General features: G+C 38.9%; 2 protein-coding genes and 2 long non-coding RNA genes across 7 annotated transcripts in view; 1 reads left to right on the top strand and 3 right to left on the bottom strand.

Moving 5' to 3' along the window:
* LOC111924656 (uncharacterized) overlaps window positions 1–3,810 on the bottom strand; it is a 4,034-nt gene extending 224 nt beyond the window's left edge. The window contains exons 1-3 of the long non-coding RNA XR_002861785.2: window positions 3,188–3,810; window positions 1,683–1,893; window positions 1–1,522 (exon numbers count right to left, since the gene is read on the bottom strand). The exon at window positions 1–1,522 is cut by the window's left edge and continues 224 nt beyond it. This is a non-coding gene — a long non-coding RNA (uncharacterized LOC111924656). The remainder of the gene's footprint in view (window positions 1,523–1,682; window positions 1,894–3,187) is intronic.
* A 103,478-nt stretch (window positions 3,811–107,288) lies between these two features.
* Window positions 107,289–115,553, top strand: LOC111924655 (uncharacterized). Of its 2 annotated transcripts, none has more exons than XR_002861784.2 (4): window positions 107,289–107,942; window positions 110,877–110,975; window positions 112,221–112,454; window positions 115,387–115,553. It is a non-coding gene; the product is annotated as an uncharacterized LOC111924655 (long non-coding RNA). The 2 variants fall into 2 exon arrangements; XR_015285778.1 differs by lacking the exon at window positions 107,289–107,942 and adding an exon at window positions 107,950–107,979.
* An 8,819-nt stretch (window positions 115,554–124,372) lies between these two features.
* Window positions 124,373–286,482, bottom strand: EYA1 (EYA transcriptional coactivator and phosphatase 1). 3 transcript variants are annotated; one of them, XM_086885391.1, is made up of 20 exons: window positions 286,280–286,386; window positions 273,929–274,036; window positions 205,985–206,034; window positions 204,467–204,594; window positions 202,572–202,634; window positions 192,158–192,238; window positions 190,194–190,263; window positions 189,676–189,821; window positions 185,490–185,627; window positions 178,826–178,908; window positions 178,234–178,420; window positions 167,409–167,548; window positions 166,113–166,196; window positions 160,037–160,126; window positions 135,362–135,420; window positions 135,007–135,167; window positions 134,691–134,805; window positions 134,269–134,390; window positions 132,039–132,139; window positions 124,391–124,783 (listed from the first exon to the last, which is right to left on the bottom strand). In XM_086885391.1, the coding sequence occupies exons 2-20, from the start codon at window positions 273,959–273,961 to the stop codon at window positions 124,703–124,705; spliced, it is 1,932 nt and encodes a 643-aa protein (XP_086741517.1). In that variant the 5' UTR covers window positions 273,962–274,036; window positions 286,280–286,386; the 3' UTR covers window positions 124,391–124,702. The 3 variants fall into 3 exon arrangements, with proteins under 3 accessions (XP_086741523.1, XP_086741533.1, XP_086741517.1); XM_086885397.1 differs by lacking the exon at window positions 202,572–202,634 and having other exon boundaries at window positions 124,373–124,783; window positions 286,280–286,482; XM_086885407.1 differs by lacking the exon at window positions 202,572–202,634 and having other exon boundaries at window positions 124,378–124,783; window positions 185,490–185,612; window positions 189,676–189,818.
* Window positions 236,266–242,366, bottom strand: LOC147655420 (uncharacterized). The gene is made up of 4 exons (XM_086885382.1): window positions 242,178–242,366; window positions 241,246–241,786; window positions 240,654–241,109; window positions 236,266–240,375 (listed from the first exon to the last, which is right to left on the bottom strand). The coding sequence occupies exon 4, from the start codon at window positions 240,001–240,003 to the stop codon at window positions 236,944–236,946; it is 3,060 nt and encodes a 1,019-aa protein (XP_086741508.1). The 5' UTR covers window positions 240,004–240,375; window positions 240,654–241,109; window positions 241,246–241,786; window positions 242,178–242,366; the 3' UTR covers window positions 236,266–236,943.
* Window positions 286,483–288,358: the final 1,876 nt, after the last annotated feature.

Here is a 288,358-nt window from a genome sequence, read left to right as displayed (position 1 = left end):
AAAACAAGGGGCACAAATCAGGACTGTTGAAACACAATATGGATTTTTTCACCAACATTTTACCTCCTGACACAAACTGAACTTGATCCACTGTTTTTTTCACTTTCAGCATATTCTGTGATATGTTTAAAAAAAGACTGGATGTGGCACTTGGTGCCATAGTCTAGCTGTGGTGTTAGGGCATGGGTTGGACTTGATGATCTTGATGATCTTCCAACCAGTTATTCTGTTGAATTCCAGAATATTTCAAAATCAGACTATTTGCTAGGAAAGGGTCTCTTTGTATTGAAACACAGGAATTGCATGTTTCTATCCAAAAAAATCCCAAATGTATGGTGTCCCAGGATGCTTGCTAGGGATGATGGTTTGTGTACAACAAGAGATAAACAACCCTTCGTTTCATTTCCAAACAGTTTTATAAATAGAGCTCATTTACAATCTCATAAACTTCATTCTGTCCTGAGGCCTTTCTGCAGAGCTTCATTTACACACGCACAAATTGAGCATTTAAGAGGTTTACTTTAGTTTGATAATGATCTATTAAGACTGATTATATACATATAAAAATTCAGTCTCTAGTACAAATATTCTTTCACATAAACAAAGCATCACCTCATTTCACTGCGGTCTCATTTCTGGATGGGCTATCAAGTTCATAACGTTACTCCAGGGCAAAGTGACTTGCTTTTGTAACATAGGGCTTTGGAGCTTGTACTCTTTCAAAAATACAGAGCACCAGGTCTTCAGCATTTTTGCCAAAGATTCTTCTTAACAGGGGCTACAGTTGAAATCAGGTGAGATTTTATCTGTATGTACATTATTTTATGTGAGGTAAGTATATGTGCATACATAGATGGGGGAGAACAGAGCTGAAAGGACGGTATTAGTGTCAGGGACTTACACTATCCTTGTCATTTAGAAAGGGCATTCAGCTTGTCACTGGCTATTATCTAAGCTTCTTTGTTTTCAAGTTGTAAAATATCTCAAATAGCAATTCCTGATCCCTTGCCCACATTCTTTTCTTTCAAATTCCTTCCTAGGCTTCTGCCTTACAAAATGTTATGCATCTTCCTGACCTTCCACATGCAGCAAATGGCAATCCCTCTGGCGTGCCCTCAGATTTATGACAGTGGCTTGGAAGGTGCTTTGTGCAGAACCATGGAGGGAGTGGTTGTGGTCATTGCCACAGCATTGCTATTCCCTAGCAGGATGAGTCAGGCTGGGGATAGAAACTGGGAATGAATAGATTGAGGACAATTCAGGTCTTAGCCTTACACCAGTATCTGAGGTTGTCCAGCAGAGACAGCAAGGAGGAGGTAAGAGGAACATGCCAAATAGGAACAATTGTATCCCAGACACTGGATCTGCTGTCACGGCTTCTGCAGCCACACAGAAAAAGGCTGTTATGATGGCGGTGGTTTAAATCAGCTGGAAGGAGTCCAAGGGAGCAGGGAAATTTACTGGGAAGAGATGAAGTGCTGCAAGGAAGAAAGGAGAAGGACTTCTGGAAAATCTCTCTTACCTGAAAAATACAACAAATACCATTTTATCACTGAAATTCTCTGTGATCAGTGTCCCAAAGCTATTCTTCAGCAATGGAACAGAAGAAAAGTCTGGTCACCTGCCAGTGCCCTGGTGCACTTGACAATCCTATCAACCAGTCAAACAACGAGAATATTCACCTCTCTTTAAACTGTGCCTGACTTATTTAATATAGACAGTGCAATGTCAGCAACATACGAAGTACCAGAAGAGATTAATGCTATATTGCATCCTCTCAAGTGATGAACACAAATGATCATGTTAGCCATTTTCCTCATCCCTCTGTGGCTGTTCGCAGAGCAGATCTCAGTGATTGGTTTTTCTCTGGAGAGTTCATGAAACCAACTATAACTGGAAAGACCAGAAAAAACACGAAACAATTTTATATTTTAAGTGAAATCCAGTTTACATTTAATGCCCTAACTAACTTTTTAACCAAGCTTTTTGCACAGAATTTATTTCAGGTATGATACTTTACATTTCTGGTGCTGTGAGGAATCCACAAAAATATTTCCTTATTGGGTTAGTCCATGGGTAGGTGGACATATATATGTATTTATAACCAGCACAGATAATTATGGCTAAGAATATGGAGGGAAAAAAAATAATTGAAAAATCTTATCTAGATTCACTTATCTTTTTCTTCTGAAGGACTTTATTTCAGGCACGCATTCCTAGAGAAGGTTGCAATGGCTAACTGTCAAAGAAATATCTGATCCTTGGTTAAGTGTTTAACTGAGATCTAGAATATCCTCACATGTAACACCAAGGACTGAGTCAGTCCCTGCATTCAGTTTGTTCCCACACTTAGAATGAACACCTTCTGAAGAAAGCCATAGCTCACTGCTGCCAAAGGAGTGACATGGATACAGACAACAGCAGGACTCCACTGTGGATAAATATGTCGGTGAGGCCCAATATTGCTTTCTGATCAATATACAGTTATCATTAGCTCTAAATATCAGTAAGTAGTGTCTACACTAAGTGTCTTCTTATTTCTGAGACAGACTATTTACAAGAGCATGTAGGGACAGGACAAATGGTGAATGGCACTGAAACTGGAAGAGGGCATCTTTAGATTAGATGTTAGGAAAAAATTCTTTACTGTGAGGGTGGTGAGGCACTGGAACAGGTTGCAGTGGATGTCCCATCCCTGAAAGTGTTCAAGACCAGGTTGGATGGGGCCTTGGGCAACTTGTTAGTGGAATGTATTCCTGCCCATGGTGTGGGGTTTGGAGCTAGATGAGCTCTATGATCCCTTTCAACCCAAAATGCTTATGATTATTATATGCTGACATCCAAGTTAGTTGAACACCAGTTCAAGCACTAGAGAGCCTTTCTCACAGCATTCTTTTTGCTGGAGTTAATAATGTTAGAATAAATAGGGAAAATTTCATATTTTCTTTTCTCTTTTTGGTAATAATAACTTGTTTTTTTGGTTATTCTCTATTTCTGAAAATACTGTCTGACCTCTTGGAGTACTGATAAGAAAGGACAGTCTAACTGCTTACAGCACTGAAAGAGGGGGAACATAAAATAGCAAAGATGAAAACTGTAAATTGACCAACACTGAAGTTAAAGACATCTCCTCAGTACTTTACGCACAGCATATAATTGATAAAAGCCTATAAACCCAGGTATTGACCTCATTTTGTGGTTACAATCTGTAAATTAAACCCTGGTGATCAGCGGGGCGCTCAGATCCTAAACCAGCACGATCTTGACTTCTGGTCCAGCCGATTTGTTCTGACACGTTTGCTCTCGGAGGCCGGAGGCTGCCCTGGCCGTGTTTACACCGACCCTGCGACCAGGGGATGTGCGGAGCCCCGCTGCGGCCTTCCTCGCTGTGTTCCCGGGGGAAGGATGGGGACTCTGAGGGCTCCCCGCGGTGCCGCCGTGTCCCCGGGGAAGGACGGGGACTCTGAGGGCTCCCCGCGGTTCCGCCGTGTCCCCATGGAAGGACGGGGACTCTGAGGGCTCCCCGCGGTGCCGCCGTGTCCCCGTGGAAGGACGGGGACTCTGAGGGCTCCCCGCGGTTCCGCCGTGTCCCCGGGAAAGGACGGGGACTCTGAGGGCTGCCCACGGTGCCGCCGTGTCCCCGGGGAAGGACGGGGACTCTGAGGGCTGCCCACGATTCCGCCGTGTCCCCGGGGAAGGACGGGGACTCTGAGGGCTGCCCACGGTCTGAGGGCTCCCCGCGGTTCCGCCGCGTCCCCGCGGGCCCCGAGCGCGCCCCTCAGAGGCCGGGCAGCGCGGCCGGCAGGTGGCGCTGTGCCCCCGCGGAACCGCCGCCCTCCCGCGCCGGGCCCGGGGAATCCGGCCGGGATAAAACGGGGCACCGGGAAAATCCTGCACCGGCAGCGTGGGGAGGAGCGGGAACGAGCTGTCCAGAGAATGGGGATGCCCCATCCCTTGCAGTGTTCAAGGCCAGCTTGACTCCAGGCAACCTGGTCTACAGGAAGATACCTCTACCCACGGCAGAGGGCTTGAACGAGGTGGTCTTTAATGCCCCTTCTGACCTGAAAAAATCTGCAATCCTATGAAGCAGATAATTTTTTATTAATATATTTTATACTTTTGGCAGTTGTTGCAGTTGCTCACGCATCAGACTAAATCTAACAATACTGTTCAACAAAAAGTTTTTCAAGAAATATGTAGACATCTCTTACAAAAATGCTCACTACACAGAAGTGAGAAAGCAAAAGACTGTCTATTTTTTACAGAAATTGTGTCTACTACAACAACATTTTCATATTTCTGGAAATTGTCACTTGACACTTTAAAGGACAAAAGAAAAAAAGACTGGCAATTCTAAGAAATTTCAATGTTCAGAATTAAAATATTCAGCTTTTTCAGAAAAGTCAAGCATATGGTGTTTCATACTGAGAACCCCAAATTACTGATTACTTCTAAAAAAATGAAGCCTATAAATGTGGAACCTCTTATTGGCACTCTATTCACTGATAAAAATAAAGTAGCTTGTATTGCCATCAGAAATATTTTGGCCTTTGGAGCAGACACAGATCTGCTGTCTCATGAGATCATGGCTAAGTCAACAGTGTTTATTCAAACCTTTGGTTTTTCATTGGCTGAGCCTCAAAGGATCTGCGTTTACCTTCAGCTGTTAACAACCACCCAACTGGAGAGCAACATGAGAAATGATGCTCAGTGCTTGGTTTCAGAGTCAAACACCTTCACAGCTTGAGGAGGAAGAAGAAAGCTGATTTGGGCATGGGTTTGGTCCATCCCTTTGTACACAATGGAGCCCACTGAGATTTTTGGATCTGGACCCAAGTGTTAATGAAACGTGGGAGCTTTAAGATCCAGGCTCTCAATTTGGTTTGGATCTACCTCTGTGCTTTGAACTGTTTATGTGTTTACTTGAAGATTGTCCAACTTGTCCATATTTTTTGAATCTGCAAAACTCAGATGAAAACATGACCAACTGTCTCCTTTGTGGTATTTGACAATTTCAGTTCTCAACAGAAACAAGAAATGAAGTCTGCATGTTTCAAAACTTCGGATGCTTCAGCTGACAATTAGAGTTGGCTGGTAACAAGGACAAAGAAGTGCAAATGTGAGCCTGCCTGAATGGTTGTGGCTGTCACCTCCCTTCTTTCCTAAACTCGAAATACCGGTAGTGTGAAATATTCTTATAGGAAAAAAATGTTTTAGACGGGACAGTGTTAAGACAGCACATCCCCATCGATACTTCAGTCAGAAACAGACTCCCCTACTCCTTGATTCCCACATAATTTCCATTTTGAACAAGAAAGTTAAATGAAACAGAAGACCGTTACATGTGCCTCTAGTTTTCTGCAGTTCTAGGCATTTGAAACAAACTCCCACTGGCTTCAGAACAGTTTTTTAATTTAAAATGACCTGAATTTTAATGCATTGTTTACTCCTCTTCAACCATTTAAAAGTACATTTAACTAAATTACAATTAATTGCAATTAATCATAATTAGCTTTAATTAATTGTAACTAATTGTACATAAAAGTAGAATTAAGTAAAAATAATCAAAGCATCTGCACTGGTCCATATTTTCATAATCCTTTTATAACTACACATTATTTTTGTTTGAATTCTTACTCTGTGTTATTTTTCTTACCATGATCATGCTCATAATCAATGAAACATGATTTTGAAAGTACCTGGTAGTCTGATACTATCTGAATGTTTAATTAAAATCTAGCTGTCGTCATTGTATGATTTCATGTTGCTCATGTCATCTCACTTCCTACGTACTCCAAGTTTTCCTAACTTTTTACAGGCCTATTTGTGTCCACAGCTCCATTTAAATCTACTTTTAACAAAGGGAATCCACTGTGTTCATTTAAAATCACACTGAAGCAAATATCTGCACAACTGAAATCTGAAGTCTATGAAGGTTTTCCTTACGTAACTTATAAAGTAAGTTAGGGATGAAAAGTGAAAACTCAGTGTTTATATTGTACTAAGAAAACCATATGTATCAGGTGGACTGTAAGCACATGGCAGGGGGGGACAATGATATACTCAGATGTCACTTATTGTCATGATACTGTCATTTTTTGGGTACCCGTGCTCAGCAGCTGCATGCAAAATTAAGAAATCCTCCTGGAATTAAATCTGTGTAGCAAATCTCTGCAGATAGCAATCTGCACTTTCTGGTGTCGAAAGAGCAGGTAGCTTAGCTTCTTTATCTTCAACATGCAGAGCAAGTACTCAAAAGCTTTCTGGGAACTTTTCCATGTTACTGATGCTACATACCTCTCGCAAAGCAGTTGAATCATGACTATAATAAGTCAAAGATAGTGCCTAGAAATATAAGAAACAGGGTCACAGCTTATTTCTCTTCTAAAACAGAATAAATTGCTTGACACTTCAGAATGAAGAGCTTTAAATTTGCAGAGTGGATTTGCTTGAGCTGACAGCCTTTGAAGGGCTTGACCTGTAACTTGTATGCTCCTGTTCCACTGCCAGCCCAGCCCCATAACTCACCCCGAGAGAGAGTGACAGCCTCACCTATAAAATTATGTCCTCTCCTCACTAGTGAGCTCAGGATTAGTCTCCTTGCAAATGTTAACTGAGGTTTGAAGGTATCACATGGCTTCCTGGGACAGTGGTGGTGATGTTTGTGGAACCATTCACTGTCTCAGGGCTAATCTCCAGGATAATTTAGATTAACCTTACAGATCTCTGGAAACCCCATTCTCCATGATGAACTATCCCACTTATATTCAGTCTCAATCTTAAGGGTTTAACCCAAGCTGACACCATGATGTTATATCAAAAGCCTTAAACTGATATATATCTAAATAACCTTCCAACCTTCCTTGATTATACTTTACCTTTTGCTTTAAAGTTTCTTCACCCCCTCACATAAACACTGTATCTACTGTGAATAATGTTAACCAGAGAAAGCAGGACATTTTGACATCTTCTTGTGTTTACTTTGTCACAAGGCAGATCGCTGTGGCAAATAGATGTGATGTATCAAAGAACTCCTCCTCCTTGTGTTGGGGAAGGTTTTGAAATCAATCAGCCCAGGGTGGGAAGGGAGCAGGGGTTTTACCTTAGCAAAGGTACCTCAGGGGCAGGCTGGCTTCTGGCATGAAAAGCCAAATTATTCTCTGTTAGTAAAAGTACTTATAGTCACCATTACAACTTCGGCTGTGGAGTACATGGCCAAAAGCCATTAGAAGCATAGAGAAACATGAACAAAAAGTGCAATTCCAGTCCAAAGCTGGAGTAAAAAAAATAAATCATGCTTTATAGAGATAACAAAAGAACTAGCTTGTCAAAAATTATGCAAACAGGTTTTTTTTGGTTTTTTTCTTTTTTTTTTTTTGGTGGGGGGAAGGTGCTTTGCTGCTGGGAGGAAGGAGTTTATGTCTCAGGGATTTTTACACAGCAGCCAGGGTAGTTCTCACGTTGCGCCTCCTGTTGAGGTGGCTGTCACCTGCTGCACTGACCAGTCCCTCCCCAGCCCAAGGCATGGCAGAAAGATGCTGCAGTGAAGAAGGCTGGCAAGGTCTCAGCAGTGTTTGGGCCTGGAGAGACTCTCCTTACCTGTAGGCTTATTTCTAATGGCTCACCTGACCAGACTTGACCTACATCACCTGAGCCTTCTCGCTGGCCCCTGCCTGTTCACTGCCAGCTGGCTTAGGACAAAGAAGCCTCGACAGAGTCATTCCACTCATTTCTGTTACGTACGTGGAAAGTTTTAAATAGAATGTCTTGAGGGGAAAAAGAGACCTAGGTGAGGTATAATCATCTTTCTAAGCAGGTGTCCCCCTCCCCTTTTTTCCTGTGTTTGGACTACACTACAAAAAGGTGAAATCCCTATGAAAACAAAAGATTACCCAACTCCTTGGCACTGTTCAAGTTGTTGCTCTCCTTGCATCATAGCAGGGAAGTTTTTACTTCTTTGCAATTTTGAACAGGTTGAAGACCAGTTATAGAATAAAGAAAAATTATGAACCTCAGATAGGCAGGTCAACCATCATATTTCCAGCAACCGTGAATGTTTTTATTTCCAACGTGCTTTTCGAGTTCTAGTGTCAATGATGGAGCAATAAAAGCAGCTGCAAAATAATGATGCAAAGAGGCCATGTGTCTTATGGTTTATGTACAAGACAGAAGCTGACAGAACATTAAAGACTATAACTGTCTGGGAGGCACCAGCCTTGGGAGAACATTTTTTTCCATTTCCATGTTGGTTATGCCCTGGGGGGTACTTATGGGATTGTTTCTCTGGTCTCTATGATTTCACAATTATGCAATCTTCCTCCAGGGATATGATCTGTTGACTCAAAAAATAAAACAAAAATCTAAATAAAAGTGAGTATGAAGGTACAATAGGAAAATAGATTTAAGGAGAAAATGTGGAAATTTCCAAGCATTTCTACAAAGATCACTAACTTAGCCACATATTTCTTCGACTTAAATATAGAGCAAGGGTGAAGTAGAGAGCAATGTGATTGCAAATCCTTGTAAAACCATTCTGGCTTTAAGCATTACCCTCAGCTCTTCTGGTCTGTGTCCTATTCATCCCAAGAAGCACTGATCTGTGATAAATTTGATCTAGGAATCATTTGAGTACTATAACTTCCCTCTGATATTATCCTTAGGCGTGCCTACTATGCCTACTCACCTGAGTACTGCATCTGCACTGGGGTTTTCTGTAGCTTCCTTATCTTTCTGTGCCAATGCAAAACCACTGGCAAACTGCTCCGAGGAGCAGCTACAGATTCCTTAAAATAATTTCCTCTGAAGTTTTGTCTTTTTAACCTGTTGGTAACTCTTGATCTGAAGAGCAGGATGTCAGGTCAGCCCCTACTTTCAGCTCTTGTACCTATCAGATGCTTTCAGGGCAAATGGACATCCAAACTGTCCCTCAGTCTAATGGATGTGGACAACTTCTGTCTAATTAAATATCGACTATTTGAGGGGCTAGGTGGTCTGCTCTTTCATTCAGACACTGGGTGACTTACTGGCTATAAATAACAGACACTTTAAAAGTTAAAATCACTTTGCTGCAGTGTTTCATAGACTCACAATATTCTGAAAGCAATGAACACAAAAAAACACACAGCATTATCTGTCTCACACACATCCCAGATAATGTAATGGAAATTAAGTCTTTCAGTGTGAAATGGAATGGGAAGAGATTGGAGGAGAGGCTTCCTCAGTGTTTGTTTTCTTTTCCGCACCAAAAGGTGAGGTTAGTCCCAGGGGTTTTATGTACCACTGGCAAGAATCAGGCAAGAGCCCAGGATCTTGCAGTGTTCTGTTCTGGGGTTCCCAGTGCATGAAGACATTGACCTGTTGGAGTCCAAAGGAAGGCCACCAAACTTATTACAGGGATGGGTCACCTCTTCCATGAGGAAAGGCTGATAGAATTGGATTTTTCAACCTGGAAAAAATAGCTTAGGTGTGACCTAATTGTGGCCTTCTAGCACCTAAAGGGAGCTTGCAAGAAAATATGGAGAAGGACATTTTACAAGAGCATGTATTGATAGGATGAGGGGGAATGGATTCAGACTAAAAGAGAGTATGTTTAGATTAGAAATTAGGAAAAAAATATTTACTGGAATAGTGGTGAGGCACTGGAAGAAGATGCCCAGAGAATTCATTGATGCCAGATCCCTTCAAGGTCAGGTGGTATGGATTCTGGGCAGCCTGTTCTAGTGAAAGGTGTCACTGCCCATGGCAGTGACTTTGCAACTAGATGATCATTAAGGTCCCTTCCAACCCAAATCATTCTATTATTCTATGATTTTGTGCAAGATGAATGGTCAACATTCATCTGAACAGTCAATGAAGTTGTTTACTTGTGCTTTTTTACAAGAATAATCTTATTTCAGAAAGTGCTGACAATTTTCTTTCCCTATCTTCAAATTCAACTCCTTGACAACACAAGTACTAAAAATCAAGTTAAAAGATAAAAACTCTATTTAGTCTAGGTATGGTTATAAATAAAGTGATAAATTTGACAGTCAGTATAACTGACATGGTTTCTAACTGCACTTACAAGCATCCTTCCCACCGCCTGCCCCAGGGATCCTCAACTGTGGTGCAAGTGATCTCACAACCATTTCCTTCAGTCTGTGGTGGATTTGGCCTAAATTTCAACTATATTTCTGGTTTTTGTTCTGGAATCACTAATAGTGAGTCAAGGAATCAGTTCAAATGCCATGATTTATGTGAGAGGTAAATGCCTCTGAAAGGCAGAGCAACTGCTTCTCAAGACTGATTGCTGTTGCGATGTTTGGTGTTTTCCTTAAAAGTCCCAGGGAGAGTTTCATGAGAATCCAGTTACTTTAAATTTAAACTGAACCCCAACAAATTTATAGGTCCTCAAAAATTGTGAAGGAAACATTAAAAGAGAGGTTTTTAATGGCTTAGAAGCCAAAGAACCAAATATTTAAACCAAGGAACTGAATGCTTAGCATTTGAACGAGGATTTAAAACCCATCACTGCTGCTTTTAAGATAATGATTTATGAAGGATTGCTTTGGTCATGCTGAACAAAGCCCTGGGCCCTGAGGCTATATATCCTCTGTGCTTGCTTAGGTCTTATGGAAACACAGTTTTACTTCAGAGTTTAGAGTCTCAAAACGATTTCATCTCATCTGACTTTTGTGATTAGATAGATGCTTTCGTGTAACCTAGATGTCCCCATCATAGCTGTCAACCTGAATAACTACAGAGTGACTGCAGCCCTCTGCAGGGTGAGAAAGACCTGTTGCAAAAGCGTCCTCATTGTGTACAAGAGGAAAAGGCTCACAACAGCTCTGGCACAAGGACAGAAAGCAGTTAAGGGAGGATGCTGAAGGAACAGGGTCAAAGAGGCTGACAGGAAGAATGGCTTGGGTACCATGGCCTGCAAACATCCAAGGTGAGCACATGGCTCATGGGAGTGCTGGGGGCAAGCTGTGGCAAGTGTATGTGTTTGGGGAGGCTGTGGTCCTGAGGGCAGCTTTTGGCAGGACTTGCAGATGGGTTAGGGAATTCACTGCCTGCAACTGCTCCAAGGATCAATCTCTTTTAAAATTGCAAAACCATATCTTGTATCAAAGGCAGGAAGAGCCAAAGCTGGCAAGGATGGGGAAAGTATGGCAACAACAAGCTCGATGTGGTAATGCAAAGGAGATGAGGCTCCTGAAGAGCTATTTTGTCCCTGCTGGGATGAAAAGGAGTAGTTTGGTTTGCACTGATTTCATAAAGCAGGCCCTGCGAGGGCGATTCCTGAGCCGAGCCACCTGTTGTGTGGTGTGTGAGTACCTCTGGGGCTTGTCAGAGGGAAACCTGAGGCATGGCAGCGGATGCAGGAGTGCAGTTCTGCAATAGGACTTCTGTGTTTTTTAAACTCAGTCTGCTTGTGCAGCTGCTCTTCACTGAATGAGAAGCAAGAAGAGACAGCTTAGATCAACTGCAATCAAGGCCATGCATTTACTATCTGCCTTTAACAGTTTAGAGTAAATGAAAATTTTGGTTTCTAAGAAACACACTTTATGTGTTGACCCAAATAACATAAAATAGATGTGTCTGTAGAGTCCAAGCTGAAGTGGTGAATACAGTTATTTGCAGGTCATGTCACCCATGTGTTTTGAGTGCTCAGATGGCATAAAAGGCTGTAACTCTCTCAAAACTAAAGCAGCTCACCATAATTGATTAATCTTTTGGCACAGACCTTTTTGAGTGCTTTATTCTCTGGGTGCTATTTTTCACATTTTCTCTTCTTATTAGAACCTACAGTTACCCAATCGGCTCTCAGAGACAATGACCTATGACTCATGTAACCATTGACAGACTGTTTTGGAACAACTCACAAAAAGCTGAAATGCATTAAACTATTCAGTTAATACATAAATAGAATACAGGGTCAGTTTGCAAGCCATTTGTTAATAGACTAAAGGGCTCCCTTCCCACAAAAATAATTTAAAACATGATTTATCCAGCTTCTTCCAGAACAATTAATTCTTTCCAGAGTCTCCTCAATGTGAGTTACAGACGTAAAGGCTAGTCTGGCTAGCAGTCAAGGACAACCTTTTTTGCAGGTTTTGGATAATTTCTTATTATTCATATGTTTACAGAAGCCTAGCTTGCTGTGGTAACCTGGCCTGCAAATAAATTTTAAGAGTACCCTTTCTAATAGTTTAATGGTGGAGCTTCTTTAATTTTTAAGTATTTGGCATTTTCTGTCTACACAGGAGTTTCTTGAGAGTTGTGGTGATCCTGGTTGAGCAAGCTGATAAAGCAAAGAGGAAGTTTTTTATATAAATAGGCCAGATGCTGAGGCTGTGATCAAGAAGTTAGCCAAATGATTGGATTTGACTGAAAGAGAATTGGAAATTAATTTCTCCACATGTGGCTATGTTGAAAAGTCTTTTGTTTTTCTGAGTACATGCCAGATATCACTGTAGAATGGTGGAAATGCCACTTAACTGCTAAACTGCTTGGTGCCCCCCATTTTCCCTGCAGTGCAATTAAGAATATATATCAATATATAGGTATCAAGGAGATCAGAGGCTAATTTAGTCCACTATTCTGTTTTCAGCAGCATCAAATGGTAGATGCTTACAGAGATGTAAGAGAATAGGGCAAATAGATAGTTCAGTGCCTGTTTGCAGCTCAGGGTCTTACTCAGACAAACTATCTGGTTTTCTGATACCCCTCAATGGAACTTTTTCCCCAGAGTTGTACAGTCAGTACTTAATCCTGTGTAACCTCTCAGCATCCATTATGTTCTAGGGATTTTCTAGAGATAGTACTATCTTTCTTTTATTAATTTTGAGTATAATTCCAGATATTTTTAATTGATGCCACAGAATTTTACTATTGTGTGGAACAGCAAACATCTGCTTTCCTTTCAACGTCGTATCGCACAAGATTTTGCAGATTGCCATTTTACTGCATTGATTACCTGTTTTTCAGACTAAGCATTTTAATCTATGTTGAAGACATCTAATCTATCGTTCATATCTTTTCATCTCAACCACTAATATAGGCATTATGTCTCATTACCGATACATTTAGCTGAATGTGCCAAAATATGTTACTTTGTAAGTTTGAATTATTTGGTTTATCTGATAAAACTGGCTGCTAAACCAAAAATTTATTATTTGTCAGATTTGAAGATCTGACTGTGGATCCTCAAGCCTGCAGTTCTCCCAGCCTGTCCACAGCAGCAGAGTAGTGCAGCACAGCCTGTGCTGGCTCTCTCTATACCAGGCTCTTGATGGTCCCATGCATTGTGCTGGCTGTCTCTTCATATGCTCTGCCACACATTCCCAGCCAAAATATGAGCAAACATAACTTTGCACCTGCCTGTCTGCAGAATGCAAATTCTCTCCTGCCCTGCCCCAGGAGCCCCTGGGCTGGCAGAGAGCTCAGGCTCCAGGAACACTCCCCTGGCTGCATGCTTGGGACAAAGCCATTAATATCCATTATCTAGGTGTCTAGGGGGAGAAACCCCCTATTGCGCTGGGCTCCCTCAGCTCTGCTGCCTTGGGGCTCCTCCTGAATCTGGGGAGAGCCTGTGGGCTACTGGCAGATGCAGGCTGGGGGGCTGTGGGTAATCTAAAGCGCAGATGTGATTAGGTGCAAACTGCAGCACGGTTCGGAGAGGACGGATGTGACCGGAGAGGTGGAATACACACGTGGCATTATGTCACTGCAAACAGCTGGGCTTGACTACAAGGTCATAATTTTGCATATAATTACATAAGTTCTTTCTGGTCTTACAAGGCTTTTCTTTCAAAGGTCAATCATGCTGTCCAGATAAATTTTCCTAATGCTTTAGTATTTAATTATGATATTATAAAACCACGAAGGATGTACTACTGGATTACCTATCAACATCCATCCTAAATGATCCATACTGCATACAGCAATATATTTTGAAAGGAAATATAAGACAAAGAAAAGCAATCAGCTTTTGAAAGAAATACATTACCTTTTTGTTTTAAAAACTAAGGGAAGTTATAAAGATTCATTATCTTTCACACATGGTTGTGCTTTAAAAGGCATCAGGTGGACAGAGCCAAGTTTCACAGCGAGATGAAAATCACTGGCATCCTCTATAAATCAAGCTTTCCTTTATTTTACTCTTCTGAGCCAGGTGCTCCAAAGGGTTACCACTAGGAGTTAAATCTTTCCATTGGGGAAAAATAGCAGTACATAAAAACATATAAGTTATAAAAAGAGAGAGTGTGTCAAGCTTTGTGCCTTTGAAAACTTGTCAAACAAAACCAAGTTAAAGCTTTTCATTCGAACTGTAAGCTGTGAGCTTCCTGGGACCACAGAAGTCACTTTGCAGATTTCTACTCAAGACAGAGGACCTCTGAAAAATTGCTGAATAGAAAGCAGGAAAAACTAGAAATGGGTGAGCATATTTGTGGAGGAAAGTAGTAAAATTTAAATAATTATTGAGATCATCTGATCATTGTGGGTATTAGTGAGGGCGGAGCTGTGCTTTCCTATAACATTCCCACATTTGGTTGATAGTGAAATTGGATGAAAGAAGGTGCTGTAATTCCTTATCTCTTATATCAAGAGATATGACTTGCTTGTTTTTGGCATATGAAAGGAGCTAGTCACTTACCAATCATAAACATTGCATACATCCTCAGTCCTAATAAGTTATCTATTTAAGGTAAGATGGAGGAAGTAGAAGCTATAGGTATTTACAAGGAGAGTGACTTTAGAAAGGTGTTGGATGCTACTTCTGATCACACGTAAATAATTTGACTATACATACCTGTAAACACACATATATTAAATTAATATATATATTATGTCTACATATACATATGTATAAAATAAGTGCCTTATAACATATATGGAAACTTACATACCCACCTCTTGTAACCTAAAATTCTAAGGGTTACCAATTCTAAAACTCAAAGGTTTTCCCATCTGGTTTTATAAATTGGGAAGAGATAGAGATGATGAGGGGCTATAATTAAGTATCTATTTGAATCTGAGTGCTGTCGTGGGGTAAATCTCTTTCTAATCAGTCTCTAAAAGGAAAAGAAATGGGAAACATTTTCCTTATGGGAAGGTTTCAGGACAATCTAGTAAACATGGTTCAAGCCTTGTTTAGATGATCCTCCTTAGAGCAGGAGAAAGAGGGCAGACTAAACAATGGCTTATAGTCACATTCAGCTCTGATTTCAAACTCTGCAAGAAGAACACCAGTACTGTGTTGGATTATTTTGTGTTGGATTATATTGTTGGATATTCTTCCATAAAGTCTGGCTGCTCCTCCCCAGAACTGATGTAATGTTTTGGAGAATGCATTAGAGAGGTTATGTAGGGCCATAGGAATTTTTATCATTCTTTGCTATGGTATTACATGGACAGAGAAGGTAAGGCACTAACACACACATTAACACTTACATGAGAGTTTCTCATCTTCAACATTACCAGAATTAAGTTTCTTCTGTTACTAATTCCTATGTGAAGCAAATGTGTTCCTTATCATCAGTGTACATTGGTCCTGAAACTGAAATGAAATATCCTGTGTAATCATAAACAGAACCAACTCGCATGACACCTTTGAAATAAAGACGCAGTGAGTACTGAGATGAGCAAAGGCTTGGCAACATGAAATGAATTCTTTTTTGATTTTTCCAGTTTTAACAAGGAATTGAACTGAATAATTTCTCTGTATTTTTTGATTACTTTTCAGGGGACAACTTTCGTACAATTTATCTGCCCATCTGCTTCTTTTGTTGGTGAATAGATAGAGAAGGAATTTTTTTTTTTTTTGAGTCTGATATAATGTACCAACCATATTCCCCATCATTTTTTTATATTTTCCAGGATACAGAAACTCTCTGGATATTTTATGAAAATACCAAATCTTCATGGAAGCCTTCACTGAGGTGTTTAGAAGATAGGTGCCTGGGATTACCTACCTCAGATAAATCAGTGAGTCATATAGGATCAAACAGCAGGGCAAATCAAATGCTTCAAGTAACTTTAGTCTGGTTTCTTGGGGAAGTTAGTAAATGTGTTAGGAGAAATATGCAGTGAATATCGGAGAAGGTTGGCTAAACATATTGCAGTCATATAATAGTATGAAATAAAAGTTGTGTGTCAGACATGAAATCTTATTATTCTCAAGAAATGCTTCAAAATAATTTAAGAACTAATTGATTCAATGGTGACTGAAATGTACATCATAGCCAGGCAAAATATTCACTCTCATAATATAGAACAGGGATCCAAAACAATTCTTGATGAAATTAATGAAACATATACAGCATTGCCTATAGTTTGCATGAATGAGCCTTCCTTCTGAAGAAACACAATTTTCATGTGAAAACCTTCTGTGATCACAAACAAGAGACTAAAAACCCCCGTGTAGAAATATAAACCCCATTTTATTGTTCCAAAATTAAATTGAAGTTCAAAATAGGCAGAATACATAGATCTTATTGAACTCTGTGAAAACTGTCTGTCCTCCAGCTAGCATAACCCCATGGAGGTAGAAACAGGAGCACCCACCACAGCAGCTTGTGTCAGTGGTTTCGGTGTCATGTTTTGTGGGAAGATCATAAATTAGGTATATATAATTGTGTTAATGTTTTCTGCAGGAAAATAGAGAGGAAGTGGATAATTTGTTGGCTGATAGCATTACACCTAAAGCCATTCTATGGGCTAAACTTATTTTCAAACTATTGTTATTACCTGTAAGGAAATCTGCAGCACGGTTTGCTGGGGGTCAGTAGACACAGTCGGAACATGTCGAATGCCAAATGTTTACCAGGGGGTCATGAAGTGAAGAAACAGCAACTTCTTTATCTGCAAAAGCAATTAGATAGCAGTCTCACAGATGACTTGGTTGCTGAGTGGTGCTCAGAGAAACACACTGCTTTCTCTTCACACCTGTCCTGTGTGGCATCTGACAAACAGTAGTGAGCTATTAGCAGTTATTGACATTTGTCAACTCTCTGGTTTTCTAGCAGGAAAACGGAAATGACAGCAATCATGCCCAATTTAGTTCCTCATGATGTCAGGACTTCATGGACTCACACACACATCAAGAAGCACCCAGAAAAGGTTTACAGATGTGCAGAAGGCAGTCAGCTATGACAGTGATGTTGCCAACGTTGCACATGGATCAACTAACGATTAAGATATCAAAAGCGATCACTGTGGCTTACTGACAGCGAGCTCAATTGTTTGCACCTGTTTCCCCTGCATTACACATGAGTCTGGAATGGATTACCCTGCCTTGTGCTAGACACATTTCACCTTTCCACACCGTGATATACTCCAGCAACATCTCTGCTAAAGATCAGGCAACTCACTTTACCAGGAAAAAGAATGGGACAATTTGTTGCCTGTTTTCTCCCTGGTGAAAGATTTCAATTGCTATGGTGATTTTAAAAGGACATGTTGGCTTAAACAAGAACTTATTGCTTCTTCTTTGCAGAAATCAGGTACTGACTGCAAGCTGTACAATCAGACCTGACTACTTAAATCCAGAAACAAGCCTGATCTAGGCCTCCCATGAATTAGAGTTATCTCTTCTGCTTATCATGATATTTTCAAAGAAACTCTGAGCACTTTGGCCCATCAGACTTTCTGATCAACCACTTTTGATCAAACCAATCCAGCACCAACAGAAAAAAAGATGCAGCAGTTCAGATCCTTAAGGGGAGCCCATAGCTCTCATAGCAGCACAATTTTCTTTGACTTGGCTTCCAGGTTACTCAAACTAGTGAAATTTAAACTGTACCAGGTATGTCTGGCCATGCTGACATCTGCTCCCTCTTGTAATAAAGGCACAATTTCCATATCAGATGGGAGCAAGATTCTAGGATCAGACAGCTGGATGCATGCACAGATTTTTTTCAGTGATCATAGTGCAGAATCATCAGTCAGGAATTATGGCTCATATGTCCAGAAGTTCTTATCAAAAATCTGGTTCTGGTAGGGGGCTGGTGATTAGACTGGGCTTGGAGGGGGGGGTCTCAATTATAGTTGCAACAATTCAGAAACCAGGAAAATATCTTCAGAGAAAGACAATGTCAATTCAGAAATGGTTTTCTGTGAAAGCAAGCTAAATTTACAAAGAAAATTCAGAACAAACAGTCCAGCTGTGTGCCATGTAGGGGCTGTACATGCCAGTTAGTAACACAGCTTTTACATGAAGTCAACAATGAAAAGACATAAACCAAACACACAGAACTTCACAATGAATGGATCATAAGTGTCATAAGTGTCACATTATTTTCTTGAGAAACATCGAAGCTAAAAACTTAATGGAAGATCTAATAATTTACATTTTTTCCGTTACATGATGTTGCTACCTGTCATAGACTTCTACATATTTATAGTTACACTACTGCTTCATTTTAGGAAGTGATTTACCTGAAAAAAAATTTAAAAAATATTCCAAACTTAGGGTATTTCAAATTTTGCTTTATCAAGACATTTAGCTTACTGTGATTAACACACATTTTTGTGGTGTTTTGTCTTAATTTGGTAGATCCCACAGGAATGGAATGCGGCATTTAAATGACAGGACCTTAAATTGAAAACCAAACTATTTTTCATGGGTGCTCTTGTGGGTTTACAGAGATGCTCCAGCCCCTTCATCATTTTTGTGGCCTTGTGTTGGACTTTCTCCACTAAGTCCATATCTCTCTTGTATGGGGGAGTGGTACATTAAGGAACAAAAAAACCCCATTTTACTTGTGTCATAAACTGTCTCTGAACTGGAAAGGTTTAATTCTGATGCCATATGTATATTTCAAATGCAGAAATTGGTACACACCATGTTGTGGTGCTACAGCTGCTACATCTAAGTGAACAAGTACTTTATAAGATTCTCTGGAATGTGTAAAATTAATATAACAGATGAACTTAAGAAAATGAATTTGAATATATCAATATTGTTAGTAACAACAAAAACAACAACAAAAAAATAACAGCAGCAACGAGAGTAATAAAAAAAATCACATTACTGTGCTGTTGTTTTTGTTTCTGTTTGACTTATAAGATACTGGGCAGACCCAGAGTTGACTGAGAGATGGTAAACAACTGGAATAGAGTGGAGATGATCAAGAAAGTGAATCAAGTTCAGCTTTGTTTGGGGCACACATGATTAAGAGGAACCAAGGATACCACATGGAAAAGTGAATGAGAACAACAGAAATGTCAGAATAACAGTAATTAGAAAGCAGCATAGTAATATAGTAGATATTTCACATTTCTCTGTTTTCTAGTAAAATATCTTTTAAATGAATTTTTGATCTATTTTTTGATTTATTTTTTGTGTCTATTAAAACAAAACCTGTATTTTAAAGGGAAATACAAAGGATGTCATTTAAAGATCTCTCAAATACAAACCAATTCCTTCTGCATGTATGGTATCACAACATCTAGCCCTTGGCCCTTAGGGAAAAAATAAGCCAATAGTAAGCTTCTATAGGGTTTTCTTTTCTTTCTTTTTTTTTTTTTTTTTTAAGTCATTTATATGCAACTGCTGCTGATTGTTACCTAAAGTCATTATTTTACAAACATTAGTAAAGTAAGTGGGTCACAGAAATGGGACAGACATTAACTGAAGTACATGGTCAGATTACATAGATAAAGTGACATGCAAGAAGGCCTCAGACTATTGGGCCATAGTTCTAGGAAATATTTTTTTTTACAATTCAGAAAGATGAAGCCACTATTAGTGTGTAAAGAATTCACTTTATGCCATGCCACAGGTAAAACAGAAAGGAAAATGCACTATCCAAGTGCATTATTTATTTGGATGTTAAGAATTAGATTAGCATCTCGGTCACTAGCTTTCATACAGCCAAAATTAGTGGTTAAGTCAATGACTTTAAAGGGCATTAAGAGAGTAAAAGCTGTATTTTTACTGCCTGTATACACACACACAAACACACACACACACACACACACACACACACACACACACACACACAGAGAATAATGGGAAATGGATGACTCTCATCACAGAAAAATGAAAACACCAATAGTGTCCCTTACAAATGTGTCCTACAGAATATTTTCTTACAGTGACAGGGGAAAAGCCAATTTTTCAAAAAAAGTTGATGTGGACAGTTTAGCAGGTCAAGGTATTTGCAACGCAGAAAGAATTTACAAGTCTTTTGTATTCAGAAATTACATGTCATTCCCTATTATAAAAGTTACTAATAATAATTAGCAGAATCAAGATCTCCCCCATTAACTCAGTTTTTGAGGTAGAAGAAAAGGCAAACTAGCAAGGCTCAGGACAACAGCTAATAGCCAAAGCATAATTTAATGTAATTACATAAAACCTAGCAGAAAGGGAAAGGAAAACCAAGAAACTATTAAAAATATTTTGTGAGATTTGTTCAAGAGACCCTGGGGTCCAAAGGCTTCTCTTGAATCCTAAGTAAGCTCTTATCTTTCACTACATGTGGTAGGAGGAACTTCCAAAGTTTACCTATTTGTTGTGTGTGTACACCTACATACCTTTTGTCTGCTTAAAACCTGCCACCTACTAATTTCATTTGCTGCCTTTTAGACTGAGGTTAGCAAGAGACAAGGAGCAGTTGATCTGTATCTGTGCCACTCTTTGTTTTGCAGACCTTGATCACAGTCTGCCTCAGATGTCTTTCCCAAGCAGAAAAGTCCTTACTGATTCCTGCCTGGGCACTCTGCTCTCTCTCTCTCTCTGAGTATCTTTGTTGCTCTTCTCTGATTTTTTTTCCATTCTATAATATCCTGTTTGAGAAGGGGAAAGATGTGGGCAAACTGTTTGTGCAGCTGCATGATGGTGAGCAGACCTTGTCTCCCCTGTCTAGGAGTGACACTGAGTGACACCTGTCTTTGAACAGAGCCCTGGGAGCACCCCTGGTTACCTTTGCTGTGAAAATGAGTTTTTAGTACTAATTTCTGCTTCTATTACTCACTCTTGCTTATGCAAATGTTAGGGCACTCATTTGAAATGATGGAATAGGTTTTTTTGATGCATGACACCCCTTTACAAAAACTGTTCAGTATTCTCTGGCATCTCTCATTCAATGATTTTCTAATGCTGAATGAGCACAGAAATCTATAGGGGGCATGTCCCAGAAATGTGCCCAAAAGCATTTCACAGATGCAGAACATTTGCATCGTACACAGGCAAAGCTGGAGATGGATTTTAATGTTCCACTGAAAGTAATACTTGAAAGAGTGTAATAAGATAAATTTTCAAAAAATTTGCTGTTGCAAAATTTACTAAATAAGGTATAAAGACATTCACTTTAAATAAATTACACCCTAGATGTATAGCTGTTGAACAAAACCTTTAATTCATGTATGCTCACTATCTAAGCAATATATATATAAAAATGTCAACCGCTTTTATGAAACCTCTGTGTTACAAATAGTTGAGGAAGTGTAGTTGAAACCACGGTCCTGCAAAATCTATACTTTCCTTTTGAACCTCCAAACCCTTGGACTTTGTTCTCATTTATTTTCTGTCAGTTTTCTAAGATGAGATCCAGGCTATATGAATGAAGTTCCCTTTGCTATGGCTGGATATCTATTTCATACGTGGGGAACTGGGGCAGAAAAAGAGCAAATGAATTACTGAAGGTCACGCAGGCCATGCAGAGCAGCAGGCGTGGAAGGGGGTTCACGTTTTCAGGCTCAGGTTAAAGCTAAGCACAGAACCATGCTGCTCTCCTAACTCAGGGCTAATTTCATCTACAATATTGGTAACAAAGGGGACAAAGACATTTCAAAAGGGTAATTATTCCTCTCCAGTCCTATTCAAACTAGCTTTGTGAGCACAATCTTGTGATTGTGAACATTCACAGGGCTTCGCTGCTGCTAAGAAAAAGAAAAAAAAATTGTTTGCCTCGGGGCTATTTGAGCTAAAAGAGAAATGTCTCACAGTGTTAGGAAACAGTCTATCTTAGTCAAATGAATCATATATGGCCATAAGCAGTACAGATGTGTTGTAATCACTGCTTAATAATTGCTTTCAGATCAAATAATGTTCAAGAGATTACCGCATCTGTAAGATGCTCTAAATAAAAGAACAGGACGTTTTGTACAGACTGATTTAGAAAAGCAGGCTGTTATTTTTAGGGATGGCCACTTTTTGTACTTTATTACTGATGCACAGTGAAGCAGAATCTACATTTTTAGCACAAGAGGAACATAAATAATCTCAGTGCTCTCATGATTTTAATATTATTAGCTAAATTTTCCTTCAACATGGTCTTGATTTAGAAAGCACCTGTGAAACACTGCATTTTGTGGATCCTCTTCTGTTCCTTCTGGATGGTGTTTGTCATTCTGCACATGTGCTGTGAGCATCAGTTAAATTATTTCCCCTGATTGTCTGAAACCGTCTGATCATAGATTCTAATTAAGCACATTGCACATGCTCATTTCTGTGAGCCCTGTGTTGGGTTTGGGAGCTAACCAGCTACAAAAAGCACCTACACAATAACCAGAGGATCAGCAGGTTTCAGCTCTGTGCCCATTAGGTTTGTTTTGCCTTTCTTCCCCTCTGTCTCCCTGCTCTTTAGAAACAGGTGGTATTTATCTAAGCAGCCTGCACTGGGCAGCTGGCTGATGGGTCCCTCCAGCTGGACATCTTCTCTACATTTAGCTCAACCACACCTGCTTCAGATAGCACACAAGAAGTGTTTTTATCTTCTGTATGTGGAGGAAAGCAGGGGGAGGGTTGAGGTGAGATGGGGGAGGTGGAGTAGGGAAGAGGAGAATGAGAAATCCTGAGCTAATCACATCTTCTTCAGTTGTAATATTTTGTGAAGCCCTTCTGGTCTTGTATCACAAGAAAAAAGAGTGAAGTTCAAGAGCTTTTTCTTTTGACCTGTTACACTACTCTTTTTAACACAGTTATTTCATTATCTCTTGCTATCATTTGATCAGATTTATCTTCCATTAAAACTTCCTTTCCCTTGAAGTAGACTGTGACATGAGAATGCATGCCTTTCCAAGCTTTTATTGTTCTGAATTAAGAAATGGTAGAATAGTCTCATGAAAGATTAATGACTTCCTGTAAGCATCATTGTACCTGAGGACAAGCAATTACAAAAATATGTCCAAAAGAAAACAAGAAAGGATATTACACTGTAGTGGCCAGGTATTTCTTGGCAGACAGCAAGCTTAGCTTGTTATACTGCCAGGATATTTAGAGCTAAGGCAACTTCTGTCTTGACCTCATTCATATCACATTTTGTTTTGTACATTAGTAACAATGTTGTCTTTGCAAGACAAACTCACACTCTGCAGGTATTTTCCTTGATTGCACTTAAGTTGCCATTTCTGTGCTAGTACCCTTTTTGAGAGGTACTTATAATCAAAGCTAACACTTAAGGACTGAACAATATATATATATATCTATATATATATCTATATATATATATATCTATCTGGAAACTATTTCATGCTTATCAATTCTTGTTTTCTTTCCTATCTTTTCTTTTTTTCTCATGGAGGAAATTTTCATAGGGTTTATTTCATGCTCACTAAGAGATTTAAGGCAAAAATATGTAAAAGTGCCTAAGTCTTAAATAGTCTCTAATGCTATAGATACTGAAGGAAGCATTCACTATTTGATAGACTGTTGCAGTCTTTAGAGAGGTTGCAAACCAAAGAGCTTCCTGTTTCTCTAATAAGTGCACTGACAATGCAGTGTGGACTGATTGTCCTCCATTTATCCCAATGGTACATTGCAATTAAATGGAAATACTGATGGTAAAATATTGTGGGGAATCAGAGTTAAACCTATAAAATCCAGCAGAGTGGAGACTCTTTTCCACAGTTCTGACCTAGACACATCATCTCAGGTAGGGCAGTGGCATCACCTCTGTGACTGTCAGGTAAAGCATTTGACAGGCACAGCTTTTGCATCTGGCTTTGCTGGAACTATAAACTCCTGTGAAATAAATCCCTACTGGTGGGTCAGCTTATAATACATTGGATCTATTTCCAAAACTTAAAGGGTGATCCTACAGCTTGCCTAAAAATATGGAATTTGACTGGAATTAGCCATGATGCACTTGATTTCCCTGCCCAGTTCCTCAGTATTATGGACATTCTAATTTAGACGTCTAATCTATGTAAAATTGCTGAATTTTGTCATTTTCCCAAAAACCAAATGGAGATTTACTGGCTTTGAGAACTCACCTGGGAACCTGCATAAGCACATTCCTTAGAGACCCATTTCTCATTAAGTCTGTGATTCTTCATTGAACAGTTCTAAGAAGTGTCTCCTTTGGAGAAGGTGCTATTCCATGCCTAGAGATGAGTGTAACACAGCCTATTGCAGATGTATAGGACAATGCTGTTCCTATTGGACAAGGATAGCACAGTGTATTTTGACATCAAATCAATTTTTGTGGTGAGTGGAACAGATGCAAAAAGCCTGTAACTTTATGGAAAGTAAAGTTGTGTTGCAGTATTTTTTGTACTAGCATAAGAGCTAGGATGAGCAAAAGCATAACAAAGAAAAGTACATTAAATATTTTTATTCAATGAACATTCCTTAAGTAAAAGCATGCCCTGCACATAATGTACTCTAAAGAAACAAGGACCATTGAAAGTAAAACTATTTTTAGTTTCAATGGGCTAGGTTGTTTTTTTTTTTTGTTTTTTTTTGTTTCAGACAGTTACTCTGCAATGGCACTGCTAAAATCTGAGAGTGAAGGTTACAAACCTTTGAAAATACAGCAGGCATATGGGGATACATGAGTTTCTTAAATGCAAAAGAAATAATAGCTTTTCTGCTATGGTCACAAAATGTAGAGGATTTTCTTCTGACCTCTGAAGGCTATGCTAGATGGGCTCACTACTTGATAAAAGAACAAAAAGGAGGAAGGAAGAAAGAAAGAAAAAACCCACAAATCTATTTTTACAAGTGACACCTTAACTTACACTATTAAACCTGCCTGACAAGTGGATTGTATGAATTGTATGGTGCTGAAAGTGTAAATACCTAAATGAGGCAAAAAGACTTAGAGACAAATAAATTTAAATACTGGGAAAAGCATTTATAAAGGCTAAAATATGTGAAAATCAAACCACAATTTTGACCCTAGCTATGGACCAATTATTTTAGCCACTAATGATTTGTACATAGAATGGCCTTATAAAACCCTGCCATTGTCCCTCTCTAGATTAGTAACCTTTCTCACTGCCAGTTTCCCACAATGAAATTATGTGACTAAGAAACTTTTTTCCTTAGAATGAAATGATGCAATCATTGTCCATTAACATAAGCACAGGAGACAGCAGAATTAATAGGGGTAAGCAGAGGATAGTGTAGTCAAGGCAGAGGCAGCCCAAGCTGGCAAATGTTCAGGTGGGAAAGAAATTGCAGGACCTTTACTAGCTCAGAGAATGAAACCTTTTGCAACAGTGGAATGACTTCAGCATGCTGGATCTGCAGTTGTTGGTCTCTAGCCTTCCCTTGGTGGTCTCTGAAATTTAGGGATTGTCAGCTGGTCTGAAAGAGTGGGAGTGCTGCTAAAATAAATGGATCTAACTTCTTATCATGTCTGCAAAATACCCATGGATGGAGTTCCCACTAATCCTAATTTTTGAAACAAAAAAAGCAAACATTACTAAATGCTCAGATTATCTGTTTTTACATAGTGCTTTTCTTATATGTGATCTTACTGGCTTCTGTTTTATTCTCAATTCCAGATAATTCACTTATTGTATTTTTTTTTTTGCCAGTACCAACTCTGGTTTGTTTAATGCTACATGCTCTTCATTGCAGTTATCATAATTTACCCAGCTTTTATGTTGGGGTTTTGTAGTTGGTTTTGTTTGTTTAGTGCTGTTTGTTTGTTTGATTGTTTGTTTTAATATGTTACTGGCAGGAAAAACTCCAAGCTAGATCCCTTCTCATCCTCCTGTTTAAATCCTATTGCCTGAGGAACTACAATGATATTGGATAGAAAAATTTTCTGTACAGCTTTTGGTGTATCAAAAATCTTCTGTGAAAGTGAATGCAGAAGTGGACAGACAACATGATGAACTGCTCTTTTTTTATATGAGATTATTCCCTGAATGCTGGGACAAGCCTGAGCCAGTTATTTTCTTATCCATTATTATGTCAGGTGAAGGGAAAAAGAATATGGACATAGATATATTAAAAATGTGAATTTTTAAAGTTACTGTTTGCAGAGAACAGGAAAGTGTCTTTGGTTTCTGATTTCTACATGCATCGTTCCTGCCATGGAAGCGTGGCATGCTCCAGCCTGTAGCCCCCATTGACTGAAATCTTCATATTGAGCCTTGGCTGACTGCATGTAGGTCTTTCAACAATGGGATTTAACATTCTGACCTAACATTTAATGTATTAATCCTAATTTTATGCTGATACTAAGACTCTCTGCTGTATTAAATCAACCCAGGTTAATTCGAAATTACATCTCTCCCACCCACTATCAATAAGTCCACTGTTTGGTTCACCAGAACTGACCACCCACTTTTATGAGAATCTGCAGTGAATTAGAAAATCTGTCATTGCTGGAGGAGCCGGACAGCTAGGATACAGCCTGTCATTCCTTCCATACAATACACACCCTTTGTCTGCTATCTCCTAAACTAACCTGACATAACTTAGCCTCCCAGTCAATGGCATCTTTATTCTCTCCCAAGGAATGCTTCGTTCGCCAGCGTTATTAAGAAATTTCTGGACAATGTTTAGTGGCTGCGCAATCATCCAAGGTTCTATTAAAAAGCCATCTGGGTAATTAATAGCACATTTGTTCTCAGCCTCCTCCCAATTTGTCCATTAGTGGAATAAAAGCACAGGACAAAGGGTAATGTGGTTCAGTTATATTTTACAAGAATTCTTCAGGAAGTTGAAAACACATGATGGTTTTCCAAAGATACATATGTTTACGGGCACTCTACGAGAGCTGCAAAATTGCACAAGCCAGAGGCTCTCAACCAGGCTTCTCCCCTGTCGATAGCAGGTCAGCCACTGACTGTGGGCTGCCCTGTGCTGATGTCTCCAGCCTGAGATGGGGAGGGCGTGTGGATCATCTCCTTCATCTCAATTCAATTGCAGCTGATAAAACTGATTCCAAGATCCACATCAGGACACCACATCAAACCCAGCATGAATGAGTTCTGTGCTCTTTTACCTGATATTTCAAGGCTTTTCTGAGGTTTCTTTTTAATGTCTCTTCTTGAAAGCAGAATTACAGCCCCAGGCTGTACTTTCTGAGGTGGTTTTAGTATTCCCTTTTAATCTGCTCTTTCATTTTCTCCTCCCTTGAAAGCACCTGAAGAAGCAACACTGAGATTTCAGAAGTTTGTTGATAAAATTAAGAAAAACTCATCTTAAGTTGGCATTTTAGTCCTTTCACTCTTTTTTTAACTCCTATGAAATGAAGTAGTGCTAAAGAGCTGTGCTTCAGCAGCAGAGATTTCTCTTATATCACAGACAATTAAAACTAATGTTTGTGTCTTTTCAGTTATAATCAGTGTGAGGCCAGAGCTGCTGAAAACGCAGTGATGAGCTCAATGGGACTGTGATGATTTATACCAAGACTGGATATGGCCTCTCAAGAAAATGGGCCTGAAATTCATCAGCCAAAGAGATTTTTCATATTAACTCTGTTAACAAAAAGTTGCATTGTGGATGAAATGTGATTTTTCATTAAAAAAACCTCTCCTTTCTGCAGAAATTTTTATTTCTTGGGGTTGAAAAATGGAATTTCTGAAAAACAAGACTTATTTATTTGCCTATATTGCCTCAGAGACTCATGGGGATTATATTTCTGTTGTTTTATTTGTCTTAGTGGGCTGTGCACTGCAGGGAAAAACACAGCTCTCAAAAGATCACAACATGACATCGTCAGGGTTCACCCTCTCATGGAGATTGCAGCACAGAGAGCCTGTTTAGCCAGTGTGTTCTGTCCATTTTTTGCATGTTGTCCAGCCTACAGAGCACCATGACAGTGTTTGAAACCACCAGCCTCCACTTATTTTGATTTTGATTCTAATTTTTTTGAGGTGAGGATGCTGGTTTGCTTTATTGTTTTGTTTTATTTGTTTTAGTTTTAGCTCATTTCCTGGGAGATGCAGCTATTCAGTGTTTGAGTGGTTTTGGACCATGCTTCCCTTTCTTTGTTTTGCACGCTAAGTGCAACCCTCCTTTGTCTTGTGTTTTGGTGGACAATTATAGATCAATAACAAGCACTGTGTGAAATTACCATTTTCACCATATTCCATGAATTGTTGCAGCTAATGGGATTTCCACCCAGGTGGCAAGGAGCCGTTCTTCATAATTCTTTGCTCCAAAGAGCAAACAGAGTTGTTTATTTATATGACTTTGTTTGCAAAACAGTTTTCCATTAAAAAATGGAAAAATGTTACCGTTTTATATGCAGCTCTAGTCTGGGAGGTAAGAGACTAAGTCCTATAGACAGCTTTTTCCCACCTTTCTGGAGAGTGTTGGGATTTCAGTCTGGATTGGAGCCAAAGCAAAGAGAGTGTAGAGCACAGAAGCAACACAACACACACACAGTTGGTTTTTAATTTACTTTGCACTCCAAAGCTTCCCCTTACACTTGTGTGAAGAACCTCTTTCCACAGCAGTATAAATATTTGTTGACACTTCACAGCCTCAAGTGCCTGTAAGAACATTGTGTTTATAAAGTAAGTGCTCTGTAAATACTCAAAGGACTTAAGGTTGGTATGTCTGACAGTGCAGCACCCATATTTAAGCTTTGTTGGCATGCTGTAGACCTACTAACTTAAGCAGTGCTCTCAGTAAAGGTCACCAAAGCTCTGCAACTTTCATTCTGAGAGTAATCTCATTAAAATTAACAATGCAGTTGTAATTCCGTAGATTCCAGTGGACCTGCAGCTGCCTTTCCATTGCCACAATAGCCAGCAGGCTGGCCAAGCTTTTTTGGCAGGACATGGCTTCTCCTACACAAAATGTTCCTTAAAGCCTCCATTCTGCACATCACACTGATGTATCCCTCAGTGCCTCTCTGGATGATACTTCTGTTGCATGTGCTATGGAAAGCAAAGCAACTCACCCCACGCAGGGTCCTGGGAACCTGAATATGTCCTGTGACTTCCCTGTGTGAGAGCATGTGCACACTTCATATATTCTAAATTAAAAGGGGCAGGAAGAAAGGACAAGGCTACCAATGAATCATGTTAAAAGTCTAAAATCACTAAGGTGCAAGGCACATATAATAGAGGAAGAGTTGAGAGAGATTTCAACCAGAAGGATTTCAACCACAGTCCCCCAGCTCACAGCTTCCACAAATCCCAGATACCACATTCAAAGCCTCAGGAAGCTTCTGGGCAGTCAATCTCTCCAGAGTTACTAAAGACACTTAATTATCAGTTGCATGTGCCCCAATTTATATCTACATGAGCCTGTACAAGAGAAGCCAATTGCCTTAGAAAAGTACTTGAGCATATGCCTGTGTATGCTATTGGTGTTAAAAACCCCCATTAATCTCTGAATCTATAAAAAGTGCTGGTTGTATGTGGTGCTTACACAAAATGACTGAACCCATTTTGTCTAAAATTTTACATCCTGTTATTTTTGTTCATACTTTCCCTTTGGGCTTTGGTTTTTCATTGTCTCTCATATGAAGGATTCCTTCCAAAAGAGTAACAGAAATGTTTTTTCATAGGGATCAAGTGAGAGGCAAAAAATAATTTTAAGTCTTGTTTTAGACTCCTCAGAGTTTACTGATGTCAACGTGTTAGTTAACTTCCCTGGCTTGGTCTACAAGCTCAGACAGAAGACTTTTGAGAGAAAGTGGAGTTCCTCTGGTTCGCAGGCAAGACAGTCTGCGTTTCAGTGAGGAGAGTGGGGCATTGCTTGTGTGTCTTGGCTGAAGTGACTTGAAGAAACTGGCTCGCTTGCACCTGAGGTTTTTAACTGAACTCAGGAACTTTTCATTGCATGGCTGTATTAGGTCCAAGACAAAAATGACTGGTTTTCCAGGTCATATAACAGGACATTTTCATTCCATACTTCTGTTTTACTTACACCATCCTCTTTCACAATAGCAAAGAATTTTGTCTTTGCTTTTGTTTGTGAGACTATCTGTATACTGAAAGAAGACTGACTGATCCTAAGCTGCTTACAGAGGATATTTTTGTCCCATTGACTTTCTGACAAATGAGAGCTGCCTTCTATAAAACTTAAAAGCAGTGCAAGCTGAACAGTTTCTGACCTGTACTTGACCTACTTAGCTTCATCTGCTCTTGACAGACTTTTCAACAGCAAGCTCACAAAACTCTCTACTCTCTTTTTTTACATTACTCTTGGATAAAGCCGTTGGGCTTTTTTTTCCCCCCTCGCTATTTCAGTTTCATTGAACTTTGTGTTTCACTATTTCTACTCATTCTTTTCTCCCCAGGTTCAGCTGGTAAGAAAAGCACAAAGAATATTCATTTGCTATTTACAGCAGAGTGCATTTCCAAACTGCATGAGTGTGCTGAGAGCCACACATGGAAGGACTGAACAATTTAGGGAAAACCCCCTCCCAGTCACTTCATAGAAACAGATATTTTAGCTGAATATATACAGAAATCTGCATATGGTGAGCTAAAAATGCTCCCTGGGGTACTCAGTCATAGAGGTGGTTGAACTGAGAAGTAAAATATCCCACAATTTCCTCCCTTATGGTTTTCTCTATATCTCTCAAAACAAAGTGTTACATAGTCAACAAAATTTCATCTTAAGTAGTTCCATTTTTAGTATTTTGAGTCCAGTTTTTTGACATATTAAGTATATCCTGTGAGATGCTGAATATGAAAGCAGTAGGACTTAAGCACTAGGCATTTTCTCAGAAGTTTTTGAGGGACTTTAGAAGAAGTCTAAGTAAAGTTGAAGTCTTTTTTTTCTTCATTGTCCTGTTCACCAAAAGGAACCATGTTAGGCTAAGATGATTAAGTTATTTATTTAGTTTACTTTCCATTCATTTGCAGTTTATGCAGTGAATAATAATTCATTTTTCTTGATATGTTGTGCTCTTGCATAGAAAAATATAAATGAGAAGTTACCTATTTTCTGCTTTATACAGGTAATTTAAAAACAGCTAAAATAGATGATATGGAGTCACTGAAGAAAATATTGTATGCTTGAGAACACTTTTATTTGCATGATAAGTCAGCAACAAAATTTGCCATGCTGTATCAGATCTCTGTAATAACTTCTTCCAACGATTAAAGGCAAAAATCTGCTGTATAGTAATCAACATCCTATTAAGGTAAGCTCATTAGAAAACACAGGATAGAAACATAGGGCGTTCAAACAAATAGATTAGGGACTAAATTAACAGTATAGATCTACATTGTCTTGTTCTACACTCATGAACTTCAGTGCTTGAATGTGATGCACAAGGAAATCAAGAAGTCTGTGCATCTATTGTTTCAAGGAATTTTAGCTATTTCGATGAAGTGCATTGTCTTGTAGTTCCTGCTTGTGCTCAACATACTTTTCCTACTCTCCATGGAAGAGATGGTCTCATCACAGGTGCTGAAATGACATCAAAGAAACATTTCTAAAGAAGTCCATGTAGAGGAGAGAGGGAAAAGGAAAGCTGATGCCTGCCTTATTCTTCTTTCGTGCTGTCTGGGACAACAAAATGTGTCTTGCAGCCTCTGTCCAGTGGAAGACTGCAAATCCATTCTAGACACAAATACTTTTTTCTTCTTAGGATAAATAGTAAATTTGAAAATATGTTTTTCTAATCCATTTTCAGTGGCTTCCCCATGCATACAATGCCTCTCTTACACAGGTAATCTGGAGCCATCAGAGCAGTGAATAACATGCTGAAACTCAGCATAAGAAGAGCCATCATCCCTGACGATGCCATCATGCAAGACTCAGTAGGCATAGTGTGGGGTTCAGCTGTGTGTAGAAAGAGAAAATATTACAGCCATGCCCTACTCACCAGGCAGGATTTCCATTTTTTTCATATGTTCCATAAAGCTTGTTGGCAGAAAAGTAAGGAGTACAGAGAGACCTGGAATTCTGGAGTCTGAGATGGTAACTGAGTTAGATTTGTAAATAGCAAACAGATGATGATGAAGAAATTTTTTTGTTGACTGATGATGAAAGCCAACTGAAAAGTGCAAAGATTAAATAATAATGTGTCTGGAAGTCATACACTGTAATTAATCTACTTGTCCTGTTCATTTACATTCCTTCTACTGAAGGGCCTTTGCCAGAATGTAGTAATCAAGAAAAAAACATACTTAATTCCCCATATCCCTACAGATTGATCTCTTGATTAAAAGTTTACATTTTTAACGTGACCTCTACTTGAGTCAGGTTGTTGAAAACACTTTACAGCATTAGTTATTTCTGTTTTACAATGCACTATAGTTTTTAATGTCAATTGTTAAAAAAAGTCAAGGATGTTATTCCCAAGCCAATATATGAAAATTATTAAAAACATTCAGATGTTTTTCTGACTTTGAGCTTTCCTACATGGTCTTATTACTGATTTTGTGTTTCTGAGTCTGAAAAATTCAGACTTTGGTGCATATATGAAAATGTGCTCTTCCCATTCAATAGAAGACTTTGTTTTTGTACCCTGGGCCTCTGAGATCAGATACACAACTCTCATAACCTATCAATTTTCCTTTATTCTCTGCTGCTTCTCTTCACATCCTTCCTTGTTATGATCCAGATCTTCTGTTCCCATTTGATCTAGCACCATATTTCCTTACAGAACCTCCTAGTGTCTCTCACTCACAGCACTTACCTTTTCAGTGTGCCCCTGGTCCCTGGGATTTCCCTTGGCTGTATCCTTATGTTCCCTTCAGCAATTTCCTCAGTCTAGGTAGTAATGAATCTTTTAATATTAAGAAATTCAACCTGCTTTCAAGGAGAAAAATCCCCTTTCCTAATATTGTAAATATGAGCTCATAGTTCTAGAAACTATTTTAATGATTTAAAATTTCTCTCCTGCCTCTCAGGACTCTTGTCAGCTAAGTTTAGAATGGATGACACATGGCTTCTGTACAAGTGTCATTCACACTTTCTGCTGCAGCTCCTAATTATTTCAGGTGAATTGCCATAGAAGAAACAGGAAACACACAGGAAAATCCAAGAATCAGGATCTTGTCCCTCTCCAAATAACATCTGTTGAAAGTTTGTCCAGTTGGCAAGTCTGCAGTCCAATTCAGATGTGCAGTTCACTGAAGAAAATAGACTTCCTTATGCATTTTATATCTGGTTGAAAAAAAAAATAATTCTGGCTGCTTGCTTATATTTGCTTTATTAGCTTGGGACTCTTATGCAACCATGTCTTCATGTTTCTGCTTTTCTTCTTCCTAAAGTACCCTGGACATTGAGCTGCTTCCTCATTTCTCCTTTAATTCATGATTAAAGGAAATTCATGAAAAAATTAAAAAAATTCGTGTTGGAGTATACACAGCTTTTCTGGTGATAAAGATGGCAAATTTAGTGCTGGTATGAATGAGGAATCCACAGAAGAACTGTGCCTTCTAATCTGCCATAAAATTCTTTCTGAAAATTGTTGCCTTGAGAGACAAAGCACAAAATGAAATACATAATTGGAAAGAGTCTTTTTTCCAGGGGGTTCCTCACAATCTAGATATTGTCATACAGTTCCTTCAAGACTATCTGTTTCCACAGATATATTTGGAAAAGCAGAGGGAGAGAGGAGATGGGTGATGTTAAATTCTAGGATATTTGAAGATGTGTGATTATAGTTTCAGATGTTAGTCTTGTTTTCCTTATTAGTCTATAGATGCTTTGTATAAATCACTTAAGAAGTATGATGTATCCTGGGGACAGATGTGCAGAAGCTGTCCACAGCTCTGTGCATGTGCAACTACAACAAAAGTTTCAAAGAGAAAAGCATGATTATAGATGGGAAAGTAAAAGGATATTTTGCATATCTGAGCAAGTTTACCTTTTGCAGCTAAAGGGTGTGAGAAAACCTAGAATATGGAATTGAGAGCTCCCAATATGAGAGAGGTTAGCAATCTTGGGGTAGAAATCCCTGTTTTCTTCTGTGTCCTGAAGTGTATGCCTGTTTGAACATCAGCATGGATTGCCATTGTATATTGGACTGTTTTTACCATAACTCACTAACATAACATAAATCACAGAAGTAATTTCACTGGTTGTGCCTATCAGTGTTGTTCAGCAGAAAGATTCCACTGGACTAAATGGGCTCTTTATGTGTAACATTCTGAAGAATTATGAATTAGTCAAGCTTAACCTTATGGCTCCAGGAAGATACAGAAACACTCTCTTACACAAAACAAAATTGTAAGCAATAAAGGAATGAGAAACATTAATAAAAATATAATAAGTAATATTATGATGAGAAACAGTCAGAATGGATTGCCAAAAGCAGCTTGAGCCAAAGCTAGTTCCAAATCTAATTTTCTTACTTTCTGAATAAGTAGTGTGATGGATAGGCAGGAAACAATAATAGTGACATATTTTGCCTCTAGGAAAGTTTTTTTAAAATGCATGTTCCATGTGCTGTATCCATAAAGAATGGGAAAAGAGTATTTTGACTTTCCTAGGTCAAAGTTAGGTCAAGATCAGTAGATGCAGAATTGCTTGAAAACCTGCACTCAAACAGTAGTTATTTCCAATTTTCTGTTACGCATGTAAGTAGGATCCTGGAAGGATGACTTTAGCCAGTATCACTCAACATTTTTAGTATTGACTTGGCTGATTAGAGGCTGGAGAACATGTTTACAAAATATGCAAATAGCAAAAGTCTGTGAAAAGGTTACTTGTAGACTAGAAGAAAGGATCAGCATTTAAAATACCTTTAAACAGTTGAGAAGTCAGAAATCAAAGGAAAGAAAAAATAGACCTTTTCAATGTACAGGACAATTGGTTGAAGTAGTAACAAACAAGTTAAACAAATAAGGTAGCAATAAACAAGTGAAAAAAGTAGAGCCTAAGAGCTTTAACATGATTCTGATTTTTAGTCAAAAACATTCTGGCTAGAATTATCTGTGTTTATTAGGCTTTATCTGTATCAACACTTCCTTATTGTCATACCTCCTTTCAAAAAAGATGCAGAACAATTAGTCCAAATTGGCAACAGAAAAAGAGCTTTATAAAGTAAAATCCACAGAAGACATTAAGTTAATTAGTAAAGATTCATCAGGGAGATAGGAAAAGATTAGCTATACCTATGAAAGTCTTGCTGGGGATGGCCTAGACGTAAAATTGAACCCACCTTAAAGACTTGACAGTATTTTGAGACCCCTCTATTTCCGTGTTACAGTTTTGGCGATGGACTCAGCTCACTTTGCAGTGGCATTTGTCATGTTTTCCTTTTTCATGCTTTCTGAGCTGGTGATTCAGGAAGCTGGGGCAGGTCCAGGCATGCATTAGAGCTAATGGATGTTTACACAAGGAACAATGTCTTTGCACTTGAGGTATTCAAAACCAGATGAAATCAGAAAAAGGGCTTCCCTCAGTGGTGGTAAGGGAATTTGGATGCATGTCTGTGTACTGTGAAAGCAGCCAGATCTTCCCTAACATGTGAAATCCACAAGCTAGGACTGTTATTTATCCACACACTGGTCAATTAGGTGCCAAAGGTGTTACCTTGCCCACCTTGTTGCAGGTTTTGGCACACTTTTAAGACATGGGAACATCATTCTCTATAATCAGCCTCATGCACAGAGTCCAACCGTAGGTCAAGTTGTTGCCAGCTTAATCTTTATTTCTATGGAGTTACAGAAGGATGGACTGAGATGTCCACTTACAATTTCTGCAGACACTGGAAATGTGGCTACTGTGTAGATGTGGTGACACTGTACTCTGGGCTACCAGGCAGGTGGACAAAGTCATGGGCCACACAAAGTATGTCAGGTCAAAAGTGCCCATAATGGACTGATAGGAATTGCAGAAATCACACAATTCCAGTGTGGCACTGGCTTGCTGTTTCTCTGTACTCACACATATGGGCTTCTTGTACAATGAACCTGAGTCTTCTTGAGGATGAAGGAAGGTATTTGTTGTGTCCTGGATCCAACATTTGGCTTGGGGTCCTCAGGGCAGTTTTGGGAGAAACTTTTCTGTGTTATGGGTTATGTGATGAAGACCATGTAACTCTTTAATACCTCATTTGTGATGGTGGAGAACACAGGGTAAATGACACAAAAGAAACACAGAACTGTGACCAGATTCTTAAAGTGATTTCCGAGTCTGTTGTCACAGAGTATCTTGACGGATGGACAAAAGCAGCCTTGTCCAGTTTGGTTCTGCTAAGGGAAATGCACAATATGGCATTTGTGTGGTTGCAGGAAAACTAGGCTTTGATTTCCTATTTTAGTTTGCTTGATAGCTTTTTTTTTAATTAAAAAAAAAAATAATGAGAGCATCAGCTAGACAAAGATAATCATGTGACATTTTGCTTTAGTGGTGTTGTCTTTTCCATTGAAGTTTGTCATTTCACTAACAATGAAAATACTCACCAGTACTTGGTGGGTATTAATACATCAGTATTGAAATCAAAGTATTAACTGAATAATTTATTGCCAGACAATGCATATACATTTTCAAATAGAACTTTATGCCTCCCCTCTGCCTTACTCAGATTAATGTAATAAAACATATGGACAAAATGTTGCCGTGGCTATTTGCCACTCAACTTTTTTTTTCAAAACTGAAAATTGAAACGTCAGCTCATTAACTTATAGCTTGTTCTAATGTCAACTACCAGTGTGATCTTGTGTTATTCATGAGTCACTGAAGAGTACAAATAGGATATATCAGGTCGTTTGCAATATCTTAGAGGGTTTTCATCCCTTCAACTTTATTAATTTCTTTTTTTTTTGTTCATGCTGAAGCCCAGGTGTCTTTGTCCTGAGCAGCCAGAAATAGCTGTTCATTGCAGACATATCTGGCTCACACTCACCCTGCTGTCTAAACGTCTCTGGCACAAATCCCTTCTCTCCCACACACAGTCCCATCATGCTCAACAACAAATCCAAAGCCTCTAGTACAAAAAAATCCCAGAGCTTTAAAAGCTTTAAAAACTACCATGCACTCTTGAAAGAGAGCAGGAATCACTGAGGGTTTTGTCAGTGCACCAGGCTCCTTCTTACAGGAAAGGAATTTTTTTGATGAAGTTATCTGTGAAGTCCATTGCTTAGGATAATTCCTCAGAGCTGCTCCCCCATTCCCAGGGAACTGCAAACTCCTTTTCCCCTGCATAATCCTCAGTACCTTCTGCAATCTTTTCTGGAAAAAAAGTCTTTTAAATTTACTCACAGGGCCTAACTTTATCCCTTTCCCAAAGATTTTGTGTTCAGGTACTGAACAAAATGCTTCTGCTGTTAGTGACTGTTTTTATCAATGTAGTGTTATCACAGATGTACCTTTAAGTCTTATTTTCACTCCATATAGCTGATTAAGCATTTAACCATATGCAGTAATTGTTCATATTGGTGCACTAGGCAGAATCCTTAGTGAAATATTAAATAAATTGCTATGGCACATTGAAATTTACTGTGATAAAAAGGATAAAAATCAACAAAGATTTGTAGACAAAGTTATGTGTAACATGGGGGAGACAAAAGGCCACAGTACACAGAGGCCTGGTTTACAAATCATTTTTGTATGTCCTAGGCTAATCTTGGCTTTCAGTGTCTATCACACTTACATTTTACTTTCAATTTTTGAAGTTTTACCATTTACTTGCAATTTTTTAATGTTTTACATTTTATTTATAATTTCCAGATGGGTCCCTACAGTCACTCCAAGTCTTCAAAATCATGCTTCTTATGTACTCCACATCCCAATCCCTTCAAAATGGTGTGGTTTTGCATAAAACAGATGCTTCCCTTTAAAAAAGTTTGTTACAAGAGAATAGACTTCAGGATCAAGGGAATTAGGTAAGCTGTGCAATTACCAGAAAATACATGCTCCAGTGCAACTGGAAAGCACCATCTGGGACATTTCAGACTGTAACAGTTCTGCAAAAATCTACTTGTTGAAAGAAATAGACACTGCAAGGGCATTTAATCATCTCACTTTCTTATATAAAAGGAAATCCCTGAACTCCTTTAGAATATCAGCTTTGAGTATAATTAGCCTGGTGATGATAATGTGCTTCACAGGGAGTGGTGAATTTTTTGAAAGATTTCAAGTTGTCTGAGAAGCACATTAATCAGCTGATGTTATTTCTTGCCACCATCACCCAGTGACTTCAGTAAATGGAGCTGCAGTGACAATTTCACCTTAAGTACACTGAGAGTTATTAAAGGAAAGGCACAGGACTTTAAGTATCTTTAAGATGCATCAGAAAATTAAGTTGGAACCGTATTTGTTAGTTTGTACTATGATGCTTACCTGCAGAGTCCTCCTGGCTACAGGCCACATGACATTCTGTGCTAGCATATACAGCAAATTTTAAATTTTCAGCTACGGGACACAGCTAAAATAAGTTTGTATCTTCACAATGCAAATGACATCCTGTCACTCACTTTGGTCAGGTGTCAGCCTGGTTCCCTCCTGTACTCTTTTGAAGAAAAATTACTAATCTTATAAATAGATTTTTTAGTTAAAAAAACAGTCAACTATTGCATTGCTGACACTGTGCTTTGCTCAGCAAGACGTATCTTGCTTGTATATGTTTGACTTTTCTTTTACTGCAAAGAGGAGGACCAGTAAAATCTCTGATTTTGTGTCAGGGATTTAGCCTATTCATTTCAGCCATTACATTTCTTTGTCACTTGGATAGAAGATTACCATCTTTGGTAATTTTCTCTAGACCTTGAATTTCTTACTTACCCGTGATGTTTGCTTCTCTATATTGCAACTGGAAGAGACTGTTTCTCATTGGGAAATTGTTCCCAACACCTGGACTCCCACCAGAGCATTAAGATGGTGCTGTTTACTTTAATAGCCATGTAGTGCACAGCAGAGGCTGAGTGTGTGCAGATGTTTGAAATGTGGCTGTAGCACTGGGGCTGTACTGAAACACTGAAGATGATATAGCATATATCCTTACACTGAACTGAAGGCAGACATGATCTAATGCTGATTCAAAATTGATGTGGCTATTTTGTTCTCCTAGTATGTCCCACATGCAGATAATTTTGGCACTGTGCTAACAGAGCACCGTGGATAGCTTATTTTGCTCACTGCATCCTGTAGACACCTACACAAGGTATGGTGACTTCTGAGGCACATGCATCAGCCAGCCTAAATTTTCACTCACAGATTACTAATAACCTTCTAGAAAAATGTTTCTTCTGGTGACAGAAACAGTTCATGGAGTAAGCTGTGGTCCTTCCACTCATGTGCCATGAGTTTAGACATCCTATACTTCTCAGCTAAAACACTTGACCGTGTCTGAAGCTCTCTTTGCTCTAAACCTGAGCTGTGGTGTTACAAGGTCATCAGTGACAAAATTTAACCTAACTGGTAGGTGTAGGTTTGGTGTCAGGAGAAAAAGCATCTACCACAGACAAGAGTCTTGCTGACAAGATCATTGTTTTGCTCCTTTAAATTTCTAAATCCCTTCCTGACAACATGGGAATCTGTTTGAAGTGTGCAAAGGATATCCATAAATAGAACTCTGCGTTCTCCAACATCTGCATCTTAATATCTACTTTGATACAAAATTTGTTCTAAGGTGGCTGCAGTCATTTGTGATGCAGTTACCAGCACAATTATATCACATTATGAGCAGCTTGAACACCAACAAGGAAATCCCAATGTACACATTGCCTAAACCCAACTCACCCAAAATAAACCAAAGTCTTAAACTTCTATTGCAGTATTGTGTAAGGACAGTAGCTGGCATGCTTACTAATATCTTTTAGTGGTTGAACAGAAAAGGGAATTTACACAACCAGTTCAGGCAGCCTGGGTTCCCCTTTTCAGGTGTGAAACATGATTCTAAATCATATGAGCAGGTATAGCAAAGGCAGCTTGTTACACAATGCCTGGCTTTGTTACAAGAGTAAGCTTGTCTTACTGGAACCTGAAATTTTTCAGTCTATATGACTTTAATCAAACCAACAGATGTTAATCAGCTGACTTTGCTTTGTTCACATGGAGTGTTATGTGCTGCTTCTGTGGAAAAGGACTTACAAGAGAAAGCAAAGCACAGATGTCCTAAAATCTAAACCTTGCACCAGATGATGAGTTACACCGGAGCTGCTTTTAAGCACGCCCCTTACAAAATGTTCAGTAATTAATGTGTCTTCCTTCTGCTTATTGTACAAGCCATGCTGTTGTGTGCTTAGTCTCACAGCATCACCAAAACTCAAATCCTAGACCAAGATATATTACTGTATTTCTAAGCAGTGGCTGTTTTACTGGTGTGTATAAAACTGCATTCTTCCTTGGAAAACACCAGATTTCAAGTATTTTAAATAATGTTACCTGGCCTCTGTTATTCATTAAGGAGTCTCTTCCTACAGTAGGGATTTTGAAAAACAGATAGAATTTTAGCTACTCAACGTCACTGAAATGGAAAGAATTTTTCATTAATATGTTTTGCTCATTTTTGAAAAGAGGGAATCTCTGTGTCAGAGCAGGAGATTATAAGAGAGTCCCTCTTTTTGGCAATAAGGATAATTTTCTCTGGTAATTTTCTCTTCTCCTTTTTTCTGTTTTTTGAATACTATTCATTGCCATTTAAGAAGTAAGAGCAGAGTGAAGATTGACATGTTCAAAGGGTCCTGACGCAACACAGCACATGCAAACCATTTCAGTTCAGGGTTCAGTCATTAATTATCACAAGACTAGACTAGTCCATTGCCTGCTCACAAACAAGATAAAAAATAGGAAGAATCATGGCTAAAAAGAAAACAGATCAAAAATGCAGTTACCACATAACTGAGAGGGGATCACTCATTGACAACACACAGGAGAGAAGGGTGAATGGTTGAGAGTATTGATTGAGATAATCTGTTAGTTTATGGTTTCCATAGCTTTTTCCATTTTCAGCTGTAGTGATGGTGTCTGAAAATCTTGACATAGCAGTTCTGCTATCAAAGCATCCAAACTTTAATTACTTCCTCTTCTTAAGATCTAGAATTGTTTCTATAAACACTGCGTGGTGTCCAGAGAAATGGATTTTGTCTTGGGGTATTCCATGCTCCCTTGGAGAGTGGGTGGGAAGCAAATAGCCACAAAACAGGATACAGTGCGAGAGCAGGAGTTTGCTGTGCACATGACTGAACTCACTGGGCTATACTATTACAGTACCAAGTCAGTCTAAAAAGGTGTATGAAGAAGTGAGAAATACTTGGAGAGTCTAATAGTCATATAACTTGACATTAGGCCATGTCTGCCTTCAGTGTATTCAGGACCTATTCTGTATCAGCTGCAGTTCTTGATCCACATAGAAAAGGCCATGATCCACATGCTTATCTTCAGCAGAAATGTCCAGCAGGTAGTTTAGTGCTAATAATGTCTAATGGTTCATATCCAACATAAAAGCTCAAAGTCTGCAATATAAAACTGCAGGAATTCAGGTGAGTCTATAGTGGAAGGTGTCTTGGCAGAAGGACAAATCTCAAATAGAAATTTTGTGGAGGTGGCTACAAGAGGCTCCAGAGATGCTCCCCCAGTCTGTGCTGACCATCACACCATGTACTGGTCTTGGCTAGGATACAGTAAATTTTGATTATGTAAAATTGATTATGCAGAGATATTTCAGCAATTGCTGAGAAAATCACTCTTCTACAGAATCAGAGCCTTTCCTGGTCCTCCCTCACACAGCCCTGTCGTTGAGTATGCTGGGGGTGTGCAGGAAGTCAAGAGGGGACACAGCTGGGACACAGCTGATCCCACTGACCACAGGCATATCCCACACCATATGAGGTTGTGCTCAGCAATAAAAGATGGGAAAAGATGAGGAAGAGGGGAAAACTCAGTTATCATCTTCCCAAGTAAACAAAATGATGGAGCCCTGTTTTCTTCGAAATGACTAAATGCCTGTTTGCTGATGGGAAATTACAAATTCCTTGTTTTGCTTTGTTTGCACACACAGGTTTTGCTTTGCCAATTTAACTGTCCTTATTGGAATGCACAAGATTTTGAACTTTTATCCTTTCAGTTCTCTCCCTGAACCCAAGAGACAGCTGGGGTTGAATTGCACTCCAGGGTTAACCCACATAACCCCATGGGCTTCAGCACATTATAATCAAACACAAATCAGACTGGTTTGGTGAATTCAGGCACACTGACTCCTGAAGTTTCCTGATCAATGATCAAAACAGCTGATAAAATTTATCATTGAATTTTGTACCTCATCTTTGCTAGGAACATTTGATCAGATGTGACTAACACTCCGTAGCTGCTGTCATCTGCATAACTAGAAAATTCCACAAAAGCACTCCATTTCTAGCATTCTAGATATGCTAGATTCCCAACAGAAATTGTCCCTTCTCACCATCTTTCACATCACCTTTACATGGATGGTTGGGTTGTCCAAAGTCTTACATACTGGTAGGAAACCCCCCACAAGAAAAAGAAGCTCACATGTAGCCTGTGTAGACAGAATGGCAATCCTTATTTATGTCCAGGATTATTTTACCTTTGCCTAAATGGAAGAATTTAACTGGTAAATCTAAATTAGTATTCTGTTTGGCTAAGTCTTTCACTGGGGAAATGTTTCCAGTGTCTACTCTGCATTCATTCTATGGGCAACTAATCTTACATTTAGATGCTCAATGTTAGGTAGCTTAAACCTCCCAGTAATACCTGGTAGATTTTTTACTACTTTTTATTTTTTTTTAATTTTTTTTTAATGAATAAACAAAGCAGAAATATGGGCAAATATTTTTCTCAAGCACTGGAACCACTCATCTTGAGTATCATCAATGGTGATTCTGGAACAGAGATGATTTGAAAAAAGGGGAGCCTTACATATCTCATGTACGTCAAAGTGGGAGTTTCTGAGCTTTGTATAGTCAGCTCACCTGTCATGTCAAGTTTGTTTTCCTGGTGCAAAATCCTCTTTGGAGCTCTGAAGCACCACTGGTCAACAAACACACCCATCATCAGTGTCTGACACTGACATTCCACCACTGACATTCCACACCACCAGCAGAATAAAAAGATGGGATGTTGCTGAGGGGCATTCTTTTGATCCAGGCTGAAGACAAAAAAGTTTTGGCTCTGCAGGCACAGTTTGTGACTATAGAAGTGCAGATATTTTTGCTATCCTTACTAAGTTATCCAACAACCACAGGAGCACATGAATCAAGTTCTTTTGTTTGCATATTTACATTATAATGCATTTGATTTGTCAAACTAACTTAATGGAAAATTAACAGGGATTCCAGCTCTTGCTGTGGCTCTTTCTCTACAGTATGAACAAGCTGGTGCTAACCATGGCAAACAACCACTAGTCAGTTCTGATTATAGAGAGCAGACATTTAAGTTGCAGAAGTCCTACATCTTGTGGTACTGCCTGGAAAGCAGAGGCCTTGATTTGTGGGACAATCCCAACAAAAGCTGAAGATTGTGGGATCCACCACTGTGCATATTATTTTAGAGTTAGTTCATGAGAAGAATGAAAAACTGAAAAGATTAAAGTTTGCCAACCCATAAGTCTGGCTGTTCTTCTCTATCAAGAGAAAAAAGTCCAAGAAAAGAGAGAATACAAGAAAGCAGTTTCTTGGCAGTTGTCTCTTGCTTCCTTTCATATCTTGAATTTTATATTGAGTGCTAAGAGACTGCATCTGTTATTTGAATTTTAATGAATATATTTTTCCTTCCTGAGCATAAACTTTATCATCTTCATTTCCCTATCATTTATAGGCACTCATTTTATCAGTTTCAGAATAAAAGTTAATTAAATGTGAGTATAGACAGAGGTTGATTTGATTCCCTTTTTTGTGATGCAAAGGAGGCCTGAAGATTTTGTCAGAAATACTTTTCCTCCAGTATTTTTCACATGAGTAGTTTAGACCCAGTCCTACTTTTCCTGAAATTCTGCAAGAAACCTGGAAGTCATGCTGACATCTTTAAACAGATCTGAACAATGGAATTAACTGAAACTATAGGGTATTTTTTTTTAAGATGAGACAAATGAAACTCTCAATTTTTAATTAATAATTTGGATCAGAGGAAAAAAAAGGCTTGAAAGAAAAAAAATAATTAAAAATATATTTTTTCCTTCAGTTCAATACTAAAAAGAATTGTCAGGATAGCAATACATGAGTTTCAGTTAATTAGAAATGGCACTTTAATGTTTTTTCCTACTCTGTCTTCATATTCACTCTTGTAACCATTTTAGTTAACACTAAAGTCCATGGAAAATTAATTTTCAGTCCATGCCAAAGTTAGTGAAGTATATCAAGTATAACAATCTCTGGAGCAGTAGAGTTTTTGTCCGAATTTCTCATTAGTGTTAAGATGCCTATCAACTCATTTTGGCAAGTGAAGGCATGACCGAGGTAGTGCATGCAGGTCACTGTTGCTTGAATTGCCTTCAGCCCAGCTGCACTTTTTTACTAGATCTTTTTCCTGTTTGTTTTTTTCTCTTCTTTGTGTGCGCTGATGCCTGGAGATTTAGCATGAAAGATCCTGCAGACGCCTGACCCTGCTTTCCCACAAAGACCCTGCACGTTCAAATATGCTACAATAACAATTTTCTCTTTCACAACAAACCTTTCTGAAGGACAAATGAGCAGAAAGAGAAAAATGAAAGCCAAGATGCCATACAATAATCATGAGAATGAATCACCAGGGGAATTAGACACAGATGTATTTCTCAGGATCAACCTGCATGTAGGAAATTTGCAAAGGCAAATGCAATATTCACACACACAGAGTACAGAAGGTGAGATCCAGTGCAGCCAGACTTTAAGAGAGTTGGAGTGATGTAATCCATAGCTGTTCCTATAGCAATCTTGAATATGCAGCTAGTCTTTGTAGCCAGTTGCACTCTGAATCAACAGCTGCTGATGGATTAATGGAATATTTTCTCAATGGTTATTTCAAGCCATTTATCTTCTTTCTGTGCAGACTGAAAACTTAAACATTCAGATAGCTCACATACTAAACTGCATCATGCACAGACATACTGTCTCTTCTTCCTGTGGTGAAAAAAGCACCCTACACCTTAAATATTAGGCAAAAATACTGGGAAAAAGTAGCTAACCTTGCTGGCAATTTTAATAGCCTCCCTCCAAACAGTAGCATAAGTGCATACAGGGTGAAAGTAAATTTACCATTGAAGCTGTGTAGCTCCTTGGTAATTTTCTCACTCACATACCATTCAATTCACTATTTTAAAACCTGATGTATCATGGATCTAGAAGTACAGATTTATTTCTCTGTATTGTGACTTGCTCTCATTTTAAACTATCCTGGCAGCAACCTTCTCCATGCTGGAGCAGCTTCCTCAGACAATATTATGAAGTGTCTCAATTTTCTTCCATGAAGATAGAAAAATCTCATTCCTGAGAAGATTAATAGTTTCCTTCTTGAGCAAAGTGAGACTTCAGGGACAAGTGAATTTGCTGGGGAGCTTTCTTCCTTTACATCTATCTAGAGAAGAACAGAAATGTCAGTTCTAGATCCACAGTGGTGTGTATGTGGCCTGGGAAACACAATGGGGGAAGGGTTTTCTCTAACTACACCAAATGTGGTTATGCCAAAGCTATGCCAAAATTAGGTTGAGAAGGAAAAAAAAGCATCTGGAAAATTGCAGCAACTTAAACCACATTATTTTAGTGCAAGTCCAGGGGGACAGCAGGAGTGTAGTGATATTTATCAATAGCTACAACATAAAGGTCCAACGAAATAGAAGGAACAAATTGCTCTCTGCCCTTGGCATGATAATTTGCTTTTTACTTTCTGCATTTTCATATATTAGTTTGAAAAGCAGAGGACCAAAACAATCAACAACAGATGTTCCATACAATCAGTGTGGTACATGAATTGAGTTAGCATGCAAATTATCATCCCTGGGCTATTCATGAGGACTGCTGGGAAAGCAGGCTGCCTGCTTTGCAAAAATAGATAGAAGGGTATGATTAAAACGTCTGGATTCAATCACATGTTTAATCACCATCCACTATTTCAGCTCAGCTACAGTGACTGGTAGCTATTATGACAAAAACTTGAAAATGTGCATGATGCACAGTGGCACCCAGGAGCCCGATAGGTGGTCTGTGCTTGATCAAAGTGATCAAAGCTTTGTTCTATGTTTCCCTCTGGTCCATTTCATCACATAGCTTTAAATGCACAAAATATGATTTATAGCAGGGTGTTCTATACTTTCATTTTAGGCTTATGAACTGTGTCTCAGTTTTTCAGTGAAAGTAATAAATTACTTTTCTCCCTTCTTAAAAGTAACAATACATGGCTATGTTATCTATTCAGAGCAGGGTAATACAGGAGAACAGAGACTTCTAACCTGCCTACACAGAAATCAAAGGTGAATCCCAAGAAAAATTTTGATGTGTCCCATAAAAAGCTTATTCAAACAATTGTGAAGCTTAAGGGTCAGATAAGTAATCCTTTTTCCACTTTGGAACTTTCTCTGTAGTTGTGGATGGATGCCAAAAGGGTAAGAAACAGTAGGAAAAAATAGAACCTCAATTTAAATTTTTAAAATCAAAGAAGTAAGTTAGTCAAAATTTTTGGCAACAATATATATATATATATTATTTATTCAATAAATGAAATGTAAAAAAGAAAAAAAAAAAAACAAAAAAACAACATCCAGCCACCTCTGATGGATAGACTGTGGAAATTTTACTTATTTTCATTAAGTGCTTGCTCATGTGAAGAGTTCTGCTGTTTTAAAAGGGACCTTTTTTTTCAGTTGGATAATATAGCTCAAAATTAACTCAAATTAGCTTGAAAAGGAAATCTATAAAGTAGACTTAAGATTGTTTATATTATACTGTATATTAGGAATGCCCTAAATGGCAAAACATCCAATAAGGGGAAATTCTCTAACAGAATAATCTGAGGATCAGGGGTAGTACAGTATTGTATTGACAAAAAAATAAAAGCAAGGGTCATTTTAAACGACATTTCAGGACACTACCAAGCTTAGAATACTCACAAATACAGGAGAGATAAGCAGAATTTCTCTAAGTCTAGGGAAATTATCCACTGGATCTAAAAGGACAAAATAGGATCTGACTGGGGAATACGAATGTTATGAAAGCAGAGGAGAAAGTAAGCTGAAATACACAGTAGCAGAAAACTGGGTAGCAGAAATGCCAAGAAACAGAACTGAAATGAGGGCCAGTGGCTCTACATCTGCTGCAGCTGGCAAGGTGAACATGGAGTTCATGGCTCTGGTTATGGTTTTGGTACAGGGCTTGAAATTTGCACAAGTGGGGAGATGAGCAAGGATTCATCGTTTTGAGAAACAAATGGTGTCTGAGATGGCTGCTCTTCACTGGGGTTCTGTGCTGGCCTTAATCAATTACCTCTGACCTTTCCTGAAAACCCCTTTCATAAGTAAAGGGGCAGGAGAGGTACAGTGAATTTAGGTTTCTGAGGATGAAGTGGGTGGATGGTTTTGAAGAATTATGCCTTTCAGTCTGTGACAAATAGAACATCCAATAATTCCTGTGTCCTTTCAATGTGCCTCGAGCTATGACAACCCAGCTTCTCTCTGGAGTACCGAAACAATACTCATGTGTCTTCCATTACAGAACATAAAGTGACAGAAAATTTCAAATACAGAGTAAAGAGGAGAGATGGCAAGTAAATAAATGAAGCACGACACTGCCTGCTAGATGTGCTAGTACACAGCTGATGAGCTGTAAAGGCAGCATTCACTCTGCTCTTGTAACAGCTCTGTTGGCAATGGGAGGCTCATGTCATTACTGAGAAATGAAAGCCCATAGCTGAGCCATTCAGATTAAGAAGAAGGACTGCTATAACAAGAAAGGTAGCATATGCCAGTGGATCAGATGCAATTTGTATATTTTAACATTGAAACATTCTGTCCTGATTAAAGCTTAATTGGTCAAAACACCGACTCTGCAGACTTCTTGGCTACAATGAACACAAATATTTAAAATGCACAGTTCTTGATTAAAACAGTGACTGTGTACCATGACTAGAGGCATTATTATTTAAACAGAAAGGAGAGGAATGAAAATATAGGATGTTCCCAAGTTACCCAAATAGAACTGCAGTGGTAATGGTTCTGAAGTTGGTCGCTCTTAGATAGAAAATTATTTTTTTTTGCTTTATGAAAATAGAGAGAAAGTAATCACTCAATCATTTTGGTTTTTAAGCAGGGCTTGGTTGGTCAGCTTGACTTTTTGAAAAATGCCTCCAGACCTATTTTTCATACTTTTTATTTGTCAAGCAATTTCAATAATTGCCTGCATCCTCCAGTACTGGAGAACAAAACTGAAGAAGGAATTCTCAGTTAGCTGCTAGAAAAATGGTCTAGAGAAGTTTCAATAAATGGCATTCACTTCCTCCAGACACTGCTTGTTTACCCACATGAACAGCCTTTCACTAGTCCTGCCTTTGGTCCAGGGTGTTTTGAGCAACACATTTGAAGATGGAGGCAAGAGGCTAGCAGAGAAATCAACAGCTGTTACTCAAAAAAGCTGATGCATTTTTCAAGTCTTTCCATCAAGGTTTCATCAAGGAGTGTGTAAGCAGCCTTTCTCACCCCAGCCTAATGGCAGAACTCAGCAGTTCTTTTCACAATTCAGAAATTATGCAATCTACTTTCTAATTTGAGCACTATTCATAAGAATGAGTCGTGGTATTAATTTCAGATGATGTGTGAAATTTCCCAACCTCCGTTTTCCGGAAGAATTGCTCATTTCGCAGGAGCAGGTCTCAGGTTCTGGCAGGTCCCTGAAGTACAGAGCTGCATGGCTGTTGACTTGAAGTGTAGACATCCCTGGAGTAGCTCTCTTAGCACAGGAATTAAGAAGTGAGTCTGTTGCATATTTGATATGTGAAAAACCAAAGTTGTTGCTTAAGATATTTAATGGAAAAGACCTAATGACGGGGAAACGTTGCAGCCTGCTGAGCATTGCAGCACACTGAGCCAGAGGCAGTAGGTCCTCATTACTGTTGTTAATTTTTTGATTTTGCTACATCTGGATTACACACAGAACCCAAAACACATAGAATGGCAATTGAGTTGCAGGAGTAGAAAATAATTCCTCTCTTTTCTGAGTGGAGAAGTCATGCTGCCAGTTTCATGGAGTACATTGAACAGACACACATGATTGTAAGTAGTTTTTTTTTAGTCTGGGTAGAGGAAAAGAAGGAAGTAGATGCTCATTTGCACATAAAATTGAAAAGTAGGAAAAAAACACTTCGCAGCTCAGGAATCTGGAAGTGCATCTTAAATTGCATTAAAAAAAAGAGAATTTAAAATAAAAGAAGATGTTAACACATATTCCATTGTTATGCTGAAGTGGCAACAACCCATGAAAATGAGTAAGCATTAAGTTTCTAATGGGAACCAATGGCTTGTAAAGCTTTTTGGGTAACTATTTCATCTACAGATGTACATCCCCCCAAACCCAAACCCAAACCCAAACCCAAACCCAAACCCAAACCCAAACCTTTGTAGACAGGAACTTTCTGTAAAAGTCATATTTGAAAACTGCTGAATAAAAATGCTTTGCCATGGGAGACTACCATCTGTTTACTATATTAAATATACAGATCTTTGTGTTTTTATTAGGGGACTTTTTACTTTAACAAGGCAGACAGAAGAAGTTACACGTACAGCAAACCTTTTTACTGCAAAAATGTGTACAAGCTTTAGTGTAGAAATAGCACGGTGTTTGGAGAAGATTACAAATTCTGTCTTTGGGTGCTGCTCAGAGGCAAGAAATACAGTTATATTTGCTTCATTCCTGTAGTGGTCGATGCAAAAATCACTTTTCAGAGAGCATAAGAAATTTTTCTGTTACCTCAGGTACTTTTACTCTGCTAGCAGGCAATACGAATCCGAGAAATTTAAAAGAAACTTAGCTAAAGATTATTTTTAGCATTACATACATATGTCTGTGTGAAACTTCCTAGAGGTGTTGATACCCATGCAATGGAAAATTGTTCCTTATAGAGCTGACCAACTGATGTACCACAGCTGGACTGGAAATAAACTTGGGACCATCTTGTTCACTCAGTCATGGACTTCAACACTTCACTAAACAAATGGCATTTTAATTGAGGTCTGATATCAGAGATTTGTGAACTGTAACCAGATCCAATTACTCATAAACATAGGTCTTGAACAGTATTCCTTAAAGAGATACTAAGCAAGTAGTATATTTCAATCATTAAAGCTTTAAATTATCTATAGCGACAGTTTCCCCTAGCAATAATACATACCATAATAACATGTGCAGCTTTTTAAAAGAAAAGAAAGATTTCTTTTTGGTGTTTTCTTGCTGTGATGTATGCATGAAATCTGCACCAAGAAGAAAAGCTTGAAGGGAAAGGAAAAGGAAAAGGAAAAGGAAAAGGAAAAGGAAAAGGAAAAGGAAAAGGAAAAGGAAAAGGAAAAAAGGAAAAGAAAATAAAAGAAAAAAGGAAAAGAAAAGAAAAAGAATAAAGTCAAAAAGAGAGAAGAATAAAGTTAGGAAAAAGAAGAAAGGGGAGAAGAGAGGAGAAGAGAGAAGAGAGGACTAGTGTTAAATGCCATTATTTGTAGGAGCCAACTTATAATTTTGTGCTAACTGATGACAGTAGATGAAAAGTGGATTTAAAGCCAAATGCTCTGTTGAAGGAAATGGACAAAAGTTCTTTTATGTCACTAGAGCACTAATGACTTCAATTGGCAAAGGGAACAGGACTGTGACTTAGGTGGTTCTTTGCACAATTCATATGTGACATAGATTATTGAATAAAGCAGCCATTAAAATTCATGTTCTCCTAACATTTAAGAACATACAGAAATTTCCCCATGGAGAAACAGGACTATCTAGTACTATATCCCTGTTTAATATTGTATGCTGTGTTCAAGGGATGATATGAGCATTCACTGTGAATTGTTTACTAGATGACTTGTATTTCCACTGTGACTTCCAAAAGAATGCCCTATCAATGGATCTATACACAATGCAGTGATTTTTAGCGTGTTGTGGTATATTTCAGAGTCATCTCACATCTTCTTTATTGCTTTAGACCACCAAACCCCAAGTACTGAGGTGTATTTTACTTGTGAAGCATAATGTTGTTAGAGATGAGTCATGGTACTGAGCCCAAGCTAATATGTCTAGTAAATACAAAAAGTATTACCAAAGCCTTCTCAAAGTGCAGTTTTCAGTGGCAGATGCTGACTTGGGCCTTGAATTTTGTTTCCAGTTCTGCAGTTACCCTTGCATCCAGCAGCTGGAGCAGCCATAAGCAAACACACAGCACGGGGTCACTCATGTCAGCTGATGGAAACCATTGCTAAAATCAATTCAGCTGGGAGAATCTGCCTGGATCTTCACAGCAGTTGCTCCCTCACCACCTTGCAGGAGCAAATACCCAACTACACACAGTTTCTGTAGTCTTCACTGCAATGTCCAAGGATGCCTACATTCTTGTCAGCTCAGTTGGAAGGTACGTTATTCTAATTGTTTTCTTATTCACAGAAGGTGAAAAGAAAATTCACATTTCTCTTTCCATGTTCACATTAAAGAGTTGTTACACTTAATAAGTTAAAGAGGCTTTTGCATTCACCTACTGTCATGATATCAAAAATTGTCTCTATATTTTCAGAAGTCTGATTTGCTGTTTGCTGTATATCTCAAATATATCTCATTGGTACCATGTCTGCTGCATTGCTCTTGTAGAGCATCATGCGTATGTCGTCTTTCTCTTTTGCTTCCTCCCTGTGTCAAGAGTCTTGGGCAGCCTTCTTTCAGCGCATGTAATATGTTAACAGCACAGAAATGTCATTTGGAAACAGAACTCCCCTCCAGCTATGTATCTATCATACCAAATCCAAAAAACAGCATGTAATTAGCACTCTGCCTGGTCTCACTTGCCCTCTTGGCTTGACTCTACATATATTATATCTGAACCTGAGCCCACCTTCTATCACCAGCTTTAACTTCTAGGAGCATATAAGGTCTTTGGGCAGTATATTTCTCTGGTAACTTGAAGTCCTCTGAACCCAGCACAAGATTCTCCAAGATCCACTGCAAAATGTTACAGTTACCCAAACAAGACTAGATTAGTGGTTGTTATTTTAGACTGGCTATTTCTGTTTTAGAAGTATTTGTAAGAAAGTTGTTAACTCCAAAGTGTTGGAAAATCCTGGCTTCCTTCAGACTCCAATTGATTACACGGCAAAAGTTGAATATGTATGATGCAAAATCCCAAGAGTTTTATAAATAAATAACTGATGATTCTTTCGTCTATTTACTCTTGTTTTCTTAGAGATATGCTTTGAGTAAATCTCTGAAAGAGTCTTCAAAACCAGAAAGGTTTACAAGACACAGTGTCTTTTAAATAGAAGCTGTGTGTTTCAAACAACCACCTGATATAGAAGTAGGACACTGTAAAAAGGGACACAGGCTGTCAAGAAAAAAAAAAAAATGGTAACTGAATGGCAAATTAAAACACTAGCTTAACTGATTTTGAATGGGGAAGAATTTGATTAATCTGATTATCAGTTTTCACTCATTAATAATTGATTATTTATGCATTTAGAGTATCCTTACTTTAAGTAATGATAGTTTAAATAGTGAGAACTATTAATTTAGTTGAAAACTGTGACTAAGTGTTTTTTCCAGTACCCAGAGTGGTTTCTATTCTTTTATAACATAAGGGAGCTCATTCCAGTTTTGTTACATATTGAAACAAATGTCAAAATCTTGTATTATCCATTTTTGATTTTCTGCAAAATAGGTACTTTCAATTACAGGTCCTCAAAATACTGCAAAGAAAAATGTCATTTATTGGTGATGGGTTTTTGTATCTCAACTAAGTAATGAGACACTGCTCAAGGAATGATGTGATACCATTTCCTCCGGTTGCTTATTGCATTTCTTTTGTTTGCCATGTCTTCACATCACAGAATCATCATCATCATCAAATGATTTTGGTCAGGACCTTAAAGATCAAGTTCTAACCCCTCTGCCATAAGCAGGGACAACTCTCACTAGACCTGGTTTCTCTAAGCCACATCCAGCATGGCCTTGAACACTTCCAGGGATGGGAAATCAACAACTTCTCTCAGCAACCTGTTTGGGTGCTTCATCAACCTCACAACCAAGAAATACTTCCTCATACCTCCTCTAGACCCATTCTCTTTCAGTTTGAAGCCATTGACCTTTGTCTTATCACTATCTGCCCCTGTAAAAAGTCTCACTCCATCTTTGGACCTACTTGAACAATTATCTTTTTTATGGTACAGTTAGAAATACACTGCTTATTTTTTAATGTTTTAAAATATGTAATGATATATTTCAAAGTGGGTTTTAGCTGGGAAACATTCAGTACTTGACCAGCTGCAAGCCTCCTCTTCAGCTCCCCTTGGTCTGGAGACAGAAGGGCAATGTGCATCATAGAGGTGTATTTTTATGATGTGTTAAATCAGCATTTGTAAATGGAGCTCTTACTCTGTACCTGCAGTATGGAAAGATCCTGGTGGAGCACTGCAGATGGTTTTCTTCACCACTCTGTGGACAGCAGCAGCCACAAAACAGGAATGTGGTATCTGCCTGACACTCCCAAGTCTGTCCCATCTGGCTGTCCATGGTGTGTTCATCAGTCTCCCCTTTGCTTGTCAGTCTAAACATCAATTTACATAGTTTGAATGTAGTGGAAAGACAGTTTACAGCAAATTTTATCTCCCAGTAGGATTAGGACAGTGGGCAAATAAATATGGAAATAAAGGTTCACATGGATCCATGCTTCTCAGCAGATTCTTTCTGACTTGGCCAGGTACAGCCACAGCCACTGCTGGGCAATTGGCTGAGCACATGCACACATTTTTTCTGCAAAGCAATGATTTCACTGAACAGCAAGCAGAGGACACAGGTGCACAGCTTCCCCAGCAACCTTCCCTCTGCACCAGTGCATGTGGGGCCAGGACTGGGACAAAAGAGAGAATGATGGCTTCAGGTGCTGCGTTCAGTGTCTTAGGTTTTGGCTCTGTTAGGAATGTCTTGCTAATATCCATACTAGTGCATTTGAGTGCAGACACTGAGATAAATGCAAGTATAGAGCTACAACTCTACCTGAGCAACACATCACCAGAGCAGACCATATCCCGAATCAAATGGCCAGCAAAATTTCAAAGTGCACAGGCAACCTAATCATTGAGCTACTTTTAAAATAATCTACAAAAGGCTGCGTTGTCACTGACCTTGATCTTTTGTGTGACCAAGATATACAAAGTTAGTTTGTATTGAGCAAAAATAAAGGTGTCTGTGTAGCTTCTTCCGCTGATAGAATAACTGAATCATTTAGATTAGAAAAGAACTTTAACTGCAAAGCCAACAACACCACAAAGTTGACCAAAAGAATTGATGGAATGACCAAACATCCTTCTCCAGGAGCTGTCTATAGTGCAGCTGGAAATGACAATACTGAAGATAAGCGTAGCAATTTTTACCATGCTTCCCTTCTAATAATACAGATATTATTCATCATTGACCTACCCAAACTCCTAATGTGTTTATCCCTCGTATGGTGGGACTAGCACAAACTGGGACACAGTTGGACAACAATTTGTGAGTGTTGCATGTTGAGAGCTAAAGCTAAAAATATCTTTTAATGATAGTAACTTCAGCTCAACTGGTGTGATTTTTTCATGTATGGAAGATCTAAATTTTAACTGTTACAGGTGCTGGGATGGAGAAGACAGCTCCTCACAAATCAAAAAGTTGTATTTGAATTATTTCCAACTTCACACCGTGGTTACTTGTTTTGCATAGAGTCTCCTTTTACCAACTTTTATTGGGATAAAATAATTTTCATGCTGATCATGCTTAGGTAAACATGTTCTGAGCACAAGAAAAATCTCTGCTCAGAGCCAAGCTTTCTAAATTTGAGAGTGCTCAGATCTAGGGGTTTGACTTTCTGCCCGCTTCTAGGGTATCCAGTAGTATTCATGCACAAAAGCTTTTTGCTAAACTTCTTTTACAGTATTTTATCCATAAAACAAAGTTCCTGTGTTTTAGAAGCAGCATTTTCCACAAGTTTTCCCATCTGTGAGATTTAAAGGATTGACTGAAAATGAAGCATCACACAAGCTATATAACAGATAAAATTACTTTCTTCAGAGAAGAAAACATAAGGCTTATCTGAGAGCCAAAAGTTGTAATTTCCTACATAAAATAAGTAAAATTTCCTTTCTTACTTTATGTTCTGTCATACCCACTCTTGTGTCTCCAGTCCTACTGGAAAGATCTCACTGGGCGCTGTAGTTGCTAGAGAACAGCCTCCTCTTCCTAAAATACATCCTGGACTTGCACTTTGAAGTGCATCATGCAATCAAAAATAGACATGCTTTACTCTGTGCTTGTATATTTTTCCATTTAAAAGCAAAAATGTTGCTGTATGTAAGCATGCTCAAAGTCAGAGACCAAAAAGCCTGGCTCATGTTGTGAGAACCCTTAAGGTAAATAGCTGTTATTTTTAAACAGACCTGGCCTTCATGGAAACTGCTGAATTCCCAAAGAAATCTCATTAAAAACTCTGCCAAAGCTTTTCAGAGACCTCTAGCTGCTTCCTGAATCACCTCAGACTCTGCTAACACCCAGGGCAATATCTGCCTCTCTAGCAGATTTGTGAAAAGCGTCACTCCTTGGCTTATTCACTGCTGATCACAAGATTGAGTATCAAAAATAAGAGGCTGCCCCAACAGCCATTAACTTAGTGTGCTGATATCTAAACACCAGAAAAGTGAGTCTGACTTTCATGTAGCTCAAAAGTTTAGAAACCTCTGAGTTAAGCCATTTAAAAATGTTGTGAGTAGGCGAAGCAGAATTCACTGGCTACGCATAAAAACCATAACTAGTAAAACTGAACAGCTCTTTTCTCCACAGATCCTACCATTTCCATTCCACAGAGATATAGACCAACAGTAGAGTAGTGGGCCAACAAAGAGGTCTTTGGTAGTATGGATTTAGGAAAAAACATCACAACCTACATTAATAATCCTGTTTGTTTCAGCTTATTTCCTCTGGGGTCAGAAGTTAATAAGCCATCCAAAGAGCTGTTTAGAGAGCTTTTAGAGCTTTAAAGGTACCCCAAATTTCTTTAATTTCATTCGATTTTCAGTCAGGAAAAAACAAATGAAAGCAGAACATGGGAATGGCTAGAGACCAATGTAGAAACAATAGACTGAAGATGACAGAAGCATGAATTTCAAAATAGAGATGGTGAAATACTTAATTTCTTTTAATTGCCCCCATTTTGCCAAAAGAAAAAAAACAAAACAAAACCAAAAACCTAAAAAAAACCCCATAATGCAACCAAAAAACCTCACCCCAAACACCAAAGGCTGAAAGAAGCTACTGGAATAAATGGGGTGTGAGAAGTAAGTTCCTGACAATATTTTAGGTTCAAATTTTCTGTTCATATAGCTAAAGCTTATTGTACCACACATCTGTTGTTGGATAATGGGGAACACAAAGTACACACTAAATACTAACAGAGCCAGGTCAGTTTATTTTCAATATTTAAGACTGCTCCTGCTATAAAGGAAATGTTAGTGATTACCCTTCCTGCTAATTTTCCCTTTTCTTCCTTTTCTCTTTAAAATGAATGCACTTTAAAGTCTGCCTTCCAAATTATTTAATATTTTCATATTTTAAAAAAAGTTAACAAATTTATATTATCTACTACTCTGAATAGCAAACATGGTGATATTTATTACCTGATATATTTGTTATTCTGTCCATTTGCTCTTGCACATATATACTAGCCATAAAAATAATGTAAATTCTCCAAGGTGATTGGAACATTTTAAAGCCTGCTTACTCTCATACACATTAGAAAAAAATTACTTTCAAAATTCCAAATATAAAAATGCTACTTAAAATACATTCTGCAAAAACACAATCGGCAAGGTGGCAAAGACAAGCAGAATGAAGTGGGAAAAAGGTTACAATGAGATTAAATATTGCATAAGAAAAAGGCAGGGGGAAAAGTATTTGTAAGTGCCAAAATACCTGCCAAGTAACAGGCTATTCTTCAGCTGTGTTGAATTTGAACAGTTTCCCATTGTATCACATCATCCATTTTTGGGCCACCTATAAGTTTCAAGCTGGCTTGTTAAAGTAAAGCACATAACAACAACTCAGTAAAACAGAGTAATTCCCCAGAATAATTTCCAGTTTCTTCCCTCTTTTCCCTTTGCTGCACTCCTTCAGAGGACAGGGAAATGAAATAAATTTAGAGCCATGCTTTCCAGCAGAATGCTTGGCAATCTATATGAGGTTTTTAAGACCTGTCACCTGCATTTCTTTTTTTAGGTTCACCAAATTATATTTACTGCAGTAGTTGCAATAGTTGCCATTAGAAGCCCAAAAAATTGTGGTAGAATCAGATTGCAGACCATTAAGCCCACGTGCTTTTAAAGGTGGTCTTCATGGAAGACTGAAATATTTATTACTAGCAAAACTTCATATCTTTCAAAACATTGTTGTTGATAATATAAATTATCGTTCAACATTTATGGTGGACAAAAGGGTTATTTCTCTGTCTCGCTCCTGCTATTCCTTTCTTCCTTGTTTGAGTCTTTATGTATTACCATAGTGATGGCATTGGAAGCTGAACTACTTTCACTTCCAAAGGCTGAGGACTGCAGGTAATTCATCAAAACATTGAAAAAGATTAAGTGCTATGAATCATACAAATGGGAAAATAAAGGAGAAAATTCTGTTGTTCAGAGCTTGTAATTAGCTCTCCTTTAGTAGATGTTCACCTGCTTGTTATTCTGTGTTGGTACAGGGCTTTTTGAGAGGTTTGGCAGCACTGTCCCAGAAGCTACAGGGAAGTGTCATTCTTGGGTTCACTTTGTAGCAACAGGGTTGTAGGGCAAACTGGGGCAGGAAAAGCCCCAGTGGGAGGGAATGAGGTCTTACACTAATATCACAAATACTGCAGCTCCTGAGGGCTGGTCTTGCTCTTATCTGGAGGCATGACTGCATGACAGAGGCTCAGCTCAGAGCCATAAAAGCCTTCACACGTGTTTGGGGTGTGCATCGAAGGGGGAACTGATGCTCAGTATTGCTGCTGTGATCTTCCAGCTAAACAGCCTGGATGCACGTCGTTCCTAGATTGCTCCCAGCCTGCCTGGCTATTAGCTGCCTGTAACTTAATACATGCCTGAGTGAGAGATGAGTTTTCACTAGGGACTTCAAGGAGGGGAAAGGTTAGAAGGCTTGAAGAGACTTTCAAGGCATAGGGTCTGGCACTGGCCCTCTGGTTCATTGCTCTTTGTACCCCCAGCACATATGCAGACAAGCCTGGAAAAAGGAGATGGAGAGCTTTTTTTGTCAGATAAAGCAAAGATGTATGTCAGTGGATCAGTGTAGCTGTCTTTTTAACAGCAGCTCCTGGCTGTTGTTCCACCAGCCCTGTACTGAAATTGCTCACAGCCTTTGCACCTCGACAGCATTTCCTGAGCAGCAGAAACTCAGCAGAGCTAACCTTCAAACATGCTTGTGCAGCACAGTGACACATAGCTGCAAAGGAATCGGCATCAAGTGAAAAGGGACAGTCGTCCACTGCAGAAAATACTAACCTTGGGACTTACAATCATAGCAAGGTATTACAAATCCAGTGGCACATTTTGTCTTTACTATTGCAGTGTCAACTGGGCCAGTGCTTGTGGGGGGGAAAAAAATAAATCAAACACTCCCAAACTTAGATAACTTTTTTTGGCTGAGTAACAGTGAACTTTTTTTGGGCCAAGAGCAAACATAATGGAGCAGTTGGCTGGTTACTATTAGTTTTCTTTTTTGTTGTTATTTTTTTTTCCAACCAGAGTAGTGTGTACATGGCAAGTGGCAAGTGTAAGAGACACCAACCAGAGGGAGTAAAGGAAAGATGTACCTATGCAATTCTTCACAACACCAAAATGAAATATTATAAGCACGAGGTTTTTAAATTTATTTTTGTCCAAGGTATAACTGTGTCTTACAACTTTATGATTGTAACCAATCTGAGTAAGGTCTTCTATTGCTGTCTCTTACATCAAAATATTAGATGGCTCCTTTCTTACCTCTACTTATGAGCTTTCTGTAGCTGATGAATGCATTCAAGGACTAAAAGACCAGAAAAGCATCATTCAGAATGCATAATTGTCCCATTTACAGGAGCAGTGTAATAAGGTCACTACCTGTTTGGGAGAGTGTGAACTTAATGCCCCACATTCTGATTTCCTAGCTGCAGAAACGCACCCAAATTACACCCAAATCATTGGCAGTTCAGTGAATTGTATTATGTGTATTAATGTTAAAAAAGCAAAGTTAAATAAGTACTCAAATTCCATATTTGCTCCATTGTCTGATTTACCAGTGAGATATTTATCATTAAAACCAGCATATATTTTCTGGAATGTTGCAATTTGTTTTCCTTTACTAACTTGATTAGATCAGGAGAAACTATAGCTTAGGGTTCAGATTAGGAAACAATGATGGTGTCTGTCCAGCTCAGGTTAATCCATTTTTAGAAGAAAATCTCCTGCTCTTTGTAAACTTCAAAAAAAGCTACAAGCTATTGAAAAAAATATTTTTCAAATTACCAAAATATATTTTGTTGTACTGCTTCTTATTTCATGGAACCATGATGTAGCAATGACAGGATTTTGCCATTTTTTCTATTTAAATACAGGACTCTTATGAATAATATGCAATTGTTTGGGGAAAAAAAGAAAGAAAATGCATTATTTTTTTACTAAAGCCATAAAAAATAATGTAGTTTCTGCATTTCGTTTAAAGTTATTATGTAAATTGAAACACTCTGGGAAATTCATATTTATAATACCTTAAATGCTTATTAGTCATCCTTCTACAAAACACTGGGGTGGAGGCCAGGTAGTTTCAATATTTTCCATATTTGAATACTGCCATGAGAGTTCAGGGCTGAGATCTTAATTTATGGAACTTTGTGGAGAAAGGCAATTTTCCAAAATATGAATATAAATTCCAATTTAACAACTGGCAAGTCAGCAATGCAGGCTGTATTAACAATATACAAAACACAGTAATCTGAGGAAAAATGTAATAGGCTTTAAATTACCAACTCTTGTCAAGGCAGTGTAAGCTTTATACTAAGACAAAACTAGAACTCTTATATTTTAGATAGTGAATATCAATTTACATAGTTGTACTTGGTTCCTTTTTTCAAAAGTAATATCACCAGTTTGGGATAAGATTAATATCCATACAGCCATTTGATTTCAAGACTTTGCTATAGGCAAGTAGCTATTTAATACTAAACTAAACAGGATTATTTTGGGAATATGAATTATAGCATGTGGGGTCAAGAGCAAGAGAATGTGAATCTGAACTCTGCTTCTGGAGTTAGAAGTCAGGAAGAAAATGTAATCAGGAGTTTTGGTACAAAGCATTAATACCTCAATAGTTTTTAAAACAGCAAATGCAGTTTTTAATTCTTGGATGGACTTTGCCTGTTATGTTAAAGCAATTTACCCCCACGCACCATGGTCTATATTGTCACTTGATGCATCCTTATTACTTCTCCAGGTATTAAAGTGGTACGATATGTTTTCATTTCATTAATCATCTCTCAGGGGGCAGTGATGAGTTCATCCAACTCTCTATTCTCAAGACTGAAAATTCTTTTCAATTAAAAAATCATCTCCACAGATGGTACCGGCATTAGCAGCAGCCGATTCTGTCTACAACAACAAATATTGAGATATTTCAGGAATTAGCCTATAAATCACTGGACACGGAATGATCTGCAGGATTAAAAAAAAAAAAAAGAAAAGAAAAAAAGGGCTACCAAAAGTTAAGATGATGAAAATCTGGGCCATATGGTTTATTGTCTCTTCAATGTATCAGTTTCATCACTGTGTCTGGAGAATTTAATTGCATGTTAAGGTGAAATATAGTGAAAAATGTAACAAAGCTATTAACTATAAATACGTTATCCAAAACATTAGGATCACAAAGGTGATAATAGAAATGGTTTAAAGTCAGGGAAAATTCTCTGTTAAAGAGGATTAAAGAGGCCATTTATTGAATAGGATGGATTTCTTCCAACCCCCTATGTGCAGAAAGCATGCAATGCGTGAATAATTCATCCAGAAATTCTATCGTGAAGTTGTATCAGTTTCCACAGTAAAACCTGGCTGTGGAGGAGGAAAATACATCAACATCTGTGACAGGCCCTATGAAGAGACAGTTGCAAAGCCTTTCAGGCACCAGGAGCAAACCAAAATATAATAAATTCACCAAGTGTCAAATTTGTGTCGGCTGAGTAATGACACCATATGTCTGGGTTGCCGTGTCACTGCGGGCTGCCCCACAAAGCAGCCCCCACGCCTCCGTCCTCACTGAGCCCCTTCCCAACCCCCCCGGCTGTGTAAAGTGGGAAGTGCTTCAGCTACCGTTTTCCACCCAGAAGATGGATAGAGATCCACTTGATAAATATGGCTCTTGGCCGGGCTTTTAAATCAGAGCCCAACCACGTCTCTTTATCCCCACCCTGAGCTAGGTGGAACGGTCACTTCCAGCCCAACGCCAGCTCTCCAATTTATTGTCTGATGAAACAGAGGCATCCGATCCCACAAGGATGGTTAGCGTTCCAGAAGGCGAAGGCTTTTCCCAGCCCGAGGGGCATGAAACAAAGCTCAAAACCTGCAGTCAGAGCCGGCTGAGCGGGCTGGTGGCAAAGCATCATGACCCTGCAGGAGAGGCTCTTTCTTGGATGTAGTGATCATCCCTGCAGTGAATAAAGCCAATAAATTCTGGTCTGGTGCTTGTGCCCCAGAAAAAGGTGCTGACTGAACTGTTCCTAGTGTCTGATCCCTGCTGGCAACTGCTAGACAAATAAAACAGGGGAAAGGAAAGGGGCAGAGGAGTGGAGGGAACTGCAAGTTTTATGTGTTAAACTCAGTTTGCTCTACTTTGAAAAACAGGGACAGAGACAGGTCTTGGTATTTCCCTGAACTGTCTGTGCTGACAGGTGAGACCACTCCAGATGACATATTTGACTCAAATCCCTGGAAAAGCACCTGAACTTCTCTCCAAGTTCTGCTTAAAACCTCAGTTCTGCTAACTGCCTCAAGCTGCCAACTTGCATTTGGTTTCAGAGAGCTCTAGTTTTGCCATAAAGAATCTCCCCACTTCTAATGTTGTGATTACTCTTCCTTTTCCCACAACCACCTTTCTCTCACTCGTAGCTTTTGCAAGTTTGTTTTTCATAGAACCCATTTTAAAAGCTGAAAGTAAACATTTTTGAGAGCATCATGAAACGATCCACAGAAAATAAAGAACTGTTTCTTGTGGAACAACTAGCATGTTACATGGGCTGATGAGAGAGCTAGTTAGAAGTCTTATTCTTTCTTGCAAAACAGAATCCTAAATGAATAAAATGTGAGATCAGTTAGAATCAAACTTTTAAAATTTTATCAAAGAAATGTGAACCTCTGCATTAAGGAAGAAAAAAAACAGTAGGAGATTTTGCTGCCCAGCAAAATTCTGTATCTTTTACATTATTTAGTGGAAATAATCCATAAATCCCTAAATACACTCGCTCCAGAGAAAAGGAGACAAAGTCAGAGGGGAAAAAGCAAAAAAGAAATACTTGCTAGAACAAGTGAACTGCACTGTGGGTTGTTCAGTTACAGACATCTATCTGTCATCATTGCTTTTATGAACACTGGAATCAATGACAAGTCTGTCAATAAAAGGAGGGGAAAATGAAACCGTGTCTTTAAAATAGAGGGGAAATATATCATATATGTGTATCTACAATTGTATATGTATATCTGCAACCTGTCAAGCTAACATGCACATGGAAAATGGAAACCAGAATGTCCTCTAAAGAGGTCACTGAAATGGGGAGGACAAAGTCATAAAGTCATACCAGAATTGTTTTAGCTTTTGTTTTTTTTCTCATTTAGCAAAGAACAAAAGATGTCTGAAAAACTTTGGTTGCAAAAAACCCCCAAAGCAAAATGACAACAGCAACAACAAACCCCCATAAATAAATGTGATACTTGGTTGAAGATAAACTTGTAATTTTGCAAGCAATGACATTTTTGGACAAAAATAGGCTCTTGCTGGTTATTGAAGGGCTGGAAGACTACTCTTTACTTTTATTGACTGACTTTTTTTGTGACTACTTGGAGAGTAATAAAGTTACTAAGAAAATTTTGTCCTGAATTTCTTGTTTAATAACTAAATGCATGAAATTTTTGTCAAGATCTTCTAGGAGACAGAACATGAAAAGGTATGGTTAGTGAACCCTAGCAAGTTAAAAGCATTTTTCAATGTAATGGGCACTTTCAAGAGCATACCTCTTAGAAATATAAGTAGATGGCTGGTTGGAAAGTGAAAGAGTGTCTTTTATAATCTCATTTTCACAGAACAGTAGTATGGATATGTAAAAAGATACAGATCAGATCTTGCCACACTGATTTGAATTATTACAGGTAAAACATCAGGGATCTCTGTAGACCTAAAGAATCAACAAATTTGCTTTATCTAAATCCTTGTGTCCATAAGTCTCGATTATGAAAATGGACATAGCAGCAGTTTCAAATACAGCTAATGTTTCAGCTTGAACTAATTTAGTGCTTGATAATTTTAGGTTTGACAGCAAAAGTAGTAATTTTTTCTCAGATACTTAATGCATCTTCTGCAAGCCTCGCTCACCTTTTACCAGGTACTTTCCTAACTCCTTGATCTGCCTTTTCCTCTTCTTTGGCTCCCACCTCATTTTCTTTAAGAATTTTCTCAGTTTCTCCCCCAGTACTCCTGTTCACACTGAGAAGATGAAGATTAGCCTGGTGCTCCTGGACCACCTCTCTCTCTCCTTTGCTTGGTTTCCAGAGAAGGCTCAAATGCAAAGACACCATCAAAGTTCATTTGGCGTCTACTGCACTGGGGTTCTGAGCATGGCAGAAGACTTCAAAGTGGCACAGAATGCATTTCAAATAAGTAGCAAAAACTGAAGGAAAAGCTGTATTATCACCTATCTGTAAAACCTTTCAAAAGAGACAAGTGGAGAGAGCTTCTCTTCTAAACTGCTTTTTTTTTAAACATAGTCATGAAACATAGTTGGTATGAGGGACCCCACTACTCTTTGAAAAGTAGAAACAGTTGGCGATGTATGGGGAAATGTATCTGTGAAAGGGACCTTTGCCCCTGGAGCAGGGTGCTCTTTGATGCATAAATCTTACAGAGAGACAAGCGTAAGAGGCTTTAGCTGTTGATTAATCTCTTTTTTTCAGCAATAGTGGGACCAGACAGTAAAATAAAAGCTTGAGAAATGGTTGCTTAAGAGGTTTTAAAGAGTCCTTTGAAGGGAAGAATCCCCCCAAAAGGCTGAGGAAACCTCAGGTTATTGACTGACAGACTCACTATGCTATATTTAGTCAAAGAAAATAGCTAACAGATCCACAACATTTGTACAATATTTTTTTTCTTAGAACAGATGTAGTCTGGACTCCCCCCATTACAACAGCAGGCTGATCTGATCCTTCTCAACTGTTTCAGGATTTTGTACAGTTACAGAGTACTCAGGAGAAATCATGGGAATTTTACAGTGCTGAGATAAAGCTGTGTGAAAGTGCCTATGCATCTCCACAAATATTTCAAAACTCAGAATCTCAGGAGACTCATTTTGCACTTAAAACTGACACGTGAAATTTTGTGAGCATGAGATTCTGAGCAAAAGTGATCCATTTTCTTCAGTGGGCTTCATACAAAGAAAATCCACCATGTACATCCTAGTGGCCCCACTAGCAGATCATCTAATTTAGGAAGGCTCTTAACCACTGCATCCCCAAACTTTGTGTAATAAATTAGATGCAGCAGCACCTTTCTGGGAACTGTAAAATACTCTTTTCTTCCTGTCAAATTTCTCACAGACTTTCAGAGCTGTTGCAGTCAGTCTTATGCAGACTCTTATGCAGATTTATGCAGTTTTATGCAACTCTATCTTTGACAGAGTTGGGTCTTTTATACATGCAAATATATCTGCAAATACAGAGTGGATGGCAGGACAAGGGGCCTTGGCATTAGCTGAGGTTTACCTTGCCTGAATGTCTGTTCTGAGATGGAGGTTCTACATAAATACTCCAGAAAACAAATGAAAATACCAGTAAGCTGAAGGTCAGAATTTTTCTTTGCTTGGCACTAAATAAAATGAGTATGGAAATATAGTTGCAATGGAATGTATTATACAGTCATTTCTAGTGAAATATAAGTGCTCTCTGGCCATATAAGTCAAATAAGTGAAAGTAGTTAGTAGCCTGGAGCAAAGAAGGGCTTAATCCAGCCAGAGAAGCTTTAGACCCCTGGTGCTACAGATGCTTTTCTGGGCAGTATCTTCCACCTTAAGAAATTATGCAAATAGAATGTGAAAATGTTGTGAAAACAAACAAAATTTCAATCTCTCCAATAACTATAAGCATCCAGATCAAGTCTGTCTTTTTGGATCATTTATCCGCCTTGCTAAGAATGTGAGGCAAAAGGATATATGAAATTTGTATTGTAACTTGGACAAGCAAAGGAGGAGTGAGAGTTGCAGCACATGATAACAACATCTGGTAGAAGAAGAGGGAAACTTTCCTGGTATTCAGATATGACATTTTAAAGTTACTAGTGTTTCTCCTTGAGTAAATCTGCAGAACATTTTCTGGGGAAAATATGTTTTTGAGGAAAACACACACTTAAAAACGGAGAAAAAATGATAAAGAAAAAGGGAGGAGGGGAAGATTTTCTATTAACAGAGATTTTTCTACTATCTCAATCTCTTGCTTTGGTGAATGCACTGATTATTTGTTATGACTTTTGTCCCATGTCCACAAGTCGTCTAAATACAAGGTCTGCCGTTTTCACTGTTGTATTACAAACCAAATTTCCACTCCCTAAGCTGACATAGATGTAAAGCAGAAAGTTCAAATTGCTATATGGTCATCCAGCCTACTTTTCCAGATTGCATTGAATTTGTATTATATTTAAATTACTTTGATTTCATATTCAGTGTAACAAAAACTAAAAAGAGAAAGACCCTATGTTACATATGGCACTACTATTACTTAGAGCAGTTATAATGCCTTGGTAGCCATTGCAATTGCCCCTATGGTGACAAGTGGGATCGACCAACCTGAAGCCTGCTCCTGCCAATGTTCAGTAAACCAAATAATGCACTCCAAATTATATCATCTATACCCTGTCCTGCCAGAAGTTTCCCATGATGTTTTGTTAGACTGTCTCCTGGTTTTGCTGCTTTACATTTTTCTGAGGGCTCTTTTTTCTCACTTTGCACTGAATTGCAATTCACTCCATAGAGTCATTGAACCGTTTGGGTTGGAAAAGATCATTAAGAACATCTCATTGCTCTTCATATTAATTTCCTTCTCAGTCTCAATTGTTAAATGTTATCCTCCCATCCCCAGATTACTGAATTACTCACTGGAAGTGGGACAGAACAATTAAGGATTGTCTGTCCAGGCTAAACAATACAAAATCAGCCTTTAAAGTATACTCTCATGTTTAGACCTTACCAGTTACAAGACTATGTTTACTCTAGTATTATTAGTATTATTTATATAGCAGTATTTTAACACTAAAGAAGCACACTACATGCATATTGAACTCATGACTGCCCTGTTAGTGTCTTTAAAACATTTAAAATAAATATCCAAAGCACTATTAAGCTTCCATTATCCTTTTTTCTTTTTGAATTTAGATATGGTTTGAACTGTCAAGGAAGTCCAAATATCTTTCAAGGAGCTACTAAAAATTAGACTTTTCTTTTTGGTTTGAAATAGATTTTATTTAATCTTTGATGCAGAGTTGCTCTCTCTTTTACCTCTAGCAAGAATCAAAAACCTATGAAACCTGTGTGGACCAGAAATCACCTTTAGGCATCAAACCTGCAGTCTCAAAAACCACTAAATGACTTTCTTTTTCTTTCATACATCCCTTCTACATGGCAAAATACTTAAAGTGATGCCAGAATCATAAAGAGGATGATCTACCTCGTAAACTCTTGGCTGCTGATGCTTGCCCTGGAGTCACAAGCCCATTGTTTACCTTTCCTTTTGAAGCCTGGGAAAAAATATATCAAAGTATTTCAGGCTGCCAGAACTTTGCACACACAGACACTGGCATTGTGACAGGAAACACAGATGAAAAAAGATGTCTAGGCTTAAATATGTCTCTCCCCTGAGCTCTTCTTGGGAACTTAAAAACTAGCTTGCATCAAGAAGATGATTATAAAATCACACACAAAAATGGAAGAACAGTATGACTGACCTACTCTTTACATGAACCACCTGGGCCTGACATTATCAGGCATTCCTCTCCCCAGACTGCTATGGGAAAAGGCCTAAAATGGGCAATTTTGTTTTTCAGCCCATGTTTGGCCATTCCATATCACTATTGTTCAGGAGAGAGCACCCATTTGCTGTAGAGCAAAGAAAGTGACTCTCTTTCCAGGTTCATGTATTGATTTGCTAATTGGACATAGATCCATTCTGTGCTGAAAGGTATGGCACAACTTACAAACTGCATCATTTTAGTTGCAGAAATTCTAGCTATGAGGTGTTTTTTGGTTTTATTGGTTTTTTTTTTCAGGAAAACATTCTCTTTTCCTCTGGTCCTCTAAGTAAAGCTTTTTACTCTCTACACCCCCTCTGTCTCTCTCTTGTCTGTCCCCAGGTAAATATTTCACTTTTACCAGCAGAAACCAGCTGCAAACATAGAGCTTATGTCTTGTGTTACTGTATAAAATGTTCTTGGACAGCCATGGGTGTAAGTCCTCTGCTCCAGCCACTCTGCAGTTTAATTGAACTAATTATGCAGTTCAAGTGAACAGTTAGACAGCTCTTCTTCCTCAGTGTAAATAATAGCCAAAAAAGTCAAGCTCCCTGGGACAATTTCCTCTACAATTTCTGTATACTAAAAGTTTTCCCCTAAGTCACACATCTGAAATGTTCAGAGCTTAAAATAATTAAGAGGATCTTAATCCTTTGCATGTCCCAATTATATGTGGTATATCATCAGGCTAACTGAAGCAGCAGCTCTGGCTTACTTGGAAAAACATTCCACCACAACTTGGAAATGTCCTTGTACAAAAGAAGAAAGAAAAAGACACCCCACCAACCCACAATTTTCTCTGTTCTGAAGCACCAGTCCCTTTTCTCAGCAGGTCTCATCACCAACACAGAAACTGGGCAAGAGTTGTAGCTTCCTCAGGTCAGCTTCCAAGGAGGTTTAAGCAATTGGTTAATTTGGTTTTTAGACTAACCCACACAATACATTTTGCTCTTTCTTACGCCTACCATGTAGCTTTTGGGCAGCAGAAAGACAGCAGCCATATACAGGTACAATACAAAACAAAAGGATAAGACATAGCGAGGCAACTATGAGATTCCATGTTATGCATATTCCATTCATTCACCCCCATCTCCACTATAACATTCCTTCAGGAGACCACCCTGTCACACCATATAATAAGATGATACCTTCTCCCATCCTTCCATGGGATTTCTCTTAACATCTTTGTGTTCCAGATGTTCCCACTGAAAATAATTTCAATAGTATAGCAAAGATTAAACTGTTCCAAGATGTTGGCAAATACCAACCAAAATTCCAGTAACACATAATTTTAACATCAAGATCCTCTGTTTGAGCAATCTTTCTGCTGTGGGCTATATTCCAGCAACACCCTTCTCCATTGTCCTAGCAGCAGAAATAGGAACTGTGAATATGTGAAAACCTTGGGGACCTAATCCCTCTGGGCCACCAGCTCCCTGTTCTATGAGAAGACAACATTTGCAGATGTTCCTATGAGGCCACTTGCACAAAACACACATCTCCCCAAACCTACAGGTCTATCTAAGTGTAGCCCTGCCACACAAAAGATTTCTTTTTGAGTAAGAGCCCTTGCAAAAGAGTATGTTTCATTTTTACTAGAATTTTGCCTGATAGAAACAAGTAAAAAGGCTTACAGGTAGCTGCAAAGGAGCATTGTTCATGTAGCTTAATCCTTTTTTCTGTCAGAGACTGACTCATCTCTTTCTTTGGTGTTCATATTTTGAGCACCCATTTATTGTGTCGACTATGAACTGAGTTTCAAAACACAGCTCAAGTGACTGCAAGAGCATTTTTGAACCACTTTCCATTTTCTTTTTTTTTTTTTTTTTTTAAGTAAAGAGGAACCATTTTTATTTCAACAGGTTCCCAGCACAGTTAGGGAATAATGTCAGTTTTCCCCTTCCATCCCAAAACATGTAATAATCTTGGTTACATGAAAAAAGACCATTTGTACTACAGGTGTAGCCCTGTAAGACATTAAGTCTGACTAGGAAATCAACCAAATCTATGCCAGAGATGTTGTGTCTTGTTAGTGGAAATTCCCTCTGTGGAGTGTGCAGCTGAAGTAGATGACCTCTTTCTGAAAGAGCTCAAGTTTCTTCTGGTCCAGTTTTCAACTCATCACAATTGGATGTGGGTTCATCAGTTCATGCTGGAAATGGTCAGTGTGCACCAAATTCTCAGCCAGCTTCATAAGTAAGGGGGAAGGAAATACCTTCACCAGCAATGTTAGAGAGGTCCTAGAAGAATGACAGGAGCCCTGTCCACATCCTTTGGATCCACTTCCACCTGCTGAAAGACACCTTTTAAGATCAGGTTTGAAAAGATGTAGATGCATTTGCTAGTGCTCAGCCTATCTCCCTTAGGTAGGATACACTGAATTCTTTACAGCTAAACATTTCTGACCTTGTTTTTTTGCGTTTTTCTTTGAATAGCTGGGAATTGTGAGACCCCACAACTAGTTGAAAGCGTAGTTATACTTTTTAAATACCATAAAATCTTCAAAACAGTAATCACAAAAATATCTGTATGATTATACCTGATCTTGCCTTACCCCACCAAATAAAACCCACCTCTGTGTTGACTTTAGAGAAGTTTCCTTTTCCTTATAGTTCCAAATATTTTTATTGCACTTCATTTAATGTACAGCAATGCCTGAAATTACTCCAATAAAAACCCAGAATCCACAATCTCTCCTTATCCTGTAACATTTTCCTGAAACAAACAATTGCAGAAATTACACATCTTGGACTCATTCTTTATGTGTTGCTTTTTTTAAAGAAATATTTAGGCACTGAGCACAAACCTGATCCTGCTGAAAGCCTGTAAAATGCTACTTGCTAGAAATTCCTTCCTCATTTATCTCTTCCAAGACATCACTATGATGTGGTAGCAAGGATGACTGCATTTAGCATGGATCAGACATGCTCTTATATACTATTCCACTTCAAGGGGTTGTTCCAAACAAACCACATGTTTTTGGGGTTCCCATAATGGCTTTTTCAGCAGATGTTACAAAATTACGTATGAAATATTTAGGAGAGTTTCATAATGCATTTATGCTTTAAATTTCTGGTGTATGGCCTCAACCCTGACTGAATTTTAATGTATGGTTTTGTAATAGCATTGTCAAGATCAATAGTTTATTATTTGCATATTTACCTATTCCAGTTTTTGTTAGGAAAACCTTTGTTTCAATTTATTGCAACGAGCTACTTTCTTTCCTCACTTGTTCCCACCTTAATATATATTTTATTTGTCTGGTTCAATCAGGAAAACAATATGGATGACGTCCAAATGATATTATTACAATTATTATTAGATTCATTATCTTATTTATTTGCTTATTTTCAGCTCAGAAATAATTAACAAAAGTAACAAAAAAGTTCAGAACAAAAAAGGTTAAGGGACCCTTTCCTGGCTCAGGAATTTGTTTGAACTTGCTGAGTTAATAGCTCCCAATGATTGAGCTATAACAAAACCACTTCATCCCAAAGACAACAGAAATTGTGAGATAAACTCTGGAAACAAATCAAGCATTTTTGTGGGGAAACTCATGTGGTCCTGTGGAGCAAGAAGAGTTGTAGGAAATGTCTTTGAAATCAAAGTTTATGAATCACTAGTGTCTTTAAAAATTGCATACAGATGTTATAAAGTGCCTTTTCAGTTTTGATTGCCAAGAAGGTAAACTGAAAACACAGTAGTTGTAAAAAGAAGGCATAAAAAGCTGATCAGTGTCATAAATATAGAGGAGAAAACCTGTTTTTTTTTAATACCTTTGTTATTTGTATCATCTACTGATGTAACTTTTGCAGCTGTTATTAAAATGCATGTATAACAAGTTACTTCTTGATTCAGATTTGCTGTTCTGCATATAGTCTATGCTCTCGCATTCTCTTGTATATGCAATTAAAAAAGTTCCTATCAGCATCTCTGATCCTCCCCAAATCTGCAATCTACTTTGTCAGAGTAGTGTTCAAACCTGTTCTCAAACCTTTGCACAACTTCATGACTTTCTTTTGGGTAAAAGGAAGTTTTTTTGCCTCCTTACTTCTATGTACTGAATGTTTGGGACAGAGTGCACTGCATTGTTTTAGGCTTCTTTCTCTGGAAACAATAGCCAAGTGGTAAAAATTTTGAGAAAGGTATTACAGATGCCAGGTGTTCTGTCTGCTTTTCAGCCATCCTTTATCACTTATACAGAGATTCAGAAACACTGGAAAAGTTCTTGTCTGGATGTATAATACTTAAAACCTCTGAGGTAGCTGGCAACATTAGCCTTATGGGTGCTGAAGCAGTGCAAAGCATCTGTGTTGCATACCAGGATTTTCCTCCATGTCCATTTGTTAGCCCAGCTGGCTGTTACTGAATGCCAGGTTCACTGATACTGTCCACAAATGTCCACAGAATTACAAAAAGTCATTCTGCACAGATAGTCTAGCATCCCTGTTGGATTACTTTTTGCAAGACTGAAGATATTCCTTCAGTGTGTTATAATAGAACTTTACTTCTCTCAGTTTTCTAGATCATATATTTAGAAGACAGGAATCATCCTGAGATCTCAACTTTTGTTTTAGTTAAACAAACTCCATGGAATATATTTCATGACAACTGCACTGAGAACTGAAGTATTTTGGTTTTATAGTTATGAAAAATGGGGGTTTTTCTACAGTAGAAAGGACAGATTTCCTTTGCTCTGCTCCTCACATGGATGGTTGAGTACATCAGAAAATAAAATCTGTCTGGGAAATAATTCACTGAATTTAAGTAAGTGATGAAACAGCATGATGTACAGACTTAACCTAATTGGTCAGGCATGTGCACATAATGCTTCAGATATGCTTCAGATATGTAAGAGTACATTAAGAAGTCCGAACTTCTTACCAAATAAAAAAATATGGTATATATTACTAACTCACTTCCCTGAGTGTCTGTATCAAAGATACTGCTTTATGACTCTCATTTTCACTTGTGCCACTGAATGCTCTGTGATGCAGGGGGGAAGAAGTCAAGCTCAGCATTTCCTGTCCTTTGTTATTTTTAGAAAACTGAGGTAGTGTATACATCTGTGAAACTGCTGCATCTAGAAAAAGCACTTTGTGCCAGGCTTCTGTATTTTTACATTCAGAGGGAGATGGAAGCAGGGGTCAAAGCAGGTGATGGTCTCAGAGAGACCTCCAGCTGGAGGTAAGAATGAGTGAAGATGGCACAGGGTGCTGGTGACCATGTAGAGCCCATGAGCTGAGATCCTAAATATATGTGTGTATATTTTAATACACACATATTTATTTTATTATTTGAATTTGTTGACCTCCATTTCTAATGACTGAAGAGGTAAAGTTGGAAGAGCCTGGGCTGTTTTCCAAGATAGTTTTAGTGATGTGCTTGGAAGAATGATAGTTTCACATTTTTTTTGCTTGTGCTGACTACCTCAGCTTCCCAGTTCTGAAATTTGGGCATAAGAGACAGGCCACAGGGAAAAGTACTACAGGATGGAACAAATTATATCAGCATTGAACGAAAGGTTACCTGCAATTTAAAGTTACTGTAATTTTAAAAGGAAATAATTTACAGAGCTGAAAATGAGATAAAGGTCTCTGGGGCTTGATGTCTAAAGAAAAATATGGCTCTCACAGTATGGGACAGCAGCTCCCCTACAGTTGCAGAAAAATAATGTCCTCAGACAAACAGGCTGAAGTATGCATAGCTTTAGCCCTCCTCTCACTGAGTGTGCTTCTATCTATGTTCTCCAAGACCACTATCCCAAACTTCACATAAACCTAGAGAGCTTTTGCAGCCTTGTGACGATGGCTTGTGATTCCTTTCACCTGCCCCCACCAGAAAGTTTCCATAAACAACCTGAAGTTACCCAATTGTCTCTCCTGAGACCTGTCCTGAGACCCTGAGGCATGATGCTTTTCCCACTCTCAGAGTCAGATTTTCCACTTGTGATGGAAGACAATGACTGCTAACACAGCAAACCTAAAACCCCCTACACTAAACACCTACTTAAGCTACTCATGTTTTACTCTTCAGTTTACAGAAGTCCTCCATTCTTTCCAAAGGAGCTGTCAAAATAATCCTGCATTCATATTTGTTTTGCATAACATAGCTTTCAATTTCCTTGTTTCACTCATTATATGGTATGCACCAAAAACTACATTAACACTCTTACACATGTCCCCCTTTTTTTCTGAACCCTGATTACATGAGCAATAACTTAATATTTGCATGAGTGAGTGTTGAAAATCAGACTTTATGAGAGTGTGTGTCTTTTTTGTTAATTCTTTTGATTTCTCTATTGTGACCAAGGACCAAAAATTAATTTCTGCTATTATCAGGCATCAGCTTGAGCTACAGTTTGAATCAATGAAATGCCTGACAAAAGGCCTTGCAAAGTGATTTTCCTTCCACAGAGGGAAAAGGTAACTCATTCCTAAACTCCAACCATGGCTAAATTATCTGATGTTGGCAGTGGTTCAGAGACAATCTACAAACAAAATTATAATCACTAGGCCATCAGTTTCCATAGGTCTGGCCAGAAAGGATTTTTCTCCCAGACCTTATCCCATTTAATCTTGTTTCTTTTGTCTTCACCCTTTCACTCCCTTCTTCGTACTTAATTTGTCTCTGAGTCCTTTTCTCAATCTCCTTTCTGGTTTTCCTTTCCAGTCATCATCCTTTATTTGCTTAATAACCCTAGGTGCAAGAAAATTACAAATTAAACAGATTTGGCTCAGGTCATAGTTTGCTTGTTTGGTTGGTTGGTTTGTTTTGGTTTTTTTTATTCTAAATAAACCTGAGATAAGAATTGTAGTCTGAAATACAGGTACTAAGATCCAATTGATGAGTTTTGACTCCTATATCTGTATTTTGGCATCAAAATAAAAATGGTTATCCAATAGCTTTGAATATCTGCAGTGGAAGCATTAAGTGTTGCATTTAGACATTCACTTATAAAAGGCTTCTAATTGCAAAAATTAAAAATTTTTGGTGGTTAAAATCTTCTGTAAGTGAACTAGTAATCTTGTCTAGAAATAAATGCTTCATAACAGTAAAGTGCTGCATTCCAGTCCTGTGAAAGCTGTTGTTCCATCTCTTGAGTGGGTTAGAGGAGCAAAGAAGAGCAAGAGTCCATTTTCAGTGATCTGTATTCTTGCCTGACCTACCTTTCCTTTAAGTCAATGTAATAAAGAATTCTTGAAGTAATTTCATTGTTTTTTAAGGATTTCCAGTGGTGTTTGGGGAGGCTGTATCTTCTGCTAAAAATCAGACACAATTTGAAGAAAACTTCATGACAGTCTGAATCAGATTGCCTTCAGCATAGAAATACTCCAGAGTAAGACTACCATGATGTCCTAGGTTCCTGTACCCATTGAAGCCTGGTCATGACATTGGTGTAAATGCCTAAGAAAGCTCATCCAAACCAGGATGCAGAGAAAGGCCAGACTCCAACCATGTTTGGGAATTTGGCTCTTTTTCATATAGACAAAGCTCTCTTTTCAGTGTTTTGTGGGTTTTTTTGGGTTTTTTTTGTTTTTTTTTGTTTGTTTGTTTGTTTGTTTTTGTTTGTGGTTTTTTTGTTTTGGGTTTGTTTTTTTTTTTTTTTTTAGAATGGAGGAAGGAGAGTAGAAGGCTATGGCCACTTACCAGAATCCAGAGGCACTGTCCAGATTGACTCCATGAGTTACTAAGTTAATACTGGAGACCTACTGACTGGTGGCACCATTCCGCTGCAGAGTGGATCTTAGTCCTCTTAAACCCCCATCCTGCACTGACCATTACAACATTAATTTGAGTGTATTTGATTCACAGTGTCAGCAACTTGTCTTTCTCTCTCCTTGTCTCCAGGATGAGAGGAATTTAGGCAGGAAAAATGGAGTTCTAATGATTTATGGGAAAGGTTAAAATAAATGTTAAATTGCTTAGCATTTTTAACATTTCTTAAAGACTTCAGCATAGGTACACATGTGCAGCAGTAGATTGAAAAGTAATTTCAATAACGCCATGTTTTTCATATTATGTTTAATTATAGTATTTCATAGCCAAGATTTATAAGTATTCAAAAGGAGCTGCAAGAGCCTAATTAATATCAATCCCCATTCCAAAGACTACAGTGAAATTTGGAAATTAGTATGAATAGAACCATTGGTCTTTCTAATCCATCCTTTTTCTTTGTACTGCTATTCATCAGCCATGGCCCAAAGTGCTCTCCACTCACTGCTCTTCAACTCCATGCTGTTTGAATCTTCATCTTTTGTTAAACTTTTCAATATCCTAATTATGTTTTTAAGTGAAAAATCTCTCATTAAACCTCAACCTAAACCTCCTTCTCATTTCTCATTTCAAATCACAGTTGAAACAATACAATGGCCATTACAGATTTAGCCCTTTATTATACCACATTTGTTACATTTAAGTTTTCCTGTCAGCACTTTTTTTCAGACATTCAAGCTCCTCAAAACAAGCTGTGGCTGTAATATAGCCAAAGGCAATTGCATCAAGGGAGCTTCAGTAAACATCTTTAGAGAAGCTTTTACATTTGGAATTTTCCTTAGTTTAATGCTAATTACTTAGTTATTAAAGACTATTTTTTTAGACCTGCTAGAGGAATATGAACAACAAAACGGCATTTAGTAGCAGCGTGGGTTTTATAGTACTATTTGTAAACATGAGTTTTTAGTTCCTAGATCCAATCTCTTTCTGAACAAGAGGTCAAGAGATGAGTGGAGAAAAAGGTAGGCCAATTGCTTTTTTCCCCATTAAAAGTGATGAAGAACTTCCTTATACAATTTAAATGACATGTCCATGGTGGTATGCGAAAGATTGTCTCCCCACAATGCATTTTTCTTTGTAAACATCCTGTCAAGGTGCTTCAGTGTGTTCTGAATTGTCTTATCTCTGCCTCAAGGGGAAAAAAACAGTTGTCTCTATAATCCTGTGTTTTAGGATGCTTTAAATGCTGATCTAGTCTATGAGGATTAGGCACTCTGTGGCATGTTCCTTAATCTGGGCCCCAGTGACAGCGTTCAAAGCAGAGCACATTTTGGGAGTAGATGCAGGTCCCTTCTGGGCTCAACACCTGTGAAAAGAAGGGAAGAAAGCTAATATCTGCTTGAGACTTTGAAATGGATTTGGAACCCATAGACCTAAACATTTGCATCATGGAACTGCTTCTGGGGTCCCCTACAGCACTCCTAATTGAAGCATAACATTTAAAATGTTTAACAGCTGCAAGTAGGAATGTTAAACACTTCCAAGAAGCATGTTGCATTGAAACAAACAACTGTCTCTCCACAGACCAACTGGCAAATTATTAAAACTTTAATACTTTTCTCTGTGCGCATGCCATCAGATGCAAAATGTACACAAGGGATTAATAATTCTTGGGTCACCCAAGAATTTTGGAATGAAGTGGAGATGGGGTAAATTAAATTCGCAGATGCTATGAGATGCCAATTTAATCTGTGTCCTCAGGACATTGCAACATGAAATGTCACAAACTGGATTGGTTGTTTCATAGGTACTATCAGTATTTTGACATCTGTAACCCACTTGATTGTGAAGAGTTAATAGGTGTAGGGCTCTGAGATATGGTCCATCCATGCTCTTACTGAAGTAAATATATTATCACATGCTGTGAAAACCTCATCTTCTGCTTATTTACATGTCTCCTTGTCTATATTAGATTTTTTGCACTTACATGGACCCCGGAGTATTATGGTTCTATCATATATTTGATTTTATAAACCATGTTTCTGTAACAAGAGATGTAAGCTGACAAATGCATTCCCCAACTGGCATGTATAGGTGAAGTTTCATCACATAAGTTCATGTTAGGACCAGTTCTAATAACAGCATAAAAATTTCAAAATATCATACAAAACTAGGTGACAAATGCTTGGCCTTCCTCTACAAGCTGGTAAAGGGTAAAATAGAGCTTTCTAAGCAGTCGTTTTTGGATATCACACCGGTCTGGATATTCCCCAAGCATTTGATCCTGGCTAGAAACAGTTGTTTTTCCATTTGTTCCAATCTCTATGACATAAATGTATCATAAGCCTCTTACTGGATCCCAGGAGGGAAACTCTCTCCATTTCCCAAAACCAGGATAGGAGCCTTTCTTTAAACACCAGCCAGCAGACAAACCACATAGGACTAGAGAAGGTGACCTCTCATGTGCTTTTGCAACTACAACTTCCCAGCATCCTTTCCTGTCTAGGGCTAAAATCGCTCAGGATTGTGAACTATCTTAAAAGATATACCCGTGGCTTTCTTTGTCTTAGCAATACTGAGCTGATAAGACAGAACACTGGTGTAACTAAACAAACAAAACATTTTGAAAAGTTGCCTGAGAAAATACCATATGGGTTCAGAAGCCTGGGACAAGATTTTCAATGAGAATTAAGTAGTTCTGAATGACTTACAATGAACTGCCTCCTTAATACCTTGCACTCTTTCCTCTTGTGGATTGGTAAAAAGAGTAGTAGAAAATAAGAATAACAAATATTTACTGGTTAGTACTTTAAATATGAAGTGTTTTTACTGCTTCTTGTCTTTGGGAAATTGAATATAAACCAGGAGCAGCTCCTGGGACTGTACAGTCACCCACATGCCTGGACCATGGGAGCTGCCTCTATACAGCCTCAGCTGAATTTGTTCTGTACCTGCAGTGAGAGCTGGCTCACTCTCATCAAAAGGACCCATCCATGGTCTTGGAACAGAGGGGTCACCTATACACCTCTTGAGAGCAGTGTGGAGATGCATGTCCTTAAACAGAGAAAAAATAATAATATAACTTCTGCCTATCTCCATCTCTTGACATTCTAACAGTAGTAGGAGTATTGGCTTAGGAACCAGCAAAAACCTCTCCTTCAGTCTTACCATCCCATTAATTTGAATTGTGACTCTCATGCACTAAATTCATAAAGTATAGAAAATACCTTTTTTATTTTCTTAACTAGTAAAATCACAATCACTATTTTCTAATTTTTGAAACTTTTTTTTTTTCCTAACAAATTGATTTGAGCATATTATATACTGGTAATTAAGATCTTACATTTATGCCTTTCTTGGAAGTCAGTTTTGTTCCTAACTCTGATGTAGGATTAGGCTTTTGTGAAAATTTCTGTATGTAGATTATTACTGAATATACAATAGTGTGCATTTGGACTTTTCACATATTTTACTATTTTTAAATATTAAAAAATGCAAGTTAGAAAATGGTCTTTTGAAGTCTTCACTACCTATTTGTATGGGTTTCTTGCTATTATTTCTGTAGCAATAGCTATACTACGATATAAAAGCACACGTATAGAATGCACAATATACATTTTTGTTCCTGTCACTGTACATTATATTCTCTTCATTATAACAAACCATCTTGTCCTCAGATGACTCTCAAGAGAATGTGAGCTCTGTGTTGTGATCTGAAGGGCTTGCATTATACATTTGCCTGGAGCTTTCATTATTAATAGAGCCTCCTTGAGCACCTCTTAGCTAACTGACATTCATTTGAGACCACTGAATTCCTAAACTTCTCTGACCTTGCTACATGAACTCAAGATTCACAGTCTCAAGTAGAATGGATAAATCAAATAAAATATTTTTTTATTATGAGGTCTCAAATGTTGACAGCAAAAGAGAATAAAATGATATTGAAAAATATTTTTCTAGAACAAAATGCTTTTATTCCCCCGTTTATGATACTTTTCTGTTGTGTCAATTAAAGTGAAATAGCAATTTCTTCACATCTAGATACTGTATTTGTAGTCAAAGTTGAATGGGAAGCTTTTCAAAAATTATTTTCATGAGCATTTGAACAGTCAAAATGACATCATGGATTTTTTTACAGTAGCATTAGTCCTTGCCAGCTAATAATATGTCAGTCAGTACAACTGAAATATGAGACTCTGGTAGGACTAGGTATTGGGATTGTTTTATGTCAAGGTTTCCTTCAGATTTTTCCATACAGTCCCTGCTGAATGAATCTTCCTCTGTTTTGAGTCACTTAATCTAAGCATTAATTCCTTTGTTTATAGCACTTTGAGAAGAAGAACAAGAGAAGAGGATGCTGACAGAAAAAATCCAGCTCCACTGCAGAAAACACAGGACCCTCTTTGGGTTTTGGAGTTCAGAGCATGACCCTCAGCAGCATGCAGCTGGCAGCTGACAGCATTTGTGGAAATTTGCTCTTTGGTGTTCTTTCTTCTACTGAAGTTGAGTTTTGTAACACAAAGCATGCTACTAAGGAAGGTGCTTCTTGAACCCTTGTTAGATATTGAGCTCATAGTATATGTCAGAGTCTGCAGGGTTCATTCCCTCAGCACATCTGAATTTCCAAGTGTCTAAGACTCATCTCCTAATGAGCAGTTTGTCTTTCATAACGTTTCTGCCAATTAGAAGAGTGTAAAGTCCCACTCACAGCCCCAGGAGAATTTTACCAGCAAAAGTTCTACATGTGTATGACAAATCAGAACAGTTAATTAACACCATGGATGTCTTTGCCACGTAGATAAAAGGAGATCTGCAGAAATATCTGGGGAGAAGGGAGCCTTCAGAGAACTGTAGTCCTCTGTCCAGGTGGACATAAGTTTCATTAAAATCTGTGCAAGGAGAAGATGCATAAACTTGGGGTAGTGTCCCAAGTACATGGCTATTCCTGAAATCCACACAGTCATGTCATGTAATACTCTCTGGAGTATTCTTTTCTGTTGGAGGGGTGTGATGCAACATGTTTTCAGAAATAAAATTCCATAATTTCATAATTTCATTTTCAGTACACTATTTTTTAATAGATAAGTCAAAAGGTACTGTGTTTAGACTTACATCCTTCAAGGCACTGCAAAAAGAGAGATGCTAAACTGTGTTCAAGCTTGTATACATAAGTTCTCTGAATTTTCCTTTGAAAGAAAATTGCCACCCCAAATGCAAATAAGAAGGTTGCATCTGGTGTGCCACCCTTGGAACCTAATTTGAGTGATTTGAATATATGCTTGGAAGTATCTTTTTCCACTGACTACAGTAAAAGTCCAGGGTAATTGCCTGGGATAAATTATTCACTAAAGTTAGGTTCTTGAACTTAGACAGTATGACTGTGTCTATTGCCTATCACTCCTGTCTTAGTCCTTAGACTTCTAAAGGTGAACAATCACCAGGTGGGGATGCAATGACATAAGCAATCATATCTGGTCAAAGAGTAAAGAAATTAAGCCAGAATGTTTACAAAGGCATATGTCCCCATTTTTAATAAAAAAAAAACAAACAAAAGTTATTTTAAAATAACTTTTGAGAATGTTCTGAAGATTATCCCTGCTGTGAACATTGTCTTCATACTTTCCAGAGAAGAAAATTGCTTCTGGAAGGGATGCTTATTTCAATTTACTTGGGAGAGAAAATGACACCTCAGAAAGTTTTGTGTGTTTTTCTGTGTGTTTTGTCTGGAAAACTTTCAAAGAACATGCCAACCTGCAGACAGTTGTGGCAATATTAAAGCAACACAGGGATATTGACCAAGGACAGTACTAGCTCATTCCCAGAAGTATTTGTGTCAAATGATATCTGAGGTGCTTCCTCTCCCCTTGACTTGCTGCTGCCTCAGAGGTTTGGGCTAAGGAGTGAGGTCACAGAGCAAAAGCAGAGCAAACATGAGTCAGAACGACCATTTACAGCCCTCTACATGAGAAAAAGTGGGAAATTCCTGCAAAATTTGGACCACTGGACAGATCTGAGGGTGTTGATGGGGATGGGAAATAAAGGGTTTTACTTTGTTCTTGTTCCAGTGGAGAACAATCTACCAGGCCTGTTTGCCTGTCTTTGGAGAAAAGCCAAGGGTTTTATCCCATGGGGAATAAATTATACACATAAAATATGAGGCATCAGGTAATGTAATTAGCTCAATTTAGATGCACTATTGACATGACACTAGTGCTTATTACTAATGAATACACTGCTAGTGAATCATTAATAATGGGAGTATCTAACTACCATGCTTATGAATGCTTTATTGTGGAAAGGTGGAAAGTTCATTTAGGCTGCTGGATTTTTTGTGAGCCAGTTGTTTGCTCCACTTTTCACCTTTTTTGATCAGCTATTCTGAGCTGGCTTTCTGACCAAAAAGAATGTGAGTTGAGTTTTGAAGGAAATTTGGTGACGGTAATGGAAAAGCCATGAATACCTTCACTACATTTTCTTTTGCATCACAATTCCTGCCAGGGCACAGAAAAAAACAGATAAATTGAGAAGTGAACTGAGAAAGAACTGAAACAGCAACAAGCATATCTCTTTGTTGCAGAGGATAAACTTGCTGGAAGAAGAGCATTTAAACAACTGGGAAGACATTTTCAGTGAGGATTTGAAAATGTACAAAGACAGTCACAGAGGTGTGGAAGCGGGAAACAAAAAAGGTACAGGAATCTGTTTTGCTGCATAGCCGTATGCCAAGCCTCACTCAGGCTCTCATCCTAAAAACTGGATGTGCTCTGACAGCTGCACTTGTGGGAACTTTGAGCAGGGATCTGCAGGTGTGCACCACGCTGTAGGATGTAAGCAAGGGATTAGGCCTCGGGCAAGTTCATTAAACTTCAGCTGTGACTTCTGGCACCAGAGGGTTAATGACAATCCCTGGTGTGGCAAACTGCTTGCTTCAGGGCAGCTCCATTTCTTTAAGAAAAGCTCAGGCAGGATTGGAAGCCTTTGCAGTGGTGGCTGGTGCTGGGCAGTCAAAACAGCCCTGGCTTTTCTCAAGAGGACACCAGCACTGCCAGCAAACTCTATCCACTGTAGCCAGATGTTTTGCTGCTCACCAGACACCAGGCAGGCCCACAGGTCTGGATCTGGGGAGTGCTCCATGTTTCAGGACTTGGTGCTACATCCCCAACTACTCAGTGAAAAAATCCAGGGAAATCCAGGTGCATCAGAACTGCATGGATAACAAGCTTTATATTGGAAACACTAGCTGGAGCCTCACCAAAACCAAAATATTTTACAGGCTGTTTGGAATCTGAGCAGTAGGATGCAGAGATGTGGTATCTTGTGACAAGCTGGCTCTGGCTTCTGGTTTTGAAGCAATTCAACTGATGAGATTTTGCAAGCCCAGAACCACTCTTATTATGCCCTTGCTAATTGACTGAAGCTGTTCCAATACCAACATTTCCCATATAAAAAGGGAATTTTTTATAAAAAATGTCTGCCTTATAGGAAATAGAGTTTTCAAATGGAAAGTTTAATTTCACTAAATTTTTTCAGTCACATTTTGTTCCATATTCTTAACTATGAATCAAATTTGTAAAATCAGGATTGTACCTCTGCGTTGAATTCATCCAAAAGGACAAAGTACTCAGGATGTTTCATGACCTTGACATTCCCCTCTGAACTTGCTTTTTCTTTGCAGAACCAAACACAAAATAGCTGTGCTCAGACTTGCTTGTCCTTTTCAGCTCACACTTTGCACCCTACACAGCTCATTTTGCATCTGTTTTCCTCCTTTCTTGATCCATGTAAGATGTAGAAATCAGCTAACCCTTCATGTACTGGATTGTTTCAAACTATTTTAGCTAACCCTTGATGCACTGGATTGTTTAAAACTATTTTGACAAAGATGTCAAGTTTTAAAACAAAATGAGATAAAAATTACACAGGATTTATGATTTGTGAATTGAAACAATTCCTCTTGGAATGGATAATTGCTTATAAATAAAAAAACAACTCATAGATCATGCTCTGAAAAAAAATGAAACCATAAGTGAACATGTAATGCATTATTTTTGACAGATTTCATATTCATTTAGCACAGCTACATGAATTTGTAAAGGAAAATAAATAGTCTTTGGGAAGAAACAACCACTTCTAAGTTAGATGATTTCTGTGTGCTCTGGATTGTCTTTCTTTCTTGAATTACAGTTTATTGGAGAAGACTAGAAGTAATTCCCAGTTCAAAAGGTAGCTACAGAGGGTACAATAAATCTCCTGGAAGCCAGACTTCCATTTTTTTATGATATGCTGTACCTCAGTCAGAGTGTTACTATCTGGGCTGCAGCTGATAAAAATGGGAATCTTCCTGTCATTATAAAACATATGAGTATTTGCTAGCACTTACTATGATTATTCCCAGCAGAATATTCCTGTGTGAACATGGAACAAAATGTCCCAAATCTACAATCAGATAGGGTACTATGGAGCCTGAAACCCACAAGACTCTGCACAAACTACAGCTCTGTATCCATCCCACGGTGGCTCAGATTTCAGGATCAATGCTCTAATTATCCCAAACTCGAAAAGTAAGCTAGAAAAATATTTTTAGCCAAATAGAGAAGGAAACGGAAAAGACATTTCCAGTGTGAACAGACATGTCTATGCCATAAAGACAATTGGGGTTAGTTTCAACAGAGTTGTCAACTGCCACTGTCAACCCTGGGAGTGTTTAATCATTGAGGTAGTGATATATCCTTCAGTATGGGAGGTGCTATTAAGGTGTTGTGTTTCCCTCTAAAAGCTTCTAGCAATCTCATTTCTTAGAATGACACAGTTAGTAGCTAGGGCCAAGCAGAGTACTTACCGTCCAGATTTTCAGGGGGAATTTTTTGCTGCTTGGGTCATGGAAAGGTTTGACACATGAGGATTGTGTGTGCCCAGTTTTACCCTTGCTCTTCTTTAAGTCTTCTTGGCTTCCCAGTCTCAGTTCTTGTTTCCCCAAGTTCTGTCTCCCAAATACCAAACACTTTCACTCCATGGGCACTGATGAATGTTACAGAATGCACAGTAAATCCAGAACTTCTGTGTTAAACCTACTGCACAGGTGCAGATGCTGTGTGCATGGTGGAAGTGCAGAGTCTGATGTTTATTCAAAACTGTCTGCTCCTGGATCCAGCATTTGCCAGCTCATGCACACATATTTTTTCATGGCTAATTCTTGATTGCAGTGTGCTAACCTTCCTCTCCCATCCTGCTACTCACAGGGGGACAGTTTTCAATAAAGCTGTTTTCCTTCTGGACTCTCATGGAGGACAGCATGTTGTGTGATCAGAGTTGTATCTCTCCTGCAAACTGAGTTCCTGTGACAGCACTACTGCAAACACAGTATTGCAGGGCTTCAGGAAAACAAACTTCCATCTCTCCAAGGAGATAGCCAATAGCATCCCCTGGAAGACTGACCCCTGGGATATGTGGGTGAAATAGAGCTGTCAGATCTTTACTGAAGTCTTCCACAGAGCTCAAGAGCTAGCAATTCCCAGGAGCAAGAAATTGGTCAAGGAAAACCAGAGATCAGTGTGGCTGAGTAGGGAACTGCTGGTCAAACTAAAGGGGAAGAAGCAAATGCACAGGCATGGAAACAAGGACAGGTAACCTGGGAAGAGTGCAGAGATGAAGTATGGTTGTTTAGGGATGGGGTGAAAAAGGCCAAGGTGAAGGTGGAACTGAACCTGGCAAGGGATGTGAAGAGTAACAAGAGGGGCATCTACAAGTATGTTAACCAGAAAAGGTCAAAGAAAGTGTTCCCTGCTGAAAAGCAGTGCTGGAAAGCTGGTAACAATGGGTGAGGAGAAGGCTGAGGTAACAAATTTTTTTGCCAGAGTCTTCAATATTAGCCTCTCTTCCCATACTTCTTGAATGGATGGACTTGAATGGACTTGAAACGATGAGGATGGGGGGAGAAATGTTCCTCCCACTGTAAGAGAAGATCAGGTTCATGACCATCTGAGGAACCTGATTGTACTTCAGTCTATATGACATCATGAGCTGTATCTCGTAGTCCCAAGGATATTGGCAGATGTAGTTGCCAAGCCACTGTCCATGATATTTGAAATATCATGGCAGTCAGGTGAAGTCCCAGGTGACTGAAAAAAGGGAATTATACCCTTCTTTAAAAATGGTAGAAAGGAGTACCCTGGAAAATACTGACCAGTCAGCCTTACCTCTGTGCCTGGGAAGATCATGGAACCAATCCTTCCAAAAACTAAGCTAAGAAACCTTCAGAACAGGGAGATCACTTAAGAAAGCCAGAAAGGCTTTACCAACACCAAGTCCTGTCTGACCAAACTAATAGCCTTATACAATGGAGATGTATAAGATGTATAAACTAGTAGCCTTATACAATAAGATGTATAAGATGTATAAACAAGATCAGTGGACAAGCAAAGGGTTACAGATTACTTTTAACTGTATTTCTGTAAAACCACAACGTCCTGCTTTCTAAATTGGAGAGAGATGGATTTGATGACTGGACTGTTAGATGGATAAGAAAATGTTTGGCAGTTGCATTCAGAGGACAGTGATCAATGGCTGAGAGTCACAACAGGCATCAGTGACAGGTATCCCTCAGCAGCCCATACTAGGACCAGTGGTATTTAATGATCTCTTCTCTGTGGTGACCTGTGGCAGGCCCCAAGGACATGGCCTGAAGTTGTATCAGAGGAGGTTTATGTGGGGTATTATAAAAGGGTTCTTCACCCAGAGAGTGGTTGGTGACTGGAACAGGCTCCCAGAGAAGTGGTCACAGCACCAAACCTAACAAGAGTTCAGAAGTGTTTGGACAGTGCTCTCAGGCACATGGTGACTCTTGGGGATGGTCCTGTGCAGGGCCAGGAGCTGGACTTGGTGTTCCTTCTGACTCCCTTACAGCTTGACTTATTCTGTAATTCTGTAATTCTGTGATTCTGTGATATCTTCATTAATGACACAGACAAAGAGATTGAGTCCAGCCCCAGCAAATTTGCAGATGACACCAAGATGAATGGTGCATTGACACACCTCAAGCCATCCAGAGGGACCTGGACAAGCTTGAGTAGTGGAACCTTGAGTGTGAGGTTTTAAAAAGACCCAATGCAAAGTGCTGCATATGGGTTAGGACAAACCCTGGTATGAACACAGACTGGGGGATGAACAGAGTGAGAGCAGCTCTGCTGAAAAGGACTTGGCAGTGCTGCTGGCTGAGAGGCTGGACACCAGCTGGCAATGTGAACTGGCAGCAGTGAACAGAAAGCCAGTTGTACCCTGGGCAGCATCCAAAGCAGCGTGGCCAGAAGGGTGAGGGAGGGGATTCTGCCCCTCTACTCTGCTCTGGCAAGATCCCATCTGCAGTGCTACATCTGGCTCTGGGCTCCCCAGCACATCAGCCTGCTGTAGCAAGTCCAGAGGACAGCCACCAAGATAATTTAGAAGGATAGAGTGCCTCTCCTATGAGGAAAAGCTATGAGAGAGTCAGGGTTGTTCAGCCTGAAAAAGAGAAGGCATTGGGGTGACCTAATGGTGACCTTTCAGTACCTGAAGGAAGACTGCAAGAAAAATGGAGAGGGACTTTTTACAAGAGCATATAGTGACAGGACAACAGGGAATGGATTCAAACTAAAAGAGTATGGGTTTAGATTAGATATAAGGAAGAAATTAATTCCTCTGAGGGTGGTGAGGCATTGGGACAGGCTGCCTAGGGAAGTTGAGGAGGCCCCATCCCTGGAAGTGTTCAAGGCCAGGTTGGATGCAGCTCTGAGCAACCTGGTCTAGTGAAAGTGGTCTTTGACCGTGGCAAGGGGTTTGAAATGAAATGATCTTTAACGTCTCCTTCAATCCAAACCATTCTATGATTCTCTGGTTTTGAAATTTTATAAATCTTAGGTGTCTGAGTATGAGCTTGAGAGAAGTCTGGGACCAACATCCAATCCTGAAATATTTGAAAATCTGAATAGCAATGTGTATTCTTCCACCAGATCAGCAATATGCTTTGAGCACAATATCAACAGTAGTGGAAAGCAGATCGATTTTGGGCCACATTTCAGCTCTTTGGTAGCAGCAGCAGGTGGCTGGTGTGGGCTGAATCTCCTTTCCAGGGAGGAGGCTCCCCTTGGCCCCCACCCTGCTCTGTCACAGCTGCTTGGAGCAGCAGAGCCCCACACCTGCCCAGACAGGTGATACTGGGGATCCTTGGGTGCACCCCACCCTGCCAGGGCAAGTGCCTGTCACACAGCATTGGCCACTTGGTAGAAAGCCCTACAAGATAAATTGACTCATTTGCAGACCTGCTTATCTCTGGAAATTTACCTCAAACCCCCATGCATTTAAATGAGTTGTGTGTATTTTGCTCACTCTGCTCAGGAACTATGTAGAGGATCTGAGAAACCTCTACCAGCTGACAAGTGTGACAAAACTTTGATCTCAGTTTAATAAATTTGGAAAAAAATTGACTACAGGGTGATTTCAGAGCTTTGCTCATCACACCAGGAGTGTAATATCTCACAGGAAAACACACATTAAGGTTCAGGCTTCTACATAAAATTCTTTGGGTCCTGTAATCACATGCTGAAAGCTGGGCCAGGCTACTGGCAGAATAGTTTGCCTGCAGCCATGAATAGTCTTATATGGCTTCCGATAGGAGACTGTTTATTACCTACAAAACCTGGACAAATCACAGATGTGCATATTTTTCAACCATTCCCTAATATCCCACATACTACAGAAACCAAATCTGTATTTTGCATACTAAAATACTAAATTTTAATTTAGTACTTACTTATGCTAAGAGAGATAAAAGAGAGGGACTTCTCTCTCTCCCCATTTTTCGAGGGTGGGGGTGTCTTTTGTAGATAGGCACTCTGATTATAATAATATAAAGTTCTGTTTATGTGTAGGAACATATTCATCTATTTTGAGACACAGTGGCTGCAATCCAGTGGCTTTTCCATTTAGGTTTGCATTGGTGGATATTCTTAATAGCAATTTATGTGCATATGAAGGTGACTATAAGACGATTGTCTTGAAGTTTTATGTTTGATAATTTTCATGTGTTTCTTCATAGCTTCAAAAATGCTGGAAAGTTTTACGAACTTTTCATCCCCCCTCTACCCCCAGATTTGCCATTTTGTTCTGTTCATTACTCATGCTAATTCACCTCCTTTTGAGAAAATGGATTTTTAGCAAAGAGGAAACCTGTGTAATGATTTTACAATAGGATAGCATTCTCTGAGTCTTCAGGAAAACACAGGTGAGTTAACACAAATTGGTGGGCTCTACTTCTCTAGTGATTAGTGATGCAATGGATCACCAGGTTTTTTTTCTTTTTCTGGTATAGCTGAGCTCCACTAAAAACAATTTTCAGTCACCTGAAGCTGACTTTCAGCCTAATTCATAATATTTTAGTGATTAACAGTCTTTACTCTCCCCTCTGTTCTTCATCCCTCTCTTCTTTTAATCCCTTCTTGACAACAGAAAAATGGGTTAATATTGGTGTTTAAGCTAAACTCTCAAACCTATGGTGTTTGAATTGGTTTGAATTTGGGCAAAATGAGTTTTTATGGCCCAGCAAACATGACTACCCTGCAGAAGCCCCTGAAATCATCCATGATAATTGTTTTCATATTATCTCTATGGTAGCTTTCCAGTGATATATTTACTGCCTGTTCTGGCAAAGATACAACAGCACTAGTGGGCAAGTACATGTCAGACATTCCTGTATTTGTAATTATGGTTCCTTGCACATGCCAGATGAACTGAAGCATGGCACAAGTGCCTGTGTGTTTCTTCAGTCTAAATCCATACACTTGCTCTAAGCTTTTACCAGCCTGGCAGAGGAATTTCTTGTATTCAGCCTTTTCTCTTCAGCATATAGAAATTTTTATTAAATTACAAGAGTGATGAAATGTTGAGACTGTCTTCCGCAAATCTGAAACAAATCAGGAGGCCAAACTTTTACTCACACAAGCAGTTCAATTACTTTTTATGGGAATACCACATAAATATTAGCAAAAATTGAGACAAGTTTTTTATTAAATTTGCTGTGAATGAATGTGACATAGATAAAAGACTGGGAAGTGAACTTAGTGAAACTGTTTAATATCATAAAGAGTGCTATGAGGGAAATCCTTGTTCCAAAGAAATTAATGGGAAGCCTGATGTAAGGACAAGCATCAGAAATATGGTGTATAACCACAAGAATTCTCAGGCATATGCTCTTAGTTAAACAGTTTAGAAGTTTTACTTCTTACATAAAATCTAATATTAGGACTATTTGTGTTAGTCTGGAAGTCAAATAAGTTGAAGAACTCTTCATTTCAGCAGATTACCTTTCACACAGTGGGTTCTCTTATTTGTGGTGGAAGACTAAAATTCATTTCCACTGGAGAATATAATTGTGCTCTGTGTAAAGTACTGTAGGTGAATTGGGAATATATGATATTTTTTCCAATTAGAGCTAGGCTTTTGCCTAATTACATCTGAGTAAGGATTTCCAAACTTGTGTCAGACAGACTTGTGTCTGACAGACTTGTGTGTGTGATAATTTTATTGTGGCAAATAAATTAGTTTCAGACTCGTGAAGCTACATTCACTGCAAAGCGAGAGAATGGGACAAAGCCAATACCTTTGCAACCAATTGCAAAGGAAAATCCTTGTGAAACTTACTAGTCTCAGGTATATTTTATAAATATAAACCTATAATAACCTATGAATAATCTAGGAAAAGCCTATGAATGTCTGTGTCTAAGTTGAGCTGGAAGCTGGAATGGTGGATCAGAGCTGCTCCCAGATTTTTTAGCTGTTTCCCTTTTGCAACTAATCCCCTTCAACTGGGTATTTGCTGAAAAGCCCTGGGAGGTCTGGTTTAGGAAAAACATATGAAATTCCTATGTTTTGGAACCTCTCCACAGGAAAAAAAATCCCACTTTCTTATGCTGAGTATATACATATCAATGTATTCTGTTAAGTATTTGAGTTCTCTTTTCAATAACCAGAGAATATTTACAATTATTTTTAGTTCCTCATAGTCTAAACAAATTTACTCATTAGAAACAACTAAGTAATGGAAACAAACATGCCCAACCATGTAAACCAAATGCAAAAACCTTCCAGTCATTTGTGAAAATGGTTTTGATTTGACTATATCTAAATTGGTGGCGGTATAATTTTCCCTCAGTAACACTGATGTGGTTTTACATACAGGGCTTAATAAAATAGGTTGCATTTGAGAAATGCAAAAAAAAATGTGCCAGGGTTGTTATTTTTCACCTAAAAATATTGAGACAAAAATACAATGGACATTGTGGTTTTTTATGGTTTTTTATTAAATACACTCTCTACCATCTTTTGTAAGAGGAAATCAGACCTACAGAGATAAATGCTCTAATACTTAGAGAAATAAGTAACATTACTTTTCCTCTAATACTCTGCTTTTCCTGTCCCACACATGCAGCTTACTCTAAGTTTGAGCACACCAAGACCAGATTACAATGGCTTCCAGTGATCTTGATTCTGTAAAACACTAATTTTTTCAGCAATAGAAAATATATCTCCCACAGGAATCTCTCCTGGAATAAATAATAAATACCTGGGGTTTTTTGGTTTGGTTTTTTTTAAGTTTTGTTAATAATTTTATCTGTGTGTTAATTGCAATATCGTTCTCTGGTTCATGTCAGAAGGATAATTTGGTTGTTACAACAGGTTCATTAATGATACCTCATTACTTGTTATTATTGGACCAAAAATAGGAATAGCTGAGGTATTTAATGGTATGAAAAGTGCTGAACAATTTGTGCTTTTGATTGTTTGGTCCACCAAGAAGGTGGACATTTTTAAGAGAAAACTGCTATATTCCTAAGTATAACTATCATATTTTGAATTTATAACAAGACTTTGTTTAAACATCAAGATGTTGCAATTCAAACCTTTATTTCAAAATAAATATATTGACTTCAATTTGCACTGAAAAAATACTATTTAAACATAATGAGTTACAATAACTCTGAGTAAGTACTTTTATTTCCAGCAAAATACTGTATTCTGTGGAGCAAATTAAAATCTTTGCCTTTAAAACATATTTCCCACAAAATAAAATGCTAGTTTGTGCTTATTTTGTGCCTAGTATCTGCATTCCTGTAACTTTGTGGCTAGCTTTGATTATAGTTTTCCAACACAGTATGCTACTCAAATTAGAACAAGATTTAATTAAGTATATTAACAAACATAGAGGGACAAGCCTGCACAAATCTGGAACAAGATTCATTGACTTCCAGGGAATCCATAAGGATTTACACTATTACCAACAGAGCAACATTTGGCCCTGCTTCTTTGCTATATCCACATATATAAATTACAAATCTCAAGTCTGGACTCTCACAGCTCCTCCACACACTGGTTTCTTTATCTGATCTCATGATGGTGTTCCAGGCCACTCATTTAGGATAGAGAGAGGTTTCTGATGGCAGAGGTTCAAAAGGTTGTGCTTATACCTGCAGCCTTCAGAGGTCGGAAGGGGCACTGCTGCCACTTTGCAACCATGATTCATCTGCTCTGCAGGCTTTTTGTGTAACCATGGCTGTCCCTGGACAAAACCCTCATCTCCTCTTCCCCCCAACGCCATCCCATTGGCATGGTTTTGCCAGCAGCCAGCACTCAGCAACTCTCCTGCACCTTAAAGACTCAACAATTATCTTTATCATATTTTTAAGAAAATTTACATGTGGTTTTCTGCTATGAAAAAGTGAAATCAGAACATTGCATCAGAAAATGTGATGTGTGAAATACCACAGCCTGTGAGACAAACAAATCCTTCCTCCTTCAACGGCATCAGTGACTTCCAGCCAAGTTAATGCCCAGTTGCACATGTCTGCAGTAAATCTTCACCTTCTTCAACACCTCTGCATGATTTGCTGTCTTTAGGTATACTGACACCTTTTCTCATGTGAGAACTTTATGGCTTGATAACCATAAAGGGACAGCTGGCCCCGCAGAGTGGTTACTGCTTACACTCACCTCCTAGTTAGTAAGAATCTAAATATATAGAAATGCATGTACAATTCTCACTTGTAACCTGATCTATGGGAAATGTCTAAGCTCATTACTGCGGGGATGTGTGCCTTAGATCAGCAGTGGCTTTGTAAGTCCCTTTGTAATAATATAGCCATGGCTCACTCTGAGCAGCCCTGAGCTCTGAAGGAGGCTGGGTGCAGCCCTCAGTCTGAGCCAGTGGGTCGGGTCTAGTTCCAGCCTCTGTTCATGCTGTACAGAAAAATCAGTCATAGGTATTATTTAGAAAAAAAGATCTACATTCACTGTGCTGAAAATGTGTTTGTGGCTGCTTTTGCAAAAAAGGAAAATATCAAGACATTAAAAAAGTTATTTTAATTTCTCCTTCTTTCTTTCTCAGTGTTGTCTTGATGATGTTAATTTTGGAGGTGATGTATTCAGAGCCCTCTTTCCACGGGGCTGGGATACCCTATGATTTCCTGTCTGCAAGAAGAGCAGACTGTCTTGTCTTTACAGGCCAGGCAGACCTGTAGGGACAGTGACTAATTACCTTCATTTATCATGCTTCCTGGCATCCTTTCAGATAATCTGATCAAAATCTCTTACTTGACAGCAGTTCAGGAGTCATCAGCTCACAGACCACCAGAGAAAAATACTGAGGTTTTGGGATCCATTATTGCTCTGTCTGATAAGGTATTTAAATGCCGTAACACAGAAAGAATATATTGCACTTGTGTCAATTGTTAATAAAACATATGTCTTCAGTTTTGCCTTTTTAAATCCCAAATTAAAATAATTCTAGCTTTGTGGTCCCCTCATTTCACTTGGATGGGAAAGAATAGGAAGTAGAGGAGAACAGTTGTTTTTGGGTAGCTGGGAAAGAAAGGGTGAGGGACCAAACATGTATGGCTGGGGCAACCTGTTGCTAATTGAACAACTGTCCTTTAGCTTCCCATCAAAATTAAGGCATCCTATGTGTGGCTTTTTCCACAAGGGAATTGTGGGGGGCAGACACCACTTTTTGCCAATGAGATTCTGTTGGAGTTTTTCTCCTCTCATGCCACTGAACAGAGGTGCTGGCCAGATGGAAAGGTGTTCAATAGGCCCATAAAAATTTGCCTTCTTCTCCTGTGCTGAGGAAAGGCACATTCATAGGGATAGGGATAGCAGCTGGAGAGAATCCACAATGGCTTCCTCATCATAAGAAAACCTTTTCCTTGTTGCCACCTTTCAGCTGGCTGGTCATGGAGAATCTTTTAGGAAAAAAAAAAGAGAGCTGGAGGCAATGAGATGGAATAGCTAAAATCATCAGTGTTATGTTTATCAGAAGTCAGAAAGCCATCACCATTTAGCCATCAGCAACTGCAAGAGCACCCTACAATATGATAAGAAAAGCTCTCCTGACCTGATGGTTTCTGGGACAAAAATTCCTACAGCTGGACTACCCTGTTGTTGTTTTGTGAAGTTTCTTAAAAATTACCTTTTTCTGCCAAATTATCAGTACCTCTTCTCAAAGCTTGTCTTAAGCCAGCATGTTTTCTTATCAGTACAAGATATGAAAAATATCCTTCTTTGCTTTTACAAAACTTTTATTATTTTTTTCCGAATTCATGGAACATGTCTTAAATGCCATAATATGAAATTAATAATTATTTAATTAAAATTTCAAGTGTCACTCTCCTCCCTTAAGTCACAATCTTATATCCAGATCCAGATGCTTATTAGGGTTTTTTTTCCTTATCTGAATGAAATGTTGCCTTTCAATTCCAAACACTTAAGAAACCTATTTCTGCACTTAACAGAAGACTAGATTAAATTGTGCAGAAGGCACCTCTCCTTCTGTTCCTAACTCTTTCATTACTTTTTCCAAAATTTACCCAAGGCAAGAGTTAATCTAAATTTAGGGAGAGTTGTATCTTATTGTGCTCATTCTTTATACCATTAATCTGAACTTTCCCCCTTGTAATCCATTACTTGAGGAAAGGACCTTTGCATAGAAAGATATCAATTTTTAAGCATGAAAATGAAATGGTAAAAAATATTTTTTCCCAATTACAATATCCCACAAGAGAAAAAAACTCAGTAAAGTTAATTATTGTTGGACAGAGATTATAATTTTCTATTTGTTTACATTCTCAGAATGGAAAATGAATTGGCCCATTGACCTAAGATCCAAAATTTCATGTATTTAATCTTCTAGAGCTCTGCTAAATATATCCTCAGCCATGTCAGTAGCAGTGTATGTCTATGGTTTTGCTAGTCATGCACTGCATGGTATTGTGTTACCTCAGTGTTATATTTCGAATCCCAAACACATCCATTACTGTAAAATGGGCAAGTACTCTCCTTTTGGCTACGCTCTCTTAGACATTTCCTTACACTTGACTGAAACTCTCAAAGACTTATTCTGTTTGTTAAATACATATTTATAATTTAATAGTACATTCTAAGGGTGATCACTTAAAGCATCAGGTACTTGGAAAGTTTGCAGAACAAAGTCAGTACATACTTGTACACATTTTATGACTATTTGCCAATGTACATTTTGTTTTCCTTGACCTACGCTTTGATTTTACAGCTTAAAGTAGAAATCTCCTGAGAAAAAAAATGGTTTTGTTCAGGATCACCTCATAATTTGGAATGTTATCACTTGGACTACAGTGGCTATTTTTCTCTTGCTGATTTTCCATTCCTTGGGTAGGTAGGAAGTGTTTGTGTCAACACCATCCTACATTCCTGAGCAATTATTATAATGCAATACAATTTACATTAAGGTTCTACCATTCCCAGGCTTTTACATAGGAAAGAAAATGTGACAGTAATCACACTGTTAATATGCCTAAGAATGGTGACAGGAATATGACATCAAATTTCATTTGTCAATGAAAAAATTCTCCATTTCCAGGCAGAGGGAGGGGAAAAGCCTCTGATATGTGATTATTTATACAGATCATTTAGAATGGTATTTTGCTGTTACCTGGCCTGTTTTCTCTTTGATGCAGGCAAAATTCCTAAAGAAAACTGAAGAGGCCAGGAAAAAATAATAAAAATCAATGTGCAACATAAGACTATAAGTCTTAACATAAGACTATAGTACAAGTCTTTTCCTGACCTGTATTTTAACTAACTTAATGAACTTGAGTCTCACTGGAAAGTCTACAGTCAGGGAAGTGCATTCATAACAGTTTATGGTAAGAAAAAGAAGGTTGATGCCTTTTTGTGTGATTTCTTGGGCTAGTCAAAATTTCTGGAATTCTGGATTCTGGAAGACACTTGCATCCTGCTCCCCACCCTGTCATTCCATAAACTGTCCCAGTCAATTTTGTGACATCTCATGCACAAGGTTATGCCAGATAGTCAGTGGGGCAAGAGGACTTTTCCCTGTCCAGGTCTGCAAGGCAAGTTCATCTCTGAAGGAAAAAGAAGAGATACCTCTTTTGGCCATGAAAAAGGTTGTTTTACATTTCTCAGAGTGGTTCCAGTTGTTAAGAAGGCATTTTAGGAAAGACGGATTAGTGGATATAATGAAGGTAACGACCAATCCAAAGTGTACTTTATTCCTGACGTAAATCTCAGTCTTATCAATGCAACTGTACGTTTACAGGTGATAACATCTTCAAACTAAGTTACTTCTTCTAAGTACAGACATCACTCTTACAGTGAATACCTTTAGCCCAAGTTTGTATTTTTGGCCTGTGAATACATTTTGCCAGAGACAGGGAATTCTGACAGGCAGTCAGGGAAGACAAGCTCATGGCTTCCAGAAATAAAATGCCTGTTAGTAGTGCTTCACAGGTATAGATGCTGAAAGCAGGCAGGGAGCACAGAGCCTGTGTGAAACTAGTCACACAGGCTTCTCACTCTGGCCTGAGAAAGCATGAGAAAGAGTCCAAACAGTCCTTGGTAAAGGACAACAATCTTTGCAGGTGTTATTTAAGAAACAGTCAAGGGGTGGTGTTCCACTTAACCAATGATGGTGATGTGTTGCTTTAATGACCAACGAGAGTTTTACCTCTCGGACCTTCTGGAACATGTGTATAAAAGAAGATTAAGAGTAATAAACTTTGCTCTCTTAGACAATGAAGCTAAGGGAGTCAGCGTCGTGCTTATCGCCATTCCTAATACAGTGCGACACTCAGGTTTTGGGTGGAGGTGAGGGGAGCAGGGTTGGGGTTTTCTTCTCATTTTTGTAAGAGAGGCTGCGAATAATTCTCCTGAAGAATGGTCAGCAGAAAGAACTGTGCTCATTCCAGGCAGTCTGAACCAGGCATACATTGTCTTTTGTTTTCCTGGCAAGAAGCAGTGATGGCTCGCCACATCTGCTGCCCCAGGAAGTGTAGGAGACACAGGTCATGCTGTGGGAAGGCAAGAGGCAGCATGTGGTCAGGGTGGGGATGAATCCAGGGAATCTCACCCAGCCACTGTTGACTAGGCAGCTCAGGCCAGCAGCAAGGTCACAGGTCCGGGAGACACCGACCATCATGGATGGTTTAATTTAAATTCATCCACGTGGGCGACTTCTTAGGCCTTGTGGGTAACCCACAGATATATCACTATAGCCTGGGGGGCCTGAGAGTAAGAACCGTGAAATAATTTCTTCAGATTGGAAAATAAAAGCCTGAATCCATATGAATGTCTGCAGAGATTGTGTTTCAGGACTCAGATTGTGTCAGTAGTCATTTATGTGCTACCTTTAGGTATTGCAAGAAAATTTTCTACTGTAAAGAAGAGCTAGCAAGGTTAAACTTTCACTCAAACTATTGCCAAACAGTCCCAGAAACTTAAATTGATTTGAGCTGACTGTATGATTTATGCTACTTCTCAAAAACATCTTTTTCTTGCTGAAAACACATTTTTTTTGGAGTTTGTTTGTTGAACTGTAATTATTTAATGTATTGAAGCACAGGTTGTCAGTAGATTAGCCACAGATTTATGACTGTGAGAGGCAAATAAAGCAAGTGCACCAGCTTCCAGTGGATTCTGCTGTCCCTGGAAATGGTTTGCAGGAAAGCTTGAGCAGACTTTGGTCAGCACCCCTCGTTGCTTGGCCACTGTGGCTATGCAGATCCTCACTGATGTGATAGTGCTCCATGATGGTGGGCTGAATCCAGGGAGTTACTACTGCAGCAAGGAAACCTCCTAATACAGCAAGCATGGTCTGCACAATTCCTTGTGAGAGTTGCTCAACACTGTTTTAACTTCTTGTAGATTATCTTTTAAATGCACACAGGACAGATGAAGTTGGAAGGGACCAGTCTAGAGATTACCAACTCATAGAACAATAGACTAACAGAATAGTTTACTATGAAGAAGACCTCCAATACCAGAGATTCCAAGTGTTAACCCAGCACTGCCAAGTCCACCACTAAACCATGTCCTCAAGTACCACATCTACATGTCTTTTAAATACTTCCAGGAACAGTGACTCAATCACTTATTTGGGCAGCCTGTTCCAGTACTTAGAAACCCTGTAAGTGAGAAAATTTTCCTAATATCCAATTTAAATCTGCCCTGGTGCAGTTTGAGGCCATTTCCTCTCACCCTACTGCTTGCCACTTGGGAGAAGAGACCGAGACCTTGCTAGGCCTCCTCCAAGCTAGCGGTAGAAAGTGAAAACCTGATGTTCTCCTCCAAAAATGGTTTAGTCAGACTTTGCTGTCCCTTTCTGTAAATATTTGCTTCAAGTTAAATAATTCAGAAGAAATCTACAAAAACTGTTAAAATCAACCAAAGCAGTTAAATATCTGCTCTGAGATATTTTGATTCACTAGCTGAACAGCTCACTGACTGCAAAAAAGTGGCATTTCAATAAACATTTTGGAAACTCCAGGTGATCTAAATGACTTGGCTTTTTGTGTGCAGGCATGAAGAACATAGTCACTCAAAAGGGGGAAAGTCTGGCTTCACTCATGGATGAAGGTCTTGGGGCCCAAGATAAAGGTACATCAAAGCACAGGCAGGACAGCAAGTACGAGAACACTGCTGCTGCCTGCAGTGGGACTGCTCCCAAGCTGGAGGTGAAAGTAAAGCTCAATCCTTTCCTGGGCTTCTGCTTCACCTTGCACTTGTTTTTAAGGCATGATTTAATTTTTTTTAAGCAACAAACAGTACTTCATGCTATTGCAGGCTAATGTAACAAGACGGGTTCACTTTATACACCAAGTTAAAAAAATAAATCTGTCCTCAGTTTCCACCTGAATTTGACATTTCCCTTGTTCTCTTTGTGTTTAAGTTTAAAAGTGGTAGCCTAAGGGAAGGCGTTTGAAGAATTCTGTGTTTATAAATGGTCTGTATTATATTTTATATATGTAGGCAGTAGCTATAGTCTTCCCTTTTAGGCCTGAGGGGAAGGCAATGGTTTCCTGCGTCACAGAGCTGCAGCTCCTGTCTGTAGGCAGGTACACAAAGCTCCCTTTAATTGCCTGGAAGGAGCGGTGAGATGAAACATACCCACTGATGGTTAACAGATCTGTCCCTCAAGACTGCTTTTCACTGAACATGGCATTTGTTTACACTCAGCTAAAGCTTTTAGCATTTTTGGGCCTATAAGAGGATTTGGCTGGTAGCCCTGCTGCTGATTGTCATATTCCCTAGCTAGAAACGTCAGTTACCACTTCTCTTTCTTCTTCCGTTCGTTAAATTTTTTGTATATTTTCTCTGTCTTTCCCAGGAATTAGTGATGACATATTCCATTTGCATATTACTGTAGTTCTTCCAGGGGTTGTGAGCACACACAGAGCTTGCAGCTTTTAACCCACTAGGGATTCAGGGGACCAGGAGCAACATAATATCATCAGAATATTATTTGTAGCATCTTGTGTATAAAAAAACCCAGTCAAAAAATAAGAACTGTTCAGCTGGAGCTGAATATACACACATATTGTTTTTCTTTCATGACCTACCACTGAGCATTTTCTCTGCAGATGACAGGAAAGTATTTCTGGAAATCTGTCACAGTATAACTAACTGAAAAGATCTCTGAGCTAAAATTGTTTAAAAACTCCCCTTTTATTACTCTGTGGTGCTGAGTTGTCACACTGGCAAAACAGCTGATTTCTTGGATTTGCCACTGAAGAACCTTCACGGGGTTGTTGCTTCACACTGCCTGCCTGATGAGTTACCATGGGCTGTCTCTGCTTCTCCTGTGCTCACATAAAGGGGAGAAACACTCTTCCCTCTTTCCTTGGGTAACACAATTTCATAATAATACAAAATACTCTGCCATGCAGGGCTGAGGCTCCAGACCACATAATTAAAACTCCAGTCATGGACAGACGATGCAGTCCAGCTGCTGCCAATCCACATTTGTTGGTTTCCACCCTAGAATGCTCTGTTCTGCCATTTTTTCCCCCTGGTTCATTCACAAACTCAGAGTTCATTGACAATCATTCACACAATCAGAACAGAGGAGGCAATAGCCTCGGGGAGGTGGGCAGGAGCAAGCAGCTGGGCATCAGTAGCAGTTGACTTAATTTGCCTGCCATAACTGTCTTGGCTTGTTGCAACAATGAACTGGAGGGATTTAACCACGCTGGAGTCGTTTCACATACTTCTACCTAGCTAAAAATTATAAGCTTGTCCCAGCTCATGAGCTAAGTTCCTGTTGGTGTCTGGAAAAGAGACAAGCACCTCCAGAGGGAATTTATTCTGTCTTAGATGCTATCAGAGCAGCTCATCTGACTCTCTTTCCCTGGATGATGGTAAAAGCTAGAGATTAGGGCAACCTGGCTATATGGATTGATCTGGAACTTCCAGGGATCAAAGAAACCTGGAATGTGTCTTCCTCCTTGATGAGTCTTAGCAATTCTTGTTCATTTCAAACCAGCAGCAGGGCAGGAAGCTTTCTGTCCATCACGCTCCCTGACATATTTGCCATTCCCATTACAGCTGTTAATCCTGCACTCAGAGTCAAGCTGCATATTGCAGATGTGTAGAATAGACTACCTTGGAAACCTCAAATAGTTAAAATCCAGGGAAATTAAGTGCATTTTTAAGGGATAAATATGGTATAGACACGGCTTTAAAATGGCTAACTCCAAGAACAACAGCAGGGGCTTCAGTTCATGCTGAAAAACCTGCCTGTATGAAAAATTTTATCAAATTCTCAAATCAGAACTCCATTCAAGTAGGGCCACATCCACAGCAGTATCAATTAGCTACTCCAAACTGAAGACTATCACACAAGTTACCTATGCAGTAATGAAATGTGCACAATCTCACTCCCTGTCCCACTCAAATGAGACTCCAGATAGTCTTTGACAAAGGCTCTGGCCTAGAAAGGCTGTAGTTTATTAAAGACCCGCAGTAACCCCAGCTCAATTTGTGACTGGTGCTTGGCTTTTATGTATGATGAATTAGAAAGTGGGATGGTTCCTCCTCACACTACAGGTTTCATTTTACTCTTCTTTGTGAAAAATTCCTTCCTTTCAACCCACAGACCTGGAAAGCATTTCAAAGCCTGTCCTGTTCATGTGATAGTTTGGTAACTCCTCAAGAACTGGTGAATTTAAGAAATAAGTTAAAAGTTCCCCATGTTCAGTTCTGAATGCGGACCACTTCGATTGTTTCAATTTTGTACCACTTCTGGAATTTCAGAGATCACTTCTTTGATTTTAGCTTGTAAAACAATGTAACTTCTTTCCTAATAATTCAATTAGACCAGCTGAACACCTTCTCTGTCAGTGTGAATACTGCAAGGGGAAAAACCATATAGCAAAATCTTTCTTGAAAATGCTCTACAGGACTGATTTAATTTGAATTATGTGCTTACTTTTTTCAAACACACCTTGTTTATTTTAATTTTTTTCTCCCCCAAAAAGTAGTCCTTTTAAAAAAGGTGAGTAACTTTTTTTTAACTGCAAATTTTAAGATGAGTGCCAGGCTGTACATCCTCCTGTTATCCTCTTGACAGTCCAGTGAAATCTCTGCTAGACACACAGCTGCTGTGGGATCCAGTTTCATTAGCCACTTCCTGCGGCTCTGTGCTGTTGCTGGGGCTCTCAGCTATTCTTCTCCCCCTTTTTTCAGTTTGCTCCCCCCTCGTTTATTCTCAGTAGAGTCATATACTGTAAGGTACATCAGCTCTGATGTCTTTTCTGAAAAGTTTTCAAAAGAACTGGTACCTTAAAGCATGCAGAGATGAATGTATCCGGTTTCACCAAAGTACACATAATTGAGGAAAACGGGAAGTTTCAGGCAATGGCCTCAGTTCCAGCAGTAGCAGGGCTGCATTTGTATCTTGCATGTCAGAAAATTATTTACACAGCCTGAAAGTGCAGTGAGAGCATTGATGTAGAAGGGAAGGGCCATTGTTTTAGAGAAGGGACACACAATTTCTGTGAAAAGTCAAAAATTATACCATATGCTGAAACTGGTCATATTCTGCTAAAGATGCTCTGCAGTTATTAAGTTGCTTACATTTCACAGAGTGGAATTTGGCTTAGTGTGCATCATTTAGTAAGTTGTTTGCAGTGGTTTGCTACCTTTGGATAAGGATGTTGTATTTGATCTGTTTCAAATAGGGGCTCCTCAGTGCAGATGGTCTTTCTTCATGACTGTGCAGTCTTAACCCAGTGCAAAGGGATGGCTATTAGATAAGGACAGCAATGCTGATGATTTAACAGAAGCATTTAACATTTCATCTTTCAAGCTGGATTAGACTTCCAAAGGAATGTTTTGTCTTGTAGTCATTTATTTGTCCTTTTATCGTTCATTTAAAAAACTTTATTTATTTAATTTTAAATGCACAAAACAATATTTTATAACAGATATTCAATTTTCAAACTAGCTAAAGCTTCTTGGATAAAGATTTGGATTTGGCACATAAGGAACTTCATGGTCTGAAAATCTTACAATGTTTGAACAGACTAGTGCAAGTTTATTTTCTTTTGACCAGATGATCACAATTATGTATATGTGGCTTTTGTAGAAAGCACAAAGTGACTGTTTTTCTAACTATCTGCCTCTCAATTTTCTCTTGCCTCTGTGAATGCTTATGAATGAAGTAACCTTAGAGGAGTGTTCAGTCTGTGAGGCTACAATTATTCTAGTAAATTAAAAAGTGGCAAGGAATGTTCCCAGGCACTGTGTTTCAATTGCATTTATGTCTAAATTTTTAAAAAAGGTCCCAGGGAAGATTTTGGCTTGCACTAAATATTCAGGCATGATCTGAGGGTGAGAAAGGGATGGAAAGCCTTCCCTGTGGTAACCTGGATGCAGAGACCCTGCTTTGAAGGGCAAGAGTATGACAATGTGAACCCAAGTACCAGCTGTGCTTATTGCCAGAAAGTGGTTCCAAGCATGTTTATTTTATTAGTTCAGATACAATTTGAGTCATATGAGGGGTCATCTACCTTTTTTGGTATTTGAAGGACCTTTAAGGTACCTCTCCCATTTCAAAGGAACTGATAATGAACCCACAAAAACTTTGATATATGAAAAAACTTAACCAAGTAAGTAGTTCTGTGACAGTCAGCACTGTAGCTCATACACTTGAGGTCAGATTCATCCTCATCACATGTCTGGGTTGAAGCCTAAAGTATGTAAGTTTGGAGCTGTCTGACCTCACTGAAGTTGAATCTTCACAGGATGGTCTCTTGTTACATTGTGAAAAGTATCTGAGGAGAAAGAAGACCAGTTCAGCCCAATTTCAAACATTCGACCTTTTTTTAGTACAGCCACTCTCTCTCCCCACAATGAAATATTTGGTTTCTGGCCATTTGTACAGTTACTCTTGATCTAACCTACATGGTGTTGAAACAGGAAAAGGCACCAGCTGGTGCCTCATGTCACTTGTCTCAGAAGACTGATGACAGCACCAGTGTTGTCATCCAACTTAGCATCTTTAAAATAGCACAGCTTAGGGACAAAAACCATATAGATGACAGCTGACATGTCTGAATCAAAACCTGCATGTGCCATTCACATCCTAATGATAAAACAGAAAAGTTGGTGCATTTGTCATTGATGAAAAGAAAGTTTGTATTCCTTATTTTCACCATCTGAAAGCTACATCTCTGACCTAACGTAGCTTAGGTTTCATTTGAGAGACAAAACACAAAAGACACCTCAAAGAGTGGTCTTGAAATGAAAGTCTTCTGAGTACCTTGAGGTTTTTGTGCAATAAGTACCTGATTTTTACACAGCTAAAACAGAATCCTACCTTAGCTCCCTACATTAGGGTTTTTGTATCTTTCTGGAAAATAGATGCTGTTTCAGTTAGATATAATGGATCTGGAGTAATTCAGTGAAATTCTGTTCATATTAGAGGAGCTTAACAGTACCTCTGTGTTTAAAAGCTGCTGGGCCTTGAAATCTTGCAGAGATGACGCACACTGAATGACAGAAGCAAGACTTAAGTAGGCAGACTACCCACAGAGATGGCTTTGCATGGTTTTGCCCACCACAGACATATGGATCACATATTCAGCATCAGTATTTGAGATGGCATCATTTGGTGTTGGACAGCCTTTGTACCAAACTATCCTAATGAAAATGTTGTTTTCAGTGCAGGGCTTGGTTGTCTTCATTGCTGTTTCATAACGCTATGAAGCGTTAACAGAAACATTGCCATGACACGAAGGGATTCCCAGGAAAATAACAGAGCTTTGTTGTTTATTTATTCACATCAAGATCTGGATGTGGTGACAGCTCCAGCAGAATCAGGGTAACCAAGCACTTACTGCAGTAACTAAGCAATACAGCTCAGGCCAAGAAGTGGCCATCTCATGCTAGGATGGATTAGAAGGGCATCTAAGAAAGCTGACAGAGGATTTGAAAAGATAAACATTATTTTCCACTTTTATCATCATTTATCAACAATGACAAACCTCAGAAAAGTGAACTGTTAATCTTGAGTCCCCAGAAGGGGAGAAATAAAATTCAGGGAAAAATAATCTGTATTGTGTACGGGGAAGCCTCTTGGTCAGGACCAGAGTGCAAAGCTGCTGTGAAGGGACTGCAGATGGAATACCTTCTTCAAAAAAAAAGGAGCAAAGAAGAGTCTGGCTGTTTATTCAGACCAGAGGTAGACCAGAATATTGTAGGCTAGTGTGGCATTGCTCTGAGGACCAGGATGGTGGCCAGCCTCAGTGCTGTGCAACTTCTGCACCACGTGCTTGCAAGGGAAACAGACGGGTAGGTTGCTCAGAGGTTACTTGGAGTACCTATCATAGTAACAGGATATCAGTCCAGCCTGATATAGTAACAAGAACACAGTAATTAGTCTGGGTGTGAAAAAACAGCCCTGCCAGAGTTGTATATCTTGACTATAAATAGGTGGGCACATGGACTTCTAGTACTTATTGAAGACATTTTACCTCTCCTGCTTTGAACCTTTAGGAAAAACCACCAGCAACTCAGTCAGACAAGAATTTTTAAGTCCAGAGAAAAGTAGACCTCCAAAATGGGAAGCGGGAAATTCAGTTGCTGCTTCTCTTCTCCTAACCCTTCCCCTTGAACAATTTGTCATGTCTGATTGAGGCTGGCTGATTTTATAGTGCAGGTGACAGGTCTAGGCAGGCAGTTCTGCTTGTACAGTAGGACTAGGAGGGAAGCCCAGGTAAACCTGTGCCAGCTCATGAAGTTAAAACAGTTTTGCATATGAAAAGGAAACCATAACTAATTAACACCAGGCAGGTGGTCTAGCTGGAAAACTAAAATCCAAACTAGGTCACAAGGGAATATGGGACTTGGCAGATGAAACCGTAACTCAAATCATCTCCCAAAACCAGCCAAGTGAGACCAGAGCCAACTACCCTTATGAAAAAATATGCCTGTGCTAGTCATTTCTGGGAAAAACAAGCCAAGGACAAATGACTGCAGCTCTCAGAATGAGCATAATTACATTTAGTCTTCAGGGCTTTGTTTCTAAAATAGTTTTTTGTTAAATGCTAATCTTATTTGGTCAGATTCACAGTGAGATCAAAATCAGTTTTCATGGTGCATTAAGACAATCAGCAGGGAAGATGATTTGGGGTATCAAGTATTAAAACAAAGGGAAGGGTGTGAAAATTTATGTCAAATTTTGGCGGGACTTGGAGGAAGCCACAGACCCTGCTGAGTTATGAAAGCAAAAGCAGATATCAGCAAAATACAGAGCTGGCTATGGATCAACTACAGTATCAGCAACTGTAACCAGAACGGTGGGAGAAGGTTTTGTTTGGAGGAAAGAAATGGAGAAAGTGAGATTTGTGAGGTGAAAGATTCTGCTCTTTCACTGACTATAACGACTGAACAAATACAAGCACAGTGTCTTAAACCTTACCATGAGCAGTGTATGGACTTTGGGAAACTGAACACCCAGATCACACATTCAATTGGTGGCCCTTAGAGAAACAGAAATGATTCTGTCCCCTCCAATTCCTGAAATGTAATCCTATGACAGACCTAAATGTTAAAGCAGACTGATGGAGATTTACCCACAAGCTGAAGAAATAGGTGATAGATTTGGACTTTTAAAAGCTTATGAGAGCTTGCAAATGTGTAAGGTAACAGCATGGACAAAGTCACAGCTATTCCTGCTTCTGCACTCAACTCACTGTACCTGTGGTCAGAATATGTATAGTTCTCTATGTGAAAATCTTCAGCTGTGCATTTAAAACACACAAAAAATACAGCCTGTAAGATCAATTGACTGCATTTTAAAGGCGTTCTTTGGCAAGCAATTCAGTGAAGAGATAATTGTAATCAGTGAGCAAGAGAAGTAGCTCTTTAGCTTTAATCAGCCTCATGGTACCATTTATACCTTCTACTATAAACAGTATTATGGTAATTCTATAACAATTCTCATTCATGCTCCACTAAGATCATGATTGTTATACTTTACACTGCAATGCTTACATGTAGTCACTCACATATGTATAGCATTATACACATGCCTTGAATACAGAGGCAGAATTTCTTAGCTGGTCAATAATGGTGTAAACTACTGCTGCCAGGTAAAATCCATACACTTGTGTGAAATCCCTGCCTTTCAAATATTTTTCAGCCATATTTAAGTTTGTACAAGGCAAGGCACGAAATACTGAGGGATCACAGTTTGCTTGTAAAGGAAGTCTGGGACATGGAGTGATGAATTCTGACAGATCAAACTAGAGTACTTGAAGACTCAACCATCCTCATTTCTCCACTGCCAGCTCACTGAACCTTCTCTGAGCCTTCAGCTTCACGCTATGCAGGGCACCCAGGGTAAATGAGCCCAGATAAGCTTCAAAACTCATCAATGTAGTTTGAGGTAATCCACTAACCCTGTGCTGAAGTGGACTGTGGAAAAGTCCCCATGCTTACTGCTGAGACTGTGTTGGCATAGCAAACATCTGTCAGGGTGAGTTACATCTTCTGGCACCACAAGGTTTGCAAGGTGAATGTGTCATGTATAACAGAAATGAGCCCAAACATAAAAGCTAGTTCTTCCATTAGGAAGACAGAAAGGAGAAGTGATTTGACACAAAAAACTTAGGAAACAATTTCATCTAGAAGACAGAAGACAGACAAAAAAAGAGACAAGTATGGCAGCTGATCAGCCAGAATCTCTTTTCTTTATATGTTCTACTTTAAGCAATATACTGTCCTTCCAATGGGCAAGAATGTTCTCTGAATGGGAGCTGAAACAACTGAATACCATTGTTTAAAAGCTCCATACCATCACTGACCTGCTGCAGTAAACTGTTTACACAAATCATTTGGGAGTCTTCTATAGTTTGTGCACAGAAGAATGATGGACTAATTGATACAGTCATCATAATCTCTATAGAAACACTTCTCATTGTCTTGAGGGAAACATATCTGAATCTGTGAGAACCATTTTTACTTATATTAAAATTTTTCTCTTGGACAATTATCATATTGACTCGGGCGATGTAGACTTGGGCATTAAGTTGAAACCTAGCTATTAAAAACCACCCTGAGGCGATTTTTGTACAACTTTTAATTATTGAGTTAAATAAAACATCAGTTGTCTTTTAATGAAATATGCCACTGCATCCAGCCTTTCCCTTGGGTTTACAAGGTGTGCTCAAATGAACACTCAGAGACAGCTCTGTTATTATAATTTTTATATTTATAGTGCCAGATGAGTTCTTGTTGTAGTCTAGAGAGGGACAGATAGTAGTCTAAATATGCTTGGACTACTCAGCAATGCAAATGAATTTCACAGGAAAAGAGGCTTTAGGAGAATGAAATAGAAGAAGGTCAGTGTCTGGCTCCCATAGAGCAAAGCTGATAGTCTGTATTGTGAACTCACTGCATGGCTACAGAAAAAGCCAGGTGCTTTAATAAGAACGTCAAGTGGTCAGTGTGGGTCACCTAGTCAAAGCCTGTTCCCGGACCGATAGCAGGGAGGTGCCAGAGCTGAAATACTCCCCGACCACAGGAAGGAATGCCTAGGGCTAGACTATTCCTCTGCCAGGATGCAACTGCTGTTCATATGGCAGTGAGCCCAGGCATACTGAGAATCCCATTATGGCTTTGTTGTGCATGCAGTCCAAGGGAAGACAAAATGGCCTGGGAATCACATTATGGAACTTCACGAGATTTGCCTTAGATGCTCCCATCCCTGTCAGGGCACATGTTGGCTGCATATGTTCAGGGCCCTGACTGCTGTCAGGGACAAAGGCAGCGCTGGAGACAGCCCATGCTTTGTGAGGCAGGAGTGGTCCTTGGCAGGAAGAAGTGCTTCCCTGTCATAAAGCATCTTCTCTGTCTTTAACTAGCAGCACAGTGACAAGGTAACATCTTTGTTATGAGAGAGCTACAAAGTGTTTTGTAAGCACTTAAAGTTAAGACAATGGGTACCCTGCGAGGGAATCAGCATAAGCTTAGATGATACATGGGCTACTGCTGGACTTGGCCCAAGACACACTTTGGGTGAAATCAGAGTCATCCCACTGGCCTCCCTGGGATTTGGATAATGCCAGTTTGGCTCCCTGACCACCAGGCACAGTTTGTACTGTTCATGCAGATTATGTTGTTACCCTTTCCAGCTTGATTAGCTATGCCAAAAAATTGGAGGCTTGAAGGTTATTCTCTTTAAGAGGAGAAATTGATGATGGAGTCAGATAGCTTGCATGCAGTTCTCTCTGGCTGCAAGCCCTGTGTTCCTAAACCCAGGTAATATTAAGCAGTGGGAGACAATATTGGTTTTGGCCAAATACATTAACATCTTTGAGCATGATCTTACACCCCTTTGAGTAGAGGCACAGGCTTGGGTTCTGTTTGAGAGGCTGCTATCATTTCTTTTACACACTTCCACAGAGGGACTTCACAGTCCTTTTCCAGCCTTTTCAAAGGAAGGGTGGCAGCTTAGTCCACTTCCTTCAGTGAATTCATGCCTAGCTCATTTCAGTCTGCCTGTTTCCCTGTAGCCATTCCTCACACTGCATGATTTTCTCTCTATTGCTCTTCCATTCGGTATCAAATTTTCTGCACGTTTTGTGTATTTTATGCACTATGAAAATCAACAAAACAAATTGAACAATGGTAACAACTGAGAGACTGCAGCTGCTTTATTTTAGAATCTCCATTACCATGGCCAAAAACATGCTTTTCAGTGACAACAGTTACCAGGACAGATGTAATCACAAATGATAAATCACTGACCGACCTACTCAGCTGCAGCATTGCTGTGAATGATCTGAGCCCATTTGTTGAAGCTCCTACACCAAAATCAAGGAGTCTCTGTGCAGCATCACTTTCAAACCTCAGATCTGTGGAATTGTTCCATGAAGTGACTGAAGCGGTGCAGCCCAGGTGCTTTCTGTCTTTGCTTATCTGCCTAGGGACACACAGGAAAGTTAAAGCAAACCAGCTCAAGGTGGGAAGTACTGCACATAAGTTACTGCATGCTAATCCCTTCCACAGATGCTCTCATTTAGGTGTAAAATGGTTTAAGGTTATTGAAGTTCCATGCCACTGGGATTTATTTACATTTCCTGTAGGAGGCTGGGGTTTGATGTTACAAAATGGACAACAGTAATACCAGCTTAAGAGAAATTTCCCCAGTTACAAAAAGAACAAAAAAAAACCCCCAAAAGACCCAATTCAAAATATGGTCAAAAATATTTTAAACTGATTTTGCAGCCAGATCAGTTCACCAAACTTATTCATAATGAAGTCATACAAATAGCATGCTAGAAGCCCTCCCTTTCTTTCTGATAAAGTTTGTTCTGGAAAAATGGAGGTTTTATGTCCATGTTTTACTTTAAACAGTTAAGGATAGTCCCATTGTAATCAATTTTTTTTCAGTTCTGCCCTACTTACTAGCACAGTAATTGCAAAAGTGATTTCAAATAACTATCTTAATTAGCTAAATACATACATGCATAGTTAAGGCAGAAATATGAGAATGTATATTCAAAAATTTCCCTCATCGTCCTGTACTTCCGAAAATCCTTTAAGTATTTGCACAGTTGCCATGAAGCCTAACACAGAATTAGTGAATAATATGAAGTCAGTGGATTCTCCCTGGTTTGTGAGGTACAATCCAAGAAAAGTAAAGCTCATCTTACTGAGATTGGTTCATTTGGTCAGTAGGTACCCTGGTCTGGTAAACAGAAAACACCTGGGATTACAAGAGTCTGAAAGCAATCTTCTAGCTCTGAGGCCTATGTGGAGATAGGAAAGTTAGGAACAGAAAGAGAAGACTTGGAACAAGAGTGTGAATGAGTGTGTATGAAGAGGAAGGAAAGACTGTGAGACCAGTTTTGAGTTGTAGTACTTAAAATGCCCCCAGGAGCTCTAGGAAATGGGCCAGGATTTGGCAGTTTTAGGAATTAGACCTGGAAGTGATCTCTTGACATGGGGATTGACTGAAGCTTCATCCTGCAGTATGAAAAACCTCAGCAACTCTACAAAAATGCAGCAGAAACTACTGAGCTAGTACTTCCCTACCAAGAGACAATGACCTTTAATCTGCACTTTTCTGAATAAATACTGGCAGATCTGCTGTGGAGCTACCTGGGAGAATTCAGAAATATTAATCTACATATAATCTATATATTCACAAATAATAATTTCCATTTCTAATGAATGAGTCCATGCAATTCCAGTACCCCTTACAGTGTTTGAAACTCTTAAAAAAATTACTTTCACTAAACCTATTGTCTATTTAGGATTACATCAACATTAGTCAGTAGCATTCTTTGAATAATAAACTAGAGTCCAGCTCCCTGGCAAAACTCACCTTGATCTGTATTATCATTTAAACCGCACCTGAAAACCTCATTAATTTAAATAAGCAATAGAGACTGAAATAAAATTCCATTCATGCTTAATTCTCCAATGTGGTTTTGAAAAATCTTTCTTCTTTAGCCAGTCTTATGTTACATGCTGGATGGTCTTTGCTTTGACCACCTCATAAAAAAAGGCTCATAAATACTTTCATGTGTTATTTAAACTAGCGGTACTCCCTGAGGCACCATGCTTTTATTTTTAAAAATCCTTTGTGTATTCCTAAGGCATTTCTAAACCAGTAGCAGAGGTAAATGTATATTTTAACCCAGGAAAGCCATGTTCTGTCAATATCAGAACGCAAAGTTTCTTACTCCATGCTGATAAAAAATAAAACATTTTTAGCAACTTCCACTTGATTTATGTGCTTTCCTCCTAAAAATCAGCAATTCTGATTTTGAGTGAAAATAGCTGAAATTATTTTTCTTGACTAGATGCTTTCCAGAACAGAAAATGTATTCCTAGTATGCTGCAAGCAACACATTGGGAAGGTCTCCCTTTCTGCTTGGGAATGCTTTGAAAGAAGGAAGGAGGTATGAAAGCAGCACCTGGCATGGGTGAGAGCTTGCCTGGAGAAGAGTGTCATTAGTACAGGTGTGGGGACAGTGACTGTAGGCATGTGGAGCAGGTGGGGAGATGGGAATGCAAAGTATCACCTGGCATAAGAGATGTTTTGTTTTCCCTAATTGACAACTATGGATTGCAGTAGAATTAAGTTCTATTGTGAGCTGAAGTACTTGTACTCATAACACATGAGCAACAAAAAATATACAGCAATATTGATGAAATATCACATTTTAAAAAATCAAATGTAAAGTAGGATTTAAACCAAAAAAGATTAGAAATTACATAGGCGGAATAGGTACCAGGCAATTGGATAAACCCAGATATTTCAGAAAAGCTAGAATGTTTCTTCCACATTCCAGTCCTGCTCCCAATTTACCTTTCAACAGGCAAAGAAAACCCCAGAAAAAATATTTTTGGCTCACAGCCTGAGCATATTCTTTTTTGGCAATTTATAATCTGTGAGCTCCTTTCTATTATCCTAAATTTGGATAGGAATGACATCATCCTGAGTGAGACAGGTATTGTCATCCCAACCTCCTTAAAATATCCAGGCTGTAGTGCTCCCACAACTATACTGACAATAAAATCAAGGAAGAGAAGGATCTAGATCCTTTCCTTAGATTCTGCTGCTGTGCTGGTGCATTTTGTTTACATGGCAGGTAGAGGGGGGCTACAGGGGTGCTTTCTCTGAGAAGCTGCCAGAAGGTTCCCCAATATCTGGCAGAGCCAATGCCAGATGGTTCCAGGATGGATGTGTTTCTGGCCTGAGTCAATCAGAGATGGTGGTAATGCCTCTGCAGTAACGTATTTAAGAAGAAAGAAAGATTACTGTGCAGATGTAATTGTGCTCAGGGAAGAAAAGAGTGAGAACATGGGAGAGAAACAGCTCTGCAGACACCAAGGTCAGTGCAGAAGGAGGGGCAGGAGGTTCTCCAGGAAGCAGAGCTGAGATTCCCTTGCAGCCTGTGGTGAAGCACCTGGGCCTCTGCAGTCCATGGAGATCCAGGGGGAATCAGGTATTCACCTGCAGCCCATACCAGAGCAGCTGGATGCTCAAAAGAAGGCTGTGACCCCGTGGGAGGCCCTCACTGGAGCAGGCTCCTGGCAGTGACTTGCAAACCTTTGGAGAGAGGAACCCACTTGAAGAAAATTTCGCGGTAGGACTTGTGACCCTGCAGAGGACCCACACTGTAGCAACCTGTTCTTTACAGACTGCATCCTGTGGGAAAGGGCCCACACTGGAAGAGCTGCTGGAGAACTGTTGCCTGTGGGATGGACTCATGCTGGAGAAGCTGATGAAGAACTGTCTCCTGTGGGAGGGACCTCACTCCAGAGCAGGGGAAGGATTCCTCTCCCTGAGCAGCAGCAGCAGAAACAATGTGTGATGGACTGACCATGACCCCTCTTCCCCATCTCAAGAAGGCAAAGCCAGGAGGAAGTGAGGGGTAGGGGGAAGATCTTTAAGGTTTTTTTTCTTCTCAGTATCCTGCTTTGATTCTGATTGGCAAGAAATTCAATTAATATCCACAAGTTATGTCTGCTTTGCCCATGACAGTAATCAGTGAATGACCTTTCCCTGTCCTTATCTCAACCCATGAACCTTTTGTAATATTTTCTCTCTCCTGCTGTGGAGGGGGGAGTGATAGAGTACATTTGGTGGGCACCTGGCATCCAGCTGGGGTCAATCTGCCACAGGTGGAATTTCCTTGGACATAAGAAGATCAGCTGGTACAAGGGATGATAACCTTTTTGTTCATGGAGTCTATGGCAGTCCCTGTCAGTGCCTGACAGGTCTTCAAAGGTTTACATTTCTTTAATGGATAAATTCCTATTAAAATTTTTTAAATTTTTCAGGAGAACTTGCCAAGTATTAATTCTTGCTGAGATGCTAAAACTCATTTATAACTTTAGAAGTAGCCAACCTGCTAGATACAGTATTTTAGAACAAATGTCATAGGAAAGCGTTCACATACTCTTTTTAACAGCTGTTTGATCAAATGCTCATACTGTCAAGACTTCCTTTCATTTATCCTCACAGTCTAAAAAAAACAAACAGACACTGAGGAAAACAAAATAAACTCCCCCTATCCTTGTCCAGACATCTCAACTACTGGGTAGCCTATCAGGCTTAAAAGAAGGAGGAAGAAAAAGAGGTTTATAAAGAGTTGAGAATTCCATCTAATAATGGAGAGAGAAAAGTGGCATTAGAACTGGTCTAATAGTACTGGACTTGAAGCAGCTTTTTCTGTAGAACTACTTCTTCCTCCCTCCCCCACACTCAGATCATTCCCTTCAGACAAAAGTAAACCTTTCACAGCACCTTTACCATTCAGCTGTCACAGTAGCTCTAAGATTCAATTCCAGTTCAAATGTGAGAGGCTGCTGGACTGTAATTATCTGTTACACACCCTGACAGTAGCCAACATGTGAGCCATGGTCAGGAGCAGAAGGAGAGTGAGGAGCTTTGCTTGTAGAAAGCCTTCTCCTCCAGACATGTGGCCAAATTCAACAACAGATGAGGTTCCTCCTTCTCTGCAGAGCCACCAGCCTTGAATTTAGAGGTGTGGGAGCACAGGAAATGTCATCTCTGTATATTTTTGTTGTAAAGTCACCGAGGATGACCATTTTCCCTACCTCTTATTGTACCCTACGCATCACTTGGAAAGGCAGAGTTGGGCCACAGTGGTATTTTCTAAAGGGACACAAAAATTCAGCAGGAGAATCTGGATTGTCTCTAAGACACCAAGAAGTCTGTTTGACCCACTGGGATCTGTGGGGAGTAAAGAAAATAAGACAATTGAAATAGAAATAATACTACAAACTAAAATGAAAATGCACATACGATAATTTGTGGTGATCACCAAAGCCATTTGAAATTTTTATATGTCGGAGAAATACACAATACCTCACATCTGTAATCTCCTCATTGTCCCAACACTGGTCTGTGTATGATGTTTTCCTTGCCAAGAGGTAAAAGACATCAGATACAGTCAATAAGTCACTTACAAAGCATGACATGGGGAAATCAGAGGATACAATCTGGCTGTCCTGGATACTGGAGCTGTACTTTCACTCCTTCCAATACACTGCTGCTGTCTCACAAGATACCAGCTCAGACTGGAAAATGTATTTCCATGAGATGCATTGGAGGACAACACTTGATAAGGGCTTTTTCCTGCTATTTCCTGCTATTTCCTGATATTCACCCTCAGGCAGCATCTAGGGGATGCACATGCTGTACAAGTTTGCACAGGGTTCAGTACTTTAGCTCTGGTGCTGCATGGGCTCAGCTGTCCCTGCAAGAGCAGCAGAGCTATAAGTGAAGATCCCCAATTCAGATGAGGGTTGTACATGGCTGTGCTGCTGTTGGATAAGCTTGGCTGCTCCTGCCATGGAGCCTGCTTGCTCTCCTTTCCAGGGGATTGGTTAAGCCCAGCCAAATTATGGCAAGATATTTCAGCTAACATGCACTCTGAAATGAGCCAAAGATTGCCATGGCATGCAAAGTGTTCTCTAAGCCAAAGAACATCTCCTAGCTTGGCTGATCCTTTCTCACAGACTGATGCCTTTCAGTTTCTGAGAGTCAAATAAAGACTGATGGTTTTCCATCAGTTATGTTTTTGAACCTGCTTTTTAGTGAAACCCAGACTGACCTAGGCTTTTATTTTTAAAGATCCAGAATGGTTATTATATACCATGCATCCTCAACTACTCCTTAATGAAGGAATAGTAGAATACTTGCAGACTGATGCAGACAGCATCTGGCAAGCTTAAATGCTGTGGCAAAGTAGCAAACACCACAAGTTAGGTTTGTGGGCAGAGGTTTTTACCATCTTCCTATTTGGTTTTTGGGGTCTTTGGTGTTTTGCAGCTGTCTTGATTAGAGTTACTGAAATGTGGTTCTTTTAGATTTATTGTCTGTGCTACCAACCTGAAGATTTGGGGAGTTCTGGCAGAACTGAACATCAGTGTCGGTGGATAAATAAAATGACAGAGTTTCACAGATTCAGCTTTTGGCTATGTAGTTTCAAATCATAGGAGTGTCTTTCACTTATATATATTTGTATTCCTCTTTGAAGAAAACTACAAACCACTGTAGGTTTATAAGAATATATAAGAATTTCAGAGCTGGTAAGAGTCTGACTGCTATGGTTCCACAGTTTATTTTTCTAATAGGCTATATCACAATCTGTGTTTTGGACAATTGATGATTAATTTTATTTATAAACTCAATGCAGTTGTTTCTTCCTGGCATTCTATCTGTAGACAGGCTTAAATTTTGCATGCTGCTGTTAAGAAGTATTGTAATGAGTTTGAAACAAAGCCTTTCTTCTATCCATTAACATAAATACATAATATTCTGTTTATTTTACCCAGGCTGCCTTTGGGAATCACTGAACATGAAGACAAAACAGAAGATTCTCCTTCAAGTGAAGATATGAAATGCATGAGACATGAGGACCTGACATGACTCAGTGACTTGATTCAAATTTAATTAATAGGAATCCAACCTGTGTAAAATAGATAAGACGCCATGACAACAAGACACAGCTCTGCCACTTCATGTTTTTGCAGGATTACTACAAAAACTGTGAACACAGGGCATTACTGTTGCATAATATCAAAAGACCACAATCAGTGGAGCTGAGGAATAGACTCTGCAGATAGATGAAGTAGGGCTGGGAATAGCTTGAGCCCAGCTGTGGCAGACCAGGACTGCACACCTGATGTTGAGGCTGTTAATGAGAAAAATGGGGACAGAAACTTCTGCTGCTGCTCTGGTGCTCCATCCATGGTGTCACCTGACTGATATAACAGAAAAGCAGGTGATGGGTGGATAAAATACAAATTTCTGCATAAACATGGAATCAGAGTATCTGATTGGTGGGCAGGACTCGTGGTGGCCCAGAGTCCATTTGGGAACTCCTCATATCCACACTGATACTAACCACAATTGATGCTAGAAGTGAAATCCAAGTGACAGCGAGTGAAACACACAGGTTAGAGGTCTGAGGAACACTTGTTGCATGTGTTTCAGCATGTTCATGTGCCAGATCTGCCACAAAAATACTGCATCTTATTTAGCTTTTCTTTTTTAGTCACCCTCTTGCAGATTAAAAGTGATTTCATTTGGTTATTCAGGTGGATTAGTAAACCTAAAGGCCCAAATCCAAATCTCTGTACTGAATTGTGGAAATAAGGAGATTTAGCCTCAGACTGCAGCTGTCCCTCATTTTGATTCAAAGTATGTTTGAAGAGGGTCTACTTTCCATTTCCATTTAGAAAGGAGTGGATTAAATTATTTTTTTCCATTTATGAGAGCCAAAATCTCCCTATACTTTAGGCTTCTGAATGAACAGAATGTCAACCCACAAGTCTAAGGAAGTGTAATTAACAGACTGATTTGAAGGCAGCATTCTTAGCTCATATTCAGATTCATGTTACACAATGAAGCATTTACAATGGTCTATTCTTCTTTTACATAACAATTAGGTCATAATTTCAAATAAGATTTTTATTTCTACAAAATTGCTGGCAATTAGTTTGTCATCTGGATAGTAAAACCATCTGTCCAGAATTATTCCCACCAGGAAACTGAGGGCTTAGAAATCCCATGTACTTCCACACTTTAGAACCATACCACAAATATTCACCAGAAAGCCACTGTCTAAGAACTAAACCAACTGCCTTGTGGAACAGACTCCTTTTGCCAGCATGTTTTCAAAATTACTAGAATGGTTTTAGAAACCTGACCAGAGACAACAAAACCATTCAAAATCCTGCCAGAGACCTACAAAAGGTTTGAACATCAGTCTATATTTGGTACAGATGAAGGAGTAATTAGAAGGCTATGGAAAATATTAGTATCCAAACTTTAACTTTTTCTCCACATTTCAGGTGCAGTATTCTCCATCTCAGAAGAGAAGGAAATGCATTACATACTGTTATGGAAGTGTTAAATAGCTTCTGTCTCAGATGTCAATGTTTAGAACATTGGACTATGATGGAATATGGAGGAGGACATTGCATGGATTAGGACAAAGTTAAAATAGCAAGAACAAGGTCATAAAAGATCAGTTCTTCACAGAAATATGTGGGAGAAAATATGTTTAAAAAAAAAAAAAAAAAAAAAAGGAAAAAAGAGAAGAAAGGAAAAAAGAGAAGCATGAGAGCAGTATCTTCTCTCATCACCCAGTGTCCCAGCTCAGGACTTGGACTGCTCAGCAGGAAGGAACATCAACACCAAACCACATTTCCAAGCAAAACATGATTCAAGAACAAAATAAAAGTCTCCTGTCAAAGCTCTGGATTCAGGCTGCCATAGCATTCATCAGGTTTGTCTTGCTCCTATTCCTAGTGGAAAAAAAGAGCAATATTAAGCAAAAAGTCCAGTAAGCTTTAAGGGTCTATTACAGTTAAAGATCTGAACAGTTTCCCATAACTTTAATTGAAGCCAATGGGCCATCCAATGTCTGGAATTTTAATAGACAGATTCTGTTCAGGTTTTGATGGAAATTAGTCTTTGACTTTAAGGAATTCTAATTTGGCTTATCTTTAAGAAAGAAAATCACAAAAAAATTGTTCAGAAACTGAATTTCTCAACTGTCATTCGACACACACCTGTGGCCTGTGTTAAGCAAGAACATCCAAAAGTAGCAAGAGCACCTTCACTCCCAAGAGGTACAAACATTGGCTCTGTTACTTTCTTAGCACACCCATTGCCTGGTTTGGTTCTTCTGCAGGGATTGCCCAAAGACAATCAGCAGAATCTTCAGATCTGCTGGTTCACACAGCTACTGGAGCAATGGCAAGAGAAATCAGGTGGCACAAGAGCAAGTATTTGAGAAATTCTGGACAAAAAAAGCTTACAGAATATTTGATTTGAGCTGGACTATAGAAATACCAAAAAGAATGCTAATACTCACAAGAACTGACTTTTCCCCCCCTGTGACTGTTGTTTAAAAGGGAAATTGCAACCTTCCTAACTTTATTTTGCTGCGCTTTCCTTGTCTTCTAGAGAACTCAGTATATAGTTCAGGGTTGTTTTTTATTCTCACTCCCCTTTAAAAACTTTCTGTCTTAAAATGAAAGGGCTCCAGGAAGGCTCTTACTAGGTATAAACCTGTATGGTTTAAATTGAATTTCAAACTCTCATTTTGTAAGAAGGTATCAGGAATGGTCTGAGAGGATTTACCTGCTGTGTAGTGGAAATATTACTGGCCTGACCTCCTGTGACCCCAGATTAGTGACAAATACCAAACGGCATGTAAGTAGACCTCTGATATCTATGACACAGATGCTCTACTGAATTTTAAGTGAGTCACATATAAATAATGACTGCACAGATAGATTTAGGAGCTGGAACATGAATTTAATGCAAAGTTAATGATCCCTTCTGGAATTATAGCATTTCTTGAGGTAAAGGGGAATGTAATGGTTTTGTTTCTATTCAGTTGCTTGTCTTGGTACTGAGAACTGCACTTGTTTACTCTGGAGAGTTGTTTTGCTGGTTTTGGCTGGGATAGAGTTAATTTTCTTCACAGTAGCTTGTAAGAGACTGTGTTTTGGATTTAGGCTGAGAACAGTGTTGGCAATTCAGGGATGTTTTAGTTACTGCTGAGCAGTTCTTGCACAGAGTCAAGGTCTTTTCTGTGCCTCACTCCACCCCACTCCACCAGTGAGCAGCTGGGGATATGCAAGGATTTGGGAGGGGCACCACTGGGACAGCTGATCCCAACTGACCAAAGGGGTCTTTCATACCATATGGCATCATGCTCAGCATATAAAGGTGGGGAATGAAGAAGGAAGTGGGGGGATATTTGGAGTGATGGTGTTTTCTCAGGTCACCACAATGTGTGATGGAGCCCTGCTTTCCTGGGGATGGCTGAATACCTGCCTGTTTGTGAAATTGTGAATTAAGTCCATGTTCTGCTTTGCTTGTGTGCACAGCTTTGGCTTTACCTATTAAACTGTCTTCATCTGAACCAATGAGTTTCCTCACTTTCACTCTTCCAATCCTCTCCCTCATCCAAATGTGAAGGGAGTGAGTGGCTGCATGGTGCTTAGTGACCTGCTGGGCTGAAACCACAAGAGGAAGGACAGCAGGTATTCAGTCCACCCAGTGGATTTTTCTGAGGAGAGCTAAGGGCATCACTGGATTTGGTGGTGTGAGCACATGCCCCAGAGGCAGGAGCCCTGATTTATGTACCAGTTCCCAAGACTTTCTGTACTTTGCATTAAGCAGCTACAGGGAGGCCAAGTGTTTTTTCTCTCTGAGCATCGTCCTTGTGTGCTTCACTGAGAGCCTGCACATTTGCACCTCTCTTTTCTTCCCCTCCCACAAAACTCCTCTGGCTCTCCAAGAGCATTAATAGCAGGCAGCCTCCCACATAGCTCTGGGTAGGGTTGAAAACAGACTTGATTTAAAGTCACCTGTGCAAGTGGTAACTAATCACAAAATGTCTGAAGAGAGGGTGAACACTTAGCTTTGCTGAGCCTGAGTCCTAACAGCTCCTGGGTTATTTTATGGCAGAGCCAGGAAATTAATTTGCCTTTCTAAACATAATTTTCTCCATTCTGGACAGCTCAGCATTCTTCCCCACTACTTGCATTGCATTATTTTCCCCCAGATATACTATACTACATTCTTAAAATCAATTTATGTTTCATCTTTTTATTTCTAACTACTTTTTGCCTTCTCTGCACTATATAGTCTATCACCACAGTCTCAGTTATTAAACTTAATGTGATATCTAGAGCTCACTTCACTTCCATGTCAAATTTGCCATGACTTGGCAATGAATAAAATGAAGCAGATTGGGGCTTCCTTCGCAAATGATTCAACTCCCACTTTAGAGAACAATGCACCTGTGCATAAGACTGGAAATAGCAGAGTGTCAAAGGCCAGCCTTTCAGGAAGCAGTAAAGATCAGGCCATGCAAAACATTTCTAAGTGAGGGTGAGAAACAAAATCCAAGCCACACATACCTCTTCCCAGCCAAAAGACTGCCAGTGCTGGTGAAGTGATGGGAAGGGTAGATTGCTAATAGCATACTCGTACCTATGTCAGACTTCCACGTTAGCTGGCAACATCATGTGGCTTCCATGAGAGCTGGCATATCTCCATTTAGCTTTATATAAATCCAAATATTTTATTTTTCTTCTCCTGTTATTCTATTACCATTAGCAGGAACAAGCAGCCACTTAAAAACCAGAAATTGCAATACAGAATATTAGTAAAAAACAACCAAAAAATTTCTCTGGTGTATCAGAACATGAAAGTTTATTTATACTCACACAAACTGAAATGCTAACAGTTACAAAGATGGATGATTTGAGTAGTCAAATGTAAGTACTCTATTTATCTTTCATAGCTGTGCTGAAGAACGAGAGTAAGGGGCATTTTCTATTGCAAACCATTTGCATAAAGTCACTTAGGCAACAGGTTCACTGGTACACCATTTTAATTTTGCTGTCATAACAAAGCTTGGCAACAAATTTGTCACATATATTTGTGTATCTAGCTATATATCTATATGTATATATATATATTTTGTGTATGTATGTATGTATTTGTGTGTGTGTATATGCACTTACATAGTATAGAAAAGTTCACACAGTTAATAGGCTGTGGAGGGAATTCAGACTCTGTTCTCCAGAGATTTCCATCTTTGCTGTGTCTTTTCTGTGACATGTGGTGCATGCCAGCTGTACAGAGGTTATGGGGACAGGACAAGAGTTCCAGGGGGAGCCAGAGGAGGGATGGCAACCAGCCCACCTTGCTTCACCATTCTCCCCTGAGGCCCATATTGAGTTATGTGCAGTTGTCTCCCATGCTGTGGCCAACCTGCCATCCACACCATGAAGTTGGTGGGAAAGAGTAGCCTAGAAAGTGGGGGACCTCTTACTGGTCCCTTGTCCCATCGAATTGCTGGGCATAATCCTGAGCAGCTGCTGGAGTAGTGGGTGCTCCACTCAGTGACTCTTCCTGGATACCTGCAGACCCTCTCTGCAGCTGCAGCTGCACCTCACACCTCTTCTGTATGTTTTTTTCCAACCTGTTTTCCCCTGGATTTTCCCATTTTCTTCTAGTCCTTTGCCTGCACAAGAGAGCTGGACAGTTTTGGTAGAGCCAGTCCCTGGTTAAACAGAGAATGACGAAAGTGGCAGCTGTGCAGCCTTGCCATTGACAAAGAATAGGAAGATTGGGACAGGCCTGTGCCTCTCTCTTTGCATAGGACACAAAGAAATGTGTCTCTTGATATCCATCCCCTACTCATGTTGCAGGGCAGAATTCAACACTGAGAGAAGCAGAAAACTGAAGGAAAAGGCAAAAAAGAATTTCTAACAGTATTTTATTGGCTTGCATTGCAAGCATTTTTGAGACAAAGGTACCACACACTGAGCATGCATTCCAGTCATGAAAGACATAAATAATAATAATAATCACTATTTTTAATTTCACTTTCTTGGCACTGCCTCAGAGTTACATGTGTGTTATTCTTAGAAGGAAAACCATTACAGCTGAATATTTTTATCAGTGAGCATCTAAGAAATGGGAACTTCAAGCACTACTGACGTTTCAAAAAGTGGACTCCAAGTTTATGAGCTGCCTACATGATCTCTTTCACTCTATAGGACTCCTTGCTTTCTTACAAGTTTTTGATTTAAGGGTTTTCATATGATGGTCCTTAAAAACTAATTATTTTTCTGTGTATTTAGTTGCTCAGAAAGAAAGACACTGATTTCAGGGGACAATTAAGTGCTTACTTCATCAGAATAATTTCCAGCATCATTGGTGCTCTGCTGAAGACACATATTTCAACTCTGAGCATGCAACTCTTATGGTGGTGTCAAGAATGTAGAAGCAGGTCCTTGACTGGTCTTGGTTTCTCTTCCATTTGTTAGGTCTCACCAGAGCAGAAAGTGAGCATCAGAAACAACCAGCTGGCAGTCAAGGCTCTCACTGATGGGTAGAGAAGCAAAGAGGCATCTTCACCAGTCCATGTGCGTACAACAAAGTGTCTGCTATAAAATGGTGGTCACTGCCACTCTTCCAAATTTAAAGGCAGCCCTGCTCTGTGCTTGGAAAAGTTAAATGCCAGTCCTGAATTCCCAGACATTCAGGCCTGTAAAAGCTCAGAGGATGGGACTTGTAGCCCTGAGTGAGATGTCTGACTGCCAGACTCATCCATTCAGCACATGGATTGCTTTGGATGACAGAGACGCCACGAAGTTCAGGAATTTGCTGTGAGTCACTGAGACACATTTCCAGGACACCAAGGCCTTATTCTGCACTGACCACCTCTAGCTGCTGCTGATAAACAAAACAACTGCTGCTCATCTAACTGAGCCTTCTGTAAACTAGATGCAAGTATTCTTTAACCTATTTAACCCCTCAGCTGGGCACCAGAAGGTGAACTATGTCTTGAGATAGCAAAGAGATGAGAGATGTCTCCTCATTCCCAACCCAAAGGGCAGAAATATCACAGACTTGCATACAAGACAATTGTTTAATACGTTCACAAATCAATTTTATTAATTTAAAACAAAATCAATGAAGAAAAATTCTGTACACAATTGTGGACACAACACACTTTTTTGTACAATAAGGCCCAGATAAACTTTGTTATTTTTTTCAGTCCGCGAGTGACTAAAAATTATAAAGAGCCAAAGCAAAAAGAAAAAAAAAAAAAAAAAAGGACAACCAATTCCCCCCCATCACTGTCTACTTTGCTCAAGGAAAAAAAAGGCTAATTATAGTCTCAATTCTAAAAACTATCCACAATGTGCTTTATGTACATATGTGAGTACTGCACGAGTTGCAGCACTCATACTGAGTAAAGTAAAGCACACGTGCAAGTCTTGGTAAGATAAAAACCTCTGTTGGTACTAAAGCAATCCACAAATATTTTTATTCTAGCAGCAATGTGATTCCTCCAATAGAGAAGGGTGTTGATTTGTAGCTACATTGGTGCTCTGTAGCTTTGCAGGTAGCTGTTTCATGGCTGGTGGGTTTTTTAATTAAAATGAAAGAAGAAAAAACAGAAAATTAACCAACAATGGTGAGGCTTCTTTTTAATTAGATATTTAACCAGGCAAAAGGAATTGGTACAATTCAAGCCAAAAAGTCAGACTAACAGTTTATTTAACCAAGTAGCTCACAGCCTTCAAGATCAGAAAAGTCACAAGTCACAGACAGACACAGTCTAGGTTTGTCCTTTAAGTTAGTACAGACAAAAGCAAATTTTAACTCCTTGGTGATAACCATTTCAGCATTTCCATTGCCGGCAATGGATGTTATATCTTAGGAAAATCTGACTCCTGGTGGAAGAGGATTAAAAAACTTAAATGTATATGAGCATTTTTGTTTAATTTCTCCAAAATATTCTCATTTCTAATTTCTAAAAATATTAGTGATGATAGTTTCCTTCATTTTCGGATGAGACAAAAGCTATTTAGTACCAAGGTTCCAGTTTAAGTTACATCTTAAAATATATTTTTGTTCTTTCTCTATTTCTTTATGGAATGACTCTCCTAATTAATTTTTTTATACTCTAAAAAGGGTTAATATGTTAACTTTAAAAGAGGCAACAAAAAGACAACAAAGGCCTCCTCTTCACTTGGGTTTTATCTGTAATTTGCTTTGACCTGGGGGGGACACACAAAATCAATGTTTCCATGATCAGAGTGGGTGAGACAAGAAAATGGCAGAGAAACAGCTGAGAACAAAACCCAGTTCCTATTGACACTTGACATCCATGCTTTTGGTCTTGACAAATTTATCTAAAAAAATCCATTATCTACATATTTATATCCAACACATTGATAAGGCACCGCACAAGTTTGTGCACACGTGGCCTCATTCTTCACCAACAAGGCATTACTATCTTTCAATAGCATTTACCTTAACAATATGTAAAAGAATCATTCATTATTACAAATTTACACAAAAATTCTTCCTGTACATGATTGTCTCAGTGATGTACCTATCAGTTTAAATTAGACATATTTTAAACTACTCTGTAATGTGCTAAAATCAAAAGTAGTTGCTGTACCATAAGGCAAAGGCTTATAATAGCCTTTAATCCTATTATACATATCCTCAGTTATATGCTGTCAAAATATAGTCTGTTCATAAATAAGTAAAGATGTACAGAGTACCCTGGGTATGAGAAACCAAAACGTAAACCTTCTTTATAAGAAAATTACTCCACTGGTATTTTGTAAAATCTCAGTCTTCATTGTGCAATCAAGTTTGCTGTGTTGAAGAAATGGTGTGTGTCACATTGAAGAGGCTAAAAACTACAAAGCATTTGCAGGTCCTTTTTCTTTTCTTCACAGGTATGAACCTCTTATTTCCTTTTCTTTTCTTTTTTTATTTTTCTTTTTTTTTCCCCATTATATTTTTTTTCCTTCTCAATTTCTTTTTGGTAGCAAATATGGTAAAGATGAGTTGTTCAAACACTCGCATGGCTTATTTTCGTTGGACTTGCAGTACTGGAGCCAACAGCTGTTCTGAAGAAAAAGACATGCTCCTCCGTTTACTGAAAGGGCAAGGGTTAAGACCAATTGCAGCTGTACGTCAACATGTTGAAATCACAAAGTTCTGTAGTCCAATGCTGACACAAGACACAGGCATCTCATCCACGGGCAGAAGGAGGCTCTGAGGTTTGAAAGTGCTGCTAAGTTGCTACAAGTACTCCAGTTCCAAGGCATGGTGAAGGGCCATAAGGTCAGAGTGGCTCGAGATCCTCCAAAATGGCATAGCATGCTGTGAACAGCACAGACAACATGTAAAAATAACCCCAAGCATTCTGGTATTTAGACCCACCCTTTGTTTTTCACAGGGATAAGGGAAGACTTGCAGGAGAGAAAAAGAGCTCTTAAAACCCTGAGTCCTTCATGTTAATGTCTAGTTTCTCTGACCCACCCCCTAAGCATAAATTCTCAATAACAGTAAATCTATTTACAATAGGAACTACAGCAAAACCATCAGTAGATCATAAGGAAGGGAGGGGCTTCTAATCTCTTTATATGAAAAACAGATTTTGGAACATTGCAGAAGAAAATATTACTTCTGGATAAAAATAAGCCAAATAACATATACATGGAGCTTGTAGGTAGTTTGAGAAAGGGAACAGAAAGAAAACAAAGAAAGTGAAAGTGTTGTTTATCATCAAAATGTGTTTGCTCCTTGTAAAAAACTACTCCTGGCAGATGAGTTAAGAACAGAGAAATGGTGATTCAAAATAACTCATGTGTTGCTCACATCACTTTGAAAAGATTTTTATCCCAGTGGCTTGTATAACATTGGTCATTGCTAACACTGATCTTAAAACATCTTTTCCATATGGAACATTAAAATAAATACATATTTTTTTCCTATTAGTTGTAATAAAATCTGTCTGGAGCACAAATACTTTTGCAAAGAACCTGAATAAACCAAAAACACAAATCCCAGGAAAAAGGACAGATTACCTCATTCATGAAGGGTAAAAATCTGATTAAGAACTACCTTTATACTTGAAGCTAGGAATTATAATGACAACAAGAACTTTTGCATAAATAAAAAAAAATAAATCAGCTTTTGTCAGGAAATTATTCTACAAATCCAATGGGAAAATAGTTTCAATTCAACAGTGTTCTGGAGGCTAACATGACTGTGTTCACCTTTACATTGGGTCAGTTTGTGTCCTGGCATCTTTAGGAGACAAACCACAACCAATTTATTATCACATTAGCTTCTAAGTTCCCCAAGCATTTTATCTATGACTTCTCAAAGAGGCTTTCATCATCCTACTTCAGCAGTTCCTGTGTAAATTCCTAATTCCACTGAAATCACTGGCAAAACTCCATCTCCTCTGTCACTTGCATTCTGCTCCTTTTTTTTCATTCTGGTTTTCTCAAATTTTAAGTTAGAGAAAAATTTTGAATACAATGTTAAATTCACTGTTTCCAGCTGCACATTTACCATCATTTTTATACCTGTCTCAGAAGGCAAACACCTTAACACTCAGCCTATCACATCCTCTCTGATATGACACTCCTGACCTGAATGAAGATGCAATATGGATGCATCAGCCCACATTCCGAGTACGACAAGCTTCTAGAGCAAAGGAATTTCTTCAGGAAAAAACAAAATAACCCCCAAGAAAACACCATTGTAACAGTTTCTGTTCTGCTTTGCTTTTGTTTTAGAGAATTAGAAAGCCTTGAGAAACAGCTGACTGAACCTCAGCTTCAGGATAAATAAGCCACAGCTGACAATGGAGAGAATAAAACAAACAAAATTCAGAAACAACAGAGGTATTTTTTGGAAAAAAAACAACAAAAAACCCCACAAAAATCTTATGATATTTCCAAAACATTTAAAAAAATGGATCTTTTCCTTAAGAAGGAAAAACTAGTGTTTTCAACACTACAACACTTTTTTTCTGGACATCTTCAGTCTGGACTTCCACTGTACTGTCTCTGTGCTCCACCAGCTACAGAAAGCAGATGCAGTTAGCTCGCTCAGTTGCAACTCCACAGCCCAGGGTCTTCCCTGTTACATTATACAGGCAGCCTACCCTGCTCTGTCAGGCCAGACACTGCTGCTTTCCAACTCACAGATTTCCTAAGGATGAACTTCTTGCATCATGTTCAGGAAATGAACCAGCAAGAGCAATATGAAATAAAAATTACCAGTCATGCCATTCTCTGGACTTTGCAAAAGCTTCTGTGCATCTATCTCTTTCTGGCAGATTTTGAAATATCTGGTAGGGGTACTACATCAAGGACGAAGAGTCACAGGTTTGTGCTTGCAGCAGGTCCATGCTGTGTTTACCAGATGACTGCACAGGTCAGCAATGCTCTGCAGTGCTGCCTCCTTTTCATGTGAGGCTGCAGCTTCCCTCTTCTCTCTGAAACTCCTGCCAGGTGGGACACATCAGCTCTCCCTGACAGCCAGCCATAGCACCCTGCTCCTCCTCTTAAGTCATCTTGGCAGCAGGTCTGCCTTAGCCAGTGGGTCAGGGAAGTGTAAACAGCATACCTATGATGTGGTGTGGCAGAGTCTGGTGGACTGACATGGATGCCCTCCAAGGTCACACAGCAAACAAATCAATAGGGAGAACCATAGGAATAAATTCTTGGCTTCCAGCTCCCACTTCATGCAGCTCCAGCTTTATACTGCTTCCCTAGTAACAACCTCAGCATCACAGAGCATACACACACCAGGCAAGTAGAGGAGAGTTAAAGACTGATTGATTTAACAGAAGTTTTAGCTTCTGCTAAATCAAATTACAGCACCTCTTGCTAGATGCCCATGTGCAATATCAAGTTTTGGATTACCCTGTTTATGGGTCAGCTGTTGATGGTCAGATTTTAAACCAAAATTGTAAGCAGCCATTATTTTGACTATATATTCCTATCTCAAGTACAGTTAAGTGTCCTCTGCTTTATTTATGTGTCTATGAAAAGACTGTGCCCATATTTACACAGATACAGCAGTGAAGTGGGGAATGACAATAGAGAGTCTCATTAAAAAAAAAAAGAAATAAAAAAGGTTGTGCAAATCTCAGGATTATAATTATTTTCAGTTCTCCTTCATGTAGATCTAAGGGCCAGCTGCACAATCCCAAGAAATGAAGCATGCCAGGGACGTGGTGGCTGCACGGGGCTGGAATCTGCACGGGTGCCCTGGGCATGGCTCAACGTGGCCAATTCAAATTTCTCTCAGTCTGACCCTACAGTACAGCCTTCAGAGCTGTGAGGAGGAGAAACAAACCTGATACAGATCTATATATATCTGTATGTTTGTGTGTTTATATAGAGCTTCACACATACGTTGCTCATATATATGCACGTTTTCATGAGACATATACACTAATTTTCACCCCATCTAAGATAAGAAATGATTGTATGAAACAAAAACTTTAAAGTAACAAAATTATCATATAGAACATTATATATTATTCCTGTATTAACATGCACTGTTGATTCACAAATATTCAGCCACGTCAAAAGTGGCAACACACTCCTGAGATGGAAGTACATTTTCTCTTACCAAATGACCTGAGATCATTTGAGAGAGAAAGAGATCCTTTGTATATATATATATATGTACTAAATATTGCCTTTAAAATACCACCCCTGCCAACACTTAGCACACACATGTCATGCAGAACACTACTATTCTGAGCCAAGCAAGAAATTCTAATCTTGCATTTGCTGCTGAGGGAGAGCAGATGACAAATGCTAACCACTAATAAATAGGTGGTGAAACTGGGTGCATTAGTGTTTAATGGAACTCTACTATTTCAACATCTTCCAAGTAAATATGAAGCTTTTGTCTCTTAAAAATCATTAATTGTTTGGCAGATGACACTTAGCAATAAAACATCAATGAACTTTTAAATTATTTGATTTTGATGGAATTTTGATATTAAATATGGTGGCAAAATTTTGGTTTTGATGTAAAAAGCATAAAAAATAAAACTACAAATTTAGTGAGCCTAATAATTAAAGTATTATTAAATAATCTAAGATATTAAGCTATTTAATTTCTGAAATAGAAGTAATTTTATTTTCAGCATGTACCTACTAAATGTACAAAACTTCAGGTATTTTACTCCAAAAAATAGTGGTGCTATTAATACACAGGCAAAACAAATCCATTTTTGATAGGAACACCAAGAAGTGCAGAATATCCTCTATCCTCCTTCCCTTAAATGCATACATATTTATACAAAAAATGTACTCCTGAAATTTGTGATGGATTTGAATAGAAAACTCATCAGTTTTTGTCATCTTTCACAGTATTTTTGTTGTATTCCTGCCAGATTTGCTAAGCGGCCGTCTTTACTTCCTAACCCAAACCTGACCAGCACAGTGTGACTGTGAGCTTAAAAGCAGTGGCATATTGGATACCCATTTATATTCTATTTATTGCTCCACAAAGATTTATGGTTTTTCCTCCAAGGCAGCATGACCATTTTGGAGACAAAGGGAGAAGCCCATTTGCCTAGGCTCTCCTGAATCACATGATGTAAAATCCAGCTCCTCAGTGCAGAGGAGCCTTTGTCTCTTCTCACAAATTAGAAATCCTTTGGAGAATTCTCTTAAGCAGAAAAACTCAGGAGTTGGGGTTTTTCTGCCTTATTTGTATTTCCCAAATGTGTCTCCAAAAGCAAAGGCAAAAGATGAGAACAAAACTAAACACAAAAGAACACAAGAAAATGCAACACAACAAAATAAAACAAAACAGCCTCCAAGACCAAACCAAAAAACAAAGCAAAGCAAACCAAAATGCTGAGACAATGGAGTCTCTGGCAGAAACCCCCAGAACCTTACACTGAGAGCAGCTGTGTCACCACAGTGGCACTTGGAGGCGGTGGCTCTGTCCCACACGGCACCAGGACTGGTACCAGCATCCCCAGAGCACCTTTGGACTTTCACACTGGTTTCTCTCTGCCCTCCTCTCCCTCTTTTCCTGGGGAAGCTGATATGAAGGTAGCAACCTTTGTGTGAGCCCTGGCCTTACAGCCAAGCTCACTGGTTGCTGCACTGATCCAGAAGGGTGTGATTATTCCTCAATCTACAGTGCAAACATCCTGAGAGTTTTAATTGTCTCATCAAATATTTTGCTGGAAGTGACAGCTGAACAAAGGTGTCAGTATCATAGTTTGATTAATGCTACCAGAAATGTAAGAGTGTGCATTTTCCTCAGTGTATTATGTTTACTTACATCAACCAAAAGAGGCATTTTATGAACAAACTGTTTATCCTAAAAATATTTCTCAATAAAGCAATGATCTTTTAAGTGGCATTAAAAAGTTTCTATTATTGAATTTTTATCCTAATGACAATAATGAAAATATTTTAAATGTGTCTTTCATTTTCCTACTGCTGTATTGACTTAAGATTTTCCATGAATAAAACACATAAATCTTGTTTTATGATGAAGGAATTGATAAATGATTGGTAAATTATTTTTATTAATAAACCTTAACTTTCTTACCCCCTAAGCTGGAAGCTCAGCTTTTTTTTTATCCACTGAATGAACACAGAATAAAAAAAAAGTCTCTCTAATTAAATAGGCTTGAATTAAATAAGCTCACTGGAAAAGACTCATTACAGTTTACATGTAAACAATGAAGTGCTATCTAAAGAAGGGTGTGCTACATATACTAATGGCTCCAGCAGAAACCAAAGCCCTACAGAAAAGTGCTGTGCAAAGGGGGAACAGAAGACCCTGTCCCTTCTCTGGAGAGTACCACAAAACCTGAAATGCTGACAGGAAGCAAGGCGAGAAGAAACCAGCTACCAAGATTCAGGGGATAAACATGACAGTGGGGTACATCACAGGGCAGTTATGACACTCTGAATTGATATGCTTTGGGTAGTTTTGTGGAGGTAAAGCTTCTGTTCTGTTTGTGTGCTCTCCAGAGAAGGTTTGTGCTCTTGCAGGATGTGAAGGAAAAATCTAAAAAGGCAGATCCTGCATTCACAGTGTGAAATGGTGATTTCTTATTTGGTGGAGTAAGAAGCAGATCAAGAATCACAGAAGCACTTTCCTAAATCAAATTGATAGTTTATGCAGAAAGGCAGGGCTGCTGGTCTACTTATTGACTTCTCTGGCATCACTGCAGCAGATAATTTAATCCAGAGCATCTAACATGCTTTCAACCTGAAAATTCCTTCCACCAGGAAAGAATACACACAAGTAATTGCACAAAGGAACTTTCTATACTGCTACTTCTCTTAGCAACTGGAAAGGCTTTCTCTTATGCTTTTCTGAATCATGTTTCCTGTTGAAAAAAGCATTGGAATAGATAATGTTACCAAAAGGACTACTCTTGCCATTATCATATACGACACTATTTCACCAAGCAACAGAAAAGGAACAAAGAGAAGGAATTTTTTTTTTTTCTTCCCCCTGATCTTAAATACAGCTTTTAAAATGTAATCATTTGCAGCGGGAAAACATTTCTCTGCAAAGATGAAAGGCATTTCTGAAGGAGAAAGGAGCAAACTGTTCCCGTCAGTCCGCCAAAGGGATATATGAAACTGAGACTCGGCAAAGTGCTGGGACGAGCCGGGAACCTACCCGCGAGGCTTCAGGGGCACAAAACCCAGATTTCATGAAGCAAAACCAGTCAATGGTTGTTAAAACGCCATGTGGACTAATTAGTTTCACTTCTCCAATTTAGAAAGTCACAGTGAAAAGAGATAGAAGTATCACAGAGAGTTTTGTGGTGAAAAAGCAGCTGTGTAAAAGCAATTTATCTGTGAAAGGAAGCAGGAACAAAAATGCCCATTTTCCTGCTCTATTCAAATAGCCAAGGTTATGCCTCATTCCTCCAAGCAAAGAATGTGTATCTGCAGTAGTTTTTCTAGCAAGGCTAGAGATAATGCCTATTATTTGTGAATGGGAAGTGTTGCTTTTTTATACAGCTTAATTCCTAATGAAAAAAAAAATAATTCTCCTTCTCAGTGGAAAGCAAAAAATAATAGACAGTCAAATAGTATCCTCTGTTCAGTTATCTGAGATTATGAATGCATGCCAAGCCACAGGTTGTTGTCTGAATGAAGAATCCAAATTATGGACACAAAGAAAATGGAAATTCCTACTTACTCCAGTCCTACATATCTTTTTAAGGTGTGATATATATGTATTTCATACAGTCAAACAGGACACTGCCTTTGATCACTAAGAATCACCATATTTTGCTTACATTCATAACATCCTATGTGGTATTTTGGGTTGCCAAGGAAAACAGAAATATTAGTTCTTGGCATAAAAGCCAGGGACCATTTTCTGGCCCCTTTTTGAAGTACATCAAACATACATAATTTAATGTGTCTTTTGGAGAACAGCAGGGCAAATCATTATCTATAATTATCTATTTCCACTAGATATGATCAATACAGATTTTATAAGGCAAATATATCCAACCTAAATGTCAATGCATGCTGTCCTATGTTGAGGAAAAGACAATCTTCCAGACTCTTGAAACCAACCCTCACCAAAAGAAGGTGATTACCTTTTTTGCGCCTTGTTCTTCTTCAACACCATCCCCTATAACAACATACACTACTTTTCTTCCAAATCTTTGAATTATTCGCTCAAAACAACTTTCCTTTCCTGAAAGAAAAAGATCAGGCTATTCAGGGTAGGTGGTGATGTGATGTCATCAAATAAATAACTTTTTTGCTTGGATCTCCCCGACCCTTGGAATTCTTAAGTAGAGCTACAAGACAAGAAGAGCCTCAGAAAGGTGTATCAAAGCTGAATGCAGCATAGCCAGCATACTAGAGGTCCACAGTATGACCTTTCTTGTCTCATTCCTTAATGTGACACAGGTTTTGTGGGGAATTTCACCATCAGGAGAATTATCTTCCATTTGTTTATGACCAGTAGCCTCATTTGAGTAAGTTGATTGAAGCTGAGTTGAAATTCTAGCTTTTTCTCCGAAACCTGTGACATGATTAATCACAGCTCCTAAAACAGTGGTACCCTGACTTAGAAGGTCACCCAAAAGATCATGGGCCATGTCCTTGATCTTGCACTGGGATCCATTCATATGGGTCCTGTACACACCCAGGGAAATGATCTCAGTGCTCCAGCCCCATGAACAAGTACCACAGAACCACAGAAATGTTAAGGATTGAAAGGGACCTTAAAGATCATCTAGCCCAAACTTACCCTGGCATGTGCCATAGTGGGAGGGACACTCCCACTACAACAGGTTATCCAAGGCCTTACCCAATCTGGCCTTGAACACTGCCAGGGCTGGGGCATCCACAACCTCCCTGGGCAACCTGTTTCAGTGTCTCACCACCCTTAGAATAAAGAATTAATAGATAACCTAAATGTCCTCTTTCAATTTCTACCCATACTGGGAAGCTTCAGGTACTGTACTGAGAAGACAGAAAGAAAGCAAATGCTTAAAGCTGGGTTTTCTCAAATGTCCCCATTATGAAAGGTCACTTGAGTCTGGCCATGGGACATGCTAATCTGTGTATCTACAGCAATGGTTGGGAAAAATTGTGCTTTTAAAAATCGTTATTTCAAGCTAAAGAATAATAAACGTGTAAGAAAAAGTAGGCTGGAAATTAAATGAAGTTTTCTAGCCATTACAGAAACCAAACTACTTACTGATACCAGTAGCACCAGGCATAAGAAACATCCAACACTAACTTGAAACAGTGTTTAAATATTAGGAATCATGTCATGTTACAAAAATCTCATGGTTTCCTGTGACAGTCAGTGACAGAACACATTTTTGCAAAAACACTCCTCTATTACATGTACATGAAGGCACAAGTAAAGATTTATTAAAATATGTTTTAATTAAAATGTGTATTTAAAGTATTATATTTCGAAGTTATAAATTACTATAGAGTTTTGACAGAGGGCACTGTAATTTTAATATTCAAGAAACAGTTTTAAATATTTTATGGGAATGCTTTCAAATTTCTATTTAAAACTCTGAACCAATTTTTGTTTTGTCCTGTTTCTAAAAAATAAAAAAAATCCCATAATTATTTCTTGACAATTTGAGCTTGCTGTATTATAGATACTTAAGAACACATGAAAAATGTGTTTTTTGTGTAGACCACAATTATGAGGGAATCTGAGACAGAACAGATATGTCATAATCACATTAAAAACTACAAACACTGTTGCCATCTGGTCTGGGGTACTTCTGCATACTCAGAATAACATCTTTTATACTGAACCAGAAAACAGAAATAAACATTTGCCTGGCTGAAGATTATTACAGTCAGTATGAAGAAACTTAAATAACTACATTCTGCAGCAAAACATTCTTGCTTCTGGTAAATTGTCTACCAAAATCTTCTCCAGAGCCCATGAAAACAAATGAAGCCAGGGCTTACCTTTACAGAATTTCTCTTACTGCTGCTCCAGGGAGACTCCAGTGTTCTGCACTTACTGCCTATTAAAAGCCCTTCTCAACTGCTACACAGCCCCACAGTTCTGAGAAATGATGAAAAATAAAAGCAACTACATTTCTTCCTATCAGAGCCTGTAACACTGTTAATAGAGCTGTACAAAGCTTTCTGTGCTGGATCATCACACATTTGAAAAGCACTTTTAGGATGCTTTAGCAATGTTTCATGAAGATCAGGTGTTACTAAACTCTGTATTTGCTACTGTGAAAGCAAGTTAGAATTAAATATAGGCTACAATACCATACATATTTAGAAATAAAACTTGAAATGAATCACAACATGATGAAAATAGCTCACCTATTTTAGTTGCACTGTAAATATTCTCTATGGGAAATACAACTCCTAGTCCATACAACAAGACTTTTGCCAGAGCTGGAATTAGCTGAGTAGTCGTTACGAGAATGTTCACACAGTTTGTCCTATGGAAGAGAAAATGCAAATATCCTTTTTTAACCAAGCAAAACAGAAAAAAACACAAAACAAAAACACGGAAGGAAAATCATACCCCTCCTATCAGAACCCCTCAATATTATTACTGCCATTTGAAAGATCATCTATTTTTTATCACCATACCGAGGAGCAAGGTGTGGCATGGTCAGATCAGGATAAGGAATGAGGATGAGGTCCTCCAGCTTCACCATTTTTCCCACCACACCAGACATCCTCTTCCAGACCATCATCAGACACCTTAGAGCTTCCTTCGTACTCTTAATACTCACCTCGAATGAATGAGGGTGAGTGCTTTCAGTGCAAGTGTTAACCAAGAATCTGTCAAAGCTTCAATTTCTGCTCTTAGTTGTAACCAAGCCTCTCTTTTTGCTGGACCAAGTAGACCTGTGGAGTAGACAAGGGCATGTCTGCACTGGTATTAAGTAGTGCTCTGTCATTTCCCTTTGCTTTCACTAGCTCAGACAATTTCCTGCACACAGCAAACTAAACAGCTCACCAAACACTGCTGTGTTAAAAAAAAGGTGTAGAAACCAGTCCTTCCCATTTACAGCCCCTAGTCTGTGTTAGATACTCCAGATCACTTGCCTCCAACATTATTTTTGTAGGTGTTGTATATTTCTTTTACTCGTCTGTAGCGGAAGGCCAGTTTCCGCATCCAGTCCACCCCTCCGCGCACGCCGGTCGCCAGGCACAGATTGGCACTGGTGGCAGCCGCGGGAAAGCCGTCTGTTCCGAAGTTGTATGTGCTAGGCAGAGATAAAAAAACCCCACAGATTAATAAGAGGCAACAGGCTACACTGAACCACCAGCCACTCACTGGGCTGGGTTGCAAAGGAGACAGTTAAAAGACAGCTGGCTACTGTGAGCATTCCAGCAGCCCATCGCTTGCCCAGGAAGGAATTTGCAAAGCAACTTTTTATCTTAATGAGTTCTCTTGTACCTTAAATCTTGACCGTTGTCATCCGAAGACACGTCGTCAATGTGAACCTGGTCGCATTCCTAAGGTGACAGAAAGATTTTATAATTTTCTTGATTTTGTAAATCTTGAAAACAAAGCTATAAAAAAAATCTATGAACAATCTAGTCATCAGGGATATTTTTAATTGTGGAAATCAGTAGATGGCAGTCTTGTTAAAACAACTATTTTACCTATTCCTTGCGCTCGTTTCTTAGAATAAATGCACACCGTCATTAGCTACTACTGTTAAATGGCTTTCCAAAAACACGTTTTTGTGTTTAGAAAGGAAAGTGGTTAAAAACAATTAGCATATGTGTTCCATAAACGTTCCTGTAGCCTTTCAGGTACCTTAAAACATCATGCTGCTCAAAGCTGATTCAGTCAGTGCATAAGTGTAACTGAAACCAGACATTTTGGTAAATGTAACATATTAGAAAAATTAAACCTGATGCTAACCGCCAATGAAATTATGACCTCTGATTGCTGTTGAGCCACACACCAACACAGCCTGAGGCCAGTGTTTCAGAGGAGTGCAGATGAAAAATCTGTTCCTAGTTTGCCATTCATTTGAGAGTTGTGAGTTTCATTCTCTCTCTTTGCTCTTAGTGCATGAAAGCAGCATGCCAAGATGAAGAAAATCTGAACAGAAATAACCAAATCAAACCATCTTTCTTCAGCAGCTTGTCTGCAAACTAATGCAATACATTAAAAATTAGCTTTGTCCATCACTAAATTAGAAATTGCAATGCATATTGTTTATCCACAAAAAGCCCCACTAAAACATTACTATTAACATTTTAACTGTTGGCAGGAAAACAAATAAACCTCTGACACTCTAGATCAATATCAATTCAATGCTTGTAACAATAATGGATTTAAATTATTTTAATAATTTCCTCTTTTCTCCCCTAATGTGAAGTCCTACAATAAATATGATCTATTTTAAAGATGAAAATGCTGCAATTCTTTTTTTTTTTGTGTTGCTTTTCTCTGAACAAATTTTTCTCTCTCCATGGATTTGTGAGGAAGGGAGGGAAGATAGAAGTGGAAAGAAACTCAAACCAGCTGTTCCCTAACAGAATTAAAATCATGACCCTCAACCCCTTTTTCTAAAACATCTATTTTCCAGCCAACCCTCTCCCAGCAAGCAGCAAGCTCCAAGGAGGAAAAGACTTTGACCCTGTAACCTTCTCCTCCTCTCCAGAGGTCAACAACCTCAGATAAGAAAAAAGCTGAAGAAGCCTATGTGGCCTCACATGGTGGCTGTGGATTCAAGATTTTTAAAAACATTGGTTTACAAAAACTGCCCCAGAAACTTGAAATGTTTTGAAGAACAAGGTGTGGTCTTTTGCACTTGTACAACATATTCTTACTGTAATGCACACTCTTCTGTATCTTATGCATAGGTAGCTTGTGCTAGAGAGGTAGGAGTGACAACCAGCACAGGGGAGACAATACTACATTTTCTCATATTTAACCATCACAGGGTGAATTTCCTCTTCAGGCAGACAAAATGCATTGGATGTACAGACAGCTAAAACTGCAAGTGTGAGCATATGTTGCCAGGCTTTAAAAATCAACTTGGCTGGAAAAAGAGTCAGAAGCTCCTTCAGCAAGTTATCAAATTCACGTAATTTTACTATTTTTCTGTTTAAAACCTGGAATAAATACCCATCCAAATGTATACCATATTAACAATTCAAATATGAGCTGAGTGTAAGCTAAAGAAGCAACGCCCTCCTGAATTCATCAGTTTCCCACTTCAGTTACTCTTCTACTGCTCAGTGATTTCTCTTTCCCCAGTTTAGAAACTATGAATGACAACTGTAACAAGCTGCTGGAGAAGAGGACTCAAAATAGAAATCTGTGAAAAAGAAACGATTTTTTTAGTAACCACAAAACTAAAGGAATGAGTAGAAGCTCATCTTCTCAAAGGAGCAGATAAAAATTTCAAAATTCAACTCTCTCAGGGAAAAGGTATAGGCAGGAAGACTGAGAGCACTACATCTTAGATACCATAGTTAGAGAGAACCTGGGGACTTGGAACTTTAATTCACACTGCAAAATCTCTGGACCATCACAAGCCTTGGATCATGAGAGACATTCTCCCCTTCTGTCTCACCACCTGCATGGTAGGTAGAAAGTGAGAACTGCAGTGATACATTAGAAATAGAAATTGTGACATCAAAAGAAAGAAATATTTTGGAGAGAAAAGCCCAGAAAAGAAATCCGAGACTAAACACTGGTAGGGCAAAGGCACAGAAACAGTGCCAAGAAAGCAAGAAAAATGAAGAAAATGTCACAAGCACCACAAATTTCGGTTAAAATACTGAATATAATAAGAGAGAGATAGTGTCCTCTTTTGTCAGGAATAAAAGAAGAAAGAAAATCAGGAGGGGAACAAAGCACAAGAGATACATGTTATAATTTGGAAAGGATTAAAGCCCAATGTGATTGACACTACGTTACAGCAAAAGGAAGGTCACAAACAGTGCAGGACTGTTTTGTTCCTTTTGAGTGGCAGGGCACGGCTTTGAGGCTAAATGTGAGCTTTGAGCGCCAGGTATTTTTTCACGCTGTCTAGCTGACCTGGACTTTGGGCTAATGAGTGATGGCTGCATTTTTCAACCCTGGAACATGGTAAGGAAAAACACTCATTTAGCAATTGCTCTTTTAGCAGGGAAGTTATTTAGGAGTAATTCTTCAAAGGAGACAGTTACCTGCCTATCATTAATTGATGTGGCCCGTCCTTCCATCAGAACCCCTTGTATTTGTTCTCACTTGCTTGGTTTGTGTGAAACATTCTGTTTGTGAGCTACCTGAGATACTGCTCAGTCCTCTGATTAGATATAAGCAAGGACACACAGCCACCAACTTAAAAATCAGGGAAATGGTAAAACACTGCCCCCCCCAAAAAAGCATGCCCTTCCAACCAGAACATTTTCACAACGGTATATATACACATAGACTCTAAAATCTTCAAGTACTTCTCAGAAATGCTTTTGTGATGGGAGCTGACTTTCAGCTAAATGGCCAACCAGGAAAAAAAAAAAAAAAATGTTTGCAGGCTCATCATTTCAAACTTTCACAAATGTATTTGACACTTTTGTGAAATTTTCATAGGAAATACAGTACTAGATTTCTCCCCCTAATTTCTGGCAAAGTGATATCTGAAACAAATACTGAAAGTCCCTGTAGAAACACTGCTATTTATGCAGATGTATTTTATTATGACAGAATCAGTTTAGCAGTCAAGTCCAAAGCAGAAAATTAAAATTGTGGGATTCTCTTTTAAAATCGGCTGAATTGGCAAGTAAGGAGCAAAATATCCTGTGGCTTACATATAAAGCTTATGCAGCTAGCTGTGTTTTGCTTCTAAACGTGTTGACCTTGCAACTTCAGTGCATCCAGTTTGAAATCTTCAGGAGGAACTACAAGTGATAACATGTTTTTACTGAAGATTTGTATTTCAGTCAGACAGGCTGAGATGATCCTCTGCACTTTTGGATCAATCCCTGGAAAGCAAAATGCACTTGGTATTGTTTAGAAATAATACTTTCAGGGAAAATGGGAGTGTCAGCATGTGTAACCTGAAAATCTACTGATAGTAGCTTAAGAAGTTACTGCCCATGCTGTCCTTTTTTGCTCTTTCACACAGCTGGCTTGCATGGATCCATGTGTTTGTGTGCCTCAGACCTTTCTGTGCCACAGCTGGTAGCTTAGCTTGAATCTCCTGCAGCAGCTCAATTAAACCAACAGATGTTGCATGGAGTAACTGAGACTTGTTTCTCCATCCCCTTCCATCAGCTCTGCTTTGGGGCTTAAAGCAGCAGCAGATACGTGCTTGCAGCAGCAACTTAAAGCTGCTGCAATCATTTGCTAAGCAAATGTCTCCAGTGAAATGCAGAAAGCCAAAGATAAACAGCAATCAAAAATGAATGACTAGGTGAGTCTAGCCTAAGATTTGTACATGGAAAGCTTATGTCTTCCCCTCCTCCGTTCCCAAAGCATTTGTTAACTTCTTCCTGCTAAGTTTTCCTCCTTCTCTTTTCTGTTTTTGTATGACAAGCCAAAAACTCCCAGAGATGCTCTGCAGTCATCATTCACAGCTCCTAAAATGCCTGGACCTATGTAGTCCTCTGGAATCATTCCTTTAAACTAACTTAGGATCTTTATAAAGATTCATGTGCAAAGCATTAACTTATGGCAGAAATGTTCTGCAAATATTTATATTACTTTGCTCCTTCACTACCACCCGTCAAGTTGTGTACTTCTGCCATAATTATGTAAAATATGCTTCACTACTCAATTTACTGTAGGAAAATTAATAACAATAATAATAATAGCAAAAAAAGAGATTAAGGATTTTATAATAACTCTGTTATCCATGACAACACTACATGCCAAGTGGAGTGATGCAACAGCTAGCATGCTGATCCTCTACATTTCTTTGTTACAGAACTAACAAAAATAAATCTAATAATTCTGCTGTCTTTGAATAAACACTGACATAAGGTAACTCTGGAAAAGCTTGCACATTATAGAGTGGAATAATGTGAATAATATTAACATAACCTCAGAGGATGCCATAGTATTACAGTTTCAAATCTGCTGATTATAGCTAAAATACATTTCCACATTTGGTTAATCTTCTTAATTTACCATGAGAAAACTAACACCATACTGCCAACTAATTGTTCCAATACCTTAGTCTGCAAAGTCAAACAAGAGATGGAAAAAAAACCCCAACCAACAACTACCCTTCAGAATGAACTATTTTCATTTTGCTTTTACATCAGCGGGCCCATTGAGACATCCTGGAAGCTGGCCAACTCACAGGAAATGATTGCTGGGATTCTCTGTTCCTCTCATATCTGTCATTATGCAATTATATCCACTGCTTCATTTTCCCTACTGAACAGTAGAGAAATTTGGTCATGTACATGTGAGAACAGATCTAGCAAAACAAGTTAAAGATGCAATCCTTTATAAATGTGATGTATCTGTAAAAAAAAAAAAAATTTAAAAAAATCCCCAAGTGTACAATGCTGTGTTTTTAATGCAGCTTTTTATGACAGCAGTACCTCTGCTTATGTCTTTTCCAGGAATAAGATATATACCCTTTCAGTTGTATATACCCTCTAAGACTATGATCTACTCCACAAATACTCATCACTCCTCTTAGCCATCACAGCGTGCTTCCTTGGGAATCACAGAGTTAAATAATGTCAGAATTTATTTTTTTTTCCCAGGCAACAATTACATATTTCAAAACCAGTTTGTGAATGACCATTTAACACTCCCCCCCGCCACGTCCCAATCTTTTTACTCATAGTTGTGACCACATGCAAGACCCCAACAACAGCACATCTGTATCCTTTGTGTGTGTATGTATACATACATACACACATATATATATATATAGAGAGAGTATGAACTGTGCCTAATGCTTCTGAACTGTGCTCTACTGCACTTGTGTGCTTGCTAAATACACAAAACCCTCTGCACTTCCTTTCAAGCCGAGGCAACAAAGGCTGAAGTGCTGAGCTTCCTAACCCGTCATCGCGGAGCGATGTTAACGTCCAGCACAAATCCATGTGAAAGAGCAGGGACTGCGGTTCGCAGCTTCTCAACACTGGCACTCAAATGGCAGGACCTGTCATCTCTGTCTAGCCTGCACTTTGTGACCCTTACATTTTCTCTTCTTTCCCACCACAATTATTTGGCGCTGAAGAAAAAAGGTGCAGATTACCTGTGGGTCAGGCACAGGATATTAAGAACAAAGAGGGTTCTTGAAATCCACTTCATTCTGTCTGACAATTTGTGGATGAACAGTCAAGGAATTAAATTGGGCTGTGAAGGCTTTCAAAATGCTCCCATTTTAAATTTAAAACTATGAAGAGAAGCTTATAGTGTAAAAAAAAAGCCCACAAAACCCTACCAAAACCCCCCAAACCCTATCATTTATTGTTAAATAGAACATCAGAACAACAACAAAAAATACATATTTAAACTATTATCTGTTATAAACACTGAGGACTGAAATTATTTACAAACTCCTTTTCACAGCCAATGACTCTAAAGTACTCCCCTGCACCGAACATGTAACACTTTTATAGCACACAATGGATGCCATTCTTTTATAATAGAAAAAGTGATTAAAATCCTATTTTGCTTGCTCACATCAACAAATGCATTTGGATCAAATATGATACTCCTAAAGTAAACAGTGTATATTCCAAAATAAATACAGATCTTATTCTGAAACTCGTGTTTATTGAAGTAGCTATGCTAAAACCAAGGTTTACATTTTCATTTCAACTACACCTTGTAACTGGAAGAATCCAATTTAAAATAAAACATGACCTAAAGATATGGCAACTGCAATGGATACAGTACCTGTCTAACAATCAGTTCTTCCTCCAACTCTGAAAAAGTAATTTGTTATTCTATTATGTTATTCTATTTCTGTATATTTTGCAGGAATAAGGACGAGGGAGGGAGGTCAAAGAAAGAATTTTACCAACAGATAGATACTGCTAAATAAAATTCAAATGTATCTGCTTGAAGAGCCTGTGTCACTCCTGGAGACAACAGTGTTAGGTTCAAAGTGTCAAATTAACTATATTTTAAAAGGCCATCACTTCATGTGTAAACACTTTATTATATGATTCTTATTATCTGCTAATATATACTTTTACAGAAAGAAAAAAATTAAATGATTAATGGGAGATAACAAAAATAAAATATGATGATATTTTAAGAAGTAAAAAAAGCCATTAATCTCATCAGAATGTAATGAATTTTTACCAAGTTCATTAACTTGAAAATATAATTTTAGGAACATATACATTTAGTTGAAATTATACACTAAAGACTATTAAAATATATTTAAATTTTAAAGAACCTAAAAATTAAACTATGATTTTTTTTACAAAAGCCTTAAAATGTCTCATTTCTCTGGAAATGAGGGGTTCATGTGGAAATTTTCACAAAATGATCTAAGCTGTGTATTTCAGTTCCACACAACCAATTCATTTAAACTTGACGGGCCTTGGTGCTGTTGATAATATTTTAAATGCATATGTTTAAAATGAAAGTTGCAATGGTTTGAGCGAGTTAGTCTCCCATCTTTGTAATTTTCTGCTAATGAAACAAAGCCAACCTTGTTCTCTCTGCCAACCTTGCCAGTAAGGACAGCAAAAGCATTTTCTTCTATGGGCAGCCTGAAGATCTTTCCAAAACACTTTGAATTTTCTCTTTAATTTTATTTCCCACTCCCAGCGTTGTGGGGCAGATGTTGGCCCCTGTGCTGCTGCTCAGTGGCAGGAGTAAGGAGTGAGCTGACCCATCACTGCCTTGCCCAGCCACAGCAGAGGACAGCTATTCTTTGTCAGAGCTCTAAGAGTGCCAGCTAGAGAGACAAGAGTTTTTGTGCCACCTTACAGCCTGTGGTGGTTTAACCCCGGCTGGCAGCTCAGGGAGAAGCAAGAGAAAGGTAAATAAAGTGATAAAGTGATGCTATGAGCATGGCAGACTGCTTGGTATTTCAGCTCAGGTATATGTCTGCGAAGAACAACCCATATGATCCTCTTGAGAAAGGAAATCACGTAGGCTCTATTTTTAGTGGCACCTAGCATGAAGGTACTTGTCATTTGCCATGTGAAAGAAATTAAGTGGTTAATAAGTTGCATAAGCCTGTAGGAATGGCCTTCTCAAGTGAGAAAAGGAGGTATTTGTTATTCTTTGTAGCTCTAACACTCAGGAACTACAGCAGCACATTCCACAACAGCCAGGCATCTTGCATTTCAGACGGGTTGAGGCTTTTAGCTGTGTTTTGCACAGACCAGCAAAGCCACAGTTCTGCCTGAATGAAGACTTTGTTTTGCATTTTTGTTCATTTACCTACAACTACATGTGTGATGTAATTTAGTCCTACATTCATGAAGTGGAACTTCATGAACTTTCTACAAGTCACACACGGTAGTAGTATCACACAGATGAGAAACTATTTCCAGTTATATCCTCACATACGTATTAGGGGAAAATCTTGTGCCGTGATTTGTATTTCCTTTTCTCTCTCTCTACCCTTCCTTCCTGAACTGCAACTGAGCTGTTCTTGAATTGCTACTGTGGAAAATTAAATGCAAATAGATGGGCTTTGTGTCTCAGTCTGAATGTGCAAAGGGAACTGCTGTGATGCCTGCTGGAAGGGAGCTCGCAATTGTTGACTGGTTCCTTAGAAAGTGAACTTGTCTTTGCCAACTCTTCCTAGAACTCACAGTACTTTAAAAATAAGGTTTATATCTCTAAAAATAAATTTAATCCTATTAAAAGGTTTTGGAATAATTACATTTGGCTTTCCCAGAAATATCCACTGATGAAGAAGAGCTATCAGAAGTTGAATCACATGCTTGCCATAAAGCACCCCTAGCCATTATCTGGTCAGGAGGTTCCCATTACAGACATCACAGACATTGGGAAGAGGTGAACTCTTATTTCAACCAAATGAGAAAAGCAATTTTTGAATAGATATTCCTATGTAGGGACCTGATGACTCCACTCTGAATGACCAAAGATTTGTTCAGCTGCCATCCTTATGGTGTTTGGGAGGAAAATAATTCAGTCAGCTCTGTTTGAAGCTTTCCTCTCCCTGAAACCATTCCTTGTATCTCACCAGGAATAAAGCTTATTCAACAGTCTTTCCTGTAATTGCTTATTTTTTTGAGTCTGATGGCCCAGAAGGCTATTTTCAGTATGTTCTACAGTCCTTTCTATGTTTGGTGTTTTGGTTTTTTTTAAGAAGTGACCTCAGATTTTTTTATTCAACATCTAGCTAACCAATTAGGAAATGAAGAGCCAAAGGTTCGCTAAGACTTTCCAGGATCCATCCTCCAATCACAGCCAAGTCAGACCAACTCTGCCAAAATCACATTCGTGCCTCAAGGAAAACAGATATTTCTCACAGCAGTAGAACAAGACTTAGAGGTCTGAACATGAGCTTCTGTGCATTGTTTATTGCTAAATGAAGGTCATCTGGCAAAAACAATCATGAATTATTACATTCTAACAGTCACCATGAGCTAATTCTACTTTCAGGTCATCTTTAGCTATTATAGTCTTTTGAAAACTCTTCTCAAGCAAAAAGGTTTTTTTTCATAGATTGTTTTTAAAATATTTCTATTGAAGAAACATTTCTTTGACTATTAAAGAATGTACATGCTATTTTTCTATATTGAGAGAAAGTGCAATGTAATTTTCTAAGAAATTTATTTTCTTTGGCATCATCATGGTCAATATTTACTTTTAGGTGAGTAAACCTATCCCTTTATCTCAACAGTGGCTGACCGCCACCTATCAACAGCACAGTTGCTTTATACTGATTTTTTCTTTGTATTTTTAACTGACATCTAGGTTGATTTTCTTCCTTGTTGGCACATCATTGGTGATCCCAGCACAACAAGCAAAATTCATGCCATAATGAAAAAACCTGAGGTTTCGCAATGCTTCTAGACAAGTTGGCAAATTAAATGTTTTAAATAGAACTGGGGTAATGATCCACGAGGAAAACAAAGGGCAGGAGACACTCAAAGCTGTTGTGTTTACTTCTTAAAAGAGCTGCTACCTATTTTGTTTTAAAAAAAACAACTCAACTGAACTACAAATAATAACAACTCCCTTCATATTCCAATAACTTAGGAATGGTGGAACAACTAAAATCCATAAAGTTGCTGTGTGGTTGTAAAAGAATCATTAAATTCTATGCAACTTTAGCCCTCATTTTGAATGGAAGTCAATACCAGCTCTAGTGGTGGTGCTACAGACTTAATCAGTGGGTTAATCTTTTTAGCATTCTGAAAGATATATCACAATCCAAATGTAAATGGCGTAACTGTTCATCAATAGTTTAATGCATCCTCATCACAATTTTCTTCAAATAATATAATTTCAAAACTATCAAGATGTGAAAAATATACAAGTGATACAAGAAGAGAATTTATAAAAGTTATTAATATAGAAAATAATTATAAAATTATATTAAGTTCTAATCCCATAATTTTTTTCTCCTTTCTCCTGAATTATTTTAATTCATAGCTACCAATATATATGTTCTGCCATTGACTGTGTTATAACTTTGAGGTAATCTTTCTGATTTCTGAAGCATTTTTTCACACCCCCTGAAAGCCTAGAAGTCTCACTTGCTTTATGGTCAAGAAAAATGAGCTATTAAACAACACACACAATCACAGGTAACTTGTTTTGGAACAGCAGTACTTAGAGGAGAAATACTCTGATTTACTGTTGCTCCGATTTCTTCTTTTTCAATGGGTTACCACATCATTTTGTAAACATAATTTGTCACCAACACCAGCCAGAGTTCTCTGTAGCTACTTTTTGCCTTTCTTTCAGATCTGTTATTCCTGCTGAGAGAATCTACTAAAGAAGAATTTTTCATACTGACACCAACTGTAGTCTTGCTGTGAATAACCACATTCCCATAAAAATCATTCCATTTATTGCAAAGTTGTTGGCAGACCATAGGAATAATAGTCAACTCAGGAAACCTTTTATCCTGAAATCACACAGCTTAACCCTTTGCATGATCACTTGTAGTTTATACATAAAAGCTATATTACCACACTGCTATTTAATTTCTTAGTAAAAGCTTTTCTGTTGTTAGCAAGTTTTTTATTTTTTTTCCACAGTACTTCATTTAAGTAAAATTTAAATAATGATTTTAAACTACAATTTTTATATAGTCAAACAGTGTTCAGTATACCTTATTGCATTAAAAATTAGCGACTCTTTTCCAATACATGAAATATTACATATGATTTGAGTGTTGTTTTTATTATAAAGTAAAAATCTGCATTCATACTAAACTTTTTTTTTTTTTTTCTACCTTCCTATGATAAAGAAAGATTTATGAATTTACAATATAATGAAAAAGTTAGAAATAAAACCTGTTTTCTTTATGATTTTTTTGTGGAAGATACTTCTGCTAATCATTATATTTGCTGTGTTAAATACCGAACTAGTGGAGATTAGATTCAGGATAGAGACGTTAGTTCTGTTAGTCAATCCTCTTGACAGTTTGGGAGTCAGAGGTTGTATTGCTTGTATTCAAATTTCTGTCTGAATTTATTAAACTGATGGAGCAAAAAAAAAAAGGCGGTGTATGTTTTCACTGTCTGTTTTGTTCTGCTTGTAAATCCTTGGTTTTAGGTAATCAAGGCTTGATTAATGCTTTATTTATTCAACCAAGGCAATGATGAGAGTTTTGGACTTGTGAACACACCTTTAAAAAAAATATATATACATTTTTTCCAATAATTGAATTTAAATATTTGTATTTTTAAACTTTTCAAAGTCAAAGAAAATTCCTAGAAACCCTCTTGTGTTCTAACTGCTGCTACAACTGTCTCTCCCTCTTGCCCAACAGTGCTAGGGAAGGAGATATTCCCCTGTGTATCCATACTTTACATTCACAATGTGAATTATACAAATATGCAGAAGAAAAAGATGAGATCTTTTAACTGATTGAAGGGTTTTTCTACAGTTTGGAAATTACCATTTGCTTAGATAAAGCTGATCTTTCTGGTGACAGCATTTCAGCAATGTGTCCCTGCTGTCAGTGAACACACTTGAGCTCTCATCTCCAGACTGCACAGTGCCACAGGCAGCCTTCTCATAATGCCTGGACTGCCTTGTTCTGACTGACTGAGGATCTTGAAGAACCCAAAAAAATAAAATCAATGCTCCATTCCTTCAATACCTCATTGTTTCTTTTGTTAAACTTTCTGTTTACATTTTTTCAAAGTCCTCATTAAAGCCTCATGCTTTAACAGCACACTTTAAGGTAGTTTTAGTCTACTATAGGGTCACCCAGCCTCATGAACATATCTAATGAAAAATTTTATAAATGCAATTAACAACAAGTCAAATTTTACTTTAAACACAGAAAAATAGAAGTGATACTGCACTGAGCAAAGGAAATAATGCTCTGCCCCTTTCTTTACAGTTTCATTAGACCATTGAACTGGATGAAATTCAGATAGAGGCCTTATTGTAACCACACTGAAACAGTAGAAATCTCCTGAGACTGTGAAACTCAAACATTTTGGGAACCAACTTCGAGCACTCCTTTCGTGCTCTTAAAAGAAAATGAATGAAAGAAAAGTCTTAATTTTTTTCCCTGTGGAAACATTTTAATATAATTGCTACCAAAACCCCAAAACAAACAAATGAACAAACAAAACAACCTAAAAACTCAGGACAGATATGTTTAAAATTCATATGTATGCATATTTTCTTAACATTTAAACTTCAATCATGGCACTCACACATAACCACACCAGCACAAAGGGCTTTCATGATATCAAACTTGTAAACAACTTTGTAAATCCATGCCAAAATTAAACCCAGGCTGACAAGATTGATAGAAACCACCTCCCATACATATTGCTAAAATGCTTAAGCTGTGGTTTCAAATCTTTGTACTTATGTGAGGATTGGCTAATATACTCTCATCCTGCAAAATAGTATGTAAGGATGACAGTGAGTTTCACCTAGCTTTCCTAAAATAATTACATTACATAATTTTCTGAGCCTAATCCGCTCAAAAATCAACCTGAATAATTAAAATCTCAGATTCTAAAATGGTACCTACATCAATCAGGAGATATTTTTTCTAAAGGTGGCTATTATGTTCTCTTCAGTTTGCCTTCTGGGTTTTTGTATTGGATGAGTCCAATGAGAAAAAAATAGTTTTTTCTATTAGAATCAGCACAAAATAACTGCATTAAGTGAACAGAAAGGACAGGCTGGGAAAGATATTTGAGTGTAAATTAATGTTGATCTTAGCTGGAATAACTTGTACTCTTTAGCACTTGCAGCTGCACCAGGGACTTGACTGGCTCTATGAGAGTTTACACATCTGTCAGCTTAATCAGAGACCAAAACACCAAATCTACTGTTCAGGAATGTTATTTGAATTTATGAAACTTCTTAGATTATAAAATAATAATGGACTACTTAGTGTTATGAGCAAGTCTTGACATCTATAGTAGTAGATAGCATTTTGTTCAGTGTTATCAAATACATAATATTCAAATAAAATGTTAAAAAAAGAGTCATTCACATCAGTCCCATGAAATATTAAAAGCCAAAGTGAAGCCTCTCTACACAAGAACAAAAGGAAAACAGTACAATAATTAGTACATTAACTGCTTTTAACTTTAGTATCAACTATTTATTAATTTATTTGACATTACTGCTCTACTGTTTCAGATAATTTAACTAATAAAATGAACCTATTCATATCTGAAATGACAATTCTGGTACTAAAAGGCCTTCAGGATGAATCACAATATTACCTAGTTTTGGGTCTAGTGTGACGAACCATCAAGCAGTGTATTGTATCTGTGCTTAGGGAATGATTTGCATCGTAAAAAGGTCTGTGGCACATATCAGCAACTTTGCAACCTGTCAAAAATACAAATTAACTAAGGGTGTTTCTATGTGTCAGCAATATAACATAAGACAGTGTTTTGAAATCTACTAATGTTTGCAAAGTCCTCAATGTTACATTTCTTGCAGTCAGTTTTGCATCTCCTAATTTCCATCAAGTCTTAGACAGGCTTTTTAAAACAACTCTATTGTTTGATTACTGGCTGTAAGAGAATTTTCCAAGCACTGTCTCCCGTCCCTCACTACATAGCAATCTGCATGTTGCCCTTCAGAGCCTGCCTCTGCAGCCCAGCACTGAGATCTCTCCTGCAATTAAAGCTGACAAACATGGGGCAGATCTGGGATTCTAGCAATAGATACAGGTACTGCAATGGCTTCCAGGTACCTTACCACTGTCCTTCAATACACTATCTCCTGAACTAGCTGATCCTAAATCTGGTATTTCAGACTCTGCAGAACCTAGATGTAACAGGCAGGTAAAATTCCTACCTGAAAAGCATGCCAGAATTTGGCATTTTATTTCCTGGGAAAGGGGCAAGAATGTTAGTTCTGTCACTGGAAGGAACACCCTTGAATATCTAATTTGGGAGAATATGTAGACAAAACATGTTTTGTTATTTTGATAGAAATTACTTTCATTATATGGAGATGGGTCTCATACCACTAAAAGTTAGCTGTCTGTATTGACAGGACAAGGAATAAGGGGTAATGGTTTTAAACTGAAAGAAGACAGATTTAGATTAGGTACAATTCTTTACTGTGACAGTGGTGAGGTACTTGAACAAGTTGCCCAGAGAAGTTGTGGGTGTGGATTCCCTGGAAGCTGGACAGGGCTTTGAACAATCTTGTCCAGTGGAAGATATCCCTGACCATGGCAATGGGGTTGGACTAGATTATTGCTAAAGGCTCCTTCCAAACCAAACCATTCTGTGAGCCCATGAAATGCTCTACACCATACTGGGCAATTTGCATGTCCATGTATTTCTTCACAAGGCATGCCTGCCTAGTCTTCAGCTGATTTGTACTACAGCAAGATATAGGCATCCCAAACAGAAGCTGACTATATGGATTCTTACTAGCTACTGGCTCCCAGGTACAGACACCTGAAACACTGCCATGACTAGAAATGACTAATGGCCTTCTGCTCTAAATGTTGGGATGTTCTTTAACCTGTGGCTTTAAAAATCAGACCTTCCCTGAGATGTATGAATAACTCAAACTGGAACAAGTACAACTGAAAAAAATCATTAAAGAAACAAAAGAAAAAACCCCAAGAATAAACTAAAACAAAAAACCTCAAACAAAAACACCAAACAAACAAAACAAACAAACACCAAACGAAAACCACCCCAACAATAGAAAAGAAAATAAATAAAACAGAAAATGAGGAAGTTTTCTTGGCTGACTATTTGCAACTTTTTTGTAATTTTTTAAAGTTGTTCTAATACACACATTTCCTAACTGTGTCAGTAGAGAGAGAAGTTGTGCCAGTATGTTCCTGAGGACTAATATGTTAAAGATACCAAGCTGAAGCTTAGTTAGAAAACCAGCTACAACTGTACACAATAATAACTGCTATAATCACCAGACTCAACTCCTGCTTTTCTCTCTCTTGAGTACTTTATAACATATATAAAATGATCCCTGTATCTACCTTACCATCACCATATCACTTGTATCCTTATCATCACCATGATGAGAAGACTGAGGCACAGTGATCAGGAATTACAAAGTATTGGCAACCACAAACACAGACCTCATGTTGTGTCATCTACATAAATATGTGTGTAAAATATGCACCAGACAAGTGATTAGTACCTAAAGCCAGCAAAGCTCACCCTGTCCATGTTCAGGGCTTGGAGTACTGCTTTAGACACAAAATGACCTTGAACTGATTTTTATTTTGTGGAGAAGTTAAGAAAGCTTTTCTCCCTGGTAATGGTGTTTCACAATCCTCCTTCTGCACTTCCTTGGTCTGATTGCAGCTCCCCTGATTGCTATCACTGACTGTGGATCTCCAAACAACATAGTTAAATTTAAATCTAGGCAACATCATACCCGTCATGGCTGTCCCAAGCTGGCTCCATGACATTTCTACAAGGTGTGGAAGAATAAATGATGGACTTCTCCACTGCTAATAGTGGCCAACCTGCTCTCCCAGCTTGCTTTGGAGCTTGCTCTAAGTCTGCACTTAAGAGCTGGCTTGCATCCAAGCAGTTCATTTGTTAGATTATTTGACTCTAGGACCAGATGTGCTAAAATGCTTTCAGAAAGAAGAGCATTTTTCCCTACAGTGCTCATGGTTCTTTGAGATGTGCAATAACCTGCATACGATAAGCCTGCTGAACGCAGTAATGAATTCAATAATGTGTATTATCATAATGCTCAGGATCACAGATCATGTTTTGGAGTGCTACTGTGCCAAAAGTTACCAGTCCGAGTCTGTGGCCTATTAAAGTACCCAGGTCTGAGGGGAAACAGTTTCCCTTTCTCCTTCAGATTAAAGAAAAAGAACATATGGCTGTATTGCTTCAAAGGCATTCCTACAGGGCTCTGCGTGGTCCACTGGGGACATTGCTGTGTGCATGGTCACTGAAGGACCTGTGAGGAAAGTCACTTAGTCTCCTGTGGTGTTACTGATACCTACAAAGGAGAAATTTTCAGGCTGATGAAAAGAGGATATATGTCCCTGTCATGAAAAAAGGTCTCCTTGAGGGCCAGAAGTGATTTATAGAATACATTTGCTTCCAGCAGCAGGGAGTCAGCCAGGTTTCACCTGTAAGAATTGAAGGCAAAGGCCAAAAAGGAACTAATGTTCAACGAGTTCTGCTCCATGATCAGGCACTATTGATGCTTTATGGGTATTAGTTGTTCCCTTTCTTATCCTCTTGAGCTCTGACAATGATCTCCCATCTTGGAAATCCCTGTAGTGCCTGGTGCTGATACAGAGTGTGTCACCATCTGCTTTAGTGACACGGGAGTCTGTCTTGCAATGTGGGCCTTAGCAGTCCTTTACGTTCCTTTAGGGAACAGAAGGGCTCAGCATACTGCTGGGTGTCAGACATCTCCATCACATTTCAAATAAAAAAAGTGTCCTCCACACAAGTCTTGATATTGAAAAGGAATAGGGTGGAAAGGTAGACTTGATAAATACTCATAGTCTAATGACTGGGGGCCACAACAAGAGCAGGAACTTCCACATAGTAAATTATACAAGAAACAATGCACAAAAAGCAGTTTTCATGAAAAAAAAATTGATAGTTAATTTTTCCCTATCAACTTCTAGATCTGAGTAACTTCAAGCTAGCAGTTACATACTTGTAAGAGTCCTGGAAGGATTTATTGCCCTGTGGGTGGAGGGAGGAGGTTTACAAAGCAAACACAGAGCACGAGAGTGTAAGGACATAAATGCTGTTTATTCTTTGCTTTGAACTGTGAGAATATGCATCTGTGGGACACGCCATCTCAATGCTTCATTAAAGCTGGAAATGTTCCCGTACGTGTAAAATGCAGGATTTGCAAAATATTTCTGTATTAATCTAGCTTTATTTAATGGAGTGAAGAGGCAGAGAGATGGGCTGCTCTTGTGCTGCTCCTTGGTGCCTGAGGCTGGCTAACCTTGTTGGTGGCAGGAGGGCAGAACGGAGGAGTGAAGTTGCTGCCTGGTAGCCAGGCTGGGATGGGAACACCTTGGCTACAGCCTGCCCTGGGCTGGTGGCCCAGCCTGCTGTGGTTAATGGCAGAGTTGCATCTTATGGAAATCACATGCAACTCCAACACAGGCAACTTTCCAGAGGAGTCCATGCACAGTAATATGCTAATATTCTTGAAGGTTCATGAATGTGAAGTAACACCCCTTTCTTGGTATCATAACACAGTTATAAGGCTCATAACTCATATACAGAAGATATTTTACTCTGAATTTTCATCACAAATATATTAGATGTGGAATGCCAAGTGGACTTTAAGTAATAATCTCAGAAGAAATTCATCAAGGTCATCATCATTAATTTTTAGAACACAATTGACCATTATAATTTTTTTTCCCCAAGGAACCAAAGGTACTGCTTGACCGTAGGATGGTATATACTTTATGGCATTCCCTGATCTTTTATCACTAAGAGAAATATATCAACAAATGCAGCCTGAAAACTGATACCATACTGCCATTCATTATAAATTACTACCAAACACATATCATCATTTTGCACAGACTCCACAAACAGAAGTGAATTGTGAACCCATGGGTGTGCATTATATATCCTTTACAAATTGCAGAAAAATTAATGCTAATCATGACCATGCATCTATGTATTTGTCAAAGGTGGGAAAATTTGGGGTATTTTTATAATATCATTAGAATCTTATTTTAAACCCTCCCACAAAAGCCTACGTCAAAAAACTTGAAATGAACAAACAGAAACAAAAGTCCTAAAAGAAAAAAAAAACAAAAAACACCATGAAATAAAACTACAAATTAATTTGCTTTTAATTACTTCAACAGAAACAACAACAAAAAAGAAAGTATTCTAAGTGTTAGGTATGATTAGACAAAAAAAGACTTAATAAGTGACACATTCAGCTTCAGTATATATCTCTAAAGAATAGCCCTAATGAGTTGGTGTCATTTTAGAACAAAGTTTGCAAAGCACTGAACTTTTTCAAATAAGATGTTCCTAATAATTCACTACACCAATATTCCTTTAACATACCTGGCTATAATGTGCACCTGATATGCCAAAAATTAATAAACAAATACTTTTATAAATATCAGTATAAACATATACAACTATTAAAGATGCAGGTAGAATTACAAAATGGTTTTCGTTGGAAAGGGCCTTAAAGATCATCCAGTTCCAAGTCCCCTGCCATGAGCAGGGACACCTTCCACTAGACCAGACTGCTCAAAGCTGCATCCAGTCTGGCCTTGCACCCTTCCAGGGATGGAGCATCCACAACTACCTTGGGCAATGTGTTCCAGTGTCTCACCAACTTTACACTAAAGACTTTCTACCTAACACCTAATCCAAATCCACCCTCTTTCAGTTTAAAGCCATCAACCCTTGTCCTGTCACTACATGACACCTTGCAAGAAGTCCCTCTCCTGCTCTCCCCTCTATGTACTGGAAGGTCACAATCAGGTTTTCCTGAGCCTTCTCTTCTCCAGGCTGAACAACGCCAACCCTCTCAGCCTTTCCCCATTTGAGAGGTGCTGCGATCCTCTCATCACCTTTATGGCCTCCTCTGGACTCACTCTATGCCCTTCATTAGTTGGGGTCCCAGAGCTGGACAGAGTACTCCAAGTGGGATCTCAGGAGGGCAGCATAAAGGGGGACAATCACCTCCTCAACCTGCTGGTCATGCTTTTGATGCAGCCCAGGACAGAACAGGCCTTCTGGGCTGGAAACACACATTGTCAGGTCATGTTTAGCTTCTTGTCAATGAACACCTCCAAATCCTTCCACCCAGCACTGCTCTCAATCCATTCTCCTCCGGATTTACCCAATCCAGATGCAGTACTTTGCACTTGGCCTTGCTGAACCCCCTGAGGTTTGCATGAGACCACCTTTCAAGCCTTTCAAGGTCCCTCTGGATGACCTCTTCCCTCCAAAGTGTTGACCACATCCTCTTTGTTGGGATGCACCATTCCTGAGCTTGGAGGAGCTGATCCTTGAATATTAAACACTTTTCTTGGTGTTCTTGGATCCCCTTTAGGAATTTACCCCATGGTCCTGACAGACAGATTGCTTAAGAGGCCAAAGTCTTTCTTCCGAAGTGCAGGGTTGTGAGCTTCCTGTGCACTCTCCTTGCTGCCCCAAGTATCTTAAAATCCACCATTTCATGGTCACTGCAGTCAATCCTTGAGCTTCACATTCCCCACCAGTCCTTCCTTGTTGATGAGAAGAAAGTGCAGCACAGCACCTCTCCTTGTTTTCTCCTCCATCACTTCCAGAAGGAATTCATCATCAATGCATTGCAGAACCTCCTGGATTACTTATGGCTTACTGTGTTGCACCTCCAAGAGGTATTTGGGTGGCTGAAGCTCACCATGAGGAGCAGGAATTGCTAAAGTGAGGCTGTTCCTACCTGTCTATAGAGAGCCTCATCCACTCAATCTTCCTGGTCAGGTGGTCTGTAGCAAAGCCCCACTTCATGTCCCCTGTCCCCTTCTCTCCCTTTAATCCTGATTCATAAGCTCTCAGTTGGCTCCTTATCTATCTCCAGCCAGTGCTCCATGCACTCCAACATTGACGTCCACTGTCACAGAGGGTCACAGGCCCTCCTTGTTTCTCTGCCTGACCTTCCCAAACTTTGCACATTTTCATTCCAATACTCCAATCACAGGAGTCTCTGTGATGCCAGTAAGATCATAGACCTGCAGGCATGCACATGCCTCTAACTCCTCTTGTTTACTCCTCTTGTTGTATGTGTTTGCATAGAAGCATTTAAGATGGGTCCCTGATGAAGCCAACTTACTGGCTGGAGTGGCTGGAATTCCTTTGTGGTGCTCTTCAGGTGCTTTTCTGCTGAGCTGTGATCCTTCTCCAGGCTCTGGGTACCTATGGCTGCCGCAGCCATCAAACTGGTAGGAGTGGGACAGATTAAGGTTCCTCTCCTGCAGCAGCTTTAGTTTGAAGCCCCATCCCTCAAGCCTTTGACTGAAGATGCTCTTCTCCTTCTCTGACAGATGGAGCCAATCAGCTCCACCCGGCACAGCTTTGGCAGGTAGGTCTGCTGTCCCTGTCCTTTCTGCAGCCTGAGGGCTGCACTGCAGTCTCTCCCTTCAGCAGCCCTGTCTGTGTGGAGGCATTGGCCACTCACAGGTGCAGATGCCCCACCAGAGCTGCAGCCTTTGCTCTCAGATGAGTGCCCACCATTCTGCCTTGGGAGTCAGGTGGGATGAGAGCCCCTGACCTGTGCAGATGGCTACAGAACAGTGCTTGGTTGCTGGCAGACTTCACGTGTCCACACTTGGCCAGTGGATGTCCCTCCTCTGAGCCATCCTCTCTGCACACCCTGCCGAGCAAATGCCACAGCATGACCTGTCTGCCTGCCCTGGCCACGGTGCTCCTGGCCACAGTGCTCACTAGGGCTGCCAGCTTTGGGAAGAGGGACTGGCCACCATTACTCCTGGCCTTGCACGTGCCAGGACAGTAAGCCACTCTCATAAGAGCTGCTGACTCCTGGTGGGTCTCTGCTCCCCTGGGGCTCCCCTGGCTGAGGAACACCCCTGTAAGCCATGTTCTCCTGCTCTGCTCTAGAACACTCCTGCACCAGAGCTGATCACCTCAGTGGATGTCAGGTTTCAGTCCTATCATCAAGCTGCTCGTTTCCCCAAAACACTGGAGCATACCTCCTAAAATACATAATATGTGTAATTGCTCTATATACACCTTTAAAATATTATACCTTATTATCCCCATCAAAACATAATCAGCATGTAAAATCAAACATTATTTTCGGATGAGGTAACTGGTTCTCTTGAGAGCACTACATCTATGTAGCTATTCCCTCTTGCACACAATTAAAATTCAACTATAAAACAGAGAGTATGAGGTATTTAAATAAACAACTTCAATACTGAAAACCTAAAGCTCTTGTTTAGAAACCCAGATGCAGATTTTTGGAAGCTAAATTTTTAGAACATGGCACTATCTTCTACTATTTAGCCTAGTTCACTTCTATAAGTTCATTATGAAATTACTGCTAATTCAAGAAAACACAGTTTATTATGGCACTTAGATCAAATTATACATAAGTAAGCATTAATATTTTCCTTTTCAGTATGTTAAAAATCCTGTCATACCCCTTTAACATGTTGTTTAAGGAATGTTCCTAAAGATCGGAAATTATTTGCTATTACATCACTTTGGAATTAGTTACTCCAAATATATCTGTGCAAAGTAGAGGAAATAAGCAATTTATTTTTTTTTTCAAAGCAATAAAATAAGAACTAGTACAAGGGCACAAATCTAACTGTAGCTCACCTATCCAGAAACAGAATACTGATTTCTGAGCCAGATAGTGAGATCTGACTGAATTTTTTCAATGAGTTTGAAATTTTCAATTACAAATATTAATATTATTTTAATTATTATTACTATTACATAAAGAACAACATACATGAAAATAAATTATTCGTTTACCTGGCTGTACACCCTACTAAATTAAACTGATACACATTGGCATCGATTCACTTTATACAGACTAAAAATTGACTGCCAAAGTTTAGAATTTAACCTAATAACACTACTAAATCTCTAGGCTGAGCTTTGAAAAGCCAGTTAGGTCACACATCAATCAAACTGTGCTTCAGAGATCACAACTGCTGCAACTCTGTCCTTTGCATTCAAAATGTTCAATCAGCATTTTAGAGGAAGAAAAAGTATTTTCACTTGGATCACAAGAGAGACATTCTGATTATAGAGATTTCTGGAATGTGTTGGATAAAAGAATATTTTTTATTTAAAAACATTAACTTGTGGTATCTGGAAAAATGTGCATCATAGGCCAAAGTTATGACAGATGATTGCCTGCCTTTAAAAGTGTGCCTCTGTGTGCCAAGAAGGGTTCCCTCTGAGCCTGGGTGAGACAGAAGGCATCAGCTTTCAGGTTCCCACTTTGAATTAAGCCTAGACTCAAAGACACATCTACTCTGTGGGTTAGATATGTTCCAAATCCAGCTTTGCTGTTCTTCATACCACTGCTGGGTAAGGATACCCAAGCTCTGCAGCTCTCTGGCAATGGTACCTACAAACATTTTCAATCCCAACAGCCCAGATACTTGTGCTCGTGAACTGGAAAGCTTAGACCTGAGCTAAGCTTTCAGACTCAGTCCTTCATCAGTGAGAACAGATGCTTTAACCCTGAGGCATATCCAAACCAAATCATCCACAGTTCTCATGAAAGCCCGTCAAGCTGTGAGCAGCCTGAATTTCCAAACCACCAAGCAAGGACTTTTGAGTTTCTGAGATGGGTGTGAGGAATCTGCCCTGAGGTCACAGCCCTTGGGAAACTGGCAAGCTGTGCTAGTTAAATGGTGGTGCTCACAAGAATGACAAACTGTGGCTCCAGGAGGACATGCTCCTTCAAGAGCACCACGTCTCTGCCACACCTTCAAAAAACCGTCATTGCTGATGAACTGAGAGCCCCAGCCTGTGATGAGGTCTAGTCCTTACATGCTGCTTTTTGTAAAGTACAGGTTCTCTTATGCCCTTTCATTGTGTACTCTGAAGGCTTGTCCATGGACACCACACATGCTCTTCCCTCCTCAGACAAGGCATGATCCTTCAGACTGGAGCTCATGTTCTCCAGACACAAGGATTAGAGCTCGTGCACAAGGACACACGCACAGCTGCTCACTCCTGGGTGCCTCTGTGCATGAGGAAGGCAGACCAGGGTATAGACACAAACTAATACACCTCAGTTTGGACATACAACATAAACTGGCTTGTTTTGGTGGAAATGAAAAGAATCAGGCTTATCAGTGAGCCCCTTGGCCTTCATGTACCACCTGGAGCAGTTTTCTCATACACAGCTTCAAAGCTCTTGAGTGAATGAACTATGGTTCTGTATTATTAAGGGTGCAACATGTCTACAAGTAGAAGATACTCTAGCACCCCTAATGCTAATAATCAGGGTGTTGATTAACTTCCATTAAAGTTCCATTAAAGAGGCTGACAATCATGTATGAAGTATCTAAATATCTGGCTCTGCATAGCAAATAAAAACACTTTGAACTTTATTAAATATACTGCTAAAATACAGGAAGAGTAGTACTTTTTCATTGTGCTCTGGTTAAAATGAAATATAACCAGAAAACACAGACACAGAGTTGAAAAGTAACTAGCATTGTCATATTTTTAAACAAATCTGAAAAATAATTCCTATACATGCAACTCATTGATGGTACTTCTTATATCCAAAACAATCATATCTTTAAATACAGCTACCTTAATGAAAGAAAATGCTACTTTAAAATTTAAAGAAACCAGCTATTTTACCGTAAGTATAAAAAATAAATACTCTAAGGAATGGAAGGAAAAAAAAAAACATGTTCAATAATTTCATTACGTTCTAAGATGCCAAATCATCTGTGAGTGGTTTCTTTTTAGATGAAAAGGAATCAAAATATAGGACAGATGTTGGACAAACCACATTTGAGGTCTATCACACACTGGAATTTTTCAAATTATTTTGGCTCATCTATTGAATAAGGTGTATTTTGCTTGATTTTGAAAAGGGAAACATCAGGAAATATTTAAAGGCCAATTGCTGCCAATTAACTTTGATCAGCAAAAGTTGCATTTGAATCTTTTAGATTCTTTTGCTGTCTGGAATAACACACTATTCTAAAATCTAGCAAAACAACAACTTGATGATTAATGTGTGTTGGCAGCCCCACCACAAGCTTGCTTAACAGCTGGATTTTAAATAAACAGCTGTCTTCACTATGATGGGAAAGAAATCTGACTGTTTTCATGTTTTTGTGTTATTAAAATGTGATCAGAAATTGCTTTTTTCCCTTTTAAGATGAAACATCCAGGCACTGCAGTGACGGTCTGTTTCAGCAGTCTGGAGAACTTTGGAACACTCTCCCAAGAGTCACCAAACTGTAGGCTGTGTAGGCTGAAAAAGCCCTTGGCAAGGCTCCCGCAGCTCCTGGCTGCAGGCAGAGGCACCCTGGCACAGAACACCCCGTGCCTGCTGCAGGCAGAGCAGCCCCAGGAACAGCCCAAGGACAGCCCATACAACATTAATCATGTCCCTCAGGGCTAAGGTAACACTGGCCCACCGTGGGATGTAGGCAAGAAATCCGTACCCAGCCATCAACTGCTTACAGAAGCTGGAGTTAAATATTTAATGGTCTGTGCAGACTACTGAATTCTTTATGTTTATAGGTTCTTTCAGTGTACCCACTTCTGAAACTTGTCTACTGTCACCATAAGTGCTAAAACCCGTGAGGACAAAATTCTACCATTTTAACTGCAGTAACCTTTGTAAGCCAGTGCAGACGTTTAGTGCAGATATTATTATATATCCTAACGACTAAATGATACAGCTATTTTCTAGGCATTTCCATATTGAAACTCTGCAAATAATTGTCAAACCATCTAACAACACATAAAACCAGACAAATATTAAATATTAGATCATCTCTGTGTGTTTTAAAAAATGAACACTTACTTCTAAATCATTAAAGAATAGATGTGTGTCCGCCAAATTGAAAATCATCTCTTCCATTCGGAGTCCAAGGGACACAGAAGTGGGAGGATCCTAAAAGAAGAAATTAAGCGTACATACCATCAATACTGTGCCTAACATACGTTCCCAAATACAGACTGGAGGAACAGCTTTTCGTAACATACTGCTTGTATTAAATGCAACATCTGCTTTGTCAGTTTCGGTTCAGTTACTGTCTCACCCTGTACTACAACACTTCCCAGTAACCCTCAAAAATATGACTTTAACTCAACTGACTCCCTGACTTTGCTGAGGGACTTCTGTGGTCACCCTCATGCATCCCCAGCACTGGCTCTTTGCTCTCTGTGCAGAAAGGGCAAATCCATTTCACCTAAAACCTCTCCAGATTCTACAACTATTCACAAGTTTTATGATCAACCATATGGTATGATGGTACAATTGTTACTTAAAATAAACTCTCACTGGTCACAAATGACAGGATTCAGTCCTGGGACTACCTAGTGACTTTAAAGCAAAGAACTATTGATGTTTTATTTGCAAATGGCAATTACATTTAAAACCACTCCTTGACTGTCCATGAACCCAGGCTTTAATTATGTTTCCGGTTTGGCCCACCCATGCAGAGTGAACAAAACTATTGTTTGTTATTAATACATAACACACTTCAAGTTCTCTACAGAAATTACCATAACAACTTATTCCTTACTGAGCTAATAAACTCAAAAAGCATGTTCAGCATTGTGGTTACCAAATGCATTACAGATGTTTGTCTTGTTTTGATTTTTTTTTGGTGTTTTATATATTTTCAATCTGAAAAATCGAAAAGAGAGCCTAATACATACATTTGATATAGAGTTTCTCATTTATAATGCCAAGTCTATCCAAGTGCACAGGAGCATGAGTTCATAAGAATATGTTAAGCTATCCCATAACAGCCTCTATTAATAATGTTAGTTTGTTAGGAATTATATTTTAAATAGAACTGAAGAAGTGACAACCCATATTTTACTTAAAATAAGCTAATATTCTAAACTTGATGACAAGTCACAGTTAAAAAGCAAGAGATGTAGTCCTTAGTTTCTTTTTTCACCTCTCAATCAAATTAATAGGTTCTTCAACATGATCTCTGAACTTGTAAACATTTTTCTGTAACTACTGGTTAAAAAGGCAAAATGTGTCAGTAGTAAAGAGCTGGAAAAGGATGATGATTTGGCAGCCTGTTTGCCTTCTGGAAATGCCAAAACCCAAGAACTGCTATTCAGCAAAAGAATTTTTGAAATTTCAAAGCAAAGCTACATTGAGCAGACAAAACATCTATTCTTGAACTCACAACCTTTAAGAGGTTTTTAAAATAAAAAAAAAAAATAGCCCCTATAAGCGGGGAAAAAAGTTGCATCATGTTATTTTGATGGACTTTGCCCTTAAAAATAAGTCTTCTATTGAAACTGGAGCAGCCAAAAAAAATTGGCTTCTTAATTCAAATGGAAAGACTTTAAAATATGAACAAAAATATTCTGTCTCTCTGTTTTAATATTGCTCTATTTCTAGACCTACGCCTTCCTCTGCTGTACTTTTGTAGGCATGTGAGGTGGAAAGCAGGTGGTATTTTCTCTCTAGCTAGACCTGAGGCTTCTTCTCTCTTTGGCATTTCTGCTTATCTTTGTGCCCAGTTAGTGCCTCATCATCCTACACAGTTCATCGGGCTTCTTTTTTCTTAGACAGATTTAAATTCAGATTTCTGTTGTGCCTGAGCAGTAACAGAAGCCACCTTACAGAAGCCTCTGCTTTAGTTATTAAAGTTATTTAGTTATTAAAGCAATTAGATGGGCTAAAGGTCTAAGATGCAAACGAGGATCACTAGCTGCATCTTGATTATCAACTACTAATGCAACAAGGTAGAAATAATTCCCTTCTGAATTCCATCCCTAAATAGGAACATCATTTTAAAAAGCAGAATAAATGGGTAACAGAGCATGATATTGGTTATGAACCCATTTGACTAATTTTAAATGACTGGCTGCAAATATATAGTTTAAATTTCAGTGTACACGACTTGGTATTTTTATTATTGAACATTTTTATCACATTTTTGAGTCTGTAAAAAGAAGTTTTTGTAAAGCTTTCTAACCATTTTACTCCAAGGTATTTTTACGTGACAGAAATAAAACAGAATGGTTTTCTCCAAAGTAATACTAAAATAATGTCATTAATTAGATTAATTTAATTAGGCCGAAAAAACGTAAGAAACTCATTGGCACCTACTGAAAGTGTCAGATTAAATCACACAAAAGCTAAAGGGAGAAACAAAATGGATTGCTTCTCAAAGAAAGCTAAACTCCTGGATTAAATAGAATCTTTTTGTATAAGTTCCACTTAACACAAAAACCATGTTAAACTGTGGCTCTCGGTAGCTACATATTTAACAGAAGCAAAAGCTTTATCTGCTTTAGCTTTTTAAATATCTGTGTAGTCACAAACTTGCAACTGCTCTAATGAAAAGCACAAGAACCTTGGTTTAAAGCACCATAGTACATCAAACTCTGCCATCAGATATTACAGTGGGGGCTGTAAACTTTAAAAAAAGACAAGGATAGAACAAGGTTTTAAAAAAGTAATCCCATACCCAGCCTTCTTTTGCAATTTTAAGCCACTAATTGCTAACTAATTACTGTGAGGTGTCAGACAATGAGTAGGAAAGCTAACAATCTCTTCTTGTTGCCTGGGATTTGCAGGTTCAGTCAGTGCCTTTTCAGGTATGGTCAAAATCAGGTACAAATCTCTGAGGGAGGTACAGTTTAACTAAAGAAAATAAATACCAATGTCAAACTGCTTAAGTAGGCCTTTTGTTTTGAATACTGGCATTGGAGCCAAAATACTGCCTGTATGTCATTTCTAAATTCTACCTACTTGATTTCTTTGTTTTGTGGAGAAACAAGAAGCTGAAAAACAGGAAAGTTCACTTTGAGTACAAGGCTTATTTTCCACTTAAGCCTACAGGTCACAAATGAAGGGTTAAGTGAAACCAGGCTTTGTTTTTCTCTATCTCTAAAGTATATTAAACCACAATAAAATAGCTTATAATTTAAAGGAAAATTCCTTTAAAACCTCTGCATATAACTGCTTTCACTGAGGATGGAAATGTATGTAAAGATCACAGTACTCTCTGCCAATTGAGATATATTTTCACCTGCTCCAAGATCCTAAAGGGCTCCAACTTTTTCCCAGTTCCAAAACTTAATCAGTACTAATGTCAGCTAAACTAACTGGCAACTTTATATTTGATCAATACATCTCTCTCTGTACATAGTTAAAAAAATCCAAAAGCAAATGGAAATGTTTTGTTTCTCTGTCTAATCTTCTGGAAGGGCATATTCTTAGAGTTTCATATATTTCCATCAATATCACTAAATTCAAATAATCTTTAAGTAAAAATGTACTTTATGGAGTCATTTTTGTCATGACTGTGCAAACTGAAAAATAAAGGTATTATTTTGTTACACCAAAACTGAAGGAAAAAAGCAGGAGGAAAATAGAGCACAATAGGAGCTAAAGGAGAGCAGGTGATAAAAAACAGATGAAAAAGTAAGAAGATACAGAAAAGGCTGGCACAAGGAAGAAGTTAGGAGGAATGAGGTAGAGAATTAGGCAAAGAAAATCGATCCCTTCAGCAGCAAGGCCGCACATCATTCATAGTCATTCACCATGAAACTCACTCAGGCATTATGAAAAGAGCTGAATGCCAAGTTGCCAAATCCCCTATTATTTAATTAGGACATTTTTGTTTGTTTGAAGATCCAGCTTTTGTATTTTAATGATTATGTGATCATCCTAGATTTAATTTTTTAAAAGGGCACTTCTAGCCCTCACCATAGTGCAGATTTATAAGAGAACATGATGTTAGATTGCTCATAAACAAGAATACAGATGAAAAGAACAATAATTCTCCACAACTTTCTTTTATTTCAGATTAATTTATGCTCCAGACTTTTGAATTTAAAGGCCAGTAATCAGGCAAACACTCTTTTAAAAACATGCATCTGCTGCTGCCATAAATAAACCCTAAAATTCTCATATTTTAGAATGTTTGCTTTGAACATTTGACACTGTCTTTCTCTAACACCCTTGGAAATTGCTAGCTGTTGTCCAAAGCTGCCAATAGCCCAAGAGAAACTCTGATTTGAATGAAACCTAAGATAACATAACCAGAATGGCACAGTTCCATGACATCATCTGAGAGCCAAGGACAGGCATGTTGCTACCCCTCACCAAAAAGATTTTGTATTTATCCAGAGGTTAAGCAGTAACGCCATCATTCCTCTCAACATCAACAGTTGGCTGTCATTTAGCAATGCAGGAACATTGTTCCAGCAACCAGAGCCAGCTGGGCAAAAGCTACATCTTATGTAAACAGTGCCAACAGTGATGGAGCTGCACCCAGGAGTCAGCCCCCTCCTTGCAGAGCACGTATTTATATCTCTTTGCAACTGAATACCAGCCACTTTCCTCAGCTTCAACCATCCAGCAATAAAGTGTTTATGTTCAGGCTCCAATTAATGAATCCACTACAGGGAACTAGTAACAAATGGAAAAAATATGCTCACATTAGTACTTCTATGGCAATGACTAATTAATTAAGCTTTTCCAGCGCTACTCTGCTGCCCAAAAGCCAGTGGTGAGATTCTGTCGTCATAGCTTTTTTGTGAGCACTGGGATTTGTTCTCCTCATTCTGAACTAAATTCATAATAATAATAGATTTTGGGATAACACACAAAAGCTTTAGTCTTTTGGTTTTAGTCTGAAAAATGGAAAATAACTTTTGGTAAATATTTAATACTCTTCTATAATGCTTTTGTTCATACAGATCCATACAGTAATTGTTGAAACATTTAAGTTCTATGTTTTTTTTCTGCCTAAATATAAACTAACAACACCTAGGAAACCAAGGCTGCTGAATTAACCTGCATTTCTGACATATAATGAAAAAACCCTAATTATATTCCTCAAACATGTACACTGCTATTGCAGTAAACATTTCTGCAAACAAACCTTACCTGAACAAGCAAAAAAGGTTGTAAAGTTACTGCTCTAGATTTGTATGGCACAAAAAGCTATTGAGAGAAACTCAGAACCTGACCCAGGCACAGACTGAGCTGGAGGTAGCTTTGCCCTTCACTCAGCTGAGTGTAGGGTAAAACCTTTCAGTGCTAAATTGAAGCTTTACAAGAACACAGAAGCATTACATGAAGCCAGACAAAACTATGTAGCTGTTCTTTACATGCAGAATTTTTGAGGTTAGCAAAAAATCACATTCCAGTTATAACTTTGAGGTTGTAACTGCAGTGAGGTTCACTCACATGAGGTGAACATAAAAGGCTATAACAGATTTTAGCAAAAGCTGTCAGCTTTCAAATACAATCCTGAAAAAAAGAAGTCTGATCTCATAAGGTCATTCCATTCATAAACTGTTCTTATTCACCTAAAATCATGTTTCTCTTTGGAGAATTACCAAGGAAATGCGCTGTCTATAGACATATTCATCAGTTCAGTTATGATTTATAGACTGTGCATAATAAAAAGATTTCACTCAAAAGAAGACTTTCAAAAACATCAGTCAATATTTAGATTAAAAAAAACCAAAACAACTAAGGTAAAAAATTTAAGACTAATCTGGCCATGTCCAAAAGCATTCTTCCTCTTTCTCTCTCAGTACAGAGCAGAGCCAATCTGTCATAGCAATCATTTCTGGAAATTCTTCACTCTCTGAGGGGATGTAGACTTTTGCAGATTGTTATTATATCACAGGTTTCAGACAACCTGTATCTACAAACCAAACCTCAAGTGGTCCAAGTATTATTCCCAACACTATTTAAATATGTACTGAATACAAGAGCTGAGTAACTGCAAAGAATGGACATGTGAAACAACTTGATTTTTTTTGTCTTGTAACGCCAGTACCAGTGTGCCTCTACAAATCAACTAATGTTCTGGTATTCCTAGTGTATCAACCATAAACCAGCAAATTTTACTGAACATTTCCATCAGTTTCTTGACACTTACCCGTCCATATCTGTTAGCATAGGACCCTGTAAGCAAGGAATGGAAAATGATGATTGTCTCATCCAAATCCCAAATGAATACTCTCTGTAAAAAGAGAATCAAATCAATGTGTTCTTTTGTGAAGCTAATACTTGAAATTAAAGTTAAAATTTGAATCAATAGGCACACAAATGGGAAAATTATACTGAAATGGCTGCATATTAAAACCATAGCTCCCCTGCCATTTATTTTCAAAACAAACAAGTTGTTGGTTTTTTTTTTCCTGGGTAGGGTAACACAATTTATTATCTTTTCACTACAATTGCTATTATATAAAATCCTTCTATTAGAATAGAATTCTAGTATCATCAAATATACGCAGAAAATGAAACTGTACAATGCACTTTTTAAAGCTTGATGTGAGATAGAAACTGAAGTAAATAAGGAGAAGCATCTCAAAATTAAATCTTCCGGTTTAGACTAATGTATTTCTGCATGTCTTATAAAAGAAAAGTCTTACAAAAATTTATGTAAGTGCCCTTGAAAATTACCTCTAAAATCAAAACAAAGCAGATTGCTGCTAGGCACTTAATTTCCCTCAACTTATTTTAGTTGTAACGCATTTTATGCATCTGAAGAACAAAAACTATGAACTTGGATGCTGTATATATAAAACTTATGGCATCAGTAAAGAATTCTTATGCTTAAAGACAATGGAAAATACGTGCTTTAAATTTGTTCTCCGACCACACACAAAATGATAACTTAATGAAAAATAAAGTGTTCAAATACAAGTATTTTAAATCCTGGTGAGATTGTATTTCCCATGATGACAAATGGGGTAAGCTTCTGGAAAGGAAAAGTAATGCTGTGTGGACACTCATAGCTATGGTGTGTCATTGGAGATGTGTTCTCAACATAAACCATGGGCCACTGGGAGGAATGTGAACATAGCATGAGAGAACAAACCCCACTATTGTGCTAGAAGTGTCTCCTGACCAAATGAAAACCTTTTTTGCCTTGGGAAAAGCTTGCTCCTTTTTTTTTCTTTTTCCTTTTGTTTTGTTTTGGTTTGTTTGTTTCTTTGCTTTGTTTAATCAAAAGGAGAAAGAAACACCCAGTATTTTTCCAAGAAAGTAGGAGCTCTTCATGAAGAAGGTTCTTTAGAAGAAAAATCCTATTTTCCATGAAAACGCTGTTAGAAAAAAGGGAGCTTCAATGCCACTTTGTTTTTGATGTATAAACAACACTTCTTTGTGCAAAGTAATGATAAAAATAAAGCTCTATAACAGGCCAAAGACATTTAATATAAAGTACCTCCAGATCAGAGTCAGGTGGTGGTGAAGGATTATTGTTTCTTCTGCCACGTCCACGTGATTTCCCATCTGAGCTACGACGCAATCTATCTGAATCTGAATCTTTAATGGGGGTTGATGGACTGTGGATTGTACCGTATTCTGTTGTAGCAAAGAAAGAACACTTTTACCCTTCAGTTTAATGTTCAAAATGTTCAACTTACTTGTTTACACGAAACCCAGTCCTAACTAAAATAATTATATACAATACGGTAAGTGGTAATATTGATTCATAAATTAGTTCAATCTAGCTCAAGTTATGTGTAAAAACAGACTGATAAACTATCTCAGTAAACACCTATGAAAGACTCAGAAAAAAAACAACTTAATTGCTTCATTCCTTCAATTATTACAAGACGAAACTCTAAACAAACAATTCTAAGGGATACCAGTTTTTCATAAAACAACAGTAATTTAACTCAAGCTTTTCAAACTTAAGTACATTAAATGCTTTAAAATAACTGTCATGGTGACAGGTAAGAAAAAATCCAAGCAGGTGTGAAAAAACCCCAGAGATATAGAAATGAAAAAATTTTCCAAATTCCCTGGTTGGAGACACTTTTAGATTTCTACATTTGAGCCAGAAGAATTGGATTATTCTTCAATATAGCATAAATCATTATTTTCCTATGGTAATTTAAATTAGTAAGTGTTAAATATTTATCAACTATGAAGATGATATTTCTAGTATTTTTCAAAGGCTTACACAATACTGAACATTTCCAATGAGTACCTTCAAGACAGGCTATAAATCTTTAATATTGTATGCTAATTATTATGCTTCAGCAACATTTACTTATAAGAATATTTACTGTTATTGAACAGGTGAAAAAAGAATGATGATTCATGTGGCTAAGATCAACAGAGTTTTTCTGACAACATGCTAGTCTGAAGATATTTTGCTACTCTTAAAATCCATAGACTCTATCATATTGAATGCTTGCACATTAACAAAGCAGACACTGAGCATCAATTATCATTCCCATTAATTTAATTTGCAGTACCAGGGTCCTTAGAAATGCAACAACACATTTTTGCATCTCTTTTGAAAACCTCCTTTCATAGTCTGAATTTCACAAATACTTTTATTTTGATGGTCACCATGATTTCTTTTGTTTTTCCTAAAAATATTACTTTAGTGAAGGCAGCTGCAATTTTCATGTTTCTTAATTTTACTGTTCAGTTAATATTAGCTACTCTTTAGAGTTCAGTAGATACAAAATTTTTCATTTGGATCTGCCTAGACCATGGCATTCCAGCTTGAACAGACAGGTATACTTCTCACACAAGGGATTCTCTCTCCTAGGAAAACATCCTGTTGAGGTCAAAGGTTAGATTAAGGAGGAGACTCTGGACATCTGTGTAACACCACATATGCACAATTACTCAAAATAATAACAGTTGCTTGTGCTGAACAAAAGGAAAAGGTCTTGAAATTCTCATGCTCAGCCTTCAAATCTACACTTCTTGAGAATTAGCAATCTTACATATTTCACATTAGATATTTACCTAAATATTTCAGATTGCATCAAACAAATCAGAACAAGTTAAGATGCATCTCAAGGTTAAGCACAGAATCTTCTGAAGACATCTGACCTATACTAAAAGAGTGATTCTATATGTGTCAAACAGCAAAAATTATCCAGCCACATCTATCTACACATCCCAAGAACATATATCTTTTCCTATGACAATGCACACTATAGAATATTTATGTAAAGTATTTAAACTTTGAATGCTGACTGCTCTATCACCTACTGTATTTAACCATAAATAAGAAATTGTAACAAATAGTACCAATTTTCCCAGTTAAACATTATTTTGATTATTAAAATCTTTAATTAAAAAAAGAGAAAGAAAATGATGCACAAAAGCCTTGAAATAAATTATAACCCCATAAAATAAACAAACCAAAATTTCTTCAACAGAAATTCTACATATTCTAAATATGTACTCTAAATATGTACTCTAAAATTAAGATACAATGAAAAATTGCATTTTCTATTGAATTTAATTTAAATTATTTACTATTAATTACTAATTTAAATTATGTCTGCTTTTGGTCTCTGACACTGTTTTTAGGAATGTAGCTTTAGTTCCTAGTTTTAGAAATTTTTCTCACAGACATGCTATGCCTAAAGGTTTCAACTATGAAACTTTCAGGAATAATACTAGAAAAAAAATGGGAAACAGGTAAGATGGAAAGAGTATAAATAAAACTCCATGACAAATAAACCAAGCAAACCTAAATGAGTGAGGACACAGAGCAGATCATGGTGGGGGCAAGGAAGAAAGTCTGTCTGTAACAGGCATCCAGCTCTCCATCTTTGCAAACACCTTTCAATTGTTAATACATCATTCAAAATTTCAAACACAGGGCTGCAAGTTTGGGTGGAGGCTCATTTCCATTTCCTTTCACAGGTAATCTCTCTGGATGCACCAGACTCTCACCTGACAGAAGACTCCCAACCCTGTCTCAGGACCCCTTCTTGGGACTCCTGTACTTCCATTATTCCCAAGAAAGATTTGTCTGTCCTGCTTTTATGGATCTCTCCAGGAAATCTCTGCTGCTTGGACAGCTGTGTCATCAGAACGTACAACTTCAGCATTCATTACAGCATGAGAAGTTTAATCTGTGCAAGTGGGGGAAAAATTATTCCCTTCACTGTATCTTCATGCATTTGAAGACTGTTCATAGATCCCCTTTGTTGTTAGATTAATCCTTCCCTGTCAATCTTCTTTGCTAGGCTCTGACTCTCATTCTCTAGTCTCACCAAACTGGACAAAATAATGCAAAGCATCAAGCAAAGCTTGATTTCCTGAATGTTCTGCGGGCTACCCTCCCCTGGACACCATTTGGCTGGAAAAAATTTGCATTTTCTACAGTATTTCCATAACTATTAGATTCAGCATTCCTAGATCATTCTCTGAGGAAGAAGTGACATTGAACTGGCTGTTTCTCAAAGACCTGGCCAAAGCTTGCACCTGACTGAACAAGTGGCATTGCTAATACCTGCACCTTCTGCACTCAGGAGATCAGTGTGTGTTACAAACAGTGTGACAATGGCAGTAACCAGTGCAGGGAAACAGGACATTGTGTGCAAGAAATTATTGCATGTATGTGAGGGGAAGCCTCTGTATGCATGGCTGTGTTACCAGCTTGCTGTCCAATGGTCACTCTCAGGGCCTCATAAGGAAACCCAGTTACAGAATACAGTGTCCAGCTGAGCCCTGAGCCTCGACAAGCCCAAGCCCTGACAAATTCTGAAGAAAGAAAAACAACAGTGGCTGAGGGTACTCTGTGTGCCACTAATATTTGAAGTACTGAGAGCGGTCTGCAGGGAAAGGTAGAGCCTGCAAGAAGCTGCCAACATTCCCCATCCCACATTTGTGCAGTTCATCATTCCTGCCTAAATGTATACCTCACACCTGCTCCTATTCAGATCACATCTCCATTTTTTGAGTTCTCATCCTGTCTCCAAAGGACTCGCAGCCCCTCTCAGCATGGTGTCATCTACATATTTAATAGGCAAACACATTCTGTTCCGTCACCTAAATGATTAATGAAAATGTGGTCTGGTGCTAGGCCCAAGGCAGACCCTGAGGAATGCTGCTGTAGCCATCCTTCTATTTTAACAGCGAGCTCTCACTGACTTCTCTCTGGACATGATTTCCTAAACAGCTTTTTGTCCTTCTGCTGTAATTCCTGCCAAACTGCTTTAGCCTAGCTTGCTTTTAAAATTGTAAAGTGGAAAGATTTAACAGACAGGGCATCAAAAGACTTGCTGAAGTCAATTTACATCGCCACAAACCATGTTATCACTATATCTATTACTCTATAATCGTTGGCAAGAGAAGGTTAATTTGTTCAACTTCAGTTGACTTCATGGTACCAGACATAAATACTAGCCAAGTGAAATGATGATTTTTCTAAAGCACTGAATTCAATTTTATCCTGTCCTTGAGCATCACAAACCTAAGTAAGTGCAGGAGAAGACCCTGCCCTTCACATAATCATGAGCAGAGAAGTGGGTGAGGATCAGATCCATTGCCTGTCCAACACAAAAGCAAGATCACCAAAGGGAGCTGGTAGAAGAGCAGAGCAGAGCAGCCTGGTTAAATTCAAGGAGTTCAGATAAGGTATGAGATTTGTACACATTTTGTCAAGAAAACCCCAGTCCAGGGTCCCAAAATGTTACATGGGTTCAAGAAGGGCCTAAAGACATCCCTGGAAGTGAAGGATTCAGGGGTGCTACAGCTGCACCACATCAGCAAGGTGGATCTGTGGGATCAGGCAAGTGGTGGCAACTACATCAGACACCACTGGCTGCTTCTGGGAGGTTATTTCAGTGCAAGGATCTTGTCTCCTGGGCATCCTCAGTAGAGGCTGGAGGAATTAGGAGCTCTTCTGGAGGACACCTTCCACGTTAGCTATGATTGGAAGGACTCCACATGGATGCCCAATGACTGCTCTGCTGAGCCAAAGCTTCACATCAAAAAAGATCCTACTCAAAGTTAAAATGCTAATGCAGGCACACCCTAAACACACAAACAACAGCAGGTCTGGAAATCCCCTGAGACAAAAAACATTTGGGATCTGGAAAAGTGCTTAGGGCAAATCTGACCCAAGCCTAGTCTGTCTTTGATGCTCCCGAGGTGCCTGCTGATGTGGCAGGCAGGGTACAGCCCGATGGATCCATCACTCTGGACTGCCACAGCCATTTCTCTGTGCTGCAATGCCTTCACAAAATTGGATGAACAACAGTTATATTGTATATATAACAAGTATATAGTAGCAACAGTTATTCTTCTGCATCCATGGACATGCACATCATTTTAGATCTCCCTGCTATTGCAACCCTCTGTACTTTGCTCCAGGCAGACACTAAGTATCACAGCTTATTTCTGCGTCACCCACTTCTGAACACTGGATAAGTGTAAAAGACCCACTCTTGACAAGCAGTCAGAAAAAAACCCAACATTTTAAGCCCAGATTCTATAAATTTCTTATTTTCCATGTGTGACTGGTACTCCCTTGCTTCTGACCTGGTAGCAACCCCTGTGGTATACAGTGATATCCAGCCTGACAAAAACATAACTGTGAGGAATGAAATATGCTTACATTCTGGCTTAACTGAAATACATGAACCATACTGTATCAGACTTTCCTCTATGCTTCAAGGCACCATAAAACTGCAACTTGACACACAGCAGTTCAAAAGCTTACACTTCCCTTTATACATCACTCTGGGCAGTGTGGATGGATTGTTTTGTCACACTGGACAATTTTCCATCATCTCAGAAATTAAAACACCTTGATTATTTATAAACAGACAGTACAGCTGCAGAGACAGCATTTGCAACACCATATTCTGTAATTAATTTCTGTTTGTTATGAAAATCCCACCACAGTAATTGCTGCATTTTCTTACTGTTGATTTCAATGTACAGCAATAGTGTTCATGACAAATCAAATCAATGACAAATCTCAGGAAAACTGACTATGCCAGAAGACCCAAAATCAAGTGTGTCCCTAGGTAAATCCAGCTGGTATGTGTGTGTGTGGACAGAGCTTTTGCTGCTGACAATGGCATTGCAAATTTTGTCAGACTTTTTCCCTACTACACTGAAAGGTTATGCAAAACAAAGTAAACACACATTATCAAAGTAATCATATCTCATGTCACAATGTAAATTACAGGGATGAGGTGGGTCTAGGGTAGTTAGTACAGTCAAATGTCTCTGAAAGTAGCTATGTACAAAAATTTTCCATTTAGATTGTGCCCAGATTAATGGCTTCCCCTTAAATCTTATACTTCATTTTGCCAATGTTATTTCAACTCCTGTGTACCAGAATAAAAATAAGTAATTTGAATATGTCAGTCTTACACTATAATTTTCTTACTTTTGCATAATTAAAGTTTCCTTTTGCATAAATAAAGCTAAACACAAATTCCATGAGCACTTATACAAACTTCTACTTGCATACAACTGGACCAGGATTAAACAATGCAGCACAACCACATGTATTTGAGGATTTATTTTTTTTTAAATTGTCTATAAAAAAAAATAGTACTGTACTAGTAGTAAGTAAAAGCACGACATGAGTATTGCAAGAAATACAATAATGCCTGCTGGCACAGAAATATATCTCTAGTGCTGTTTTGACAAAATGTCAAAATCTTCACTTGAAAAACAAATTGAATGTTTGTATATTGAGAATTAAGAGCATGCTATTATAAACTTGACAGAAACTCTCAACAGTCTATTAAAAATAGAGGCAAAAATTACTATTTATTTAAAAGCCTGGATGAGGTTTTGATTAAGGATTGCATATTTAAAATAATGACAAAATATCATATATAACAGTATTTATAAACTATATGTGCCCACAACCCAAAGTGGTCCAGATTTTTTTTCTCCAGCATTCTTTGTTGAAGAAAAAAGGGGAAGCAATCCATAATGATCCAGTAGTACCTGTATCCTTTGTCATTATTTCTTCCTTACTCATTGTTCAGTTTTCAAACTGAAATTTGAAATCATGGTTACTTTTAATCCCACCAAAAATGAAGGAAAACATCCCAGGAGAACAACCATTATGAGAAAAGCAAAACCAGTACTGCACTTTGCCATTCCTTACTGTATCCAATTTAATTTCTTTTTTTACAAAATTTTCCATTATTTTCCTTCCTTGTATAAATATATCCTCTAGATTTACTCTTCATTTATATTTACAAAAAAGAACAAACATTAGAATACCAGAAATGTACTGCAAATATAGCTGCATCTCTTTCCATACAGGTATTAGTGAAAAGTTGCCCATATAATTTGTACTCTTTCACTTTTCCATCTCTAATTTATTGTTATGAAACATGATAAGAAAAAACTGTAAAAGTTGCTTTCCCTTTTGTAATACTAAATGTGATATAGTACTTAAGGAAAAAGAAGTTTAGTCTTTAAGAGCAAAATAGTGACCCATGCCTGAGACCAAGTTTTGTTGGCTGGCATAGCCCTTGTGAGGTTTTTAATCTGCATTGTGAAGTATGTGAGTAATATGAAAAAAAACCCAAACCTTCCAGTAATATATTAAACACATTTATTACAGAAACCAAGGAAAATTAAAGAGATTGAATCTCAAGAACAATGCAAATCTCTCTTGTGAGAAACACTGTTTAATAAGTTATAAATACATCATCATATGAAATAGAAGGATAAATTCAGCCTTCCTAACTGAATGAAAAAAAAAATAAAAATTGCACAAATCAGGAATTTTTTATTACCAGCTGTGATGATGAAGTTAAAATATTACAAGAGAAAATTATTATGGTTTTAGAAAAGCCAGGTGTTTTGTTTTTTTTTTTTATATTAACTCCTAGAAATACATGTTATGAATTTATGTTACTCTATTATATTCTATGATATTATGAATCTATGTTGCTCTAAAAAGTTTTGAGCATCAGGGTAGGCACAGTGGATGGGGGCATAACTCCATCTCTCTTGGGTAAGTTTCAACACTGGCAAATAGCTGGAAACTAAGTACGAAAACATAAAAAGGACAGACATCCACACAGCACTAATTCATCCCCAGCCTCCAGTGATCTTGTGCATCAAAAATTTCTTGCTGTCTGTGTAAATTTAATATTTGAGCTTGTCAAAGTTATGCTTGAACTGTCATAAACTTTTTGCTTCCACAACATCCTGCAACAAAGGGCTACACAGCTTACCAACATGAAACATAAAGAAATATGAAGAAATATTATTTCTTCAATAACCCCTGCATATTCTGGATTGCATAGCAAAAACTTTTTGTTCACTCTGAACCTATTTCAATGAATTTGAATATTGGAAGGGAGAACAAATATTTTCTCATTTATCTACTTCTATTCTCTTTTATAATTTTAGTTATTATTACTTCTCTTAAATACTACAGCTTAGATGAAAAAATCAGTAACTTTATGATTACATCATAAGAAAAACACAGGCTTTTGTTCACAAGAAAATAACATTAGTTTGTATATCTGATTTATGGATACAAATACTATAAACCTCTGGGCAATGATTGGTTTTGTCCTGACTGTGGTACAAGAAAGTTTAAAATCCTGAAAGTGAAGAGAAAGAAGAAACACTGAGCATGGAAAATCTCAGGTTTTTCCTCAATAATCCCTGCATATTCTGGATTGCATAGCGAAAACTTTAACTAGTAACTGAGGGAAACCATAAAAGGATTATTTTATATTTGGACAAGGAATTAAACTTATTTCAAGTGAAATTATCTGAGATTTCTGAGTCTGCAAAACACTACTAAAAATGTCACAAGAGCACATAATTACTTTCTCCCTTTCATATTTTTCTTACCAGACTCTTCTGTTTCAGTTATTGGCATAAATTCATAGAAACCACCTATGTCTGTCAAATTATTCTGGTGCCTCTGTAAAGTCTAAAGGCTGTTCTGTGCTTGTCCTGGCATAGTTCATAACCACATGGATTACATGTTTTTTTTTAAATATAGAAGATGTCTAAGGATAGACAGCTGCAATTCGCAGCTGGAGCCCATCCTACTAAATGTGATGGCTCTGCACTGCTCCCCACCATCCCACATATGAAGCATTCCAGTTGTGGTAAAGAACCAGCAGCCTAACTTGAGTAGATTTGGCAAAACAGCCTACAGAAATTTATTAATTGTAGTAAAAAATTGTGTAATTTGCTCTTTTGTTCTGCGTTTTTGACCCAGCTATGAATTTCCTTCTATTGAATACACCTTCCACTTGTCCCCACTCCCCCAGCATTCCCTTTCTACACGCTGATCCCTGTTTTCTTTGAGTCCAGCCTTGCTTTTTCTTCCAAGCAGACTCTGTATGAGCTCAACTGAGGATTAGTAATAAACTTTAGCAAGAAAAAAGTACAGCCATTTACACTGTCCAAGGAGAAATGGCAAGCACAGCACTGGATTCACTGACAGGTCCTTCCTTCCCTTCTATCAGCACTGAAGGTTTGTGAAGCAGCAAAAGATTCTTGCTTAATTTCTCCTTAGGGGGCCAGCACTGGTATGTCAGCCACTTTCAACTGCTTTCATACCACTGGAGAAGCTTTGGCATCCCAGATTTAAGACTGTTGTTAAACTGAACTCTAATTAGAAGTGTTCATCTCTCTCCAGTCAATACAGAAGGAGCCTAAATGGGCTTGATCCTAACTTAAATGCATAAAGAAAAAAAATGCATAAAGAAGAATGGAGACCTTTGGCCATACTTTTGCTGTTTGCAACCACATTGATGGAGATGATCTTCATCAGCTCCTTCTAATAGAGTGGTCCACCTAATATGCAGGTCCACCTAAGTGTGCCTCTGCCTCTTATGTCTCTTAAATAAGTCTCTTATGCCTCTTAAATATGCACATTTACTATAGCTTTTAGGGAGTAAATGCTATAGTAAAGATCCATGACTTTAGAAAAATACATGCAAAGATTTTGCAAAAGATTGAGACACAGATGATAGAATGATTCAATTTTAGCATCTTGATAACAACTAAAACTTTATCACCTCAGGGTTAAGAGGAACTTTATTGCTTCCAACTTAACTGCTTCCAACTTTAAAAGAAAAACAAACAAAATAACAAGAAAACGAAAGAAAAAAATTTCCAAAAAAGTGAAAAACAGGATAATTATGCAGGCATCAATATGCGTCCATATCTAAATGCCACAGATCCAAAAAAGCACTCATATATTTAGAAAGATTCCTTTCTCAAATGCAGTGGACACACATGACCTTGTGTATATAAATGCATACACCTGCTGTATTTTCTTCCATACTTAATTACAGCAAATGTCTGCAATAACATTTTCTTCAGCTGCACATCCATGCAGAAAAGAAACAGAGCAAAGACAGTAAAAAAGTAGCAAATGATAGTAAAATTTAGCATTGCACATGGAAGATCAGTCACATCAAGTGCTTCAAGAGAACTAAAACCAACCTCATCCCAAAGAAGTCTGAAACAAAACCACCTGATACCAGTGACAAATCATAACTGCTCCTTCCTGTATTACTGAGAAACACATCCACAGCCTTGGACAGACTTCATACTTCAGCCATCTACTAATGACTGACATGATTGCTCTGTTAAAAAATGGATTTAAACTTTTTTTTTAATAATGAGAAAAGTATTTTTCACCCCTCATTTCCAAAAACAGCTGGAGCAGTTTGGCATAAATGTTCAAAAAATATCTCGACTAGTAAAGGACTGCCAAATTCCACCAAGAAAGGTAAAATGACTAGGAAAAAGAATAAGCCACTGAAAATCTTTTCTTAAAATGGAAACACTTGTGCAATTTCAACTCTCCATTGAAAGCATTATTATGTCCTCTGAAACAAAGAACTCAAAAGCTCTCTTTTAAGTAGAGAGTTGGGTTATGGTTTGAAGGCCTCTTGATTTCAGTCTTATTAAGAAAAATCAAAGAGGTTTATCTTAACTAATACAGAGATTAAAAGCCCCAGGTTCTTGTTTATCGTAAAGACATCCCTTTCCTGCAATTTTTAACACAAACACTTTACAAATAAATACAAACAACTTGTATTCCAGATAAGCTTTAAAACTTCTACTTATCTTTTTTTCCCTTTAGTCCATATTCTGTTAAAATCTGTCCAAGATATGTCACAGGCTCAGGATTAAGAAATAATAATGAAAAAAAAAAAAAAAAAAAATCAACAACTACACCAAAAAAAAAAAATCCAATTCAATCCCCTTTCAACTTACAAAAACGTGCCTCATAGGGACCATAAAATCCATGTAATTACCTGCTGCAGGATCTGTAACTGCTTGACTGGTGATGCCAGATGGTGGTTCTTGAAGCTGGTATGTTGCATTTGTGGAGGGTGTCGTGGGGCTGGTGTTGCTGTTTGTCATGTAATGTGAAGGATATGGTGAGCTATTATAATACTGTGCGTATTGGCCCTGGCCAAAACTGGGATAAGAGGGATATTCCTGCAAAACAAAAAAGCAACTGAATAGTCCATCAAAGCTTTGCTACTTTTTAGTATAAATTCCAAAATATAACTACAAACACATGTCAGACTTTGAGTATGTATGCTTCCTGGACCTAAAACTGTGAGGCAATAAAATAAAGTCTAAATTACACATAATTTAGTATGCCTTCTCATACAATTAGTTTAGTAGGCACATTGCTGAAGATGTGTGAATAAGAATGTCAACCTCAGACAATTAGTTCTAGTATGGAAGATGACAGATTGAAGGAAAACATTTATAAACTTTAGTTTAAAAATAAAGGATGACAATTTCTTTCAACAAGATATTTAAGGGCTGCATGTTTGTAGTGGATGAGAATTCTAAGTTTGCCAAAGTTTGCTGAACTCATATTTACAAATTTACCTGCTGTGAACTATTAAATCCAGTAGAGTTTGTGAGTGAATTATTTCCTGCATATATTCCTGATGATGTTGTAAAACTGCTGCCTGAAATGAAATGAAAAATTATGTGAATTACTAAAACCAAGTATTGGAAAATAACTTCTATCACACGATTATATCATAACATTATGGCATATTTGTAATATTTCCCATATGTTGACCGATTCAGCTCTATATAACACGTTAATACATAGAAAGTGATAATTCATAGTTCTTACACTCTGTGTTTCATTATTGCATTAAAAAAAAAACAAACCCTTGAAATGTAGACTGGAATTTTGGACCCACCTCAGCTCTGATTGAAAATTAGGTGTTTGTGCCCCTCTGAATAACAAATAACACCCTGCACTGTGGAAGTAATGAGGGTTTCTTTACACTCTTTACTTTTTTTTATTATTATTTTTTCCTTTTAACAATAAGGGCAAGCCTTGTTCTGGGAGACACCATCTCCTCTCATGAAAGCCTGGTGGCTCTGTTTCTCCTCCCACCTTTGAGAACTGTGTCCTCTCCCCTCCCTGAGCCTCAGCCCCTCACAGGAGCAGCAAAAGCCATAAGTCCCTGCACTGAACAGCTCAGTCTGACTGCAAAGCCATTAGGACTCACTGATCGATCAGAGACAGCCTTGGGCTGCAAACCTTTCCTCTTTTGACAGTGTACTGGGCATGACACAAGAGAAAAAATGTACCTCTCTGAGAAGGGAGACCCAAGATGGAATTTAGCCCAGAGACTGAATTACTGCCTTCATCTCCCTCCTCCAGCTTTCATGAGTCACCAAAATAGACAGATGGGTCTCTCGTTTAATACCCAACCTGAGAAGCTGTTCCACTAAAAGGGCAGCCACCCCCTTTCAGCTGTTTTGCCTTGCTGGTTATAACCCAGGAGTGACACAGGCACCAGCTGAGACATATGGATGCACAGGGTGAAGCTACATAAGCCACCACAAAGTCTGTAATGAGGCAACCTCTTGAACTCCTCCAGCAGGAGAGCACCAGGCAGCGCAGGTTATTAAAGTGCACAGGTTGTTTACAGCCTCCCTCACCATCAAAATCTGCCTCAGTGCAAAGGTGTACAGAGACCTTAGGAGCAAAACTTGCAGGTGAGCAAAGGAGACAAGGAAGGATGAAAATCACCAGGGAGCCAGGCACACAGATGCACCAATCCTCCGATGTACCCGACACAACTCAATTAACAATCAGATCCAAGAAGAGGTTGCTCACTGGGAGAAGTGACATTTCTTGCAACTCCAAAGAGGACAGAATGCAGGCTGGGGTCCATACTTATTACAACCCCTGAAGGACATTTGTAAGCTATTTACTTTTCTTAAAAAAATACCATACCAATAGGTATTGTAGCTGTGAGAAGTCAGAAGGAAAAATATTTAAATGTTATGACTAAAATGTTACTAAAAGCACATACAAGCTAATCCCCAAAGAAGTAGAAAAGAAGTTCAACAGCAGTGGGAGTAAAGGATGAAGTTTAAACTTAACATATGAAATGACTGTAAACATTTCTTTCTTCTACTAGTGCAAAATCTCTGACTGTTGATAGATGCTACTAATCCTGTGAACTAAAATCAGATTACTTCAGCCGAAGAGTTGACATCCAAGTTTAGCAGATAGTACAGATAAACAGTACTAATGAGAAAAACATGTTGTTTTAAATTTAATTTGAAATTGGAAAACAGATGTTATTTTTTTAATTGTAACAAACAAGAAAGCCAAAATACAGCTGAAAAATATTTTAAATTGAAAAACTTTGTAATGATATTTTATTTCTAATAGTGCTCTGGCTGGAAGAATGTAAGTCACTGTGTCTCTTATTTCTGTAGGGTCTTTTTGAATGATGCAGTAATACATTCAAACCCAGGTTTTAAAGGTGCACAGTTTGAGCCACTCAAAAAAAATATAAAAGGCCCCTCATAGTTATAAGTAGAAAAAACTCCAGACTTTGTTTGAGGAATACATTATCTTTCCTCAGAAAGCTTGGAAAATAATTTGCAAGAGCAAATGATTAAAGTAATTACATGCCAGCCAGCATCTCTCCCCCTCAGACAAAGACACACACACACTCTAACACGCAGATCTCTTTCATCTCATGGTCAGCACTGGGTTCTATGGAGGAGGGGTAAGGGTCTCCTAGACCGTAACAAACATGAAGCAGGTTTCTCAAAAACAGCTCTGTGGGCCACCCAGAACTACAGGCCTGAAGTTGTTTTTAAAATACTCATGATTTTGCAAATTGTTTTTTTAAATATTCAGCCATAACATGGCATAGAGCCGCTATCCTGCCTTAGCTGAACAAACACAAAAATGAGAATCACTACAAAACATGCGAGATTTACTGCCCTAAGTTGGCTGGCTACATGGCTTTAAAATGTGATAAAAGCTGTAAATTGCAGGTCAAAGGTCTATTTTGCAAAGAGCTCTGACCCACATTAAAGCTGGGAATCCCAGTCAGCATCGGAAGGCGGCCGGACCCTGCTGGGACTAGGGCGCGCTCCAGGCGTGGGGCTCGCCCTGTGTCACCGCAGGCATGGGATAAGGTCCTCCCCCATGTACTGGCCACAGAAGCCCATTTGCTTTCCTAGCTCAGTCTCCTTGCCATGGGCTATGTCTATCATCAGGGTACAATGTATGTGGCAGAAGTTTAGTGCAGCTCTCTTGGGAAAGCTTTAGACGGCCAGATGGGCTATTTAAACTCAAGGTTTCTTCCGTTTGCTCACAGTGTTTAAAAATCCTTGGCAAACTCCCCCTTGTTGTCCTAGTAACTGCTTAGCCATCCAGCACAATATTTTTATACTGTATAATAATAACCAAATACCTTAACGTTTACTTTTTTACGGCTGAATTCCCAAACCAATCAGATAGTTATTCTCTATCATCACAGCCCTGGTAACTAAAACAAAGCTAGTGCTCATCACAGGTCTAGCACCCTTCCAGTGGTAGGGTACTCAGGGGTGGGGGTAAAAGCCGTGCTTTTTATCACAATCAAAGGAGACTCAAATAAGACATTTCCAAATGGAGTTCTCCCCTTGCTGCTCCCCCCAGCCCTTCTCCACTCCATTTATCCTCACTGTGCAATCCTTATTAGTCTGCCAATATAGGAGCAACGGCCCATTCCCACAGCCATTAGTCATGTAAGTGGTCTTTCAACATCTATGAAGCAACTTATATGAAAAACAGCTTAAGGAACACACTCGTTAAATAAAGTAAAGTGTGGGGGAGGAGAGTGGGGAGATGGGTGGCAGAATCTCCTGTGTCTTCTTCTCACCCTCTCCCCTATGCTCCCTCCCCTTACTGAGATTATAAATTTGTGACAAACAAAAATCCAATTACCAGAATAAACTTAGCAAAAGAGTCACAGGCAGCAATTCTCCCCATAATTTTCATAAGTTGGCAGCCTCTCTCCCCACTATTGTTCGGTGACTAATGGCGCTGTAATTTTAGCAGGGTCAGGAAAAGCACTGGGTTTAATTGGCCGCACACGCACCACGAGGCAGCGTCTCTACATTGCAGGGAGACATTCATCCCAGGGAGAGGAACCAGAATTAACTCCAAAGCTCTGGAGTGCAAGGTAACCCCAGTCAGGGAACATGAGCAGGACAACTGCAAGGCCGCTAGGAAATCCCCTTTGCTGCAGGCAGGAATGCCAGCAGGGCCCTGAGCGCGCTGTCATGTAATGCTCCGTGGTGAAGTAGGTTGTGGGATCCATTATCTCCATTTAGCAGCTCAGCAGCTGCACGCAGGAGATGGAGAACAGCTATTGCAGGCTATGACAAGGCAGAGGCTGCAGCCTGCCCATATACTGCTAGAGAGAAAAGGGAGAATAAACTCATTTTCCTCTCTGGAGGTCTCTGCACAAACAACTGAACAGCAGCAGCACTAACCCTGTCTTCTGTCATAAGAATCAATTTTGTCCTTAAATAATAGTTGAAACTATGAATAGGTTCTCCTTCCAAAATTAAATTAGGAAAGGGAAACAAATGTTCCTGTTTACTTTTAACAGCTGTTAATTCTTCCTTTCAATCAAAAGGAAGAATTAAGTCAATTTTGAGTTGTTTCAAATACAAAAGTTTACTTAATTAAAATATTACAAAGACATATATTCTCAAGTATAGTATAGACATATATTGTCAAACATTTAACTGCAAGAAAGACCTGTTCAGCAATGTGATTCTTTTCTACTTAGCAACTAACAATTCCACCAGCCCTTTCATTTGAAATACTCTCCTTATCTCCATTCCTACAGTTTCTAAGGTTTCTGTAGAAGACCAGTGCTTCCCTCACCCACACATTGTGCTGCTTATGAGCACAACAGGAAGGACATACACACCACAGGGACCTTCCAACTCGTGGCTCTTCTGCCCAAGCCAGGCTGTCAGTGATCCACTGACTCCCACAGGTGGGCAGCTCTCAGCCCAAGCACAGCACAGCTAGAGCAGAACGCAGGCTCTAGCCTGCAAGGGAGGAGATCCCCTCCTCCCTAAGCCCTGCAGACAATTCCATAATTAAATCAATGCTTCTGATCCTTTTCTTATTAGAGCTTCACAACTGGGTCATCTTTAACATATTTCTTTTTGCAGAATATTTTAAGATCCTTGCCTCTCAAAGTATACAGCTGAAATACTTTCTGAGATCTTACTATTCAATCTCTTGACAACTGTCACTCTTTGCTGAACAATTCTGATCTTATACAAATTTTGCATATAACAAAAAAAAAAAAAAAAAAAAAAGCAATACCCATTATGGCAGACTCTGTGCAGTCTATTGACAGAGTCCTAACTTTGCACTACTAATGCCAGCATTCACATTACTTACAGCATTCACTTAAAATTTTCCAAGCACTCTCTACACTCTCTACATTATCCTATGCTGCTCCCTCCTCCCTCCCTCTATTAAATGAGTTTCCCATAGACATCTGCAAAACTATTTCCCTGTCCTGCCTAAAATCCCTTTTTATTGACATCCCCTCTGCTCAATATCTTACAAAAAAACCACCTTTAGAGCCCTTAAATAACCAGTATGGGATGCCAACTGTTTATTATACATAAATAGTGTCAGCTTTATTGTTTCATTAGGCTCTTCTAGCCAGTGTGTTTAATTTTAGCTTCCAACTTCTGTGGGGCACTGTATTTTTATTTGCCTGTAGAAGTTAACACAACAGCATCCCAGTATATGACTGTGGCATGAAGGCACTACTGCAATAGAAATTATAGGCAGCACAGACATGATTTTTCAATAACACTACTTCCTAGCAACCGTGAATTATCAGTTCCTTAAAAGCTGAAATGTCGATTTCAGAAGTTAATTTTAGCCACAGCTAGCAAGTATTTTGAGCTCTCTCCTACAGAGAAGTAGGATTTTTTGTAGGGGGGAGATGGGTGTGGAGGTGTGTTTGTTGTCTGAGGTTTTTTTGTGTAGCTGCCTGCAGAAAGCAAAACCAGTGACCGTGCTTGGTTATATTTACTCTGATGTGGAGAAGATCATCACTATTCAGCATGCAGATGAAAATCCATCTGCTTCTCTGGTCCTGTCCCTCTTCTTTGTCAGAGCACACTATAAGTCAGCAATATTTCAGATGTCAGATGGTCACTTCTGCCCTGTGGCACTACACAACACGCAGTTCAAAAGAAGATTAAAAAAAATGCAACAAAAAACATCTCTCTTGTGCCTGAGCAGGACTGGATCAATATATCTTTAAAGCTGTGGAACAAAAGCAAAATCTTATCCACTTAGTCTCTGAAAGTACTTCTGCCTCAAGACATTTTATGGAGTGTTTACTTGGTGGCACACAGTTTAGACTGAGCTTAATAATATAAAAAGGAGCTAAACTTCTAAAAAAATGTGTTCTATTTCTGTGATTGATGACTTATTTCAATAATTCCAAAATCTGCAACACACCTGATGTATACTGCCAAATTCAGAGGTGAAAAGGCCTGCAGCAGACATCCCAAATTAGCTATTTCTGGTAAACAAAGATTTTTTAAAATATCCATTAAGTGGTGAACAATCCAGAGCCAGGCACACCCAGTGGCTTCTCAATACAGAGAAGGGAAAAGGAATTGGGAGAAGAAGGTGGAAAGACTTTAAGTAAACTAAACAGGCAACTACAGCTACAAAATATAATTGATAATAATAGCCTGCACATACAAAGACTTACAGCTTTTAAATAGACATCAAAGAAACAGACTTCAATCATTACTTAGCTACCTCCACAGCTGCAGTAGGTATTTTTATCTTCTCCCTCTTCGAACACACTCAGGTGTCAAATTATATTTGGCACTTCCTAAATTCATAATCCTGTCACGTTTTACAGGACTAGCTTTGTCTCATTCACTATTTGCTAAACTACTGCTATTCAGGGATGCATTTTTTACTGTAATAACAGTAGAACACGATTTAAAATTAAATGAAGGAAGGGATCTTCCAGACTGCTGAGAGCTAGCCTGTCGCTCTCTCATCAAAGACAGTCATCATTTCATCTCCAACTGCAATAAAATGAGAGTTAAATGCTCCAGCAAACATTCATTTTCATTCTATTTAGAAAAATTTAGCAAAATAAGGAGGAAAAACTCCCACAACAGCAGCAGCTATATCGAATTAATGGTAATATCTGTTTATACAGACCTTGCATCTGGTAGCTATAGGGAGCTTGTCCAGGTTGAGGTGTGCTAAAGCTGGCACCGTAGCTTAGAAATCCTGTCTGTCCAGGTGACTGTGACTGTGCCAATCCACCTTCTGTCTTGATGCCTGCCCACAATGCACCTAAATCAGTTAGTGACAGCAAATCTATTTGTTCATATTCAAACACGGATGGAAAATAAAATCACTTAATTAACAGCCATTTTAACATACACCTACTATTGCCTGAGAGAATGAATATTAAGAGCATGCACAAATTAATAGGGTAAGGGCAGTCTAAAAGCACACTGAAAACTAAAGTTCACCAGGGAGAGGTTAAATTCAAAACTGTGTTTCCAATAACTGCAAAAGAAATTTATACATGAACAGGAAGTTGCATTATTCCTTTTTTCCTTTCCTGCCAGAGGCAAACTTTTCCATATATTCATGACATTACACAGAGGTAGATTAGCAACTTTATATGAATTTAATGAAGCATAGCATAGCCAAGCTCTCCTACCATCTACCCATTAACGACATAACTGAGAATTGCACTGTATATCATGTATATCATTCCTATATGAAAATTACACAGGTCCAAGAATGTTTTTTTAAAGAATTAGAAGTGGATAAAGGGAACAAGCAGTATTAAGTGCAATTATGATTTTTCAAAGGTAATTAAACACTAATTCAGTTCTTAACAAATAAGCATCTAAGAGGCAGGAACTATTCCTGAAGCAATCTCTTAAACTGGGGAAAACATAGCAGAGTCATTAATCTGCACTGACAGAGAAATCCATTACACACCACATTACTCTCTCATTTCTAAATTTAGCTATAAAAGAATCCAAAGTCTGATCAATGAGTGACTTGCTGCCCAATTTCTGTGATTCTTCCCTCAATTTGTAAGGCAACGAGCAAGCAAATATCAGCAAGCAAAATACTGAGGAAATGCACACAATTCAGCTTCTGTCTCTTAGTTTTAATTATAAGGTTGTCCCAACATGAACTACCATTTAAAAATAATTATAGCCAAAGTAATGGAAAAGTGATACAATATTCTTAGGTTTCACTGTGGCATTCTGTGATACCTCATTGTTCAGAAACCAATATTTGAACTGAATTAACTAAGTGTGAATTACTAACATTCCTTTGAAAATTACTGCTAATCTAAATCCATTTCCTAGTTGGATTTTTCTTTAGACAATATTCAACAATGTTTCAAGGTAGGAGAAGACTCAGAAGTTACTGTGTTGGCAAAACTTCAATACCTGCCTATATACAAATGGCAGCGTATTTTCTAACATCTAAGTAATTCTTTCTCAACTGTTGTCATTAATTAACCTTAATTCCTTCTGCCAAACCTTCTAACTGCCGAGCTAAACCTGTTTGCTTGTTTTTCCCTGATGCTTACTTGATTCTTCTGTTTCATGTTACAATTAAGCAGTTCAAATGACAAATCTTGACACCTCATTTCCAAGGGGAAACTCCTGCTATGGATGGTTTGGTATCAACAATCCCTATTTGTTGTCTGTTTAAGGACTTCTGAAATGCTGATTAAATACAGCTTAGAGAAAGTTTAACTAAATCAATTAAGCATTAAATTTCTAGTCTAAATTTCCTTTAACAGCCTGATCCTACTGTCCATCTCAGACGGAGCAGGAGGAGATGATCAAAAGCAGGAGGAGGAGGATGCCACTTGAGTGAAGACAACTTGGCACTGACACACCCTTTTGCAAACCTCCATGCTATTGAAGAGCCTTTCATCTCCTGGGACTTACCCTCACGCTTGCTCTCATCCAGAAAGCCTTCACTCATCAAACCTTGGTGCTCCCTTCCCCCAAGTCTAATGTACTCAAGGAAGTGGGAAGGGACAGTGACACAAGAGGACTGCCAGGAGCTTCAAAGTAAAGAAGTTGGTAAGCAAAGCCTTTGCTAGATGCTGGTGCTGGAGCAAGCAGGAGGAAAGATCTCCAGGAAATTCTCCAGCCTCCTCAGGGGCTTTACAGATGAAGCAGAGCCAGGAGCCCCAGGGCAACAGCTGTCAATGGCATTCCCCTCCACCCCCCTTCCTGCCTGCATGGCTGTGGAGGTGGGGAACTGGAAAAATGAAGAGGCTAGTGGTACAGTTGAGACAGCACCTTCCTAAACTCTACTCTAGAGAGAAAACTTGAGACAGGCTGATACAGGAACTCATGAATACTCTTTCTTCCAGCAGACCCAGAGTAAAGAAACAAAAAGAAAGAGGCCTCAACTCAGTTTTTCCTTTCGCATAGGAGTAAGTCTTCTCCCTTTATACTGCTGTAAGGTTTCTGCCTGGGTGAAAGAAAGGCAAGACAGAGGGTATATGGGGTCTAAACTGCAGACCAAAGAGCAGAATTTTGGCTCTAAGCAAAGCTTCAGTTCTTGCCTATTGCAAATTAGTGCCCAATTTCATTTGGGAGCAAAGATTATATGGCATGTCTTAAATATGCAAAAATATATGTTAAATCACAAAACTTTTAATAGTTATTTGCCTTTAAATATTACTTCTTTAAAGGACATCAGCAAGGACCACCTTAGCACAAGCCACATGTCACAAATCTGAAAAGAACAAAACATGTCAAAATTCTCTTGGCTCAGGAGCTGAGGATTTCAGTGGTCAAAAGTAGCTCTGCAATGTAAAACATTGCAAATTTATCTGAAGTCCTAGGCACGGGGGATGGACTAGGCAAAAAACCAAAGCATAACAAAAGAGCAGGCAAGCATGTTAACCCCTACAAGCAGTTGCCAAGTAAAGCAACTCTCAATTACAGCTCTGATGACAGTGAGACAGCTAAACTCAAGCAGTGAAATCAAGGCCTGGCTGAAGTCAGTGGGAATTTTAGAGTTGACTTCAGTGAGATCAGGATTTAATCCAGACGAACCAAGCAAAAACCAAAAAAGTCACTGTTTGGGCTGCCCAAGCCTAGTCTGACAGTCAGCTAAGTATGAACACGAGGTGTCCACAGGAGAAATAGGTCAACAAAAACAGGGTGGGGAAAAGGATTGTCTGTCATCATCCCACCTGATCCAGATGGAATTAGCAGACAAGCTTTCAAGGAGCTCCTCTGTGTGTGTATGTGTGTGCATGTGTCCAAGATTCCCCATCTCACAGTGTAAGTTTAAAATATATGCATTCAAACTGAAAGTGAAACATCCAATTTATACTTAAAAGCCTATTATAAAGTAAGGGGAAATAATAATATTGTTCTTTTATCTACTGTTCACCATAATCTGTCACAGGATATCCTTGAGATCCAGTAGATTTTCAACTTGAAGACTTCAAAATGAAAGATTCGCTCGTTTTGCACTTAAAACTTTTAACAATTTTAAAGTGAACAGCTTGTATGGTAAATTCTGTCCTTTTGGTATAAAACTTAAATTATCTGAACATATTTTTACAAAATATACTGCTCAAAGCATGTGGATTGTATATTTTTAATATATTCCTCCAGAGGAATATAAGACCTATTTTCTAATAATGCATCCTTGCTGCTGCACTGCTCCATGGTCTGCCAGCAGACAGTCTGGCAGGAAAATGGTCTCACCCATGGCAGCTTGTTTTTAAATTAAATTTTTTGGGAAATATTTGCTACTTAGTACTATCTTTGTCATCAGGCAGACAGAGCTTTACTGGCAATTTACCTCAATTTTCACCTCCAGGGAGTTTTAAAACATTGGAAAGTGAGGGGTTTTTTTTTGATGGAGGCATTTTTGAATCAGTTTTTCTGCCTGCTGGAAATCAGCACAGCCTCACAGATTCATCTGGGTTCTAGTAATCTGTGAGGCTGAAATTCAAACTTTTACATCCCAACGTAACCTCACGCACTGCTGGGGAGCAGAGCCCTGAGCAGGTCACCAGCAGCTGGGCCTGTGTCATGGAAGCCCTGAGATCTCTTTTCCCATTTCTCTGCTGTATTTTTGATTTCACACACAAAAAGCTAATGAATCTCTCCTACTGATCCCAAAATGGGTTAATCTTGAGCAGCTTTTTAGCTCTTTAATACATAAAGTAAGCATCACTCATTCCAAGGTGGGAAAATTAACAGTCCTCCACAAGAAATGCCCCAGAGCACAGCTGTCCCACTAAGTACTAACCTAAGAGTCACGCAATCTTGATCTAAAAAACCATTTACCTCAGGAATGAACTATCATGGCTGTGATTTCTTACCATAGGAAGGGATTCCGTAGGGTTGGCCGGGCTGGGGGTAAGTGGCATAGGCTGTAGCTTGTTGCATTCCCGTTGTAAACTGTGTCTGCCCATACGCAGCCATCGTTTGTGAAGATGGGGTAGGAAGAATATGTGGGTAGGGTCTGCTATTGATTACAAATGACAGAAAACAGGACAGACACTGCATCAGACAGACATATGTGTACTCATTTTTAGTCTTATTATAATCCTGCTGCTTCATTAACACATAATGATAGGCTGTGCTAGACAACAGAAACTTTAAGAGACAAAACAATAAGAAATCAGAAATAAAATAATAAGTGAAATAAGAACTTTACAAATACTTTTCAAATACATTCTTAGCATTTAAAAAAAAAAAAAAATTTCCCTAGAAGCTGCTGCGGTTTAAATTATGGCTTAACAGATGGACTCAATTATTATTTTAAATGAGGTTAAAATCTGCCTATTCCAGTTATTATTATTACTACTACTATTATTATTTTAAAAAGATATCATACTTGGAAGGGTAAATCTGTGGTGGGGAGAACTGGTGTGTTTGTCTTGGGCTGAAACCACTGCTTCCAATTGCTGCACCAAGGAGAAAAGAAAGCATACAGAAGTGTAAATACACACACCAAAGATAAATATTATTTTTCCTAATAGAATTTCAGAGTATTAACAAGATTTTAATTAAATTCAAATATCATTGATACCTTAGATAGAAAATAATATTTTATGAGGATCTATACAGGAATGCTCAACATTAAAATCTTGATTGCAAATCTCAAACACTAAATTGCCCCTCTGTACAATTCCTGAGCCGTAGTTTATTCTTTGTTTGCACAGAGGCAACATTTTCTATACAAACAACCTATTTCCTAATGGAAACATTTCCCTTCATATTTTCAAAGAATTGTTGATATCTCAAGTGCAACATTTTATTAACTTTTAGAATTTTTAAGACCTACATTTTATGAAGGAGCTTTATGCCTGCTTCGATTGAAAACATATGGCCCGCTTCAGAGCACGCGCCTCTTTTTAAAAAAAAAGATAAAAAAATCGTAATACAGACTGTGTATTACCTTATTACTTTTCTATTTTCCATCTTATCTGCTGTCTAAGAAGCCCTTCAAATCAGTATTGCATAAGGATGTCCAAGGTGCAGTTAGTGAAATGTGTAAGGAGGAGGCTGTGCTGTGAGCCGCTCCCCGAGCAGCCCCAGCAGCGCTGCTGTGCGGAGCCCCCACCAACACAGCTCGTTTCTGTCAGCATTTCTGGGTGCTGCCCGGCAGCTCTGCTGGCCCACTCTGCTCAGGGCGATATTTCTGGGAGCCCTTCCCTCTCTGGTTACTGTCTGGGTGTCACTTCTCCTCTAGGTCCCAAGGTGGGCTTGGAAGCCTTTGCCAGGAAGAGGTCAGCAGCGGGTTATGAGACTACTGTAAAATCAGACAGCCCGAGAAACAACAGGCCTTATTGCTAAGTACTTGGAAATAAACTAGGCACGCTTAATTACCCCTCACCAGCTACCCCCTTCCTGGCCAGCTACAGGGAAAATCCATCATCTTTACACTCTGGGAGGGAGGCAGGGAGCCTCTTTCTGTGCTTTCTACACCAAATAATTTTTCTTTTCTGTGGCCTGTGAGGCTGCAGACATGGCAAATGTTACAGTCCAACCTTTATTCAGATCACCACAGCTGTACGTAGCTTTTTATGTTGTATGTATTAGGTACACGCTGTATTTTCTTCTTTCAGAGAATTATAATACATTAGAAATCTTTTTTGGGGCTTTCATACCCAACAGCCTGTGCATGCCTGTGGCTGGAGGCTGTGACAAGACCAGGAAAGGGCTGGCTACCAGGAATCTTACTGGTTGTGAGATGTCAAATTTTGCTACTACGGAAATGTAATCCCACAATATATTATTAGATCCTTTTTTGATTTGATTTGCACCATAAAACCAATGTGCTAGAAATACCACAGTTAGTCCACAGGTGTGCAAAACTGAGCAAACACCTTAGGTTGTTCTCACAGTATTTGTCTGTATGTCTGTAGTCATGTCTATGTCACAGTATTCTGTATGCCAGAAGCTAAGAGGAATTTGGCTTCCTCTAAGAAAAGAAGCCTGACAATGAATACTTTGGAAAAATAAATTACAATAAGTGAGGAAGACCTACCCCTCAATTAGAATAATAATCACAGAGGCATGTGTGTTTACTCACAGAAAACAAAAATTACTCTGGGCCAGAATACTCCTGAGTGAGACTCCCACCAAAGACACCAATGGACATTAATAAGCCTGATACTGTAATGCTCCTTACTTGGGGAAAACTCCTGTTGACTCAGACTAAAATGAACAGAAATAGGCATAAGCTGGAAAGTACAAAAGGCTTTTTAAAAGAGATGCACAAGTTTAGACCACGTGGGATAAGAAAACAATAAATGAAAAAAAATGCTGAGCTTAAAACTTTTGTTTATTCCTTACCTGATCCTGAGAAATTGTCTAAAGACCCGTCTGTGGTAGTAGTAGTAGCGATCTCACTGCTGTTCATTGGTTCTGTTTTAACTATAGAAATATAAACAGAAGATATTCTATATGCTCCTAATATTCTTGCAGGCGCATGCACACACGCTCACTACAAACACAAACTCAATAAAACAAAAATCTGACAAAAATGTTCTAAATCATGGCTATCAATATTTTGCATTTTATGTATTTGTGTATACAAACAATGCAAAATACTGGCAGCTATGATTTACACACAAATATAAGATGGTCAAGAGGGTTATTCCTGTCTCCAAGGAATAAGGGTCACTGTAACAAACCAGAAGTCCCCATGCAACTCTCTGCACCTGTCCTGATTCCTCTTAATCCTGCAGACCCAACAATAAGGATCCACATTTAGATCAGGTCACACAGTATTTACAGGTTTGAAAGACAGCAAATTGAGTAAGACAAAACAGGAAATTATTTTTAAATGGTTTTCTCTGAGGGCTGTTCAAATTTTGTTTCAAATTAAGTAATTTTTCAGAGGAAAATTAAGAATTTGTGATGAAGTAAAACACTTTTCTCGCGGTGGATTTCTCCTCTCAAAATGAAAACCAACTTTATAGTCAACAACCCTAAACAAAAAAAGAGGACACAGTCCTCACCAAATACTTCAAAGAATGCTTTTACATCTTATCCCTCTGCACCCACAACATAATGCAGCTGTCTGAGAGTAAAAAAGAAAGAGACCAAGACATTATTGCCTGGCTCATGCTGATTCATAATTAATAATCAATTAATGACTTTTAATAAAACCTCAAGTAAATAAACAATTTCCCTTTCTGTCAGTCCAGTGCAAAGTCTGTAATGTTAAGATCAGGGCAGTATCCTGATCCAAAGAGCAAAGACAGGGCTGACTTGGCATGGATGCAAAATAGGCACCAACAACTACTCCCTATACAGTTTGTCCATACATGTATGTTCAGGAATTATAACCACTATCTGCAACCTTTGGTACCAAGTTTGGAAAGGCTGAGGCAGAGGCAGAAAAAGACCCTTCCTTTCATTGCCAATCCACGTTCCTATTTCTCCATGTCTATTTCCTTCACCAAGCCTTTGTGGGATTTGTAAGAAATCTCACAAGATTTTTCTAATCATCCATTATTTTCTCTTGACTCATGCAGGATTTCTGTCTGCTAACTTGTGAGGTCAACGCTTAGCTGCACACAAAACTCTGCTGTGTCTGCATTAACAAGCAATGCACTCCATTTAGGAAAGTTTCATGAAGTGAAATGGTTGGGGTAAAGGGCCCAGTGTCCAGAGGCTGGGCATTTTTGAGAGCAGTTATTCAGCTTGAAAACATTAGCTGCACTTCTGCAAAGCAGCTTTTTTGAAGCAAGTGAAGTCCAAGAGACTCCCTAAGGGGAATTAATGTGGTAAGACAAGGTGGCCACGAGGTTCACTCCAAAAGTGAGCTCATGATCTGAATCATAACTCAAATACAAAGGTATTTCTTAAAAACACAGCATGTAAGTTATTCACCATCGATTTAATGACTAAATACTGTCTAACACACAGATCCAATGAAATATTTATTGCAAAGTGTCTATCACAAGTACTTTTCAGAAACTACCAGACTTTTACAGCATGTTCTATAGTTTGTCAATCTAGATATGAAAAATTATAGCATCTGCCTTATCTTCTGCTTTTTCTTAGAAAGCTATCATGGCTACATTTTACAGTCAGACTCATACTTCTCTCATAGACTACTCCAAGTTTCCCAAAAATCTGGAAGTCTTCCAAACCTAATTTCCATAATGCAATTATACATTTGGGAATAACAATAAAAGATGCTTTCCTCTATAGCTGGTGTCTGTGGTGTGGGAAAAGAGAGGAAGGTAAGACAGATGAGCCTAACCTGGAGTAAAGGGTGGAAGTTTTCAGTATGTGCTTTCTCAAAATTCTTCCTCTACTCTGTTGGAGAAAAAATATTCCACATTCTTGTTTTGGATCACTGCAAATTAGAAGTCTGAGGACTACACTGAACTGCTTCACACAACATAGAGAAGTATAGTGTCAACTGTTCTAGATAAAAAGCAGCCCTTCTGAAAAGGACTTGGGATTTCTGGTGGATGAGAAGTCAGGTGAGAGCTGGAAATGTTCATTTGCAGCCCAGGAAGCCAAACTGCATCCTGGGCTGCATCAAAAGCAGAATGGCTAGCAGGGCAAAGGAGGGGATTTTGCCCCCTGCTCTGTTCTCTGAGACACTGCCAGGAGTGCTGAATACAGCACAGGAAGGACATGGACCTGTTGGAACAAGTCCAGAGGAAAGACACCAAGATGATTAGAGGGGTGCAGCACCTCCCCTGCAAGGAAAGACTATGAGATTTGGGATTGTTGAGCCTAGAAAAGGTTTTGGGGTGACCTAATTGTGACTTTCCATTAGCTGAAGGGAGCCCACAAGAAAAATGGAGAAAGACCTTTTACAAGAACATGTAGTGTCAGCAAAAGGGAGAATGGATCCAAAGGGAAAGATAGTAGGTTTGAATTAGATATCAGGAAGAAGTTCTTTACTCTGAGGGTGGTGAGGCACAGGAACAGGTTCCCCAGAGGAACTGTGGCTGCCCCAAACTTGAAATGTTTAAGGACAGGTTGGATGAGCCTCTGAGCACCTATTTGAATCCTTGCTCAAGACAGCATTTTTAGAAAAACATCTGAATATAATTTCTGTCTCTACTTCTGTGCAACATAGCTTAAAACTAAATGCTGTTTACTACACACACTACTTTTGGAGATACAGGAAGACATATGAAATACAATGAGTCCTCATAGGAAGGAATTCTAGCTGCTGACTGAAGTGCTTAACAAATTTTCATAAAAAACTTTGTCACCTGTTTTATCCCCTGAATATAAAGAAAACCCCAGGATATAAGAAAGGATGTTCACATTCTTCCTGGATCCCTGGATCTGGATACCCATTACTTATGTGATAATATCCATGCCCTAGAATGCTCCAACCTTAATAAACCTTTGTGTCACAGTTACATAGGAATTTAATAAAGACAAATAGGTACTGAAAAACTCTCCATTCCCCAAACACTTTAATCAAAATGCCTGAAAATTGCTGCATATTTCCTTCTATCAGCCTAAGCACATTTAAGAGGATGAAATCTTGCTATACAAAGAAATAAACTGAGAAGAATAGCCATGGGTTTACCCGCTGGAAATATTTACATGTACTCTTACTGCAAAGGAAGTTGTCCAAGGCACAACTGACCTGCAATAGGATATTCTTTACCCTGGGATCACGGGGAAAGAGAACTGCAAAGGCACTGCCCAAGAATACAAGTTTCCCAGTCTATCCCTGCAGCACATGAGTCATCCATATCTATGATGAGAGACATATGGAGCTGTCCAAAGAAGCTGGACGGGCACAGATCTGGCCCTGCCACATGCTGCTTACGGGTGCTCTGGATTTCAGCTCCTCACATTTTCCAGGACAATTAACATTTCTGCGACATGTCCTAAGCTTTCACAAGATGACACTGGGAAATGAGTGGGAATAGTGCCACATCAAGACAACACACATTGCAAGCTTGCCACTAACAGGCAACACCATGCTCAGTTGTGGCAGAGACCATGGAAAGTGACACAGGAAGATTCCAAAGTTCCCATTTCTGCTGCTCCTTTATCCAAACTGACACTTACAGAGGTGCAGAACCATTAGACTTGAATTCTAGAGACAGACTTTGATTTGTATGTATGTATGTATGTAATGCATGACTAAGTTCTAGTGCCACCCAAACCACTCAAGCAAAAGATTATCAATAGAAGTTCAAGAAGCAGACTAATGTCTTCTTAATCTGCTGTAAAAGTCAGTGTTTATTTAGAACTAGTGATTTAGATTTGGTTTATATATCAAGGAGCTTAAGAAACTATGTCAACAAAGAGATATTTTTTCTCTTTTTTTTTTTTTCCTAATAATTTGTGAGATTCTGAAAAAACTTAAAAAGAACCTGTGCAAGAAAACACACAGAACAATAGAAAAAATAGGAGGAGCAGATAATAGCACAAATGTTAGCTTGGAGAAAAAAAGCAAAAAAATTTAAAGATAACACAACTGCTGATCTGATGTTTAATAGATTGTTAAGATTCTTCTTCTAAAGGAACTCAGAGACTGCAAGTGCAAGCCTCTGTCAGCTGTATAGCAAAAAGTGGTTAAAAAATGACTTACATGGCAGTTTCTGAACTCTATTGAGAGAGAGAACTTCAGACCAGAACCCACAAGTTCATGTGGTTCATTGGCCAAGTAACAACTTTCTGAGTTCACAGCTTGTCATGCAGTTCCTGGTATATACATCAGTAAAGAGTGTTCCCAGGAATGAGATGCTGGCCATTATAAATGTGGATTTTGAGACATTATATTTGGCTACTCCTAAAACAGAAATTGTAGGAATAACTCATAAAGATTTGCACCTTCAAGCATGCAAAAAACTAAGGTTTTAAAATAGCTTTTAAAAATTGCTCTTATTACATTAAATACATACAAGTATTTATATATGTTCCTTGCTCTGCTGAACTCATCTTTGTTAACAGCTATGCCATATACATTAAATCAGAATAGAAATATTGCAAACATGCCTGACATTAAATTGATTTTAATTTTGCACTTTTAAGATTGAATAGTGTTAACTATGACATTATATTCTTTGTATTGTACATAAAAGTGGGAAAAATGAAATTATTCCTGGCTGACAGCTCTCATGGGCTACAAGAGACTCAACAAAGTGTGGTGGTTACTTTGTTTATAGGCATACATAAAAACACAATATTTTGCCCGATTTTGGCTGGTCTTATCTTCAAATAATAGTAGTAACTAAACACCATGAAAATCCTGATTAAGTACTTTTTTTATCAATTGTTATTCACATGCTGTTTTGCTTGACACCATCCTCTTCCTGTACTCACTACAGAAGCCCAAAGTTCACCTGGAAGCATAAAAATAATTTTTACTAACAACAAGACAAAAATTCTACCTTGAAGCTCTATGCTGATGGTATTTTCCATTATTTTATCCAAACAGACCTCTGTTTGTAGCGAAGAATCTTGCAATTGTAAAAAGGCTACAAGTTACTCAATTATGCTAATTCCTATCCAGGATACTTTCGTCTCTATCAAAGATTATCAAATCATCAGCTTCTGACCATGAAGCCTGATAAACTTACTTGTTACTGCTTCTCAAGGCAGAGAATGTTTCCTGAATCTCACTGTCTGGAAACTACCAGAAGGTAATTTCCAGCCTAAATTTTTGTCTGGTTTTCAAAGAAAGTCCCTGCTCAAAGCAGCACATTCTAGTTCAAGCCCAGACTGTTCCCTGCTTTCCCCTCCTCTGATGTGAGAGGCTTCAAAACTTCTCCAGTATTTGGGTATGGCTAACACTTAGGTTTTGCCATCTACACCCCCATGACCCTCATCTTCCTCTTATGTTATGCATTTCAGGTGAAAGAGCTTTAACACCCTTGTACTTCCTCATTTAGCAGTAAAGACCTTCAATTTACAAAGCAATGGTGTCACTGCTACAATGCAAAATCAGAAAAAAAATTCAAAAACATCTGGACAGAGACAAGGTGGACAGTATTTGTAGCTGCTAAGCAAGATTCAACTTGGATATTTATCTGACAAGTACAGTCATGGGTTAAAATTCACTGCAGCTGGGAGATGAGAGTATCTGAGTCAAACTAAGGTTCTTATCCCTTCACACTCATAGGTCCAATTATAGCAAATGCTTGTATCTCTCCTCTGCAAATGGAGGAAGCATATATCCAAAACCAATCCTTTCAGAAGTGTCATGGACTACTCCATTTCCATTTTTCCTTTTCCTCTTTTCAGCTGGGAATCAGACCACACACATGTTTAACAATTTGCAGTGTCCACAAACAGTATTCATATTCTTTAACCAAAGTCAGACAAAATTACCACAGAACATCACAGGCCCAGCCATTAAAGGCAAAGAAGGTTGTCCTTACTACCTTCTGGGATCGTGGAGGTCTTCAAGTGAACGAGAGAGCAGCATGGAGAAGTCAAGACTGCTCTGCCATTCAGGTGTACAAGACACAAGACTATCTCATGAAGACAGAAGCACAATGACAAAGCAGGTGGGACTTTTCATAAATGGAAAATAGTATGCTCTGTATTTGGCCCATGTCTGAACTCCAGGACTGACAGACTTAAAGCCAAATTCACCCAAAAAAGAGGGATAGTGCTAGCTTCCATTCCCCTCCAGCCACAGCAGCAGCAGCAGTAAATTCCCTAGCTTGTTTCATCAAACCTGGTGACACAGGTATTTCACTCACTGACCAGGGTCAAATGATACGGCTATCCCTGAAGTGTGACCAAGTTTCATGCTTTTTCATCTACTGGGGACAAGCAAAATCCATCAGAAGATTATAAGATGCAAATTCAAATGCTAAATCATCAAACCACAAGTCTGAAGTTAGGCTCTTCAAATACTACCCTATTAGGGTGTGATCTTTGGGTAAGATGTTCCACTTCTGTTCCTTCTGCAGGTGCACAGTGACAGCTGGGGTTGGATTTCCTTCTCATCTGCATCACTGGCCAGGCACATGACACACACCATTTCATATGACATTTTTGTACAGAATCACACAAGTGCACAGGCTGGTCACACTGGAAAGACACCTCCCCTAGAACGGTGTGTTGTGGCTAGTTTTCAATAAAGTAGTGGACATCCTCACAGGTCCTTGAAACCCCACAGCCTGTGCACAACCACTGTTCACGTGGAGCTCTGGGACCCTCAGACACACTCAAAGGGTGCTCTCACACTACCACGCTTCATCCACAGACATGTGCTCTGAACATCTATATGAGAAGCTTCCAAAAATAAATTATATTAAAGCAATGGTGCTTCTAAGAGTTTCCCTTTTTTCTTTAAAATTAATTTGTCATTTGGGGTATTTTGTTAACCTCAAATGCCTGTGGGAACCAGTATTGCTACTAACTTATCACTTAAATGAGGTCCTTCCTGAAAGGAAAAATGTATGGTGGAAACTGAAATAGGGACTCTTTCAAAAATGGATGCACATACATATAGAAAAGACAGTAAGTACATAAATATTTATTAGCCAGTCTCCTCCCCAAGACCTTGCAACAAGAGCTGCTCGACTGAGTCAGCAGAGAAGTGGACAAGTAATTTCACTGGCCAAGTGCCTATGAAAGAGGAATAATAGAGCATTATGCTACATGTGCTCAGGACAGAAAAACTCTTGGTGAAACAGGAGAATAAAAGCACAGGTAAGACAAAGAATCTGGAAGGAAGCCAATGTAATACAGCAAGGAAAGAAAAGGTGAAGAGAAGGGAAGAAAGGATAGTCTAAGTCAGCTCCTTGCCTTCACATAAATTGGCTGTATCTGATTTTTATCCTCCAGAAGTGACATCATGTGGAAGATTCTTACTAGCCTCTACGGACCCCCAGCTTGCTTTTGGGAGCCCACGACCTCTGCAGTTTTTGCCCCTGGCCAAACAACAGTCCTCCTGCACTCTGCTAGGTTGAGTAAAGAAGTCAGCATCCACAGCTCATGATGCTAATACCCTACTGAAAGGCAAGTATTACATCTACCTTTACTATGCTATTATTTCAGGACGTCTAAATATGGAGTTATCAATTACAAGTTTCATACCATCAAGCTCCTTATTGCAAAATCAGGTATAGAAATTTCAGAATTTATAATTAGCAGAAACTCCAGAAATGAGTAATTAAAAGTACCAGAATCCAAACAGGATCACCAAAAGAATTCCTGATTCCTGATTGTCTGATTACCATCACCTACCACAACTTTACATCACAAAGCACACAAAAATACGAAAAATGTAAAAAAAATAGGAATAAATTAAAAATCATCCACTGATATAAACTGCTTAATTGCAATACTGAAAGAACATTTCGCATATTAGCAAAATACTGCTAGAATTTCAAGAAATATAATTAGAGAAATCTATATCACATGCCATAACAACAACCAGCTCTACCCTCTCTAGATTTTAACATCTTTCTCCCCCACTCCTTTAGGAAATACTGAAAACAATTTTTTCTCCATTCTGTAATACTCCAACTTGACAGCAAACACACCACACAGTGCCTTTTGAAACCCTGAAGATGGATTTATGTTCACCAGACTTAAAACAACCTTTTTAATGGCTACAAATCAGATAGTCTCATAGTGGAGAGCTTTGACTGCCTTTGTGTCAGGTCTCATTCTCATGTTGCAGCAGGTACTTAAAGAGCGAGAATCATTTTTTTCCAAAGGATTTTTGATGTCCAACTCCCTTTGAAGCCTCCCTTCCTATGTATCTTTGAAAATCTGATCTTCAATTTGTTATCCAGTTTCCCTCCCCACTTGATATGACAATGCCTTCCCTCCTTCCTTCTTGAACACTCAAAGAGAAGGGCAGTAGCAGGTCTGTACTCCTTAAATGAATGAAGAGTAACTGCTCAGAAAATAACAGGAGTTATTTTCTATAATAATAACAGGAGGAAAATAACTAGGAGTTCCTTCTCCTAGTCCTCATCTGTTCTTTTCTATTCCAGTTGCAAAAAACGCCATCATGATGGGCCACAGGCTTCTGTTTCTCACTCTATGCCATCCATCAGATTTGATTTACATTCTTAAGATAAAAGTAAAGATCACTGTAGGCAGAAACTGGATGCAGTTGTCTGCCATGGAAAACAGATTTCCTACTCCTTTCAAATTTACTGATTACTCACGGCCTTTCCCCTCGAAAGGGCATCTACCAAAGTGGGCACCGTGTTGGAATAGCCACCAGCTGTCTGGTAAAACTTAATGAATGGCAATTTTATGAGCTTCTGTTGTTATTGTTCCTTTAACTCCTTCAGTATCAACCCACCATGGCAATTCACTGACAAAGGAAGATTAGAGATAAGGCAAAACTACAAACATTTTGCTCCCTACACCAGTAATTTTTTTAAGAGATTTTCTGAGGCAAGTTATACAGGGTCATAACTTTTATGGTGTCCAGCACCTGCTCTTTCTTACAATAGAGGGTATGTTGTGGAAATATACTTAAAGAGAACATGAAAACCTTAAATACTGTGGTATTTATATAATCAGCATCACCTTGACATACTAAGACTGATTTTTCTGAGTGCCTTTAGCCAGACATTTTAGTCCTCTGCATTTGATCCTGGGAAATTTCTGTCTGGTCAAGGTCTGTAATTTCCTTGTTACTTCCCCATCAGTGAAGACCATGCTGCCTGGCCAAGAGAAGAATTTTGCTCTATCAAAGTGAAATTAAGCAGACAAAGAATTATTATATATAAGATGCACGTAGAGGTTAAGTTCAGACTCAATCGCACAACTAAATCCCCATTCAGTGCTTTGAAAACTTACAGCTGAGAGTGAAGTTAAAAATATTAGCTAACAAAGTGAGCTATCTTCCAACCACATCCTCTTGCAGAAAAACATCAATAGAAGACAAGTCTGAAAATGTGCCTTAGAGGAATTAATGAACATTTGTTTGAAATGCAGCCATTTCACTTTGGGACAGATATTTTTTTTCCTTCTTTTTTCTTCCCCTCCCCTCATCTAGTGAACATATCCTGTGCTTCAGGGTATGGAAACCTGTCCAAATCACACCCATAGTCAAATCAAATTTAACATATCTTTACAAGATATTTATAACATGCAAATACCTAGAGGCCCTGCTTTTCTGTCACATGAAGATCTCATGCTAGAGAAAGAGGGCTCTTCCACCTTAGTGAGAATGTGTGCATGGCAGACTAGAATCTGGTTTCACATATTAAATTTGACATGTGAAAATTCAGCAACCCAAATCTCCACTCCATGTGCAACAAACAAGCAAACCACATTGCAGCATCTAGAAAGGGGTGTTCAGTGAGCCCTTACAACCGCATCCTTACAATCAGCCACTTGTGTCTCAGCAGGATTCTGCTTCAGGAATCCCAGAAAAAATAATTTTACTTCACCCTTCATTAAAAAAATAGGAAACTTTTGCTTCATTGACTCCACTCTTTCTTGAGTCTCTTTAGCAGCTCAAGGAGCCTAACAAAACATTTTCTCAAGATAAAACAGATTAGAAGTAAAAATTCCACCTTCAGATTCTTAGGCATCTGCTTCACTCACAAATTTTGTCTCTTGGCACACATCTCATTCAGAAATAAATTATTCTATTAGTTTCTTTGAAAAACTTTTCCTTCTTTGTCACTTAAGAGCAATCAGAGACAGGAATTTTCAAATTAGAGAGCTTAGAGCAGAAGGGCCAGGCACAAGCTAATCTGTGGGGACACTTTTGGGACAAGATCCGAAATCGCATGCGGAGTGCCCACGCCTGCTGCGCCCACTGCAGCACCCAAACCTGCGGGGCTCTGTGTGCTAGGGCTGAGCAACCAGTCTGCAGTGCTGAGGAGGGTCATGTCACCTGAGGGAAAAGGGCAAACAAAAGAAAATCGTTTGGCTTCATCTCAGGAGGCAAACATGAATTGCAAGTTAGAGCTTTCTGGGTAGAATTTCACTCCAAATTTTTTTAAACTGGAAGGTTCTAGCGTCAGATAAGTGAGTTACCATGGTTTAATTGACTTTCTTCAATAAAATCAACCTACCTAGAAGCTGAGATATTATTTCCAAAATTATTTTCCACCTGAGGTCAGTGCATTAATAGATAAATACAATATATACCTTGTTTCCTGACAAAGTAATATTAAGCATTTCTCAGAGTATATGCACATAGCACTACATGTTGAACAAAAAAAGTCAGATGATGAGCATCTTTCAGTGCTTCAAGGAACACCTCCTATTTTTGTGCTACAAAAGAACCTTCAAGTTCTACAGAAGGTATTAAAGCTCATGAAGTTGCCAACAAAGGCTTCTGTGAGCTAGAGGAATTTTAATTTGAAAGAGCAATTTTATCCTGTACCAAAAGTGGTATATACCAGGTAATATGATATAAAAATATAATAACATACTTGTGTATTTTAAAGGAAGAAGACTCATTTATGGACATAAAATATTTTCCTCCCTAAACTACATGAGCACAGTAAGCATTTTATTTATCCTTTAAAAAGGTTTTTTTTTTTTTTTCCAAATGGCTTAATATTCAATTGAAGCAATACTTTTACAGCAATAGCAAAAAGTAAGTTACACACACAAGTCTGGCACAAGTTCCTGTTAATCTGATAACCCATACACTGTCCCCACTACCAAGGACTCCAATTACAATGAATAACAGAGATATTTGGGGAATTGAGGGGGGGACAACATCTGTTTGATTGACATGTGCCTTTCCTGGAAAAATGCAATGCATGTCCATAATCTTAAAGAGTCTGACAGCATTACTACAACCCAGTTCTTAGGAAAAAAAACCATATCTTTGCTACAACAGTTGTAGCAGTTTACCTATACATTTATACTGAAGAGTAATACTGAATCTGCATGACTCTCTTTTCTAGTATTGCATAAAGTCTCTGTTCACACAGCCAGTCAAATGTCATGTATGATCTCTCCCACTATTGCCATAGAAATGCTACAGGAAAGAGCATTTTTTGCTGCTTGTCGTATAAGCGCTTCTGTGTTTCATTATATGAATTATTATATTTATTATAGATGTATTATATTTCTGGCGAAGCTGTTAGGTTGTTCTGTAGTTAGTATTCTACTGAGAACAAACATAACTTATCAACTGCCTGACTGCTTCTTGAGAAATAGGTATCAGTTTACCCCACTGAATTACTACACCTGTTTGAATTTTGGCCACTCCATCAGAGCAGCAAGCTAGCCTGAGGAACTTTCAACACTCAGTTTTATTAGCCTACTTGACAAAATTCTCACAGCCTTAGGAGCTTGCAAAAAGTGAGAACATAAAGAAATACCAAAATAGTAAAAAAAACCTGAAAAATTACATTTTGTACTATGGCAATTGTAAACACCTACTTTTTTTCTCCCTCATCATTAAACTTCCTTTTCGGTTTTTTTGACTTTTTTTAAATTTAAGCTCTGCACATTCTACCTGCTCAGTCCATTCAAACTCCATGAAAGAAACATAAACCTGTAATGAAAGCTATTGCTGAAACTTGATAATAGTAACTACTGATAAACATTGAACATTGCCTTTATGTACCATATGAATAAACACAGAACACCTAGAATAGTAAAACATTATTTAGCTTGCTGACTGTAACAACGCCAAAGCAAAGAGGAGGAAAAACTAATTATGCAATACTAAAGAAAAAAAATAAATAAAATAGGCTGGCTCACCTTCTGTGCCATTGGGTGTCATGGAATTATTATTTATATGGGAGTTATCAAGTTTTGGACCACTGGGGGATTCACTACTACCACTTAGTCGTCTATGTGGGCTGGCTAGATCCTGCATTTCCATAGACCTGAAAACAAGATGCAATTAGTTTTAGTGACATAAGTCAACATGAATTACAGAGGAGCTGCCTTTATGAGATGTAGCCTGCTATTTATCAACATCCCAGAAACGCTTAGTAAAAAAATTAACTGCTTCTCCCAACTTGATCTTTTCCAGTGCTTAACTCATGCTGTAGCCCCACTCATGACTGGCCAGCTACTGTAATTATTTTTGCAGCTCGTAACTAAATAAAACTTAGATTCCAAGCACTGCACTTTACAAATTGATGTAATCTTGTATTTTTAAATATGCACAAAGATGGAATCACCAACGTATAACAACATATATTCTCTTAAAAACAAATTAACACTCTGCTTTTTCAAGATTTACCACTCAGTGGCAATATAATGAGCCTCCAAAACAAATAAAACACTTGAAGCAATTGTGGAAACCCATCATCTACTGACAGGGAATGAGATATTCCTGATGTATGTGTTTACTCTGGCAAACTACTTAATTGTTCCTCTGTTTCCTTTGAAACAAATGCAGCATTAAAACATTATTATGTCTGCTCACTTGTTTGCTTTGTGGATTACATAAAGCGTGCCCAATTGGAAAGGGATATGAGCGACGTACGGTGAATCCATACAAGCGTTAGTGTGCCTCAGCACTCTGCTGTATCTCGGCAGCTGTCGCTTAGCCAAGATGAGAAAACAGCAATCCCCATCTCAAGCAAAAATTAAATGTTTAAGTGGCACAAAAACAGCTGAATATTTAAGATTTGTGCTTTCAATAGCCTTATATTAACAGTCATCACCACCATGACATACCCCGCGGTTGATGTTGGGGCTTATGGCTGAGGTAACATGTCCTTCTGCTCCTTTATACCTAAAACTTCTGATATTGTTATTTGATGTACCCATTCTAAGTAATTGCTCCCAGCAGAAACTTCACAGGTTACTGTGCCTCCAAGGCATTTGAACCAGTAATTTCTCAGTTTAAAAGAAATGCTTCGGCTCTTTTAAAGACTATTAAAATTATATATAAAATTACTCCTGCAGTAATGGTATAAATATCCTAAGCGTCATTTTAGGTATGAAGTTTTTGTATTTTAACTGAAATTTTATCACAGGTTCTAAACATAGATCCTTCATTCAATATTTCTTTACCTAAATCAATCTACACAAAATGAAGATGATACTGCAATGAGTTCAGAACGCCAGCATTGAATATAAACTCAAACAATTTAGTGAAAAAGTTACATGCTCATGGTTTACAGACTTGTAAACACGTAAAAGCTACGCTCCAGCACTTAATGTGGGAAACAGGTATAAATATTTTACTTATCACTTGAAGTTAAAAAATCCCCAACAACAGAAGGCTTGCAAAAAACCAGCAATTTTCAGTCAAATCCTTACCTGCAGCTTGAGGAAACAGCAACATCTGAACCGGTTCGGGACTTCTGCACCTGTAAACCAGGGAAACAAACAGAAGCTTCTGTTACTCCACTTTACTATGAGGCCTTAATTTAAAGCAAGGATATCACTACGGATGACAATTCTGTCCTTTAAATCCAGAGGGAGAGGAGGAGGGTGCGCTGCCCCTGAAAGGCATATTGTCTTTAAATTGAAGGCTCAACTGTTGTTTCCCCGGCAGGTCTCTCTCCCTCCTCCCGCGCCAGGGGACGGCAGCCAAGTGACGGGATAGTGATTCATCAGGGGCCCGTGACAGCTGCACAGGGGCTCTCTCCTCCCCCGGCTCGGCTCGGCTCGGCTCGGCTCTGCCCCGCCAAGGTAACCCCGCCAAGGGCAGCGCCAGCTGCTCCTGCCCGAGCCCCTCAGCATCCTCACTCCTCTCATCCCTCCCGTCTCCTTCCGTCTCCACGCGCTCTTGCCCTCATCACACTGCTTTTCCTCCTTTGCTCTTCGCCATCCTTCCTCTGTGCCTGGGCCACAGGGAACTCCAAAGGCAAGCTGGAGATGCTGATGTTACTTTTTTTTTGGGGGGGAGAGGGGTAGAGAATATCAAGGGGCAAATCTACCTATGGTAAAGACCTTCACTATATAGCCAACAACCTTACAGAAGCATCTCTAAAAGAAGCCCATCTCCAGCCAGGTCAAATTTAAATAAAAACTCCACACATATAGTCTTACTCCTAAAAATTCCAGTTGCTAATGAGATTTTTGATAAAATTACTTAAAAGAACACCTCCAGCTAAATAAATGGGAGGAAGCTGTAGCATTTACCTCTGATGTCACTCATGAAGAAAAGGAATCTGGTTCCACCGGGAAGCCGACCAATAATTTTTTAGTTTAACCAAATTATTCCTTTTGTAACTCAGGTGAGTTAACAGCTTTCCTATTCCATCAGAAAAAACACTGTTGCTTTACTAACAAACTCTAGCCAGTGACAATTGTCAGCAGGTGATAAAATTCAGGTGGAAAGACACTGCTAGACAGTGTTAGCTTGGAAGCACACGAAAGCTTCTCTGGGCAAGGTATATATCCCCTTAATGTCTGCAGTGAGGATCTTTCTTGTGCGTTTCCAGTCAACCTGAACTGACATCTCTTAAATGATCACAGAGCAAAGACAAGGGAGATGAGGCATTTTAAGTGCCATAAAAATCATCCGAGCAAATCCTACTTATGTGTCTGTAGGGTGGGTTCTCTGTTATTTTTAATCACAGACAGAATTACTACTAGCAAGAGTAAACAACTGCTAGGGGCAGTCAGGCAAGGAGGAACATTACAAATGATGTCAAGAAGCATGCAATAATGCATGCTGAAAAACATCAATCTTTTTATAACTGGGTACTTAAAGTACTGCATAACACGCTTTTCAATACATCGCTGCATGCCAAATCAAACTAGACTAGCAGATACAGTCAAAACTGTGCATTTTGGTTTAAGGATTTTTTTTTTCCCCTTAGTTCTTTACCCCAGAAACTGCTGCAGAGTGCCTTAGGATATGCTTCTGCTGTTACTTCTAAACACCTGGAAAAAATTATAGGTGAGAACTAAGTTTGCCTACAGAGCTATCTTCACTCCCTCTTGCACCGGATCTTTTAAAACCCATCTTTTATAATAGAAAAAACTTCCTTTTTCAAATGGATGATTTAACTAACTGATATTTTCCAACATGCACTACACAATTATTCATACTTGATTAAAATAAAAAAAAAATGTAATCCTCACTATTTTAAGTACCAATTTTTTACAAAAATAGTAACTTCTGAACATTTGAAAAGATATACATTATATACATGCTCATGTATATGTCTAGCAAGGAAGATCTTATTTATAAGGAAGATCTCATTTATGAATTCGTGGGACAGGGAAAAAAAAAAATAACCAGCTCATCCAAAGCAAATTAAATATATACCTAAAATGTCCTCCAACACTCCATGATTTGTGAAAGTTCATATCCACAATTTTCATTTTCATTAGACATACTTTAGATATATTCCTTTGTGTCTCAAGGATTATTTGAACCATGTGTTGCACGTTACCAAATTTAAAAATGACTCTTTAATCAAAATAACTTTAAAACAACTAATCCTCACTTAGGCTGGTCAGCTGAATCCACAGAGTGGTCCAGGAAAAATAAATCTACTCTCAAGAATGCGAATGCAGACAACAATTAGACACAGATGTGAGTGAAATTAGTTACAGTTTACAAAATGCTACACTTCACATGCTTTCAGTTTTTTATGTGCAGTACAAAATTACAACGTAGTAAGGAACCACACTTATGACGACCAGTTAGTTCATAGAATAAAAACATTTCCGGGTGGTGTGTGCTTGTGCTTTCTCTCATATATTCCCATTTTGTCAACAGGTTTCTGGATAATTGAAGTTTGGCAATATAACTCACATATCAAATAAAAAGTAGGGGAAAAAACCCAAATGCTTGGCCTTACCCAGACAGAAATGGGTCACTTTAAAAAAAAAAAAAAAAGAAAAAAAAAGGGGGGGGGCTGTCACACCCCCTTCACTCAGTGCTCTGCTTAAACTACAAATGCCTCACATGCTAAATGGCATACACGTTCTTCTTAATGCCTCAAAAACATTACTCTGTATAATTTGATTTTTGTCAGTAACATTCACATCTTTCTCCTCAATACAGATTGCAGATTGGGCTCTATGCACTACATGGCGAGAAAAAAAAGGACAATGATAGCAAAGCTACTTAAAATTCATCCATTTAAGAATCTTAAATCAGTAACATCAAATTCTGATTAGTTAATGAGGTCTTTTAAGTTTGCCCTTTTTTCTAATTAAATTTATAATTCTTCACAGATGTAGGTTTTGTTGATGTTCAATTTGTCTCTCTCATTTTGTTAAACCTCACATAGTACTCCACCAATCCATTGAATAGCCACATTAAATCTGTTAATACCATGCTCTTCAACCCCAGAAATTATTTCCAGAAGGCAAACTTGCTTTGAGAGATCATCAAACAAGACTTAAGGTACACATTTTATCACATTTTCCCTACCACAGAGCTCAGGATGCAGAGGAAAATTCATGACTTTTGCACTGTTTATTATACTTTGCTAAATTACAAATCAAAAGCATCTGACAGAAGATCATGTATGAAGCCAAAAAGTTAATAATGTTCTGTGAAAAGTAAACTGTAAATGGGAAGAGATTCTAAATTTCAGCAGCACAGAGCAAATAAAATGTAGGTACTTGTCTAAATTACAGGTTTTCCACAGTATTTTTGCTTGCTAGGAGCAATTTTTTTTAATGGCTATAATTTAAAACATTTTTCCAGCTGAAAAGAAATTTTTGAAGTGAAAATAAGAATTTAACCCAGAAAACTATAGCCAGCACACACGTTTTCTCTGAAAACACAGTTCTACTTTAAAGGAGCAAATTTCAAAGACAATGGCAGTTTTCAATTGAGGGTGTTCCTTTTTAGGAAAAAAAAAAAATCTGTCATTTTTAGGAAGGGGTGGAGGGAGGGAGAGAAAGGGACTTTTTTCCCAGCAGCACTCTTTACCTTCCTAAAACAACGATGCAGTCGGTATCTACCGACATAATGGCTTCAACAGCCAAAATGTTACAAAACTAAAATGCAAATTGGCTGCAGAAAGGCACCTTGCTGGCAACGCAGGAAACTTGGTAATACTTTCACTCTTCCAATAATCATATATCGTTGGGGTCCAAGGGAAGAGGTTGGGGTTTTTCACTAGATATTCACATCAAAGACAAATTGTACTTATTAAAGCAAAAGCAGGTAATTGCAGTTATTTAATTTTTAATTACCCGTTTAAATTCTTCTAAAGTGCTATCCTGTGCGCTCATTTCATACACTCATGAATGAAATATTTTGAAACTCCAACACTTTCTTCCCTTTAAGAAAGAAGTTCTACAATGTGACAATTCTTCTATTATGACCAGCCATTTAAGAATATCCTTCTTCTTTTCCAAGATTTTTTTTTTGGCTCCTGAGAAATATTTCATACTTATTGCAATTCAAACAAAATGATTACTCATTCTTTTTTTTCTCCTAAGGTGAAGCATGACTCAAGCCGTCTGTCACTGCAAAGAAGTGCTGAGAGGGGATGGCTGCTCATTTCCAGACCCTTCCAGGCCTTGGGAAAACTCTGACAGCAGTGAGGTGCTTGGCTAAAAACTGCATGTCATGGGTTTGGTGAGCAACATGAAAACGCTCTGTGTGTGTGTTGGTGTGTGTTTATATATCTAAAATTCTGTAATGTGCATACACACACAGATATGTACTTTTACAGATGTGTATCCATATATACACTATTAATTTATTTGACACCTCAAACCAGTAGTCTGTGTTCTGGCAGATGCTTTGCGAACCATCTCAGTATGAGTTGGAAAATAAAATAAACTTTATACATGGTACCTAATGTTAAAAACTTCCAATGATATGCTACACCACATTTCCACTTCTTATTCCAAATTTCCCCCGGTGCTCATTTTTAAATTTAAACAAACGACATGAAACACACGATAATTTTTTTTTTCCCTTTTATCTCTTTCCGCTTACCTTGGTTTTGAATGTTTGCTTACAGAAGAAAGAAAAAAACCACACCAAAACCCAACCACCTCCAAAGAAACATTTTTAAGCTAACACCTTTACTTTTCCAGAATCAATCTTGCACTGTAAAGGGCAGTCCTTCCTCTTGGTGTTTGAAACACACAGAGAATGTTTGGTGGGTCTTGGTTGCTCAAAAGCAAGATGTAAATTTAATGAGACTTCAGAAGTTCTTTAACTTCCTTGTTATAAGATCACCGTTCTAAATAAGCCACCTAAAATGTCAATAAACGTCAAATATTTCAGTTGTGTAGATGTTTATTCTGTCATCCTGAAAAGTTCTCCTGTGGGGATCTGCATGTTTTCCTTGGTGTTTGGAAAATTTAAACATATTAAGCAAAAGGATTTCCTGCTTCAGAAAGCACTGTCAAAATCTCTGTCAGGCATTCTTCCTCCCAATTTTTTTATTATTTTTCTCACGCTCTCATGTCTCTTTCAGCAAGGTCTGCTGGTTTCGTAGCGTACGCGCCTATTTCCACCCCCCATTTCACATCTCCCCGTCACGTTATTCCTATCTGCCGAACCATTAGCACTCGAGGAAATCAAACAGGAGAATCCCCAAACCTGGCTGATCACAATAAACAGAACCTCCTAACATCTGTTTTGTGGGAAGCCTCCAAACCCCAGCCTGAGCCAGGGCCAGCAGGAACCGCTGCAGCCGGTGATTTCTAACTGAGCGCCGGGACGCGCGGCGAGCGCGGCTGTCCCTGCGCGCCGCCCGGCCCCGCCGCAGCGGGACCCCGCGCTCCCGGGCGCCCAGCCGGGCCCCTCTGTCTCTGTGTCCCCGCTGCTGTCCTCCCGCTCCGCTGCCCCGCTGTCAGTGCCCCCGTACTCACGGTGCCGGCGCGCAGCTCCGCGGCTCAGAGCGCGGCGGCCGCGCCTCCCATGGCGCGGGGCAGGAGCGCCCCGGGGCCGGGCCGCGCCGGGCCGGGCCGGGCAGACAAAGCGCGGCCAAGGGAGGCTGCCTGCAGCCCCGCCGTCTGTTTGCTCAGCCTTGTGTGTCTGCCCAGGCAGTGCCTGGGGGCACGCTGCCGCTCCCGCGCCCGCTTGCCTTCTCACTCCCCTTCGCCTTTCTTTTTTTTTTTTCCCTTTGGTTTTTTTTTTTTTTGTTGTTGTTTTTGTTTTGTTTTTTTTCCTCTGCTTCTTTTTTTTTTTTTTTTTTTTCTCTTTTCCCCTTTGGGTTTTGTTTTTGTTTTTTTGTAATGCAAACCGCAGCTATTCTCTTGTCCCAACCTTATTGGTTTAGAAGCACCAACTGCAAGGAGGCTTGCGCGGTCTGAAGTCAGCCCTCCCGCACGGGCGAAACGCGGCCGGGGCTGCCGCGCTCCGCCGCGGAAAGTGCGCGCCCCCCGCAGCCCCTCCGCCCCCTGCCCGGCCGACACGGCCCCCCTCCCTTGCACCTTCCTCAGCCTCACCCCCGAAAAACTCCACAACATCCCTCGGCTCCCTCCTCATTTAGAAAGTTGCGCGTAGATGCGTCCCCTCTTGTAAACTGGGTTTAAACTAAAGCCGTCCTAATAGAATAACTGGAATTACACCAACATTGTATCAATGAGAGAAGCCAAATAGGGATACTCATAGAGGCTCTTAAGCGCACAACCAGCATGCACGTCCGGACATGCCGTTTTGATTGGATATGTAACAGATTTGTTCTCAAATATCTGAGATTCTTGCAACCTTGTAAAGAAAGGGTCTGCTAAAACTATTTAAGCTAGCCTTCTCCAATTTAAGGGTATTTATTAAATACCCTTTTAAAACTTTTAAAATTGTTTAAACCACTTAAACTATTAAATATCTCTATGCCTAAAGCCAATTATATATATAGTCAAATTCGTATTTTAATTATTACTAATCGCTTACTAAAGTTTTAAAATTTTAAACCGTATAAAGGCCGTTTCCACAGACAGTATAAATGTTTCCAAAGAAGGGAGAGATGGTTGCATAGAGTTAAATTTGTGCATTAAGTAAACTTAGCTTTTACAAATCAATAGGTAATTAAGTAATTTAATTAGTAAGCCATTAAACTGAAATGGGTTTATGATGCTTTTCTATTACAGAACTTCTAGTTGTTCATAATTAAAAAAAAAAAACCCTTAATCTTTTAAAAATACATACGTAATGTTGAAAAACATTATTACATACATAGTAACTAAACTTGACCAGCATTCTCCAGAGCATTTCCACTATGCAGACAGTATCTTTCACTTCATGTAACACTAATTTTTCTACAGTTTTTTTTCAGTGAGCATAATCCAAATATGATGAGGAAAACAGAGTAACGATTTGTAGTATCAAAAAAGAAGTCTACATATCACGCCAGGTCTAAAGCACTAAATTTTAAAAAACCAAAACAAAACTAAAAATCAGCAACCCCCCCAACTTTATACTGTATAAACAGATTGAAACAGAACTTTTTTTCTCTTTACAAAAACCTGTGGTTATTCACTGCTAATATATCCTTACCTTCAATTAACTAATCAGTGAATGAAAGCAATACTTCTAGAGGAGAAATATCTTCTGGCTACTACATCCCAGTAAGTGAGACCTTATTTTGTAGCAAGTACATTGGGAATACTTCAGGAAAGCAGATCGGTTTGCAAAGCTACAAGTGAACCTCGAGCTGAAAACGCACCTAGGATTTCATTTTGTTTAGCGGAGAAAAGGGATCTCGGGACAGTCACACTCCATATATGGGAACCCAGGTCAAAATAAGCAGCTTTCGATTGGGCCCGTCTGTGTAGCCAGCACAAACACAATCCCATCACTTCTTCAGAGTCACAAACCACATCTCACGCCAAGAAAACTATTTATCGTGTTCTATATTAAACTGTGAAAGAAATCCAAATTACTTATTAAGGAGTCATGCAGTTTTGTCAGGTAAAAGTCACTGGAACCCTGAAACACAAGGCTATGCAATCATTCTGAACTATATGATTTTTTGGAACAGCCACGATCTTCTGGAAAATGTTTACCACTGAATTCTTTACCAGTGTTAATAAGACCATTTTTTAAAAGCCCTACCCAATCTGATATAAAGACACATCTTGCTTCACTGACTGTAGGAGCTACATCTATTAAATTAATAATATCAGGCGCACACTTTAAAGAGGCAGAAGCTCATTTCTTTCTAGAATATCTCAAAAATCATCATATTGTTGTTGTGAAGTACAATCTAACACTGTAAAATGTAACTCAAAACCCTTTCTCAAAAATAGTGATACTTAAAAGATGCTGTGGAAATAAAAAAATATTTAAAAAGAAGACTGTGACTTCAACGATGCATGCAAATTTTAGCATAAATGTATTTCATTCCATTATTGAAAAAAAAAATAGCACAAATACGTGAATGAATTTTAGTATTTTAAATGTAAAGGTTACTGAAACGGGTTTATTGTTGTTTAGTTTGTAGTCCCTACTGGGAGTTATATCTAAGTAATAACTTCAGGAGTGTGCCCAGTCTCTGTATTTAATTAAAGTAAGACAGATCCCCCCACACACTACAGAGCTTGATGATGTGAGGATAAACATGGGATGAATTACACAGAGGCTAAGATGATCAGGAAAAGGGTCTTGACGATGCACTGCAAGAAAAGAATCAGCTTTGAATTTTTAATCTCTTCTGTAGTGTGGCATGTAGGCAGTATGGGAACTGAAGACATATAAATGATCTAGATGGGGGATATGAGATAAAGGAGGGTCCTCTGTGTTTATACAGCCATTAAACAGTGCCTTAAAGTTCTTTATCTGATGTCTGAAGATTTGACTTCAGATTAGTGTATATCATTACCCCATGGTAGGGTCTAACCTATGAACTTATCCTACAGCTGATACTGCGGACCAGATCCTCATTTGGTTTAAGCGAGTGCAGCTCGTTTTATTTCAATAAGTAATCTAATTATGACAGCTGAGTACTGAGTACTGAAACCTACTTGGTTTGATTATCTTTTGGGGTTTGTTCTTCCCAGTAACTGCATACCAAATCAGTGCAGGGTGGGTTGCTGGTCACTGGCACCCAACATCATTTTCAAACCACAATTGCACTAACACTGGCTTTGGAACAGAGATTACAGAGAGATTTGCATATGTTTACATCATGCCTAAATTTGCCCTGATTCTGAATTCCCATTAATGCAGCTGGCATCTCAAGAGTCCTAAGAAGTAAAGGACTAGGCCTATTACATAACATCAAATGCACAACAAAGTACTGGGCATATTATTACAACCATTACTCATGCAATATGGTTTTAACTTCATATGCAGTGTCACACACTTGTTTTAGCACAAGTAAAATGGGTCCATCTGGAGCACAACGTTTACAGGGCGCTTAGGTGCCACGATTACAGATGTTCTGGTAATTAAGAAAAATTAGATGGATATGGAACAGTAGGATGTTCATATGTTTGCCTCCAAGTAGGAAATACTACTGAAATATTTAATATCAGAAATAGGCCTAGGAAGACCACACTTCACTAAAGCAAAAGATATATCCCATTGCTCCTGAAAACCACCGCCCGGCTCTTCCCATAAACAACGGCAGTGCAGCGTCAGAACCCTCTGAAGCAGCAATATCCCTCCTATGCCTCCATACAAGTTTTATCTTACACATAGCAGCTGTTGCCTAGAGACATCCCTGGCTGGAACAGAAGTGTGCAGCACTTGACAGGAGCCCGTATTGTCTCATGCTACTCATGTGAGCAAAAGTAGAAGGACCTTGGTAAATACAAATAGCAGAAGTCACAGAAACCAACCATTTTAAGTGGTCTGTCCAGAATCAGTGTGACTAAGAAGAACAATTTAATTACATTCTTCCAAGACGTGTTGGATACAATTAATATTGAATTAAGGTCTGTGTGTAATGTGTTATAAGAAAAGGTATGTGCTGTTAACCATCGTCCTTAGCCAAAACACATATGAACTGCTGGACCCAGTTTGCTACTTTTCCTAGTTTGCATGCAATTGTAGTTATTTTCAATCCATCACTTCAGTACAAATTACAGAACCATTTAGTACAACTTAAAATAGGAAATTGCAATCTTTATTAATCTTAAGTAGATGCTGCTTTAGCTTTTTGAATGAATGCATGACTTACATATGATTCTGAAATAGTTGGCAGCTATGATATAAACAAATGCAGAAGACTGTCCACAGAAGAAGCATTTGAAGTCTAGTTTGAAAGCCAATACCTTAGTGCATCTCAATTTTTCACTCTCCAAAGTGAAAGTATGCTTGTTTTTTCAGTAGATTTCTTGCATCTTAAAAGCATTATTATAAAGGGAGGAAAAAATAGTGTGTGTGTATATATATATATATATATATATATATTTAGCAGCACCAGTAATGTAAATTATATATATATATATACTCAGTAATCTAAATGCAAAATAAAAAAGTAGTTTGGCAAGGTGAAGGAAAGGTTTCCTAGATGATCTTAAATTTTAAATTTATCTAATACTATTGTTTCCTTTTAGGTATTTTTTAACACCCTACATTACTTGTTTCTTCTAGAAATCTCAAGAAGGGAATGTTTGGGACACAAAAATACTGAAAAGTTTTGGCCTCCAGACAATCTGAAGTAGATGTTCTACCCAAGAGTGATGGCTTTTCCCTAAAGACTGAGGCATCAGGTCTTTGACAACCTGAGGGCAGAGCTCCGAGATCCACTCCAGGTTTAAGAGTAATGTAGCTTTTCCAACTACAATAGTCTTCATTTTAGTAATGTCTTAGCTATTAAATAGAACTATAGAAAATTACTTTCCATTTTCCAATAAAGTTCAAGTGTTTTACAGGGGGGACTTTTAGTACTGTCTACACTACCTAAGAGTCAGTGGACATTTGTTGCACAAAAACCTCTGCTCAAAAGACACATAAACATATAACTATTTATAAAAGAAGTCCTGCTGAAGGCAACATAGATGTGTCTGAAGAAAAGTTATTTGAAGAATTATCTGTTTACAAGATAGGGGGTGAAATCAAAAGAATAAATTGCAATCTGTGAGCTTCCTTAAGAAAGAGCTAATTTTTCTAATTGACATTCAGGCTTTTACTCCAGCTCAGCATGGAAACATAACTGCCTAAAATTTGAAAATAATCATCCTTCACTGTTATATGTGAATAATAATTTGCTTATAAAAATGAACAAGTCAAATGAAATGCACCACTGATGATGAGAAGCAGCTTGCTAGCATTCTAACGGGTGATAAAAGCTATAATCAGTAGTTCCTCGGAAGACTGGTTTGCAGGAAGAACACACTACAAATGAGAGATTACCAGTGAGCTGACAAAATAATCAAGTCCTGTTGTTCTGTAAAGACTATAAAACACATCATTTCACACACATGCCATTTTTCCATAGTCCATCCTCCCACGACAGGGCCTTCCTCATCTTTCATTAAGTGCTACTAGAATAAAGGTAGAACTTGCAAACCATTGCAATTTTTTTTTCATGGCAATAACTTACATTTTTGCTAGTGACATGAATACATACATACACTGTATGACATGAATCACCTCAGTAATACTAAACTGTGTTTTCTTCAACTTTTTCCCACTAACATGAACAAAAAGAGTTTTGTCAGCACCTCCTATAAGGTGAAAAGGAAGATGGAAAATTCCTCTTTGTTTTTCAACTGTGAATTAAAGTCATACTCAGAATACTTTACTCTTCAAGAAAAAGATGTTTGCTCACTAACCACAGAAACAATAGCTTCATTTGTTGTAAATTCCATTTTGTTATTATTTCCTAAATGCATTCCGTATTTTTTTTCTAGAGTGCTCTTCATGTCACTGTTCAACAGTAGATGGAGCAGTGGATCATTACTGTATTTTAGTTATTTGTGTCAATTATTACATAATTTTTCAGCCACTGACATATAAGGCTGCACAAAAAACCCTTAAAAATATTATATAGAGAAAATAATTGTTGATTAAAGGATTTAGAATTAGAAAGAAAATTGAAAGAACAGCAACCCAGGCTCACTTCGATGAATTATTAAGACAAACCTGCATTTATGACTAATATAAGTGACTCATAAACACACATTCAAATTACAAACCTTGCACTAGCTGAATACAGTAAATATGTACATCCTTAACTTCGAAACAGTCACACAAGTTTTTCTTATGGTGATCTAGAACAGTGAAATATCTCCTAAAAGTGACATGCATAAATATTCTCCATTATGGGCCTTGTAACAAAAAGGACAAAGTGGAAGTCTGAAAGTCTGAGGTTAAAATAGTCCTGTGATTTCTTTTATACTTGCAACCATGTTTTTTCCCAGAAACTGTTTTTAAATAATTTAACACAAAAAATTCTTCTAAACCTTACAGTAATTATACCATGACCATCATTCATTCAGCTAGATTCTCACTTGAGTGTAACCATCTAAAATTAAGCATTTAGTCAAAAGCAATCATCCAAACCCTCATCCTCAGGGGAGAGAGAGACACTTCCAGTCAATGCAGGGGACCCAATTTTGAGTTTCCCCCTCCCTGCAGACACAGATGATGGACTTAAGCTACTCTCAGGTTTTGATGGCTACAGCTGCCCCAAGAATCCAGACCTTGCTGAACGCAACAGCATAATTTCCCTTAGAATCAATTGGATCTCAATAGTAATTGTATTCACAGAAGTTTCAAAATAGATTTTCAAAATTCAAAATATTTTGAAACTTTGCATAATTACTGATTCAGACTGCCAATATTTGTTGTTACAAATCAAGGCCAGAGGAAAACTTCTCAGATGGCTTCAAAGACCCAGTTCTCATCTCCAAGCCCAGCTCCCTCCCCCGCTTCCTTCCAGCAGCATCAACTTTTTCTCTGCAATCTCACAAAAAGGAAAAAGAGTAACCTCTAAAGCTGTTTTAGACTGAAGGTCAGAATTCAAAGGATTGGTAACTTTATCCACAGAGCCTTGCAATCACATTGCTATTGGAAACACACCCAGAAGCACCAAGCACTCGAGATGTTTTTATTAAGCAATGTCAATAGGTACGAAATTTGAAGGTTGGTTTGTTTGGGGTTTTTTTCCATAGTGTAAGGTTTATCAAGACTCATATTTGCAAGAGATCACATTGCTTTCCGCCACTGAATTTTAGTTTAATGTTCTCTCAGGTAAGGAAACTGGGCTCTGTGCTACATGCTAATGAAAACAGCAGCTTTGGATTGTTTATCTAAATACTTAAAGAGAGGCACCTCTTGCAGTCAAAATGTAAACAAAGCTTAAACTCTTTTTACTGCTTGGATACTTCCAGACTACTAATACAGACTTTTTTTTTTTTTTTTTTTTTTTTTAATTAAGGGCATTATACAGATTTTCTACATATATATCCTGCTTGCAAATCTACTTATCTGAAGAAATATTTAATTCTTAAACCAATTATTCATAACTGCACCTACACTTTGAGTCCACAAACACAAGATGACAGATCCCTTTCAAACCTGTGCTCAAGGGGAAAAAAAAAAATCACAGAGAACAGTCTGAAATTTTGTCCCTTCAAACCTGTCACTAATTTAGAGTGAGATAGGTCAAAACAAGGATCTGAAGTTTCACAAGAGCTAAGAATAAGCAAAATTTTGATTCCAGTATCTAAAAAACACAAAACCTTGCCCCTCTGTCTTGTACCACACTGCATGCCCAAAAGAGCAAACCATTCATATTCACCCAAGCAATTCATCCAAGGAAGTTCTGAAAATGCATTTTTAGGGATGCCTTGCCCTCCACAACGCAGTAACCTCCATATACAACCACTTCCATTAAACAGTGTTGCTAAACTAGGCACAGACAAATGAAAATGCATCTTGCACTGGATGCCAGCTATGAGCTGAGAGACACAGCTGCACACTGGGCAGAGGCAGAATGCTCTTCTTGCGGTGGCACCAGAAGAATGCAATGCCATAAGGAGAACAGGACACTGAGCTAGACACAACAGCAGACATCTGCATGTAGAACTTGAAACAAAGTTGAGTAACCTGATTTTAGCCCTTGTAATTTGATTTTTTTTAAAAACTGCAGTCTGTCTGCTTTAAGGAATGTGTTGAGTGCAACTCAGAAATGCTCCTTTGTCTTTGGTGAATCTAGCACCACTGTAATCACAAGCAGTAACTTTGTAACCAGGCTGATTTTTAATAGCTCTCTTGGAAAGCGCAAAAGCCTAAATTAGAGACACCTTGGAAAATTTAGTAGCTTTAGTAGCTTGAAAATGCGTTAGTTTGAAATATATTCCACCGATGCAGATGACTGATTATTGAAAAAAATCCCCAAATCAAACTGCTGGAGACTGAATGCTGCATGTGATGCCTTATGGTGCCTGGGAAACAAGGACTTCATTGCCCTGGCTGAGGACACCCCCTGCTCCACCAAGCCCCAATGGGCTTTGGCCACACACTAAAGCAGCCCCAGGCCCTGCGGCCACTGATGAAGTGCTTACCCACCCCTCAAGCATCCAGAATGAAGGCTCCCCCTTCCCTGAACCTTAATATATATCTAGAATGGTTTTGAATTCAGAAATAGTCTCAGGAACTGTAGGGTGGTCTCAGGAGAAGTTGAAAATGGCAAATCCAAGGGATGAAGAGTGGCTGCCCCTCAGCTGGCTCTTGTTCCTGTGTGAAACCCAAAAAAGCTGCCACAAAGCAACAATGAGTGCATTTCTCTTCAACCTCCTCTCATAAAATACTTGTCATTTTCATTTGGGTGCTCTTTTTTTTCTTTTTTTTTCCTTTTTTTTAACAAGAAAACACTCTTAATATCTTCACCTCCAAAATATTATAAAATATTGTGTATGCATCTCTAAAGCTTGAATTAAAACAGAACCAGCATCACAGTAATTGGCCTCAGACATATCTAGTATACCAAGCACAGCAGGAGGTTTATACAAATCTTTCTATACTGGCTGATGAATTACAGGATTTGTCTCTCCTTTTTCTGGTCAGTAAGTAAACAATTAAGTAAGTAAATAATTCAGCACGTATCCTAGAGCAGCAACTTTTAGGTCCACTGTTTTTTACAACAACCTAATATGGGGTTGCCTAAAACATTCATCCTGATGAACATGCAGGATGAAATGCATTTGAAATGCAGGTCCTACCTTACAAGATTGCTGTCAACCAGTGCTGGGGTCTGCTTCAGCCCAGGCCAAAGCCCTGCATTCCAGCCCAAATGTGCACTGTGGTACCCATCAGTTGTCCTTCTGACCTCAAAAGGGCTGTGTCCTGCTGGCTGGAGTCTGTCCTCACAGTCCAGGTGGCTGGAAACAGGTCTAGTTATCTCTTCGTGTTTGGATGTATTGCAGCTCTCCAAGACACCAGCCCCTCAAAATTTGAATGGGTACAATAAAATGGCTTGAAATGAATGGCAATGAGAAAACAGCTGTAAGTTAATACGCAGTAAAAATGTTTCCTATTAATTTAGTAGGAGAAGTGGACTTCAGAGACCCTGAATAAGAGGTTTGAAGACTTCTGTTTACATTTGGGTTAGAAATTCATGACTATGAATAAAAATCCAATAAATCACAGAGATTTAAGAGATTGGTTTGAGACACTGATTTGCTAAATCTTTACACTCACCTAAGCTTGCTTGTAACTTTGCAAGACATAAGTTTCTCTGGTTTAGTAAAACTGCACTACACAGCTTAGGGATACCTGCCAAATTTCCAACTTTAGCACTGCTTTAGTATGTGTAGCTTTTCTCTTGCTAGAAAGATCCATGGATAATACCGATAAATCTTCCCTCAAATAGCTGAGAACTAATAGTAATGTGAAGTATTTGCAATCAGAAAGCAGTGATGTCATCTAACAGTCAATAAACATGAAAGTACCTGGGCAGACATCAGCAGAAATGTGATAACCTAATATATAAAAACAGTGATACCCAGACTTCATAAGATTTCCACACAGGTGTCATGTGCTCAAGGGAGTGACATTTAATATCTCCTTTAGCATATGACAATGTGTTTCTTTCCTTCCATCCCAGAAGAATTAATAAGCCACAGCATCCTTCCCTGTCATCCCATCAAAAGCCATGCTATACTAATTAACATCTCTTTAAGGTTGGTTCTACTGAAAGAAGTAAATACAGTAAATTTTCATCACTTGAACTGATCTTGGGTTAGCTCCATGATTTGAAAATCCCAAAGAATGTACTTCTGAAATGTGCAAATGGATTCGCAATATAGAAATCAAAAAAAGCAAAAAAAAAAAAATTGAAGTCTTGATTTCCTCCAAGTCTAAAAGATATAAATAGTGATTAATCATTTAAAATTTGTTTCCTCACCTGCCTGCAATTACAACTCTAACTTCATTAGCTGAATACTGCTAAATGCATTCCAATCATCTTTTCATAACTAAACCCTGAAAGACTGCTTGATTTCTTCATCTTGATCACCTTATCTGATTATTTCTCCATTTACATAATTCCTTGCTAGCTTTGGAAATTACTTTTCAGAAAACATTTATCAGGGAAGTCAAGGCATTGTCCAACACACCGGTGTCTCGCCCCTAACCTCGTTACAAATGCCTTTCTGGGAGTTTGCTCTCCCACAAGGGGTGACTGCCCTATGGCATGTCAGACACTTACCTCCCTTCTTTTGACTCTGAAGCTAAGAGAAAGGAGTGGATGTATTTATTAGATCATTTTTGTGTTCACTCTCTCATCTCTCTTGATCTAAACCCCTGAAGTAGGAATCACTGACATTCTGAATTACATTGGCAGTAAGAACACTCCTGTGGCACCACGAGCTGGGTGGCTCAAGGTTTTGCTCTCCAGCTGCCCATGAATTGCCAGCTGAGGATGCCCACATTCACCTTGCATGATTTTCCAGCTCTCACAAGTTACTGTTTCATTGCTCAATTTACACAGTTTGTCCTTCTTTACATGAGCCAGTTAAACTCTCTTTCTCTGGGGGAATACCCACATGTATCTGCCAGGGGAATTTATTCTCTTGGATATTCTATATGATCAAGAAGGTGTTTGTGTTTTGTTTGTGACATGTAGGGGTTCACTCTCTCTGATACTGATCTATTTGTTATATATTTCTCCTTACCCCTCTAACCATTCCTGCACTGCTTCTTGCTAGGAAGGGTGTGAGATTCTTGGTCCTGCTGGAGATGTGATTGTTTCTTTTTTGAGTTTGGGGTCTTGCAGAGGAATTTTGTTGCTTCACAACTTCAGCAGTTGAGGACCTTTGTGTTAAAGCTCTTTTATACAGAGAGAAAGCAAAACATTTATTTTCTCTGATCTTTTGCATCCAGCATTCAGCCTATAGGTCAGAGAAGTTAAGATGAACTGACAAAGCCCATGACAGACTAATTGGTGACGGAATTATTTAGCAGAAGATTACTGCTTAGTTTGACAAGACTACAAAGTGTGAAAACCACTTGGTAGACAGGGAAAGCTGCAGAATATCTACTTTTCATGCCAGGTTTTTAAAGCATTATATTGATTCATAATTATTCTCATTTTATAGGCATTGTCATTTTTTGACCTGATGCATCTGTCCTGGGAAGGCCAAGGGGGTGCAGTAATATACTAACAGCTGAAATTAGTTCTGCAGCTCTTGAGTTTTGGAGGGGATGCAGACACCATATGATATTTGTTTTCGGACATAACCACTTCATCTTTCATTCTTTCCCTGAGCTGAACTGACAATAAGAAACCACGAGCCTTGCTTTGGATTTATGATGTTGAATGAAAGCCCAGTGTATAATAAAATTAACACCATTCATGACCTAATTAATGATAAGCACCATGTGTCTTTTACTAAGCCAGCAGTAACTGGACACAGGACACAGTGGATAAATGGGTTCTGAAGCAAATGCAGAGGCCTTTTCTTTTGCCTCCTACACCTTTCTCACATTGCCCTTCAGTGCAGCTACAGTCTTCAGAATACTAATAGTTAGTTTAACCCAATATTGAGATCAAATTAAGACTCTGGATACCTTAGCATAAGGTTGTTTGATATCTGGTGATCTGGTTGACATAAGCATCTCCTCTAGAGTGATGCAATAATCTGTATTTTGGGGTTTTTATACATACATGGGAGTAAAGATTTTAAATGTATTTGCAAAATGTGCAAATTTAGTGACTTTGTTAGAAAGTAAATTTTAAAATATTTCCTTTTGTTTTCTTTTGTGTTTAGTGACTTCATTCATATGTATTTTTTACTTCTGGACAAAAGTAGGGTTTATGTCAATAATTAAAAACATGCAAAATTATGTGATCACTTTGTATTTACACTGGCTTTTGCTTCATTGCCTGCATATTATTCTGATTGCATAAAAACACCCAGGGAAATTTTCAAAGTGGTGCATAGAGAGTACGCTATGCAGTTCCTATTAATTTGAATAAGTCACATGGTTATGTTCTCCCATTCTAATTTGAAAATTTCCCTCCTGCTTTCCATCATCTACAATAATTCCAGGTATGCACTGTCTGCATCTCCCTCTCTGCAGTCTATAAATACAGAAGAGACATAGAGTCTTTTCATACAGATACTCCAGGATGCTCCATTAGCATTTTATACTCAGAAGAAAAGGTCTCCAGCCTAATGAGAGTTACTCTATTCCTCCTGCTGTTCCAAACCACATCTCTAAGGACATTTTCATTAATATTTTTGCTGAAATGCCTTTTAGATGCACAGAGTATCAGTATCCTGGGAACTTCTAAAATAATTAAAAATACAATTACCAAAAATAAAATAAAAAAAATAGAATCAAAAGAACCACTAAAACTAGAGTAAGAGATAATCAACCTGTAATCCATCAATCAGTCCAAGAAACTGTGCTTTGACATCCCTGCCCCAGAAGCTAATGACAGCAAGTATAAATGAAAGATTTTTGCATTTGACTATATTTGAACTTTCCCCAACAATGTGCCAGGAAGGTCAGCCAGGGTATTTTAGAGCAAGGCTGTGAGTAGAGAGAATTACAGGCTTAGAGTTACTCACAGGGCCTTGCCAGAGATTCCCTCTGTTTTATAGCTCACAGGCTTCAATTTTCACAGTTGCTGCTTCTAACCCTTTTTTTTTTTCTACATCTTCTGAAAACCAGGAGTGGGGGAAGGGAGGGCTTTTTTTCCCCCCCAGATAACTTGAAGAGATGAGTGCCCATGGAGGCAGAGGCAATGAACCTCGGGCAGCCCGCGGGAGTGCAGCTGGCCCAAAGCAGCACTCTGAGCCAGGCTCAAATCTAGCGCTGGAGCAGCTGCGAGGGCTTTGGAGCTTCCGTGTGAAGAGAAGATCATGGCGTGGCTTAAGGGAATAGAACCAAGTGGCAGGGAAGGAGAGGATTGCTGATGAGATTGGTGTAGTTCTGGAGAGGAAAGGGTCTGGCTTTTGGGATGCAAGCTGCTAAAACAGTTCTCTGGACTTGGAAGCCCTGAGGGTGCAATAGCTTGGGGTTGACACAGACCAACCAGGTACCAACACCCAGTCTGGGGAGAGGCACACACAAGGGGCTGTGTCCTCAACAGCACCTTTAGGACCAAAAGGCAGCTTGTCTGCACCAGAGACCAGCATGCCTCCAACATTACCACCATCAGTACACGGCAGCCCTATCCTAGAGTTTCACAAATGTCCACCCAAAGACAAATGTATCTTTAGCCTCTCATCAGCCAAGGACACCTCCACACGTTCTCCGCAGCCCATCTTTGTGTTTTCCTAAAACTTAAAGGAGTGTGACACAAGGAGGCTGGCTAGCTTTCCATCAGACTGGGTTGAGATTTCCCAAGAAATGGAGAAGTTATTATTAAGAGACATGCAGCTAGACAGACACATACAAAGAATGTGGTTGCAAAAGCCTTTTAGCTTTAGGAAACCAGGTTATAACAAGAAACCTCCTGATCTCCATTTACAGTTATGTTCAGCTATTTTAATGAACTTTTTGATTTTGCTGACAGGGCAACTTCATTTTACATAGAAAGACAGTTCCCCAGAGGGTAAGATCTGTCAGTTGTCACACGAAAACCTTACAGTCTCTACCTACAAAAGCAAGACTGTACCTCAAGAAATCAGGTTCATCCTACTGAGCTGCAAAAAAAACCCTTCCCTGGTTTCACTGCGCATTGCTTCCTTTCAGGGACCATCTATGGCTGCAATCAAGAAGCCACTTCTTATTTATATTATAGATTGTTTGAAATTTTTGTTTGATGCTGTTAACAGCTGGACTGTCCTGTGTCATATGTGGGTCAGACTGACTTTCTCCACCACACAGCAGCAGGTGATAAGTGAGATGTCAATGAAGAGCATCTTTCTTCACTCATTCTTTCAGTCTACTTTGATGGATATCAAAAAATAAAATCAAAAGCACCATAGCAATGCAAGGAAGGATGAGACCACCGGAAAAGAAATACAAGCCAACAACAATGGACATCATGTATAGCTCATGAATAACCTGATTTTCCACCAAGTAGGTCTTGAAAAGGCTTTGTTACACAGCCTGCTGGAATGCCTGAGGCTGTCAGCTTGTTTCAAAGCAAAAGGGAATTCTGTTGGCAACCTCAGGGCCTAAAATGGTGGGGAAAAAAGCTTTGCATCAGGGAGAGGTGAAGCAAGAGTCTTTCGTCCTCACTTAATGGCCTGATGCCTTGAGGACTTCCATCTAGAGTTATCTGATTTGGGAAAATTATCAGTGCTCTGTTGAAAATATTTTTTTCCTGAAACAAGCAAGTCTCAAATCAGGAATCTTTTCACCAAACTTAGATAAGGTCCCTCCTATCAAAAAATATTTTAAAAGCTGTAAGAATAAAAAATTTGAAGAGACTTTGTATTTAGAATGTCCTAAAAAAAGTACTGTATCCTGCAATTTTCTGAAAACCTATATTTCCCTCTGGTTTAAAGAAGTTTTTCCTTTTTAATAAAATTTCCCTTATACAACATTATTTTTACTACTATCTTAACTCCTCTGCAGAAACCCATTTCTTGTAAAACAGTTTTGGAAGGTGAGAGCACTAAACAAGCAACAAAGGTGGAAACTTCATGCCTCTAAGTAATACTAGTACTAAACTCAATATTTTTCTTTTAAAACATTTAAAAATTATATTAATTCAGAACCATATTAAATTGATTCTGTCCTTTATTAGTAAAGACAAGTGACCAAAGATTATAACCAACTGGGCCATGCCGTTTTCACCATCAGTTTTAAAAATAAAGGTCAAAAGCTGAACACAGCTGAAATCAGTAGATTTTAATGATATTGATACCTATGCATTATTCTATTAATTGTGGTCTTTATTAAATGCAAAAGATAAAGAATTTTGAAGCAAGTTAAGTCTTTAACAAGCTGTAAATGAAAAGCCTGTCTACAAGTTTTTCATACCAGCGATGGATTCACCACTGAAATTCTACTTTTCCTCATAGATCATGTATTTGTTCAAGTAAAACTGCCAAACTTGTATTCAAAGTACTGAGAAGATCAAAACCCTGCTCCACAATATAAGCTGGTTTTAGGGTTCCTATAATGCTTCAGCATTTGAAGCTCTTAGAAAGCTCACTTTTTCTTTTTTTCACTTGGAAAAAAAAAGTACCATCACATGTAAAAAGAAGAGAGGAATATATGGAGAGTTGCAAACTCAGTCAATTTGCAAACACTGAAACTTTCATGCAATATAGGTGTAAAAATTGTGTACACCTACCAGTACATCTGGCCTGACTGGATAGCTATGATTTAAGCAGGTGGCTGACAGATGTCATATCTCAAGCATGCCTTTTCATGTTCATTCTCATTTTAATCTCATTTTCATGTCTCAAGTATGCATTTAAAATTATTTGCTAACATATTGTACTGTGTAGTGTACATGATCCTTGAAGGAGATTTCAAAGTAGAGTTCAAAGCTGCCAATTGATTATACAGTGGGAAAAATGAGAATAACCACTGCCAATTTACCAGCCCCCAACACAGACAAAGATGGGCTGTTCCACAGCTAACTGCAGCAACAAGGTTTCAGAAGGCAAAATACAGCAATCTTTGCCAAAGTTAAAATGAAGTTTTTGCTTTGACTTGCTGAAAAATATATTAAAATGCTGCTTTTAAGCTGAGAAGATGTAGATGTAACTCACCCTTTCACTATTCAAGGATTTGCAGATGGTAATCTCATTGTACTCTAATGTTGCAAAGGTTTTCCTCTAGATGCTATTTTTAAGCTTCATTCAGAGGTTTGGTTCTGCAGAGGAAGTGTCAGAAACCAAAAATTACTAGCTATGGTACCACCACTTGCTTCATGTATGATCTTGGTACTGCAACAGAAGAAAAACCTTCTGTGTAACTACATACCAATTTTACACATGACCATATCTATCCAAGTGGGAGATGAGTGGTTATTCTGGAAAATGGGAGCGAAATTCTCAGCAGGCAAAAGCAGCATACCAAAAAGCAAACCTAAGTTCTGAATATCATCTGGAAAGTTGTCCTAATGAATGTAATCTCCCTCACAGGAATAAAGCCATACTATCAAACCCACTAGGGTACACTGAGATTTAATTAACTGACCTGACTTTCAGGAAGAAAGTACCAAATAATAACAACAGGTGACATTGATAAAACCTTAAGTACAAAATATGACTGTTTTGCCAAATAAAAGCAGTACCCTTTTGTTTTCATTAACAGATGCATCATGTCTCATTCCTTCAAGATGAGGACTGAAATGCTCTATAGTAATTTGTGTGAACTTTGGGGCACATTTACTTAAATCCTCTAAAATATGCAGTCTATTTGGCCAGTGAATTTCAAAGTTAATGAAGCAAACATCCTCTTACATGCATAAGTGAGGGAAAAAAGGAAATAAATCTTTCTGTTTGACCCCCATTCAAATCTGAACATGAAACACAAGCACTTTTAAAGCAAGGCAGAATTTTGCAATCTATTAAAAGCATATGCTAAAGCCTACTGCTACTAAAAAGCCTCTTGCTCCTCACTTTATCACTGCACTGCATATGCCACCTCACAGGTGTCCACGAGCTTTTATACACACACAATTTCTAAATGTGAAAAAAGAAGAATTGCCTAAAAGCAATCTTATGATGACTTTGCTCTTTATAAAAGAAAGCTCTTTGAAACGCTGCCCTGAGCCACACAGAACTCCAGTTGAATAATTAATTACATATTGACAAGGTCCTATAAAAGAAAAGCTCAGAGCTGTATTGACATTTATATCTTCTTAAAATTCATTAGAAAACGTCATTCTGCTTGAAACAATTATTGGTATCTTACAGTATTTGCCTTCACATTCAAATGCTTATATAGAAGATATGTGACTGATGATGTTTTATGGTTATATGATTTAACAAGTTGCCTAAAATCTAATCTTTATGATTGTCTAATTTCTATTATGAGAACATTAGGGTCTTCAATGAACAATTAAGAAATTATTGTGTGTACTTAACAAGTCACAGTGTGCTACAAACATTTCTTTGAACTATTCTAATTAGGCTTTACAAATTTGAAATTTTGTGCAATTAGGAGCCATTTGCACACAAAATACAACCAAAATCATGATTTAAAATGATGGCCCATAAACTTTATTAGGTAGGATGCAAAAATGAGATACACCAAATAACTACAAAATATGCAATACTGTCAATGTTCTTTATTTCAAGAGGAGAGGATAAATTTTCATATTTCTGTTTTCCTATTACATTTGCAATTAACGGAGCTAATATGGCACACACATTTCTGATAGAGCTCTTCTGTTACAGTACTTCAGTTGCACTTAATAAATTGCACCTTCCATGAAAAGAAAAGGTGATGGATTGAAAAATGTTTAGCACAACCATGCATAATTGATAGGTTCCCTAGTGCAAATAAGTGTCTAATAAATAATTAAATTTAATCTCATTATAAGAGTTTTCATAATGGGATAATTTAATTAAATGAAAGCCAAAGGGTTCTTAGGGGTTGAAAGATGCTGCTGATGCTATATTTGGCTAATGGTCTGGGGATAGTATAGTGAAGAAGGGTAATTCACATGGGTACATGCATTATTTAATGAATCCCTCTGAGATGGAGGAAAGGACAGATCAATGATAACTTGTCATTTTATCATTGCTTACAATGCACATTTAAACAACCTGGGAAATGTTAAAAACAGAGAGAGAATCTTGCAAGCCTTTGCAGGGCATCAGGCTCTCTCTGTGCCAGACACACAGCCAACATTGCCTTTTGCAATATGCAGTTTCACTCTCATCTAGCATTGTTAATTTTTTGCCTTCTTTCAGAGCAAAAATAAAAGCAAAGCCTTGCAAGCTTCTGTACAGTTAGGGCAAGCCTGCCCCTAAGTGAAAGTTATAATGGATACAGCATGTATATCTGATACTAAAAAATTGATAGCTGTGTCACGTGGGACCCATTAACAAGCTTTTTGAGTGGGCTGAGTTTTAAGCTTTAAGTCTCCAGAAGCACTTAGCTAGGGTAGGATACTAAAACCATACAAGTCTAAGTAGTTAGCTCATTTGCAGGTGATCAGTTATGAATTAATATGAATACTGAAGGTTATATCTTTACAGATAAGACAGCAGTGTCACCTTGCACACAATAAATGTGAAAGATCCAAAAGCTAAATGGATGAGTTTGCAATCCGAACTTTCACTTTTCAATGACCTGTACTCACAAGTATTCTCATTTAGAAACTTTTATCTTCTCTGGTAGACCCTGTACACAATGACCACTGTAGCACTGCAGGCTTGCAGTTTGTCTGATGGTACCAGGCATTTTTATCAGAGAGATAACAATCACTCTTTTAGAAAAACAGAGGGATACAGTTGCCCACAATTTTGCCTTCTGAAGCATAAGGATTATGTAACATACATAAAAAAATATTTTTATTACTGCTCATATTATCTGTTTTACCTTTGTTAGTAACCTTCTAAATCTTTCTGAATCTTAAAAGTGATTTTTCTTATATCAGTTGCACAGGTCAATTACTTGCACAAAGAAAACATTTTCTAGTATCAATGAAACAATTTTAATTTTTGTTGGTGCTGTGCTGTGAGCAGAGTGGCAATGAGCTACACAAAATGGTGTTCAAATATCTCTAGAAGCTGTGACTACAGCAGCTCACACTGTCCTACCAAATAGTTTGCATCATATTTGCCAGTTATATGAGGTCCCACAGGAGTTCTTCAGCCTTTCCTAATCTTCACCTAAATTAGCTTGTCTTAAATTTTCCACCTCTCCAGTCATCCTATTTTTAGTTGATTAATAAGTACATTAATCAAAGTACTTTTATTATAGATGCTGAAGGTTTTGCACAATGAATATCAATCTCCTGTTTCTATTTGCTTTTTATTCTCTCAGACACCCTTCAATCCACATGGAAGTTTAGCAGTAACATGTTTCCTGAATTATTACTTGTGAGAATCAAAACTTTTCTTGAAAAATGAAAATACACTGTATCTGTCTGGTTTTTGTTCACCTTCTCAGTGACTCACACGAAGAATGCAGAAACCTCATTGTGTCTCACATATGTTCTCTCAGGGATTTACACTTCCACACTCACTGGTTACCTCATACAAAAATATGTCTCAGAGCTTTCAGTATTGGTATTCATGTTTTTTGACCACCCCCTTCTTAAGCTGAACAAATACAATGCCATTTGGCTTTCTTGCTGCTGCTCTGTTATTTGGTTTAGCACCTCTTTCAGCTTTGAAAACACAAACAGTTCCTCAATTTGTATAAAAAGAAGGTGTTTAATTTTACACTAACACAAATGAATCATTCACAAGTCATTACAGAGATGTAGTGCCTCTTCCCCTCTTGACTGTTATATTTAGATTCTTACAGTTTTTTACAGCCTGACTGATTAATGTTTTGGTTTTTACAAAAGGAATAACTGGATGGTTTTTATTCAAGAGGGGATTTGCAAAAGGATCCTAGAAAAAGTTATCACAAAATATTTTTTGGTATTTATAAGATACACTCTTACATCTATTTCTTTACAAACAAACAAAAATATACATGTCTTGAGATGATGAAAGTGGCTATGTTTTCTATCTAGGATGCCCAGAATTCAGTAGCCTGATTTTCATTAGAGTTATATATTCTTGGTGTCTGTGAAATGAGTTTCAGAGACAATGCACTGAAACAAAGGTGTTCTTTTCTGTAAATAAACTTCTTCAGGCACCATAATCTACTTAAATATTTGTGTACATTTTATTACAGATCATTCAATTCAAATGGCTGGGTAGTAAGCTCTCTGATGATTATAGTCCTTCAAGAACTAATTAAGTTCTCCATCCACTTCCCATCTTCTCTAATGACACCTCCAGTAAAAGAGACCTCCAGTAAACCAAGCTAAAACACACAGGCATTATACAATTGAGAGTTCCCCAGATTTATATAAAATACAGGACAAATACAGTAGTATTTTTTTTTTTCCTTTTTCAGATTGCATTTCCACAATAATGCCTTATTGGAGCATAGCTTCAATGCTGAAATATTCTGACTGGTATCCAAAGTTCAAGGCATTAGGAGCAGAGGAATTTTTGTTTTTAAGACCAGGACCTTCTATTTTTCTTACTAAGTTATAAAATTCATTCCCCCCGCCTCCAGGAACTAGTTTTCTTATCCCAAAACCTCAGCAGTTTTCTACATACAATGTTGCAATAGTGATCATACCATAGATTTGAATTACAGTCTGTGATTTCTACTCATAGAAATCTGCTCCTGATTTCCCATCCTGTATGATAAAACTACAATAAGTAATGAAAAGGCAAAAAGACTCAAATAAGAAAGTAAAATGGAGATATTTTGATGGGAATCTACCTAAGAAGTAAAATTTCTGTTTTCATGGCTTCTTTTCTTTAAGAAAATTCCTGTCAGCCACTTAAAAGTCCAAACTTTGGCAGTCAGACTTTTCATGCTATTCTCCAGTACCTGCAAAATTTAACATTCACATGTGGCAGAACAGTGGCTCCATGTACTCTGAAACAGTCAAATCACCACAGTACAGTATGGAAATTTTGTAACTGAGCTGCATCAGCAGCTTGTTTCCCAACCTGATTCTACACGTCAGCATCTCCTAGTGAGGAGTCAGTATTTGGCACATTTAATGCCTTTGTGAAGCTCTGCTTGTTGCACACCTGCATTACTGAACCTCAAAGCACAGGAACTAGCAGGCAATAGAAGAAATACATGTGATATGGCCCTTTTAAAGGTAAACCAAAACTCATTTCTAAAACTGCATCTGTACCTAAGTTACTGTGCATTGGGGGCTTTTTTGATTTATCTAATATTTCTTTTGAAATCTACTTCTGTGAACATAATTTTGCTGTAGTATTATCACTTCAAGAAGAAGTGAATCTCTTTTATGATGACATTGGGATAAACTTTGCAGGACCTATTTAAAATACATCAATTAAACCTGAGAATGACTTCCCAAATAAGTATATATTTTATTATTTCCACAAGTCCCATGAATCAGCCTAACTTTTATATAAAAGCAATATCAATAGCACATGAATTTACACTTTCAATTATTACAACTTGAAATACAGGAATGACCCCAGAGGTTTTTTTCCTCAGTGTATCAATCCATATCTTGTAAGTTTGTTCAGTTAAACATAAATTTAATAGGCCTCAATAACCAAACGAAAAACCACAGTTTTACTGCCATTTCTGGACTCCTTCCTCCTGCTGTGAAGTCCTTCCCCAGCCGATTTCCATGACCTCAGTTCTCCATGAGACATACTAGTTGGCATCATGAACAACAAAACTTCAGTTATGCCGGAGGAAAAAAAACCTACTTAAAATAGAAAGAAAGCAAAACACTAATATTTTTCCTGCTTGCAGCATGGGAGGGATTCTCTGGTAGAACCGGTCAAAATCTGTAGAACTAGGACTGGTTACATGTTGCTAAATGAGCCCTTCCCAAGGCACTGCAGGGATGCAATCAAACAAAAGCCAACTGATCAGGTCATCGAGCCTTAAGCTGCTCCTGTTCACCAGCAGCTATCGCCAAATGCAAATGATCACAACGTTTGATATTCACAAGGATCTGGAGATCTGCTCCCTCCCCTCCTCATGCTTTTGTGTCCCTCCATCTAGTACATCTCTCCACAGTCTCAGGTGGCACTAAACCTCCCACAAGTCTTTCAAGGATGAGAACAAAATACTAAACTGCCACTCATTCCCATAAAGACAGAAAGCAAAAGGAAAAGCTTTCTATCTCTACACCTAACCGCTGTAGTCACTGAGTCTTTACAGCAGAAATAATACATATTGTGGGGGAAAAATGTCTAGATACCAAGCATAAAACTATTAGAGAATCTCAAGGAATTCCTTATGTTTCCTGCCAACAGTTTGTGCTGGGCATGATATGTTGAATATATATTTCATTAAGATTTTATGAAAGCCTCAGCTTCACACAACACAGCTACAAGTTCTTAGCTGCCCTATAAGGACAGAAACATTGGAGCCAAGCATAAAGTTGTGAGAGATGAGCAAGTCTCCAAAAATATCTATGAATTTGGTCTTTCCAACACCTTACATAAAGCAATTTCTGGTGTGCTCTAACTGCTGAATGCAAACTTGTTAATACAGCTGGACTGGTCAGTTCTGTGTTCTTAAACTACTGGCTGGAAAGTAAGAGATTTGTCACTTCTTTCTCTGAGCATACACAGGATCTCTTTTTTCAAATGGGAAGCATAAAAAATGGGACTGATACATAAAATGTCTATGTTTTGTCTATTTTAGCATTTTCCTTTAAAACAAATATTAGACACGCCCTTAAATTCCCTTTGAGCATGTATGGGAACATCCCCACCTACTCCCTTAAGTCCAGCCTTGATCCAGACACAGGAACAAAACATTCTAGAATGCAATGTAATGAAGATAGCTAATGACAAATTTGAAATACATCCTCAGAAGGCTGAGATCCATTCATTTGCAAAAAAAAAATATTAAATGTTCGTAAAAACAGATGAACCGCTTTTCATAGTAAGAACATTTTTCAGACACCTCATGTTAAAAATTAACTGTGCTAAAGAAATGCACAGCAAACCAGATAGCAATCAAGGAGCAGATGTCCTACAAGTTTTATGAAATACTAAGTAGTAGTTAAATGGTATAACCTGGTGAAGATCAGCAAAACAGAAGCTCTCTGAAGATAAGCTTGTGGTCCCAGTAGCTTTGTACAACTGACTTTCATTTTAAAGTTTAAAATCCCATCAAAAGAATAGAAAGCAAAAAGGATGCCAAGACAGTATGTCCTCCTGAACAGATTAAGTGGGAACAGTAGAAGAGAGGAGAGGTCCACTAACCTTTGGAGGAACCTTGTGTGACTAATATAAACACCAGATTATGCCTATCACATGAAGAGGTACTCAAAACTTATGCATGCAACACAGAACTCTGAGTATCTACAACCTAAATATCCCTCCCAACATTTTAGTTCTCCCCAAACTGAACCTCTGGCCACAACACTCACTACCACTCACTGATGTCAGACCAACACTGGTACAGCACAGAAGGGCATGGTTTGTTAAACGAAGAAGAGGGCAAAAAATCTGGAGGACCTAAATGTGCCAACAGAGAGCTGTTGAAAGTTGTTTAAAAGTTAAAATGTGGTCTTTCTTTCTCAAAATAATATGTGGCTTGGCCAGTGGAATAAATCACATAAAACCTACTGATTTTAGCAGGTAAAGGGGAACCTACCTGCAGCCACACAGTACCTGCAAGAAGGCCACCAAGAAGACAAGAGCCAGGCTCTTAACACTGATTGATGCCTGGTGGGGGGCTTCAGGACAGCAGGCACAAGCTGAAACTCAGGCATTTTAGAGTGTATAATAGGAAAATCTTTTTCACCCTGAGGATAAAAACTTGGAAGTTTTTCAAGATTGGACTAGATAAAGCCCTGAGTCACTTGGTCAGGCTTTATGGATGATCTTGCTTTGAGCAGGAGGATGAATGAGGGACCTCCTGGATTGCCTGCTAAATTGTATTTTCCTATAATCCTAACACCCTAAGTTATTAACTGTTAAAACAGATAGATGGCTAAATAATTAAATATTAATTACAGAAGAATTAATTCACAAAGCAAGAGCATGTAGCTCTAGTATATTGCTTAGCTTCAGCCACTGCATGCCAGTCTTTCAGATTTCCTACACCACTTATTATAGAACAAGTGTCTTGATAAAGCCTTACTTAGCATGTATTAAAAGCTCAAAAGAAAATGGTAACAGACCTTAGTCAATAAGCCATAAATTAAATTGTCTCCCAGTAGATCTTGGCATGTTACAGTACATTTCCATTCAGTAGGCCTTGATTGGCAGATTGTAATGATTCATATTACATTAGTAATTCATGAAATAGTACAATATACATAATCCTAAAACTATGTTCAGACATAGTAGAGAGGGGCAGCTCCAAGAAGCTGACTATTCTTCTCCATTCCTCACCTCCAGCTCAAACAAACAGCAACCCACCTTGTACTTTACTAACACAGTCCAACAAGCAATGAAACACAGAGCAGATAGTTTCACCATGACCTCTCTGTACTTCTAGTTTTACTTTTCCTGATGGGCAACGAAACAGAAAATGGTACAGGAAAATTATCTGTATCATTTCTGGGCAGGGACAGGATCCTCACTACCTGCTAAGGATTTAGGTGGTGTACTAGTTTGAAATCAAACCAGTGAGAGATCGCAAGTCAGAATTATAATTTAATAGGAAAATGATAAAAAGAATAAATGCAATAATATCAAAAACACTGACAGAGTCAGAATACAGCCTGGAACCCTGTTAGGGTGATGGTAGTCGTCCAGATGAGGTGGTCTTGTTGAAGCGTGATCCTCTGGAAGAAAGGGGGTCTGGTCTTCAGCTGAAAGTCCAGCAGTAGCTCTTGTCCTCTGGAAGTCCCGTAGGTAAGGGCTGCTGTGGTGTTCGAATTCTCAGCTTATATCCAGTATGGAATGCTTGGCTCCTCCCTCGGGGAGGAGCATCTCACAATGGGATGGTGAGTCATGAGATAAGGCCTTGATGAGCCATTAACAGAAAACAGTCCAGGAGGAAGTTATCTCTGAGTCATGCAGCAAGGCAGTGGTGGGCCCATTAACAGGGGACAATACAGGGGGAAGTTATCTATGAGTCATGGGGCAGGGCATTGATGGGCCCATTAACAGAAGGTAGCCCCGGGGGGGGGGGGGGGGGGAGGCAGGGAGCACTGCCTCACCTGGTTTCAACAGTACATGAGGATGGTGATAGAATATACTGCAACCCAGGACATAATCCACCCCTTATTCTATTACCATCTACATAATTCCAAATCAGTACCTTCCTTAAACTCCACACACACACACACATATATATATATATATACAATGGAACCTTACACACAGTTCTCACTTAAAATGAGGTCTCCTTGTGGCACACATCGGGTTTCTCCATCTTTCCGCATTACCCACCAAGTGCAACCAGGTCCTTGAGCGAAGACAATCCCACGGATAGGTTTGCTCTTGCTTGAGGTGGGATTAATCCAAACAGTCTTTCCTAACATACCTCTCATGTGTACCACAGGGACTTTATCTCCATCCACCGTGTGCAAGGGTTCAGACTGGGCAGGACCAGCTCGATTGATGGATCCTCTGGTGTTAACCATCCAGGTGGCCTTTGCTAAGTTCACTTCCCAATTTTTGAAGGTTCCTCCACCAAGTGCTTTTAGGGTAGTCTTGAGTAGTCCATTGCACCATTCAACTTTCCCAGCAGCTGGTGCATGATAAGGGATATGATAGATCCATTCAATTCCATGTTCTCTGGCCCAAGTACTTACGAGGCTGTTCTTGAAATGCGTCCCGTTGTCTGACTCGATTCTCTCAGGGGTGCCATGTCTCCAAAGGACTTGCTTTTCCAGGCCCAAGATGGTGTTCCGGGCAGTAGCATGAGGCACAGGGTATGTCTCCAGCCATCCAGTGGTTGCTTCCACCATGGTCAACACGTAGCGCTTGCCTTGGCGGGTTTGGGGAAGGGTGATGTAGTCAATTTGCCAGGCTTCCCCATACCTGTACTTGGACCATCTTCCACCGTACCACAGAGGCTTTACCCGCTTGGCCTGTTTGATTGCAGCGCAGGTCTCGCAGTTGTGGATAACCTGTGAGATGCTGTCCATAGTAAGGTCCACCCCTCGCTCACGAGCCCATCGGTACGTTGCATCTCGTCCCTGATGACCAGAGGCATCATGGGCCCAACGAGCTAAAAATAATTCTCCCTTGTGCTGCCAGTCCAGATCCACCTGTGATATTTTCACCTTGGCAGCTCGATCCACCTGCTCATTGTTACGGTGCTCTTCATTAGCCCGACTTTTGGGTACATGAGCATCCACGTGTCGAACCTTCACGATCAGCTTCTCCACCCGAGCGGCGATGTCCTGCCAAATCTCAGCGGCCCAGATGGGTTTTCCTCTGCGCTGCCAGTTGGCTTTTCTCCATCGATCCAGCCATCCCCACAGAGCATTAGCTACCATCCAGGAGTCAGTGTAGAGATAGAGCCTCGGCCACTTCTCTCTTTCAGCAATATCTAAAGCCAGCTGGACAGCTTTAAGTTCTGCGACCTGACTCGATCCACCCTCTCCCTCGGTAGCTTGTGCAACTCGTCGTGTGGGGCTCCATACAGCAGCTTTCCATTTCCGGTTAGTGCTTACAATTCGGCAGGAACCATCGGTGAAGAGGGCATATCGTCTTTCACTCTCCGGTAGCTCATTATATGGTGGGGCTTCCTCAGCACGTGTCACTTGCTCCTCTTCTTCAGAAGATAATCCAAAAGTCTCACCTTCAGGCCAGTTTGTTATAATTTCCAGAATCCCAGGGCGGTTCAGGTTTCCAATACGGGCACGCTGTGTAATGAGGGCAATCCATTTGCTCCAAGTAGCATCGGTGGCATGATGCGTGGAAGGAATCTTTCCCTTGAACATCCACCCCAGCACCGGCAGTCGGGGTGCCAGAAGCAGCTGCGCTTCAGTACCAATGACCTCTGAGGCAGCTTGGACTCCTTCATAGGTGGCCAAAATTTCCTTCTCTGTTGGGGTGTAGTTGGCCTCGGATCCTCTGTAGCTTCGGCTCCAGAATCCCAGTGGTCGACCCCGAGTCTCACCAGGCACCTTCTGCCAAAGGCTCCAGGACAGACCATTGTTCCCGGCTGCAGAGTAGAGCACGTTTTTCACTTCTGGCCCCGTTCTGACTGGACCAAGGGCTACCGCATGAGCGATTTCCTGCTTGATCTGGGCGAAAGCTTGTTGTTGTTCAGGGCCCCAATGGAAATTGTTCTTCTTGCGGGTAACCAGGTAGAGAGGGCTCACAATCTGGCTATATTCAGGAATGTGCATTCTCCAAAAGCCTATGGCACCTAGGAAAGCTTGTGTTTCCTTCTTGTTGGTCGGTGGAGACATCGCAGTGATCTTATTGATGACTTCAGTGGGAATCTGACGCCGTCCATCTTGCCACTTTACCCCCAAGAACTGGATCTCCCGGGCAGGTCCCTTGACTTTGCTCCTCTTGATGGCAAAACCAGCCTTCAGGAGAATCTGGATGATCTTCTGTCCCTTTTCAAATACTTCTGCTGCCGTGTTCCCCCACACAATGATGTCATCAATGTACTGCAGGTGTTCTGGAGCCTCACCCTTTTCTAGCACAGTCTGGATCAGTCCATGGCAGATAGTAGGACTGTGCTTCCACCCCTGGGGCAATCGGTTCCAGGTATACTGCACACCCCTCCAGGTGAAGGCAAACTGAGGCCTGCACTCTGCTGCCAGAGGAATGGAGAAAAACGCATTTGCAATATCAATGGTCGCGTACCACTTTGCTGCCTTGGATTCCAGCTCATACTGAAGCTCCAGCATGTCTGGTACGGCTGCACTCAGTGGTGGCGTGACTTCATTCAGTCCACGGTAATCCACCGTCAGTCTCCATTCTCCACTGGACTTACGCACTGGCCATATGGGGCTGTTAAAGGGTGAACGAGCCTTGCTGACCACCCCTTGGCTCTCCAGCTCACGAATCATCGTATGGATGGGGACCACAGAGTCTCTGTCGGTGCGGTATTGCCGACGGTGCACTGTTGCTCTGGCAATTGGTACCTGTTGTTCTTCAACTCTCAGTAGTCCCACAGCAGAAGGGTTGTCTGAGAGACCAGGCAAGGTACTCAGTTGTCTGATGCCTTCTGTCTCTAGAGCAGCTATCCCAAAAGCCCAGCGATAACCTTTTGGGTCTTTGAAGTACCCGTTCCTGAGGTAATCTATGCCGAGGATGCATGGGGCCTCTGGACCAGTCACGATGGGGTGTTTCTGCCACTCATTCCCAGTTAAACTCACTTCAGCTTCCAGTACCGTGAGCTCCTGGGATCCCCCTGTCACCCCAGAAATAGAAATGGGTTCCGCTCCCACATACCTTGATGGCATTAGAGTGCATTGAGCGCCGGTATCAACCAAAGCCGTATATCTTTGTGGGTCAGATGTGCCAGGCCATCGGATCCACACTGTCCAATAGATCCGGTTGTCCCTCTCCTCTACCTGGCTAGAGGCAGGGACCCTCTAATCCTGGTCATGGTGCACGTTGCTCTCCTCCGGTGAATATGCTCTTGATGTCCCTTCGAGAGGATCACTCATATCATCATTTCTATACCTTCTGATGTTCTGGCCACGAGAGACCGGAGCGGCGCTGGCTCTAGATGAGCTCCTTGTGGTAGTTGTCCCTCTTTTTAGTTCACGTACCCGGGCTGCTAAGGAGGAGGTGGGTTTTCCATCCCACTTCCTCATGTCTTCTCCATGCTCCTGGAGAAAAAACCAGAGGTTACCTCGTGGAGTGTATCCTTTCTCCCTGGCTGGGGAATGCCTACTCCTAATAGCAGAGACTCTTGTTGGTTCTGGGGAGACGTGGTAAATTTCTTCCTTAAGTTCCTTTTTTAGTTTCTGATGGCCCTCTTCAATCAAGCTCCGGACTTGCTCAGCCAGCCTTGTTTCCACAGATGAGACATGGGTGCGAAACGGGGCAGTGACAGTGTCTTCGTAGATTCTTAGTTTATTGGCCAGGACACCCACCCTGTCCTCACCTTCCCTCCATTGCAGTGTTGCCAGGTAACGGGAGTACATCTCTGGTCCAAGCCGTGCAAATCTCAGCCACATCTGTGACGTGCACTGGACACCATCTGGGCTCTTAGGAAATCTCTCATCTTCTGCAAAAATGATCTCCAGCACAGCCAACTCCCTCAGGCATCGGATACCCTGTTCCATTGTGCTCCATTTTCCCTGGTGCACCTGGAGGTCTTCTTTGCAGAGGTATCTGTCCCTTACACTTGTCAGCAGTCGCCTCCAGAGGCTGAGAGTTTCTTGGGTTCTCCCAATCCCCTGGTCAATGACCACATCCCGGGACAGCGATCCCAGTTGCCTGGCCTCACTTCCATCCAGGATGGTGTCGTTTGCTGCAGCGTCCCAGATGCGGAGCAGCCAGGTTAGGATGGACTCGTTCGTCTGGCGGGTGAATTCCCTCCGCAGGTCACGCAGCTCACCTAGGGATAGAGAGCGAGTGATAATCTCTGGTTCTGTCTCCTCCGCTGCGTGTGAAGGTCCTGCCTCACCCTCATCAGTCACTATGCGGACTGATTTGCTTTTTGATTTCTTTTTCTGAATGGGGGCAACTTCTACCGGTTTAGGCTGCTCTGGTTCGGTGACTGTTTGTGTGGAGGTGCTCATGGCCCTTTTGGTTCCTTTCTCCTCTGTGGTAGTCTGCGTAGACATGGACGCTGTTGTTTTGCTCTTGGTTCCTTTCTCCTCTGTGGCAGTCTGAGTGGACACGGATGCTGTTGCTTTGCTCTTGGTTTCTTTCTCCTCTGTGGCAGTCTGCGTAGACACGGACGCTGTGGCTTTGCTCTTGGTTCCTTTCTCCTCTGTGGCAGTCTGTGTGGTCATGGATGCTGTTGCTCTGCTCTTGGTTCTTTTCTCTTCCTCCTCAAGAAGACGCTGTACCACACCAAACAGTGCTTTGTTTCTAAGCATGGTGTACATGGTGCAGGCCATGCAGAGAAAACAAAACAGCAAGACTAGGCTGTCCTTGGCATCCAGAGAGAACTCAATATTTTTAAAAACTGCTGTGCCTGACCTGAAAGGCTGGAAGAAACCACTCTCCACTCTTCCCACCAAGGGCAGGGTGCGATTGTTGAGAAGGTCCCAGATGTAGCAGCCCAGACTAGGACAAGCAAACAAAATTGAGTATATATTCCGAATGGTATTCATTGCCTCACAGGTTATCATGCCATAAGCATAATAAACCAATAAAGCAATTCTCATACCATTCCCTGGTCTCAACAGGAGCAATACAACAGGCAAGTAGTTCCCCATGTGAGGGAAAATATAGAGAGCAAGATACAGTACCCATATAGACAAGCCAACCACCATGGTGGATAGGTTTCTGTTAATATGAAATTGCAATTCTGACTTTCTCTCAGGTTAATGCCCCACGTTGGGCGCCAAAATATGTACTAGTTTGAAATCAAACCAGTGAGAGATCGCAAGTCAGAATTATAATTTAATAGGAAAATGATAAAAAGAATAAATGCAATAATATCAAAAACACTGACAGAGTCAGAATACAGCCTGGAACCCTGTTAGGGTGATGGTAGTCGTCCAGATGAGGTGGTCTTGTTGAAGCGTGATCCTCTGGAAGAAAGGGGGTCTGGTCTTCAGCTGAAAGTCCAGCAGTAGCTCTTGTCCTCTGGAAGTCCCGTAGGTAAGGGCTGCTGTGGTGTTCGAATTCTCAGCTTATATCCAGTATGGAATGCTTGGCTCCTCCCTCGGGGAGGAGCATCTCACAATGGGATGGTGAGTCATGAGATAAGGCCTTGATGAGCCATTAACAGAAAACAGTCCAGGAGGAAGTTATCTCTGAGTCATGCAGCAAGGCAGTGGTGGGCCCATTAACAGGGGACAATACAGGGGGAAGTTATCTATGAGTCATGGGGCAGGGCATTGATGGGCCCATTAACAGAAGGTAGCCCCGGGGGGGGGGGGGGGGGGAGGCAGGGAGCACTGCCTCACCTGGTTTCAACAGTACATGAGGATGGTGATAGAATATACTGCAACCCAGGACAGGTGGCCACACACCATGTGCTGCAGAACAACCTGATGACCTGGAGAAATAAGAGGTGAACTTATAAAATGCTATGGGTTTCCAGAATCAGTTCTGAACATCCCTGATTAAACCCTTTCCTTAAAGGCTCAAGATCTAACATTGTCAGTCTCCAGCAGTGTCCTTGAATTTGTGTTTGCAGTAGAATTGCAGGCTTACATTGGTAATTGAAGCACTTAATACCTGACTTAGCAGCTGTAGGTGCTCTACAAGCCAATATGCTTTTAAAGTTCAAGGACCATATGCAATGCTATATATTTCTGAATGTCTAGGTATGTATTGATATAGATACACACATGCACATAAATACTTGTGATTCATTCTCCCAGGAATTTTCAGTTTCCTGTTAGTGGTTGATTTGCCAGACCTAGGGAGTCCCACTAGAACACGGGGAATGGACAGCTAAAAAATAGTATTTATGATCTTTTAAATCAAAATTATGCTGCAAATCTATCTACAGCACCATTTTATTTGCAGTATTCCTTCTGGTGCGGTGAAATGGTAAGGAAATAATCCTTTTTTGTAGTTCTTCAATAGTGATTTTGAGGAAATATTTTCCATTTGCTAAGCAAATTGTGTTACAGGGCTTTCTTCAATAAAGAACTGTACTGTTCAAATGATAAAACTCCGGTGCCATGGGTTGTTATTTATATCAGCAATGTTAAATATGCCATAAAGGTTCAGAAAGGTACAGAAACATACCTCTGCCATATTATCTATTAAACATACAAAAAAATATGAAGGTACAATTTCCTCAATCGGAACAGAAGGCTTACTGCTGAAGTTAACAAAGAACATCTGGTTTTCATTTGAGGTGCATTGAAGTGTTCATTAAAGTGTCCTGGTTGGTCATTTTCAGCCTTTTTTTTGTTTGGTTTTTTTTGCTTGCTTCACAATAGTTTGTGTCCTAACTCTGTGGAAATTTCAGGGTGCTACTAAAAATGGTCATTGTCATTGTACCATTTCCCCTTGAAAAATTGCAGGAGAAACACGAAAGAACCAAATGCAGATCTCATCTGATTTCAGTGTAAGAGCAGCTTCCACAGCTCACCTTGTTCATACTTCCTAGGGGTGTTTATTTTCTGCAATTATTCATCTAGGCTTCACTGAACTTGAATACTAATAAATTTTAAGAAGTGGAACAAGAAGCCTTCATGCTGTCTGCAGGGAGGCCTCAGAAAACTCTGCATTGAGAATTATTAGTATCAGCAACAAAGGTGCTAATTCTTTGTTACTTGTCACAGAAAGCCAGATCAGGTGAAAAACATAGGAAAAAGAAAACAAAACCTTTGTATATTTTCTCTAAACACATCAACATCCTTACATGATCGATCAAAATTAAAGGGGTTTAATATAAACTGTAAATACTTTCTCTAGATTTGTGTTGTGGTCCTCTATAAAGTCCTTAGATTAATTTTATAGAAATCTTAGCTGTAAAATTTTAACTTCAATAGTTTATAAATAAATTTAGGGGAAATATCAATTATTTAATTACACAAAGGAATGTGCATTATTTATAGTCACAGTTTAAATTTAAAAAAACTACTTCTGTGCTTTAAGCTAAATTTCTGTCTCAGTGCTTGAGGTCAGGAAAATTCAGCGACATACTGGTACTGAATCCTAAGTAAATTAACATTGGTATGGTTAATGAAAGTACAAGGATTCATAACACTTGACAGGCAAATAAAAAGACAAGACTGCCTCAAAGCACCCATACATCTGGAGTTAGACTGAAACCTCTCTGAAACACACAGCAAAAATTCACAGGATGTAAATGTGGGCTTTAAACACACATAGGATGCACATGCTTACTGTATTCTCTGAAATTCCACAACAAATTTACAGCTTCCCAATATCAAGCTGATTGATAGAAAATGTCAAGCAAAAGTGTTCAGCCACTTTTAGAATCATAAGAAAGAAAGTAATTCCACCCATATTCAAAATAATTATATTTTTTTTTTAAGTTGAGCAATACATTAGGAACATGAAATTCATTTCAGGGCAGCTATTATTAACTTTACTATGAATCTCATAAAAAATAGTTAACCTTGGAAAACTGCAGCTTATGGGAGAGACTTGACAACATATTACATTTTAGCAAGTCAGTCTTATAGACCAATCTGTTCACACTTGGCATGCTTTGAGGAATTCTGGGGGTTGTCTCATAAAAATTAGGTCAGGAATGGGATTTATCTTTTTAATGATCTTTCTTTCCCCTCATTCTCTGCCTTGTGTTTACAAACAACAGAGAAAGAAGTTGATTCAAATGCAGGGAAAGAGGAGTAGCTGAGAGAGAAAACAAGCTCTGTGGCTGAGGAAGACCCGTGAGCAGAGGAAGGAAGAAAGCTGAGGATTAGTAAGGACAGGAGATAGGGACGCAGGGCAGTAAGAGGCAATGCAGGACCAGGGGCTGGAGAATTAAAGAACAAGAGGTGGGAACACTCCAAGAATGAATACTAGAACTGACCATGAGAACAAAAGAGTGATCAGGAGGATCCACTCAGGAAGAGACATCAGTATTGGCAGGACAGTGCTGAGACTGTTTGCTGGAGTGTGAAACAACAGGAATGCCCAGGGCATCGACTGCTGCCTTCCCCAGCAGGAGCTGCCTTCAGGTGACCTGTGGACAGCCTGGCTCAGCATCTCCCTGGCCAGCCTGGTGATACAGCTCGACACACCCAGGACAGGCAGGGGGAACTCTTTGAAAAGCTTTCTTAAAAGCAGATCAACATATCCCAACAGTCACAGAGGAAAGTAAATGACTGCATAAGAAAGGAATAGGAAGTAGTATGGGCATGTGGCTAAAGTAAGGAAGAGCCATTTTTACAGATTCTGCATGTGCTCACTAAAGCCAGGGTAAGTGGTGTTTATTTAGGATGGAACCAACACCTAGAAAAAATGTTTTTTGCTTGAGAATAAGCCAATTTCAGCAATAATTTTGCTAAAAACAAAAGATAACATTCTAAGCAAAATTTTTTCTAATACCTTACACTCATGCCACCTCCAGTCTTCTTTTTTGTTTACTTGACTTGACATCACCTGTAATATCCAAAAATATTACCCAAAAGGGACCATCCAAAAAACTCCATTATTCACAACTCTTTGAAAGCCCTTACCTACAACAATATCCTCGTGTTCCCTGAGCATATCACTTAGTCTGGGTGTCTTTATGCAGCAAAGATTATTGTACAATAATTTAGCACTGTTCACAGCAAATACTTTAACTAAGTCAAGTACCTGAGCAAATGTCATTGTTAAAGAAGCCCCTGAACAAACTGAGTTTCCTATTTCCCTAATTATGAAAGCCACACTAGCTGTGGACAATAAGCATATCAGAGAACCAAGATTTGGATTAAATAACTGTCTTTAAATACTAGCAATCACATTTCTCTATGTGACTTTTTAAAACAATAAAGTTAACTTAAATGTATTTAAATCATCTCTTAGTTCCTAAAAATTCTACATAATCCAAATATTTCTTTCCTATCTTATATGTGATCCATAGCACATTACTGTCTGCCTAAACACTCCCATTTACTACAAACAGAATAATTTGTTTAGCTATATAATCAGCAGAGAGGCAGCACACAATAAAAGAAAGCATTCCAGCTTTAAAATGAATAAAAATTGATTGTGTCCCTATAAAAACTAAATTGGCAGAGTGTTAATTGCATTTCACATAAACATCTGTAGCAGTTGGTGACTTGTTACTGTGCTGTAATGCAATACAGGACACTTAGGAATAAATGCATCCTCTAGATGAGTTCATAGAGATTTTCTAAAAGCGCCTGATGAGATTGTAAAAATCTGATTAGTCAGAACTGCTAATGACACTTAAAACAAAGGGAAATCTTTAAATAAAATTATTTTGCTTTTCTTTTCTCTTGATAAATTATATGCAAATTACCGTTGATTGAAAAATGCCTGCCTTGAAGGGAAATTCATACTAATGATGGAAAGGTCATCAGACAACGAAAGTATTTGCCAAAGAAATCTGCAGGCACTTGAATAACATGCTGGAATAAGAAAATATATGCATTCCTCATATTATTTGTTGTTGTTATAATGCATGAGACACTCTCCAGGGAGGAAAGCAGACTGGTTTGGTTCCCTGGAGACCTCAAAGTAAAGACTCAGTTCTCGAAAGATGCAAACACATGTTTAACTGTACACCACCTCAACCTCAGCCACATTAGTTACATGCAAATGCATATCTGCAAGAACATGGTATAAGAAAGCCCTGATATGGAATATAACCAAAGCAAAAAGTTCATGCCTGAGCTGATGTCAAAATAAAATAAAACAAGCAAACAAACAATGTCTAGAAATTATCAGAAAAAAAAATGTCCTTCCAATTCTTCCACTAAAAAAATCAGTAAAAAGGGACTGTTAATATAGTTACAGGACCCTGAAAAAAATACATAAATCTTAGCCATTTCAAATGCAGACTGAGTGATTTCACTGTAGGTGTGGTAAAGCTGTACCATATTGAATATTTATTTCAACAACAGTGATAAAATACAAAAGGCAAGTGAAATAAAAGAAAAAGTTGAAATTCAAGATTCTCACTGAAAATTATTAGAATTCCCTAAATGGCAAGTCAGAAAACTGAGCGTGTATTTTTAATTTCTTCTAATTATCATCAGCTAAAATTATATTCAATATGCAAAACGACTACAACATTTAAACAAGAAGCTGCACAGATATAAGAAAGCCACTACTGGATAAGTTGTGGTGATGGAGAAATGGTTTTGGAGCAGATCACAAATCAAATCTAAGCAATATGTGAAAAGAAAGTGTTTATCCTGTTGTGACATGCAAAGTAATCCCCCCCAGCAGGTGAACCTTGCAAAAGGCAACAATCAAGTTGAGGAAACATGAGCTATCAGGAATCACTCAAAGAACAGAGTTTGGTGGATCTAGGGTTGGTGGATCTAGAAAGAAAATTGAAATTGAGAAGGAGAATATGACTTACATCATTACTGATTCCTAAAAGTCTCCCACAAAGGCAGTGAATTACCCTCTGTGAAATGGGAACAGAGCAAACTCCACCATCATGTTAGATAAGTGTCCCAGTGGTACACTGGTAATTAAGATGTTTGATTCTGCTTCAGAGGCAGTGATGAACAGAAACAATCTCTTGAATTTCTCATCAATGCTTCTATCAAGATTGATCATTTTACAACCAGCATATTTAAAATGTTATGGTGGTATGTAACGTAATAACGTCCATTAGAAGCTTTAAAAGGGTTATTTTATTCTTATTCATAGATCAGTGATAATTAGTCTCACATGGGTCTCAAATATGTACATATACATATACATATACATATACATATACATATACATATACATATACATATACATATACATAAAAAATGTTCTTTGTAAGTAAATGGTAAAGCAAGTATTGATAACAAGATTAGGAGTTGTCTTGTATCATTTTTAGCATTACCACTTAAATTACTGTATCAGCCAAGAATGGACTTTATCCTCCTTGGATTTCTATATAACAGAGCAGCCCTATTACTGGTAAGTGTCTCTAAAGAAAACTCTTTCACAACTCTAAAAATAATAAGTCCCAGTTTCAAGCACTGACTTTAGTAGAAAAAAAATTATGAAAATTTAGCAAAATAAATAATCTTCAATCCTTGAATGAAACATAGAGGAGTTCTAAATTCAATAAACATGTTTTCACTTCACTCCCACATGAACTGTAGTTTTTCAAATGAAGAAGTCTTGTGTCTAACCTTGCAACATATTGTGTGTTCCTAGCTCAAATAGATTATAATAATGTGTTGTAAAGCCACTTGGTTTGAACTGTGCCTGGTGCAGTACCCTTCAATAAATAAAAAATGAATGGACATATGGAACCACTAGAATCCACTCTATTCATCCGTTAATGGAGGGTCCTAAATCACAAACCATAAGTTTAGCCTGTTGGTAGCTGCACTGATTATAATGAGACCATTTACTCCTGAGGTTAATGCTTAAGCTGACTCAGATTCTTAAAGCAATCAGATAAGGCTGGCCAAGATGTGGTGCTAGACAGAAGTGGATGTTCAAAGGATTTCCCCGCAGTGAAGCTAAATAGAAAGGCAAGCAGAACTGGGGTTTCAGTTGGGCTGCCAAGTAATCCATATTGCCAGGAGAGTCCAGTTTGCTAAAGGTGACATCCCTCAGCAGCTTTGGGACTCAGAAGCGAGGCAGATCAACCCTATGGAGCGCAGGGACTCTTCTTTTACTTCTTACTGGGAAACCACACTCCTTCTCTCTTTGATTCTCCTGAGTATGCAATGGACCCCAGGCAGGATTTGAGGATGGGGCTCCTACAATGAAGAAGACTGTCCATCTCTGGTTTAAAATATGGAGCCCTGTTGAATGAAATGAACTTAAGTATTCACAGTCCAGCCATTTCTACATTCTCACGAGCCTAATTGCAATGGATTCAACTTGGTTGCTTCTTCAAAGACATTGGGAAATACAGGACACACAGAATTTGTGCTCTCCTCCACTGACATTGCCCCAGCTGCAGCATACAGCCAGGAAGAGATGGAGCAACCACTCAAGCCATCTCACACAGTAAAGCTCTTCCCTGAAATCTCAGCAAGATATCTCTGATTTTAAATTACTGATTTTAAATTACTCTGATTATTTAAATTACTGATTAGAAAGCAAAACAGGAAATACAATAGGCTCCTTCCAATTACTATGACTGTTTGCTGTGCATTTCTTCTAAATAAGCAAATTCAGTTAAAGTAATTTTTGCAGCAAAAGTTTTATACATTATAGAATTACCAATTGCATCCATCTTGGTAAGGGAATTAAAATTTCCAGGATGCATGGGTGGACAATTCCTTGTAAGTTCTAGTGCAAAAATGAAATGTTTTTAGCATATGAATACAGGGAATTTGATATATGTTCATGTTTCTTTCTCTTACAAAATAAAAGCTAATATTTTTATAGCAGCTACAAAAGGAAGATTACTAGAAAGTAGCTCTGATAAATATCCTGTTTGAAAAAAAAAAAAGAGAAGAAAGGAAGGGAAGAAAGGAAGGGAAGAAAGGAAGAGAGCTCATTTTCCACGCACTAACTGGAGTGTTTTGCTCTGATATATGGCAAAGTATTTTTCAAACTAAGTTATTTAGAAAACAATAAAGTTACCCTTCTGCCAGATGAAAAAATGTCTCTACATTTTCTGATAAGAGATAGCTTTTGTCCTTTAAAATCTATTATACAGACAACCTGTAAAGTGCCCTTCTGAGATTGAGTGTTGTAGCAGTCTGGTATGACTACTTACTGAAATACTTTCAGTGCATCATAAAATTAAATTATGTGTTCCAGCTCATTGGCTTCTAATTTAGATAAAACAGTAAGATCTGAATTCATAACGTTGGTTGGTCTGTAAGGGGGCCCCAGTAAGGGACTACATATTAGGCTATTAAGACTTTAATTTTAGCTGGGCTGTAGTTATGTCATGTACTTAAAGTGAAAACATGATTAAACATTTTGAGAAAAAAAATGATCAATGGGATGCTTAAATGAGCATTTATGGGGAAAGCATTTAGACCTGGCATTTATGCAGACTGTAAACAATTTCTAATTACATCCACAATGTCTTCTCTATGAATAGATCATGCTTTCTTCCCTTTATAGATGAGCATTTAGATAAGAGGGACAGAATTGTTAGGGGTTAAATGTAATTTCAAATAAGCATCAGATTCAAACTGAAAGATACAGTTAATTGCTTCTCTCTTGTATGTAACTGAATCATCATCTTCTCCTCTGGAAGGAATAAATCAGAACATATCTCTTCCATGGCAGCAATTTTCCATTTTGTACAACCATTCTCTCATCTCTGTTACATTTTAAATAAGTTCAGTGAGTGAAGAGTCTACCACAGAGAGTTCATTTTTACAAAGTGTTAGTTCAGCTGCAACTTCTCCTGAATGATTTAATACATATAGCTATTATGTAACTCAGATTGTCTTCCTATGTTTTAATTTATTCAGTCATTTCCTTTTTAAAACATGTGCTATAAGGTACAGCATACCTCCTGGTTGTGATTTTGAAAGCTTTCGATTTATTAGTTAGATTTCAGACAGTTAAATATTTAGTTATAAAAATGTAGATTTAGAACAATTGGAAACCACTGTTTCTATATTTTATTCCTGTCTTGCAAGGGCTTTTGTCCCAAGGTGAATGTGGTAACAATGTAGATTTGATTTGGATAAACCCGCAATAAGGTATTTTTTTCCAGAAACACACAGGGAGAAGTTTGCTGGGAGAAAAAGTTATGAGAATAGGAGTGAGCCACCAAGGATTAGCGGAAGGAAACTTGGAGCTACATCTCTTCTGGTGTTCAAGTATGAAGTCGTCCAACTCATTAGTTATCTTATTCAACCTTGACATTCATTTGTATGGAAGACAAGGCTACAAATGACTTTAGCAGGCATGCCGAGTCTCTTCCTGAAAGGAATATAGTCAGGAAGAAAATACAGTAGTCATTTTAGAGCAACTTGCAGGAGGAATGTAGTCTCTGTTAGGCACTTGTCTCAAGACATTAATTATTTGTTTCCCCTAATAAACATCCTATTACACTGGTTACTATGTTTAGGTTTGAGATTGACAAGGAGGTCTTGCATAGCAAAGATTTAGCTACTGTCTCATGGTGCTGCAGACCAGATACTCAAAAAACCTGGTCTCACACAGAGTTGTTTTAATATTTGTGTAGCAGCCAGGCAGGCAAGTTTCCTGTATAAAAAGGACACTTGAACTTTAGGCGTCAACACTAGAAGAATTCATGTTCTTTAATTAGGTCACTGATCCCTCTAAATTTCTGTGTCTTGACTAGAAATAGAAACATTTTCTGCTCCTCAAGACAGTCAGCCTGTCCCCTCTGGTTCATCTGAAAGAGGATGGTTAAAACTGTCTTCCAGGCACATTCATCTAAATCCCCTAGACATTGTTATCTACATAACAGACAGAGTGTTTATAAAGAGCAAATCCTATCAAATAAAATCAATCACGTTGTACATCAATTTTCAGGGCTGTACATAATGAGACATGGAACCTTGCAAGAGAAAATATGGCTCACAAATATCAGGATAAGGTGTAACCAGTTTTAACTATTTAAGACTTACAGTTGCAGATGAATCTTAAAAGTCTGTTAGTAAAACAAAAAGGGAAAGAAACGTTAAAACATATCAAATTTTTTATGATTCTGCATCACTTTTGTGTTGGCCAGGACCTGTTCTTTTTTATTTTCCCCCCCTTAATCATGAGAAGTCCTGTTATTAGTCACTTTCCAGTGAGTAGACATCAATAGATTTCTTTCTTACTATTAATGCTGGCCATTACATCAGTAATTCAGGTACACAGAAGTACTATGTGAGTTCCCAGCAAAACATGTAGGACACAGAAGTCACACAGTGGAGATTACACCTTCCTGCTCCACACTCCCCATCTTACTTCTTCTGGGTTCTTAAATAACTTGCAATTGCTTTCCCAAGATGTGTTTTCCAAGTTATTGATTTCATAACCAGACTGTGTAAAAAATCCAAAGATTCCTTCTAACATATGTGATCTGAACTTTAAAAAGATCCCATGGAACGCTGGTTGAAATTTACTTTCTTTTACTCAGAGGTGTATTTTCAACACAGGATGATGCTTAAAGGTTTACTTTGACATACCTATCATTTATATTTTATACTTCCATGAGAGAGAGGTTATTACATTAAGAGTTATATGTTAAAACTTACTATGTTTTCTCATTTTGATTTTTTTTTTTCAATTCCACAGCAAACAAAAATCCATCTTCACATAAAAAGAAAAAACACCAAGTATTTTACTGTCATGCAGGCCATGTGTTTGTCATTCTTTGCTTGGTAACATTTGAATCTGATAGACAAAGGACAGCTTCTACAGTGCTAGGGGACAGAAACACCTAAGTGGAAGAGAGATCCTTCCCCATAAATGGAAAGTCTGCCTCATAACCTCAGTCAGATTTTAGATAATAGGAAATCCACACAGGAGACAGCTACTGAAAACTGAGCTTCATAAATTTCACCAAAGGTCTACTCCTAATCTGATAGAATTTAAAATAATAATCTTTCAAATGCACAACAGACTAATAGATTAATCCACTACAAAGTAATTATCAACTGGTAGAAACTGCCATATATATAAAAAAAGAATTTGGGTCATGGAATTATCTAAAGTAAATAAAAATGACACTTGCAAGAAAAATTGGGAGGCTCATCCCTCTGAAATCAATGGTAATCCTCTTGCTGATTTCAACAAGATCATAGTTTCTCTCATGATATTTGCATTAAGTTCCAATCATTAAAAATAACTATGTATTCCTTAATTCACCTAGGAATACACAGTCTGTGATTAGAGCCTTAGACACCACACTGAACATATTCAGTGTATGGAGTTCATATTATTATGACAAACTAATAATAATAGTTAATAGAAAAACAAGGTCTACAAAGCACTGTTTGTTCATAGGACTATCTACAGCAACACCGAAATTTTTCACTTACACTTGGTTGATAATGAAGATCTTCCCTGTAAAACCTGAAAGCTCACAATCAAAAATCAAGCAAAATCAAGCAGGGTGACAAACGATCTGCCTAATCTTCACCTTGGCTGGCGTTCAGAAATGTCAACTACCTTAAAAACAAGTCTTGGAACTAGCAGAGTATCTTCAGTAAGTTTTTTCAATCAGATACCCAGAAAAGTTAAGTGTAAAAGTTCCGTTTATAAGTCTCCTTCTGGGAGATGCAATGTACTAACTTCGAGGGGTTTTGTGATTGTAACACTTTGTTTCTGCTGAGATGAAAAGATAACTCAGAAGGAATTAAAGCAAGTGATTAGGGATAAGTGTTTGAAAAATTTGATTTTTAAAACAAAATTTTCTTTAATAGATAATTTTTATTTTATGCAAACTTGAGATCCATTCTCTACTGATGATAGTTATACTTACAGTACTACTGAGAAGTTTTCTAAACATCTTTCCAGTTTACCTAAAATATATAACATACATATGTATTTATATAACAAAATATATGTTTTATTTATGTGTGTTTTACAGAAAAAGGCAAGTCACTGGAACAAAAATTTAAAAATCAAATACTTCATCAAGGATACTGCTGAACTGCAGCTTCACCATAGCTGAAAACAACTGCATTAATATTCAACTACACACCTCATTTTTTCCTTCAGGAATACTTGTGTAAATCTTATAAATAAGAAACTCAACTGTAAGGGATGCAAAAAGTTTTTTGGCATAATAATATTTCCAAAAAGCCATCACTAACACCCTTTTGTAACTTACGTAGTCTTTTTAAACCTGCTCATTTATTAAGGTCTTAGAGTTGCTTGATGGAGTTTCAGCTACCACAACTATTCCAGAAACCACTGAGAAAGTCTAATTCTTACCCCTTAAGAAGAGATGAAACTTCAGGCCTATTACTACTATTACCATTTTTATTTTTGCATATTTTAGAAAATAAAGATATTTTGAAACCTTACATCCAGCTTCAGCAAATGTAAGACCTTAAGGGAAGTATCTGAGATGGAGTTTAAGCCCTACATAATGCAAGCTACTTCATAAAACTAAGATTTTATAATTTAACACAAATAGCATTTTGTGTCAAGGATATCCCCAGGCTTAAGGCCAACAGGGCACCAGTTTAGCTGACAGAAACCTGACTGGAGGTCAGAAGGGACTATAGAATTTAAACCAGCTTTCAGTAATTGTGCTTGAAGTATCCCCTTAACAATTTCAGAATTAACCATGTTGCCTTTAGCATTCAGTATCATAAACTGGATAAGGTGGAAAAGGCAGAGAAACTGCAAACATTTTATCACCTGTATCCACATAACTCAGTCTTTGCAACATACAGCTTCATGTCTCAGTCATCAACTCAGTATTGTACTCCTCATCATAACTTACCTTGCAATGTGAGCAAAGAGAAGTCCACTGACAGTTACCAAAGAGTTACAGCTTTTTGTCACTGTATTAGTAAATTTGCTAATTCAGTGGTTACTGTTCTTCCCTGCAGACTAGGGAAACAAATGGAGTACTTATAAAAATCCTCAAGATAAAAGGCAGGGAACTGCAGGCATCCCAGGAAGTAGGGAAAAGCATTGTTTTAATGTTGTGGGTATTGAACTTGTTTTGTGCATTACATAATGGGAAAATATTTGGGCCCTGGCATTTAGCTACATTAAATAGTTTTTGTGGTTATCAAATTTTGTAGCCTAGTTTCAGCTTTTAGAAGTTGCCACAAAAGCAGTTTTCTGTTCTGTACAGTTACAGGCATAAACATTATCAATTAGATAAACTGACAGAAAATTGCTGGTCATTCAAAAGCAAGAACTTCCCTCAGGAATTGATAAAATTCTATCAGGCTTTCAGAAGTCAAGGGTGTGTTGATGCCACAAGCATTACACAGGAACAATAGTCATTCAAAATACAATAATTACTTTGCATTCTTCTGTAAAGGGGAAGAAAAAAAAGAAAAGAGCACACTTAGATCAATTTCCTAACCTAACCAGCCATGGTTTACATCCACAATCTGCACTCATGCTTTACTGTTTGATTTCTTTTTTGCTTAAATGGGAAGTCACTGTTAATTATTGCCAATTTCTAGGCAAATGCCTGCTTATTTAAAGCTATTTCCTTTAAAGCTTAGGGATAAGAGTGACAACAAATTGAAAAATTGTTCTCATCTTGGGAGAAAGGAGTATGTCTCAAATCCTTCAGCAGGGCAGGAAGGAGATTGCTGTAGGGAGCCTCCTGAGTTGGCTGACTAAGCATTGGGTACTGCACAGTGATGGACGAGATCAGGAACACAGCACAGCCCCACTCCCTCATCTGACCATTCAGAAGAGCAGGTGGGACCTGCTGGCAGGACCCCATGGGCCCAGAAAAGATGGTTCACCCCCAACACCAACCTCCCCAAAACACTGTCCTTTCCAACAAGTCAGAATCTGAGCAGGAAAGACAGAAAGCCAGCATGGATGAAAAAGACACTCTTGATTCAGCTTAAACACAAAAATGAAGAGCATAGAGGGTGGAGGCAAGGACAGGTTACTCATGAGGAGTATGAGAGACACAGCATGAGTGTGTAAGGATAAAGGTAGAAAAGCAGAATCGCTGAAGAGGTTGTGATGATTATGTCATATCTGAGAGGTCACAAGGATTGGAGGAAACTCTGTAAGACTATAAAAAATAATGCAAAATTATCATCAAGAAGAGCAAGAAGACTCTGGGAAAATACAGGCCAGTCAATCTAACCTTAGTCTCCAGGAAGATTATGGAACAAATCCTTTCAGAAACCATTTTTAGGCACAGGACAGACAAGAAGATAGAAACGAAAAGCCAGCATGGATTTAACAAGGACGAATTGCATTTAACTGACTTCAGTGCTTGCAGAATGAAACTGGCTCTGTGTAAAAAAGTCTGCAAGCCTCTCACAGTACCCATTCAGACAAATGTGTAGAAGATAAACCTGATGGAGAATTGGCTAAACATTTGGGCTTGAAGGTTTGTGATCAGCCGTGTAAAGGCCACCTGACAGGTAGATAGATGCCAGTGTCATCTTATCAGGAATTGATAATACAGCCCATAATGTTTGGTATCTTTACAAACAAGCAGGGAGAGGGGTGGTGTGTATTGTCAATAAGTTTTTAGACTGTGAAGTTTACAAGCTTGCAGCCCTGCCCTCCCAGAATAGTAGGGTAGGGCAAAAGCTGCAGCTCATCAGAAGGACTTTGATAGGCTGGAGATATGGGTCTGTAGGAAATTCATGGAGTTCAACAAAAGGAAATGCCCAGTCCTGTGTCAGGACAGAACACCCCCCATGAAACAGGGCAGGAGCTTTCTGGGTGCAGATTCACAGAAAAAAATGAGAGCATTTGAACATGAGCTATGAGAAGTGAAGAAAGATAAAGAATGTGGGGCTGTATTAACAAAAGTGCAAGCAGCAAATCATAGGACATTTTTCTCCCCCTCTATTTTACACTTAAAAGACTGCATCTGAATTACTGTGTCTAGTGTTAGCCTTCCCAGTATAAGACACTGGAAAGGGTCTGACAGGAGTCTATCAAAATTAGGGGGAACATTCCATATGAGAATAGGCTGAGAGAACTGATTTTGATCAGCCTGAAGGAGAGAGGGTTGTCAGGAAATCTTACTGCTTTTTATTTTTCCTAGTAGGAAAATAAGGAGATGGAACCTGATTCTTCTTGAAGGTGTGCAAGGACAAGGTAAGTGACAATAAACATCAGGTTCAGCATGGGAAATTACACACAAAAAGAAAAACAATCACCATAAGAGTAGTGCAGTTTTCAATATGCTAATAATAACATGGTCTGAAGAAACCATAAAACTCCTAAAACCTGAGGCTTAAGCTGTTAATGCAAGTAGTAATCTATGGCTAGATGAAAGCACTGGGAAGATGGAAAGCCTGTTAGGACAAAGTGAAACTTCCTGAAACTCGAAGCATCAGTGTAAGATACTTGTACTGGCTGTTGATTTGTTCTTTGGACAAACTGAACACAGTTTATTTGGGATACATATGAATTTGTCAATACCAATTTTTTCCTCGTGGCAAATTTGCAATTCTTTGTTGTTCCACACTGGAATTCCCTGTGATTGACTGGCACACTCTCAGGAGCACCTGACACTATATGCAGCAAGACTGGCATAGCAATCGTTGGTCTCATCCTATAAATGTTTTTTGTGTGCATGAAGATGAGTCTTTCCTCACAGCTTAATTATCAAACATGAATTATACAGTGAAAAAAATAACTTTCAGTAGGAACATCAAAATATGACAATTGGCTGTGCAACCAGACATGTTTCTATTTAACACATCTGACGTAAGGAAGCTATTAATTTTCTAAATGCATGGCCAAACTTCTTCGTAGCACCTAACACAGCATTTTGCTAGGGTAATAAAAGAAGGCCTGACAGCTGCAATTTTCTAGAAATATGGATTAGGCCTTTCAATATGCTCTTGGGAAAGTTTTCTTTTCTATAAGCTTCTATAATTTGTTTTAAAATGGCTGATCATTCAGACCCAGAGTTCTCCCGCATCCACTCCAGCTCCAGCTTATTTTTTGTCACAAATATATTTAAGCACTGGGGGAAAAAAAACCCATATAATCTCCTACATATTTTCTCTGTCACTGGTTTTAAAACTATTTTGTTTAAAACTTTCTTCTAGATATTCATAACAACAAAGATTAGAGAAAAAAGATCACGCTGATAGACTTGATTACCACTTCTGCTAAAAAAAAACAACCCAGATGATATTAACTGAAGGGGAATATTGCAGAGAAAGTATCTGGCTTTCTCTTCTGAGAACGAGACGCACTGGTGCCTTGTGCTGTCTGGTGACAGGAACTAAATATATTATCTGCATTCTCCAAGACATTCCACTTTGAACTTAACATGCCAGTAGTCATGGTACTAGTGAATGGACAGCTGCCACGAGGAAGGCATTTAATGTTTGAAACAAAGATTAATAGAGCAATCACAGTTAAATATAAATTAAATATGAGAAATACATGTGGCAACTACCTTTATATTTATATTTTAAAAATAGTGATTCTAAAATTTGCATTGGTCAAAAAAACATCAAGTTACAAGATAATAGTTTCTTGCTACTATTAAAATTGCATCATGTAGCCCTATGTTCACGTAGTATCATTTGTACACAGTAGCAACAGCAGATGACTAAAAGTAAGACTACTAACTTTGTCCTAACTTAAAAACAGCTAAAGAACAAATTTAAAATTTGCTGTATTCATCCTGGCATTTTCTTCATTTGCCTCTCAGTACTGCTTTGCATTAAACTACTCAATATACTAAACAAATACTAAATATATTCTATAACTTGGGTTATTGCAAAATATTCCCACGCTGTACTCTGACCGGATGAGAACAAAGCAATGTGAAAGTATTGAACAGTGTCACTTAAATTAAATGCTTAGCATTTTAAAAGGTCATTGTCTGCTATAGAAAACAATTGCTCTAGAATTTAAAAAGCTCCAAAGCATACCCTTTTTCATAAACTGTATAATAAGCATGATAAAAAGTGTGTGCACTCACAGAGCGGAAGAAGTCATATAGAATAATAATCCTTAAGAGAAATTACTACATTTACAGAATACAGAAGAAAGTTCTGGATCAAATTCACAGCTTTAGCTCCGCACACATAATTCCCATCCCCTCCATGGGGACAGATAATAAATACAGTGTTCACATCTAGACTTCAGATCTTTATCACTTAAAAAACATATGGGTCAGTCTCTGTGTGTTTTGTATTTGCCCATTGGAACATATTTGCTGTGAGCACTTACACAGAGATCTTCATAGGAATATTTTGAGCTTCATCCTTTTGATTACTGAAAACAAAAGCTAAGAGTAGTTTGTTTTTCTTGCCTGGCAATCTCACTTTACTTTCAAAAGCATAAATTGAATGCTCAGTACTTTAAGACAGTTCTTAGTGCAACCTCTATACTTAACAGAAGCTTACCACAACTAGCTCAAATTATTTGGACTATTATGATAAGGAAAACATTACTGTCCTATTTTGCAAAAAAAGAATAGGCAGAGACAAACTACACAGCATCACAGTCATACAAGCAGTTTGCAGGACAGCCATGGACAGGATTCATTTCCCAAAGTCAGATCGGTGTTTTAATGACAAAACCCTCCTTACTACCAGAACATTACATCCAATTAAACAAGGAGATCTCAAAGCAGAGAAATTTTATTTCCTCCTTACTGAAGTCTTAGATGTTTAGAAAGTGTCACCAGAGCAATCATGAAACCCCTAGTGACAGTTTGGGCTAAAAAGATCTTGGATTAAACACATCAGATGTTACAGTTAATCTAGTCCTCCAATTCTGACAGATTCAGAACTGATAAAAATAACAAGGTTTTAAAGCTCCTTTCTGAACAGTAAAATGAAAGGTTGTGGTTGATTAAGAGAATGTCTGTTTCAGAAGCCCAGCTCCTGAACTCCACATGGTCAGCTTGTTTATGATCCCAATGATGCTTGTTTAGCGTCCCTCCAAGAGCCACTACAGCTCTGCTAACACCACTGTCACACACTTCATCACAGGCATGTTTATTTTTCTTGGCAGACCTACACAGGTCCTGTGTAACACTTCCTATCACTTAATTTACTCCAATGTTACTTTTATACCTACAAATTGCTCACAGAAAACAAATGTTAAAGCACAAAACACATTGGGTTTGTCAGCACCACTTGTCTCTGACAATCCTCTTTGACTTATAAACGTAACTCAATTTCTCAGCAGGGTGCAAGGCTTACAGACAGAATAATAATGCCCTCTAAACTAGTATCTCACAAGGATTTGGTGTTAAAGATACTTAAGCATGAAACATTTGCCAAGAAATCCAGTAAAAAGAAAAAAATACTAAGACAAGAACCCCATGACAGTAAATGCCGTGTGCAATAAAAAATGTGGCAAGAGTTTGCAATCCTCTCTAAGTAACAGCAGCAACAACAACATAAAATCTCCCACTGAGTTCGCTTGACACAAACTATCCACAACTGCTCAGCAAAACCAAGAAGGACTTCTATTTCTAGCAGCTGTCTGTAATGCTGAATGCCCTCTGAACACTTGCAGAGAATAATGTTTTCCTACTTAGCTTCTGACAATGAGAAACTAGAGCGGCACAAAACATCAGTGGTTGAATAAGATGAGTGCAGGGGAAAAAAATAAAGTCTCCAAAAGAGCACTGGCTTTTTGGTAAAAACAGCTGAGATCCACAGTTTATTATTAGCACAAGCTGACAGTCAATGGGAGCAAAGCCAAAGGTGTACCAGTGCTTAAGGAAAGGAGTCAGGATGACCTAAACAGCATCAGTGTAAATCTGACATTAGTGTGAAGTAAGCAAATAGTCAAAATGTTCTTCAGCAGAAGTGCATAATTGATAACTCTCAAAGTCATGCTGGAAAAATATTTAATATCCGTTTTTATTTTCATGGCAGGTTATAAAAGACTGGAGAGCTCAGAGGCACAAATAATTTTTTAGGTACGTGCTGCTATGCTCCTTCATCAACTGAAATAAAGGACTGTTCTGTGCCAGTAAAACATGAAGTCAAAGGCTGGGAAAGGCAGGTAAGTAGAGTAAATGAATTATCCTTCTTTTTTTCCAAAACTTCCTTGCCTGACTTCCCATTCAGAGTTATCATTCACAGCATTTTATTACCCACTCCTGGATTACACTACAGAGTGCAGGTGCCTCCTTCCTCCTCACCTTTGCTCACCACAGCCTCATCCTGCACAACACACTCAATGCCATAACATGCAGGTAACAGCTCTAACTCACAAGAGATGCTCTAAAAGGCCCAGAAATTCACAGATGTCAGCATGACCCTTCCCATTACACAATGGCAAGCAGTCAAAACATCTTGGCATTTCAAGGAATGGAATCATCACACCCCACCATCGTAATGATCCACACAGAGACTGTCTAATAAGGAAAAGTAATAAATGCTTTCAGGATTTTAAGGTGTTACAACTAGCTTGCTTTCTTTCTGCTAACACTTCTTGCTCTTTTCCCACTTATATGTCAAAAAATTTAATGGGGATTAAATCTTTGTCATGCCATTATAATCCAATGGTCACTGGATTAACTCTTTCCTGGAAGAAGCCTGGGAAGAGACAGAAAAGGGATTTGAGCTGCTGTATTGCTGGTGCCCGATCTTTTGTAATTGAAGAAAAAAAAAAAGAAAAAACCCCAAGAATAGAAGGAGGTATAATTAAAATAGAAACAGCCTCTGCCACCTGCACACCTTTAATTGTAATATGTTGACCAAGCTGGGCTCATGATCTTATCAGCTGTTCTCAGATCTACCAAACTATGTTAATACCAGACAGTCTAAGGCATAGGTTTTAGCACTTTTGTCCATTGAGGATTCACAGCTCACATGCTAGAGGAATCATGCGTGTTAATTAGGACACACTTTTCATGAACAGAAGGCAACAGAGATGGGAAAGAGGAGGAATAAAGTGGAGAAAGAAAAGAGCACAAGGTAAGAGCAGAACCACACATTTTGCTGACTTGTTCAGGATTTAGCCACAGTGCATAGGAGAGATGACACTGACTGTCTTTTCAGTCCCAAGCTCTAAGATTCATCCAGCAACATTGCAGCAGGCACTGGCTGCAAGTGTCCACTGAAGCCAGGGGTGCTAAACTACCTGAGACCTGAGTATCAATAGATCTGCTTACTGATCTTTAACAACAGGAAAAAAGCCTTGTATAAGAGTTAATCTTCAAGTAGTGCATCTGTTCAACCAAAAGACAATAGTCACTGAATTACTTATTAAGAACACCGAATAAATTCAGTTTTCATTTAAGAAAATATAATATTTTAAAAAATAAATGAAGTAATTCAACTCTCAGAATTTTCTTTTAGAACAGATGGGCTTAAAACTCTAAAATTTACTCTTCCATCATATATTGCTCTAAACTAACCATGCAATTTCTTTAAGCAACAGCTTGCTTTTCTCTTTCCTCTATTTGTGCCACCTGCCAGAATGGGTCTTTGATCTTCCTCCAGATATAAAGCACATATATTTTTTGAAACTCGCAAAGCTACTGATTGACCTTAAAAAAATATTACATAAAAATCTGTATGTTTCCCAGCAGTATCTTTTCTTGGTCAGTGAGATGCAGGTTCCAAAAAGAAAGCAGCACACACTCCCATATGCAAGTTTTCCTGGAAGGTTATGTTCCCACTCCCCTCAAACCTATCTGTCTAATCCTTTTGAGTCAGACCATAAATCAGAACTATCCAGAAACTTTACTAGCAAGGGGAGAAGAAAGTTTTGGAGACAGAGCTTTTAACAAAAAGATAGGATGACTGCAGAAAGGGGGGTAGCTGGCTGAGGCAGGTGTTTCCTACAACCCTGTCTTACAAGCCAAAAAACGCAAAAGAGAGCTTAAACCACATTTCTGTCTGATTAGAGCTAGAATTCAAACTGCTCCTCCAGGAAAGTACCACTCCTCTTGTTTGTCTGGAAGAAGCTGCGATTTGTGTTGGGTAGAATACTTGATTGTAATGGCAAAGTTCATTCACCTGTCTGCTCCAGCCCAAGCTGTCTGTCATGGGAAGACATCCCAAAGTGCCATCACCAGAGAGCAGACTGAGGAGGGGGTGGAATCACATCTTCCTCATTTGCAGCTGATGACAGTGCCCCCAGTTTCAGGGTTTTTTTTGGTGAAAACTATTTAAGCTAATTCAACACAAATTCACAGTTTCAGCTTCAAAGACTTTTTTCTGAAGCTGATCAGCTTCAGTGAGAAAGGTCCTGAAGTCCATCAGAGATATTCCACAAGCTGAGTTCCACACACTAAACACCTGAAGCTGGAACAGGGCTCACATTCTGTAGATTCAAACGCAAACACAGGAAAACATAGGCCAAAAATACCCCAACCATGAAGAACCATTTGTTATTGTCTCAGATTAATATAAACACTTCATGAAAAACATGCAAAAAGCCAACATTTTACTGTGATAACAAAGGAAAATTCAGTCAAGACACGATCATTGCAGAAATAGCAAAATTAATTAATTGCGTGATGTTCAGTAACCAAGAAGAGAAGACCTTGACAGCTCTAAAACAAAGTATCAGCAGAAGCTTTGGGAAAGATCAACAAAACGAAGAGACACAAACCAGGCAGATTCAAGAGTTCACCCAAGAGCTCTAAAACAATGGAAGCATGATCAAATCAGCTGTTATAATAAACAAGAGAATTGGTAGGCACATGGGAATATGATGTAATGGGGAAGAGAAAGCATGCCTTTGTAAAGAGAAGTCATAACTTCAAGATTACTTGCATTTCTGTAAGGAGTTAATGATTATTTGGATAAGGATGATTTGGTTAATGTGGTATATTTAGATTTCTGAAAAACTCTCACAAGTCAAAAGCTCTTAAACAATTTGTCATAAGGTAAAATAAAAGGTCTGTCATGAATTACTATTTAAAGGATGGAACCAAGTAAGTGGGCAGTTTTCACAATATTACTAGTGGAATTCCAGAAATGACCTGGTCTATTAAACATAAATACCCTGGAAAAGATGACAAACAGCAAGGTTATAAATTTGTTAAATTACTCGGGTCAGCTCAAAGTAAATCTGCCTACAGAGAACTGCTTTCATGGTGACTACACATGACAAGAGCTGGTGAAATTCTGCGTTGATAGATGCAAAGTAAAAGACAACTCAAACTGAGAATGGACAAGGATAAGTGCTAAATTATCTATTGTTCCCAAGGAAGAGATCTTGCAGATGTTGCCAATAATTTTCTGAAAACAATGCAGAATTCAGTGGCCAATGGCAGTCAAAAGAGTGGATGCAGTGCTTAAAATTATTAGGAAGGAAACAGAGTAAAACAGAAAACATCATAAAGGCAGACTGCTCACATCTTGAATCTCTCACACAAAGCTCAGCAGCAGCCTCAGGAAAAAACAAAACTCTTCAGCTTGGAAGAGACACCTTTGTGTCATGAAAACAAGAGAATTCTACCAAATCAGGAAAGAGACTGCAGGAAGTGAACAGAGATTGACAAGTCATTACTTCTCCTGTCAGGAAAACTTAACAACCCCATGTTTTTGCTGCAGTTATTATGCAGCAATCATAAAACAACAAAACCACTTTCTCTGAAAAGGCGTAATTAACTTGTGGAACTTACCACTAGAGAGAATCAAAGCACACACATATCAAAAAGCAAGTTCTTGAAGGACAGCATTAAACACAATGTTTTGGATGTATCTTCCATCCTCTCAAAAGCAGGATTTGCTCTCTTTCTCCTACTCTCATTAACTGTGTGACACCAGTCTCTGTTAGAGACAGAGCACCAGGCTAAGTTATGTCTGTCCCAGTCTGGTGGCACTTACCTCCTGCTCTTCTCTGCTAGTCTCAGTCTGTGGTTCTTCAAGCTGTCATACGAGGCTCTCGTTTTCCTGTCCAGCCCTGAAAGTGTTTCCTTCTGAGCAGTTTTTGTCTTTAAGTCTCACTAGTCAGACCAAAATAATGTCAAATTAATTACACTCACCAGAGGTAATTATTTTATTTAAAAATTGCAGACAGAGAAGAAATTGCAAAGATGGAGATTCCAAGCTACCAAGAAGTGCAAGATACTCCTTGCTCCTGATGATCAAAAGCGGATGCAATACTGGCAAATAAGACAGTCTTTGAGCATCAATAAACGAGGCAAGCTAAGAACAGAAAGCGCTGATGTCCAGCGCTGCAAGGATTTGGCAGTGCACTTGTCTTCTGTTTATAGAAAGCATAATGGCAGCACGCAGCCCTTACAGGGACTGAGCAGAGGATTTATGCAGTGTCTGCACTATGGAAACCTGCTTGATGTGCCACTTAGCTTTTACACAGCCTTGCAAAAAGCAGAGAAAAACATAACATAGATCTTGCACCTTGTCCCTCTTCAAAGTATTATTGCAAAGGACAAAGATCTGAGGTAGTCATCAGCCTACCACTAAGTACACCTTGCTTGTTCCCCAAAAAAATAATGCTTCAAACTAGAGTAGAAAAATTGAAGTGGAACAGAGCAACCCTAAATTTAGATTCTTTTTTCATGTACATATAACTGAAGGTGAAAGCCAGACATATAAGCATTTAACTAGTTGATTCTGAATGCAGAAATACTTTTAGATCTTTTAAATTATTTACAGGCCTAAAAGGGTGGTCAAACATGAAAAAAGTGCCCAATTATTAAGAATAAAAATAAAATAAAAAATAGATCATGCTTACTTTCTAAAAATATCTACAGTACTAAACACAGATTCAGCAAGAGCAAACTCCTGAATCTATGAGCACCAAAGCACTGCTTACTCTAAAAGCTCTCACTCTTTGAATTCCCATTCATTTTGCCCAAATGCAACACTTATATTTTAAAATTACTCCACAGCATTAGAAAAGTATGAAAGTGTGTCTGAAATTACTTCCTCTCCTACTTTCTTCTTTTAAAACAGAATGAGAAAAGAGATAAAACCTTTAATTTTTTATCTTCAAGCAATTTCATTCATTGACTCATGACCATTACCAGTACTTAACAGTTCTGTAAATTATAATCAGGATAATCAGATCCTGTACTTTGGGGTAGGAGCTGACATCCTTAGGAGCTGGGGAGAAATGTTCTCCCATCTGCTGCACTGCACAGTTGAAGTGCACTGTCAGCACAATGGGAAGTCCACCCTATGTGAATGGTGGTGGCAGAATACAAGGCTTTGGATGCCAAAAATGCTGAAATGACAAATTATATGTGATTGATGAGATTGATCCCTGTGAAGCTTTCTATTCACTGCCAGATTCTGCTGCTGTGCTGTGCATGGACCACGAGGCCACTGAGTCTATGACTTCCAGGACAGTCTAGACAGTATAGCTACAGCAAGGCAGACAGAAATAGAGAAGAATCTCTTTCCTACCAAGTCTGAATTTTAATTTTTCCTGTTGTAAACAGCTTCTTGACTGACTAATCTTACCCCCAGCAAATATAATTTGATTTTACTGTAGCCATATATGTAAACATAATATGAGAAAATCATGGCATTAACATTATTAACTACTAACAAAATTATATTCCTCAAGTAAAAGCTGAAACATAACTTAATTTAATCTAATACATTCCATGCACACAGACACACACAGACACACATATATAAACTCACACCAAAATGACATTAATTTAAACATCATGTTTCTGAAATCCACTAATCTGAGATCAGTATATACAGGAATGAAAACTGCATTTAAACAGGATTTCTTTGTCATTCCATTGTATTTTCTATTACCATAGGACAACAGTAAGAATGAATATTTCAGAAAAACCTGAAATTGTGAGGAACTTATATTTTAATACCCCATATAAAATAAAAAAGTAAAAGTAGGAGCTTGTTCTGTATGTAGGAGCAATACCACTGACAGCCACAGCCCAACCCAGTACCACAAATATTCAAGTGCCAGCTTGAACCTCCCATCTGCTGATATTACTATCCATGCAGTTATCAAGATATATATGAGCTGCACAGAAATGCCCCATGCCAAGAACCACCAAAGATGTCAGAAGGAAAAGGGTGAGTTGGTGACCAAAATCCCCATCAAAATACTGTTTTAAGGAAACATAATTCAATTCAGCACAGGTAGAGCAGCTTCGCTACTGGCTTAGTGATCCTTTTTACAGACAACATTCCTTTCACTGGGAAGCTCCAGCTCACCTGCAAGTCAATGTCATGGGGAGGAAGCTGAGTGCTGGAGATGGTCTGTGCCATTAGTTGGTCTGAAGCTGGTCTGTGCTGCTAAGTACAGGGTTCAACCTATCACATAAATATATGCATGGTAAACTTGAGACCAAATTTACAAGAGCATGTCTCTAAAAAAGCTGCAGAAATCCATGTGATTGCTCCATGTTGTCTTTAAGATGCACATTCAAGTAGCTGAGCAGGAAATACCTGATCTGTAAAGTTTTCGTTTCATTTCTAAATATTCACACTCTCTCTTTCTCCCTAGAAGTATTCATAGAAAATTGTGGGTTTATGTACACATCAAAATATTTCCCCATTGTATCTGCAAGAGTACTTTAGACTAGAAAACCCACTTAAAATTGTATTAATTTCCACTTTTACTCAAATGGCACCAGGACAGGGGGGTGGAAGAAAACAGGTATGGCATGGAAGCCTTGGCATCCCAGCTTTTGAAGCAGCAACAGAAACACATCCTTCTAATTAGAAATTATTGTTTCAAGACAAACCATCTGTACTTAAAAACAGTATTCCAGGTAGTCCACTTAATATTGCGTTAATATACCTTGTACTAAAGTTTTTTTATACAAGTCAAATTCAAAAAACAGTTTAGGCATGGGCATGTATAAGTAAAGCAGCCTGTGTACGTGTGGGTGTGTAAATACCATATACCCAGATGCAAACCTTCAGTGCATTAAGTAAACTTCAGCTCTATACCTTAGTACTCAATTCTGAGTCTGGTTACCTTCCGGATTGCTAAGTCTTTCTAAATTAGAACAAGCAATTTCTCTTTGTTTTACCTAATATTTGAAAATGGCAAAAAAGTCCCATGGGTCACTGAAAATTATCCCTTCATTCCTGCCGCCTGTTTCAAGTCAGTCAAAACATTCCAGACTTCAAAAGGGGGCTTTGCCTGCTTAGGCCATTTTGGTGTCCTTCTATGGTTGGCCTATGAGGGATTGGTTATTTGGATAAATTAGTTTGTGGAGCCTGCTGGCCTTCTAGAAGACCTCAGTGTCTGACTGCAAATTAGTTCTACCGAACATGTAGAAATCCCTGGGCAGACGAGAAGAAATAAATGGTGATAAAATCTAATACTACAATGTTTGTAATGTGATTTTATTCTGCTCTGCGGCTTGTAAGCAAAGCTAATGTTGAATTAAAAATTTTCGAATATAAAAATGTCCATGAAAGCACAAAATCAGATCAGTATCCGAGTCACAGCAGAGAAGGCTGGATGCCAACTTTAAAGTTAAGCTTCCCGCAGGAATCTTTTACAAGAACAAACAAAAAACCTCCTGGTTTTCCACAGAATCAAGTAGGTATTTACATTGCGGATGCACCCCTGCTTAAGCCAGGAAGTCACACAGTTGAATTCGGCTGGAGCTGGGGCTGTGAATAAACTGCTATGCAGTCTTTCAGTGCATAGTTGTACAACTGCCTAAGGAGAGTTTATCCTTAAGGAAGAGAAGTCAGAGAGCCAAAACTAACAAACATGGCTCCTCGAGCGGAACAATGGTCCAGAAAACCTAGTAAAAAAGAAAATAAACTTCACTGGCAGTTTGCTTTTTACTTTTAAGGGCTAAGCTACAACTTCATCAAGACTTTCAAGAAGAAACTCCACGCTGAACAGTTGCACACAGTGGCTGGGAAAAGTCAGATGGATTGTGTATTTCTCATACATCCACTTTTACAAGGCATCTAAAAATGCCTCATGCAGTGACAAAGAAAAAAATTCCATCTCTCTGAGGAAACAAGGATTTGTAACCAAGATAAGTGGTGGTATCTGTAGATGGACTCCAACAAAACCCCTGCAAGGTCTTTGTGACCTTGAGGAATATGCCCAACACTACAAGCTGTGGGTAGCAGCACCTCTGTCAGTGCTACAAGCACCGTTGCCTACGGCACTCTAGGATTTCTGCCACCAGTTAGGAAAGGTACATTTAAAGTCACAAGAATTTCTCCACGGTGTTACTGCAAACCCAGATGAATGAAGAGCTTGTAGTGAATAATATTTTCAAACTGTCCACAAACACGCTTACAATTTTCAGGAGTATTTTTACTAAAATGTTTTGAAAGAAAAAATTCTATCAATAGTTACTGATTGAGCAATTGCTTTAGATGGCCTAGCAGCAGCTCACTTCAATTTGGGGAATTTAAATACATCAGCTAGTTCCGGCTGTTCATTCTTTTTGACACTTACTGAGCGTAATAAGTGGGTTTTGTGGCTTATGTTTCCAATATTCTACCAATTGCAGATAGAGAGGGGAAGGGGAGTGGGAAGGGCGCAGGCGATTACATTTTATAGGCTCAGTTACAGATTGCAATTGCATGGTGCTTGTTGGTTATTGCCTTGCAGAGCTTTCCAAAAAGGAAGCGTGTCACGCCTTTCTTCAGAACAGGAGGGGAGCACGGAGGGGAGAACAGTGCCGTGCCAGTCTTTGAGAAAAACTAGGCAGCACATGCATGGCTTTCACAGTGACAATGCTGGAAGTTTTCAACCAAAGGTAAAATATTTTCACCCTTCCTCCTCACAGACTTTGTTCCCTAATGTGACAAACAGGTAATGTGAGTAAGCATGACAAACATGTCATTGATGATGCTGTTCAAATCTGGAGGTCACCAGCCATGCCCTCAGGCACAGCCATGCCACCACCGTGGCAGTGGCCTCTGAAACCGCTCGAGAGTTGTGCTGCCGGATCCTGGCTCGCCTTGAAACAAAATGAACTTTCTAGCCCTTCTGGTAGTGAAGATAACCTTGAAAATGTGAAGAGAGTGTAATCTGATGCCTCAGTAAGACTGCAAGGAGCTTGAAACAAAGACAGAGAGATGTGAACTGCCCCAGCCATCTCTCTCTGGGCCCCATGGACTCAGCATTTCTGTGGTCGTGGAGTCTGGCATTTTTCCAAGATTCCACAGAATCTCACATGTTTGCTGCAAAATTCATTATTTTGCTGCAGCCAGGTGCTGGATGTTTTTTGGTTTGGGTTTTTATTTTCTCCCTCCCCCTTTCTTGCTGAAACCAACTACTTGGTTTCACTGCTCTGTGTCTTTCCGCTAGCGGAGGCAGGAGGTGAATTTTCGGAGCAAAGTGTCGCTCTCCGGAACGTGGCGTGGGGCTCGCAGGAGAGAAGTGTCCAGTGAGCAGCAGGGAGGAGAAAGAAGCTGGAAATATGCAGCCAGGCTGCCCAGAGTGCTGACTGAGAGCTGAGGTTTGGGGGCTGTGGGGGGAATCAGAGAAGATTAACTGCTGGAGTGGATCAAGAGCACCTCCTTTTTTGGCTCATTGGGTACACACTATTTGGAGCTACCTTGACTGCTGAGGGCCTCAGAGTCTTCGCTCTGTTTTCCAGATGGGCAAACTCCATCATCAAAAATACTCAATGCTGAAAATACTTCTTGGTGTGAAATTTTGCTATGAGAATTTTCAATTATGAGCCTGGACAGGGTAGGAATGAAAATTATTTTATGCTGTATAATAACATAATATCGCTACCAGAGAGAGAGTTATGGAAGAAAAGCCCTCCAAATTATCCCCAGAGAGTACAGTAATTGCTGAAAACATGCCAATATTTTACTTGTGAAAATTTTCTTGTGCTGAGTTTTGCAAATAAATAAATCCCACACATTTAAAAAAAAAAAATCACAGGCAAATCAAATGAAATAAAATACCTGCTGACCTCTACACTGCCCTTTTTGAGTTGTTTTTAAAAGTCATCATCAGGGTACCTCTAATCACCTGGGTTACCATTCTGACTCTTATCAGTGTTTGTCACCTTTTTAGGGCTTCTACAGGGTTTCTAGGGCAACAGATTCATACCATGCCAAGTTTGGAACTGGTAGACTTAGCCTACCACAAATATAAGCCATGATAATTTTGCATAAATATTTTGAAATCAATTTGGTATAAGATGTACTGTTACTCAGTCTCAGTCTCCTTACAATCAGAATTTCTCTAACACCCAAAATGACATTTTCCTCTCTGAAATAATTAAAACAAGAGGTTGTTTTTTTTATTTCTCAAGTATATTTGAGCAGTGGGACTTGTTGCAAATGACTGGCAGGCAGAAAAACCCCCTCAGGATGATGAAGAAAATACAAATTAAAAAAACCCAACCATTTGTTTTAGCTGGATGAAACATGAGTGAAACTATCTTTGATAGGAGTGTGTATCATTAGCAAACAGGCTTCAAAGTCTTTTTTGGACTCAGAAAGAAAGCAACAGAAGTTCAGTGAAATTTTCAGACAGGATAACATACTGATATCCTCTGTCCAGCCAGCCTCAGGTTTGTGTTGTACTTCTTTCTCAAGCACCTAGTAAAGGAAAGGCAGGAGCAGATGTAATGTCCAGGTTTGCAAACTGGTTTGAAATTCATTTCCTACAGAATGTGAGCCAAGCCCGTGACAGTACAATTAGAACCATTTCTTGATTAGGAAATAGCTAAAATACTCTCTCAGCTGTGTGGGTGTAACAGAAGTGCAGAAGTGAGGTTACTGGGCTTATTACGGGATCTTCTGTATACATCAACACTGACAGGCTGTATTCCCATGTGCAACATCATCCTCTTCCTCAAGAGAGAAATCGTGGCCAAAGGCAGAGTACTTCCTCATCTACACTCTCATACTGTCGTCTGATAACTTTTCTTTCATTTTCCTTTACCTTCTCCTTCTCCTGGTGCTTTCTCTGTTGTCCATCTAGCTGTGTCTTCCTAAAACATTATCCAGCTTCATCTCTCAGTTGTCGAATAAAGCTCCTCCCTTATGCACATGTACCTGAAATTGCTTCCACTACATAGCTTGCATTGGCTAGTTGCAAAATTAAATTACCTTTCAACTGGTATGTGTAGGGAAGTTTTCTTCTTTTCCTATGGACTAGCATCAGGTTTTCAAAGCCACTACGTGTGTTTGGGATCTTAAATCTCAAAAAGGTTTTGGGTTCTGGTTTCTAATTACAGAGTGCTAATCTATCCCTCACTCTGTCTTTCCTTCTATGCACACACATAGAACAAAATAAACAAAAACAATATTCATACCATCATCTTTCTTTTCACTGAGACTCTTTTGCCTTCTGACTACTGCTTTTAGGAAATCTCCGTTGGTCAGCTGGCTGTTGCAAATGCAGCAGACTGTCCAATTATAAATGTGAGACCTAACTGAAGGGTCTGATTCCAGGGTTTAATACCCCCATTTTAAACCTCTTCAACGACACTGCAATCAGAAGAGTCACACCCTACCCTGTGTCATGTATCTTTGGGTGCTTCAGTCCTCATTTACAGAAGCCTGAGTGCTGGTGAGTGCAGTGGGTCTATTCAGCAGTTACTGGTTTAGATTTTGATAATCCTGATAGCATCAACAACTACCACCCACTTGGGTAATGTGAAGGGAAACTCTGAGCAGATGAAGTGTTTTACAGGCCCTCTGGACTAAGTGGTGAAAAGAAGGAATGGAATGAATAACCCCAACAGGAGTGCTGGTGGTGCCAAACCATGAACAAATATTTCCCTTAATACTCCCGTTATGCTAAGCGACAGTTACATTTGTCATTACATACAGCTCAGCACACAATTACCCAGCCCAAAACCCTCCACAGCACACGAAGCCCAGGCTACCCCGGGCACACAGAGGGGAAGTATCGCAGTGTAAGCTCAGAAAACCCTGACAGCATCAGTGAAAGGCTTTTCATGCATGGAGGAAAGGCTGACTCCAAACAGAACGAGGAGCTTGGGTGGTGCTGAAAGCTCTGGCGCTGCGACTGCAAACAGGGCCATCCCTGTTTAGTGCCTGCTGGTAACCATGGCCACCCTTTCCCTGAGAGTTAACTGGTCCTGTCCACACATGGCGGCAGCAGCGATGGATAAATACCCAAATACACATAGAGACAAGACTGGAACAAATGAACATTGGAAAATAATCAAAGCCATATTGCTTCAGACAGCAAAAATTACACTACACATGAAGTGCAACAGAAACACGCAACACAAAAGGCTTATTATTAAGGCGCTTGGTTTTTTCTACTCTGTTGCTACATGAAATGGAAGCATCAGGGAAACTGGATATAGAAACATAAAATACAAAAGGGAGAGTGAGAGAGAATAGGGTACTGTCAAATGTAGAAAATAAACACATCAGAAAAAATGCAGGCAACAAATCTAATTAAATTTACTAAATAGCTTTTGGACTTATTTTCCAAATGGTAAAAATAAAGTAATCTCAATATTTCTGCAGTTCAGTAATTGCACAGATTCTGTTAAACAATTACAAATAAAAACATATACGTAACATTTTGAATTTCACTGAGTGCCAATCATGTCACAAATTAAGCTAACAAATCCAAAATACACAACTAATCATTTGACCCTGCATGAAACATTCTTAATCACAACTGATAGTTTGCAAAATTTCTTATTATTGTGACTCTACAAACAGGCATTTGCAACAAACAACAATCCTACCACAATTTTTTTGCCACTGTTCTTAAGACTGCTGCTAGGAGTTGCACTCACTTCTCCCAGAAGCAGTATTTGCATAATTCACACAGGCAAAGAGAAACAACTTCAAAAAATGGGATGAAAACTCTCTAACAGATAAAAACGTTAACAACATAAACACAGCAGGCCAAATATTTCTTAGAGAAACAACAACCATTATTTTGTAATATGAATCAGTGAAGACAAATATTTTTAAACCTATGCTTAATTTTCTGTAGCTTTAGCATAAGCCTCCATCTCTCAGTTAATTTCATCATTCCCTGACTCTTCCAATGACTAAAAGTGAATGTCACTCTCTAAGACTTTCATTCACTTGGTTGCCACAAAAATAATTGCCACTTTAAAAGCCGCAACTTTTTTTTTTTTTTTTTCTCAGGACTGACAAGTTGTTTACTTACGGACTTCCCATTTATTCCCTCGGGGTCTTCCATTGAAGATTTCTCCTTCCAAATTATATACGGACTATTAGTTACAGGGAGGTTCAGACAGTCCTAGTGCACACACACCTGTGGAAAAGACAGCACCACATCGCCGGATTAATTTGTTGGCATGAAACTAGGAGCTGATCTTCACTTCTGCAACTTTCCAGCAACTAACAAGTATTCACAAGTTGGGAGCAGTTGTCTTTGAAGAATTGAATCAGTCTTGAAAACAAATACATAGCTGAGCTGTTTATTGCAAATCCGTGCAAGCCAAAAGCAGGCAGCGAGAGCCCCGTTGTGCTCACTGTCTGCAGAAGAATAAAAGGCAGCCAGGAACTCTTCTACCGTCCCTATTTCTGTGCCAACAACACATCTCTTCTTCTTTTTCTTTCTTTTTTTTTTCCCTTTAGGAAGCTCAGCCTTCCCCTGATATCTATCAATGTCAATCGTACTTTAATGCTAAAAGGAAATAATAACAAAGCAATATGATTGTAGACTTAGCCAGGATAAAAAAGAAAATCCACAAAGTTTTCAAACGTTGCCCTCAAGCTAAGGATATTTTTATACTAAATCTCCTCAAGTTTACATTAGGTCACAGTCCTAGGCCCCATAAATTATAAATATGGGATGCTTTGTGTTCTCCCACCTTCAGAAAGGGTGTTCTTTGATGTTTAAAGTAACAGTAAAGTACTGACATGAAGCAATAAAGGCTTACCCTCCCAAACAGATATCAACCCAAAATATGATTTCCCTCCTTCTTTAGAATAAAATTCTGTAAACTTCTTAAAATTTAGAATTATTCATTGGCATAATTTAAACAAACACGGCTACAATCCTCATTAGAAAAACTGGCGCTTTTTTCTAAATACATGGGGAAAATGCTATCAATAAAGAATAAAAATGAAAATCTGATTTTTTACAGTATACACACATACACACACACACACACATTATAAACACACAAATGTGAATAGCACTTTGCTCTTCTGTGACTGCTGAAGATATGGTCTGAAGATATTCAGTTTGTCCTAAAACCACTCTGCATATGAAACACATATAATTTAGGATCAGGACCCAAAATCATATCTTTCTACTTGGATAAGACTCTAGCAAGAAAGTTAAAAAATCCCTTCAAACCCAGTTTTTTGAACACTACTCATTGCACACATTTGGCTACTTCTATAAAATCTAAGCATTAAAAAAGTGTTAACAGGTCGACTCCACACCCTAAGGAAGATGCTAATATGAACCATGCTTCTGCAATGCATCCACTCCCTTCTTTCTGGTTTACAATTGAGAGATCAAATCCAGTCCTGCTCCTGCTGAGAACAATGGCCAATCTGCAATATTTCTGTGAAATCGGGGTTTGGTGTTTATATTTGTTCTGACACCAGATTATAGGTTAGAAAATTATTTATGGCTTTAAAAAGTAACAATTAAAGTTCGGGTGGGGAAGGACAAGAATTTTTTCTAGCTTAAAAAAGGGAGAGAACAGCCCTCTAACAATGCCCCACTCCTAAGCAATGACTGACATCTGTTTCAAAAACTCTTTTATTGCAAAATTCAATGAATGGAAAAACCACACTAACTGAAAGTCTGCCACTTCAGCAAGGGAATAAAATGGAGCCTTTTCTAATGGAAAAATATTCAAAAGTCAATTGATGTAATGCTGGTATGGATGACCTGATGGATTTTCAGATCAGCAGTGCTCTCTTTACTAATGGAAAGGAAACTTTACCAAGACTGGTAATTTTCTATTGAAGCCCAGAAGGAAAAAGCATACATGTTTTAGTGTATAATATAGTTCAGCTGTAATTAGGTGACCTAACTTGCAGGAGCTGCTGTGGCAAATATCTTCTCTCTTTGGGAAAGATTCCTATAACACACCAGTGTTAAAAGAGCCTACTCTTGTAATTTCTGCTCTGACATATGCTGCCCCTCATGCCATTGCAAAAAGCTCCTATATATATATATATATATATATATATATGTATATATATATATGTATATATATACACCCACCCACACTGCTAGGGGCAAAGACTTGTCTTGCTCAGAAGACACCAGAGACCTCTGGCAGCAGAATCTAGCCACAGTAACATGAGGGCTTAGATGCTAATACAGAACAGCTGATCCACAATATAATTAAGTAATTTTAATTTTGAAAAATTCAACTTTTAAACAAGAGCAACTTAGTTATCCTGATTCTAATTGTCATCTTAGGTTATTTTTAACTTTTAGTAAAGCTTTGCAAAAACTAATTAAATTCCCTTGAGTTGTTAATGTATCAAAAAAAAAATACCCAAATTACATAGAGTATCTATTACAGAGAAGCTGCTATATGCAAAATGTGCCATCGAATATAAGTAGGACAAAAACTCAATTTATTGAAAAAGACAAGATCAAAATTGAAGGGAAGTCCTGAAAGCACGTATCCCCTTTTATTTTTCTCTACTTTTTTATGAAGTAATTTGTTTGGTAAAATATTATTACTGTTAAATACACAACAGTATTAAGAGTCCCACCAGCTAAAGAAGTACTATTGTACCAGGCATGATGACCAGCAGTCTTCTTTCCAAACAGCTATTACCATTTAAAAGGGAATAATAATAATAAAAAAAAACTAACCCACAGAGGAGCACAGAAGGTGTTTTATGGGGGATTTTTATTCCCTCCTTTCTGAAGCGTTAACCAACTCCGTGCAATTTCCCCCCCACACACATGGACCTCAAGGTGCGCCGTTGCCGCCAGGCACAGGGTGGCTGCCAGCCCCTCCCAGCCACCCTGCAGAGGTGGCAGGAGCTTTAACAAGCTCCTTGTCATGGATGGAACTGCTGTCCCCCTGTCCCCATCCACCTGAAAACCTGGCAAAAGCCAGCAGCAGGTCACCAGGGAAGCAGATGTTAAACACAGTCGCTGAGGAGCGATCCCTTGGCGCTGGAAGGCGCCACTGGAGGCTGACCACGTGCAGAGAGAGTGCCCAGCGCAAGGCTGACCAAACAGTAGCTGGCCATGGCTGACCCCTGGCACCTAGACACCTACAAGGAACCTACAAGGAACCTGATTCCTTATGCTTGCCGAGCTGTCCTTCATAAAAGCTCTGCACTTCCCATGCAAGACCTCCACTGCCGCTAAACCACATCTTGGAGTTGTCCCAGGGCTGCTGTAAAACACCTTCAGCTGCACTGAGCCCCTGAGGACACTCACAGTGATCAGAAACAGCACTAACACAACAATACCTTGGGCTACCTTAGCCCTTTCATCACCAAGGAGAAAGAATTAAACTTTTTATCCTGTTCCCGTGCTACCAGCAAATTCAATCCTGTCTTAAAACCTCCAGGCTGATTATGCCATTGCAAAGTCTCCAAGATAAAGTCATTTTTAGTGCCATCAGTGGTTTCTGCTTTGCTCTTATTTTCTTATGCTTTCTCAGGAACTGAAGGGATATTTCTAAGACCACTTTGAAAAAATTGTATCCCCCCCAAGCTATACGCATTGGTTAGAAGTAAAAGAACCCAAAAATCCACACATGCTTTACCTTTTGGTAGAGAAAATAAAAATAGAGGTTATGAGGCTGGGTGAAACGGCTTTTTTTACCCTGTAGATGACAGCATGTGGTATTTTACAGTTAATGGGAGGGAACTCAATGGTTTTGATTTTAGGTGCTGTATTTGGTAAATTTCCTTTTTAGCACTTTCTAAAGACTCACTACATTCACTCCAATCCCAGGTAGGTCTCTTGTACCCCACCCCCGCTTCCTTTTAAGGTGTTAAATTTGGCAGATAACCCGGGTAGCATTTAGAAAACAATTATTTCCAAATGCTGGGAAAGAAACTTGCCAAGTGTAACAGCTGAAAACCGAAAAGAAAGAGAAAGAAAAAATGAGGAAGAGAATAAAATTAAATGAAAGAGGGAAAGGTATTTTTAAAAATTAAATTTAGTAGGGACCTTTCAGCAGATTTATAAACAATTAACTCCAGGGCTGTGACTGAAGACCACCTCTGATTCAGCCTGGAACGCCTGCAGATGCAATACAGCATCCTGCCTTCCAGTGAGCCTCAGGGACTCCAGCAAAACAGAGAGGTGCCCAGATGTGTGGGACCTACCGTGCACATCTGCTGGAGGCATCCCACACCAACTGCAGTGCTGACACTGACCAGACACAGACTCTGGGGGTGTGCAAACCCAGACAGCTCTGTGGGCATGCAGCATGTAGGTAACACACTGGAAAACACCACAAGAGGTAGGTCACTATTTCTGCACCCCAATAAACATCCATGTTCACCTCAACAGATCTTTTTTTTCCACCACCATCAAGCAGAAATGCACGGAGTGTCAGGACTTGTGGCTGAAGTAAACCTGTGGGAAAGGGGGCTGAAAATTTTCCATTTTTTTTGTAAGCTTTCCTTTATATAACATAGAACAAGCACTCTGGTGTCCTAGACAGGCATGTTTAAAACCTATTTAAACCATGCTTAAAAATTACTGTCAAGTCTAGGTCTAGCAATAAGCAATCTCATTCATTAGAAGCAAATAATAGAAATAAAATATCAAGGGTTTTTTTGGTGTTTTTGGTGTTTTTTTTGTTTTTTGGGGTTTTTTTCTATCTAGGTAATCACTTTCAACTTTATTTTAAAGATTAAAACAATGGTATTTCCCTAATATTTTTAATTTCACAGAGAAGTTAAGTTTCTGGTAGGGAAACATGAGGTCTCATCTGCCTACATAGGAATCTCATTCAAGGAAGCAAGAAAAAAGGTAGAAATGAAGCACCATGAACACAAAAAGTACATCACAGGCAAATTATATCAGTAACAGTCTGGGAAATACATCTGTGCTACTTTCTGAATTCTGAATTCTGGATTACACTTACAAGATTTCTATCACACTGTAAGCCTAAGTATGTCTTAAAGGAACTACTCAATAGACTTTGTGGTCCATTTCTCCCATATACCATTAAATCTAACATGAAAAAGATGTTGAGAACACAAGGGCCACAATACTGGTTGAGACCAACAATCCTGGTACTGTCTCCAGCAACAGCCATAACTGGACACAGAAGAGCAAGAACAGAACAAGCATATGCTATTTTCATGGCATTTTTCCAGTTTCCTGCTATTTCAGATCAGGGGTCTCCTGAGACAGATGGAGTTTATCTGTCCAGGAATCCTCAGTACAGTTCTCTCAGGTACTTGTCTATTCTCCACCTGAAGGCTATGTAATTATTTTTTTTTATTATTTTTTTTTTCCTAGCCATTCTGAACATCCATTCTGGGGGTAATTGCTGAGAATTGAACAAATTTTCTTGGAATTATTTTAGATGCCAAGACCCCCTTTCTTAAAGGTGAGGGTCAACCTGGTGCCCATCACCTTCCATGTACAATTACAACTATTTCAACAGAGGTTTAACAGTTCACATTTATCTCTGCAGAATTTAAGTTGTCATTTTATTGCCTAGTGACTTGTCTCATAAGGTCCTTGAACAGCTTTTCACTTTGCTCTCCTTGCTATTCACCTCAAGTGGAAGCAAGCTAGAAAAATGATTCTGCCTGATTAGCACACTTATTGAGACATTTGTAGAAAGTGGACTGAGAATAAGAGAAAACTCCTACCTGAAGAAACAAACAAAAGCAAAAGGTGTTGGCATGCTTTTATGGGAATCTCCTGGTTGCTAATTTCAGCAAACTCAGAAGAGCTCTCTGGTCTCCCAGGGCTGGAAGAGATGGTCAAATACACAGTAAACTCTCCTGAGGTGGAGAAAGAAGACTGAGAATGTCATGTTCAAAAGTTAGGAAGGCAATGATGTAAGACTGAAGAACAGGAAAAAATGAAGTAAATATTTTGCCATTGCTTTTACATGATTTAAACCTGAAATATAACTATTTTAAAAACTGTCTTGATGAAGTCTTTGAGTTGCTTCCCAGATCCAATGGTCAGGAATAGTTTTAAACAGGATTTAGGACCTGGTTTCAGGTATGAAACCTGGTGCATGCAGTAGACAGGTTTCTAAGTTCAATCTCCCTCACACAAACACCTAACAGGGCGCCTCAGTCAGGAAGCTCCACAAAAGGCAAAAGTGGGAGACAGATACATATACATATAAAAATTTAAAGCAATAATATTATTTTAAAAGCAGAGCTCTCCAAACATAGCAAAAGATCATATTTTTCATTGAATACTAAATGCACACAAAAGTCAGGCTGTAGAACAATGTTAAAGTTATACTGGTTACTTGCTTGCCAGAATTTCTTTTCTAAATTACTTACAAAATTAATAGTACATTTAAACTACCCAGTGGGATCAACTTTATTTGTATCTGAAATGTAGATTGAAACTGTTCAGCAGAAAAACACACTAACAGTTTAGGACAGGAAGTAAAGAATATTCTTAAGGTGAAAACATAAAAAAATCTGCTTTTAAAAATTAATAACATTTTACAAAGTGAACTTTGCCTCGAATAAGGATTAAACAGCTTTCCTCTTAACATTCCATAGGATTTTCATCATCAAAAAGTTAGAATTTCCCTGGTTTTATTTATGTATCATTAACAAAGAATGAAACCAGAATGCAACAGCCAATTCCTTTGTCATCATGTCTTTGAGCAACAAATCTGTTTTCTGCTTTCTATGTGTCAAACACGCTACAAAAGGTGAGGGGGATGAACAGATTAACACTATTAGGTTGTGTGTCATGGTGGATAAAGAGTATGAAATACGTACAAGAAAAATGTCGAGCTACGAATCAAAACATGCAACTGGAATCCTTACCTAGCTCAGGAAAGAAGTGCAAGATACTTTACAAACAAAGCTTTCTTTCAACCCGTGTGGTTCTGTACAATGTTTCTAATGAGTAGTAATTATATATCTGCTTTAAGAAGCCTTTCTACACCTATTATAAATTTAGATTAAAGGTAGAGCATTACTTATTATTTTACATGTGCTTTTAAAGTAGTTTGTAAAATATATGCAGTCTATAAAAGTTTGTGGTCTAACAACAAGCAACTGTACTGCTTCTGCATAACTCAGTGCAAACAGGTAAAAGTTTGCTAGTTATTATTAATACAGGTCACATGTAGAGGTTTTAAGGTTTACACAGAGCAATTAAAGTAATTTTCTTCTAGGTGAAATGTCTTAGTTTTATAATTTTTCAAAGTTTTATTTATTTTTTTAAATAAATCAGATAAATTTGAGTCTGAAATTCTAACAACTTTCAACGTTCAACCAGGAAACTCAGAGACCAAAGTCTTGGCATCTCCTGGTGAGGGGGACCCAAGCGCTGGGTCAGGGCTAGCTGAGGTCCCACGCTCTGTGAGAACCACCCAGCTGCCTCTGGACTCACCCTGCCCTTGGGAGCAGTGTAGTTGTCCTTGTGTGCCACAGAGCCATGTCTCTGGTGTCCCCATGTGAGTGCCACTTGCAGATCTCACAACGGATCAACCACCAGCTCAATGTGCATAGCAGTGACCTCCCTCACACCGCCATCAGCACGGCTAAGGATGCTGCTCGCTTCTTTACAATAAGAAAACTTCCCTGTCTCTTGAGGTCAACCAAAATTTTCACTGGTAAGTCACAACAGTCACACACCACAAGAAGCATCTTACTTTCAATCTTTATCTATCAGTATAAATGTAATATAATATAATATAATATAATATAATATAATATAATATAATATAATATAATATAATATAATATAATATAATATAATATAATATAATATAATATAATATAATATAATATAATATAATATAATATAATATAATATAATATAATATATATATTCAATCAGTATCTTCAAATACTTCTGCTTTCTCTGTCTGCAGTAGAGGTACCTACTTGAATTTTGAAGTGAGTTTCACTAGCAGATGCAAGTAGTCTATTTTCTTCATTTGGACTCATTTCTGAGAATGGGAACTCTTTCAACCTCTGTTAAGTCCAAATGAAAGAGCATGAACGGTCCTAATACTGAGAAAACCAGAAGGCTGTTCCACTGAGCTGTCAAATTTGTCAGTGTGAGATCCAATGGGATATTTAAAGGCACCACATCAGCCAAAGCATCTACAGCCATTTACACTTGTTTGTCTGTTCCTTTATAGTGCAAGCACCCTTGTGAATTACTGTAAAGACCCAGCTGCACCTTTAGCCGCCTAAATACCCTTGGAAATTTGGCCCATGGTGACCAGAAATACCCACAATTCGCTAACTAAAAACCAATTTTAAAGCAGAAGCGATAGTGGTTTTTCCTAACAATGATGCCAAGTTTCCTTCACGTTTGTGTTCTACATCCTCAAGCTCTTGCCTGTCAGGAGTAATCCCAGGGAAGGCACTGCCCAGCTCCCTTTGGGGCCATCCCTGCCATCAGTGGGTTAAAGAAGGAGACACTGGTTGGGACCTCTCTCCCTTATCTAGCCAGCAGTCACTCCTTATGAAATTAAACCCCACCAAGAATCTGTTGAAAAATTTGGACAATTAGCATTGGAATATTACAGGGGAGGAGAAGAAAATTATCGTAGGAGTATTTAGAGGGCTCCCAGTTCCTTGGAAAACAATGGTAAAGCACATTTTTTTAATGCTGTTCTGTTCAACTTTGTCATATCTTTTGTTTGACAGATGACATCCTTCTCCTCTGATTTCTTCCAAAGTATGTTTTCATGAAAATTAATTCAGTTACTCATCATTATTAACATAATAAAAACTCAAAAGTTAAGGATTTGGAACCTTGATAAATAGGTTTTGCTTACACAACTTCACAAAGATGCATTATGTGTTTTTTGTCAGAAAAAAATGCACCTAGTCAAACAACAATATTTAGTTTCAGTTCTCCGTGTCTCCAAACTGTATCTACCAATGAGAATGAGTTTAATATACATTTATGAAAAAAACCAAAACACGCAGGACTGAAACACAGTAGAAATTAAGTCATTAAATCAGTCTGTCCTCTAGCAACAGCCACATTTCTTAAGTATTTGCTTATCCTTATAGTCTTGCAAACTTTCTCACCATCACAGCTCAAGATGAAACTTTAATTATTAAATATTACTGGCTATAGCAATATACTGAGTGGGAAAAGCACTACAGACAATGGTTACTATCTGTAGAACATGATTTGTACAACTATTATAAAAATAGATTCACTTATCAAATAATGTTATAGCTAAGTTTTTATAAATAATATTTCATAACAAAGGAAAAAGCAAAGAATGAACTACACCATCATTTTTGACATAATATTTCACTTTCTTTTGAGAACAATATAACCTAAAACATAAAAAAAGATAATTTTATTTACGCAACACCATGTAATTCCCATCAATATTCAGATGATAAAGAGCTCAAGCTATTAAACTGAGTAATTAAAATTCAAAAAATTCAGGAATAAGGCCGATTGCCTAAAGTAGCAGTAGGTGTGACTTGCTATGGAAACAGCATGCAAAGGACAGAGAAACAACTACGACTTGGAAAAGCTTTTAAAGGCATACGAAGTACCCAGCTGTGGCCTCCTTGATTTTAAGGACTTCACACACAATTTCCGTTCTTATAAATATACAGGGCTTTCTCCTAGCTCACTTCATTATAAGGGGAGCTGCAGAAATGCAGACCCACCTCCCTGGGTGGGAGTTCAGCTCCGTGATTTTCCCAGGCAGCCTGGCACACTGGGGGTCCTGGGCAGGCTGGGGCATTCACTGCCCACACTGCCCACCCCCTGCCCAGGGTTTGAGGATGGACAGCAGCTGCCCCAGGCTCCCCCAAGAACTGCCCCTCTGCATGTCACTGCCAGGCAGCCACAGCTCACTGTCATCACCATCAAATCCAGACAAATTTTTCTTGCTCCAACCGTTAGAGTCCTTTCATGGTAGTTTGACCCATATCACAGAACTCAATGGTAAACTCATATTTTACTTCCTAGGTCCATGCTGTAGGATTAGTACTATCAGACAGAGTAAGAAGATATTCTGTGTCACAAAGGGAAAAAGGAAAAAAAAATAAATTTTAAAAAAAAGCATTAACAGTGTCCAGACATTTGAGAAATCATTATCTTATGATGTTTGGTATATCAGATTTAACAGTCAAAGATAAAGAGAGTAAAAATGAGAGAAAGGAAAAAAACTCAAGCTTCTTAACTCAATTGAAATTCTTAATTTTGTATCACTCTCCCTCTCTCTAAATCTAGAAGGAAAGGTTATTTTGAGCAATAATATTTTTGGATTCTATAATTAAGCAATTGAATGAGAGAAACAAAGAAAATAACGTAAAATTCTCCAAATACACAGGATGCAAGAGGGCCCCAGTTTCTAGTTACTGGGAGAAACTGTTCAAATGACCTTTGAAGATTTTACAGTTCTACTGCCAGAGTCCATCCTTCACCTTGCCCATAGCAACAAATTTTGCAGCACAAGGAGGACAGAGCCACAAATAAAAAAAAAGAGTGACTTTATTCCTCCTTTCTCTTCCTACCCTGTTTGTGATTCAGTTCACATGAGAAGATGTAGCTAATGAAGAAAACTAGGAATGAAATATCAAGCTTGGAATGGATAACACCAGTTATTGGTGCTATTGGTAACAATTGGTTATGGTCACATAAGGAACTAGTGACTAAGTCTCTACTTAGATTATACTTTTATTGATGCTATTATAATTTCTAAAATTTTGAGGACCTGTGAATCATTCAGAAAGAGTAATCCATACATTTTAAAAGGTTGTGGAGAACACGCATGCTTGTGTTTTATATCACACTTAAATCTACAGTAGAACAAGTTGTGTACAAGCTAGAACAAAGGTTTGGGAGGAATGTATCCAGACTAGCCTTCAGAAGATGTGCCAGCTACCTCCATGAGCTGCAGTCCTCAATTAGGGACATTTAAATACATATTGCCCTTCTGTCTCTTAACTTTCTGCTGCAGCTGGACTACCTGCTCCGTGACTACCCCATGATCCTACAACTACCCTCATTACGGTTCATGCTTACATAGCTTTTGGCAGAGAATGAACAGCTCTAATCTGGAAATTGTTTCATGGGGACTTTCCACACACCACTCTTTTTAAAGAACTTCTGACAGCGCTGAATGACCATTTTCTCTTCTTATAACCATATTTTAAAGTATTATGGAAAGTGTGAGTCTTCAAACGTAGCAACTGTTTGGTGCTGCTGTTCATACTGCATTTTGCTGGAGCATATGTAGCAATTACAGAGTTTTGCTACTAAAAGTCGCTGGGAACTACCCTTTGCCATTCAAACAACACTATGTTCCTACGAGTCTGAAAGGGGAAAGAAAAAAGGGGGGAGAGAAAGGAGAAGCCTACTGTTATATTTTCATAATTGAAGAAAACTTTGACCTTTTGTGATAGAAAAACTGCCAATTTAAGTATAGTTTTAAAGAACAGAGTATTTCCTGCAAAAAATAATCTTTATCTCCAGGATGAACAACAGAGCCCAAAACCACTTCATAAGCAGCCACATCCATCCATCTCTACGAAGGTTTTAGGTGACGGCAGAAGAAATAAGAACCCCAGCAAGCGAGCTGAGGAAGGATACACCTGTGGGTGCACCCCCTCCCTGCAGCCCATGCTCAGCACTCTCCTCCCCGGCTGCTGGGATGCGCAGAGCGGGAACAGCGCAGGAGCATCCCTCCGTGCCCCGACCCGCCGGGGGCAGGCAGACAGCGGGCTCCCGGCGGGGACACCGGTGCGGGGACAGCGCCGGTGCGGGGACAGCGCCGGTGCGGGGACAGCGCCGGTGCGGGGACACCGGTGCGGGGACAGCGCCGGTGCGGGGACAGCGGTGCGGGGACAGCGCCGGTGCGGGGTCGCGGTCGGCCGGGTCGCCGTCGGTGTCCCGGTATCGGTCGCTTTTCCCCGTCCGTCGGAGGAGGAGCTGCGCGCTCCTCGCTCCCTGACACTTGCCGTGCCCACAGCCGGCAGCCCCGGGGAGGTGTCCGCAGACTGACCCCCTGACACAGAACACGCGTTCGGCGCTGTGACACGCCGCAGCGCCGGGCGGCCCGGGCCGGCACCGGGGCTCCCGCGGCGCCGGGCGAGCCGCGCTCCGCCGCCCCTTCCCCTCCCACGCCGGGGCTCCCGGGCCTCGCCCCTCCCTCCCTTCCCTCCCTTCCCTCCTTCCCTCCTTCCCTCCCTCCCTCCCTCCCGCCGCCAGCTCCGCACCGCTGCGCGCCCGCGCAGCCCCGGGGCTGAGCCGGCACCTCCCGCCCGGCCCCACGTGCCCGGCTCGGCTCGGCTCGGCTCGGCTCGGCTCGGCTCGGCTCGGCTCGGCTTGGCTCGGCTCGGCTCGGCTCGGCTCGGCTCGGCTCGGCTCGGCTCGGCGCGCACTTACTCCGCGGGGCCTCAGGGGCGGCGGCGCGGGCCCGGCGGCTCCCCAGGAGCGGCGCCCGGCGGTAAGTTTCGAGGAGCGCGGAGCCGCGCTTGGCGGGGAGGGGTTTCGGGGAGGCGGCGGCGAGGAAACTTCCCTGGAGCGGCTCGACCGCCTCCTCCGCCTCCTCCCGCTGCCGCCGCCGCCTCGCCCGGCGGCAGCACCGCGCCTGCCCGGCCGCGCCGCCCGCTGCCTCAGCTCTCGGCCCGCCGTCACACACGAGAGCGCCGCTGGCCGCCCCCAATTCCCGCCCCACCAACACGCGCTTTTTAAATTGACATTTTCCTTTTTTTTTTTTTTTTTTTAATTTTCTTTTATTTCTGAGAATTAAGATGTTCTTAGCGAGGGAAGGATGGGCTCTGAGGAATGCCGGCTGCCTGCAGCGCTGCCGGGAGGTAAGGGACGGCTGCAGCTCACACACCCCGAGCCCGGCTGTCTTGGCAGCGCCGGGGCCGCAGGCTGGGCACTCGGAAAGGCACCGGCAGCATCGCCCGGCCCCAGGGGCTTGTGACACCGCTCCTCACCCTCGTGGGTGAGTGCCGTCGCTGAAGGCACAGAGTGAGTCAAGGCGTCAAGGTCTGCATGGGAATGCTGCACTGGGAGAAGCTGTGCTAGGCATGTGGCGCCTGACCCCGCCGACTTCGGGTCATCCCTAAAATCCGCGCTTGTACACATCCACCCCTCCTCATTACCCATGAAGAGAGAAAGCGTGGGTCAGATTCCATATGCGTTACGCTTCAGGTACACAGTTACTGCAGAACGGTGGTAAAATATCCTCTTTGCTTCCTCATCCCGGAGACATGAACTTAGACCCTGCGTGAGGTGTGAAGCACGAGCATCCGAGAATAACATAGGTGAAAGCCCTGCTCAGTCTGGCAACCTGGTCCAGACACTGAAGCAAGCATAGCTGGCTGGGTTTTTTTTACCTATAGTTGTAAATATGGACACTGTAGTTCAGGCCTTCTCCTCCCTTCTTCTTAAACCAGAAAGGAAAAAAAAAAAGTTGCCATTGCTCCAAATTCTTCCATTCCAGTCTGTATTATTCCACTATTTTCTTTTCCCAGCTTTCTTGGTGTGCTTTTATGCCAGTAAAAAACATATCTCTACCTTTAAAGAAACTGGAATTATGTTCCCACAAGCATTTATGTAGATATACAAACAATGGCATTTGAATCACTAGACTATCTAATGTTTGTCTTGAAGGACACAAATCACATGGAATCCATTTTAACTTTTTAACAATTGTAAGGGTTTTTTTTCTCCACATGTTTCTTCTCCAGTCCTGAAAATTAAAGGGTGAGAGTTAATTAAAATGTCATACATGAGGCCATGTACTAAATACTCACAGAGATGGAGTCCACATTCTTCTAAAGTTAAATGAATTCATTAGATATATTCTAACTTGACAAATATAAGAATGTATATATCTGTTAAAATTTTCATTGTACTTGTATTACTTGAGTGTTGTATTTCTAGTTTGATATAATTTTAAGATGCAAAACAGAGTTTAATTCCCATTAAATCCAGTAGCCAAAACTCACCTTGACCCACAACAATGGGAGAATGGATTTTTATACTGCTGGGAAGCAGATTAAATTGCTGTAGCATACCTGAGGTGAGAATGTGATCTATAGGCTGTAAAAATTTTGGTTCACAGATTATGAGAAAGACTCAAGAAAAGTAAAGTCGTAGGTCGGCTTGCTCCCTTGTAGTCAAATATGTAATGGAGAAGAGCACATGCAATTCTGTAAAAATCTCTACAAGATAAATGGTAAACCTCATCTCTGCAACATACTTTGTCCTGGATTTATGGAATAGACACATGCAGCTCATATTCTACCTTGTACAGAGCAGTTTATTCAGAAATTCATGATCTTTGTTTTACTGTCTGGCCTGAAGCCTTTTCTCAAAGTCAGGTGTGGGGCTAAGTGAATGTCCAAATTCTGTCCTTTTTCATCTAGAAATCTTACTGGTAAAAAAAAAAAAAAAATTCAAAGATTCATATTTCCAATGTATTTAGTAATTTTGAGCAAGTAGGAGAGT

This window comes from Cyanistes caeruleus, chromosome 1 (genome assembly GCF_971803275.1).
Source record: "Cyanistes caeruleus chromosome 1, bCyaCae1.hap1.1, whole genome shotgun sequence".
NCBI classification, from domain to species: domain Eukaryota; kingdom Metazoa; phylum Chordata; class Aves; order Passeriformes; family Paridae; genus Cyanistes; species Cyanistes caeruleus.
Note: the sequence above shows the minus strand (reverse complement) of the source record. Positions and strands in the feature narration are given on the sequence as shown.

What these genes read in the sequence shown, in the direction of transcription:
- LOC147655420 (XM_086885382.1), bottom strand. Translation starts at nt 240,003, where the DNA reads ATGCCATCAAGGTATGTGGGAGCGGAACCCATTTCTATTTCTGGGGTG.
- EYA1 (XM_086885391.1), bottom strand. Translation starts at nt 273,961, where the DNA reads ATGGAAGACCCCGAGGGAATAAATGGGAAGTCC. An exon ending in GCTGTTTCCTCAAGCTGCAG is followed by an intron (nt 204,595 to 205,984) that starts GTAAGGATTTGA and finishes TCTTGTTTTCAG; the next exon opens with GTCTATGGAAATGCAGGATC. An exon ending in TAGCACACAGAGCCCCGCAG is followed by an intron (nt 192,239 to 202,571) that starts GTTTGGGTGCTG and finishes ATATTTCTATAG; the next exon opens with TTAAAACAGAACCAATGAAC.